This window comes from Thamnophis sirtalis, unplaced genomic scaffold, assembly GCF_051295495.1.
Source record: "Thamnophis sirtalis isolate CommonGarterSnake01/CBP01778 unplaced genomic scaffold, rThaSir2_p1.2 scaffold_2, whole genome shotgun sequence".
NCBI lineage: Eukaryota > Metazoa > Chordata > Lepidosauria > Squamata > Natricidae > Thamnophis > Thamnophis sirtalis.
This window is the reverse complement of record NW_028261382.1, coordinates 22,083,476-22,350,399: the sequence shown is the minus strand read 5'-3', so window position 1 is coordinate 22,350,399 and position 266,924 is coordinate 22,083,476. Positions and strand designations below refer to the sequence as shown.

The 266,924-nt window shown below is 45.3% G+C and overlaps 2 protein-coding genes across 5 annotated transcripts; both read right to left on the bottom strand.

Annotated features, from left to right (window-relative positions):
- Nucleotides 1-40,455: 40,455 nt before the first annotated feature.
- On the bottom strand, nt 40,456-53,553 carry SKOR1 (SKI family transcriptional corepressor 1). Of its 2 annotated transcripts, XM_087704391.1 has the most exons (9): nt 53,418-53,553; nt 49,725-51,733; nt 47,796-47,886; nt 47,199-47,306; nt 44,979-45,050; nt 43,484-43,558; nt 42,322-42,396; nt 42,156-42,221; nt 40,456-41,203 (listed from the first exon to the last, which is right to left on the bottom strand). In XM_087704391.1, exons 2-9 carry the CDS (start codon nt 51,708-51,710, stop codon nt 41,106-41,108), a joined length of 2,571 nt encoding a protein of 856 aa, XP_087560517.1. In that variant the 5' UTR covers nt 51,711-51,733; nt 53,418-53,553; the 3' UTR covers nt 40,456-41,105. The 2 variants fall into 2 exon arrangements, with proteins under 2 accessions (XP_087560517.1, XP_087560518.1); XM_087704392.1 differs by lacking the exon at nt 53,418-53,553 and having other exon boundaries at nt 49,725-51,864.
- A 25,874-nt stretch (nt 53,554-79,427) lies between these two features.
- On the bottom strand, nt 79,428-260,510 carry MAP2K5 (mitogen-activated protein kinase kinase 5). 3 transcript variants are annotated; one of them, XM_087704388.1, is made up of 22 exons: nt 260,308-260,504; nt 251,191-251,239; nt 246,825-246,892; nt 238,039-238,108; nt 233,718-233,758; nt 232,812-232,879; nt 228,744-228,792; nt 216,611-216,675; nt 198,481-198,520; nt 190,560-190,628; nt 190,377-190,458; nt 189,605-189,666; nt 186,108-186,156; nt 180,799-180,872; nt 179,785-179,835; nt 169,403-169,474; nt 150,505-150,534; nt 132,481-132,507; nt 132,127-132,159; nt 110,401-110,462; nt 107,677-107,722; nt 79,428-79,940 (listed from the first exon to the last, which is right to left on the bottom strand). In XM_087704388.1, exons 1-22 carry the CDS (start codon nt 260,446-260,448, stop codon nt 79,833-79,835), a joined length of 1,356 nt encoding a protein of 451 aa, XP_087560514.1. In that variant the 5' UTR covers nt 260,449-260,504; the 3' UTR covers nt 79,428-79,832. The 3 variants fall into 3 exon arrangements, with proteins under 3 accessions (XP_087560514.1, XP_087560513.1, XP_087560515.1); XM_087704387.1 differs by having other exon boundaries at nt 216,611-216,682; nt 228,745-228,792; XM_087704389.1 differs by lacking the exons at nt 79,428-79,940; nt 107,677-107,722; nt 110,401-110,462; ... (1 more) ...; nt 132,481-132,507; nt 150,505-150,534 and adding an exon at nt 163,143-164,732 and having other exon boundaries at nt 216,611-216,682; nt 228,745-228,792; nt 260,308-260,510.
- Nucleotides 260,511-266,924: the final 6,414 nt, after the last annotated feature.

Here is a 266,924-nt window from a genome sequence, read left to right as displayed (position 1 = left end):
CATAGTCGTTGAATTTCGATTTTTAAGTCCTGGTATCTTGCGATTTTTTCATGTTGCTTCTCGGCGACCCTGCTATCACCTGGTATTGCAATGTCTATGATTGTGACCTTATTTTTCTCAACCAGTGTGATGTCTGGTGTATTATGCGCCAGTATTTTGTCGGTTTGTATACGGAAATCCCACAAGATCTTGACCATCTGATTTTCTGTGACTTTTTCAGGCTGATGTTCCCACCAGTTTGTTGCTGTTTTAATATTATAATTTTTGCACAAATTCCAATGGATCATTTGTGCTACTGAATTGTGCCGCAATTTATAATCAGTCTGCGTGATTTTTTTACAGCAGCTGAGTATGTGATCAACAGTTTCATCAGCTTCTTTGCAAAGTCTGCATTTGGCATCATCAGAGGATTTTTCGATTTTGGCCTTAATGGCATTTGTGCGGATAGCTTGTTCTTGCGCAGCCAGGATTAGTGACTCTGTTTCTTTCTTTAATGTACCTGTTTTTAACCATAACCAAGTTTGTTCACTGTCTACTTTATCTTTTATTTTTCCCAGAAATTGACCATGCAGTGCTTTGTTCTGCCAACTCTCCATTCTTGATTTTATCACATCTTTTCTGTATTCTTGTTTTGTCTGTTGGGCCTTCAGTAGATTTTTGTTCTTTACTTCGATTAATAGATGTTCTTGACTTTCTTTTAAATAATCAGCCAGTGCATGTTTTTCCTCTTCAACTGTTTGCTTCACTTGTAATAATCCTCTGCCACCTGATTTTCGGGGCAGATATAGTCTATCAGTATCACCACGTGGATGTAAACTGTAGTGCATTGTCATTAGTTTCCTGGTTTTTCGGTCCAAAAGGTCCAAATCAGCTTGTGTCCAGTTAACTATGCCAGCTGTGTATCTTATAACTGGTATTGCCCAGGTATTTATGGCCTTGATTGTATTTCCACCATTCAATTTAGATTTCAAAATTTTCCTAACTCTGTTGGTGTACTCTCACCTGACAATAGTTTTTACTTCTCCATGCTTGATGTTATCCAACTGCAGAATGCCTAAGTATTTGTAGGCTTCATTTTCTTTGCATTTAATTAGTTGGCCATTGGGCATTTCAATTCCCTCAGATGCAGTGATTTTGCCCCTTTTTATGGATACAGTGGCGCATTTTTCCATGCCAAACTGCATTGAAATATCGGTGCTGAATACTCGGACTGTGTTTGTCAATGATTGGATTTCTATTTCTGACTTTCCATAGAGTTTCAAATCATCCATATATAGTAAATGCGAAATTTTTTCAGCTTTTTTGGCTGTTTGGTAGCCTAATTTCATTTTTTTTAAGATTACTGATAGTGGGATCATTGCGATGATGAAGAGAAGAGGTGAAAGTGAATCACCCTGGAAAATTCCTCGCTTGATATTAACCATTCCGTAGCTCTCATTCCCTACTGCCAACTCAGTTCTCCATTGTTTCATTGCCTTTTCAGTAAAGGATGTAATATTTTTGCTAATGCCAGTTGTTTCTAAGCATTTTATGATCCAACTATGTGGCAGTGAGTCAAATGCCTTTTTGTAATCAATCCAGACCATATTCAAGTTCGTTTTTCTGTTCTTACAATTTTCTAATATCATTTTATCAATTAGAAGCTGATCTTTTGTGCCCCTGCTCCTTCTTTTGTTGCCTTTTTGCTCTACTGGCAAGATGTTGTTTGTTTCCAAATAATCCATCATGTTATCTGCAATAATGCCTGTGAGTAATTTGAAGGTTGTTGGCAAGCATGTTATTGGTCTATAGTTTTCAGGTGTTGTTCCTTTAGTTGGATCTTTCTGAATCAAGTATGTTTTTCCAGTTGTCAACCATTCATCAATTTGGCCCTTTTGTAAAATTTCATTCAGTTGCCTGGCTAATATTGCATGTAAACTGGTCAGATATTTGAGCCAGAAACCATGTAATTGGTCCTTTCCAGGTGATGTCCAATTCTTTACCTTTTTAACTCGATTTTTGATCATCTCAGTTGTTATTTCTAATACTTGCATTTGTTTGTTGCCAATGATTTTCTCAAAGTCATGTATCCACTTTGCTTCCTTGTTGTAGTCCTTTGCATTTTCCCACAATTCTTTCCAGAATTCAACTGTGGCCTGCTTTTCTGGTTTTTCACTTTTGGTGTCACGATTTATTATTATTATTGTTATTGTTATTATTATTATAATACAATTGTATCACAGCGACCAGTTGTTTCGTCGGATTTGGCATTGGTTACTAGTCGGGCCCCACCCAGGGGCCTAGGACGTCGTAACGTATTTTCGTAATATGCGTGCAGATCCAAGCAGTGCAGCTTTTTGCATTTGGCTGATAGTGATTTTGTCAATTTTTAACTGTTTTAAATGTAATTCCAGTGCTTTTGGAATAGCACCCAGTGTGCCAATTACCACTGGAATTATCACTGCTGGTTTGTGCCATAGTCGTTGAATTTCAATTTTTAAGTCCTGGTATTTTGCGATTTTTTAATGTTCCTTCTCGGCGACCCTGCTATCCCCTGGTATTGCGATGTCTATGATTGTGACCTTATTTTTCTCAACCAGTGTGATGTCTGGTGTATTATGCGCCATTTTGCCTGTTTGTATACGGAAATCCCACAAGATCTTGACCATCTGATTTTCGGTGACTTTTTCAGGCTGATGTTCCCACCAGTTTGTTGCTGTTTTAATATTATAATTTTTGCACAAATTCCAGTGGATCATTTGTGCTACTGAATTGTTCCGCAATTTATAATCAGTCTGCGCAATTTTTTTACAGCAGCTGAGGATGTGATCAACAGTTTCATCAGCTTCTTTGCAAAGTCTGCATTTGGCATCATCAGAGGATTTTTCGATTTTGGCCTTAATGGCATTTGTGTGGATAGCTTGTTCTTGCGCAGCCAGGATTAGTGACTCTGTTTCTTTCTTTAATGTACCTGTTGTTAACCATAACCAAGTTTGTTCACTGTCCACTTTATCTTTTATTTTTTCCAGAAATTGGCCATGCAGTGCTTTGTTCTGCCAACTCTCCATTCTTGATTTTATCACATCTTTTCAGTATTCTTGTTTCGTCTGTTGGGCCTTCAGTAGATTTTTGTTCTTTACTTCGATTAATAGATGTTCTTGACTTTCTTTTAAATAATCAGCCAGTGCATGTTTTTCTTCTTCAACTGTTTGCTTCACTTGTAATAATTCTCTGCCACCTGGTTTTCGGGGCAGGTATAATCTATCAGTATCACCACGTGGATGTAAACTGTAGTGCATTGTCATTAGTTTCCTGGTTTTTCAGTCCAAAATGTCCAAATCAGCTTATGTCCAGTTAACTATACCAGCTGTGTATTTTATAACTGGTATTGCCTAGATATTTATGGCCTTGATTGTATTTCCACCATTCAATTTAGATTTCAAAATTTTCCTAACTCTGTTGGTGTACTCTCCACCTTCTCTGGACTATAACTGGATGTTGATTACCGTAATTATTCTAACCATCTTGATTACTGAGAGCCACTCGGCTTTGCCCGGACTCGCTCCCTAACAGCTGCGCAATCTATCTTTTTCTTCCTTTTCTTCCCTCTCTTCTTCTTACTTTGTATGGGATATGTTAGGGGTATGTATGTAATTGAATGAATGATCCCACTTTTATTACCATTATTGTTGTATTTTCTGTGTTTTTTAACTATTACGTGGGGACTGTTTGGGAGAGTGCTTGGGTATGTATGATTCGGAGGACCTGCCGGGAGTGGCGGGGGCTATGGGGGTGGTTGAGGGGACCAGAGATACAGGAGAGGGTCGGGGTATTGCGGTCGTAACAGGGAGGGGCAGATACGGCGGGGACTTTAGGGCAGGCCATTACCGGGGAAGGAGGGTTCGCTACATTGCAGAGATCCCTCCTTCCGGCCCTAGGAGTCCCACTCCAAGACCAGATGGCGTAAGTAGTCAGGACCCTGGTCTCAGGCTGTTGTCGCTAAATGCCAGGTCTGTTGTTCATAAAGCTCCTCTCGTCCGGGACTTAATTTTAGACGAGAGGGCAGACCTGGCATGTATTACTGAAACCTGGCTGGGCCCAGAGGGAGGAGTCCCCCTTGTAGAGCTGTGCCCAGAAGGATTTCAGGTGCTGCATCAGCCGAGAGCCCAGGGAAGGGGTGGGGGTGTGGCCGCTGTTATCCGGGAGTCGTTAGTTCCTCGTAGGGTCCCTGCTCCGGAGATTGTCGGGTGTGAGTCATTGCTGTTAAAGTTGGACCTCAAGGGTCAAGTGGGTCTGCTGCTAACGTACCTGCCTCCCAACAGCGTTGCAGCAGCCCTCCCCTCGCTCCTCGAGTCGGTAGCCGAGCTGGCAATTGAGTTCCCTAGGTTGATGGTCCTGGGGGACTTCAATTTGCCGTCGCTCGGTGAAAGCTCTGATGGGGCGCAGGAGTTCATGGCTTCCATGACAGCCATGGGCTTGACCCAAGTAATTCGAGGCCCAACCCATTCAGCGGGACACATGCTTGACCTTGTATTTCTCTCGGAGCAGTGGATTTGTGATCTTGGTCTGAGGGGGAGTGACATCATACCCCTGTCGTGGTCAGACCACTGCCTACTGAGGCTCGACTTCCGGAGGCCAAACCCCCACTGTAGGGAGGAGGAACCGACCAGGTGGTTCCGCCCCAGGCGCCTTATGGAGCCGTTAAGGTTCCAGACAGAGCTTGGGGTTATTCCTGACACTCTCGCCCACAGTCCGGTCGAGACTCTGGCTGCTGCGTGGCACTCGGCAGCGTCGGAGGCCCTCGACCGGATTGCGCCACTGCGGCTCCTCCGAGGCAGCGGATCCCGGAGACCTCCTTGGTTTACCGAGGAACTCCGGGAGATGAAGCGCCGGAGGAGATGCCTAGAGCACCGTTGGAGGTCCGATAAGTCCGAATCGAACCGAGCAATGGTAACCACCTGCACCAGGGAATACACCAGGGCACTTAGGGCAGCAAAAAGATCACATATAGCCACCCTGGTTGCATCCGCTGAGTCCCGTCCAGCCGCCCTGTTTAGGATAACCCGCTCCCTATTGAACAAAAGGGAGACGGGGGAACCCTTGCAGGGCAGAGCTGAAGAGTATGCCCAATTCCTCGCGGACAAAATTGCTCGGTTTCGGTCGGACTTGGACTCCATCCCCGCAGCTCCAGCCGAGACACAGGGGGATCAAGTAGAACAACTCTGGGTTGAGTTTCAGGATGTTACCCCCGGGGATGTGGACAAGGCCATGAGAGCTGTAAGTGCCTCCACCTGTGTTCTGGATCCGTGTCCCTCATGGCTAGTCACGAACTGCAGTGAGGTGACACGAGGCTGGATCCAGGCGGTTGTGACCGCCTCCCTTCGGGAGGGGAACTTCCCCGCCGCACTGAAAGCGGCGGTGGTGAGACCCCTCCTAAAGAAACCATCTTGGATCCAGCTGTCCTTAATAGTTATCGCCCTGTCTCCAACCTTCCCTTCCTGGGGAAGGTTGTTGAGAAGGTGGTGGCCTTCCAGCTCCAACGGTCCTTGGAGGAAGCAGACTACCTAGACCCCTTCCAGTCAGGCTTCAGACCCGGCTACAGCACAGAAACCGCTTTGGTCGCATTGATGGATGATCTCTGGAGAGCCAGAGATGAAGGACATTCCTCCATCCTGGTCCTCCTTGACCTCTCAGCGGCTTTCGATACCGTCGACCATGGTATCCTTCTGCGACGACTGCGGGAGGTGGGAGTGGGAGGCACCGTGCTACGGTGGTTCTCCTCCTACCTCTCGGACAGGTCGCAGCCGGTGTTAGTGGGGGGGCAGAGATCGTCCCCTAGGCCCCTAAATTATGGGGTGCCTCAGGGTTCGGTCTTATCCCCCCTACTATTCAACATCTACATGAAACCGCTGGGAGAGATCATCCGCAGGCACGGGATTAGATACCATCAATATGCGGACGATACTCAATTGTATCTGTCCGCCCCGTGCCAACTCAATGAAGCGGTTGATGTGATGAGCCGGGGTCTTGAGGCCGTTATGGGCTGGATGAGGGCTAACAAGCTTGTGCTCAACCCAGAAAAGACCGAGTGGCTGTTGTGTTTTCCTCCCAAAGATCTGACTAGTATACCATCACTCAGGCTGGGGGGTCAAATTGTATACCTCTCAGAGAGGGTTCGCAACTTGGGAGTCCTCCTGGATCCGCAGCTGTCATTTGACCACCACCTAACGGCTGTGACCAGGGGGGCATTCGCCCAGGTTCGCCTGGTGCGCCAGTTGCGACCCTACCTGAATCGGGAGGCGCTCACAACAGTCACTCGGGCCCTAGTGATCTCCAGGCTGGAATACTGCAATGTGCTCTACATGGGGCTGCCCTTGAAGAGCATCCGGTGACTTCAGCTAGTGCAGAACGCAGCCGCGCGAGTGATTGCGGGTGTACCTCGATTCACCCGCATAACACCTATCCTCCGCGAGCTGCGCTGGCTACCTGTCGATCTCCGGATGCGCTTCAAGGTGCTATTAATCACCCATAAAGCCCTACATGGCAGTGGATCTGGATACTTGAGAGACCGCCTTCTGCCAATTACATCCCTGCGACCAATAAGATCACATAGATTAGGCCTCCTCCGTATCCCATCGGCCAGCCAGTGTCGGCTGGCAACCACAAGGAGGAGGGCCTTCTCAGCAGTAGCCCCGGCCCTTTGGAACGAGCTCCCTGTGGAGATTCGTACCCTCTCCACCGTCCAAGCCTTCCGCACAGCCCTGAAGAACTGGCTCGCCCGTCAGGCCTGGGGATAAGGATAGTTGCCCCTCCCGAATGTTGTATGGATGTTGCCTACTATTTTTAGTATATGTCTCTATTTTGTTGTCTGTATCCCCCCCTTTCCTAGTTTTATGTGAGCCACCCTGAGTCCCCTCAGGGAAAAGGGCGGCCTACAAATTCTAATAAAACTACTAAAAAAAAAACCTACTAAACAATAGTTTTTACTTCTCCATGCTTGATGTTATCCAACTGCAGAATGCCTAAGTATTTGTAGGCTTCATTTTCGTTGCATTTAATTAGTTGGCCATTGGGCATTTCAATTCCCTCACATGCAGTGATTTTGCTCCTTTTTATGGATACAGTGGCACATTTTTCCATGCCAAACTGCATTGAAATATCGGTGCTGAATACTCGGACTGTGTTTGTCAATGATTGGATTTCTATTTCTGACTTTCCATAGAGTTTCAAATCATCCATATATAGTAAATGCGAAATTTTTTCAGCTTCTTTGGCTGTTTGGTAGCCTAATTTCATTTTTTTTTTAAGATTACTGATAGTGGGATCATTGCGATGATGAAGAGAAGAGGTGAAAGTGAATCACCCTGGAAAATTCCTCGCTTGATATTAACCATTCCGTAGATCTCATTCCCTACTGCCAACTCAGTTCTCCATTGTTTCATCGCCTTTTTAGTAAAGGATGTAATATTTTTGCTAATGCCAGTTGTTTCTAAGCATTTTATGATCCAACTATGTGGCAGTGAGTCAAATGCCTTTTTGTAATCAATCCAGACCATATTCAAGTTCGTTTTTCTGTTCTTACAATTTTCTAATATTTTATCAATTAGGAGCTGATCTTTTGTGCCCCTGCTCCTTCTTGTGTTGCCTTTTTGCTCTACTGACAAGATGTTGTTTGTTTCCAAATAATCCATCATGTTATCTGCAATAATGCCTGTGAGTAATTTGAAGGTTGTTGGCAAGCATGTTATTGGTCTGTAGTTTTCAGGTGTTGTTCCTTTAGTTGCATCTTTCTGAATCAAGTATGTTTTTCCAGTTGTCAACCATTCATCAATTTGGCCTTTTTGTAAAATTTCATTCAGTTGCCTGGCCAATATTGCATGTAAACTGGTCAGATATTTGAGCCAGAAACCATGTAATTTAAATAGCCTCTTTTTTCTGGCTCTGAGTTGTAGTAACAAGCCATTATGGCACGGTTTTCATCTGCACTATATTTTTGTCATTTTGTTGGCTGGTCCATTTGTAGCCCACTTGTCGACGGATGTCCAGGGACCCCAACATCCGCCGCAGCCCTTGTTAACCCGCGCGACGACTGATGCGGTATGGAATTCTTATTCGTTTTTTTCACCATATTGTATGGGTTGGCAGGTTTTTTTTATGGGACCAGATTAGGGTAACCAGACATACCGATTTCAGCGTGACAAGCACGCTTTATAACAATTTTTCCCGCGTCCCTCCGCCTTTTAAAAAAGTCCCGATTTTCTGGCTTCATGTTGAAAGCCCAGTGGATTTGCTTAAGAAATCCTAACCGGGGCAAGACAAAAGACATCCTGTCTAATCCCTCTCTCACTCTGTCACAGTACTTTCATTGAAGATATTAAAACATTAAAGCAACAAAACGGACCTCCCCCCTCCGCGCGCTGCAGGAAATGGCTAGAGAGATCGCCAGTGTTACTTCCTGGATTTTCCGGAGGGGAGGGGCACGGAGGTTGGAGGACTGCCTGCTGGTAAGTGTGCTGGGTTTTTTTCTTTTATTTTTAATGCATTTTAAAATAATGTAGGTTTTTAAAAATGTGCAGCTGCTGTTTTTTTATTCAAAACAATATGTGATGTGCCATGGAAAAATCATTTAAAAAAAAACCTGAAAGAACAAAAGAGTTTTTTTAGGGTATTTTCCTGATCAAAACTATAATTGTTTCTGCATGACACCCTTAATCACAAATAGCCAACTACACTTCATTCTAAATAGTTTTATTTCCTTTATTGTATGTGATTACTCAAGTCCAAAAACTGAGTTAATTGGATAAACTCAGCTCCACAATTTACTAAATATACAGTTACAGGAATTTCATGTATAGTATGCTGTCTCTTAGGGTTTATTGAACATAGGAGAATAATATGAGAGGGATTTGATGTAAAATAAGCTCTTTTAATGAATTCAAAATCAACGCAGCAGACAAGACATGGGAGTGAACATAATACACACTTTAACAATATTTTTTTTCTTTTAGCCATCAAATACTGCAGCAAGTGTGTCAGTAATAATAGCAAGACAGGCATAGGATTTTCCAGCCAGGTTAATTTTACTTTATTATGGTTTTGATGTTGTATTTAATTTTATCTGTATTAGAAACTTATGAAGGCTGTGCAACATTTTGAGGTGATATAGAGTATGTAAAGGCATGAATACAGTAGAACCTCTGGTCACAACCATAATTCGTTCCATAACATTGGTCGCAAACTGATTTGGGCATGAATCAAACCTAATTTTGGAAATTTGGCGCTTACAAAAAAAATGGTGCAGAAGGGGAAATCAGCAGGGGGGGGGGGGGAGAATGTGAATATTTTGGTCAGAAGCGTTCGTGACCAGAGGTTCTACTGTATAACATCTTCACTTAAGACTTAAGATTCACTTAAGATATAACATCTTCACTTAAGATTCACTTAAGAACTGTGGCAAGAAAGGTGGTATAGTGACCAAAGTTACAATGGCATTGAAAAAAGTGACTGATGACCATTTTTCACACTTAGTGACCATTTTCACACTTAGCGACCGTTGCAGCATCCTCATGGTCACGCGATCAAAATTTTGATGTTTGGCAACAGATTCGTATTTATGATGGTTTCAGTGTCCTGGGGTCATATAATCACCTTTTGACAAAATCAAATGGGGAAACCAGATTCACTTATGCTACTAACTTATCAGCTGCATTTATTCACTTAAGAACTGTGGCAAGAAAGGTGATATAATGGGCTTAGTGACCAAAGTTACAATGGCATTGAAAAAAGTGACTAATGACCATTTTTCACACTTAGCGACCATTTTCACACTTAGCGACCATTGCAGCATCCTCATGGTCACGTGATCAAAATTCGGATGTTTGGCAACAGTTACAATTTATATTTGTAAATTGTAGTTATGTTTAAATAAAAAAAACATTACAATACTATTTTTGCGTTGTATGAAAATTTTTGTTGCTCCGTATAAAATTTTTAATCACCCCCACCCCCCCGTCAAAGGTGTCCCTCTTTACCAATTGGAAAATCTGGTCACTTAGACCAGATGCCAACCTGACCCCAACCCTCCTCCTTTCTCATCCAGGCTTGGGACCGGCAACGGCAGAGTTATTATTGTTGTTGTTGTTGTTGTTGTTGTTGTTGTTGTTGTTATGCTGAGTAAAATCCATGGAAAAAGAGCATCCATAATGCTAAAATATTAATAAATGCCCTCACTACAAATTTAGATTGGCCCCCTAACTTGAGATCATCCCAGAATGTCACCAACCTGCTAGGCCAGAGATCTTCAAACTTGACAACTTTAAGACTTGTGGGCTTCCATTTGAAGTCCACAAGTCTTAAAGTTGCCAAGTTTGGGGACCCCTGTGCTAGGCCCTGAAAGCAACCATAAATTAGTTCAGTTCTGATGCAAATGCCCACATCATTGTCCCCTTTTACAGAGTCATGATCCCCCACCACAAGGGAAGCCTGGTGTGAGGGAGATGTTCCGCAGTCATTGCATCTATGTTTTATATAACCCCATTAGTGTTCAAATAGGCACCCTTAAGAAATCAATAAAATGCCCAACTTGAAAAGAATTGAGAGGTTTTCCAGGGCGCTGCTCTGGAGAGTCCAAGCAAGGGCTAAATACAGCCAATCTGCCCAGAACTGAATCGAAACTTTAAGCCAAGCCTCTGGTGCTGACTATCTTCAGTTTTTCTCAATTCAGCTAGCCCAGTGGATGTGCTTTCGAGTTTCTCTCCAATTCTACAGATTGCTTGGACTCTCCTAGAGTTAAAAGTAGGAAAAAAATTCTTAAGGTGTTCATTATGAGCAGGCTTGGTGAGGCAAAATTCCTTTCTTTTCAATTTGGCTATTTGCTCACCTTTTGGTCCTCCTGATGTCCTGGGTTGGCTCAGGCGCCATAGGGCCACAGGCAGCTGTCGTGGGAGGCACGTGGGTTGGAGTGACGACGCCAGCACTGTTGCAGCACCCCTGATGTGGTAGGGACCCCCGCTGAAGGCTCCGTTGCCGCCATCTGCACTTTGCAGAAGGCATTTGGCGTGGTTCTTCAGGGCTCCTATCTAGTGCGGTGGCCATTTTGGGAAACAGGAAGGTCCGTCCGCCATTTTGTTTTCACCATTTTCGCTTCTGAGCACTTTGCCGCAGCTGCCTGGTCGCCTGACTCATTGCAGGTAGCCGCGTGGAGGCTCTTTGTCCGGTTTGACCGGCGATTTGGCTCCTAATTGAGTGAAACCATCAGATTGGTGCAGCAAAGGATCGTGGCTTATTTAGGTTGCCTCCTTACCTGACCTGCAAGGTGCTGGGAGCTGCTAACGCTCGCACCGCTTTCCTGCTTGGCTGGATCTGATCTTAGTGACCTTCTGTGTCTCTCTTCTGAGTGTTTGGGTCTGCGGTCTGCAACTGTGAAGGTAGTGAGTGGAGGTAGCCCTGCCTGGTCAGTTATACCCCAACCTTTCAGCCATGGGATCAGATCTCTGAGAATTCAGAGCAGCTTGGGCCCTCTTCCCAGGCACCTGAAGGACAAGCGTTGGCACATGCTCAATGTCCGCAGGACGCTCCGCAAATACATTAAGCGCACAGCTGTGTTTCGTTGTTCCGAATCACTCTTCGTTTCTTTCCAACTGGCTTCCCAGGGCCGGAAAGTTTCCTCCTCTACTATTGGACGGTGGTTGAAGGCCTGCATTACCTTTGCTCATGTTCTGCAGTCTAAACCTGTACCTAGCCACATCACAGCACATTCTACTAGGAGTACCGCCACCATGGTAGCCTGGGAGACGCAGGCACCGATCAAGGAGATTTGCAGAGCGGCCACTTGGACTTCGTTATCTCCGTTTGTTCGGAATTAAAAGATGGACAAGTTTGCCTCAGTGGAAGGGGCCTTTGGCAGGTGAGTTCTTCAGGGCATTCATACCAGCGGAGAGACCCTGAACATGACTGCTTCCCGCCCTAGTGACATTTAGCTTGGGTATGTCCCTTGCTTGGACTCCCCAGAGCAGCGCCATGGAAAAATGACCATTGTCTTACCTGAAGGGTCATTTTCAGGGCACTGCGAAGGAGAGTCCAACCCCACCCTGGGGTCTGGTTTCGCTGTTTTCAGTGCAGACGTCTGCAGTTTCAGTTGGTTTTTTTGGACTTATTGTTGAACTTCTCAGCGCGCAACAGTTCCACGCCTTCATTGAAAAAATCTGAAGATAGTCAGCACCAGAGGCGTGGCTTAAAGTTTCAATTCAGTTCTGGGCAAATTGGCTGTATTTAACCCTTGCTTGGACTCTCCTTTGCAACGCCCTGAAAACGACCCTTCAGGTAAGAAAATGGTCATTTACACTGGAAATCAGCACAGCAGGATGATGAAGCACCCATTGGAGGTCTAAAGCTAAAATGAAATGGTCTGTAATAGTTTCTCGGAATGAGATGAAGATACATCCTAGATCTCGATTGATACTGGAAATTTCACAATGGCTTAATAAATGGCAGCTAGAAAGTTGAAGGCCTGATCTCCATCTGATTGGATGGGAGACCATGTCTTCAACTTCAAACTGTCCAATTCTAATAGCCAGTCTGAGACCTTTGAGTGATAAGCTCTTAAAAGACTGGGTTTGAATCTCTTCGTTCTCAATCATTTAGCACCAGCCATATATTTATATTATGCATAGGCCTAAGCCATAGTATCACTCATGTTTGTAGTTCTGGATTATAGTTACCATGCTGCCTTTTTCCCCTCTTTGCCAGGCTCCTGGTCTTTACAACTGTGGCAGGCGGTTCTGCATGGAGTAACTGTAACTTTTGAATCGCAGAACTACTTCGCATTGCTCTGCATTAAGATCAAGTAAAGAAATGCTATGTGCACTTCCTTGAACGTCTTCACCAAGGCTATATTTAAATAAGTTAAATAAAAGGAGGCAGAGAGATGCTTTGCCTACAGGCTGGGTTTTACTTTTTTTTAACAGCACACTTGCTAAGATAATAGGTCTTAAGAAATCCCAGCAAAAGATTGTGTTCTCAGCTCAGCCAAAATTCCATATGACTTATGGAATTTTGGAGCATGGAGTGAAGTTTAACCATTGCTTTTATTTTTTTTAACATTTTTTATCCTCAAGTTCTCTAAAAATATGAATCCAGAGCTTTTTTCCAAGCTCAAGTTCCTCCTGTAGTCTTCACTTTCCTTCAGATATACTGCTTTGCCTCTTTGCCTCTAGATACAGAACAAGTCATATTTCATTCCACTTTCTCATCTACACCTCCATGCCCCCCCCTTTTTTTAGAAGGAAAGTTTTAGAAAATATTGAGACAAGTTTACACTGGCAACAAAGCAGTAGAGATTAGAACAATGAGGAAAACAATATGCAGTATCATAGCAATAGACCAGTTTGCTTTTAACAGCAACCAGCACAAAACCTCTCCAAAACTTTACCTTCATGGCGTGGGCATATATAAATAGTAAATTGTTGTGCCACAGCTTAGATTCTGCCTCCAATCTTAATTTATTTTCCTATACTTCAGTGGAATTTAGTTTCCTCCTTGAAAGGAAGAATAATGACTAACTACACCCCTATTATCATTACCAGCAATTTCTAGATTAAAAAAAAAAAGCTGAACTCTTTATGCTTGGTTTCTCTGTATTTGATTTCACGGTTCTTGTAGTAGACCTGACATTTATTCTCAACAGTGATTGGACGCATGGTTAGTATAAATGTCTGTTTGTGCAAAAGCAAAAAGTACACTCATTCTTACCTCTCACATGAAAATATAATTCTTTCAAATCATTATTGATTTTCACATTCGGTTACAATGCTTACTTGAAAAATATGCCCATCTTTCTCATGGGACAGATGAGAAATATTAATACTGTACTTGAAGATTATTCCTGTTGACCATAATTTTCTCTAAATGTGTTTATTTTAAGAGATGTAGGTGCATGGATCAGAAAATCCAAATTGTGAATGCAACATATTAGTTCTACACAGTTAGTTGTACATCCTGTCACTAAATTCACAGCAAACTTCATTGTATGGTTTACCACTTCTGAGTTTAGAGCTGAAGACAGTGGTTACTTTACAAAACTGAAATTGTTATAATGGGACATCACTGTAGGGTGCCCACTCTTTCCTACCATCTCTAAATATAAATTTTGGTTTGTAGTTGCTTTAAATATTTGCTAAATGAGATCAAAAACAACAAAAAGATAAATGAAACAAGTTTAGGCATTCGAGCAAGATACTGCCAAAAACTATTAGTCCTTCAAACTTGGAATATACCCAATATCTAATAACAGTGAAGATGGAAAATAAATCTCTTAAGATCAGACTTCTTAGTTACTGCACTGCAGTGTGTGTAAGAAGTCTTTACTATCCCCAAATTTATCTGTTCTTGCAGAGCTTAAGTATTGTTTGTTCCAACAGACTGCTAAACTAAAAAGCATTTTGTCCTTGGATAGGAGGATAATCCTGGAACCAATATGAACCTGAAATTTGTAAGGAACTAATAACTCCTGTGCTGAGAAGCACTAGCTAGGGTTACCAATTCACTGTGAGAGGGGAGGATAAATGGAGACCAACTTGATGAGAAGTATTGACCTTTCACACACACAGCTGAAATGTAAGATTTTCCATGATTTGGGGTCTGATTTAAGAGTACCAGTGTGTTCAGGACAATCTGTCCCTCAAACAAATACAAATAAATAGTTTTTAGTTAATTATACACTGTCAGTTAATAACAGCATGCTTATCGTACTCTACTGTTACAGGACATAATGTTATATTCTTTTATATTCTATAAAACAAATTACTAAGATAATGAAGAAAAATATTTTTCCTCTGACAAAGTTTTACTCATTGGCTTAAAGAAGCCATAATACCTGAAATGCTATGGTGAGGTTATATATTAAAAAAGAGGGATACATTATTTATCTGAATTCCATGTGAAAATTACAAAGAGTTTTGTGGTACATTAAAGATTAACAGATGTATTACATCATAAGTGTTTTTTGAACTTATATGGAACATTGTATAAGCAGTGGTATCAAAGGGAAAATATATGCACTATTTCAGTGGTCATTTGTAAAGCAGGATTAATAGCAATAGCACGTAAACTTATATACGGCTTCATAGTACTTCACAGCCCTCTCTAAGTGGTTTACAGACTCAGCATATTTCCCTCAACAATCTGTGTCCTCATTTTACCAACCTTGGAAGGATGGAAGGCTGTCAGCCTTGAGCCAGTCAAGATCAAACTGCTGGCAGTTGGCAGAATTAGCTTGCAATACTGAATTCTAACCACTATGCCATCATGGCTCTTTATATGATATAATGATATCATATAAACATTGTACTGTAAATCCATAGTGTGATAAAAAGCCATTATTCTGATTCAAGACAAAGGCTGAATCAGAGGTAACCATAGCTTGACAAATTGTAACTCGGTGTCTTATAATGTGATCTTCTTTTAAAGGTTTTTGAAAGGTAGAGGTTCTTTAATGATTGCTTTTCTTGATGTAGCATTGACATCTGTCTATTCTTTTGCATAGAAGCCAGCCTGAAATGAAATTTATCATCTGAGGTCACTTCTTTCATTTCTGAATGATTGGAAAAAGAAGAGTTTTCTCAGTCAGTCAGTCAAATTATTAATTTTATCAACAGGATTTATTTATCACTTCAATTAGCTAGGTCCTTAGGCAATGAACAACATCCAACATTAATAAGTTATTTTAATATCAATAAATAATAATAATAATAATAATAATGATAATAATAATAATAAATCATGCTTTGCACCCTAAAAGTGATGTTGACCGATTATATCTACCAAGAGCAGAGGGTGGTTGAGGACTCCTACAAGTAAAACAGACTGTGGAAGAAGAAAAACACAGCTTGATTACATCTAGAAAAGTGAAGAACAAATGATTAAGGAAGTAAATAAAGGAGGCCTTTTAAAGACAACTAAGTCAAAAACTAAATATAAGAAAGAAGTAATTAAGAAGCAAGCTGAAAATTGGAAAAATCAAAGCTATGCATAGCCAATACTTGAAAAGTATTAAAGGCAAAGCTGACCAAAAGCTAACTTGGAACTGGTTAAATCAGGAGCACTGAAAAAAGAAACAGAAGGCTTTATTTCGGCAGCTCAAGAACAAGCCTTAGCCACAAACTGCATGAATGCAAAAATTCAACATATTATGTTGAATTATGTTGAAGCAAATGTCGCCTCTGTAATGAGAAAGACGAGACAATCGATCACTTGATCAGTGGGTGCAGCAAAATTTCACAAACTGACTACCTACAATGCCATGACCGCGTTGCTAAGATCATTCACTGGAAATTGTGCCAAAAGTTTGGATTTGAGTACAGCAAAAACCACTGGGAACATCAGGTTCAGAAGGTTTTAGAGAATGAGAAAGTCAAGATCTTGTGGGACTTCAGAATCCAGACTCACAGGCACTTGGCCCACAACACACCTGACATAACAATAGTTGAAAAGAAAAAAAGTATGGTTCATTGACATTGCAATACCTGGAGATGCACAAATTGAAGATAAACAGCAAGAAAAAATCACAAAGTACCGGGACTTGCAAATTGAAGTTGAGCGACTGTGGAAAAAGAAATTGTGTGTTGTCCCGATTGTAATTGGAGCCCCTGAAGCATTACCTAAAGGGCTACCTCGCTATTTGGAAATTTTAAATATATCAGACTTGAACATTCTGATTCTACAAAAAACCACCCTACTTGGAACAGCTTATATCCTCCGACGTTACCTTAACAGTTCCTAGTTTCTTGGTTAGGACTGGAGCTGTTGAGCTACCAACCAGCCCCAAAGGCTGTGAATCCCACCAAAGATGATGATGATGATGATGATGATGATGATGATGATGATGATGATGATGGTGATGATGTCACTGGAAATCAGATGGTCAAGATCTTGTGGGATTTCCGTTTACAAATGGACAAAATACTGGCGCATAATACACCAGACATCACACTGGTTGAGAAAAATAAGGTCACAATCATAGACATCGCAATACCAAGTGACAGCAGGGTCGACGAGAAGGAACATGAAAAAATTGCAAAATACCAGGACTTAAAAATCGAAATTCAACGACTATGGCACAAACCAGCAGTGGTAATTCCAGTGGTAATCGGCACACTGGGTGCTATTCCAAAAGCACTGGAATTACATTTAAAACAGTTAAAAATTGACAAAATCACCATCAGTCAAATGCAAAAAGCCGCACTGCTTGGATCTGCACGGATATTACGAAAATACGTTACGACGTCCTAGGCCCCTGGGTGGGGCCCGACTAGTAACCAATGCCAAATCCGGCGAAACAACTGGCCGCTGTGATACAATTGTATAATAATAAACAACAATAACAATAATACAGCATAATATAATTTTAGAAAGCCATGCCAATGTAACCATGCTGTTACAAAGTTCCAGAAGGCTATAAGGGCCTTTAGAGTCATTGTCACCTGAGATGACAGGTGTTTCTAAAGAAGCGGCGCTAAGAGAGTTTGTATTATGGCTGAAACACCTTTAAGAAGGCCCACGTTGTGACTATCCCTGTGTTATTTACTGCCTCCAATGTACATGTATACAGAAGCAGGCAGAAAACCTGCAACTGGCTTTTTATCTCTGCAGGGAAAGAGCACAGCAGAGGCGTCTGGCAGAAGGTCAGAAATATAAACAATGGATATAAAAAGGGGCAAGGCTTTAATTGCAAGGTTGAAGCCTCCATCCTGAATTTTTATTGCCCCTCCTCTCATGGATGTTCCCATTGCAAAGTACAGTTCTAGTAGCTCGTGGCTTTAGAACGGAAGGGAGAAAAACCACTTTTAGGGCTTTGTTGTTGAAAAGCCTGGGACTGAGCTCAGGTGGGCAAAGTGGCCAATCTTGCTCAGCTTTTATCTTTGCATTGTGAAAGCTCACTTGCTGAAATATTCCGGATTATTTGATCTCTTGAGGCAGCTTTGTTTCTTGGACACTTGCTCAGCAAAAAGGGTCCCCCCCCCCGCCTTCACTCAATGAAGGTCAGAAAGAAGCTTCCCAGAGTTTGGAAAAATAGGCATTGATTTTTCATTTATTTCCTAATGTAAGACTTTAACACATTTGTTTTCGGCTGGGATTTCCAACAGTTTGGGTGCACAAGTAGTCAATGGCCACCTTCCTGCAGGCTGATTCCTATGAGCTCCATCATTCCATTGGCAGTTTGGAGTACCTTCTAATTGCGCAACTCTTGGCCATTCTGGCTTGTTTCATTTCAACATTTCAACAGTTTGCATTTCCATTTGCATTATTGTGTTCAGTAAGCCATCCATGAGTCAAACTCAAATGATGGATAAAGCCATGCTAGGTTTTTGGCAATGATCAAGTAAACGTTTGCCGTTGCTTTCTTTGAGGATTGTTTTTTTTTTCTTTTAGTTTCTCAGATTATGCACAGCCCTCAAATTTCCCAAGGATCTCTTGTCCAAGGTTGCCTACCTGCTTGATCAGGTCCTGCAATCTGCTCAAATATTATAATAGCCGTTCCAATAAAAGCTGAGCCCAAGAACTGCATGTCCTAAGTTGAGCTTCTTCAGATATTATTGCTGTTCTGATAACTATGTGTCCCAGGTTGCCCATGCATTTTGTGAGGTGTGTGAGCTGGAGTGGGCCAGATAATTCTAGCCTTTGGAAGCATTATAAACAGTTCTGGTCTCTTATATTTCAACTGCATTAGATATCCAGGAATATCCCAGCATTTTCCCAACCAATGTAGCACCCCCTGATTTTCCAAAAGCAAACATTCCAGTACACCTCTGAGAGTACAATTGATCTGGTACCAGAAAAACCTTTGAGTCGTACTTTGCGGTGTGTGTGATCAAAGGGAGGGAGGAGGTCATTCCGCAGAGCAGCCTCTGACCTCAGAAGGTTATCGAGCGTGACAAAGAACATCAGCCTTGGTCTGCAGGACAAAGCAGGGAAATAAGCCGCTCTGAAAGAAAAGCTGTTGGGGGTAGGATGAAAGAGGGTAGAAATGTGAAATCGGAGTTGAGAGGAGAGCAGGGAATGTTGATGTCGTGGTTAATCAGCCCAATAGTGGGATGAGGGTGACTGATCTGGCAATAAAGCCAAAATGGTAAATCATTTTATTGCCAGGTTTTTAGAATTTAAAATAGTCATCATCACATTGCTTTAGAATGTTTGCAACACTTTCTAAACGCCAGGAAAGGACGAATATCACCACTCCCGTTCCTTTCAGGCACTCAGACAATATAAAGTATGTACTGTAATGTTATGAATACAAAAGATAACAATCCACTACCTTTTTTTATATTTAGGATATGTTTAAGGAGGGGCAAAAATAGCAAGTTCTGAGCAAAAATAAAAGTGAAGAGTTCATTGGCAAGTAAAGAAAGTAACATGGTGTAATAGAAGAGCTAAGGTGCATAATTATGTGTTATTACTTTCTGTCTCCAGAGGACTGCAAAAACCTTGGCCAGAGAACTCCTGCTGGGCTGCTAGAGAGCAAAGGCAGAATTCCGCACCTATGAGCACAAGCTTAGAGAGCAATGCCCAAGACTTGGATACAAAGAAGAATTTCTGCTGATCATTTATGTTTTGCCAAGAAACAGTGAGTGCTGTGCAGATAAAAAGAAGGAAAGGGATGGCCAGCCCTTTCGTTGGGAAGAATTGCACAGTTGTCTCAGGCAACAGATGCTGGGAAACGGCTCCAACGCCTCTAAGCTAGCTGTCTTCCTTCAAATGCACTGGGGAAAGCGGTTCCTATTGTCAAAGAAAGAGATTCAATAGCAAACGCAGTTGCCTTTTGCCACAAAACACGAGGCCTCATTTTGTATTTCACCTCAAAAAACAAAACGTCTTCTGATCTTTGAAGAGAAAAATCAAAGGGAGATTATAGAAAATGGGGAAAAAACATGTCAAATAGAAAGGAGCATCAGCCTCTCTGGAGGCAAAGATGAGGAATAATCTGGAAGGCAGTTTGGATGGGAGCCATAGCCAGACTGGAACCCATTCTGAAGAGGAAGGGCAAAGAAGGAAAGAGAATTCTGAGGACTAGAAGGGCAAGTTGAAATCTCTTCTGTCCCGGAATCAGTCACGCCAGTCTCTCTTTGCTGGAGGTTTGCATCCAGAGGTTTCAGCTCCTCTCTTTCATTAACAGCATGGCTAAAGCATTGGGCTACATTATGTTCCCTTTCAGCTTCTGAGAGTGATACAGGAGGAACTCAAAGCCCTGGAAAGGAGCTACCAAGAACCTTGGTTTAAAAGGCCCATGGCTAGTCTGTATGGAAGGGAAGTGGAGACTTTTGTTGATATCCTACTTGCCAAATGGATACCATTTGAAACTGTTCCAGTCCATAGCTACCCTACATCTTAGATGGGGTAAGGGACCAGAGATTTTGAGCAATTTCTGATGTTTTTTTAAATCTGGGGACAGTGATTAATTATCCCAATTGTTGTACTTTTTCAGAGCATGTACAAAGTTCCCTCTTCTCCATCCACCCCCACACACATCCATGGCTGTGAAAGAAACTCTACTGAGTAGAGATTTTGTCTTCTAACAAATGCACCTTAGCCTCTCTCCCAGAAATTCACTCTGCTGGAATTAAATTTCAAATTACAAGAACTAATTAATCAAGAGGCCGTTTTATTTTTATTTTTCATTAAGGGTGAAATATTGAGGTCTTCTAAAAGAGTCCAACATATCCTCTCCTTGATTAAAAATGTTAGCCTCTACCTCCCAGGCCAGAAATTTCAAAGCAGCTGCTAATTTGGCCTCCTAAGGGAAACTTGGCAAGAATTGCTGGTCTGGAATTTTTATTAGGGAGGTTTAATTATTATGTGCTTTTTTCCCCCCTCTCCCACTCTCTGGATGAGAAATATTGCCAAGCCCCAACTGTGACACTGAATGGCCTCATAAATTCACAGTGAAGTGTACAGCTTTGGACTCTGGAGATGGCTGAGCTACATAGTTGAACTGCTACAGTAAAGGGGACTCTTCCCTCCACCAAGGGTGTGTTTGGGGTTCCCCACTTCATTTGGTGCTTAGCCTGGGCTTCACATTTCTTACACAGTGACTCTAAAACAAAACTCCAGTCAAAAGGGCAGTTGAGAGTCCAGCCTGAAAAACAGCACTTGAAGCAGCAGTCAAACATTGATCACTGTTTCCCTTTCTCTAAATAAGAAAATTCAGCTTTAGGAGTCATTCAGACCTTCTTCATTAGTTTCTGGCAGAGATCAAGAGCTCAGCCAAAGATTGTTCCACAAGGCTGGAATGTTAAACTCCAAGCCAATAGCTGGCATTTTGACATTTGGTTGCTGAACTGAAATCCCCAGCCCCTATTCCCACACGGGGGCCCTAGTGGTGTAGTATTGCAGATAAACTCTGCTCCAGAGTTCAATCCTGATGGGGCTCAAGGTTGAGTCAGCCTTCCATCCTTCCAAGGTCCATAAAATGAGGACTCAGATTGTTGCTTACATTACAAATAATGCTCACATTATAAACTGCCCAGAGAGTTCTATAAAGAGCTATGGGGCAGTATATAAGCGTAAATGCTAATGCGATTGTAAGGACATGCCTCAGCTATCCTCTCAGGAAAGCATGGCTCTTGAAACAGTTAGTTATCAAAAGGAACTTTTACTGAGAGAAAGTGATTGCAGAGAGTTCAGGCAGAATTTGAAATTCCCACACAAAGCGTTAACCTTTTCTTCCCAGTCAAACCCCACTCCCATTCACCAGTCCACCGGCAGCCAATATAGTTCCACATAAGTGTTTTGAGAACTCTGAAGTGTTAGCTTGATAGCAATTCATTCCCAGGGTGCAGGGACCTTGGTGTCAAACTGGAACCAGCTGGAAGGAAGCCCATCTGTCTTCAAGATATCCCCCCTCCCTAAATCCCACATGGTTAAAGCAAAAGCATGCAGAGAATGCAGGCCCCATAGCCTTCCCATTCCATCAGAATGGCAGTGTCCCAGCAAGGGACCTGACATGCTTCCCCCCTTAAAAGAAGGATGGCTTATACCTGTAACACATGACATAATAAATAGGAAAGAAAAAGAAAATATTTAGTTTCATTTAGGTTTGTCAGGGTATTGGCTGTGAAACGGTTTGATTAATTTAGGGGCTCTAATGTAGCGGTGATTAACCAATTCATTTTGTGCAGCAGAAAAATCTTTCCATGCCACCAGGTATTTGAGGGTTCCTCAAAAGTCCAAAATTTCCTTAACTTCAAAATATTGATCTCCTTCTACCATTGAGAGTTGTGGAACAGGGGGAAGAGCTGGCCTCAGGGGAGGAGACACCTTAGGTTTCAATAGACTACAGTGAAAAACAGGATGGACATTACAAAGGGATTTAGGTAGGTCTAACTGTACTGCAACAGGGTAAATGATGCATTTAATTGTGAAAGGTCCACTAAATTTGGGTCCTAACTTCTTCTTTTTTAATTTTATTTTTATTTTATACACATAAGCACATCAACAAAACACATAAACACATTAACAAACATAACCACATGACTTAAAAACAACATAGGAACAATAAGTTCCATCGTATATCATACAGCAGTTCCAAATCGGTTTCTTTGCAGTTAGTGTTTTCCTTTCTATACATTTCTATCTTGCGTTTGTAATCTCGTTACTCATTATCCATTTTTATATACATTTCTTTATTTATTTATACTTAGCTACTTATGATCAAGTATTATTTACCTATATTGTGCTTTATATTTTTACTGTCATCTATTCTCTTACATGCAGTTATAGGTATACATTCACATAGTAATTCTTTTTCTTTAACATTCTTATATTATTATTATTCCATTTAAAAGGGTATAAGGTATAATTTGGAATGTATTATTTACCATCCTTCACACCTGTTATGACACCACATTATTTTCTCTTTCTTTTCTTTTCTCCCTCCCTTCCTTCTCTACTTCCTTCCTCCTCTCCTTCCCCTTCTTCCTTCCTTTACTTCTCCCCTACTCCTACCCTCTGTCTTCTCCTTCCTACCCTCTCTCCTTCTCTTTTTCTCTCTTCCTCCCTCCACTCCTTCTCTTTCTCTCCCTCCCACCCACCTCTCCTTACCTCTTTCGTCTTCCCCTACCTCTCCTCCACATCTCACCTTATTTTCTCTTTCTTTTCTTTTCTCCCTCCCTTCCTTCTCTACTTCCTTCCTTCCTCCTCTCCTTCCCCTTCTTCCTTCCCTTACTTCTCCCCTACTTCTACCCTCTTTCTTCTCCTTCCTACCCTCTCTCCTTCTCTTTCTCTCCCTTCCACCCACCTCTCCATACTTCTTTCTTCTTCCCCTACCTCTCCTCCACATTTCTTCTTCCTCTCCTACTGTCTCTCCTTCTCTCTCTCCCACCCTCCACTTCTTTCCCTTCCTTCGTCCCTCCATTCTCTACTTCCTTCCTCCCCTCCTTTCCTTCCTTCTTCCATTCCTTTCTTTTTCTATTGTTATAGGTGTCTCTTTCAAATCCAGTTTATGTTTTCTTGAGGGTGTTATTTCCACAAGTCCATTTTTTTCATATTTCCTTTTTTCTCTATCATTCTACAGTCTATATGCCAGCTATCATCCTGATTTGATTTCACCAATCATGACCCCCTTGTTTTACTCATAATTATTATTATTGAGAGTTGTTCTATTCTTTCAATGCTTTTTATTTCTTTGTTCCATCCATCTATAGCAATTAACCCATATCTGGTCTACTTTCAATTTCTTAGGAATATTAAACTTCTTAGAAGGTTGCAGTGGCTGTCAGTATTGTGTGGAAAGATACACTCGATCCCCCACGTTAAACTTATTTGGCTCAACTCTTTTCTTGTCTGCTTGACATTTATAGGCCTCTCTAGCTTCAGTGAGTGCTTTATGTACAACGGGCCAGGTATTGTACAGCTGGCTGATCCAGTATTTCAGTGAGCAGATCACTGGGTTCTTGGTGGGTAACTTGGGCATAGGCTCTTGACCTGATGTAACTCAGAAAGGGGTGAAAGCAATACTGCTGTGTACAGAATTGTTGTAAGCCATTTCTGCAAATGGTAAAAAGTCTATCCAGCTGTCTTATTGATAGTTGAAGAAACATAAGGTATTGTTCCACAACTGAATTCGTACATTCACACCACCCATTTGTTTGCATATGATGACCAGAGCTATGTCCCTGGTCAGTACCTAATAGGTTCAAAAGGGCCCTCTAGAACCCCCTTATCTGATATGATGCACTGGGGTGCTCCATGTAGCTGGTAGATGTGATGTAAAAACAGCTTAGTGAGTCCCTGTGCCATGGGTGTTTTGGGGCAAGGGACAAAGTGCACTTGTTTTGAAAATAGATCTGTCCCCACCCAGATTACGATATTCTCCCTGCTTTCAGGGAGTTCTATCATAAAGTCCATAGAGATCCTGTTCAGGGTGCTGGCAGCTCGGCTACAATCTGAAGTAGCCCCGGTGTTCTCCCCTGTCTCCCCTTAGCAGATGCACACACAGGGCAACTGGACACATAGCTTTCAATGTCTTTTTGAAGGGAGGGTGACCAGAATTGTCATTTTATTAAATGCAATGTCTTTACGAATCCGAAATAACCTGCTGCTTTTGAATTGTGGCATGTGTTCATAAGCAGGAGCCTTTGGCTCTTTGGCACATACAGTTTTGTTCCCACCCAAGCCAGCCCATCCTGGACGGAGCAAACATTGCTGTGATTGCAAAATTATTCACCCTCTGTTAGCACCTTATTCAAGATGGAGACCACATCACTCCTAACGTTTCTTTCTGCTGTACTCTGGTGGTTACTTGGGCTGCCAATTGATTCGAAAGGAGCACTAGTTTGATTATCTCTGCTTGGAACAATTGTGACACCCGTGATAGTGCTGGCTGTCAGTCATAGGAAGAGATATTGGGGAAAGCAGTTCAAGGCAGCTTCTTTTGAAACATCTGCCTTGGATTGGAGCTGATCATTGTGTTCTAGATCAGCAGTTGGCCATCTGAGCTCACAGAACTAGATGTGACTCCTTGAGCACCTTCAAATCACAGTTGCCATTATCAGCATTTGAGTTTCCTGCTATCTGGAGGAGGAAAGAAACAACTGTAAAATAAGCTTAGGGAAGTTTAAAACAAAGCCAAAAAACTCTGTTTTTTGCCCCATGAGGCCCTCCTTGGGGGGGGAAATCTAATTATGCTTATATGTGGGACATTGTCCTGTCACTTCTTTCAGCTGGGGGTCATTGGTCTGTCAAATAAAATGCCAACTCTGACCACCAAAACCAAAAGATTGCCCACTTGGGCAGCTAGAGTATTGTACTTCCTCTTCCATTTATTTGAAGAAAGCAAGTCAAGAAAATAATTGGTGGATTGTGCCCTAAAATTTAGAAGTTACTATTGTAAGCAAAGATAAAAATCAAAGAGAAAGTTCACTACATACCGTATTTTTCTAGTATAAGATGCTCCAGAGTATAAGATGCACATTAGTTTTTTGGGAGAAAAATAAGGGGAAAAAATTATGTCTCTGCCTCCCAGCATCCATCGGTATTCATGTGGCTTGCATCCTTGCAGCAAACAGCAAACAGCCTGGTCAGCTTCAGCATGTTATCACAGCCTGATTCAGCACGAGCCGCTGATTGGGGGTCGGGTTGGCCTCCTGGAATACCGCCAATCAGCTGTTACAGGCTGCAGGGATTGCCATAGCCCATCACAGCCTCCACACATCAAATTTTTTGCCTCCACGCATCACGTTTTCAGGCTCTGTATGCTCCGTTTTTGGCCTCTGCCATCACATTTTCAGCTGGTTCCAGGTGGCAGGGATTGGAACTGGCCAAAAACGCGAAGCACAGAGGCAAAAAACGGGGCATTCAGAGGCCAAAAATGCAATGCATGGAGGCTGCAAACATGACGCGTGGAGACAGCAATCGGCGGTGATGTGCTGTGGCGATCCCAGCAGCCTAGAATGAGTCTAAAATGGCTGGCGGGTGGGGGCTGGTGGATGGGTCGGGCTTCAGCAACATTCGCTGTATAAAACGCACAGACATTTCCACCTACTTTTAGGGGGGAAGTGTGTCTTATACTTTGTACTCTTCTGACTCAATAAAAATAACATCGACTTGATTTAAAACAGATCTGATGAAACAGCTAGCTTTCACTCATTAATTTAAGGTTCAATGCCCTCAAGTGGGAGACTGGGAAGAGTAGAGCACTTCATCTAGACAACAAGATCAGCCGTAAGTTCATTTCTAAACTTCTCATCTTAAATTCATCTCCTTCTCGAGGAAAGGAATGATGTGTTTATATAAACAATTCCATTCTACCTTGCCTTCCAATTAAAAAGCATACCACAAGTGACTGTATTAGAACTCAAAGAATTCCTGCCCTTTTCCAGACAGCAGAGATGGGAATTGTTTCTCGAGATATCTGGAGGACACACATTTGGAGAAGTTCTGCCCCAGAACTATCAACAGAAGAGCTTTCAGATACTCAGACTTGGTAGAAAGAAAGGTCTTCCTTAACTTCAGAAATGAAACATGGGAGTGAGTTCCAAATCTCAGGAACTTCTGCCCACCTCCAGTTGCAGGGATATAAAAGCCTCTGATAGGGACCTTAATGGACATGGACATGTTCACCTGAGACTCAAGCTAAAAGTCCTGTCTCCAATTATATTGTGGTTTTGTTTTATTATTTCATAGAATCATAGAACTGGAAGGGATCTTGGAGGTCTTCTAGTCCAACCCCCTGCCCAAGGCAGGAATCCTTATACCATCTCAGACAACTGGTTGTCCAATTTTTTCTTTAAAATCTCCAGTGATGGAGTGCCTACAACTTTGGGAGACAAGTGGCTCTTCCATTGATTAATGTTTCTCCCTGCCAGGAAATTTCTCCTTAGTTCCATACCCTTCCTGCCTTTCCTTTGCATGCTTTGGAGGATAAATCAATGCCCCTTTTCCCTACAATGGCCCTGCAAGTACAGGTAGTCCCCAACTTACGACCACAATTGAGCCCAAAATTTATGTTGTTAAGTGAGAAATTGTTAAGTGAGGTTTGCCTCATTTTACGACATTCCTTGCCACAGTTGTTAAGTGAATCACTGGAGTTGTTAAGTTAGTAACCCGGTTGTTAAGTGAATCTGGCTTCCCTATTGACTTTGCTTGTCAGAAGGTTGCAAAAGGAGATCACATGACTCTGGGACGCTGCAACGGTCATAAGCATCTGGATTTTGGTCACGTGATCATGGGGATGCTGCGAAGGTTGTAACAGTGAAAAATGGTCATAAGTTACTTTTGTTGATGCCTCTGTATCTTTGAACTAAGTCAAGGACTACCTATATTGGAAGACTGCTATCATGTCTCTCCTGGCCCTTCTCTTCATTAGGCTAAACCTTCCTTAGTGGTTCCTCACATGATTTAGCCCCCAGACCCCTTATCATCTTTATTTATATCATTTATGTGTCCCCTTTTGCTATCTAAAGCACGCTCAAGGCAATACATGAAACATAAAATAAATGATAATAAGCTCTCATTTGAAATACAATCACAAAAGGAACTAAAAATGAAAAAGTCAGGATGACGAGCATTCAAAGTTTGAAAGGTGCAGAGCGTTCTTTGATCGCACGTGTTTCAAATTTTCCTTTCAGTTCATCTCTTGGTGTTTCACTTGCCCATCTTGTTACCAGACAAGGCAAAAGAGCCCACTAACCAGGAGGGGACATGACATTCTACATTGACACATACCCCACCCACATATACACAAAAGCCTAGAAGGGAAGCCTGGAATGCCCTCTCCGCTCCTTTCTTGTCTCATCCTGACCTTGACAAACGGGGAAATGTCTTTTGTGTGAGACAGTTTTAATTTTCCCAGCTTTGGTGAGGAATGGGATGGCACTGCTTAGCTTCAACACAATTTTGAGTTCACTTTCATGAGTAGATTTTACATCTATTATTATATAGAGTATAAATTGAACTGCTCCGACATCAGAGCTCATGAGCAATCTTAGATTATTAGAAGAAGTCAAGAATTCTCCTAATTATTTATCACAACGATGTGCCCGTTTTCACAGTTTTACCTCATATAATATGCAGACATGCATTCTAGCTAGTTTTGACACACAGTAGGTCAACTGAAGCCTAGAAGCTGCATTCTTCCATAAGATAGTACGCTTGACTTATTTTAACTTTGATTTGTTTATTTTTCTTAAGGTGTTGCACATAGCCAAGATTTTTGTTTTATTGAATTGGGTGAATCCCAAAAAAGAATGAATTCAGTAATCTCTCCAAGAGAGATGAACGGTTAAGAAATATGAATAAATGAATAAAAATAAACTTTAAAATATAGTGTGAATAGTGCCAGAGAAAGATACATATGCCTGACCTTAAGGGCTTTAATCAACAAACATGGAGAATTTTGGCTGGTCTCTGTTCAGAGTGTTTGACGAGGGGTGTCATGCCTGCAAGCCATCTTTCCTTTTTGGACTTCAGGCCTGCTACACTTTCTACTGGGGGGAAATGGGAGGGGGGATTATGTGGAGTTGGGTGATGTGTAGCCATAACAACATTCTTCTTAGAAAGTCAAGGTCATCCTTTGTCTTTGCACCAGACCGGAATTGGATGGGTGGAAATGCCAGCATGACAGTGGAAGATTGGACCATGGGATAGACTTGTGGGTGTGGGGGAAAGATCTTGAACTTTCAACTGGGTGGGAAAACTGAGAAGTCTTCAGATTCAGGTTTTCCCAGATGTGCCAACATGGCATCTCTAATTAAGTGGAACTTTGAAGAAACTCAAGCCTTGGAGTTTTATTTTGTTGGGGGTGTTTTTTGGAACCCTGACAAGGGGAGGACGATGGGTACAACCATGTCATCAAAGCCCCTCCTCAGAGTTTCACCCACATAGTGGTGGCCAGCCACCATCTTGGCTTCTTTGACTTGTGTGGTCCTTTTTTCCTTCCATTTGATTCCAACACCAAAAAAAAAAAAACCCACCCCTCCCTGCCTTCAATTGAGTTCAGTTTTGGAAGCGGTCCAGTATTCATACTTCTGGATCTCCTTTATTTAAAATCCTAATGGGAAATATCTTTTATTTTGTGTTATTGTGTCTCCAGCCTTTTATCTCCCTCCAGCTATTTAAAAGTCTTCAACAGCCCTGCATTCCCTTCCGTCAGCCCTTGACGTCTCTTTCCCTCTAATTATTTCATCTTGTACTGGGTAAATCAGTTTCATAATTTCTAGTATATTAAGCACTTAATATGTTGTGTCATTTGAAACTACATCTTACAGTCAGCAAAGTACATTTTAATGAGCGTTAAGTGGTGTGAAAATACTGATCCCATATCACAGTTGGTTTTTTCTTTCTTTTTTTCTCTTTTTGATTTGGTATGTTTAAATCTTGAATGTTACAAGCTTGGCATCCTGCACAGAATATTCTTCGAGCAGGTAGTTACGTTGAAATTATATTTATATGAATGGATCATTAAGGAGTTTTATCATAGTGGCTGCCAATTCCCCTCCTGGCCCTTTTATGCGGCCTGGCCTGCCCAGGTCAGCCACTGGCCCCGCGTGGGAAATTCTGCAGACTGGTCAGTGCAGGTCAGGCTGCAACTAAACACACCAGAGCTGAGCGAAGGAAGGAAGGAAGGAAGGAAGGAAATCTATAACCAAGACTTAAAATATTTGATTGTAAACGTTCTAACAGCAGCCGGAATCGTATTTGCAAAAAACTGGAAAAATGAAACAATACCAAAACAGGAAGAAGTTATTCGAAAAATAATGGAGTGTGCTGAAATGAGTAAATTGACATTTGAAATTAGAGAACAAGAAGACGAGCAATTTTATAAGATATGGGATTTGTTTTATCAGTGGCTGGGGGAAAAACATGGAAATGAAAAATGTCTTACTTATGTTTTAACTGAAGGAGCTAAGTGATAATACAATTATGCTGTGAAATAGATTAACAATGATACAATGAAAGACTGATACATATATGAATTGAATACTTTAGAACTTTTTGTTTTAAAATGGATAAGGATAACAATGAATTTATGTATACTTGATAGAGGATTGGTGATATAATGTATAACCCTAAGAATATATTACAAAGATATCTTGTTGTTGATAAATAATTTTAATAAGGAAGTAATTAAAATTGGTATATATATGAAGTGACTATTTAGAATACCTTGTTGAAAAATGAAGGAATAACATCTTTGTTTGAATGTATGATGTACAAGGACAATAATGAACATAAGCATACTCGATAGTTGATTGGTGGAATTATACATAATTGAAAACAGTGATATACAAATATAAATGGTTGGTAAATCTCTTTCATATTGGGATCTGTGATTATATAAAGGTATACTGTTATTAAATAGACAATCAAGAATGTAAGAGAATTAGGTTTATTGAAAAAAAATATTAATTGTAATTGAATGTACATTGTACAATGAAAGTGAGGTATTTAGTTATACTAGATGAAAAATCTGTGATTGTAAATGTATTTGAGAATATGGATGCAAAAACACTTGTAACCAAACGACATGCTGTATGTAATGGATGAGATCGTTTTTTTAATATTGGTTTTTTTATGTTTAAAAATAAAAAAATAGATTGGAAAAAAAGCCAACTGTCTCTGCATACCTGCTGGATGAGGCCACCTGAAGATGCGCTCCACATGACACCTTTGGGAGCTGGAGATTGGACATTGGGTTGGGGTAACCAGGGGGAGGGATTGGGTAAATGTTTGATATGTACAAGTTCACGCTTTTTTGCCTCAGATCTTGCTTTACCTTCGCTGTTTTTATTTCATATCCAGTAAAAGTACCTTTCCTCTAACTAATTGGAGTTGGGGGTTTCCTTTCTTGGATGCTGAATGAGGCACGCCTGACAGCTGCCTTCTGGTGGTTCTGGGGATTTTTCATGTAGTCAGCCAAGACTATAAACTCTCTGACCCTTACATTAAGGGAGAGAGGATTGGACGGTGGGTGTGATTTTCAAAATGAGAAAGGTCATCTGCATTCAAGAGAGATTGGACTTAGTTGGCTTGTAGCCATGTAATGACTAAACCAGGGTGTCAAACTCACGTTGTCATGGTGTCATGTGACGTATCAGGACTTCCCCCCCCTTCACTAAACTGGGTGTGGCCAGCACTTGACGCATCTGGCCCATGGGCCAGGAGTTTGACAGCCCTGCTCTAAACTGATCCCGCTTGTCTGCCTCTGCCTCCTACACTCACAGACTTTAGAAATAACCATTAAAAGAACCATTAAAAGATATATTCCGCAGAGGAGCACTTGGTGGAGTCGTCATGAAAGCTTTGGAAGATACACTCAGATGCTATGATGTGTCTCTACCAGGGGTGAAATTCAGCAGGTTCTGACAGGTTCTGAGGAAATTGTGAGTAGTATGGAGAACCGGCAAATACCACCTCTGGCTGCCCCCCCCCCCCCCCGATTGAGGAGGGAATGGAAATTTTGCAGTATCCTCCCCCCGGAGTAGGGAGGGAATGGGGATTTTGCACTATCCTCCCCCCAGGAGTGGGGAGGGAATGGAAATTTTGCACTATCCTCCCCCCAGGAGTGGGGAGGGAATGGGGATTTTGCACTATCCTCCCCCCAGGAGTGGGGAGGGAATGGAAATTTTGCAGTATCCTTCCCCCAGGAGTGGGGAGGGAATGGGGATTTTGCACTATCCTTCCCCTGGAGTGGGGAGGGAATGGAGATTGTGCAATATCCTTTCCCTGCCACGCCCACCAAGCCACGCCCACAGAACCGGTAGTAAAAAAAAATAATTTCACCACTGGTCTAAACCTACAAAGATTAAAATCACTGAATTGGTGTCCCTATGGAAGCAGAAGCTGGACCTTGTACAAGCAAGGTAGAAAAAAATATTGATACTTTTGAATTTTGGTGTTGGGAAGGACTCCCACATATGCCATGGGTGACCAAAAGAACAGATAGATCAAATCAATTCAAGAGTTCTAAATGCCAGTTTCTGAGCAAAGACACTGTCAACCACACTCATGAGAACATGTAACTCTGGAAATGGCCATAAATGTGGTCCAGTTGTCAAGTGCCAAAATTGTGATCACATGACCTCAGAACTTGGAATCTCTGGGTTGTACGTGTTTGGAGGGTCTGTTGGAACTTTGAATGGTTATAAGTTGAGGGTCAGATGTATACCCCATTATGGGGGTTGAGGAATATCATTCCTGGCACTAGATAACTAAGAAATGCAATTCCATTCTGGAATTACAGTAATGAATGATGCAAAGACAGTTTGGTGTAGTGATTAAGGTGATGCCTAAAAACCTGTTCTAATCCCATTTTAGGAGGCAAGAAAGCCAGATGAATGGACTAATCCAGTGATGGTTAACCTTTTTCTAAAAGTGTGCCAAAATTGTGTGGGTGGGTGCTATCATACCATCCACCTGTGAAAATCCTTCCGCCTTAGGCTTCAGGAAAGCCTGCGGAGCCTGGGGTTGGCATAAAAGGGCCCAACAGCCCAACTGGAGGTTCAGAAATGAACTTCCGGTTGGGCTGTTTTCACCCTCTAGGCTCCAGAGGCTTTTCTGAAGCCTGGGAGGGAGAAAACGGCCTCCCCCAACCCTCCGGAAGGCCGAAAATCAGCTGGCCGGCACATGCATGTGGACCAGAGCTGAAGGCTGCCGTGCCAGTAAATATGGCTCCACATGCCACCTGTGGCACGCGTGTCATAGGTTCACCATCACGGGACTATTCACTGTCTTTCTCGACCCAGCCTATCTCAGCTGTTGCAAGGAAAATAGGAGAAGGATTAAGAGCCATAGTGGCACAGTGGTCAGAGTGCAGTATTGCAGGCTACTTCTTCTGGCTGCCTGTAATTTGGCAGTTCAAATCTCACCAGGTTCAAAGTTGACTCAGCCTTCCATCCTTCCTTCCGACGTTGATAAAATGAGGACCCAAATTGTTGAGGGCAATATGCTGACACTGTAAACTGCTTAGAGTGGGCTGTGAAGCACTGCAAAGTGATATATAAGTCTAAGTGCTACTGCTATTATTGGGTATGTTCATTGCTTTGCGTTATTTATAAGAATAATAAAGGGATAAAAACCTAATTTTAAACTAACCCAGATCTAGATTTTATCCAGGCCACTTTGGGAGTGAGGATAGTGACAGAGGAGCAGTTTCTCTGCTGAGTTCCTTAAGATACTTTATTTGGAACCCAGCTGACCATGTGGAATTCAACCTGTCCACATTATGTCTTCTAGGCCTATGTCACTCATTTCACTTGCATGCTCAGCCATCCGCAGTCTTGTTTATCTGGGCTGAAAAATTCTGAAGTTTGGCTAAAGAGAAGCATGGTACACTTGATCAACTTCCATTCAGTTCTGTTGGTTTCATTTCTGAGCAAATAAAAATGTTGTGGAATATGAAACTTGCTCAAAGTCTCCCAAACAAGTTCAGTGCCTGCAATGCTACACTGTGATCACAAGATGGCAGTATTGTGATATGCAATAAAATTCATGCACCCTATGATATGCACAGTTTGGTTTTCCTTTAAATGACACCATATTTTCCTATTAATGTTTCATTTTACATAATTAGAACTTTGGAAGCTAATTAAAATAGATACCAGAAAGCTCAATCAGCAACAAATTGCATACTTATCAGAAGCCAATAGTTTGGGCTCTTAATGCTTCAGAGACATGACATTTGAGGAGTGTTGGAACCAAAATGCTACTGCCTGAGAGATGGGCTTTGGTGCTCCAATCACAAAAGAGGGGCTATCATATTTTAAGACTCACCAGTGACTGTAAAATGTAAGGATCCGAAAGAACGACTCTCCCCTGCATAGTGTATATTCCAGCTATTCCAGCATAAGAATGGGGATCCTATAGCATGTCCCAGCTGCATAGGAATACCAAGTCAACATTATCCAGACCATTTTTTTTCTATCTGTAGTTCAGATTAGTGGAAGCTGATAAGATTCAGGTGGTTATTTTGTCTATTTTAAAAGAGCAAAAACAACTCACAGATATTTGGGCACTCAATTAATATGAACGAGTGGAACTGTATTCTCCACTGACACCTCCAAATGTGTTACTTCCAGGAGAGGCAAACCGTTAGGGGTGTCCCAAAAAGTCAGATGGCACCCAAACCAATCAATCAGAGCCATGCCCTTTTTAAAAATTTAGACCCAGAAACCATGGCACCGATCCTATTTGGCTTCAGCTTCCTCTTCTTATTTAATGGGAATAATTGCATTATTATCCCAAAGGTGCCTTTGCAGGAGGCAACTGGACTTTCTTGTTTTTTTTTCTTTTGAAGACGTTTTGTTTCTCCTCCAAGAAGCTTCTTCAGCTCTGACAGGATGGCGAGGAATGGAAGGATTTATATTCTACACGGCTTCAGGAACCATTTGCACCACTCAGGTGACCCTGAGGACACAGAAAAACCTCCAAGGGCTTCAACGACCTTCTAAAAGGAAGCAAATGACCAGCTGTCTGCAAGGAATAAAAATCCTTCCATTCCCCACCATCCAGTCAGAGCTGAAGAAGCTTCTTGGATGAGGAGCGCAACGTCTTCAAAAGAAAAAACAAGAAAGTCCAGTTGCCTCTTGAAAAAGCACCGTAGGGACGGCCATGACTGGGTGACTTGGAATTTCTACAGACCATTGCATTGTTATTTCCCCAAATGCTGTGTGACGTCAGCTGCATCCCATAAGCATCCAAGAGGGGAACGATGCTAGAGGCCCCTGCACCCCAGGGCCTGGCTGGACGGGAAAGTTGCCTACTTGCCCAAAAAGACAAAGAAAGACCCAGAAAAATGAAGTTAGGACTCCCATCTACCTGCTTTGTGATTAGCCACTGTGTCGGGCCTCATCAAAAAATTTTAGACTGGCAAACCCCAGTTAATTATTTCATCACTGTCAGAGTCATACATCATAATTTGGAATGATGGATCCTTCTACTTCTCTATTCACCTACATCAGTTCTACAGCATAATTCTAAAGACCTGGGCTCTAGCCATCATGGTACTCATTTATAAAATGGATAGCTGTGAACTGTGAGTGATGTGGTGCCATGGCCTAGAGGTGGAGCTGTGAGTTTGATGCTAGGTAGAGGCAAATATTTCTCTCTCTGGACACAATGAGAATATATCTGCTGAACAAAACTCTGCATTGGCAACAGGAAGGGCATCCGGCCATTAAAACACTCTGCTTGCTCCATTCAGTTGCCCAGACTCCACTTGTCGTTAAAAGAAGGTGATGAGGATAACTGTGAACTGTCTGCTAACTAGCTGTACATCAGCCTTCTAAGTCTAATAAGTGAGCTAAAGATCTCTACAGCCAATTGGCTGATTAGATTAACTTTGAGCCTGCACTTGGCAGATGGTGTTAGAGCTGGACCTCCTCTCCTTCGCCCGGTCTAATGCTGAAGCTTTGGGGCCGAGAAATACTAATTTAAAGGAGGTTCTATATTATTCATCACATTCATTGATTTTAGGCCCACATGTAATTTAATTTCCAGAAAGTTGTGGGAGAAACTCATAAATTTGCCAACCAATAGAGACCTATTATGTTAATGTATAACTTTTTTATGGGCATTCCTGAGCAAAGGTTGACTGTAGTGCACAAGGCCATTATACTAAAGATGGGCGTATTTTGGGCCCCTCCTTGTCCTTTAACTTCCCATTAGAAACGTCCCCTGAAATTAGTCAACAGTCATATGGCAGCCTTTCTTTGACAGTGTGCGATGCTTCTGTCACGCACTGCGTTCAAAAGAGCCCTAAGTGCCCGAGCTGATTTTTTAAGCCCCAAACAAAGATCTTAATTTTTGTTATGAAACCTAGAATGAGCATTTGGTGGATTAAAATGGCCAGATTATAAAACAATAACAATCTTTAAATATTTAGGCATGATTTCTCATAGTTCCACTAAATTCTTTGCACGTAATACAAACTGGTTGGAGGTCCAAGTTCTTATTTCCTTGCACGCCTTTATGAATTAAGATGGAAGGGGCAATTCTGCAAAAATGCAGCACTGTGGTCTTTGTACAGAGGACTTCCTACTGATTGTCTGCAGGTGAGCACTTAATTGTATTCAAGGAGAGATCTGAAAACCCAACTGTATCTCTCAGCTCTACCCAGGAATCTTCTTCAGCAGTCAGGCCCTTTTCTTTTGGCCAGCAAAATCTCTATACGGGTAGTCCTAGACTTATAATTGAACCCCAAATTTTTGTTGCTAAGTGAGACAGTTGTTAAGTGAATTTTGCCCCATTTTACGACTTTTCTTGCCACCGTTAAGTGAATCTGTGCAGTTGTCCAGTTGGTAACATGGTTGTTAAGTGAATATGGCTTCCCTGTTGACTTTGCTTGTCAGAAGGTCACAAAAGGGGATCATGTCACCCCGGGACACTGCGACCGTCATAAATACGAGACAGTTGCCAAGCATCAAACTTTGGATCACATGATCATCGAGATGCTGCAATGGTCATAAATGTGAAAAATGGTCATAAGTCACTTTTTTCAGTGCCGTTGTAAGTTTGAATGGTCACTAACTGAATTGTTGTAAGTTAAGGACTACCTATACTATATAACTGCCCCTAAGCTCTGGAGGACGCAAGCTTTAGCAAACCTTTAATGCCTCCCCATAGTAGTTCTTGAATGCATATTCAAGGTGGCGCAGTGGTTAAATGCAGCACTGCAGGCTACTGCTAGATCAGCAGTTCAGCGGTTCAAATCTCACCGGCTCAGGGTTGACTCAGCCTTCCATCCTTCCGAGGTGGGTAAAATGAGGACCCAGATTGTTGGGGGCAATATGCTGACTCTCTATAAACCGCCTAGAGAGGCCTGAAAGGCCTATGAAGCGGTATATAAGTCTACTGCTATTGCTATTGCTATTGATCCCTTCTCATTTAGTAAAATACCAGGGCAATTCTGATTTATTCTATGTACCGTTGTTATCAAACCAGTATGATGCCATTTCTATGAACATGGCCAAATTTTGTGACACTGTCTGTTTACCCTCTTTCCCCACAAATAAGACCTCCCCGGAGAATAAGCCCAATCGGGCTTTTGAGCTCATGTGCTAAAATAATCCCTCCCCAAAAAATAAGCCCTCCCTGAAAATATTGCAACACAGCAACAGCCATGAGGTGACCCCGCTTGTCACCTCCTGCACCTCAAAAATATCAAGACCTCCCCAAAAATAAGGCCAAGTGCTTATTTCAGGGGTCAAAAGAAAATAAGACCCTGACTTATTTTCAGAGAAACACAGTAATTGCCTCAGAGACCTAATAATGACCTATTTCATTCCATATGCTGCTGAGTGTTGCATTTGGGTCAGTGACCACAATACACACCTACAATATGTATATGTCACAGCCGTTTTGTAAACAAGCCCACAGCATGCTCTCCAAATACCAAATGTGCCCAAAGCCAAAGGAAGAATGAAAAAGAAAGAGAGAGAAGAGAGAGAGAGAAATGTTTTGGCAGGGAGAAGTGAAAAGATTTCAGCCCTATAGCAGTGCAATCATTACAAATGCCAATTAAATTCCTAAATTATCAAGTACACAAGCATAATCTCTGCTAACTCCCACTTGAGAAAGGGGAGGGAAGCCAGTGCCATTCTTGGAGTATACGCCTATTTGGAGTCTTAAGGGAATCAAACACGGTTATCTATATCCATCCAGTAATTATTTCCAATTGTCAAATTGACCCAGATTCTTTGCTGATTAATTCTGACTTTGACAATTGTAACCCAAAGATATCCCCAACTTGGCCTTTAGAGGCCTCTGTGGCTAGCTTTTTCTCCAATGTGTGTCAGAAAAGGATGCCAAAGATACACCAAAGATGCAGGTAGTCCTCAGGTTACACCAGCCATCGGGGCTGCAAATTCTGTCCCTTGGTGATGCAGTCATAAATCATGATACCACATGACTGCTTTGCTTAGTGAAGGCAATTCTGGCGGTCCTGGTTGCCATCATAACCCGAGGATTACGCAGATCATTAAGGAGGAAGTGGTGGGAGTCCCAGGCAAGCAGCCCGTGGGCAAGCAGGCAGAGGCTACAAGTGGGCACTCTGGAGTTCAGGCAGGTGCTATATAGGGGGTGGAGTTTGCCACAGATCAGTGCTCCAGAGTATGGACCATGCTGCATGGATGCCACAGGTAGGAATGTGCTATGGGGCACAGGAAGGCACAGGAGCAGCGAGAACAACCTCCTGGCAGCTTCCCCATTGGCTTTGCTTGTAGAAAGTCAGCAGGGAGCATTGGAAATCACAATCACATCACTGGGACTTGCTGCAATGTCCTAATCACAAGCCATGCACCCAGATCACATGACCACAGGGAGGCTGGAACTCCAAGGGCTTGTTACAAATTTCCTTTGTAACTTTGGACGGTCACTGAACAAGTAGTTGTAACTTGGGGACTACCTCAAAGAAGAAAGGGGGGGTCAACTTATTCTCCAAAGCACCAGAGGACAAGAAACAATGGTTTTTAAACTGACCAAAGAGAGAACCTGGAACTAAGGAGAAGCTTCCTAAAGTGAGGATAATTAACCAGTGGAACAGCTTACCTCCAGAAATCGTGGGCGCTCCATCCGTGGAGGTTTTTAAGAAGAATCTAGACAGTCACTTATCTGAAATAGTGTAGGTTCTCCTGCTTGAACATGGGGCTGGACTAGAAGACCTTTCAAGGTCCCTTCCAACTCATTCATTCATTCACTCACACTATTGATCTCTCGGGGTGACTTTCTCTTTTCTAAGGCTATTCCTCTTGGTCCTCTCTGTTTTGCTCATCTGTCCTAGGCCCATCTACCTCTGCTTCTCTCCTGTTGAAGAGAGAGCAGCTCTTAGGTGACCCACTTTAAACTGCTGGACTTCACCTGGATTGGGTGGGATGAAGAACCACACCGGTCATCTTATCAGCAGCCTTTCCCTTCCAGCTCCATTCTATTCTGATGCCTGCAGGAGAATGGCCTCCCATGGTCTATGGCAGTGGTCTCCAACCTTGGCAACTTTAAGACTTGTGGACTTCAACTCCCAGAGTTCCTCAGCCAGCTTTGCTGGCTGAGGAACTCTGGGAGTTGAAGTCCACAGGTCTTAAAGTTGCCAAGGTTGGAGACCACTGGTCTATGGGTTTAACTCTAGGAGTCACGTCCAACAGCAACCACAGCCCCACTTTGAACCCCACATTAGTTCAAGTTAATTATTAAATTAAGGTCCACTCGGGACAGCCGAACCGGGAAGGTTGTTTTCAGAGCATTCGTTCCTCAGCCCTGATAGGAAGATATTTCCCAAGTTGTGAGCAAAGAAGCCGTTTCTGCCTGCTTGCTGATCTCAGGGAAATACAACTCAAAATGATCAAGGGCTCACCTGATAAACTTGGAGAACCGACTGGTGTTTGTCTGTGCAGCCATGTTCTTTGCGCCCTCCTCCTTTCTCCTTCAGATCCCACTGTTGCTTCTTACCCAAAGTCTCAAGGTGAACAGCTGAACCTTAAAACACACATCTGCCTTGGCTCCAAAATCAGGGTCCCACTTGATGCGGTCTGCTCTCCCACCCACCTTCTCTGGAGGGCTGGTTTTCCTGCCCTTTCCCTTGCCCCCCCCCCCCAAAAGGGGCAGAACCTGAATACAGTCCACAAAGATTTGGGGCTCTGGGGCATCCCGCCCTTCCACCCCTCAGCAGCCCCACTCCTTCTCTGTCTAGGGAAGAGGAGCTTTTTCCTGTTTTACAGCCCCCTTTTGAGGAAAGCACCAGGTTATGGTAGCAGCCAGCTCTTTCTCGGGGTGACCCTCCGCCTGGAGCTCTCCATTGCCCCATCATCACCTTACCCAACCACCCATCACTTAGAGGAGGGAACTCCCATAGGCAACCCCATCAGTGTAGCCCACCCGAAGCCCCTTCCTCGGCCCTCGGAAATGCAGAGATCCAACAGTTGTCCAGGAAGAGACGCGCCCCTTTCAGTCCCGGACCTCGAAGGAGACCCCGGCAACTGCCTAAAGGGCGGAGGAAGAGAAGGAGAGCCCCAGAAGGTCTCGGGGCAATACCCCCTCCCTTTTGGGGAGACCTCAAGCCTGACGGGCGTCCCAGCCTGTAAGCCGGACCCTCTGAACCGGCCCGGCAGCCTCCAAAGGAAAGCGTGGCCCAGGATAGCTCTACTCCGGGACTGGGCCAGGCAAAGCCCCGCGCCCCACACGGGACCCACCCCCCTTTGACCCGGCCTCTGGGGCGCCGCTCCTTTGGATCCGGTGTCGGGAGAGAAGCGGGCAAGGTCTCCGGCGGAGGTGCCGGCCTGGAGAGGCGGGAGGGTCTGACTAGGCTCGGAGCGCCAGTGCCTGACCCTGACCCTCACCGGGGGCTGCGTCCTCCCCAGCCGGCGTCCTCTTCATCCGGGCGTTTTCTCCCCCGAGGGACCGGAGGTCTCGGGCTGCGGCGAATGACCCGGTGGGTCGGCTGAAGCGGGGGCTCCCGAGGCGACTGACGGGACGCCGGGCTTTCTTTCAAAGTCGGTTTTTATTAAAACGGCAGGAAAGCGGGGAGGGTCCAGGGACCACCTGACAGCAGGCGGGCGTTTTCTCGGGGTGAGACCCCCCTCCGCTCCGAGGGGCGGGCTGACCCTCCGGGTCCCTTCGGGAGCCGCCCGAGGCCGGCTGGGGCCAGCGGCCGCCCCGCCTATAAAGTGCTGTGCTGCATCGACCGTTTGCGGGAGGGAAGGAAACAGAGGCCGCCAACGGAGCCCCAAACAGATCGATGAAAAAAACTCGACGCAGGTGGGAGCCGGGAAGGAGGGGACGCAACTACTGCGAGCCATTGCACGTCGCCCCTCGGAGGGACCCCGGAGCGAGACCCCCGGCCCCCAGCTGGGGGGAAGCGACGACGGCGCAGTGGGGTGGGGTAGGGGGGGTGGAGAAAGACCCTAGCCCCGGGCCCCGCGAGCCGGCTGGGTCTGCCCTTCCGCCCTCTCCGTCCGGCCCTTCGGCAGTGTTCGAGGTCCCGATCCAATCCGGCGCAACTTCTATTTACACGACCGGGAGGAAATCCCTCGGACTGCGCTTCTCCTGGGTCTATTTACACGAGTCTCTGCTGGATCCGGACAGACCTCGAATCTCGGCGACGCCCCTCCCCGTCCAAGGACTCTCCGGAGGGAGGGAGGGGCTGGAGGGCCTCACTGGGGCAACAAGGGAGGCTTGAAGGAGCAGTTGCCGGCGCAGTGGCGAGGAGTCAGCATCTTGCAGGAAAAGTGGTGCAGCGCATCGTGGGCCTCTGCGGGGGAAGCGACAGAAAAGGAAGAGGGGCCGTCACTCCAAGCGGCACGAGCCCCCGCGCTCCTCTCGGCCCAGGAGGAGGCCCGCCCAGCAAGACACTCGCCCTGCCCGCCCCCCCCCGCCGCCGCCGTTCCCCGGAAAAGCCGCTCCTCAGGAGGCCAATTTCTAGCAGTCCGGCGAAAGGAATGGAGGATCCGGCCAATGGCCGGGGCCTCCTAGAGGCGGCCCATTCAGGCTCTAACGAGATCAGCCACATGCAGGGTTGTCTCCAAGTTTAGGGAGGCTGTAGCCAAAAAAGCCAAGGTGACCATTTTGGTCGTATCCTGCGGCCACCGCGCAACTTCTGAGCCGGGCATAAATGCTCCTCTAATGGGATTCGCCTCCTGTCTAAAGTTGGGCCAAACGGTCTCCTAGAGCGCAATTCCTGAGCGGAGCCTCTCCCAACCAACGGGGCGGAGGAGGAAGGGCTGCAAAAGGCGGCAAGTCCCAGGAGGGGCAAATCTAGTGTGGCCCCCAAAACAAGTTGTAAAGAGGGGGGTCCCTAAAATAACCCTGTCCTGAACGATTTGACAACGTTTCTGCGGGGAGTGAGAGAGATTTGTTAACGGGCCTCCCCCCTCCAGCCAAAAAAAAATCTTACAGCTGTTTCTGCGCCAGAGGCTTAAGCTGGTTAATAAACAGAACGAAATGGGGGCCCTTGGGGGCTCTGTCAGTTTGGCTCTTTTCTTGCAGTTGGGGTTTCCTTGCCCAACCGCATCGCCAGCAGGGAAGTCAAGGGCCCGGCAGGTGCCCCAAGGTACAGGTAGAAGCCTCACCGCTGCTCAGGGCCGATTCGTTCTGCCGGAGGGCGCGGGTAGCTTAGCTACCACATTAGGCCCCTTGGCATGGCGGGGGAGCCATTTGTGCCAGCTTCTTCGTGCCCTGCAAGGCGCCCGTGGAGAGACACCCACCTTTGAGCTTCTGCTGAATGGCGTAGCGGGCCTTCCGTTCCTGGTCCAGCTCGTTGCACAGGGTATCTGAGGGGGACAAGAACAGCTCGGGCGGGGCCAGCAAGGGAGCGGCCTCTTTATGTGCCCCCCGCCCCAACGCCCCCCCCGGCCCGCCGCCCTTCCTCACCCCGCACGATCTGCAGCTGCTGCACCATCTCCTCCCGGTAGGCCAGCTCGCGCTTCATCTGGTCCTGGAAGTTATCTGCAGGCAGCGAGGAGGAGGAGGGGGCGTCGGAAAGAGGCGGCAGGCAGCCCGCAGGCCGGGCAGAGGGAAGCCTCCCGCGGAGCTTCTCCGGCTGCGAGTCCGAGTCATCGGAACCCGCGGAGCCCACGACCTGCTTCCGTTTGGGAGGGTCAAGCAGGCCGCCTCTCCCCGGGGCCCACCCGCCCTACAGCTAAAGCCGGGCTGCCTGGAACGACGGCCGGCAGCGGGGCAGGACGGTCTTCGGAAGCCATTCCGAGGAGCGCCAGAGCCCCGACCTGCAAAGTGGGAAGCCTGGAGGGTTTCTCAGGCCCCGCCGCTGCCGGCCGTTGTTCCTCCCCGGACTTCAACGGTCGGGAAAGCCGCAGTCCGGAAACTGGAACTCCCTTTTTCCTTGACAGCAAACCCCTCGGTTACCAGTCCTGGTGGGAAGTCTGAATCTTCCCGGCCCTTCCCCATCGGAGCCTCCTTTGGGGGTCCTGTCCAGGAGGGAGGGGCGATCCCTCAGGAGACCGCCTCCCCTAGTTGTCTTGGGGGGCAAGAGGGGGTCTCGTGGTTCCGCTCCAAAGAAGTCCAACGGGGAGCCAGGATGCTTGAACTGGGTAGGAGCCCATTTTCTGGACGGCCCAGCTCAGGACATTAGCATGTATAATCTTTATTGTCATTGTACTTAAATACAGCGAAATTGGTTATTGGAAATTCGGACCAAATTAAGGAGCGGGGCTTTGCCCGGTGCTGAACCAAGGCTTAGCAGGTGGGAAGGCGGCGCTCGATTGCGCCGGCCCTCAGTCGCGGGTCGTCCAGGGTGAGTGGGAGGCCCCACCGCCTCCATCGGGGGCGGGACGGGCTCGTGTTCCCTTCTGCTCCCCGCTCTTCCTTGGCTTTCGTTGGTCTTCGCCCAGGGAACAAGCAGAAGGCCAAGAAGCGGAGGCCTTTCCGCCCCCGGGGCTTCCCTCCCTCTCCCCTTTTCGCAACCTGGCAGCCAGGCTCGGTGCCGCCCGGCGCAGGCCTCAGGAGCCGTTTGGAACAAGCCTGAAGCGGGGCGGCGTCTTCTGGACAGAGCGCGAGAGGAAGCGGCGGAAGGTACCTTTGAGACTCTGGAATTCCCGCTCCAATTTCTTCCTGAGATCCATCTGCTCCAGGAGGAGCCTTTGCAGCTCGTCTGTTGGCGAAGGGGAAAAGGAAGAGTAATGGCAGTTTGGGGGGCGGGGGTTCAGGGTGAGGGAAATCTGCTAAGGGGTCCCTGAAATAGATGCCTCTTTCCATGGAGGAGGCTGGAAATGCCTCGCCTCCAATGAATGGGGAAATATAATTGTCACTTTCCTGAAGAGATGCATATTGACATCTGTTTATTTGCACACACACAGGCGCAAACACACAAACACACACAGTCAGCTGACCTCAGCTGATCTCGAGCAAGGATGGGAGACCACCTGTAGATGCTGGAGCTGTAGGCTAGGTTCTTAAAGAGAGGATTCCCCCCCCCCAAAAAAAAGCAGTGCCAGTTCCCTTCCAAATGATTGAAACTCCCAGGAGCCCAACTCTCTTGGGGAGGGACTTTTGCCTAGGATTCTCTCTAGACAGGATAGCTAGAAGATCTTCGTGAAAGAAGATTTCCTCTTTTCTTCTCCTGGGCTTTTGGGGAGTCCTTTTAAAGGCAAACTGTATTCCAGGAAGAAGTAACTGAAGAGGTCTGCCCTTCATCTGCACCTGGTAGGACAATCCGAATCCAAAGGCTGCCCCCTCCGGACATTCCTGATTAGAACAATAGATAACCCCCCCCCCCCAAAGACAACATTTCCAGGAGGCCTCAGCTGCCAACTTCCTTTCCACCCTGGAGCTGCAAGAACCGTTGGGACCAGCCACCCCAAGTGCCTCCTGAGAACCCCTGCAAATCCGTCTTACCATCCACGTCCTGCAGAAACCCCCATTGTGCCCTACTCTGAGACGTGCAAAACAGGCACACAGCCCTTTGGCAACCTACTTTTCTCACGCTTTGCCTCCACCCTTAAACCGGGGCAGCCAAAGAGCTGTAGAAATGCCAAATTCCTTTAAAAAAAAAAAACCAACCCTTCACTTCAGTCCGATTTCGGATGACTTCAGGGGCATATCCCAGCTACGGCAGTTTTCTTGTGGGGTGTTTTGTCGAGATCCTAAATTTCACAGATCTCCTGGTGGTCTTCTATCCAAAGCCTGAGCCTGACTTAGCTTTATGAGGTCAGAAGCCAAGAGCCTTTGCAACAGAAAGCTTCCGAACTCAAATGCGGAGGAGGGACCTGGATTGAGCCCGTCATTTAGGCGGACAAATGGATGCCTCCGGGACAGGGAATGTCCTGCTGCTTCCTTGGTGCAAACGCTTAAGGCGGAGCGCAAAAGCGGAATTGCGCCGAATCCTTTAGAAAAGATTCCTTCTCCGCCCTCTGGTTTGGAAGGTGTAGCCTCCCGCGATGGCCTGCCTTGCAGAGAGGCAAGGAAGCTGCCCAGAGGAGAAGCGGCTTCCCTCCGGTGTCTTCAGAGGAACCGCCGCGCACATGGCTGGCGCTCCCGGGGGCTGCCTCCGTCCCAAGGCCCAACGCCCTTACCTCTCGCCAGAGCGCCCAGGTCCTTCTCTCCCAACGGAGTCCCGGTGACGTCGAGGATGGTCATTTCCTCACCTAGAAGAAAGGAGAGAAATCCCGAAATTCGGTCCTGGCCTGGGCCCCTTTCCCGCTCCTCCCCCCACCCAGGGACAAAACCGCTTTGGCAGGGCCAGGAAACGCCCCCCCCCCGGCAGGGTCAGGAGGTCCCGGAGAGGCACATTCGACCAGCGCCCTTTGCCTTCCCAGGGCTCAGAATGGGAAATCTTTGTAGGAAGGCTGTAGCTTCAGGTGAAATTAGTATGGATCCATTCACATGAGCCTAGGCCTCTCCCCCGCTCGTCCCGTGTCCCCAGCAGGCCTAATGTCTCCTGGAGAACCGAATTCGGCCTTTATTTTGCTTACTCTCCCTGGCTTTGCTTGCAGTTGTTTATGCTAATAGGTGCTACATTCGAACCTTTGATTTTGCTAAATCCTATTAAAGGAATTTTACCCTTTCTCTTGCTGATTTGTTTTTTTGTTTTCGTTTGTAAGGCTTTAAATAACTTTGCCATTTGGCTCGAGGAAACGCCGATGATGTGGCAGTCTATAAAAGCAGGATAAAACGAAGAAACTATTCTGGATTCTAGAACGAGTCTCAGGAGCCGCAGATTCAGTGACACCTGTCAGAACAAATCACCCTTCATCCTATTTCAGCTCCCGGGCGCCTCGCTCCCCCGCTTTCGAAATGTGCTGCGGGACTCGGTTTCCCTTCCTGCCGCGAACTGATGAGAGGAGGTGGCGGAGGAGGGCAATCCGGCAAGAGCACGTTTGATCCGCGGCGCCCCTCAGTTCAGGGGTTTCTGCTCTCAGAGGCCGCTTCTCCCAAGGACTCCCAACCCCCGTGGGCCAATGTCACAGCCATAAAGGAGACGCCTTTGGACCTCACCGCAGACCAGGAAAGTTGCAGGCGGGAAGACTCCGAATGCAAGGAGCAGGTAAGGAGCGCTGTCTGGGCTACCAAGGAGACCACTTCGGGGAAACTGCAGGCAGGAATAGCTCGGCGCGCATCCAGGATTCCTCTACTGTCAAAGGGCGCAAAGCTCCCGGCAAAGAACGGAACTTCCTCGACTAGGGAAGGTCCTGAAGGGCCCCGCGGCAGCAGAGGCGGCCAACCAAGACCACTAGGATGGCCAGTGGCCTCCCGCCCACCCGCTGCCGCCCTTGGTCTCTTTGGCGCACCCAGAACAGAGAACTGGCTTCCCTCGAGGAAGGGAGTCCCTTCTGGGGAAAGGGCGGCATAGAAATATAATAAAATATAATAAATTCAAAGGCGCTGCTGCGAAAACCGGACTGGCACCGTCGGAAGGTAGAAGGCGCCAAGGTCGCAACCACCCTCAACATCTGGCGAATGCGGGCTCGAAACTGGGCCGCCGGAATGATAGAGCAGCGAGGTGGGTGTCAGGCGGCCTGGCCCGGAGAGCCCCTTCCAGTCACCTGATTTGACTCAGCAGAGCCTCGCCTTCGCCTCCCCCCCCCCATCGAAATAGAGGGCGGGAGATCGCCTGTTTCGAAGATGGGCGGCCGTTTTGCTCGACCGAACTGATACCAAAGGGCTGAATCTCTACAGGATGGATCCCTGCAGTTCTCTCCCCCCACCCCACCCCCGCTTGTCCTTCGGCCATCGCAGGGTACTTGCTGCGGTTAAAGCCCCGCGGAATACGCAGGCGAGCAAGTGCTTCGATCCAGGGAATTTAGATGGTCAGTAGGACGATTCCGATACCCTAAGACTACATCTCCCATCATTCCCCGACAGCGTAGTCAATGGAACTGGAAGTCCTTTAATAACCTTGGGACCTGCCTCCCCCACTACTCTCCCTTTCCCCCACGCACACTGTCGAGAGCCCTTAAGCAGAGTTTCCTTCCCAGGAAGCGAATGTCTGCCCTCCCCCTTCTAGCCGGAACACGGGTGTCAGGCTGCAGAAAAGTCTCCGCAGCCGCTTGGGGGCCGGTCTCGGGGTCTTGGCCTTCGATGGCTGAATTCGGTCTGCGCTTAACTGAACCTAGTTTTCTATTTTCAATTAACTCGGTTTGTTGGCTGCGCCTTTGCCATAATACCTGTTAAAACTTTATTAGTCTCGCCCTCTAGTCCCGCCTTGGCTGCTGTCTTCGGCGTTTCTGCCCCCCAAGTACCCCCGGGGTCAATCTGGCATTCTGCAAAGGGCCCATCAGGAGCCGCCCCTTTACCTCGCTCGGCGTGAGTCGGGCTGGGCTGCGAGACGCTTCTTTGCTTCGGGGAGGTTTTCTTGCTCTCCAGATCCTCTGCGGCCGAGTGATTGTCTTCGTGCTCTGGGTCTTGGAACCAAGGAAGCACTTTTCAGGACATCGAGCTCGCCCGGAGCCCGCCTCAGCCACCGCATTGAGGCCGAGGAAGAACTCATCGCTGCCCTGGGAAGGAACTCCACGCCGTTCCAGGAACCCTGAACTCCCCCCCGGCCCGCCTCGCCCTTCTCCCCATAAGCTACTGCCCCATAAGCTACGAGGGAATTCGTGGTAAGGTCCGGGCTCCGCAAGACTAGTAAGGGGGGGCGCTCCCCCCTTAAAATAAAGGCAAAATCGTCCACGACAGACCAGAATCAAGAAAACCTCATCGACCATGGAGGGGCGGGGGTTAGTCCTGAAAGACCCCCGCTTCCCCAAGGATGCCAACTCTAGCGGGAAGCCCGTTGAGGACGAAAGGGCCCCTGGAAGAGGTCTGGTGTCCGGACCCAGGGCTTCCCTGAGCAACCCCGTTTCCCCCCTCCCGCCCAGCCCCGAGCTGTCCTTCTTGCGGCTTATTCGTACCGTTTTTGTCTGGGGCGCAGTGGTAGGGAGTGATGGGTGGGCCTCCGGCTTTGAGCGCCGGCGGACACTCGTCCCTCCCTGGAGGATAGGCCTGCAAAGGAAGAAACAGGGAGAATTGGGCTCGACACGCCGTTGACTGAGCGGCCGATCAGAATTTAGCTTTGCTTCCCAGGACTCGTAGCGCTTGGGCGCAGGAAATCCCACCCCCCCCCGTAAATCCCACCGTGGCCGAGAATCCAAGAACATAATAAAACGAATTCAGACTCCGCTGCTTAAAGAGAGGCGAAATTGGAGGCCACGTGCTCTTCCGCTTTGCCTGGGAGCCATTTCTCGTAATTCAGTGGAAAGAAAAACCCACCGACCTTCAATTTCTTGCCCTTTTAGGAAGGGTGGATTAGCCCAGCAAATGCCCGACTTAATTATACTGCTGGTGCTCCAGAAAAAAGGACCTTTCTCCAAAAGAAGTTTCAAACCGAAGAGCTCCTTCGGTATTAAAATCCCCCCCACCCTTGTGACCACCACTACCAACCCCAGTAATCGTATTTCAATCCGCTCCAAGGTAAAATCCGGGTTTAGACTCTCTAGTTCTACGGAGCTGACTCCCAATTTCCCCTGTTCAAATGCGAACAACGGGAAATTCGATGGAAACAGACATTCGAAGCTGATCGTCTTGTGGACAGAGGCTGGGATAGCTACGCTTTGGGTGCCAATCACCCGGAGCTAAGGGAAAGGAAAGAGCTCCTGTTCAGATGCGGGGAGAACTTTCTTTCTCACACACAGAAAGACAGACAGACATCGCCATCCTGTAGTCAGGCCCCAAAGTGGGAGAGCCCCTAAGGGCCTTTTAAGCCCCCGATTTGTTTGTCTGGACTGCAAAATGCCCAATAGATCGGGCGCTCCTCTCGCCCTTCCCTCTTGAGCCTGCTTGGGTGTTCTCTGCACTATTCTGCTCCCTCGGCTACTCTTCGCCTAACTCTCTGGTAGGCTTTGGAACCGGTCCCCAGCAGACCCCCAGCAGACCCCCAGCCTTCCCCCTCAGATTAGCTAGGCCTCCATTGCTTTGCCTCGCTTTTTCCGTGCAAAACAATTAAAAGCAGCTGCATTTTAAAGAGAGGCTGGGGGAGGGGAAGAGTCGGTGTGCTGCGAGGTCTCCCCCGGGCGAGCTCTGGGTGGCCCTCTTTCTCTGTCCCCATTCCAGATTCTCGAGGCCGGCTGGGGCTGGAGCTGTTCGTGGTGCTGAAACGCCGCTCGCTATGGAAAGGTGAAATAAATTCACCAATTCGGCAAGGTCTGGGGGAAGTAGCACGCGGCGGGGTGGTTTCTCATTAGACTGCTGGAGAATTTGCCTCAGAAAACCAATGTGGTGTGGTCGTTCAGGCTGCAGGAGACCGTGAGTTCTAGCCCTGCCTTGGGCTGGGTGACCTTGGACCAGTTACTCTCTCTCTCTCAGCCCCAAGAAGGAGATAATGGCAAATAACTCTCTAAAAATGGCCAAGAAAACTGCAGGGACTTCTCCATGAAGTCACAGAAGTCCACACTGACTCTACACATACACACACAAGCACACATACAACCGATTATGGGCCCAGCAGATATAGTTGGGCTTGGAGGGAGGGATGCCCCATGTGATCTTGGCCTGGTGCTGCAACCCAACCAAAGGAGATGCCCCACATCTCTCTCTCCCCGAATAGAAGGAAGGCCAGGTAAGCATCTTTCTACGGACACTGAAAAGTGCCTGGCCTGACCGGGCCTCCACCTGCCCCAGCAGCAGGAATCCCCGGCTGCCCTCCTTTCCCCTGTTTTGAGGCTTCCTCCCGTCCTCCAACCGCCCTTCACAGAGCCTTCACGAGGCTCCTTTCAAAGCGCCCTGTTTCGCCTCGTCTGACCCGACCTGCCTTTCCCCCATTCCCTTCCCACTGCCCCACGCACCTCGTAGCCAGCCCGGCTGCTGGTCCTCTCCGAGGGACTCTCCTCCGCTTCCGCCGCCTTCTCGGCCGTCGCCAGGCCTCCCCCCGGGGCTGCTGCGAGAGACTCGTCCGCCTCGGGCAGGAGCAGCTGCGGCGGCGGCGGGGAGTGCTGGACGTCTCCCCCCGGCGCCTCGTCTTCCTCGTCTTCGTCCTCCGCGAAGCGGTTCGACTCCACGTCCACGTCCGGCTCTCCCGCCGTCTCGTTCCCGGGCGAGAGGGAGCGGTAGCTGGAGCTGCCCTCGCTGAGGAAGTCCGGGGAGAGGTAGCCCGGGCAGCCCCGGGGGCCGCCATAAACCTCCCTGGTTCCGTAGAGTTTGGCGATGCTCTCTGCGTCCTTCACCACCGGGCGGAAGGCCGAGAGGTAGCTGCCCTTCCTGGGGAGCGGCAGGGGCGGCAGCAGGGCCTCGTCGCCGGAGCGCTCCTCCTCCCCAAGGGCCGCGGCGGCTCTGGAAAGGGCGCTGGGGCAGCGCTCGGCCTCGGCGGCGCCGGAGCCCTCCTGCGGGGTGGCGCTGCTCCGCTCGCTGCCAGACGGCTCCGAGCCCTCCAGCTCCACGTGGCCTCGGAGCCCCAGCGGTTCGGCTGCTGCTGCTGCTGCGGCAGCGGCGGCGGCGGCGACCACCACGGCGGTGGCGGCCGCTTTGGCTTGGCTCTGGGCGGGGTAGGGCGGCACTGGGAGGCTCCCGGAGGCCGGCCAGAACATGGGGAAAGAGGGGTAGACACCGCCCTCCTTGACCCCAGCGCCGGGTTGCTGGGGCGGCGGGGGCGGCGGCTGGGGCGGCTGCGGATGCGGCGGGGCCCAGAACATGCCTTGCGTCAGGGCTCCCGCCTTGCTGGGGTCGCCGCCGGGCCCGCCCAGGGAGTCCTCCTGCTTCTTGGGGCACAAGCCGAAGGCTGCGGCGGGGAAGCCGTAGGGCGGCGGGAAGAGCGGCGGGGGCAGCTTCTGCAGCATCCCGAAACCTTTGCTGGGCACCGGGATGACCGGGTAGCTTCGTACGGCGGCGGCGGCCGGGCCGTGCGCCACCGCAGGCAAGCCCAGCCCTCCCCGCTCCGTCCCGGGAGGCTCGTCGGCCCCTCCGCTGCAGCGCAGGCTCTTGTGCACGGGGGCCAGGTCGGCCGGGGAGGACGGAGGCGGGTGCAGGGCGCTCTTCGCCGCCGAGGAGCCCCCGCCGCCGCCGTGCAAGGAGAAGGTCCGCTTGCGGGTGCCGCCGTTGAACATGGCCTTGACGTCCTCCCAGGCGTGGCTCAGGTCGTCGGTGGCGCCCTTGTCGCTGAGCTTGAGGTGGCGGCGCCAGGAGTTGAAGTTGGCGGCGTCGGGCTGCGTGTACTTGGCGTCGGGTGTGCGGTGCGAGTGGAAGATGAACTTGTTGGGCGAGAAGTACATGCTGCAGTAGCTGCACTTGATGCACTTGGCGCGGGAGCTGTTGTAGCGCGCGGGGATGAAGCTGCCCCGGGAGCCCCAGGCGCACTCGTGCACCACGTCGAAGGCGAAGTTCTCGGGCAGTTTGGGCGGCTTGTGCTCGCCCAGGAAGGACTTGCAGAGCCGCTCGGCCTCGCGCTTGGTGATCATGCCGCAGCGGCGCGAGGAGATGGGCATGGCGCCGGCTCGGCGCAGGATCTCCAGCTGCACCGGCGTGCACTGCACGCAGGTGATGCCCAGCGCCACCCGACGGTTGTGGATCTCATTGTAGCTGTAGTTCTTGAGCAGCGTGTTGGAGATCTGCGCCAGGCAGAGGCGCTCCTGCCCGTCGATGACCAGCGACACGATGGGGACGCCGTAGAGGGAGGTCTCCCCGACCTGGTTGGGCTTCAGAGGGCTGGAGCCGGCGTAGGGCTGCAGCTCCTGCTTGGAGTGAGGGGAGGACGAGGAAGAGGACGAAGCTGAGGACGAGGAGGAGGAGCCAGACTCGCGCCCCGCTCCCAGCTGACTGGCGGCGGCCAGCGGCTCCATCTCTGCCGCAGGCGGCCGGACCCCTGCAAAGAAGGGGGAAGCGGGAGAGGCGCTAAGCGAGGCACCAGCCGACTGGACAACTGGGCCCCGGGGAGGCAGGGCTGGAGCCGAGGCCGGCTGACCTCTCCGTCCTAGGCCGGGCCGGGGGTCAGGCCTGCCGCCTCGCTTTCGGCGGAAGGGCCTCTGCCGCAGCCCAGGCCGCCCCCTCCCTCGGGGAGTCTTCCTCGGAAGCTCTCCGGGAGGAGAAGAACGGGCGGAGGGGCGGGGGAAGGAGTGCGCCCGCCTGAACCGAGGCTCCCGGCCGGGTTCCTTGGAGAAGCCGCTGGAGAGCACACCCACCCCCGGGCCAGCTCTTCTAACTGGGGGAGTGGACGCTTGCGCGTGTTCCCAGAGGGCCTTTCCTTGGCTGCGGTGCCTCCTTTCCGCTTTCTTGCCCCCTTTTCAAAAGATGCCTTAAAAATCAAAATATCCTAAACCGCGAATTGAATTTAACCACCACCGGTATCCTGATCATTGTTCGTGCGGCGGGTGGGGGGAGGGGGAGGGAGAAAACGGAGGCTTCCCGGAGGGAGTCTCGGGGTGGATTTACACGCGCGGGGAGCCGTCCGGCGGCTTGTCAACCAGCGGTGCTGGCGCCCTCCTTGACGGCCCCGCTGGGGCTTAAGAGCAGAAGCAGGCTGTTCTGCCGGCCTTACCGCTAATCCTGCCTTAACGTGGCGTTAAGAGGCATTTAACCCGGGTCCCTCCTGCCCCAGGATCGCCCCGTCCGCGGCCGAGCCCAGCCGGACCAAAAGGAGCAACAACCGCGGCGGTTCTCAACTCAGCTGGCAGCCGGGGAGCCGATCCTGCGCTTTCCTCTCATTTCCTCCCTGCTTCCTCTTTTCCAACTTTCTCGGCTCTAAATCGGATGAAGGGCCAGGTCGAAAAGTGGGTGAGCCGCCGTGGCTAATCCGTCCCCGCCGCTCCTCTTATACCTTTCGGGAGACGCCAAAGCCTCCTTAAGCGCCACTGAAAGTCTCCTCCGGCAGCCCAGAAGACCCGGAGGCCGGGATTAAAGTGCAGCTCTGGGGGAATTACGGACAATCGGCCCAGCCTTTCTGCCGCTCTCAAACGGGGACCCAAACTTCGTTTTCTGTCCTTCGGCAGGAGCAGCCCAGCGCCGTCCAAGCCTCGCCCGCCTCCTCCTCCTGACCCCTCGCCCCAAACCTCACAGCAAAGGCGCCCAAGCCTAATCAACACCGGGCAGGTTCCCCCAAGGAGACCTCTATTAAAAGGGGGCGCATCCCTGCGGGGCGAGGGCCCTGGCGCTCCTAATCAGATCTCTACGCAAAGAGAATGTCATGCAGGGAATTTATGTTCGAATCCTCGTTTTGCCCCTTGGAAAAAGTCACCCGGCGCAGCTTTGAAAGCCTGGCGCAAAAGCAGAAAAGGAGCAGCTCTTCTGAGACGGGAGCAACGAAATCAAAGGAAACTAAAGCTTGTCCAGCTATGCGAGGCATCCTTAGAAAGGGGTAAAGGAGCGGAAAGGGGGAGGCAGACAGGAAAACCTCCCTTAGTCCCGGGAACCGCCGCCGCCAAAGGGAGGCTGTCTTCACCGTCCGGGAGTGATTCCCGGATCTCCCGAAAGCCTCCCAGCGCCGAGCGGGGATCGCGGCAGGGGCGAGGAAGAAGGGGACCCCCCCCCCCCAGTTGTGCCTGCTGGCTTACCGGCGGCGGCGGGGGCTTCTCACTCGCCCAGATCCACAGGCGAGCCTGGCAGTGGCGCGGCGACGAAGGCTCCGGCCGCGGCGGCGGCGCCTTTCATGGAGCTTCTTCCTGGCGGTCTCCCGCCCGTCGCCTCAGTCCACGGCTTTGGCGAGGCGGGCGGGCGGTTGACCGCATGGCTCGGCTTTAAAAAAAGGAAAAAAAGAAGGAGGGGGGAGAAAGGCAGGAGGCGGGGGGAAGAGGAGGAGGAGGCGGAGGCGGGCGGGTCCCAGCCTTCCTTGGAGCCGCTGCTCCCTCTGATCCGCCGGCAGCGCAACTCTCAGCCAGGCGGGCGGGCAACACCCACTTAGCACCGTTGCGCGAAACGCCGCCGGGACGCCTGTCAATCATCCGGTGGGCAGTCAATCCAAAGGCAGATGGGCTTCCTTAAGAAAAGACAGATTGCTGGCGGGAGGAGGGGTAGCATGGGGGGGAGGAGGAGGAAGAGGAGGAGAAGAGGAAGCGCGCAGCAAGGAGCCGCCGGCAGCGAGAAGGTAGGAGTCCCCGCTGGCTGCACACCTTTCCTTTTCCTTAGCCTGACCCACTGAAGGAGCCTCGATCCAGCCCGCCTCACACACACCACTGCCCGGGATCGAACGCGCGAAGCTTCCTGTGCTCCCCCCGCCGCCTGAGACTGGGTCGAGCCTTTCTTAAAGGGCAAGAGACGGGAAGCGAGGCCTCGGGGAAGTCCGTCGACGGAGGGGCGCTTAAGCACCCCCCCAGTCCATTTCTACAACCAAACCTATTTTCATTTGTGTTGCAAATGAAAATATGGGGAGGGGCAATGAAAGTGGGGAGCCCAACAAGACGGGGGCCAAGACTGGCTTCTCTGGGACTCCAGCGGGATTCGGCCTCTCCAGCAGGTGGGTCTCTGCCCCGCTGGCCCCGCATTTTTTTTTACAAGTCACAGGCGCTGTAGACCAACCGCCGTTCACGGTCTTATTCGTTTATTTTTCCGTTTTCCTTTTTTCTCCCCTCCTTTTTATAAATGAGGGTAATTCCCATCACCGCCCCCACCCCGCACCTTGAACGGCTCCCAGACCCGCAGGCGATTTCTCGGGGGTCTGGAGCGAGGGATGGAGGGGGCAGCCTGGTCGGGAGTTCAGTTGAGGACTAGGTGCAGGGCGACTCAAACGAAGGGTGAGGGGAGTGAACTCCTTGAATCCGGGCTGCTGGCAAGACGCGCTTCTCCTACCCCCCTCCCCGCCCCCGCCGGCCAGTCCTAAGCGATGGTTGAAGGATTAATATTTGGGGGCAGCTCTAAAATTGGCCTATTTACTATTTGCCCTATAAGCAAATCCCCGGGAGGGGAGCAGCTTCGTAGATGCCCGGAATCTTGGTGAAAGAAATCTTTCCCTCCCCGAGAAGAACGGGATCCATTTCCCCTTCCTTCCCCGCTTGGCTCACTGGCGAAGCTGGCAGGGAAATCAAAGCAGCGTCAACTACAACATTGAAGGCGGCAGGTCAAAAGAGCTGGCCGGTCCCTCCGTCGGGGAGAGCCGCCTCTTTCATCGGAAAATTTCTCACGGGGGGGGGAGGGGGAAGTAAACAATGAATAATCATCAAATTATCCCAAAATGCCTCCGCGGAAGAAGACGCAAAAGTAGCGAGGCGCCGGTTCGGCTCTCTTGGAGCAGCCTATCGCCTTTCCCCAGCCGGAGAATACCTGGCCGTGAGATCCGCTCAAAGACCCCGTAAGAGACCAACCTTCGGGTCCCTTAAGAGGCCTCTGCTTTCAAGCCAGGTCAGGGGTACCGGGGGAAAGGTGCCTCTTTGGGAAGATTGTCCCACGAAGGGCTCCCTCGTGGCTTCCTCGGACCGCCCCCCAAACGAAAGCGCCCCAGCCCTTCCTTTGACCAACGGAGCCCTCGGTGGGGTCTGCGGAGGCCGAGCGCTCGAATCCCGTCGCCCTCCGACCTAGCTCGGGGCTTGCAAGAAAACTTGATGCAGAGGAAGCTCCGTTTTACACACCCGATCCTGACTCTCGAGCTGGAAAGGCGGCCTTAAAACCACAATTAAGTAGAGATGTTGGCATGATTGTTGTTATTATTCTATTTAGGATATTATAATTATTATTCTTATCCGACTGCCTACCGCCCCTCCTCCTCCTCCTCTCCCCGGATGCTTCGTCCCCGCCCTCTTCTTTATGTTGAATTCGTTCCAGGGATATTCTTTTTGCTCCCCCCCCCCCCACTACAATAAATACATTGAAACATCATAATGAAAAACTCGCCCCCACCTCGTCCCTTCCCGGCACTCCATTCCTCAGGCTGTTTCTAAAAGCATCTTGGCATTAAGTGCTCTTAATGGACGCGTTAATTAAACTGTAATTAATCATACTGTCCGGCCCCAAATTTGAGCAATTACACTAATCAAACAGAAGTTAATAACGGCCCAGGCTGGCGCCCTCGGGCGAGCACTTTTGCGGCGCGGGCGCTCCGGCTCGGCAGCCAACAGCGTTCGCCTTTCGCCCCGGCATCTGGGCTCCATATTCCGGCGCTTTGTTCTGAAAGGGAAAGTGGCTGCTTGGGAGTTGATTAGCAGGACGCGCAATTTGTCCTTGAGAAGCAGAGACGGGGATAAGATGCGGTTGTGGGCAGGGAGGGATTTAAAAAGCACGATGATTATTGTTTATGTCGTTACTATCATTTTATTTTTGCTGAAGATGGCAGGATTCGTTAAATGCTAAGAGGAGGACGGCAGTTCGGAGGGCAACGGTGTGCTGTGTGTCTGTGTGTGTATTATGGGAGATTGGGGGAGGTGACAATTAAAGGAGTTTTCCTTGTTTTGGTGCAAGTTGAACCGATTCTTCCAGGCGGTTCTGGGCGGAGAACAACCGCGACGCTCGGGACCCTCGACCCACCCTGCTTATGGGTGCGAGGAACTTCCCCTGCCCGCCCCTTAATCCAAACCCCCCTCCGGCACATCAAAGGTGAGCTGGAATAATCCTGCGAGGCAGCTCTGTGTAACCTGGCCTGGCCTCTCGAACCGCGCTCCTCTTTCCAGGAGAGGATAGCTCGCCATAATTACAATGCGATTTGGTAATTATTCCTCGGCTTTTAATTATTTAAAGCAGACACATTGAATCCTGCCTTGTGACCAATAAATGTTGCAAGTCCGGACGGTCAGAGGACGGCCCCTCCCCATCCTTGGCCTTTAATTAGACTTTGCCCTGGTAATCGGAGCCGCGGCCGAGCCTTTCCTTCCTTCGGCGGGCGCAGCGGCTCCCGCAACTCCCCACAAACCTGGCCCTCCCCCCGATCCTCCCTCAAACAAATGCGTGGTTAAATATTTAATAGCCACTATTACAGCATTAAACGTTTGTGGCGGACTGCAACCCAGGCCGGCATGTTTAAAGGTGAATCCTCTGCATAGGATCCGAGCGCAGAAGCGGGTAGAGGACAGAAGCTTTAGACCTGGTTCAATACACGGGCAATCTAAGAGGGGGGGGGCAGCGTTTTCTTTTTGATGTGAATTTGATGGAATGTATTTCTGATTTGAAAAAAGAATGTCATTTCGCTTCCCGCTTTATTCTACCTTATTTACCGGCTTGAGTGGCCTGTGGGTTGCTGAAATATGAACGGCTGTACTAAAGAACAACAAACAAACAAACAAACAACGTGTGAAACAGAGATTAAATGTAATTGTAAATACTTGCAAAGCGCCGTATTTAATCCGACTTCTCCACCCGTCAGATCCTCCCCGTCCTCCCCCTCTCCGCGCCTTTCGCCCCAGGCCTCTTAACCTCTGCAGAGCTGCGGATATTAGACCCGTCTGTTAGCCCAGAGTGTCAATTGCAAAAGCAACCCCAGGAAGAGGGGGAGGGAGAGACGGAGGGGGAGGAAAAGTTTCTAACATGAAAGGAAGTTGACCATAAGCCGCCAGGAAAGAGCTTAAAATAGCAAGGGATCTTTGAGTCTAACGCTTTCTAGGGAAGCCTCTCCCAAAGAATGGATAAGCAGAAACGAAGTCTGGAATCGGACCAGCCGAAGGAAGCAGGTTAAGGCGTAGCATTTTTAAAACCTGCGCTGGCTCTAATCCCAAGCATACAGTAATCAAAACCTTGTCCTCTCAGTAGTATCAAAGAACGATTGTTGAAGTTGCTTACAGATTTCTCTTGATTGCTTCAGGTGAACTCTTAAAGGAGGACAATCGCTGAAGGGATCGTGTCCCTTCGGAGTCTAGGAGTGGAGGAGAAGCCTACTAGCTATTTTAGCAGACTTCAGAAAAATGGGTGGGTGAGAAGCGCTCCTTGTTTCGTTGCTTATATATATGTATCCCATCATATATACTTATATATCCCATCATATATACTTATATATATGTATCCCATCAAAACACAGATCTGAGAAGGCAACACAACGTTATTATAAAGAAACTGCAACTTGAGCCGAACTAACGTGCTCAATTTGGGCTTTGGTGAATCTGCAAGAGGAGCGAGTCTCATCTGGAAAGCTGAAGGGGCTTAGTGTGCCCCTTCAGCTTTCGGGGGCTTAGTGTGGCACCCGGGGGGCCCTGCTGCCTTGCCCACTCCGGCCTGGAAGAGGTAGGAGAGGCCCGTGATTTGACGCAGTCCGGGAAGTTGAGCGCGGACGATTCTTCGAAGGCAAGCCGACCTACGAACCACGGATGTCGCTGTCCCAGGTGCTGAAGCTCCCCACGGCTGACGTCCGGTCTCGGTGGGTTCCCGGGTGCTGAGGTCCTAGTTGTGTTACCTCCACACCTGAGGCAGCTCCCAAAAGCCCTTCTCTTCCTTGCTGTGGTCTAGACTCACCTGGAAGGTCATTAAAAGGAAGATGCGATGTTGGTAACCTGGCTGCTCCCTCTAAGGTAGCATGGCTCTTCCCCTCTCTGGACCCTCCCGGTTTCTCATAGCTGGAAATCTCTCTCTCTCATTCTCTCTCTCATTCTCTCATTCTGTCTCTCTCTCTCTCTCTCTCCATCCCCCCCCCGCCCCTCTATCTCACACACACCTAATATAGTAATCTCATGTCCTGCACACACTTTATGTTAGGAATGCAGAGGAAAGAAAGTTTGGCGGACAGTATAATATGTAGGTTTTATGGATCTTTAGCAACCCTGGCCAAATGCTCCAAAGCAGGAAGAAATGTGGATGAAGTGGTGCAAGGGGTTTCATGGTTTTGTTTCTTCCTCTTCTAAGTGTTCCGTTACAGGCTGAGATAATCCTATTGAGGGAGAAGCCTGGGAGCCAACTAAAATGTACGTGCATGTGGGGAGGAAGAAGATGGAACAAAGAAGCCCATTTTAAAGGAAGAAGAATTCAAAATCTTTGCAGTTCCTCCACCCCCTTTTTCTCAGCTTCCCGTTTTTGTCTGGAAAAAGCCACCCAGCATCCAAAGGAGAAGCCAAGGGTGGGACCCCACCTGTTGGCTAACAGCACAGGGATGGAGCCCACATAGACCAAAGTGACGGTGGTCCTTTCTTTACCTCCCCCGGAGCAAACAGGAAGGTGCCTCCCCTTCCTTATCCTTTCATTACTTCACTAAAGCTCCTTGCGATCCCATATCTTTTAACAGTTGAATTAACTGCAGTTTTTTTGTCAGTTAATTAGGTTTAATTTACATAATTAGTACAGTATAAAGAGTATTGGGGCTAATCAGGAGGTACATCTCGCTTACTGTGTAAACACGGATTCGGAATTAAAAATCAGATGTAATTAAGGCGTGTGCGCACACGTGCGTGTGTGTTGGGTTTAATTGTAACAATTTCTAATTAAAACTCAATGCTTATCCAGTGCAAGAGGGTTGGGGTGGTTATACGTGGTGAGAGAGGGTTGAGGAGATGGCTAAATGTTTTCTTTCTATTCTTTATTTTGGAGCAGCTGTGTTTGGTGCTTGGAAGATTGACACATTAAGCCTAAAAGATTTTGAATGACTGGAAGGGGAGAGACAGGCTCCCAAATTCTTAATCTGGAAAGAATGTGGCAGGAGATGGCACATGTCAACACCACACCGGTTATACTCAAGGAATATACCTTGTTTTGTCTCTATCCTAAGAAACTCACTGTCACAAGATACTCTAACAGGTACCTGCCTACATTAAATTTATTCCCAGATTTGACAACTTTGGGTGCCTTGCAAATAAATTAAATTCTATTTAAATAATAAGCAAGAAAAAACAACAGGCAGGGATACAAATAAAAAAAAAACCCTGGTGGATTTTCAAGATGAATTCGAGACATCATGAAGCCCACTGGCATCATTTGTTACTGATGTTCTCATCAACCAAGGCAGTCCAATACCCTTAAGGCTTCTGGTCAACCAGCTTTGTCTTGGTCCTTCTGAAGGGCTTTCTTTGGCCTCAGACACAACGAGCGAGTGACCCCTTCATCTCTCCCACAAACATTTTGTGGGGAAGGTTTGTGTGTAGGTGCACCATCTCACCAAGTCCTTCTTCGTTTCTCCGGCTCCAGTGAACCTTCTGCTTCTTGGGGTTGAGGCTGGGATACTGGACTGGTTTGGGATTTGCTTCCCAGTTTGCATCTGCTGGCTGCCTTTTAGAACTGTATCTGGTGGTCTCACAAAGATGAACACCCCAGCACCCAATCCTCTGGTTCATGGGAGAATAAATAAACTAGGAACCTTCTCACGGCTGGGGGAAGAATATTGCCTATTGGAAATGTTTGTGGGGAGGCTGCTGCAGAAACCTTGGATGCTGGAATCCCACAGAACAAAGGGCCTTCTAGATTATTTAGCTGGGGATTGGGGGGGACATTACCCATGAAGGAAAGAGGACTCCTCTGGGATGCAGAAGAAGGAACGGGAGTTTTTAACCAGAGTGGTTTTTCTCAACCTTGGCGACTTGAAGATGGGTTGATTTGGCACTTCCAGAATTTCCCAGCCAGTTTCTCCCAGGACTTGAAGTTCACACATCTTAAAGTTTCCAAGGTTAAGAAACATTGCCACAGAGGCTGAGGCTGGGTTGGAGAGTCATAGAATAACAGGATTGGAGGGGACCTTGGAGATCTTCTAGTCCAACCACCTGCTAAAGCAGAAGACCCTATACCATTCCAGAGGAATGGCTGTCCAGTCTCTTTTTGAAAACCTCCAGTAATGGAGCACCCACAATTTCCAGAGGTAAACTGTTCCAATGATTAATTCTTCTCACTGTCAGGGATTTTCTCCCTTACTTCTAGGTTGGATTTTTCTTTAATAATCTTCCACCCGTTCCTTCTTCTCCTGCCCTCTGGGGCTTTGTAGATCACCTCTTTTATGTAAGAGCCCTTCAAGTATTGGAAGACTGCTATCATGTCCCCCAAATTCTTCTATTCATTAGAGTAGCCATACCTAGTTCCCACAACCGTTTATCATATGGTTGATCCTCCAGACCCCTTATCATCTTTGTTGTACCATCTCCCTTATTATTTAAGATTTAATCTTCAGTTTGATTCACTGTCTGGGACTGATAAAAACGTAACAGTTCAAGTCCTAACCAAAGACCTAAGAGCTGTTAAGGTAACGTCTTTAATATATAGGCAGTTCCGAGTAAGGTGGTCCCCCCACAAAAAAAATCAGAATATTTAGGTCTGATAAGTTCAGAAATTCCATGTATCTAGGCAGCCCTTTGGGTATTGCTCCCCTATTACTATTGGTACAACAATTGATTTCGTCCTCCACAATTGCTCAACTTCAATTTACAAATCACGATATTTCATTATTTTTTTCTAGTTGTTTCTCTTCAATTTGTGCATCTCCTGGTATTGCAATATCAATGAACGGGACTATTTTCTTTTCCACAATAGTGATGTGAGGCATGTTGTGGGCCAGATGTCTATCCGTTTGGATCCGAAAGTCTCACAAGACCCTGACCTGTTCATTTTCAAGAACGTTGTCAATTTGGTGCTCCTAGTAGTTTTTGCTGCATTAGAGCCTAACCTTCTGGCAAAGCTTCCAATGTATGATTTTGGCAACTCAATCATGATGTTGTAGATTATGATTATGGTTGTTTGTTATTATTTGTTGTTGTTTGTTGTTGCTGCAGCTGTTATTTCTCTGAGTTATCACTCTGCTAAGATTAACAACAATATACTAACATTTGAAGAAATTCTATACTGAATCTAGGCAGTTCCAAGACCAAATATGGCAAAGATTTTATTGGGATGGACAAAAGACTCCGTCTCTCTGGTCGTGTGAATCAAATACTCTTCACCCTGCAAGACGAATCCAATCGCTCCGGTGGTCTGGGAGGGGGCTGCCAAGAAGAAGCCGCTGGGGCGGTAATCTCAGGCGGAAAGAGCAAATTGTGGCTTCAGCTTCCTCACGAGAAGGCACGCCGGGCTCCATCGGGAGGGCAGAGGCACCGGCAGGCTGACCAGGTCTTTCCCGGCTAACAGGCCCTGCCCGTGGCCGCCCCCTCCCCCTCCCGCCAAGGCTTTTTCCCTCTCTGCTCCGGAGGGGCTCTCCGACAGAGATTGGCCCATAAATCAGCGCCGTCGGAGACCCTGGAAGTTTAATAAGCGCCTCCGATTGGAAACGAATGTCCCCCATTTAACTGCGGGATCAGCACCGTATCAAAGCATGACCCCAATAAATTTCGCTTTAGCGGCCGATCAATCCCGGTCTCTCGCCATCGATCCGGGCCCCGTTCCCTCCTTCTCTCCCTCCCTCCTTCCCTCCGGCGGCCTCTCCAGCCGGCACTTCCTCACGGGAGAAGCTCCGGAAAGGGCGGCCGCGTGGCGTAGTGAGGCGGGCTTCTGCTGGACGGGGCAGGCAGAGCTCTTCGGCCGGGGGCGACGGCTGGGCTGCTCTCGCTCAGCCCCGGAGGTCTCCGCGGCCAGAGACCGCTGTCCCCAAACGGCCGAGGCTTTTCAGCACCGTGGACAGCGACCGGCAGCAGCTTTCCGGGGAGCGGATCCAATCAACCCCCCCCCCCCCAGTCAGCGGTTTCTCGGGGCATCTCCAGAAGCAGCCCAGGATGGGCCCTGCCCCACCTGGAACCAAACACCTGGGGGGAGTGACGACAGAATTCTCCTTTCCCATGTATGGCTTTGGACCTTCCCCCACCCCTGAAGAAGGGAGCAGGAAAACTAGGTTGGCGAATGAAAAGTGCCCGGTCGATGGACGAGGCTCTATTGATTAGGCTCAAAGAGAGCCTTTTTCAATGAAAATGAGCTAAAGGGGAGCAATTAAAGCCATCCCGCGTTTGCACAGGCATCCCCCCCAGCTCCCCCCCCCCAGATAGAGCTGCTCGAACAAAGCCTCCCCTGGGAAGAGGGTTGAGCTGGATGCCCGGAGACCATTCCCAAGAGAGAGTCACCCTTCTATTCCCCTGGAACCTTCACTGTGTCTGGCTGAAGGTGCAGCACCTCGGTTGTTTCAGAATCTCCCCCCCCCTCCACAGGCCCCTTACAAAACCCAGACATCCATTTCCCATTAAGAATCTCTTGGGCTGACCAGCCACTTATAAACCTTGAACCCTTCGCCCAGGATTCCACCGGCTGCCCTGAAAATCAAGAGGCTCAGGCTGTTCTCCAATAGGCAGGAAGGCCCAACCCATAAATCCTGTCCTAAGTCACACTTGTAGTTTATGAGCCTACCTTTTCATGAAGGTAAACTCCCTAGTCAGTACAAATTGTTGGCAATGCTACCACTGGAATATATAGCACACAAACAGACACACAGAGAAAAGTCCCCATCTCTAAGCATGGAATGATTCCTTCTTTCCTGCATTTCTCATTCATTTGTCATCCAGGATGGACTGAAGCTCTATATTTTTTACCCCAAATTCAGTTCTTGAATCTATTTTCAGTATCTTGTATCAAGTAACACAGGAATGTTAGAAGACTGTATTTATCTAGTATGTTAACCCTCAAAGAGAACTTTTAGTATTTTATTTTGTTCTATTTTTTATTTTATTTATTTTTTATTTGATGCTTTGTTTTATATTTTATTATTTTATTATATTTATCTCCTTAGTCTTCTTCTATACTGTGCATTCTGTAACTAAAATCACCATGGGGGGGGGGTTAGGAGAAGGGAAGTTTGGCTCATGGTGATGGCATGCTCGCTCTCTTTCATCCAAAGATGGGCTAATTCTTGTGTTTGGTCACTTCCCTCCCCTCCCCCATGAGTTAAAATCACTGGAATTTGGAAGCTGAGTGAAGAGTATTTCTGTCCTTTAGCACTTACCACTCTTGTAGGACATTCTCATCCCAATTTGGTCAGTCCTCAGAACATATTGTACTGGCTCAGCCATTGTTGGGAAGCAACATTTGCCTGTTTATTGGATACCCCCTCCCTAGAAAACTCTAGGAAGGAGTGAACGTTTTGTAGAGATGGACACCAGTGGGAACCACTGGAAACAGTTCAGACTGGAAAGGACCTAAGGATCATCTAGTATAATCTTGTGTCAAGTAGCTTCCAACCCTGCCTTCCATTTGTGAGTTTATGTCACGCTAGAAGACTAGGCTGAGATACATAGCCCTGTAGTGCTGATATTAATCAAGATTGAAAATAAATAGCTTTATTAGGCTTTTTAGAAAAAAAATGTAAATAAATAGACCCAATGAAAATCTATCAATTGCAATACTAGAGGGTGTACTAACCAGATCAGTGCGTTGAATGGACTTCTGAGCCAAGCAAGGAACAAATTAAACCCAAAACCGCACCTCCAGTGGTGAATCAAATTGCCCTCCTTTGATCAGACATGTTGTGTGAAGCTGAAAACCTGGTCAGCTCTGGGTCAGTATCTGTCAGCAGTATCCTCATTCAGTCAGTCCTCCAAAGCAGCAAGCTGGAATTGCAAAGTAGCCAGAAATGCAAGATGCAAGGCCTAGTAGCTATGGAACACATTTCCAAGCTCTGATTGGCTACCTGGCAGTACGGAAGGGAACACCCCTGCACTAAAGCATTGCCATGCTGTATTGGGACAAGAGTTCATGGGATATTAGGGAGCAGGTAGGGGATTTGTATGCCCTGCTGGGGCAATTTGTGACTTGCAGGGTAGCTCAAATCTCAGGAGCCAGGAATGGGTAAGCAGGCTGTGCGAATTCATCCAGGGGGAAACCCCTGATTGAGTTTCTGGCAAGAAGTTTGACTTGATCCATCAGATTTTTTTTCCTCTGACAGAATAGAAAAGTACAAAATCAACTTTGGCTGTGGCACTTTTAATCTGCTAAACAAAAAAACAAACAAAAAATATTTTTCCAGCCTTTTGGCTTTCGAATGTCAGGTGTCATTTCTCCTCTTCAAACAAAGAGGCTGCCTGAGATTTGCTACTTGGAACCATTTGTACAGAGCAGCCTAGGAAGCAGGGAGGAGCACCAGATGTGGTCAAAAGAGTCAAAATGGCAGCTAGGATGAAACAGAAGCACCGCCCATTTTATGTAAAACAAACAAAAACATGGCCAGGAGGGTTTATTTTTAAAATCACCCCTAATAGGAAAGAAACAAGGAAAGACAGGGCTTTGTGGAGGGTAGACTGTGTGTTCCTGAAAAGAAAAACCCTTTTGGTAGAGAGGTTTCTCTCCCACTTGAAACACAATTTTTCTGTGAGGAAGCTCCTGCCAGAGAACCCCTTCCCTCCATGGGGCTTTTTCCTTGATATTTATTACCCAACTGGGGCTGGGAGGGAAGAAAAACAATTGAGAATGTTCCTTTTAAGCTGTTATATGCCTATTAGATTTAAATCTCATCTTTATTTTGAACAGATCAAGGAGGTGCCAATAATAATAATAATAACAATAACAACAACAACAACAACAACAACAACAACAACAACAACGCCGTTGCCGGTCCCAAGCCCGGATGAGAAAGGAGGAGGGTTGGGGTCAGGTTGGCATCTGGTCCCGTAAAAACAAACCCGCCAACCCATACAATATGGTGAAAAAAACAAATAAGAATTCCATACCGCATCGGTCGTCGCGCGGGTTAACAAGGGCCACGGCGGATGTTGGGGTCCCTGGACATCCGTCGACAAGTGGGCTACAAGTGGACCAGCCAACAAAACAACAAAAATATAGTGCAGATGAAAACCGTGCCATAATGGCCTGTTACTACAACTCAGAGCCAAAAAAAAGAGGTTATTTAAAGCGAATGTATGAATTATGGAAAGAACAATATCCAGAGTCAAATGTTAGTGAACAACGACTAGCAGATCAAAGGCGATTTATTATACGGAATAAAGTGTTTAGTGAAGTTGAACATAAGGAAATTCAGGCAAATTGCAAAACCCAAAAAACAACATCACAAGCGGAAATAACTGATATTCAAGACACAACTAAAGACATTATAGTAGAACTCCCAGAAGAAGCTCTCGGGGAGGAAATAACATCACCACCACTAGAACCAGTTATCACTGAACCAACTGATGAACTAACTCAAAAACAAAAAGAATTGAAGGATAAGATCATGGAGCATTTTCTGCTTAATGAGGAAAGGCAACGTTTACCATCACTAAAAACTGTGCCTAAGAAAATTTTGGCCCCTATCATGAAAATGATTAATGCAGTGTTTTCAACAATTGAACCGGGATCCATCTTGGAAACAAACCATTTAATGTACAGTGCAGCTGTAATAGTCACTAATGAACTAGGCATTAAAATTAAAGTACCTAGTCACACAACAGAAAAAGCATCAAAGCCAAAGTGGAAAATCCGTTTAGAACAAAAAATCAAAAAATTAAGGGCAGATGCTAGTAACTTAAAGAACATGCATGAGCAATGGCTTAAAAACAACAAAATCATAGATCGGCTAATGAGAAGATATAGATTGGATACAAGAAACATCAATGAAGCTGTAGAGATTGTAAAACAGCAGATAACAGCAACAGCTAGAAAAATTGAAAGATATGAGGCACGAATCATCCAATATAAACAAAATCAGCAATTTCGATCAGACCAACGGCGTTTTTATCAAAGTCTTAATGTGAATGGTGACACCAAAAGTGAAAAACCAGAAAAACAGGCCACAGTTGAATTCTGGAAAGAATGGTGGGAAAATGCAAAGGACTACAACAAGGAAGCAAAGTGGATACATGACTTTGAGAAAAGCATTGGCAACAAACAAATGCAAGTATTAGAAATAACAACTGAGATGGTCAAAAACTGAGTTAAAAAGGTAAAGAATTGGACATCACCTGGAAAGGACCAATTACATGGTTTCTGGCTCAAATATCTGACCAGTTTACATGCAATATTGGCCAGGCAACTGAATGAAATTTTACAAAAGGGCCAAATTGATGAATGGTTGACAACTGGAAAAACATACTTGATTCAGAAAGATGCAACTAAAGGAAAAACACCTGAAAACTACAGACCAATAACATGCTTGCCAACAACCTTCAAATTACTCACAGGCATTATTGCAGATAACATGATGGATTATTTGGAAACAAACAACATCTTGCCAGTAGAGCAAAAAGGCAACAAAAGAAGGAGCAGGGGCACAAAAGGTCAGCTTCTAATTGATAAAATGATATTAGAAAATTGTAAGAACAGAAAAACGAACTTGAATATGGTCTGGATTGATTACAAAAAGGCATTTGACTCACTGCCACATAGTTGGATCATAAAATGCTTAGAAACAACTGGCATTAGCAAAAATATTACATCCTTTACTGAAAAGGCGATGAAACAATGGAGAACTGAGTTGGCAGTAGGGAATGAGATCTACGGAATGGTTAATATCAAGTGAGGAATTTTCCAGGGTGATTCACTTTCACCTCTTCTCTTCATCATCGCAATGATCCCACTATCAGTAATCTTAAAAAAAAAAATGAAATTAGGCTACCAAACAGCCAAAGAAGCTGAAAAAAATTCGCATTTACTATATATGGATGATTTGAAACTCTATGGAAAGTCAGAAATAGAAATCCAATCATTGACAAACACAGTCCAAGTATTCAGCACCGATATTTCAATGCAGTTTGGCATGGAAAAATGCGCCACTGTATCCATAAAAAGGGGCAAAATCACTGCATGTGAGGGAATTGAAATACCCAATGGCCAATTAATTAAATGCAAAGAAAATGAAGCCTACAAATACTTAGGCATTCTGCAGTTGGATAACATCAAGCATGGAGAAGTAAAAACTATTGTCAGGCGAGAGTACACCAACAGAGTTAGGAAAATTTTGAAATCTAAATTGAATGGTGGAAACACAATCAAGGCCATAAATACCTGGGCAATACCAGTTATAAGATACACAGCTGGTATAGTTAACTGGACACAAGCTGATTTGGACCTTTTGGACCGAAAAACCATGAAACAAATGACAATGCACTACAGTTTACATCGACGTGGTGATACTGATAGACTATATCTGCCCCGAAAATCAGGTGGCAGAGGATTATTACAAGTGAAGCAAACAGTTGAAGAAGAAAAACATGCATTGGCTGATTATTTAAAAGAAAGTCAAGAACATCTATTAATCGAAGTAAAGAACAAAAATCTACTGAAGGCCCAACAGACGAAACAAGAATACAGAAAAGATGTGATAAAATCAAGAATGGAGAGTTGGCAGAACAAAGCACTGCATGGCCAATTTCTGGAAAAAATAAAAGATAAAGTGGACAGTGAACAAACTTGGTTATGGTTAACAACAGGTACATTAAAGAAAGAAACAGAGTCACTAATCCTGGCTGCGCAAGAACAAGCTATCCGCACAAATGCCATTAAGGCCAAAATCGAAAAATCCTCTGATGATGCCAAATGCAGACTTTGCAAAGAAGCTGATGAAACTGTTGATCACATACTCAGCTGCTGTAAAAAAATCGCACAGACTGATTATAAATTGCGGCACAATTCAGTAGCACAAATGATCCATTGGAATTTGTGCAAAAATTATAATATCAAAACAGCAAAAAACTGGTGGGAACATCAGCCTGAAAAAGTCACCGAAAATCAGATGGTCAAGATCTTGTGGGCTTTCCGTATACAAACCGACAAAATACTGGCGCATAATACACCAGACATCACACTGGTTGAGAAAAATAAGGTCACAATCATAGACATCGCAATACCAGGTGATAGCAGGGTCGCCGAGAAGGAACATGAAATAATCGCAAGATACCAGGACTTAAAAATCGAAATTCAACGACTAAGGCACAAACCAGCAGTGATAATTCCAGTGGTAATTGGCACACTGGGTGCTATACCAAAAGCACTGGAATTACATTTAAAACAGTTAAAAATTGACAAAATCACCATCAGTCAAATGCAAAAAGCCGCACTGCTTGGATCTGCACGCATATTACGAAAATACGTTACGACGTCCTAGGCCCCTGGGTGGGGCCCGACTAGTAACCAATGCCAAATCCGGCGAAACAACTGGCCGCTGTGATACAATTGTATAATAATAATAATAATAATAATAATAATAATAATAATAATAATGATGATGATGATGATGATGATGATGATGATGATGATGATGATGATGATGATCATGATAACAACAAGAACATTTTAATTTTTAGCACTTTATGATACACTTGGAATATACTGTGTCCAGTTCTGATCGCCATGATTGAAAAAAAGATGCTGAGACCACAGAGAATACAGAGAATTGCCAGAAAGACGATAAAGGGTCTGGAGGCAGAAGTATAGGATGAAAGATTGTAGGAACTGGATATAATAAAGTGTAATAAAGAGAAGGATTAGTGGTGACAGGATAGAGGTCTTTCAGTACTTGAGGAGGAGTAGCAGAGAAGAGGGGTTGACTTATTCTTCAAAGCACCTGAGGGCAGGACAAGAACCAATAGGTAGATGTTTGCCCAAGAGAGATTCAATCTGGAACTAAAGAGAAACTTCCTCTCAGTGAGATCAATTAATCAATGGAACAGCTTGTCTCCTGGAGTGGTGGGTGCTCCATCGCTGGAGTCCCAAAGGTGCTTTTTTCAAGAGGCAACTGGACTTTCTGATTTTTCTTTGAAGGCGTTTCGCTTCTCATCCAAGAAGCTTCTTCAGCAGAGTTCCAGGAAAGCAGAGCTGAAGAAGCTTCTTGGATGAGAAGCGAAACGCCTTCAAAGAAAAACCAGAAAGTCCAGTTGCCTCTTGAAAAAGCAACTTTGGGACAACTGTGACCTGGATGATTGAGAACCTCCATAGCCATCCATCACTAGAGGTTTTCAAGAAAATATTAGACAATCATTTGTCTGGGATGAAATAAGGACTTCTGCCTTCGGCAGCGGGTTGGACTAGAAGACCTCCAAGGTCTCCTCTAGCTCTATGATTCAAGTCTTAGCAGGAGCTCTTTTTCTGAAGAATCACAAGTGGGTCACCAGAAAAGTTGACACTTAGTACAGCCTTTGCACATCAGGTAAGGACAGGTGGGATTCTGCTCCCTGGAAGAGTTGATTAAGAGACAAATCTTGGGACACTGCAAGTTTTTAGGTTTTGCTAGTTCACAATGAGGAAGAGGGCTTTTTGCGGCCCAGGCGGTGGGTGAGTGGGAGAACTAATGTAAACATGCAGGATTGTGATTTGGAAACAAAACTGACCCAAAGATTTCCAATTAAATATTTCAGGACATCTAGCGATGAAGCACAGCAGAACATAGTAGATGTTGTCGTGTGTGAACTCATCCAAAGGAGAATTTGTGCCTCAGCTGGAAGAGTTTGAGAGTTGCTGTTTTGGTGGTTGTTTTGAAGTCACAGTTTGATCCTTTCTGTGAATTGTTCTCTGTGCCAATAAATTCGCACACCAAGAGAGCTTTTTCAAACTGCTGTTGAGAAAACAAAGAATGACGCTTTGCCCTTGGCAAACTGGCAGCAGGGGGCTGTGAAGAAAAGGAGGCAAGAAACGTTTTCCCCCTCAGCACCCAGCTCTGGAAAATAACTTGGCCAAATTGAAGCATTTGGGGACTCCAGGAAAGATAAAGTTACTTTTTAAACACGCAGAATATCTTTCTCCGGAGCGGAGTTTTAACAAATGCAAAACTTCAGGAAAATCCCCAGTGACTCCTTAGAAAACAAAAATCATTTTGAATAACTACACATCTGAAATGAACACCCACCCACTTGCAGATGTATTGACATTCAATTTTTACAAAATCAATTGCAGAAAGAAGTTTTTTTAAAAATAAAAATACTACTGAGCAAGACATGGATATTCTAGTCCACATTTATCATACTAAATATAGAACCAGGCCCTGCAATCTAACTGTTTTGACTTTAACAATTTATTTACATTTAAATTTGAAGCTAAATTCATATTAAATTTAGATTTAACAATTTGCTGACAGGGAGAACAATTAATCAGTGCTTGATTCCAGAAGATGTGGGTGCTCCATTACTGGAGGTTTTAAAGAAGAAACTGGATAGCCATTTGTCCTGAACTGTCTGGGGTCTCCTGCTTCGAGTAGGGGGTTGGATTAGAAGACCTCCAACGTCCCTCCCACCACTGTTATTCTGTGATTCTAGGGACTGAACTGACATTTTCCTCCCCTGCCCATCAGATCTCTGAATGTTAAGAGCTAAGGGAAAGTGTGTGTTATAGGCAGCAGACTAAGATGTTAAAGATGTCAGCAACTCCTGGCACACAGGGATACCCACCCGAAGGGCCAGTCATTGAAATGTGCTGATAGTGAACCTAGGGTGCTATTTTAGGATCCAGGGCAGAGTGGAAAAAGCAGGACCACTCTGGATTGCTCTCGATTCACAGCATCATTCAATATTCATGTTCATCAGTATATTCAAGAGTAAATTCTACTGTCATTATTTTTAGGCCCCATACTGATAAAAGTTGTAACTACCCCTAAGGGACAATCTCATTTGATCTGAAGATCATTTTGGGACTGAAGAATATCTTCCCTTCCCACTAGAACAGATAGGAGGGGTGAGCATTCTCAGGGTCTCCTCCCTGAAATCGTGCCATCCGAGCCACGGTGGCGCAGTGGTTAGAGTGCAGGCTATTCTGCAGGCTATTCCGACTGCCGGCTGCCAACAGTTTAGCAGTTCAATTCTCACCAGGCTCCAGGTTGACTCAGCCTTCTGTCCTTATGAGGTGGATAAAATGAGGACCCAGATTGTTGGGGGCAAGAGGCTGACTGCTGTAAAGCAGTGTGAAGTGGGATAGAAGTCTCAGTGCCATTGCTATCTAATGGGACCCATCTTTTCCGTGGCTGCCCCTACCGTGTGGAACACCCCACTGCTGATGATTCCTCAGCCCTCCCCACCCTCACTTCTGGCCTTTTAGGGAGACGCTGGGATTGTATGGGTAGAAAGCTTGGAAGGAGATGAGCTGAATCTGATCATGGGATGCCCCAAGGGAGATGGTTACGGTGCAGGGTTTTGGTTCATGTTTTATGATTGTTTTAGTTCTTGGTTTTATGGTTGGCATCAGCTGCCCAGAGTTGTTTAAGATTGATGGCCATATGTATCTTTTAAGTATGTATGTATGTATGTATGTATGTAAGTAAGTAAAATGAATGAATGAATGAATGAATGAATGAATGAATGAATAAAATGCAACATGGATATTGTGGAGCTTCTCATGAGAAGGGATCGTAGTGGCAATAAATCAACCAACATGGGATGGAGACAAAGCTACTAATTTCTAAGTGTATAATAATAGCCTGGGATAATGGAGGATTTTGAACTCTGTGAGTATTGTTTTTGGCCATTATGAAGACAGAAGAGATTTGTTGTGAGATCTGGGGATCCTCAATCTTGGAAGCTTCAAGATATGTGGACTTCACCTCTCAGGTTTCTCTGCTCAACCCGGTAGAACAAGGGAACGAGGGGACTGAAGTTCTAGAGGTGCATCATTTAATACTCAATTCCCAATTAGGTAGGTCTGTAAGCCTCTTGGCTTCCCTCTTTATGCAGCTCACTCACCGTTTTGCAGAGAAAATGCCAAATTCACAGCAGTTTGCTCTCAAACACAGCCAGCATATTGCAGCAGATTTAAAGTAATGGGTGTATGTGAATGTCTGAACCTGGCAGAATAAATTACAATGACACATGAGAGAAATGTAAAGATTCCCTTGAACTGAGCTTAGTTTCCAACAGCTTCATGGGGTGGGAATTCTGCTGGTCCCTTATCATCAAAGCTCTTACTTGTCGAATGTAATATAATAATATACTCTACCGTACTGTATTTATAGTAAAAGCATGTGATACATTTATTTCATGTATGCCATCCATACCATCATTTCTCAATCTCAGCTACTTTAAGCTGAGTTAGATGACTTTCCAGCTGGTTAGAGTCCACTCCTCTTAAAGTAATTCAGGTTTCTGCTCTTGCAGAGTACTGTATAGAAACACAATAGCATATAAACATACAATATTTCATACAAATACCCACCTTACAGCAGCCATAGACAAATACTTAGATTGTTCTGGAAGAAGAAAAAAGCCATTATAACCATTATTAACCAGTGGAACAGTTTGCCTCCAGAAATCGTGGGTGCTGCAACACTGGAGTTTTTAAGAAAAGACTGGACAGTCACTTGTCTGAGGTGGTATCGGATCTCCTGCTTGAGCAGGGGGCTGGACTAGAAGACCTCAAAGTGTCTTTCAGCTTCTATTCCTGTGATGGTGAACCTATGGCACCTGTGCCACAGGTGGCATGTGGAGCCATTTGTTAGGGCATGTGAGGTTTTAGGGGTGTCCATGGAAGGCCCCAGGGAGGGAATAAAAAAGTAAAACAACAGGAGGGCACATCCAAAATGTGGGCAGGGTTCTGACTGCATGGCTGAAGATGCCACCTTGACTTTTTTTGATCCTTCCCCCCCCCCCCCAATAGCACTTCTCTTCCAGCCCCACTGCCAAAGCCAATTTCAAGAAATGGTGCAAATCACACATTTTCCCACGGCTGAGCGACTGGAAACTGGTGCCCATCCCTTCCCTTGGAGGATGCCTTGGTTCCTGCAAAGTCCTTCAGATCTCTTCTTCCAGGCTTCCAAACATGACAGGGGCTGTGTTTAAGGAATGGCTGAATTCACTTTAATGCCACTAGAATGAAAAGCAGAGAGAAGCCCTCTGAATCCCGATCAAAGCAGCCCTGTAGAGTGTTTATTAGATATATGCCCCACTTTTTCTGATGATCCAATTTTCCGCAATGCTTTGGGAGGTAGGCTGGCCTACGAGAGAAGCAGTGGACCACATCATGTTACAGTTGGAGATGCAGTTCAGTTGGGTCTTCTCCAGTCTAGACCAACTGCCATCCCATGCGGCCTATCCAATATAGGGTGTCTCTGTTCCTGGATGATAAAAGTGCTATCAAGTTGTTGACTCTTAGTAATCACATTGATTTTCTGCATTCCATTCCATACCTATGTCAGTCCTGCAGCCATCTTTTCCTTTGGGTCTTTGGCCTGCCACACTTTCTATTATTCTGCTATGCGTTTTCTATTGTGGGAAAATGGGAGGGAGGATTGCAAAGAGAGATGCAATGTAGCCATAACAAAAATTTTTTTAGAAAGTCGAGGTCATCCTTTGTTTTTGCACCTCTGCACCTGACTGCAATTGGATGGGTGGAAGCTGCCAGCATGGCAGTGGGAGATTGGACCATGTGATGGACTTGTGGGTGTGGGGGAAAGATCTTGAACTTTCAACTGGGTGGGGAAAACCGGGAAGCTTTCAGATTTGGGTTTTCCCAGATGTGCCAACATGGCTCTCTTCATAAATTGGAACTTTGAGCAATACTTTGCTTTGGACTCTGATTTACTTTTGGACACTATTTGGAAGGCTGACAACCCAACGTGCTCCTTCAGGTCTTCCAACAGCTCTTTATTACTATTGAATTATCCATCCTGCTGCTTGTCATCCTTTCTTTTCCTTCTATCTTTCCCAGCATTAAAGCCTTTTCCAGAAAGATACTGTATGTCTTTGTGTAATATACCCAAAGTAAGATGACAATTTGAGCCTTGAGAACTCTGCATTGATTTATTTAGTGATTCATTTGTTTATTTTCTTGGCTGTCCAAAGTACTCTCAAGAGTCTTCTCCAATATCCGAGTTCAAAAGCATCAATGTTTTTCTTGACCTGCTTCTTCAAAGACCAACTTTCAGTTCCACAAAATGCCACAGTGAATATCATTGCTTGCACCATTTTGTTCTTCGTAGATATAGACATTTCCCAGCATCTGAAGCTGTCTGCCAAGGCCTTCCTGGCATCTCTAGTAAGTGCTGGAGGACTTGTTCCTTATTGTTCATGATTGATCCTGAAAGGCAGAAGCTCTGCACCACACCTTAATTCTCAATACTAAACCTTATTGCTTATTGACTTTACATTTAAATGTTGTCCCATTTTTTCACTGTTCTCCTTGACTTACTAGGGTTTGTTGATCCTTTGCAGTATGGAGAGGAAGAGGGAAATGTTGCATTTAATTACCAAACCAAGCAGGTATGCAAGACGAGATTTACATGATAATCAACAAAAATAACAATGGAAAGAGGAGCGAGGAAAAGGAGAGAGGAAGGGGAAGTAAAGAAGAGAGACGGTAGAGGGAAGACAGGAGGTAGGGAAGAGGAGAGAGGGAGAGGAGGCAGGATGGAGGTGGATAAGGTAAACTATGGTGTATGGAAAGCAGAAAAGTAAGTGATAGTTGTTGTGGGTTGATGGTAAGAGGCCCTAACATAATATGGAATAATACAAAATAATTCTGGTCAAAGTGTAATGGTATACCTGTGGTTACTTGTATGAAAATAAAAAAAAACCTTTTCTATTAAAAAAACAACAACGACAGACTGTTCATATTTCATATATTACCTTGTACATCCAATTGAGATCATTTTGTATAATTTATAACAGGTTAATTCAAGCTGAAAGCATCATCAGATTCAAAACATCTTTATTAGAGGGGCTATCACTGAACGTTGACATTTTCAGAAGACATTATTCCCTTAAAACATGCTTAAATGATCAGTCTGGATTATCAATAGTTGAGGCATGGCTGATAAATGAAAATAAGAGGTTCAAAAGCATGCAAGTCTCTTCAGCAGCAAACTGCAGGCTGCAACTGGCTTCTTTGTTCAAAACCCCCCAAATCTTAATCCAGTGTTTCTCAACTTTGGCAACTTGAAGATGTCCGGACTTCAACTCCTAGGATTCCCCAGCCAGCATTCGCTGGCTGGGGAATTCTGGGAGTTGAAGTCCGGACATCTTCAAGTTGCCAAGGTTGAGAAACACTGTCTTAATCTAAGTAAATGGGGAACTTAATGTGATTTTTAAATTAAACAGAAATATGCTTTAGACCAGAGCGCTCTACGCAAAGGGTTAGAAAAGAAGCAAAGGGCTGTTTCAGCCCAACTGCCTGAAGGGAAGGAAATTTGTCTCACTTTCAGAAAAAGCACCTACAGCCACCAGCCCATCGGGTCATTCATTGTAGTGTTATCTGCCAGAGAGGCTGTGACATTGCAGCAATTAAGACAAACTTTTGTCTATCAGTTCACGCCTGCAATCTCTATCCTTCACCTGGAGATTGATGACCCCTTCAAGGAAGCAAGCAGAGCCTTTTCCAGGCTGCCTTCGAAGCAGCAGCGGTTAGGAGTTGCAATTGTTCAGCTGAAGTTGTTTCTCGCTACAAAAGGCCTCCAACCCATTTGGATCCTCTTTAGATCTCAGCGCCTTCTCGGCAAGCAATTCTGCTTGCTATCAAGCACTCAAGACGGTGGGCTTCAAGAATAAATAGCAGAGGGGCTGGAATGCGTTAAAAAGAACAATGGCGCTCCTGTAAAAGACTCCAGAATGTCTTACTGTTTACAGGGAAGGAAGCTGCGTTATCCCTAGTAAGTCTGCACTCTCGATTCCAAAGGCTCTTTTGAAGAAAACAGCATTTTAAAATAAGATTTGAGTTAATTATCGGGATGACAATTTACTGTGAACATGCCCAATTGTGTTTTTTTGTATCTATTTGTATATTTGCATTAGGTTTTTTTAAAAAAAGATATGGTCAAACGACTAAATAAAGTTTCTATTTTATTGTAAAGCAAATGTAAAACAACAATGAAATATTAGTGATTTAAAAAAAAAAACCTGAGGGGCACAATGGCTCAGTGGTTAAAAACATTGAGCTTCTCCGATGGACAACTGACAGTCTGGGTTTGAGACGCAGGTGCCGTGCAACGGGCGAGCTCTCGTCCTGGCCTCAGCTCCTACCCACCTACCAGTTCGAAAGCATGCAAATGTGAGTAGATAAATAGGTTCCAGTTCATTGGGAAGGTAACAGTGTCCTATGCACCTCAGCCACAGGGCCATGGAAACATCTTTGGATAATGCTGGCTCCCTCTGCGAAGAAATGGAGATGACCACTATGCTGTACAGTCAAAACACAAATAGCGAATCCTTTACCTTTACTAACAAGACCCAGATTCTTAAATTTTCAACCTAGTCCTTGGGGGCAAATGGGGGGCAAAAGTTGAATAGGGCAATCCATAAATGCAATAGGTCCATGTTTTAGGGTGCAGAGAAAGCTTGCCTGCTATCGAAGGCTGGACTCCTTTTAGACTACGTCCAGAGGTTGTTGGTTGACAGGACAATTTCTTTCTTCCTGTTTTTGGTCTGTTCTTTTTTGCAGAGCAGCTACTGAAGTTTAGAACATCAGAGGACTGCACCGCCTCCCTTCTTTGAGTTGGTCCCCATTTAAACGTTGACTCCGTTTGGTGAGGTTAATGGATAGGCTTCATCACCTGGATCAGTTACAGTAGATTGGCCTAAAATGCTAAACTCTGAACTAGGTAAGAAGATTGAGTTGAGTTTGAGTTTGAGTTTATTGGGATTTATAGGCCGCCCTTTTCCCTGAGGGGACTCAGGGCGGCTTACAACCACAAGGGAGGGGGGTGCAGTGTCAAAAAAACAAAACAAAATGTGAACAAAGAAAATAGTAAAAACACAACTTTCGTTCAGCAATCAAACACTCGGGCGGGTGAATTGGAAACCTATCCCCAGGCCTGCTGGGAGAGCCAGATCTTGAGGGCTGCGCGGAAGGTCTGGATGGTGGTGAGGGTACGGATCTCAACGGGGAGATCGTTCCACAGGGTCGGAGCTGCAACAGAAAAGGCTCTCCTCCGTGTGGTCGCCAGTCGGCATTGACTGGCAGATGGGATTCGGAGGAGGCCCAGTCTGTGCGATCTAATTGGTCGTAGGGAGGTGATCGGCAGAAGGCGGTCTCTCAAGTACCCAGATCCACTACCATGGAGTGCTTTAAAGGTGGTCATCAGTACCCTGAAGCGCACCCGGAGACCAACAGGTAGCCAGTGCAGCTCGCGGAGGACGGGTGTAATGTGGGCGAACCGCGGTGCGCCCACTATCACTCGCGCGGCTGCATTCTGGACTAGCTGTAGTCGCCGGATGTACTTCAAGGGCAACCCCATGTAGAGCCCATTGCAGTATTCCAGCCTAGAGATCACAAGGGCTCGAGTGACTGTTGTGAGAGCCTCCCGATCTAGGTAGGGCCGCAACTGGCGGACCAGGCGAACCTGGGCAAATGCCCCCCTGGTCACAGCTGACAGCTGGTGGTCAAAAGTCAGCTGTGGGTCCAGGAGGACTCCTAAGTTGCGGACCCTATCTGAGGGGTATAAAATTTGACCCCCCAGCCTAAGCGTTGGTACATTAGCCAAATTATTGGGAGGGAAGCACAACAGCCACTCGGTCTTGTCCGGGTTGAGTACCAGTTTGTTAGCGCTCATCCAGTTCTTAACGGCCTCTAGACCCTGGTTCATCACGTCCACCGCTTCATTGAGTTGGCACGGGGCGGACAGATACAGCTGCGTATCGTCCGCATATTGGTGGTATTTTATCCCGTGCCTCCGAATGATCTCGCCCAGCGGTTTCATGTATATGTTAAATAGTAGGGGGGATAAGACCGAACCCTGGGGCACCCCACATGTTAGGGGCCTCAGGGACGATCTCTGCCCCCCGACCAACACCGACTGCGACCTGTCCGAGAGGTAGGAGGAGAACCACTGCAGAACAGTGCCTCCCACTCCCACCTCCCGCAGTCGTCGCAGAAGGATACCATGGTCGATGGTATCGAAAGCCGCTGAGAGGTCAAGGAGAACCAGGATGGACGCATAGCCTCCATCTCTGGCCCTCCAGAGATCATCGGTCAATGCGACCAAAGCGGTTTCTGTGCTGTAACCAGGTCTGAAGCCAGACTGGAAGGGGTCAAGATAACTAGCTTCCTCCAAGGCCCGTTGAAGCTGGAAGGCCACCACCTTCTCAACAACCTTCCCGATAAAGGGGAGGTTGGAGACAGGACGAAAGTTGTTTAAAATGGCTGGATCCAAGGATGGTTTCTTCAGGAGGGGTCTCACCACCGCCGTTTTAAGTACGGCGGGGAAGTGCCCCTCCCGAAGGTGCAATCACTATCCCCCATAATGCTATGCACAAACAGATAAATTGCATTATCCATGTACACCACCCAGAGCCTGATACATTGGCAGAATATATATTGGTGTGACAAATAAACAAACAAATAAAAACATTACAGCTTAATAGGATTACACGGTTCACACAACTTACTAAGCCAGTAGGCCACTTTTGACAGTATGGCTTCCCAGACCATCTTCAGTCACCAACTGCCCAGGCACAATTTAGCCTGGTGTTCTAAAAACCTAGTTATTGCAGATTTCACTGGCGTTGGTTGCACAAATACAGGGGTTCAATTGAAGAAATGAATGATAGGTCATATCAGCCTGAGGCAACATTTGTGGAGAGAGAGAGAGATCAGTGACTTAAGTATATCTTAGGCTTGCTGAATAGGAACAAAGGAAGCCTCCAATCAAAGGGTTCAACTTTGCTATCAACCATGGGCAGCAGCACCTCTTCCGCAGTCCCGGCAAGAATTCCCCTAAGAATGAACTTTAGACCAACCCCAAGGAATTGTTCTATCGCTCAAGGTAATAACATCATCGTCAACAAATGAAAGCCCAACCCAACTTTCCTGTTTCATCTTCTGCTAGAATCTCCGGATGTCCTTAGTGTCCACCTCGTCCTACGTAAGGAGTGAGTGTAGGGGATATAGTGCAAACACACCCTTGTCTGTTCCAAAAATAAATCTAGCACACACCCTTTGGCAGAAACTGCTTACACTTTTTATTCTTTCATCTTGATCCATTTTCTTTCACTGGTCCATCATCTAACATTCAGTTTCAAATCCCAATCCAAGGCAGGCACCTGACTGAGTCCACAGGGCCTCCATTTTCTGTTCCCGTCCTTATGTTTAGCTAGCAAAGACCCCAAAGCGTATAAAATACTTGGAGGCCAACATATATACATTCGGTTTATAAAATATATGTTCCTATTGTCTTAAGGATGCAGGCGGCCGTGAGAGCCGGAGGGGGGCAAAGGACGTCCGCTGAATTTCTTGGAGAAAAAGACGCCGGCTCTGCCTGGCAGGCTCAACTCTGAACTGCCTTGGCCATGAAGCTCTTGGGAGGCTGCTGTCCCGTGGGAGGGAGCGCATCTCTCCTCCTCTCACTGCGATCCCTGTTGCTGCAGACGCCTCTCCTCCAGGGTCCGGCACACCCACATGGAGACCACTTCGGCATTCCCATCATTGTACTGCACAACAAAGAGGTGGCCCTAAAAGAAGAAAAAGGGGGTTCAGTTTAAGAGGGTCAAAGATCTGAGGAGTGAAGGACGTGCAAGATTCTTCTCATCCTACTAAAGACTATTGCAAGAAATCCCAACTGCGTAAACAGTAAACACTAAAAAGAGGGAGGGGTTTTATCACTGAAATATGTAGCTCATGTATAACTACCAATCTCTCTCGGTGTTTTTTAAGTTGAAAAATAAACGGTGTATTTTTCTTTTGAGGGCTCAATTTGAGCAGGCCGCTACACGCTGGGAAGTGAAAAGGGATTTTCAAGCAGCTGAAGAGAAAAGAGTTTTCCCACGTGCTGGAAACATTCTCCTATTTGTGTTAACTCTGATATGTTTCAAAGACCGGACAAAATGTGGGCTCTGTGGTTACACAAAGACAGAAGGTGGGAGCCATGGGGAAGTCGCCTTTTTCTCTCTTGAGTCCAGGATCACCTAAGAAGGCAACAGGAGAGAAGCTGCCAGAACCCCGCAGTCATGCTGGCTGAGGAATTCTAGGAGTTGAATTACACACATTTTCAAGTTGTTCAGGATGAGAAACATTGTTCTGGGAGTGCCTTTAAGATTGTGCGGAAATGTCACCTGTGCTTGCGCTCGTCGGGGCTGTACTCTGGAAAAGCCAAACTTTCAGGTTCTAGCGACTATCAGCTGGCCAGTGCACATGCGCAGGCCGGTTTTTGGCACTGCCGCATGCGCGAAGGACAGCTGATTGTCACATGTGCATGTGGAAGACAAAGGCCGCAGGCGACATGGCTTTGTGTGCCAATTTGGGCACGCTTGCCACAGGTTCGCCATCACAGTTCTAGGATTCTGAACTACCAAGATTGAAAAGCAAAGAAGAGGAAGAGAGATCCGAAAGTCCTTGCAGAGGCTTCTGTATTTGTGTTGGGCCACGTGAGACTGGCATATAAGGCATGATGCCCTATGCTCAGAAGGCTCTGCCACAGGACTGCTCTGTGAGAGGCCTTTATACTCTTAGATGTGGAGTGAGTGGGAGGACAGAAGGGGAAGCTGTGAAATCATTTTGAAAATGAGCAACTTTCTTTTAGAGATCTGAGTGACTTGTTTCTCTTACCTCCAAAATATGTCACTTCCTTCAAAACTAAGGACTTAATAACATGGCCCCAAAGTCTTGGGGGACCAAAGGTGGCAGTGTGAGGAGCAAAGGACTGGTCGGGCTGAAGGGTGTGGCATGGAAGCAGCAGAGAGGCACAGATGGCGTGGGGACAGGGAGAGAGGAAAATGCTGGTAAGAAGAAGCTTTGAGATGTAATCACATTAGGAAGATGGGGATTTACTTAATCTCCTTTGGACTCCAGGGGAGTAACGTGCCTCCTCCACTAGGGATAGAGAGAGCTTTGGACATGCAAGTGATGCCACAATGGGGGTGTTGCTCTTTAGGCAAGGTAAGGCCTTCTTCCTCTGTCACTTTGCATTTATGAATGCAATGTCTCCAACCCCCTGGATGGTGTAAAGCTTAGAATTTAGAATAAGCTTTCAGATTATTCTAAATTCCCTTCCATTTCTGCCCCAAGGGAAGTGTGTCCTCAGATGCACCCCTGCTTGACTTCAAATCCTTCCTCCTTCTGATGAATAGTGTTGGTTGGGATCTCTTTCCTGTCTTGTCTTTTCCTCTAAATAAATTTTTTCCCCTCAACCTTTAAGATGTGAGGACTTCAAGTCCCAGAGTTCCCCAGAGAGCGTGGCTGGCTAAGGAATTCTGGGAGTTGACATCCACACACCTTAAAAGTTGCCAAGGTTGAGGAACTCGGACCCAAGGTGGTTTTATGCAAAAAGAAACCAAAGAATCCAACAACGATTCTACCTTCAGGAAAAGATAAAATGTTGGCTGGGGAAATTCTGAGAGTTGAACTATACACATCTTAAAGTTGCCAAGGTTGAAAAACTCTGCCCTAGATTCTTACCAAAGAAGGAAATGAAAGAATGTGTCTACTTTTAGTTTTCAGTGTGATTTGATTTAATTGCCTAACGTGGTCTTTGTCAGGACCCAAGCCAGACCCCTGTGCCCTCCCCTCCCCCGGCCATGTCCTTCTGCTCAAATCCCATGCTTAGTTCTCCAGGACCCAGATTCCTTGCAGTAATCACTCTTCAGCAAATGCCACAAGGTTAAATTCGCTTAACTGTTTGTAAAACTCATGGAGATCCCTGGAGGAACAGAAAAGATGCCCTCATTCACAATTAAGGCTGGAATTACCTGTCTTGCCTTTTAAATAAGCCGCTACAAACCCAACAAGAGCCACTGAACAAATCAAGAGGTTGCAGACAAGGGAGCAGGTTCACAGAGCTAGTAAGATCAGCTACTAGGCAGATCCTGCTGGTTTCCAGCATGAATCTCTTTTTTCCCCGAGAAAAGTGGGCCAAGTCATTTCTTGCCCGCACCAGCAATCCAGACAGTTCTGCCAAAACTCCAGTCCTCTGAAGACAGTCGAGGGCAAACCTGGAAGTGGCCTTCCTGAGTGTCCAATGGCTGGCAAGAGTATTGGAAAAACATGTTGAAACAAAAATAAATATTCTCCACTACATAAGGCAGAATAATAGGGCTGGAAGGGATCTGTGTCTTCTCCTGCAACCCTCTGCTGAAGGCAGGAGACCACACTTCATTCCGATCAAATGGTTATACAGCCTTTTCTTGAAAACCTCCAACAACAGTGTTACATTTATATTTACTGACAAAGAAATAAAGGGAGACTAGTATAGATCTATTTCAAGCTATTTGGGTCTCATCAGCTAGCCATACCCTCCTGGGATTCAAACTTGGGCTGCTTGCATATTAGGTATATGTATTAACCTCTAAGCCACAGGCTCTCCTCACTTTGTCAGCCATACCAGGGGAGAGATTACTGTATTTTTTGCTCCATAAGACACATTTCTTTTCCTAAAAAGTGGGTGGAAATGTCTGTGCGTCTTACGGAGCAAATATGGGCAACAGGCAGCAGTGGCGGCAGTGATTCCTGGTGCCTGGAACAACTGAGTGGTGGTATTCTGGGTGGCTGATCAGTTGCTTAGTGGCGAAGGCTCCAGTGTTCCCCGGCAGAGGCAGCAGATACGGAGGAGGCAGCTGACCATGCTGTTTGCTGCAAGGATGCTAGCCAGATGAATGCTGGGAGGCAGAGGCAGATTTTTTTTCTTGTTTTCCTCCTCTAAATCTAGGTGCTTCTTACGGCCAGGAGAGTCTTATGGAGTGAAAAATACGGTACGTGTTTTTTTTTCTATCAGGGCAACCTGGTCTACCCAAATGTGGAAAGGAGGATACTGCTCCCCTTTCATGAAGGTTCCTGGATTGGGTCTGAAAGGCGAAAGGGAAGCAGTATGTGCCTCCCCATATTTGAGTAGACCAGGTTGTCCTGATAGAAAAAAACACTCCCATGATAGTGCATCCACAACTTGTACCCACAATTCCAGGAGGCAAGTGGTTCCACTCGTTTGGAAATTCTTCCTTATTTCCAAGTTGGATCTGCCTCCGAGGAGCTTCCGCCCACTGCTTCTTGCCTGCCTTTAGATGCTTTGGAGAAAAGGCCCATCTTTTTCTTCTCTGGGACAGCCCCTGTCTCTAAAGTGGGTCTGATCCTACGAGTGGCTGCTACTGAGATCATTGGACCTTGATGCAGAACATTTCCTTGGAATGGAGACTTCTGAAAACTCACCAGACCTTTCATTCTGGAGAACTTTGGCATGAACTCAACACCTTGGTTGCATTATGTGATTTTGATGGATTTTGATTTCAACTTCAATGTTTGATTGTCATCCTTTGTAACCAGTGTGACATGCCAAGAGTCATGAGATGTGGTGGGGTGGCAACCTAAGAAACATGTATGAAAAGCCTAGCAGCCGCTGCCAAAGAATGGCTGGGAGGGAAAAATCCCCTGCAGGATGATTCCACTTGCTAAGCTGTCCAGCCCTGGGAGATGCAAGGGCAAGGTCTCTTCTGCCCCCCCCCCCAAAAAAAAAACACAGAGGGCAGCTTGAGGAAAGGAAAAAAGGAAGCAGCAGCAGCAACAGAAGAGAAAACTGCCCTTGATCACCCTGGTCTCAATGCTTCTCCTCCTTAGGGGGGAGGGATTTTCCTGGGGCAGGAAGAAGTGGAGAGCTGGAGGGGCTGAGGCTGGAGGGCACCAGAACAAGCCAGCCACACTGGAAATGGAGCTGGCAGTTCATGCAGGTATAATGAAGTTCCAGGCAGTTAGAAAGAGACAGACCCCATTTGTTAACCCGACATTCTCATTTCTAAAGAACGAAGAAACAAATAGAACACAATAAGCATGGAAGGAAGTAATGGAAAACGAGAGAGAAAGAGAGGGAGAGAGGGAGAGAGGAAGAGGGAGGGGAAGGAAAGAGAATGAGAGTCCTTCTGCGCTTCACCAGCTTCCATTGGGAGGGGCGATGGAGGCCCTTTATTCCTGAGTAATATTGCTTCAGATCTAAAAAGTCCACAATTCTTAAATATCCCAGTAGAGACTCCCTTCATTTTATCAAGTAATGGTGCAGAAATGTAAATGCGCAGAAGCCTGAAATGCGTTTTCTCTAGTGGTGAACGCTCCTCCAGATAAGAGACGGTGAGGGATCTGGTCCCTCTGCTTCTGGAACCAGGGCAGAAGGATCTGATGTTGCAGAAGGATCCGCCAAGGATCCTACCTGAAAGAAGGGAGGGGCCAACAGTTAATCCAATGCCTCCCAACTGTGGCAATGTCCGGATGTTCAACTCCCAGAATTCCTAAATCCAGCAAGGCTGTTCCTAAGAATTCTGTGAACTGAAGCCCATCAAGGTCAGAGGAATATCTTGGCTCAAGATCCATTCGGCCCCTCTTGGCTTATAACCTGATTCTCTGAGCTTGCCCCTAACTTGACATCCCTGTATCTGTGTCTGACCAAGGCCGGTACTCCTAGTCCTTCTCCTGGGTTTCAGCCATCAGTGGACAAGCCACCGTGGCCTTCAGTCCTGGGCTCTTCCTTGCCTCTTTAATTCACGGTTCTTTTGGGCAGTATTGGCCGATGGCCAACGCTCTTTATTGAGAGGATGCTGCTACTCCTCCTCAATTACACGACTGCAAGAGTTGCGAAGGAAGAAAATATGGTCCTGTCAAGGCAACCTTCCTACAAGGATGAAGAACTCTGTTTTTGGTACCAATGCAGCTCAAAACAATTGTCAGAGATCTGCCAAGGGAATGAACATGCCTGGCACAAAGCCCCAGGACAGAGAGCAGGAGCCCAGCATCCATCAGAATTAGGCTAATACAGGCTGTCCTCGACTTACAACCAGAATTGACCCCCAACATTTCTCTTGCTAAAGCAAGACAGTAAGTTTTGCCCCATTTTACAACTTATCATGTCACAGTTATTGAGTGAACTAATGCAGTTGTTGAGTTCGTAATAGGGTTGTTGAGTGCATCCGGCTTCGCCCATTGACTTTGCTTGTCAGGAGGTCGCAAAAGGGGATTGCGTGACCCCAGGAACACTGCAACCGTCATAGATATGAATCAGTTGCCGAGCATCTGAATTTTGATCATGTGACCATGGGGAGATGGCAATGATTGTAATTGCGAAAAATGGTCTTAAGTCACTTTTTTCAGTGTTGTTATAACTTCGAATGGTCCCTAAATGAACTGTTGTAAGTCGAGGACTACCTGTCAGGTCTGCAGCTATATTTCTCTTGGATCTTTGGCCTGCCGCACTTTCTATTATTCTACTATGCCTTTTTCTATTGTGGGAAAGTGGGAGGGGGGATTGTATGGAGTTAGATACGAAGTAGCCATAACAAAAGTCTTTCTAGAAAGCCAAGATCATCCTTTGTCTTGGCACCTCTGCACCTGACCGGAACTGGATGGGTGGGAACTGCCAGCATGGCAGTGGGAGATTGGACCGTGTGATGGACTTATGGGGGTGGGGGGAAAGATCTTGAACTTTCAACTGCGTGGGGAAAACCGGGAAGCTTTCAGATTCGGGTTTCCCCAGATGTGCCAACGTGGCTCTCTTCATCAATTGGGACTTTGAGCAATACTTTGCCTTGGACTCTGATTTAATTTTGGATGCTATTTGGAACCCTGACACTACGTCTATTAGGTACAAGACAATGAATGTTAAAAATGGAGAAACACGTTTACTTCTCTGTATTTTAAAAGAAACACATCTTAACTTTCCTCACCTTCTACTAGTTCCTTGCTTAATCAACCTACTACATACCATTTCCCCCATTAAGGAGTCTCTGTTGGTCGAGTAGGATCTTAATCCTACATGGCCCACCCTTATCAAGAAGAAATAAAAACCATTATTCTCTGCTTCCTCTTAAAGACGAAGATATGCTAATTTCCCCAGTATTTTGCTGTGAGATTCTCTTGGGCTCAAGGGCTGCAGAAAGGAATGGCTCAAGCATCTCCTTTAAGCTCTGGGGAAAGTCCACTCTTTCGGGGCAAAAGATTCGGCCCCGGCCAGGTCAGGTCACAGGCCTGGAGATGCTCGTGGGTGAGTGTCAGCCAGCCTAATTTTCTTTGCCAACTCTGAAAATGAGATAAACAATGACAAAACAGGCATTTTAAATGAACTTGTCACATCTCATTTTCTTGAGAAAGGCTGCCTCTTTAGAGCCACCAATTTTGTGTAAGGCGATTAACTCTTTCCAAGACCTTTAGAGAGGAGGAGGTGGCCAAAGAGCATTTAGTTTTGTTCAGCAATTGTGCCTGGCACTTTCCCAATTCCCTTCCCCCTTGGATAATCCAGATGTTAAAGACTTTCTTCAACCGTCCTGTTGGTAAATGCAGCAAAAGAAACTCCTGGGACATTGTTTTACCAAGAGTATAACTACTGTACTGATAATCCCACATAGGCACAGAAGTAGCAAAGCCAGTTCTAAAGTTTTTAGCAAAAACCAGCATAAGTATAACCCCCCCCTTTTTTTCCACTGGACCTCCCTAGGGTTTGTTGTCCAACCAATCAATTGCATTCATTTTGTTTTGGGAACAATCTGAGCCATGAAACCCCCCCCCCCCCAAAAGCAATATGTACTTTCTTGGTCTGCTTCTGAAGGAATTGAATGAAGAATGGTTGCAGGAACTGGGCATGGCTAGAGGGGCCATGGGTGACACGAGAGCAGTATTGCAATATTTGAGAGGCTGCCACAAAGAAAAGGAGGTCAACCTATTCTCCAAAGCATCTGAAGGTAAGAAACAACGGATGGAAATTAATCAAGGAGAGAAGGAACCTGGAATTAAGGAGAAACTTCATAACAGTGAAGATAATTAACCTGTGGAACAGCTTGTTACCAGAAGTTGTGGGTGCTCCATCATTGGAGGTTTTTAAGAAGAAACTGGACAGCCCCTTGTCTCACATTGTATAGTGTCTCCTGCTTGAGCAGGGGGGGGGGTTAGACTAGAAGTCCTCCAAGGACCTTTCCAGCTGAGTTCTGATTGAACTTTCCTGAACTGTTTTACCTGCTGAGTCCTCAAATAATCAAAAGAGCTTCCTGAAGAAGCAGAAAGATTGGCATTGTCAGTCATATTGGTTAGTTAGTCAAACACTTCTATTCCAAAACTTTCTTTTGTTGCAGCAGGGGGAAGGAGAGTGACTTCATCTAAGAAGGTTGCAACTGCTCATTTTATTCAAATTTATTATCTATCGTACTTTTCGGAGTATAAGACACATTCCCCCTCCAAAGAGGGTGGAAATGTCGGTGCGTCTTATACACCGAATACAGCCATTTTTGGCCTCCCAAACTCCACCCACGTGCGCCCCATTTTTGCGACAAACAGGCCCATTTTTTGCAAAAGCAGGTCCTGCAGAGGGTTTGGGAGGGGTGCAAAGTGCTCCTGGGTCCAGGGAGGGCAAAACTATTGTTTTTCTTGTTTTCTTCTTCAAAACCTTGCTGCGTCTAATACTCCGGTGCTTCTTAATAGTCCAAAAAATACAGTATATCAGAATTTCAAATCTGCAGGATTGGGGTATTTGGGAAGAGATTTGATGGGCTATTTTTCCATCCTCATGTTTCCAATTTTTTTTTTCAGAAGACTGTGCCTGGGTCGGGTACAGAATGAAACATCCTCGCACAGAGATATTGGGAGTGAGTGAGCAGAACAAGAACCAAAGGATCAAGAAGAAAAGTGAACTGAGGCCCTGGCGAACTTTCGTCAAGATTTTCATGAGGCTCTTTGGCTGGTTAGACAGCTGCTTCCCCCCCCCCCGCCCCCTCCCCCCCCAAAATGTAGGCAAGCAAAGTGGTTCATTGCACAGTCCAGCATGTTCAGGCATACTTTATTGTAATCTTGTGTGTGTTAAATGCATTAAGTCATGGAACTTAAGGAATCTAAAATTTGGCTTCCTCTTTAAAAGGGTTGGGAGCTCGGGTGAGGAAAAATATTCTCAAAGCTCTTTCAGGCTTCTATATCACAGCAAGCCTTTTTTGAGGCTTGGCAGCAGCTTTTAAGACTCTAGCAAAGCATTCTGGATCCCACCAATGTCCACCCATCAAAGGCCCAATCCTGAGTCCCTCCACGCTCAGGGGTACCTGCTGTTGACAAGGATTTTGCAGGAAGGATTTCCTATGCCACACAATGGTAAGCAAAAGTGAAAAGCTGATCTTAATCTCTGCACCAAAACCACAGAGGTAATTTGCCTTTCCTTTAGATACAAGTCTGAGGAAACATCTGGATCAGAAACAATAAAATAAGATGGAAATTCCCAACTGTTGCAACCGGAAGCTAAGTTGCTGGAAGGGCTGTGGTGCCCTCCGATGGCACTTCAAGTACAGTTTATTAGGGTGTGATATTAAAAGGGTTTTTTACTGCATGATATAATGCAACGAGACCATGGGCCTCTGCAAGAAAGATCTTATATACTCAGAAGCGTAATGAACCCAGAGCCTGTCAAACATTATCCTGTACATTAACCTATCGTTAATGGCACATTAGGGCTGGGGGCATCGCACGCTTGCTGGTCAGGACTTGAGTCAGGACAGCATAAAGAGAAAGGGGGGAACCCACCGTGCCTTAGCCAGCAGAGAAATTAGTATTTCTTCAGGCTACACCGTTCGATTTGTAAAACAAGAGCCTTGCAGCTGAGCACGACTCTTGAATCCTTCTGTACAAAACAGAAAACAGCAATTCTGTAGGAATTCTTTCCTTAAAAATACTCTGCTTTGGTGTGGAAGTTCTTTATTGAATAGAAGGCAATACTTACTGGCTGGATCCACACAAAAAGTGGCTTGTTTTACCAAGATCTGTTGACTAAACCACTAAATCATGCTTAATCGTAAGCAAAAAAAACCAAAAAAAAAACAAAACCGGTCTGGGTTCACAATACATTCAACTAAACCAACCACATTTACTTGGGTATTTTGGCTGCAAATAATAATAATTCGCAAGAAGCTGTATCAATAATTATAATTAAGTAATCACAATAGTAATATCATTCGCAATGAGGTGTAATGTTTGTTAAATAGCAATAATAAGATAACAAGCCACATTACAGCTTATTGCCAAAATGAACTCTTAGGCTTCTTGATGCTGGCCTTAGTCTGGCCAGGAGCTTTGGGGGTTCAGGCCTGACACGCCGTCCTGTCCTTGTCTCCTCAAAATCTCCAAAGATTTGCCCAATTGTTGGTTTTCTTTTTCATTTTAGGGTTAGCAGAGATCACCACTGGCTGAGTTTCATGTTCCGGAAGAGAATTTGGGCTCCATATTTGATGTGTGAAAAGGTTAAGTGGACTGGTCCTCTCCGAGTGTCCTCTTCCGCACCCCCAAATGACTGCTCAAAGCTTCCCCACAGGCCCTCCTGTTTCTTTCTTTTCATTCCAGATTGTTTGTTTCTTTACTTATTTTACAATAAATAAAATATTTATTTTCTTTTATAACCATATTGTGTGTCTTGTATTATGTATGCGTGTGTGTGCGTGCGTGTGTGTATTTGTGTATGTCTGCTTATACATTGCAGATGACACTAAGCTGGCAGGAATAGCTAACAACCTAAATGATAGGCTTACAATCCAGATGGATCTTGACAGAATTGAACCCTGGGCCCTATCTAACAAAATGAAATTCAATGTAGAGAAAAGTTAAGATTTTACACTTATGAAAGAAAAAGCAAAATGACACATATAGACTGGGTGAAGCCAGGCTTAATAGCACTAACGATGATCTTAGATCTTGGCATCTTAGGGGACAATCAATTACAGTAAGTATGAGCCAACAGTGTGCCGCAGCAGCCAAAAAAGCCAATGCAATCCTAAATTGCATCAACAGAGGGATACAATCAAGATCAAGTAAGGCACTAATTCCACTCTATAAAGCCTTAGCAAGACCCCACCTAGAGTTCTGCATCCAGTTTTGGTCACCACGCCATAAAAAAGATGTTGTGACTCTAGAAAGAATGCAGAGAAGAGCAACCACGATGATGAGGGGACTGGAGGTTAAAACATATGAAGAACGGTTGCAGGAACTGGGCCTGGCTAGTCTAGGGAAGAGAAGGACCAGGGGAGACAGGAGAGCAGTCTTCCAATATTTGAGGGGCTTCCACAGAGAGGAGGGAGGTCAAGCTTTTTTCTAAGGCACCCGAAGGCCAGACAAGGAATAATGGGTGGAGACTGAACAAGGAGAGATTCTTTGAAAACATATACATAGATCTGTATATAGACAATAGATTCTCTCTCTCACTGAGAGTTGGATACCCATCAGCTACTCTCACCTGGTCAGCCCATCTGTCCAGCTGGTTATATCAATGAAGCCTGGAGGTGCTGCATTATTTTGCCCCCCAAGAGCTGGTTGTTACTAGCCAGCGATTGTTGCTCCTATTCCTCAAATTGGGCTATAAAGGAAGTAGGAAAGGCTCTGTCTCATCCAGGTGTCACATTCAGAACGTGCTGAAATTAAATTCTTAAATGGATCCAGTATTGCTGTCTGGCCTGTTGGAAAGATTTTATTGTGCTTCACAAGAAACGAGAAGCTATTACTGCATAAAGAACTAGAAGTGGGAACAAGGAACCGGACCCAATGAAGGGGCCTTTTATTTGGCCCCCTGAGATGGAACACCAAGCCTGCAGCACCCTGCCCAATCCCCTCTACCAGCCATGTGCTTCCAGCAGTAAAAACACACCCCCAGCAAGGAGCCAAATTGAAGCTGACTTTTTTCCATTGCTATTTTCCAATGGAGAAATTGGCCTCTTGCATGGTTCGGTGCCCTATTCCACGCTGTAATTAAAATGCTCATTAGCGGGCGTGAAAGACAATAGATCGGAATCATACCGTAAGCTCCGGAGTTGCCATTTAAAAAATCTCTCCTCCAAAATTGTCGGAAACATTAATCATCCCTGCACTTCAAATGTTCCGATATTCACCTGGCTACACTATTAAAATAAAACTTGCTGCCCCAGGGAAATCCTACTTATTCTTAATTGTTTTGAGACTTTGATGGGCTTTTAATCTAAGATTAATTTATGCAATTTTAAATAACTCTTCTTATGATTAATAAGCTTGAAAATTAAAAGGAGTCTAAAGCAATTATAATGAGCATTTGGTCATAACCTCATTAGAAGAAGGAGAGAGGGATGCAGCCCAGGAACCATTACAAGATTACAATTTAAGGTTACTTCCAGATAAGTCAAATACAGCCGTTACAATTTGCCAAGGCAGATTAGACGGAATCAGGTGAAGGATAACAGGGTCTACCTGGACCACCACAACAGCATTGGTACAGGGCCAGGGCAAGAGTAAGTATTTTACTCATCATCTGGGTTGCTAGCAATGGAGGTAGAGATCAACACTGTTCAGAGTTGCAAAAATGTTTGTATGAATCAGTTCATAACCGACCCCCATATTCCAATCTCTGGAGAGTCAAGTGCCTCATTCATTGGCAGGCGGAGAAGGAAATAAAACACGAAACGCCAGAAGATTCCGGAAGATCTACTAGTCCTTTCCAGAGGTGGTATTCAGCCGGTTCAGACCTGTTGTCAGGCTTGCAAGTCATCTTTTATTTTGGACCTCAGGCCTGCCGCACTTTCTATTATTCTACTATGCATTTTCTATTGTAGGAAAATGGGAGGGGGGATTGTACTGAGTTAGAGCTATGTAGCCAAAACAAAATTCTTTCTAGAAAGCCAAGGTCATCCTTTGTCTCTGCACCTCTGCACCTGACGGGAACTGGATGGGTGGAACTGCCAGCATGGGAGTGGGAGATTGGACCATGTGATGGACTTATGGGGGTGGGGGGCAAGATCTTGAACTTTCAACTGGGTGGAGAAAACCAGGAAGCTTTCAGATTTGGGTTTTCCCAGATAGGCCAACATGGCTCTCTTCATAAATTGGAACTTTGAGCAATACTTTGCCTTGGAGTCTAATTTACCTTTGGATGCTATTTGGAACCCTGACACCCGTTCACCTGAACCAGTAGTGGAAATTGCGGGTGCCCCAGCTCTATGCCGTCCTATTTAGGCACATTTTCAAGGCGGGGCGCATGCACAGGTGCACATGCAAGCAAAGTGTGTGCACGTAAGGCTGGGCGCATATGTGGAAAGGGTGTGTGCGCCTATGAAGCAGGCACGCGCAGGGCGAACCGGTGGTAACAAAATGTGAAACCCACCACTGGTCCTTTCATCAACTGAAGGGTCAAGGCATAAAAATATGGATTTCTTGAGCTGGAAGGAGGAAAGATTTAAGTCTTGGATACTATTATGCTTAATGCAAAAACCAAATTAAAGCATCTCTACTCTCTGTTTCAAATACATTCAAGCCAAAGGCAGCCCACCTGTATATTCTAACATTCAATTAGACCTGCCTTTCTGAAATTTAGGGAGGGCATGGTGGCTCTGTGGTTAAGACACTGAACCTGTCAGCTGGAAAGCTGGCAGCCCGGGTTCAACCTCTGAGTTCCATGTGATGGGATGAGCTCCTGTCCTCGCCCCAGCTTCTGCCAGCCCAGCAGTTCGATACCTTTTCATTTAAGTAATTAAATCATTAATAAAAGCTAGCTAGAAAGTCAGATAATCCGTGACTCAGCTTTGCTTTAGGCAGAAATTACAGCTTTGTCCTGCAATGCAAGGAGAATACAGGATAGCCCCAGGATGCGTCTTCTGAAATCTTTTCTCCACCACTGGGGAGAAGGATCTATTGGAGGAGAAAATACAGGTAGTGCTCGACTTATGACTACAATTGAGCCCCAAATTTATATTGCTAAGCAAGTCATTTGTTAAGTGAATTTTACCACATTTTACAACCTTCCTTGCCACAGTTGTTAAGTGAAAAATGGCAGTCATTAAGTTAGTTACATGGTTATTAGTAGATCTTGTATGGACATCCCTTGGCAACTTATATTTCGCTTGCATATCTTGTGAAGGCTCGAAACCCCTCATCTGTTCCTTCCATCCTCTTCCCTTTAGTTATCACCAATGCTTCTGCCAGAATTTCTATCATTACTTCTGCCAAATTTTCTCTCTTTTCTTCTTCTATCTTCTAGAATCTGAAGTAAAATTCTAGTCTATCGGTCTCCCATTCCAATATTCTACTCCTATCTTTTTCAACAGCACTCATTCTACTGTCAATATCTCCAATTTTCTTATCTATTTGTTCATCTTTTTATTCTGGTTTTTGAGATCTGTCCTCATATTTCATCATCGTTTGGTGAGTATTCTCAATTTTTTCATCTATTTTTCTGTTCTTTGTTCAATAGCAATAGCAATAGCAGTAGACTTATATACCGCTTCATAGGCCTTTCAGGCCTCTCTAAGCGGTTTACAGAGAGTCAGCATATTGCCCCCAACAATCTGGGTCCTCATTTTACCCACCTCGGAAGGATGGAAGGCTGAGTCAACCCTGAGCCGGTGAGATTTGAACCGCTGACCTGCTGATCTAGCAGTAGCCTGCAGTGCTGTATTTAACCACTGCGCCACCTTGGCTCTTGATAATCTCCAATCTCTTTTCAATGCTCTCTGTTCTTACTTGTATTTTTTGAATTTCTTGCCTTATCATCTGTAATGTCACTTCTTTTTCTTTTCCCTGTTGCAACATTGTCTGTATTGATCTTTTCCTTCCAATAGTGCACACTGCCACTGTAAAATCCAAGGCTCTTTTCCAAACAAAGTTAACTGTTCTCTTTCCCAGTTCAGTGCAATCTTTTTCTTTTTTTTCACTTCAAGTTTTTCACTCTGACATAACAGTACCCAGAGAAGCACCTGTATAAACATCCGTGCTCTTCCCACTATCATTTTCAATAAACAAACTTAAAGTCCTTGAAATGTAATTCCATCTCTTACTTTGCACAAAGTTATCAAATGCTCAAACGTAGAGAAAAAAAACAATATTTCCAAGCCTCCAAGGGGCAGGGTTACATTCTTTTCATCTATTTTCACTTCCTCTTTATATTATTTATATTCCAGGAAAGAAAGAAAAAAAAATTAACAAGAAAATATTATAGGGTGTTGAAAAGAGAAAAACAATGAAAATCTTAAAAAAAGAGAAAAATAAAATCAGTCCAATTCAAAAACTAGGCATTTATAGAAATTCCAGCAGTAACAGGATTAAAGAAAAATAACACACTAGGTTTGACTCAGGCTTAATCTCGTCGCTTGACCTCTTCTGTCTTCAATTTTAACTTTACTTTTAATCTTTGGGGGTGTTCTCTCATCTAATAGTAAAAAATTATCTCATCAATTCGGCACACTTTCTCTTCTGCATTGTCTTCCGTTTTTGGAGCTGTCCAACTTTCAGCAGTTTCAATGGCTGCTTCTTTGTCGCCTGAAAAAAGAGCTTCTCCTGGATCTACCAGGGACTTTGCGGTGTCCCCAGGATCAGCAGGATGTGCCCTTCTCTATCACCGTCTCTATGGGACAGTTTAGGTCCAAAAGGACCATCCAGCGGCAGAGATATCGATGGCGACCCTGGAGCTCCAAGATCGCGCATCGTATCGTCGCGACATCAACTCTGCCTCCGCCAAATGTCTTAATTTTGGAGACGTGACCATGGGGATGCTACAACAGTCGTAAGCATGACAAATGGTCGTAAGTCACTTTTTTCAGTGAAGTTTAAAGTTTAATAAGTTTAAAGTTTAATAACATTTATATGCCGCCCAATCCCGTAGGACTCCGGGCGGCTTACAGTACAAAATAAATAAAAAAAGAATAGAAGGAAAGAAAAGACACAACATGCACTCCATTCTAAGTGGGGCTGGACCGTATTTTTCTGGCTGTTCTGGCAGGCCACAGGCCTGCCAGAACAGCCAGGTTTTAGTGGCTTTACGGAAGGCCGAGAGAGTGGGAAGGGTCCGGATCTCTGCGGGAAGATCATTCCACAGGGCCGGGGCAGCTACAGAGAAAGACCTCCCCCGAGTAGTCGCCAACCGGCATTGCCCGGTCGATGGTACCCGAAGGAGGCCCAGCCTGTGAGATCTTATAGGTCGTTGGGAGGTATGTGGCAGGAGGCGGTCCCGCAGATATCCAGGACCCAAGCCATGTAGGGCTTTAAAGGTAACAACCAGCACCTTGAAGCACGTTTGGAGACTGATGGGAAGCCAGTGCAGCTCGCGGAGGATAGGTGTAACATAGGTGTAACATGGGTGTACCTAGGTACACCCGATATTGCTCGCGCGGCCGCATTCTGGACCAATTGTAGTCTCCGAACACTCTTCAGGGGCAGCCCCAAGTAAAGCGCATTACAGTAATCAAGCCTAGAGGTGACGAGAGCATGAGTGACCATTTGAAGTGCCTCCCGGTCCAGGTAGGGCCGCAACTGATGCACCAGGCGAATCTGGGCAAAAGCCCCCCTGGTCACAGCTGACAGGTGGTGTTCTAATGTCAGCTGAGAATCCAGGAGGACACCCAAGTTGCGGACCCTCTCTGAGGGGTGAAGAATTTCGCCCCCCAGGCTAAGAGATGGAATATCTGGTCCGTTCTTGGGGGGCAACATCAATAGCCACTTGGTCTTGTCTGGATTGAGTGCCAGCTTGTTTACTCCCATCCAGACCCTGACAGCCTCCAGGCACTGGCACATCACTTCTACCGCTTTGCTGAGTTGGCACAGGGCGGACAGATACAACTGGGTATAGTCTGCATATTGATGATATTTGATCCCCTGCCGACGAATGATCTCACCCAGCGGCTTCATGTAGATGTTAAAAAGGAGGGGGGACAGGACCGAGCCCTGAGGCACCCCATATTTTAGGGGTCTAGGGGTCAACCTCTGTCCTCCAATCAACACCGACTGCGACCTATCCGAGAGGTAAGAGGAGAACCACCGTAACACGGTGCCTCCTACTCCCACCTCTCCCAATCGTCGCAGAAGGATACCATGGTCGATGTATCAAAGGCCGCTGAGAGGTCAAGAAGCACCAGGATAGAGGAATGTCCTCTATCCCTGGCCCACCAGAGATCATCGGTCAGCGCAACCAAAGCAGTTTCGGTGGAGTAACCAGGCCTGAAACCAGACTGAAAGGGATCTAGATAATCTGCTTCATCCAAGGTCCGTCGGAGCTGAAAGGCCACCACCTTCTCAACAACCTTCCCTACAAAAGGGAGGTTGGAGACTGGACGGTAATTTTTAAGGATAGCTGGATCCAGAGAATGCTTCTTAAGGAGGGGTCTTACCACCGCGTCCTTTAAGGGCAGCGGGAAAGATCCCTCCTGTAGAGAGGTATTAACAATCCTCTGGAGCCAGCCTCGTGTAACCTCCCTGCTGGTCGAAACCAGCCAGGAGGGACACGGGTCCAGTAAACAGATGGAGGTACTCACAGCTCCCATGGCCTTGTCCACTTCCTCAGGAGTGACAAGCTGGAACTCGCTCCAAGAAATCCGATCAAGGCCCACTCTCGGCATCTCTGCAGGTACTGTCCAAGTGGAGTCCAGGTCCGTCCGAATCTGAGCGACTTTGTCCGACAGAAACTGGACGAATTCCTCGGCTCTTCCCTGCAAGGGTTCACCCGCATCCCTCCCTTTCAGGAGGGAGTGGGTTATCCTAAACAGGGTGGCGAGGCGGGATTCTGAGGACGCAATGAGAGCGGAGAAATGCATACATTTTGCTGCCCGAATCGCCACTAGATAAGTCCTAATAAAGGCTCTCAATTGTGTTCGGTCAGATTCAGACTTACTGGCCCTCCTGCGTCGCTCTAGGCGTCTCGTTTGGCGCTTCATCTCCTGGAGTTTCTCGGTAAACCAAGGGGCCCTCCTGGATCCACTGCTGCGGAGAGGCCGCAAAGGCGCAATCCAATCAAGAGCCCCAGCCGCTGCTCTATTCCAAGCAGCGACCAAAGACTCCGTCGGACTGTGGGCAAGGGAGTCAGGTATTTCCCCAAGCTCCATCTGAAATCTCAAAGGATCCATCAGGCGCCTGGGGTGGAACCATTTAATCGGTTCCACCTCCCTGCAGTGGGGGAATAGTTTCAGAAAATCAAGCCTCAGTAGGAAGTGATCTGACCATGACAAGGGCAAGGTCTTTATGCCCTTCAGTTCCAGATCACATCTCCACTGCCCCTAGAGAAACACAAGGTCAAGAGTGTGTCCCGCTGTATGAGTCGGACCTTGAATTACCTGGGTCAAGTCCATGGCTGTCATGGAAGCCATGAACTCCTGCGCCCCATCGGAGCGTTCGCCGAGAGATGGCAGGTTAAAGTCCCCCAATACTATAAGTCTGGGGAACTCAACCGCCAGTCCGGCTACTGACTCCAGGAGCGAAGGCAGGGCTGTTGTAACGCAGCTGGGAGGTAGGTACGTTAACAACAAGGCCACTTGACCCCCAAGGTCCAGCTTCACCAGAAGGGACTCACACCCGACAGTCTCCGGAGCAGGGATCCCACGCGGTGCTAATGATTTCCGGGTGACAACTGCCACTCCCCCACCCCTTTCTCTGGTGTCGTGGTTGGTGTAGCACCTGAAACCCTTCTGGGCACATTTCTGAGAGGGGGACTCCTCCCTCATGGCCCAGCCAGGTTTCAGTAATACATGCCAGCCCCCAGGTCTAATATTAAGTCCCGGACGAGGGGAGCTTTCTGAATCACAGACCTGCATTTAGCAGCAGCAACCTGAGGCCAGGGCCCTGACATCTCTTGCCACCTGGTCCTTGGGTTGAGTTTTCAGGGCCGGAACGAGGGATCGTTGTAACATAGTGAGCCCTCCTTCCCCGGTAATGGCCGGCCCTGAAACTCCTGTCGTACCTGCCTCTCCCAAACATGACCGGGATGCTCCGGCCCATCCCCATCCCCATAGACCCCCCCTCCCCTCCCACGGCCCCCGTTCTCCCCAGCAGGCCATTCGTATCATACACTCTGGGATGAGAGGCGCGTCCGGGCCCCCATCCACTTCTGCTTCTGCACTCAGTGGAGGGGACTCCGGGCCGCACTCTCAATCCCCTCATACATATCAGCCAGACATTCTCCACATGCATACCCCACTAATAATAAAATATTAAAATATACAATAATACAGGATAAAAATTTAAAAAAATTAAGTTTAAAAACACATGGGAACATTCTCTCAACCATCCATACCCACATTCACTCCTTCACTCAGTGAACAAGATGGACGCTGTTCTTGAACCGCCAAGCGGTTGGCGCAGTTTTGAAATAAGTAAAGTTAGTAATAATGTAAGAGAGGAAAGTCTTTGCGCTCAGAAACTTCTCCTCTGCGGAGTCCAGTACAAAGAATGTGATATTGAAACTTTGATTGGTTACTAATTGAACTATTGTAAGTCAAGGATTATCTGTACCCTAACCTTCTACTGCATGGACCCATTTCCCACAGGCTCTCCTTGTTTGCTTGCTTGCTTCCTACCCACCCACCCACCCACCCACCCACCAAGATCTTCACTACTCAGCCTCTGGTCAATTCCACCAGATCAGGGGTAGCACTTTCCTTTCCTTTCTTTACTCCCGGCCATGGCAACTGACTGGTTTACAAAAGGATTTGGCGTTGCACAGCCGGATTTCAACCCCACAGAAGCCGATGGGCTTCTACCAAAGGACCCTTTTCTATTGACTAGTTGCAGGCAAGGCCTCCATGAAGGCCAAACATGGCTGTGGATTTGCAGTGGACATCAAAACTAGGAACTGGAAGCCAGTCTATAAAGGAGGAGGAATAACATAAAATGATGTTTAATTTAAAAATTAGAAAGTGGAGCAGGCTGCAAAGGCAGAGGTTGATTGAAGCAAAATTTAAATTCCTGTCAAGCCCATTTAAACACAGGGACTCTTCATAGCCAATTAGCTGCTCCGTATGAATACCGAAGAAACTCAGGCCTGGTCACTGTGAGGAGAGAGCAGGCCCACTGTGAGGATCTGGGAGGGGGGAAATTAACTAAAATCAGGAGTGTATGAAATATTTATCTCCCTGGTTGATGGAGATGGGGCTGCCAAAGTGTAAACAAGACAGAAATCAATTCCTTTATCACCCTCAATGCTGCTCCCCCTCCCCCAATGGTTTGGGGGGCACATGTTAGCTTGGATTTTGCTATGGCGGATTTGGCCTTAATTGTGGCTGTTTATCTCCCAGCATCCCCGGGGCCCTCATCTCCCCATTACAAATACTTAACACTCCCTCCACATCTCAAGCTACTTCAAATCCTCAACAGGTTTGGAGGTGTGTGTGTGTGTGTGTGTTTTCAAATGATTGAAACTGTGTGGCCCAGAGAGTGAGAGCACGTGTGTAAAGGGCTTTGTCAGTAGGACATTCTCTTGTTCACAACCAGCTGGGTCCAGCTGCCACCAGGGAAGGAGACAACGAAGGTGCTAAAAGGCTCGTTCGCCATTGTGATTGCACCACCGGGAATTCGGAGGAATAAAGCGGAGCTCGGAGGGGGAAGGGGGACATCCCGACCACGGGGCGGCCGAACCAAAGGAAGTTCCTGTGATAATGAAACCCTGTCAGTCATCAGGAAATCCAATTAAGGAGCCTTCTGCCTAGATGCTCTTCACAGGGATCCTGTATTGTTTCCACTCCAAACACAGTGAGGGTGAGGAGGACGACAATTCTCACAACTGGATACCACAACTGCTGCCCAGGATGGAAATGGCTTCTTGGCCATGCACAGGCCCATCCTTGGACTGGATCCTGGAATGGGGGTCTTCCCGGCACCAGAAAGCTCTCAGTTGTGAAGATCCAATTAAGGCAGGGGTGTCCAAACGTGGGAACTTTAAGACTTGTGGACTTCAACTCCCAGAATTCCCCAGCCAACCTGGCTGGGGAATTCTGGGAGTTGAAGTCCACAAGTCTTAATGTTCCCACGTGTGGACACCTCTGAATTAAGGTGATCACAATTTCCATTCCCTAATGGGAGCCCGAGACCCTTCACACATTATGCCCAGAGAAAACGTCAAGTCCTACCTTTCCCCCTCCGTCGCTGAGCTCCTGCCAATTCAACCTATTTTAAAGTCTATTTTTACCTGCTGAGACCAATTGTGAAGGGACTGGCACACAAACACAACTCGGGGCTGGTGTAGGAAGGGTCCCTGGTGGATGGTGTCCTAGATTAACAAGCAAGCATCATCTTGTCAGCCTGCTGTAACTCTCAAATCTGTTCACACAACCATGCACGGAGTCTAGTGTCCCACAGGGCCTGACAGTGCATTTGCACAGTTTTCAGCCTTTGGAGAGAGGCAGGATAATTATGGGGCACAAGAGGGGTGGGCTTCAGGATAAAGCGCCTCCCTAGTGGTGGTGACCTTCAGTATCAACATTTTGAAATGCCTTCTGCTGGGAGTTTTGACTCCTTCCTGTCCTGTTAATTCTGACTGTGTCAAGTGAGTATTTTCCTGCTTTTATTTGCTTTTAGTTTTAATTCTGGATTTTTAAAATATTTGATATCTTGTTAAGTAACATGACAATCTTCTTTTAAGGAGAATCAAGGGAAAAAATCTTTCAAAGAATCAAGAGGAAAAAAGGTAATTTTATCACTTGCTGGAAATCTGTCCAGCCTCCTGAGGACATAATCAGCCAACAGTAATGAGCACTGAACTAAGACAAGCTCAAGATCCAAAAAGATGTTGACAAATTTGAACAATGGGCACTATCCAACACAAAATGAATCTCAATGTGGAGAAAATGACACATTTACATTTAGGTAGGAAAAACAAAAGGTTTAAGTACAGATTAGGCAAGACCTGGCTCAATACAGTACAATACAATACAATACAACAGCAGAATTAGAAGGGACCTTGGAGGTCTTCTAGTCCAACCCCCTGCCTGAATACCATTTCAGACAAATGGCTATCCAACATCTTCTTAAAGACTTACAGTGTTGGGGCATTCACAACTTCTGGAGGCAACTTCTGTTCCACTGATTAATTGTTCTAACTGTCAGGAAATTTCTCCTCAGTTCTAAGCTGCTTCTCTCCTTGATTAGTTTCCACTCATTGCTTCTTGTTCTACCCCCAGGTGCCTTGGAGAACAGGTTGACTCCCTCTTCTTTGTGGCAGCTCCTGAGATAATGGAACACTGTAATCATGTCTCCCCTAGTCCTTCTTTTCATTAAACTAGACATACCCAGTTCCTCCAACCATTCTTCCTATGTTTTAGCCTCCAGTCCCCTAATTATCTTTGTTGCTCTTCTCTGCACTCTTTCTAGAGTCTCCACATCTTTTTTACATTGTGGCGCCCAAAACTGAATGCAGTATTCATGTGATCTTGATTCTATCCCTCTGTTTATATAGCCTAGAAGTGTGTTGGCTTTTTTGGCAGCTGCTGCACATGGCTGGCTCATATTTAAATGGTTGTCCACTAGGATTTCAAGATCCTCAAAAACAGTCACTATGAGGGACCTTGGAGTCCTAGGGGATGATTGCTTAAATATGAGCCAGCAGTGTGCAGCAGCAACCAATACAATCCTGGGTTGTGTAAACAGAGGCATAGAATCAAGATCACGTGAAGTATTAGTGCCGCTTTATCAAACCCTAGTAAGGCCACACCTGGAATACTGCAAACAATTTTGGTCACCATGTTACAAAAAATATGTTGAGATCTTGGAAAAAGTTCAGAGAAGAGCAACTAAGATTATCAAAGGCCTGGAGACTTAAATATGAAGAACATATGAAGAAGGGCTACAGGATTTGGGTTTGGCCAGTCTAGAGAAAAGAGGGACTAGGGATGACATGATAGAAGTATTCCAGTATTTGAGAGGTTGCCACAAAGGGAGTCAAGCTATTCTCCAAAGCAACAGAAGGCAGGACAAGAAGCAACGGATACGGATGGAAACTAATCAAGGAGAGAAGCAACCGAGACCTAGGAAGAAACTTCCTTACAGGGAGAACAATTAACCAGTGGAACAGCTCGCCTTCAATTTAAGAAGAGATTGGACAGCCATTTGTCTGGAATGGAATAAGATTGCCTGCTTGAGCAGGGGGCTGGACTAGATTACTGTACCTCCAAGATCTCTTCCAACTCTGTTATTCTTATTCTGATGCCACAATCCAGAAAGTCAATTCCTCTGGATTTACATTTCCTCTGTCCTATAACTATGCAGTTGTGCCTAAGAGTTTGAAACCCTTGAGTTGTCAGCACTGCTTATCTATAGATTTAGTCAACAGCTTTTTCAGTCTCACAGTTTATGCAAGGACAAACTTTTAATGGAAGGCAGGAGATCCATTACTTCCTCTCTCTAGTGGGCCACAAAACGACATGGACCTCCCAGTGGCTTTAAGGGAGATAATAGCATTTGCCTAACATGGGATCCCCTGACATAAAAACCATTAAAGAGAATAGCATTTTTTTAAAAAAAAATGATCGTCACCTAACTAAAAATACTTGAACTTTACAGTAAACACATTGAATCAAATGCTGCATCCCTGATTCTGTGTATTTTCCTGTCTTTTATTCTCATCTAAGGGTAGCAATGGTTTGTAATAATTTTCCAAGATTTTGTTAACATTAGATGTCTTGAAAAGGACTCAGTTAGACACGGATACATCAAATTCAGTTTGTTAGAAGTCAGCTTGTTGTGGATTATTATGCATTTGTTATTATGGCAGGTTTTTGTTGGACAAAGTCAGACTGGTTTAAGTGGACCTCAAGACAACAAAGCCCAGTTAGATCCCAAAGATGGTTTTTCGAGAGGCAACGGGACTTTCTTTATTTTTCCTTGAAGGCATTTCACATTTCATCCAAGCAGCTTCTTCAGGTCAGGTCAGGTTAGAACTGAAGAAGCTTCTTGGATAAGAAGCAAAACGTCTTGCAAGAAAAAACAAAGGAAGTCCAGTTGCCTCTCGAAAAAGCACCTTTGGTATAACCATGACTGAGAATCTCCATAGGAATTTAGACAAGCCTAACTATGATTGAATGAACCTCAAGACAATGCACTTCACGTAAAACAACTACACTGATTATATTGTAAGCTACTGTATTAGTGAAATGGGTGGCTGAGAAATTCAATAGATATGATAGACAAAGACAGACAGACGGGTGGATACAAACAGACAGACAGGATAACTAGAGAGACAGACAGACAGGTAAAATATAGACAGACGGATAGACAGATAAAATAGATACATAGATGAGATAGACAGACAGACAGAGGGATGATTGTTAATATATATTAATTAGAGATGGATGATAGATAATAGATGGATAGGCAGAAGATAGATGATATAGATACATGACAGAAGATCGATTAGAAATACAGACAGACAGATAGACAGACTCTTTATCCCTTTCCCCAAAGAGCCAGCTAGAAGCAGAGGGGTGATGTTAAGAAAACCCAGCATCCACATAGTGTGACCCAGGGCCACTATTTCTTTTGGAGAGGGGGGCTCCAATAAGCAAAGTCGAGGTGCCCCCAGCTTCCCTGACATGAGGATACAGTTTTCTGCAAGGTGCCTTCTGTTCTATGGCAGAGGGCGGTCCAGAGGAGGGGTGGATTTCAGGAACCCCCAGGACGTTCTCTGCTTTTGGGGAAGAGGACATGCTTCACAAGGAGGACTCCGTGAGGGGCTGTCGGTGCCCCTTCAGGAACGCGGTCATGCCAAAGCCCCAGAAGCCGGGCCGCCTTTCTAAACAATTCTCAAAAGCAGGCTAGCACTACTGGGAGACAATTTCCATGTTCGGATGCTTGCTGGAACTCTCCCTGCCACTGAACAGCGAGAACAGATAATAACCATTAGTAAATCAAACTCCTTGGCAATATCCAGCTGTGCCTTGTGCATTTACATACAGATAGAATGGGTATATGTTTTTAATATGTATGCGCTAACACACTTTCCCCACAGCTGAAGTGTGTCTTACGAAAGGAGGCGGTGGATGGGAACGGCATCACCACGAGATAATAAAGTGACCTAGATAAAGTATTAGCCAGCGATTGATCTCAAACGGGGAAGGCTGTCTCTATCTGACCTGGTTACTTACTATGCATAGATTCCATTAAATAGAGCTTAGGAACTGAAAGCTTCAGGAAAATGGTGCCACTGAGGCCAAAATCAACGGTGGCCAAAGCCAAGCGCATCGCCACATGACCTGGCGCCCCACGTGCGTCCCTCTCGTACAGGGCTGCGTCCCTGTGACTAACCAACAGATAAACAGACATCTTTTTCCCACCTCTTCAAATCAACCACCCTTTGTAAGCAGGCAGGAATGGGCTCGCTCTTGGATCGATCATTACTTTATGGAGGATGTAAGCATTGCATGAACGTGGAATGGCACCGTAAGGTATTGCAAAGGAGGGATATAAGGGAGGACGCGACGCACCCCGATTCAAAGCTTGCTTCAGCTATTGCTGTGATGATGTCATCACGGAAACAACATTGGTAGGTACATGTCAGATGCAGCTCTCCAGTCAAAAGGGGGACAGAGCACCACTTGGAGTAGACCAATTAATGTTGAGTACCAAGGTTGCACTGTACTCACTTTGCTGCCATTATTAGATTGAATGATCTATAGCAGGAGTGTCAAACTCACGTTGTCATGGTGGCATCATGTGACATATCGGGACTCCCCCCCCCTTGCTATACTAGGCATGGGCATGGCTAGCCTGTGACACATCCAGCCTGCCGGTGGGGCATTTGACAGACCTGATCTATAGTATTCTTAAGTAACCATGCAGCCAGAAGAGCCTGTAGCTTTTTTCTCATTCTATGGCTAAGGAATGAGTTAGAGAGCTGGTTTGTCCAGGAATTTCCTCGATTTGCAACCATTTAATGGAGGTTCAAAGTTATGACGGCCTCAGAAAAAAGAGACTTTTGACCCATCCTCACATGCCTGTTACAGCAGCTCCATGCCCTTAGTGATCGAAATTCTGGTCCCAATTGTGATTGTAAGTCAAGGGCTACCTGTAGTAGCTTAATTTTTGTCCCTTGCTCCAACTGGTCTATGCCCAACCATTTCTCTTTTGCTGTTCCCTTCTCTGTCCAAAAGATGGCCAATGCCTTATGTTGTCTTGCTAAAAGATTTTCAGAAATCCACTACCAGTAAAGAGAAATTGGTGCAGCTCAACTGTCTGGTTAACATGAAAATGCTCCTTGAGTCTCAGCAGACTGCTGGCTTCCTCACCGGAGGAGAACAAGAAGGACTAGAAGAACAACTGCTGCTGTGTAAGTGGCCATCTTTTCAGCTCCTTACTCCTTCCCTGATTAAAAAGAAAATCTGTCTGAAATCTTTCAAGATGAAGAATTGTGAAACTCTAGGTAAGAATTGCCACTGTCTGAGGAGATTTTGGCCATTAAAAAATATCCTTCCAATATAACTGGTGGGGCCTAAAATGACTGTTGTCAAGTGTCATGGCCATTCACCAGAATAGTGTAGCCAGCCGCTCCCCCCCCCCCCACAATCTGCAATTCTGCAGCGTAAACAAAAACCAGAATCAAATCAGGATGAATCTGGAAAATCAATCTACCACCCTCAGTCTCCTAGACACCCTAGAAGGAAGCCAACGGCAGGTGTGGCCAAGCAAGATCGTAAGCGAAGAAGACCTCAAACGGGCAGACCTCCATGGGCAGGAATTCTCATCAGTACCGAAGGGCCAACCTTGCTGGCTAAGCAGCTGTTTTAAAAGGCTGCTTTGAAAGGAGAAAAAAGCAACCTGAGAGAAAGTACTAAATCTTAAAAGAAACCCAACTCTCTTTTTTGAAGCTGTCATGCTTTTTTTTAATTATTAAAGGGGGAAAGATACTGCCTTATGAGTTGAACCGAGCACTTCAGGGCAGGTAGTTGGAAAGATATATAACTCTGCGTCTCTGTTCCTATCGGCACTCACCCCTTGGCCTCCGTCTTTATGGCTTTACACCCTGGAGTGGCGTTATAGCTTCTGAACACACACACAGATATATACTGAGCGTTGTGAAGTGCGATCTGCAGATGTTTTATTTATAAGTGCCGGGCCTATTGCATCACAGAAAGCATGCATTTACAAAGAGCTACGGATTTTATGAAACCCCATTCTGTTGGTTTAATAGTCAAGCCACCCAGGCATAGAATAATAACATTGTGTAAGGTAAATGCATCTCCATCTCTAGAACCTGTTCCAAGTTCTCTCAGATGTGACTAAATGTAGGAACCTTCCAACCATCCAAAGTTAATAAAAAGGAGAAGAAGAAGAAGAAAGAGGCAAATTAAGGCAGCTTCAACCAACAGTACTCAGAAATAGAATGGGTCGTGTAGGGGAAAAAAACACCGTCCCATATCGTTTAGGTATATCGAGAGTTGTTTAAAGGCCCTTTCAACATCAAAAGAAATTACGGGCTTTCAAAAATAGATTCAAGGTCAAATATCTCACTAAGGTGAAGAAAGCAGCACCTACGATGCTGGGATCAGTTTAGTGTTCAACCAGTTTCCTTCCCCAATTACTACTGTGCCCAGCACTAGATTCCACAGCGGTTCCACAAACACCCTTAGCAGTGTGTGCGGCACACAAGCACTGGTCCTGTTGTTTGAAGAAGACAAGCCCAAAGGGTGCAACACGAGTTGCGTGATTTTACGGATGGTGGCCATCATCCTTTAACTTTGATGGGAACTTGGCGCCTGCCTTCCTCTGTTTTCCCCGGATATATAAAAAGTACCCCAAATCTCTCACCCAAAAAATGATGAAATGGTAAGTGGATGTTGAGGTTTTTAGGAACTTAGTGCCTTTATTCCTTGTTTTTGCTTTTAATTGTATCCTTTTAAAAAAAGTTCTTTTTTCGTGAGCTGCCCAGAGTCCTTGGAAGTTGGGTCTTACAGAAATTTAATAACCATAAAAAAGCAATAGATAAATATTCATTCTGAAGAAAGCAGGAAAAAAGAAACCTGTTCATCTTTCATGTTGTTACTAATAAAGAGAAACAAAGAAAACTTGAGGAAATTACGGTCTTTCTTTAGAAACCTTAGCAAGGTGAAATCTGGTTCTCCCACACACCCATTTCACAATAAAAATACTGCATAGAGTATTGGATATCACAAATGCTAATGTTCATACACACACACACACACACACACACAATCCAGAATCTGGATTTTTTTTAAAAAAAAACATAATTCAACAAATTAAGGAAGGACTCTGAATAATCTCCTTGACAGAAAGTCTATTTTGACCCAAAGGCCAGAAAGTTTCAAGAAGGTTTTGTTAATGCATGTCTGATCCCACCCTCAAATTTTACTAAAGACGATTAACAATGCTAATTAAATCATGAGAGCTCAATAGTGTCTGCTGGATGCCAGTGCTGGAAGCTGAGTTTAGATTTGATATTAGTTAACTTACGGGGAAAAGACAATAAACAAACTTGCATGTATCATAAATCAATATAACTTTTGAGGTTTATGTCTCAGAGGCTGTGGAGCCAGACCGACTCACCATTAATTCTTCAGGGGCTGGTCGTTCTTTCGGTTGCTTCCTCATACTGACAACACGGAGGGGGAAAAAAAGAAGTTAGCAAATGTCCCAAGAACAGTGAAGATTTTAAAATATCTCATGATGCTTGAGCAACAGCCATAAACCAAACTGTATTAACCAAGGGAAAATGTTGAAAGATTGCTTTTAAAAGTGCCCCAAATGGTGTTTTTAAAGAAAATATAAATATATTTTATGCTTCAATGAGCTAAGAAGGAACAAGCCATCTTCTTTCTCAATTTGTTGTAACACATTTTAGATGCTGATTTAGAACATGTCAGGGACTTAAGAAAAAGCAGGCCTGGGCCAAACCCTGACCATCCAAGATGACTTAACAGAAGCTCATAAAAACAATCCCTCCCAAGAGTAGCCAAAAGGGAATTCTGTTCACTTCTGCAACTGAATTTACTCTTTCTTCTTTGATCCAGCTTGTCAGAGGCCTGCAATCATTCAGCTTTTTCAACTGCAACTTTGCTCTTCTTGTGGGGTTTTCTTTCTTTCTTTTGCGAAATCCCCTTCAGCCTCCTTGGGAATCTCATCGCTTTCTAAAACAGGCCCTTATTCGTTTGAGCTTTCAAAAGATTTGTAGTGGTTAATTCAGCAATCCTACGACTGGCCTATTTCTCCCCATGCAGAGGACAAGAGAGAAAGAAGCTGGAAGGAACCTGTTTTTTTGGGGGGTTCCTACCTCTCAATTCCCAAAGTATGGCACTGTTTTTGAAAGGCAAATAAGGGTGAGGCTACTAGATGAGAATTATGTGGGGTCCCAAAGGTGCTTTTTCAAAAGGCAACTGGACTTTGTTTTTCCTTGAAGACGTTTTGCCTCTCATCCAAGAAGCTTCTTCAGTTCTTCAGCCAGAGGATCAAGGAAAAATAAAGACAGTCCAGTGGCCTCCTGAAAAAGCACCTTTAGGACAAACATGGACTGAGAATCTCCACAGAATTTCTCCCGCACAACCAGCCCGGCCGCACTCTGCCGTCGTCCCCATTCACTTCCTAATCCCGTTTGCAGCACCAGCTCCCTCGGTGCTCCCCTCGTCAGCAAAGCCAACTGCAGTCCGCATTCTTTGCAAGCTGTTCTAAGCCACCTTGGCAACATGCTTAATCTGACATTCCGAAGTAGCTGGGTCCTGTGGGAGAAGGAGGCTATTATGTGCTATCATTTATGCCTCCACCTGACATCTGTGGACGTATCTGCAGAGGTTAGCCCTCCTCCTGCCTCAATTAAAAAATATAAAAACAATATGCTTTCTGATTAATCTCTGGGTAGAAGTGGAAAGGTACAGCAAGATAGATCACCCACGGTTCCAGCTTTACAACAGAAATCTAATCTACCCCAAAGTGGATCGGCCTTATAATAAACATAAGCTTTGTATTTATTATTTCAATTAACAATAGTCACACTGTTAATTCCTTTTCTCTCTCTTTAAAAAAAATTCCTCCCTTTGGAGTATTCCAGAAGAGGCTTCCGTCATCAGCAGTTATTCCAATGTTGCTCCCACTTGGTTACCTCATTCAAAGTTAATTCTATTGACATCAGTCAAAAACTTTACTTGCAAAGGAAAGGAAAATTAGAACAAAGGAAAGTGTGTGTGTGATGTCATCCGTTTTGATTGTCAGCATCCATATTTTTCAACAGGGAAATTCCTACTAGTATTGCAAGTGGATGGCCCAATTCTGTGTAGTGCTGAGAGTAATTTTCTTTTATTGGTTTCAGGCATAGCTTTGAATGCTTCTCTCTCTCATCCCTCCCAGAAAATAGAATAGATCTTCAGTTTTTTAAAGTGGTGCAACTTTACGGGTCTGACCGCTGTCTTTCTCCGTATAACGCAGGGCTGCTGTTATTACATTTTAGTAAGTGTAAGCCTTGGCGTGTGGAACATTTTGTTTTCCATTTCTCTACTAAATTATGCTATTTTGTTTGAGAAGATAGGTAATTCTAGCTCTCATCCACCATGTTTAGGCTGTAAGTTGCTTGTTCTTTTCACCTTCAACTATTTGTTTATAAGCTTTACACATAAAAGAGGCACTGAACGTATCTTTGCTATGGTAAGTTAACCTTTTGGTGCTCAGAAGATTCTGATTTTAAATTACACCCGCTTCCTTTTAATGGTGCTTTTTAACTTAAGGAGCCTTCCTGGCTGACCGTTAGGCAGGCTGTCTGGAAGAAAGGAAACATACCCTACAGTGTGGTTTAAAAGATGCACCCCCATCAGAACACTTCCCAAAGACAGACCCCATAAAATTACTTCCAAATGAAAAGCTCGCAAATTAATCGAGGCTGCAGTTTAGACCCCCTTCGAAAGCGGAGCTTATTCTTCTAAGCAAGAAGAGAAATGCTTGAATAATAGAGGGGTAAATACGGTTATCTATCATCTTCATCCAAGGGATTTTGAACACTGAAGAAACGCATGGCACCAGTTCTCCGAGAATGCAACCAGATTCCCAGTTGTTTATGGGTGGGGGCCAAAAAGTCCCTCTCCGAAGTACTTTTATGACCCTTTGTGTAAATAACGTTTACATAATTTAAACAGTTTGCTCAGCTTTGCTGGCCCAGCTGGCCCAGCCCTGCCAGGTCCCTGGAGCCCTGGAAGGATTCAGAGGAAGCCATAAGGTCCTGTGATACAGTGAGTTAATGGCATGTATCATTTACATCGAGGGCACGGCACATTTGCAAACGAAGCTTACCATTGAGTGATGAAGTGTACAAACGGCTCCGAGAACTCCCCAACCGGAAGGACAGGAGATTCCTACAAGCCCGTTTTGGCCACGGGTAGGGGGAGAGGGCGGGGGGCGGGGAAGGGAGGGAGGGAAGGAAAAGAAGGAGAGAAAGCGTGAGTCCAAATTGTCAAATTGCGCCGTCGTTCTCTGATGGCAAACAAATGAAGACGTTTAAAAAAACCCGAAATCAAATAAAAGGAAACCCTGCATTTAAAAGTAATGAGCGTTACGCAGTAGGGAAAACACACGTAGAAATCCAACCAAGAGGAAGTCGGAAACGGACAATGATAGCCACGGGGCAGGCAAGAAGGTAGCGAAAGTGTAAATGAGAAATTAATGATTATTTAAGTAACACCCAAATGGTCTTGTAATTAACAAAGAGCTAGGAAATTATTCTTGTGTTGACCTTCGCTTCCTCCATCATAGTTGCTATTTATTTACACTTAGCAATCCCAAATCTTGTTAGATTTAAGCAGAAGAAGCCAGGAGTGTATAAAGAACTAAGAGAGAGAGAGAGGGAGAGAGGGAGGGAGGGAGAGAGAGAGAGAGAGAGAGAGAGAGAGAGAGGGAGGAAGAGAGAGAGAGAGAGAGAGAGAGAGAGAGAGAGAGAGCAGAGCTAATTAACCAACCACCCAACAAAAAGAGAAGCCAGAGATATATTCCGCAAACGAGGGGGGGGTCCCCCACATTATTTCAAGGGTCTCGGTCTCTGGGAAAGGGAGAGGCACACATGGGGAGGCTCGGCGGTGCCCCCCTCCCGCCCCAGAATGACACAGGGGCTTGCCAGTGTTTATAGTCTAACAGCTCAGGATGTAATGAAATGGCACTGTGGAGGACTCTAACAGTCATCTCATTAGTCCGACGGTTGGAACAAGAGAGCCACATCCAACAGGAATCAGCTGCAAATGACTTTGCTTCTCATCTATTCTCATTTGCTATTAAAAATATCTTTCGGCAGCTTTTGCTACCGTTTCCCCCGCCACCTTAACCGGCTCTGTCCCCGAGTGCTCTGCAAAGTATGATGCATGCACCTATTTAAATTAACAAAGGAATGACTTATTTTAATCTCGCCGTGCTTTGCCTCTGTTGGCCGTTTGCGAGAGCCATCTATCATCACATACAACCTTCTAATGCTGCAGGCAAGAAACTCAGAGCGTGTAACATTTGGCGGGAGCCAAACAATTTCTCTCGCACACAACTGTGTCAAATGCATGTGAGGGGTTCATTAGGGAGGGTTGTGAGGGAAATGGCTTGGATGCGATGGGGAGAATGGGGAGGGGGGAGTTTAAAAAGAAGAGAGGAGAGGAGGAGGAGGAGGAGGAGGCTCAAAGCTCCTCTGCCAACACACATGTGTGCATGTCATTCTCAATGGCGGCGGCAAGAAGCAACCACCGAGCTGCTGAAGTGATTAGTAAATATACATATAATTGCGACGGCCCAATTATCAGAAAAATGAGAGTGGTAATTACAAGATAGAAAATTAACTAGAACTCTTATTAAGGCTTTGTCTCCAATTCAAACAAACAGAAATTGCAGCAAAACACAATTAAATCAAAAGTAACTGAAGAGTACAAGGCGACAAGATTCGGAGCGTTGCCTTTGACACACATTTTGTGGGTTGCAAAGGCTGGGCAAACAGAGAAAAAGCTCAGAAAGACCTCGTCTTGACTGAAGGCCCTGCAAAGAAGCTGTGAGAGAGATTCGCCCTCGGAGGCTGCTTGGTTTGGGGCTTCCATTATGTCAGGGATGGGGAACTATGGCCCTTTTGTGACTTGTGGACTTCAACTCCCAGAATTCCTCAGCCAGCTATGGTGGAAGGCAAACGCTCAGGAGCTATGCTGGCTGAGGAATTCTGGGAGCTGAAGTATGCAAGTCATAAACGGGTCATAGTTCCCCACCTCTGTATTACATGAAGGGAACTTTCAGGGCCGCTTGCGGATGTTTGTCATTTATCCAAGGTCTCCAACCTTGGCAACATCTGTGATGGGGAACTTGAAATCTTAAAGTTTCCAAAGTTGCCTTCCACAATGTTCTTTACATCTAACAGGGAGGCCTGCTCATATGGCACATTTGAGGGGTTTTCAGATGTGAGCCCCCTGTGGAATTTGGATGAAGATCCTGGGACAATCACTGGTCCCACATTTAGGAAACCTCTTTTCCCCCTGGGCCTTCCCCCGTCCCATGGAATCCTTGGTGCTGCTTCAATCGGTTGTTTGCCTGCAGACATTTTGTGACCCAACTAGATAAAGTCATCAGCACCTTCCTCCTCCGGTCACTAATGTTACAGGCAGACCTTGACTTATGACCATTCAGGCAGCAAATGTTCAAATTTACAATGGTGCCAAAAAAAGTGACTTGCGACAAGTCCTCATACTTATGACCATCATGATCAGCATCCCTGTGGTCATGTGATTTGGGGGTTTGGCTACCAGAGTTGCAGCCTCTTGGGGGGGGGGTTTCATGTGATCACCATTTGCAACCTTCCCAGTTGGCTTCTGACCAGCAAATGCGGGGAGTTGCCGTAACACAGGGTTTCTCAACCTTGGAGACTTTAAGTCCTGTGGAATTCTGGGAGGAATTCTGGGAGTTGAAGTCCACAGGACTTAAAGTCGCCAAGGTTGAGAAAACTGCCTTAAAAACTGTGATTAAAAGTGTGGCGAAATCAGTCCTGGGTCACATGATTCCTTTGGCCACATTGCTTAGTGATGGGATTCTGGTCCCAATTATGATTGTAAATTGAGGACTATTTGCACCTAGTCGGGTGATGAAACATCTGCAAGCAAACAACCAAGCTCAGAAAGCACCAAGGGCCCCAAAATTCAACTCTGAGCTCCAGAAATTTTCTTCTGTTAGGATCTCCTTCTCCATAGGAAGCCTGCAGACTCGTTTTTCCAGCGGGGCCTCTGAACTGAACAGGTGCATCGCCTGAGCTACGCAAAAGATTGAGGCACTTTGAGAAGTCCATTTTCCATACATACATATGGGCTTGTTTTCGTGGAGAGGTGCTACCAACAGCAGCCACTTTGCAAATGGCCACATCTCTCCCCCCATGGTAGCCATTTTGTGAGAGACTCCTCACGAGCTCTCAAGAATCCTGACTGCTCTCGTTGAAGAATCCCGGGCAGGCCTGGTCTTCCTGTCTCCCCCCTTCTTCATCTCCTCAGAAACCCTCCTGAGGGGAGACAAGAGGTCTGGCTGAAGGCCAAGCAGGAGCTTTGGGCTCCAGCAAGGTCTGAACCAGGAATTTCCAACACCTTTTGGTAGACGTACAAGTTAGGAGTGAGGGATTGAAATCAGCCCCATGGCAGGTTCTCCTAACACAATTCTCCATTCAAGGTCCACCCAAGCATCCCGAGAAGCCGACGACGGAGGCAACCTTGGTTCTCACACAGCGCAACCCTCTGACTCTTCTGAACGCTGGCAGGACAAACGCAGAGATGCGCCATCCGGGGTGGCATTGATGGTGGTGGGAGTGTTTTGAGTGATTGCCTCTACCTTGTGAATAATGAAGAGTTCAGGGAGGTCAACCCATTACAACAGAAGCTGTTTAATTATTAATTATGCACAATCTGAGTTCAGAATGTTTAATATGTGGGAAACTCCAACCAGACCCCGGTGTGGCATTTGGCTATTAGACCTCGTCAGCAAGGCGCTCAAGCAGAACAAGCAAGGCATGGAGCAGAAAATCTGAGGGAAGGGTGGGGGTGGAAGAGAGAAAGAGGAGGTTGAACTTTAAACTCTCTCCCTAATATTTAATTTGTGGATGTGACAGCCCTCGGCGATAGGTTGAGCCACGTGACCCAAGTGGACGGAAGTGGCTGGTTTTGGGCTCACCGGGCTTCGACACACGCAGGAAGTTTGGCCAGTGCCATTCCTCAGGCACCTTTGATCCTTTTCCTTCATGCTTTTGATCACATAGACATGCAGCCGATTAAAACAAGGCTCCAGATTTTAATTATTTACTTGATTATGTATGATTTACTGGATCTATACATCTGTAGAATTATCGTGTTTGGTTCAGGCTCGAAATGAACATTCTAGGCAAGTTGCAATTTAAATCAACACAGCCCTGCACACACACACATACACACACACTCACACACGCTACGCACCCAACGATAAAACAAGTAAATTAAAACATGAATAATAAAATAATCAACTATTAAAAGCCTGAGAAAAGAGAGGTGTCTTTACTGAGCCTCTAAAGGAAGCGATAGGGTGGTGATGCAGATTAACAGAGCGGGGGCCCTTCTGACTTGGGGACAAGAAAGAAGATGAGTCCCTGGGGGGTCAAAGGTTTCATTTCAAATTCATACCCTCAACTCTCCATTTCAAAGAGGAGATATCTGTGTAAGCTCAGGAATACAAAGGTTCATTTTTTTTAAAAAAAAAGTTTAAAAATAGCCAAATGTTCTCACATGTGCATGTGCATAGGTAATCCCCTACTTACAACAATTGAAGCCAGAATTTTCATTGTTCTGCAGGGCAGCGGTTAAATGAGCCACCACTTTTGTAACCCTTTTTGCCATGGTTGAATCACTACAGGTATTAAGCGAATCACATGGTCGTTATGTGAGCCCATCTTCCCCATGGACTCCGCTTGTCAGAAGCCAACTGGGGAAGATTGCAAATAGCAATCATACAACCCTGGGATGCTGCAACCAGCATAAATACATGCTGCCCGTAATGCGCCTGAATTTTGATGATGGGCATGGGAATGCTGGGATGGTTGTAAGTGTGAGAAGTGGTCGTAACTTTGACCTGTCACCAAACAAATGATCGTAAGTCAGGGACTACCTTTATACCTGTACTAGAAAACTGCAACCATCCTGTCTTTGTGCTGATGAGTTCCCCCTCCCATAATCAGGGGAAGAGAGGGCAAGGAGGACCAGGTGGGCGGAAGCTGCTGTGAGCTGCACTTTCTAAGGGCTGTTCAGCATCCCCAAGAGGGCAGGTTGCCCAGAAGTGATTGGATTCACTGCTTCAAAGCTGCCCATTGTCCTCCTCTGTCTGAAGGACACCCGTGAGCTGGCCCAGGTTCAGATTTTCAAAGGTGGCAGGCAGCCGGCAGCCTTTATGGGGGTATTCCCAGTGATCAAAAGAGCTGTTGCCTAGGTTCCTTTGATCCCTTCCCTTATACCTTTGATCAGCAAGTTCTCCGTTATTTCCCCAGTCTAACCTGCTCCAGAAGAGGCAGGGTTAAAAACACGCTAGGAATTTATATTCTGTATAACCTATTCAATATGTTTCCCACACAATGTTTTCCTTCCTGCATGGTTTTTATTTCTAGAGTATACTGAGAAACAAGATGTTAATTAAACACTCCCCATAAACTACCTGGAAGATTCAGGACCAACCCAGCATCTTAACAGATCTACCCCAGAATAAGAAGGGGAGTTGGAAAGGGATAGATAGTAGCACTGAGGAGCCCCAACCCACCCACATTCCTCAATGTTAAAATAATTGTTAAAAAAAGACCTTCAAATTCTATTTCCAGAGAGGAGGAGCCAATTTCATGATGAGACGACATGCAATCTCAATGCTCTGAGATCGCCATCGATACTTTTGCTACTGGGTGGTCCAATCAGACCTAAACCGTCCCGCAGAGACAGTGAACAGGAAGAATACATTTGCTGATCTCAGGGACATTGCAAAGTCCCTGATTGATCCAAGAGAAGTTCTTCAAGCCGGCAACAAAAAATCCAGCCATTAGGCTGATGAAGTCGGGGCGGCTCCAAAATGGAAGGATACGGAAAGAGAAAGTGTTTCCAGCTGGTGAGGAATTTCTACCGTTTTAAAAAGAGACTGCCTACAAAAAACTTAAAATTAATTTAAATTGGAGAACAGAAGAAATAAGCGGCGGAATTAAGTTTGGAATGGTTTTGGACAGTGGGTTATCTCACTCCTCCCAACGGCCGGTAAGATCCCACAGGGTGGGCTTCCTCCAGATGCCATCAGCCAGACAATGTTGGCTGGCGGCTCCCCGGAGGAGGACCTTCTCTGTGGCTGCCTCGACCCTTTGGAACGAACTGCCCCCCAGAAATCCGGACCTCGCCTGCTCTCATGACCTTCAGAAAAGCTGTCAAGACTTGACTATTCCGGCAGGCCTGGGGCTGTTGACCTCACTGTTGAGATCCAGCCCTGACTGAAATGAATGTATCGGTGTTGTTTTTTAACTTGTCTATTTTTTTATTTTATTTTATTTTCTTTCTTTCCCTTACTGTAAGCCGCCCGGAGTCCTCCGGGACTGGGCGGCCTATAAATAAAATTAAACTTCAAACTTCAAACTACTTTTTAAATGCTATCTTCATGGATGGAATTTATGCAAGCCTTTTAAAATGAATGGATTAAGTTTTCTTCTTCGTTTTCATTATTCTTTGTAACCTATGGACTAAAATTCTCCTCTTTCATTACTGTGGGTGTTCTTCTAACTCATTTAAGAATCAGACCTTTTTTAAAACTTGAAATATAAAAAAGATACAAAAAAACAAAGAAAATTGCAACAATAACACTGCTACTCGGAGGCTGGAAGGTTTGTGTATTGGAAACAAAACACTCTTACTTTTCTCACTGATTATCCTGGCTTGGCACTTCAAGGTCTCACTGCTTGTTTATAGAGAGTGATAAGAAGAAAAGCATACAGATGTCCCTTTGAAGTATATCTTTAACCAGAGAAAAGTGAAAATAAAACATTATTGTGAATCTATGCTTAATCTTATTAACCTTCCAAGCTAGAGCAGCAGTGTTTGTTAGCTGGAGATAATGGCACAATTTTAACAGCAGAAAGAAACTTTAAGTCTGCAAAAGATATTCTCAGAAATACAGAAATTATCAAATACATATGAGAGGATAGAGAAGAAGTTGGAAGACTTAGAGCATCTAACAGCAAAATATGATGAAGAAGTTGGGGAAGTTTATCAAGTGGAAAAAGTGGTGGTTAAAATCCTAAAAATCGAAGAGGAAAATGAATATAAAGAAATTAAATTTGCTGATATTTATGGTGATTGGTTTGTCTCTGAAAATGGAAACAGTGGAATACTGAAAGAGGAACTAAGGTGCCGGAATCAGAAGAAGAAAAAACAAAAGAATTTATGGATTTAAAGAGATAAATTTTATTAGCAATGTCATACCAACAATTAAAGATAAGCTGATTAAGGAAACAGAAGAAGGGCATCAAAATCACATGAGAGATTTTATAAGCAAGGAGTTGCTAAGAGGAGTCCATACAAAGTTGATTAAGGAGATGATTAGAGTACTGTCACCACAAATGGCAGAAGATATGAGACTGTTTTGTTACTGGAAAGATACAGGTTGATAGATGGAAGAGTATAATTTAAAACTAGTTAAACTTAGTGAAATTAGGACAATAGATATAGTTAAATAAATAATTGATAATGATAAATAATGTATACAATGTGTAGTGTTATGATAAGTAATAATTGGATATGAATATCGAATGGTACCCATGAAAGGAAGATTAGAAATCCTTTTGGATTATATATAAAGGTTAATAAAAAAGAACTAAGTTAGATACAGTTAAAGTCTTGATTATTAGGGGAAAAATGTTATGATACAGGATATAGTTAAATAAAGGAGGGATAATGATAATGTATGTATGTATGTATGTATGTATGTATGTATGTATGTATACAACATAAGGAAACTGGATGTAAATTGTAAACAATGATTTGGAAAGGAGGATTAGAAAATTTTGTTATTAAATATTATGGATGTTTAGCTAGAATAGGACATAAGGATTCAGTGTTAATGGAGGATTTTAGAAATAGTAAATGAAATGCCAGCATGTGGTTATCTATTAAATCTTGGTATATTTTTTGATGAAGGACGTTTAAACAATTATAGTCAAATGAAAATGGAGGTATGATGAGGGTAACATGTATAAATATCTGAGTTAAAATACTTGAGTTAATATGAAGTGTTTGTTGATTGTGGAAGAGATGCACGAAAGTCTTTTTGTAACCAACTGATACACTTTCTACAGTATGTAAAGAAGGATGTGTTTGTTTTGAAAATTAAAAATAAATAAAAATTTATTTTAAAAAAATCTATTTCCAGTTTCTAACAGTACATAAATATTGAGGTTTGCAAGGGATTAAGGCGTCTACAGAAGACAAGCAGGTCAAGACACAAGAGTTTTCACACAATGCTGCTCAGAATCGTATATCTATTTAGCCCCAAGAAGGATCTCACTGAAGAGAAGGGAGGCTGCACTATCCCGCTTCAGAACCCAGATTGTTGGGGGCAATATGCTGACTGTCGGACGAGAGCCGTGGTGGTGCGGTGGTTAAAATGCAGTACTGCAGGCTACTTCTGCTGACTGTCGGATGTTAGCAGTTCGATTCTGACCGGCTCAAGGTTGACTCAGAGCTTCCATCCTCCAAAGACTGGGGAAATGAAGACCCAGACTGTTGGGGGCAAGAGATTGACCCTGTAAACCACTTAAGAGAGGGCTGTAAAAACCCCGTGAAGGGGCGAATAAGTGCTATTGCGAGTGATGAGATTATGAGCACCTTAGAGCACACTCCATACTTCCTTGGCCACTGCTCTTATTGCAATATGAGCAGCGATGTCTCCTCCAGAAGCTTTGTTCACCATTCCTGGATTTCTTATTTAAAAACTTTTAAGAAATGCATCCCGGCATTGATGGCTGCCAACTGCTTTCGACTCAACCAAGGAGATGTCATTGCATCACCTTTGCTACAGAAAGCTTGGCCACCTGGAGCCTTTCCTTCATTCATCTGTTTAAACAAGGAAGGCTGGACCTAGAAGCGCCTCCCAGAAGCTGGCTCTACCACAAGAGCCAGGTTAAAATGCTCTGTTAAAATGCTCAGCCTGTTTATTGCTCTCCTTCACCCCATCAACGTCTTTCTTGCGCTTTCATAAAGCTCTGCTGCATATAATCAGGTATGTCCATTGACACTTGGAAGATTGAGTTTTTAGGAACCTTTAAATGAGTTTGGCCTCTTGGGAAGGTTTGCTTCTCAGGCTGGCCTAAAGGTAATTATTCAGCTATTCCTACCCGTGGTTTCACCTACTTTCCATCTAGCCTTTGAATCTTGCACCTAAGTAAGGTCACAGTTTCAGGCTCCATGAAAGAGAACAGCAGAAAACATTTGGAAGAAGGTACAAGTAAAGACAGACAGATTCATTCTGACACTAGACTCTCTTCAGTATAAATGTATTTAATATCAGAGAAAAGAAAATGTTTGGTGGGGGACACATTCCACATTCTTCTCTATTTCTGGAAGTTTTTGAAAGCATTTCTGCCAAACAGCTGAATACCTTAGAAACAAGGCAGGGCTGAGAGCTGCTCCAGTCTACCAGACTTGAAGCAGTGGACAATGTCTCAAAGAGCGACCCACTTCTGGTGTTGGTAGTTAAGGGGCGACATTTCAGATCTGTTTATACTGAATTTCATGGCAATATAAACCCACCAGGGAGCGTATTTGTTCCCAGGAGGAATTTGACCCTGAAACAGCAGAGAACAGATAACAGATAATATCTAAAAAACTATTATTATCTAAAAATAGATAATAATAAAAAACTGATAAGATGACCGGTGTGGTTCTTCGTCCCACCCAATCCAGGTGGAGTCCAGCAGTTTAAGTGGGTCACCTAAGAGCTGCTCTCTCTTCAACAGGAGAGAAGCAGAGGTAGATGGGCCTAGGACAGATGAGCAAAACAGAGAGAGGAACAAGAGGAATAGCCTTAGAAGAGGAAAAGTCACCCCGAGAGATCAATAGTGTGAGTGAATGAATGAATGAGTTGGAAGGGACCTTGAAAGGTCTTCTAGTCCAGCCCCATGTTCAAGCAAGAGAACCTACACTATTTCAGATAAGTGACTGTCTAGATTCTTCTTAAAAACCTCCACGGATGGAGCGCCCACGATTTCTGGAGGTAAGCTGTTCCACTGGTTAATTATCCTCACTTTAGGAAGCTTCTCCTTAGTTCCAGGTTGATTCTCTCTTTGATTAGTTTCCAGCCATTGTTTCTTGTCCTGCCCTCCGGTGCTTTAGATAATAATTTGACTCCCTCTTCTTTGTGGCAGCCCCTCAAGTATCATAATCCTAAATGCTTGGAGGTGCAAAAAGATTACAGGTAGACTTTATTTAGAGTCTGCCTCCTACAAGTGTCCATTTGCAGTTGTGAGTGACAGTTGTCTATAGAGATCCTCAATCACCCAGGTCATGGTTATCCTACAGGTGCTTTTACACCTGCTTTTACAAAAGGTAGCTGGACTTTCTTGGGTTTTTTTCTTGAAAACATTTTGCTTCTCCTCCAAGAAGCATCTTCAGTTCACGAACAAGCTTCTTGATTGACAAGTGAAATTTTCAAAGGAAAAAAGCCAAGGAAGCCTAGTTGCCTTTTGTAAAAGGACCTTTGGACCAGTCCCTCAATTTATGACCTTCACAGGTCTGTAAAGCAAAGGAAAGCTGAAGTCAGATCATAAGCATAGTCACCATTTTGCTTAATGACCACTTCACAGTGACAGATTTGTAGTTCCCATTGTGGTTGCTAAACCAGGACTGCTGGTACTATTTTTGCTGTGTTCTTGTCTACAGTTGGCTTCCTTGTCAAACAAGAACTTTCATCCCTCTGAGAGGAGCCGTAGCCTTTTGCGAAGCATTCAGTTCTAATTCCAGTTACTTTAGCAATTTGTTGAGAGTTTCTTCCAAATGCTAATGCCAGCCACAACTCCTACCACTGGTAATTTAGAGGCCTGCAGATAACAATGATTGTTCAAAATTAACAGCGCTAGATAGACCAGACTTCCAGGAATCCACCCAATTCCTTTCTTAAAGCCATCCAAATTATCGGTAGTCAATATCTCTCGTGGTGATGAATCTGCAGGTTAATCATGCTGCATGAAGAGCCATTTCCTTTCAGCTGGTCTGTATCGCCTAGATCGTGCAAAAACCTCCCGGTTGGGGAGACGTAGGAAACGGAATTTTAGCTTGCAAGGTTCTCTTTAAATTAGATATTCTGGTTTGCAGAGAACAGCACAGATATGCTTGGAAGAAAATACAATTCTGAAAGAATGCAATCCAGGTGGGAGACATTATTTTGCTACATGACACGTGAACGGATGGATGGATGGAAGACAACAGAAGGGAGGAAAAAGTTATCGAACCAACCTGAGACCCAAGAATAAATGATAATGGGGCGATCGGGTGATTATCTCTTAGAGAAATATGTGTTAAATGTGTGATTTAAGCATAAGTCAATTCATATACCCTCTTGGCAAAGGAAAATATCGGAAATCCAAATGTATAGTATGCACAATTTAGCTGTTTATGGTGAAAGACTGAGAGTATTAGTGAAAGATGTAAGGATAATTAGAGTTCTGAATGGGATACAAACTACTCTTAGTGCCAAGAATGGATCTTGGGGGGAAAGGAAAGAAATGAAAGAAATAAGAAGGGAAGTCGAACGACTGCAGGAAGGGAGAAGTATGAATGTGATATGAAACATATTCAAACAAAAAAGACTAGATGAATCTCTCAACTGAACAAATGGAAAATGATGCGGGCATGAGGATTACAAGTAGTCCTCGACTTTACGACCACAATTGAGCCCAAAAATTGTTATTAAGTGAGACATTTGTTAAATTACTTTTGCTCCATTTTACAACCTTTCTTCCCATAGTTGCTAAATGAATCACTGCAGTTGTTAAATTAGTAACAAGATTGTTAAGTCAAGCTGGCTTCTGCAATGATTTTGCTTGTCGCAAAAGGTGATCACATGACCCTGGGACCGTCATTAATATGACTCAGTTGCCAATTATCTGAATTTTGATCACGTGACGGGGGGAATGCTGCAATGGTTGTATGTGTGAAAAATGATCATGTCACTTTTTTCCAGGGCCGTTGCAAGTTCGAATGGTCACTAAATGAACAGTTGTAAGTCAAGGACTGCCTGTACAAAGTAAAGTGTAAACTGTATGGATTTACACTAGCAGCAACTATGAAAAAGAATGTTTGGGGGAAATGAAAGAAGCCATAAGACAGTCCCATCAGGTAGACCAGACTATACAATACAACAGCAGAGTTGGAAGGGACCTTTGAGGTCTTCTAGTCCAACCCTCTGCCTAGGCAGGAAACTCTATACCGTTTCAGACAAATGGCTATCCAATATCTTCTTAAAGGCTTCCAGTGTTGGGGCATTCATAACTTCTGGACTAAGAAGACTAAGCAACAGACATCATGCAGATCTAAAACTACCTTTGTTAGAATAGCTATAGTTGTAGAATCTGGCAAGTTTGCATGTGTTATTTTTCTTCCCTCTTTTAACTTCCTGAGATAGGTTGGGGGCAGGTGGGAATGCCTATCTGAAGCATTTTCACTACCATATTTTTTGGACTATAAGAGGCACCGGAGTATAAGACACACTGTGATTTTGAAGAAATAATTTTTTTAAAAAAATGTTTTTGCACTCTGCAGGCTTCCCTAACCCTCTGCACCCTTTTTTTGCAATAAAAAAGGGGAGGGGCATGCAGAACTTTGGGAGGCTTGTAGAGTGCTCCTGGGGGCTGCCCCCCCCAAACCGAGCAAAAAACGATCTGTTTTTTGCTTGATTTTGCCCTCCCCAGCCCCCAGGAGCAGTTTGCAAGCCTCCCAACCCCTCTGCACGTCCATTTTTGCGAAGGGGATGGGGTTTCGGGGGGCCAAAAATGCTGTATTCAGTGTATAAGATGCAGCCAGATTTTCACCCTCTTTTTTCGGGGAAAAGGGGGTGTCTTATACTCAAAAAATATGGTAATTACTTTCTTGGTCCAAGTTTTCCTTATCTGGGTGTTTCTCAACCTTGGGCCCTTGAAGATAGGTGGACTTCAACTTCCAGAATTCCCTGGCTGGGGAATTCTGGTTATTGAAGTCCATCCATCTTTAAGAGGCCAAGTTTGAGAAACAGTTTTCTCTGATTGTTGCCTTGCCAGTAGGTCTCCTCCTTAGGGACACATATTGGGCCATATGAGAAGGAGAAAAAGGTCCTCCCATCCTACACAAATCTACATGCAGGCAGTCCTTGACCTATAACAGTTTGTTTAGTGACCATTTGAAGTTAAAAATATTGGAAAAAGTGACTTACGACCGTTTCCCACACTTATGAACACTGCAGCATCTCCATGGTCACCTGATGAAAATTCAGATGCCTAGAAACTGGTTCATAAGGTCATCTTTTGTGAGTTTCAGTCAAGCAAAGCCAATGGGGAAGCCAGATTCCCTTCACAGCTGTTACCAACGTAACAACTGCAGTGATTTACTTAACAACGGTGGCAAGAAAGGCAGTAAAATGGGACAAAATTCACTTAGCATCGGCTTTGCTTATTAGGAACAGAAATGTTGGGCTCCAAGAAACAGGAAGGGAACTGGGGAAAAGAGATAGGAGATGGAATGGATAGTTCTGGAATTAGAGCGTGGGGAAGGGTAGAGTTGGGAGGAAAAGTTAGATTGCATAGTCAAATAGAGGGAATAAAAGGGACAAATATGGGAGGAAAACCAAAAAGAAAATAAGATTAAAGGTTTGGATGTGGGTAAGAGATGAAGAAGAAGAGAAAATAGAGTAAATTAATATTTTAATGAATATATTTCAATAATGTGTATTAATATCAGAACTATACAGATTGGATTATTATTTTAGCAATGCGATAGATATCAGGATAATATTGTACTATAAAGGATATGAAGAATGGGAAAAATAGATTTTGAATGATTGTGCTACTAAATATGTATAAAAATATGAATAACAGTGGAAGGTCAGATCTTAACAAGGGGCGATTAGGGAAATATATATAAATATATATTAATCTAAACATGTGTATTAATAGTAGAATTATATGGGTTGAAGAACTGAAAATAATATGAATAGAAAAACCCTAAATGTATAAATGATCGTGATTGATACTAAAACTGTATAAGGAGATATTGAAAAATGGAAGAATGAAGGATGGAACTTTGATTTAACTAAGGAAATATGAACAACAAAATAGGTGGAAAACATGTCTTTGAATATTATAGCGACATGAAAGGGGAAAAAAGTTAAAATAGGGATAGAAAATAGTGGGGGGAAATAATTATTATATATTAATATGTGAAGATATACAAAAGGATGGAAAGATGGTTCAGAAAGGAAGGGTGATAATAAAAGACATGTATAAATAATATGAAACAATGGAAATGTAATATTTAGTACTAATAAGACTATGTTTATGTGTACTGAAATATATGTTACCCAGTTACCACACCATTCACGCGGTGATATGTATAACGAATATAAGTTTTTGGATTTGATTGAAAAAAAAAGAAACGCTGGGCTCCATCGTAGTCGTATGTTGAGGGCCACCTGCGTTTTCATCCTCCCCCACCTTTTCGGTGACCTTTTTTCCTGCACCAAAGATATTCTAGGCCCGTGATGGCTAACCTTTTCTGGACCGAGTGCCCAAAGTGGGCACACCTGAACCCCCAAAATGCAATGCATGTATGGCCCTCTGCATGCACCATCCTCCTGCGTATGCACGGCAGAGACCCAAAGACCAGCTGGCTGGTGGGAGGCGCGGGCGCATGTGTGGCAGAATTCAGCTGGGGTGATGGCTTGTGTGCCCACAGCTGCATGCCACCTCTGGCACACGGTTCTAGGCTCTTCTCGTGAGGCGCCTGAGGCAGCTGCTCCTGCCATCTTTGCCACGTCTTTCTCCAGCTCTGTTGTACCCTTTCCCAAATATCCTGACCAGAATGGCAATTCCCAAAAGCCAAGTTCTCACTGCAAAGCATTTGGGCTTCCTTTCTTTTGGAGGCCTCCCCACTGGGATCTCAGACATCAGAGAAGTCTCCGAACACGCACACCCGTTTATGAACTTCCACAGAGAAAGATTGAGTCCTAGACCACAGCCTGGACTCACAGGTGTGAGTGGGGGACCCTCTGTCAGACAAGGGCAGCTGTGGGTAGGTAGCAACGTGGCTCCCCCTTTGCCCTTTGAGTTTCCGGATCTTTCCAGTCCTCATTTGCTCTTACAAAGTTGGTGCACAAGGGAGCATTTGGCCCAAGATCATCAGTCTTAGAACACTAAACACTTTTAATAGCTAAGACTTGCGTTATCATGAATGTGCCGAAAACAACAGCAGCTGCAACATATCGGAAAGCAAACAGACTTTTTCTCATGAGGTCCTTATTTAGAAAGAGACACAGACATGAGCCCATTAAGTGGGGACAATTATTCTCCCCCAACAGGGCTGCATCTTAAAAAGAGCTGAGGGAGGAAAGCAGGAAGAGAATGAGGCAGGCATTGAGGGAAGCAAAATCTGTAGGGCACCCACCGGGGCCTGAGGAGAAATGGAATTCATCGCCTGCTGAAGGCAGGGAGCCCAGAAGCCAGCGGGGCTTTCATTGCCCCATTCCGCAGTGCGTGGCACTCGGAAGCAGGTGGTGCTCCTTGGAGCTCCTCGCTCTCGAGCGGCTCACGCGCCCAAGAAGAGGAGCTCATAGTCCTCATGACTGGAGGCAGGGAGCTTTGAGGGTGAGCGGGGCATCTGTTAGGGAAAAAACACTGGAGGCTGGAAGAGCAAATGGAACAGAAGAGAGGACACGAGAAGTCTCTGGACTTGTTTACTTGGGCAGATTTTGGAAAATAACCGCTTTGGGGTTGGGAGGTTTTAGATGGGGCTAAGCGTGGGGCTTGTGCAGGAGGCTAAGCATAAAGCTCTCTTTGGGATTATCTTTGCAATCACACCCATGCGACGTGGTCTCAGTTCTATCTTTCACACAAGCACACACGAATGCACATACACCAGAGGTGAGTTGCTAAGTTTTTTTACTGCCGATTCGAGTGCGCTCCTGCGCATGCATAGAAGCGTCTGGGCAGGTGGGCGGACTCAGGGGTGGGTTGCTGCCAATGTTACTGCTGGTTCACAATGTGTGCGTGGGCACAGTTCAATGTAAATGCGCAGTCGCTAAAATCCAAAATGGTGGCGCCCAAGCGGCAGCGAGGGAACCGGTTCGGGGGGGGGGGGGGGTTGGCAGGCCTGCATCGCTGCTGGTTCTACAACCCAGGCCTGAATTCCACTACCAGTTCAGCCGAACCGGCAGTCACCCACCACTGACACACTCCAGCTTGATGTCTACAGCATCAACTTGGGGCACATTCTTCATTCCAGGCTTACAACCACCACAGAGGGCCCTGATATCTGATCTTGGGATGCTGAGCTTGGGAAGGGCAGCTGCCCATTCAGAAGCCAACAAGTGTTGAAGAGCAATTTGCACTTATAAAGATGCTGACTCTATTTTGAAGGCTGAAGTTGTCCTGTCAGAAAAGAGTATTTGTTCTGTCTAGGGAGATTCTCACTCATTGAAATCCCAGTGGTCCCAAAGGTGCTTTTTTCAAAAGGCCCCTGGACTTTGTTTTGTCTTGAAGACCTATCTGAACTGAAGAAGCTTCTTGGATGAGAAGGGAAACGTCTTCAAGGAAAAACAAAGTCCAGGGGGCTTTTGAAAAAGCACCTTTGGGACAGTATTTGCTCTTACTGGTTGCATTTGAAAAATATCTCCTCTGCCAAAAGTCTGTATAGATTCTCTACAGACTTTTAGCTGCGCAATTTGGGATGAAGACCCTTTGAATGGTGTGGGAGGAGGAATGGATTTCCAGAGGGGAAAAAATTGCAGACTAGAAGAACCAGGAGCACCACTCAGGTGACCCCGAGGACACAGATAAACCACCACGTGGCCTCAACGACTCTCTAAAAGGATGCAAATGACCAAGTTGTCTGCAAGGAATGTAAATCCTTCCATTCTCTGCTATCCTGTCAGAGCTGAAGAAGCTTCTTGGATGAGAAGTGAAATAGCTTCAAAGTCCAGTTGTCTCCTGAAAAAGCCCCTTTGGGTTCTCCTCCACACTTTCTCCACCGTTCTGCTCTCTATCCCAGTCGGGACTCTGTTATATTACCTGGGCCTATTTCATGGAGGCCCTGTTACCAGGACAAGCTCTGGTTTAACAGAAAAGTTCTGGAATTCAAGGGCAGTGGCTAACCACAGGTAGGCCCTCTACTCTCCATTCTCTTACATGGCGTCTCTTCTGGATAGAGCACTGGGTTTTAGCAGCTTTGGGAGGCTCTTTGGTTTGAGCCACTGTTGTAAAGCAAATCAGCAGCAAACCACCTTTTTTAATTTATTGAAATATGTATAACCTCCCTTTCAACTGAAAATGAGATTTTTTGCAGGTAAACAAAAAGCAAAATCCTATGGTTAATAAATGATAGGTGTGTCTCACGGGTGTCAAACTTGCAGTCTGAGGACTAGATGCATCATGTGTTGGCTCCACCCACACCCAGTTTAGCAAAAATGGGGGGGGGGAGTCCTGATACGTCACAGGACACCGCCATGACGATGTGAGTTTTACACCCCTAGTGTGTCTAATACTTTAGAATGAACATGAAAGAAGAATTAAAAAGACTTGTTACGTTTGAGCAGGAGGATGACACACAAAGGATAAATTTCAATGGTGAGAAATATTTTAAATCTTCTGCTTCTGCAAGAAAAATGAATGATACACGCACAGAAAATCTAATTTAGCAATAGGACACTTGAAAAGAATTTAGATGTTTTAGTAGCTTGCAAATGGAACTTAATTCAATAGCGTGATGAAACTCTTAAAAAGTAAATGTTAACTGGGGAAGCACTGAGTCCAGATCACAGGAAGTAATTGCCCCAATAAATTAATAAACTAATCAAAGAGAGAAGCAACCTGGAATTAAACTTCCTAAGAGTGAGGACAATTAATCAATGGAACAGCTTGCCACTAGAAGATGTAGATGCTTCACCACTGGAGGTTTTTAAGCTTGAGCAGGGGGCTGGACAAGAAGACCTCCAAGGTCCCTTCCAGCTCTATTCTATTCCAATAAATTCTCTGCCTTGGTCAGCCCCATACTTGGAGCTCAGTGTCAAGTTATGGGCTCTGCAGTATCAAAAAACTGGAGGCTATGCGTCCATCCTGGTTCTCCTTGACCTCTCAGCGGCTTTCGATACCATCGACCATGGTATCCTTCTGCGACGACTGCGGGAGGTGGGAGTGGGAGGCACTGTTCTGCAGTGGTTCTCCTCCTACCTCTCGGACAGGTCGCAGTCGGTGTTGGTCGGGGGGCAGAGATCGTCCCTGAGACCCCTAACATGTGGGGTGCCCCAGGGTTCGGTCTTATCCCCCCTACTATTTAACATATACATGAAACCGCTGGGCGAGATCATTCGGAGGCACGGGATAAAATACCACCAATATGCGGACGATACGCAGCTGTATCTGTCCGCCCCGTGCCAACTCAATGAAGCGGTGGACGTGATGAACCAGGGTCTAGAAGCCGTTAAGAACTGGATGAGCGCTAACAAACTGGTACTCAACCCGGACAAGACCGAGTGGCTGTTGTGCTTCCCTCCCAATAATTTGGCTAATGTACCAACGCTTAGGCTGGGGGGTCAAATTTTATACCCCTCAGATAGGGTCCGCAACTTAGGAGTCCTCCTGGACCCACAGCTGACTTTTGACCACCAGCTGTCAGCTGTGACCAGGGGGGCATTTGCCCAGGTTCGCCTGGTCCGCCAGTTGCGGCCCTACCTAGATCGGGAGGCTCTCACAACAGTCACTCGAGCCCTTGTGATCTCTAGGCTGGAATACTGCAATGGGCTCTACATGGGGTTGCCCTTGAAGTACATCCGGCGACTACAGCTAGTCCAGAATGCAGCCGCGCGAGTGATAGTGGGCGCACCGCGGTTCGCCCACGTTACACCCGTCCTCCGCGAGCTGCACTGGCTACCTGTTGGTCTCCGGGTGCGCTTCAGGGTACTGATGACCACCTTTAAAGCACTCCATGGTAGTGGATCTGGGTACTTGAGAGACCGCCTTCTGCCGATCACCTCCCTACGACCAATTAGATCGCACAGACTGGGCCTCCTCCGAATCCCATCTGCCAGTCAATGCCGACTGGCGACCACACGGAGGAGAGCCTTTTCTGTTGCAGCTCCGACCCTGTGGAACGATCTCCCCGTTGAGATCCGTACCCTCACCACCATCCAGACCTTCCGCGCAGCCCTCAAGATCTGGCTCTCCCAGCAGGCCTGGGGATAGGTTTCCAATTCACCCGCCCGAGTGTTTGATTGTTGAACGAAAGTTGTGTTTTTACTATTTTTCTTTGTTCACATTTTGTTTTGTTTTTTTTCGACACTGCACCCCCCTCCCTTGTGGTTGTAAGCCGCCCTGAGTCCCCTCAGGGAAAAGGGCGGCCTATAAATCCCAATAAACTCAAACTCAAACTCAAAACATTGAAAAGGTGGTGAAATTCTGGGAAGGCTTTCAAGATAGCCACAGTACAGCAACCAAGTCCTATGAGAAATAGTTAAGAAACTGGGTATGTTTAGAGTGTAGAAGAGAAAACTGGGTGGAAGAGACTGTATGATAGCAATCTTGAAATATCTAAAGGACTATTAGACAGAGGGGCGGGTCTGTTTTCTACTACTGTGAAGGACAGAAGTGAATGAATTAGTTGAAACTACAGGCAAGTCCAATTTGGTATTAGTAGACATTTCCTAATAGTTATAGGCTGCTCTTAGGTCATGGTGCATTCCCTGTACAATTGCCAACCATCAATGGCATGGCTGGCCCATTATTCTGAGGTGGGACGTACATAGAAACTGTAGGGAACATTAGTAGGGTGAGAAATATTTCTTGGACTCACCCAATCCTTTCTTTCCTGCTAAAAGACTGCTATCTGTGATGAGCAAGGGTCAAAGGGACGAGAATTGGCCAAATCTTTAAAGGTGTCTTGTCTATGTCTTCAAATCATAACAAGTGAACCTATCCTCACAGTTTGCATGAACTCCAGGATGTATTGGATTCAGAATCAGATCAGAATGTTTTAAACAGCGAAGTTTATCCACTGAAACTTTTTCACGGCATTCAGGAGTCTTCAGAATTTGTTTTATAAAGGTTCCCACATTCCTGAAGGAAAAGAGAGACCTGTATATATATCAATAGAATTAATCTTGCCTCAGGTGCTATGGACAAGAATGTGCCAGTTTGACAAGCAATCCAAGACAGAACGAAAGGGATGGGAAGGCAGTAGAACTTCTGCAATGGCCATGAAGAAATCTGAGTAAGCAGAAATACAGATAAAAAAGATGTTTCAGCAGAACAAGGGATCCTGTTAGAAGACTGCAAGTGGTTCAAGTGGTTCAAGGATTTGGATAGTCATCAGAGACCCTGTCTTTGTCTCAAAATACAACCCAATTCCTCTGAGCAGGGATCTCAGCCTTATTCAGGAGTAGCTGCTCAAGATATGCCACGCCCCTCCTTTGTTCACATTGCACTCACAACAAACAAAAGCCTCTCACCTGAGTCTCTATTTTTTCCTCTGGATCCCTTCTCTTGCCTCCAGGGGCTTCAATAACCTGCTCCTGCAGCTCGCCACCCTTCCCACTGTTTCTTCCATCCACTGGTTTTCCCGGGTTCCTGAGCTGCTTCCTCCCACCTACCCACCTGGTGGGGGCTGAAGGGAGCTCCAGCCTGTCCTGTTTCATTCCCTTGCTTTCCCCATCACAGAAGGCTTGGAGCAACATGGTCTATCTGGAGAAGAAAGGAGACCACTGCGGGATTTCTGTCAGCAGTAACCTCCCCCCAAGCTAAAGCAGCAATCAAGGGGTTCACTGAGTTCAAGGAAAGAAGGCCCTTCCGCCATCCCATGTACCCTGAAAGGGCCACATCAGCCCCTTGGCTGCACAGCGTCCTCTCTGAAATGCAGGGGCCGACACTGTCCCTTGTCACCCAGGAGTCCGAGGCAACTCACTGTGGCCCATTCACCATGCCCAATTTCCCACAGGACAACTTGCCACGGGACAATTCAATGCTGTATTAATCATTTCATTCAGGTACTTTTATTATTGGTGACCATGTTTTCATCTAAATTATTGTAACTCTAGTATTTCCGGATTGACTTTATTATTGGCCATGGTAATTTAACTTTTCTACTTGTTGAATTCTCTCGTGCCGAGTTATCTCTTGGCCAGCTGACCATGGGGAGTTGGCAGCAATGGGTTGTCCCATTCCGGTCACCCAAGGCAGCTGGTGGGCATTTGTCCATGTGCCAAAGGAGGCACCAGCATCTTGAAGCTCCTGCAGGAAACCTCCAGATTGGGACGAAATGGTTACAGAAGGTCCAGATTTGCAGAAGAGACACGTCAATCACCATTTTCTCCCACAAGACTCCTCCTTCCAATCTGTTCTTGTTTACCACTCAACTCTGACCCCCGTTAATGGGGCTCCCTTTTTTTAGCACACCTTAAGCCAGCCTCCTCCAGAAGCCAAATTGCAGCTTCTGGCACCTCATCTGGCAATGCGGGGAGGGGATCAATTAACACAGGGCTTCTACAGCCCTTCTTTTCCTTTCCGGGAGGGGGAAGAAAAAGAGAGGGAGAGGTTTTCCTGAAAACAGCCTCCTTTCCCCCAGAATTCAAGAGGAAGACTCAGAAAACGGCACAAAGCAGAACAAGGCCAAGTATAGTCGACGGCTCAGAGCTGCACAAGGCAACTTGTCTCGCTGTTGAGGACGTTGGGCCATTGTGCTTCATTAGGAAACAAAATATAAGCTTTCCAGTCCATTAGGGATGACTTTAGGAGTGAAAGCACATAAGACAGCGACTCACCTCATCAACAATGCACTGAAGTAACTGGAGAGGCTGTGATGGAAAGGGGTGGGGGGACAGGGGAGAGAAGTATTAGGCTATATGCAATATCTTTACATGGAGTGGAAAGGGAAAAAATCATTAATGCAATAAAATATAGCAAGATTAATCAACAGCAGCAAACTCTTATAAAAACATCGTGGCTCAGGATGTCCTATTATTTCTAATGGTACCTAATCTAATACAGGCAGTTAAAGGTTTGCTTTTTCCGCAAAATGCAATTTGCTAAGTTTAAAACAAGGCATTCAAGCATGCGAAGAAGCAGCCATCAGGAAAAAGAAAAGTGAATTTTTTTCCCAAACTCATAAAGCTTACCATTAAAGATCCCTGGTTTTTCTGAATCTGAAAAGGGGGGAAAAAAAGGGGAGGCAATATGTAATTAGCATGTCATAATCAAAATGACTCACTTGGACACATTATGATCACTGAGAGAAAATTATTGTATCGCTGGTGGCAATTTGTGGGCATGTGTTAACACAATTTACATAATGAAAATACACAAATGTTAATAGCTCGCTTCTCATTTATAGGCGAAAGTCAGCAGAATGTTAATTTCACACAACACTTTTTAGTACCCTCCAGGTTGTATTAGAATAGGGAGAAAAAGCATAATCCATTTCAAAAGGCTGTTTACGATTCAGATATAAATAATGTTTTATATTGCTAGATTGTGAGCACTGCGCTTAATGTTGCAATCATTGCTAATGTTATGAAGCTCACTCTTTTTAAATTAAAAACCGATTTATTTAAAATTGAAATTAAATCATAGTCAGAAATTAGAATTTTGGATTACTGCCAGGGTCTGCTCATAATCCCCTCTTTTTTTTTTTAAGAAAACTTTAATTATGTAGCTGAACTATCTGCCTGTACTTGGTGAATACTAGTTGATGCTCCACTTTTGAGAGTTTACTACATGCTCTCAAACCCCATAGCTACTTTCCATATACCTACGTTAGGTTCAAGAAATGACTGTCTTTTGGGCAATCCCCCTATTCCCAATGACCTTGACGGGCGTCTGCAAGACTCAAGCTGAAATCGTACAGGGGTCTCCTGCTTGAGGAAGGGGTTGGACTAGAAGACCTCCAAGTCCCTTCCAAATCTATTATTCTACCTATGGACAAATCAAATCCCTTCAGCAATCTAGCCTTGGTAACCTGCTCAGAAAGTCAGTTTTGCAGACAGGAGACCCACGGATGGACCAAGAGACCTGTAGGTGTCCTTCCATGGGGGAAGTCTCTGCTAGTTGCCAGTAATCTATCCATCCAACGTTTTGCACAGATCAACATGTCCCCTCTCGGTTTTATCGTATACGATTGGACATCCCTTTATTTATTCACTATTATTTATAATCTACCCCTACTTTAAAAAGAAAAGTCTAAAAAGTCCAAACGAAGTAACAAAAACACTGTGAGATCACAAAGCCTACTTAAAAAGATTTCTGGGATACAAGGAAAGGCACGAACCTAAAACATCTTTATTTTTCTTGCAATGGTTGACCCTTCCCATTCAATATTCCCAGCTCAGCAATGTCAGAAATGATGAATGGCTGGTATGCTGACCATCGGCTTCATGGGCTCTTTCTTCCCAATTTGCTGGAGGCTTTCTCTCTTAAGTAAGAGTTTGCCCAGGTAACGATGCACAATGGAACCAAGCCCAAATCCATAGCTGAAAATACCCTCCCCCATAAGGGAGTGGGAAGGACAGACTTAGGAAAAAAAGGTTTCACTTGTACGTGTAGGCTTCAACCTCACGACCATCCACTTAGCAACTAAAGTTAAGACAGCGCAGAAACAAGTGACATACGACGGGTTCCCATAGTCATGTAATCACGATTTAGGCACTTGGCCACTGGTATGTATTTACTTTTCCCCGCTACTAATTTTATTAAGAAATATATTGAACAGGTCAAACTTAATACAAAAATACATAAAAAAGAAAAAGGAAAAAGTAGGGAAAAATGCTCCAAGGAAGTAGTAAGAAAAAGAAACTTCCTCCTTCACCCCCAGCAAGTATATTCAACATTAAGAACTTATCACTGTCTCTTGAAATACAACCAAATGCATCTTCATTCCATACTTCACCCCGTTTCCTTTCAACTTAAATCTTCAGCTCTCCTTAGACATCAGCAAAGGCCCAGTAAAAATTAAGAGACACCTAGCAACATAAATACATAATCTCCATTTCCATTTAATCTAGATCCTGCTCATCCCTCGCTTTAATAATCCAAAAATGTTAGAATTGTTTTTGTTCCTTTTGACCAATATGGTCATGTTTGTTTTTAATGAACTCAAACCTTCTATTTAAAAGAAAAACATTAGAAAACACTTGTGTCCCTTTATCACTATAAGTAGGTTGTATAGTCAGCCAAATGTTTACACTGGATTTGGCACTTCTATCCAAGTTCTTCCCAAGGACCTGGGACAGGCAGTCGTCGTTTGATGGTGTTAAATAAAAATTATGATCGTATATAATTATTATGTTAGATGATGAGCATTGTAAATATATATATAAAGTTAAAACATTACCAGAATTAGTAACCCTTATTTACATATAAAAACAACAGATATTGCAAGATAAGCCATTACACCCAGTGAAACATTTTTTAAAAAGCTATCCAGTCAGGATAACCATTAAGCATCACCAGAGATAGCAAATTGTTATTTATCCATAATCCAATAAATCAACTTTGTTCTTTTTTTCCTTCTTCCTCCTGGCCATCCTTCAGTCCCACAGATAAACTTCTGTTTTCCTGTTTTCTTCTTTGTCTCTTTTCTCAAAATTCTTGTCAGCTTTATCCATTTGTAGCTTCTGCGTAGAAACTCCAGTGCATTTAGTTTCAAAGAGTAATCGAAAGTATTCCTTCGATACATTATTTATATAGGGTATTTTGTCTGCCATGTATTTATGATCGTTGCAGCTCCCAGAGTCACATGATCACCATTTAGAATCGAATAAATGAGCTGGAAGGGACCTTGGAGGTGTTCTAGTCCAGCCTCCTGCTCAAGCGGGAGAATCTATACTATTTCAGATAAGTTACTGTCTAGACTCTTCCTAAAAACTTCCAGGGATGGAGCACCCACAACTTTTGAAGGCAAGCTGCTCCACTGGTTGTTCTCCCCGTTAGGAAGTTTCTCTTTAATTAGCCTTCTCTCTTTGACTAGTTTCCATCAATTGTTTATTGCCTTGCCCTCTGGTGCTTTGGGATATAATTTGAACCCCTCTTCTTTGTAGTGGCCCCTCAAATACTGGAATACTGCTATCATGTCGCCCCTAATTCTTCTTTTCTCTAGATGAGCCAAACCCAAACTCTGCAGCCGTTCTTCCTATATTTTAGTTTCCAGGCCTTTGATCATCTTAGTTGCTCTTCTCCGAACTTTTTCCAAAGTCTCAACATCTTTTTTCCAATGTGGTGACCAAAACTGGTTGCAGGATTCCAGGTGTGGCCTTACTAGGGTTTGATAAAATGGCACTAATACTTCACGTGATCTTGATTCTATGCCTCTGTTTATACAACCCACTTGTGACCTTCCCAGCCGGAGTCTGACAAGCAGAGTCAATGGGGAAAGCTGGATTCACTTAACAACTGTAGCCCAAAAAAGTCATAAAATCAGGCAATCACGGGAGGACTCACAGCTGCATTACTTAATGATGGAAATACAGGTCCCAATTCCTGCCCTAAGTCAAAGGACTTCCTGTATGATGATTCCCAGCAAAGAAACCTATGAGCCTTCCCCAGTCTAGGTATCTTGCACAGCAACTGGGAATGCTGGGAGCTGCAGTCCCAACATATCTAGGCAGGCCAAGTTAGGGAAGCCTGTACAGGTAGTCCTCAACTTATGACTACAATTGAACCAAAATTTTCTGTTGTTAAGCAAGACATTTGTTAAGTGACTTTTTCTTGATTTTGCAACCTTTCTTGCCACAGTTGTTAAGTGAATCACTGCAGTTGATTAGTTAGTAACATGGTTGTTAAGTGAATCTGGCTTCCCCGTTGACTTTGCTTGTCAGAAGGTTGCAAAAGGGGATCCTGTGACCCCGGGATCCTGTGATCGTCACAAATATGAACCAGTTGCCAAGCATCTGAATTTTCATCCCGTGATCAGGGGGACACTGCAAAGGTCATAACTGTGAAAAATGGTCATGTCACTTTTCTCAGTGCCATTGTAACTTTGAAACGTTCACTAAACAAATGGTTGTAAGTTGAGGACTACCTGAATTACACTGCTCTGGTTTCGATGATAGTAGGAGCAAGGTCCACCTGGAGGCTGTGGGGATATGCCACACACTTTTCTTACCCCACCACCTATCTCCTGCATTGGGAACAGGAGGGGCAGAACACAACACAAGAGCGCAACTCGAACCAACACCCTATCTTGAATCCATTTGGAGCTGCCAGGCCCAAATGTAGCAGAAAATGCCACCTGGGGTTTTTAAAGTGAAGCATTTACACGTTTCCTCTTTATTTTACGTGATGCAACGTCCATTCCAGGTATCTGAATGCAGTCGGCTCTTCATCTGCTTCCAGTCTAGGTGGGTGGAGAAAGCAGGACATTTTGGGCAGTTTCAACACTAAGAAGGAAGGGACCCAGCTAGGATGCTCAGGTCATGGAAGAAGATGAGCTAAAGCCCAGCAAAAGTATTTCCTCAGGATAACTGAAGCAGTCAGTATAAAATATATGGGCTGGGAGGGTGGTGAAGATGTGTGTGCGTGTGTGTGTGTGCGCGCATGCGTGTGCACACAGATGGCAAGGCAGGAGGACCCAGAATATCTGGTGGCAGGGAGCATTCGGTGAGTAAATTGGCTTTCAACAAAAACACATCACCTGCTCCATTCCTTGTTGTGCGTTACACCTTGGCATTCCTGTAAATTCGGACATCTACAGAAAGCAAGCTGTGGCAAAGTCAGGTTTCAGTAATAATTTACTGAAAAATTTCAACGTTTTGCATTGCCACAGGAGTCCCCAGACTTGTTACGTTTCAACTTGTGGACTTTACTTGTGGACTTCACAGCACCGGCTGAGAAGTCTGGGAATCCACAAGTCTTAAAACTTGACAAGTTTGGAGACACCTGCATTTCAGCATCTGGAACTGGTTTGTTTTGGAATCCTCCAGTATTGTAATACTCCAATGCTGCAGAAAATGATGGGCTGATTTCTCAATTACTGTAAGTCGCCAATGTTCTTCCTGCAGGAAGACTCAAAAGTTGGCTGTCTGTACAAGGTAGGTCAAGGGCTCCAAGTAGAGGTTGGGAGGGCTGACTCTTCATCTGCTAACTCTGCTAAAAGACCTGATTGGAAGGACCAAGCTATTTTCCAGGGAACCCAAAGGGCATAAAAGGGTCTAATGAATGGAAACTGACCAAGGAGAGATTCAACCTGGAAATAAGGAGAAAATTTCTGACACTGAGAACAATCAACCCATGGAACAGAAGTTGCCTTCGGAGGTTGTGGGAGCTTCATCACTGGAGGCTTTCAAGAAGAGACTGGACTGCCATCTTTCGAAAATGGTGTAGGGTCTCCTGCTTGGGGGGGGGGGTTGGACTAGATGGCCTACAAGGTCCCTTCCAATTCTGTTAATCTGTTACCTGTTACCGTATTTTTCCCTAAGCCTTTGCTGGCAAGGTGTTCAAACTTGGCTTCTCTAAGGTACATTTTTCGGTGCAACACAGTGTGGATTACTTTCTCCAATCCTGCAAACCTGGAACATTTCAGCAAACGAAACAGCCAACTCAACCAACGAAGCCTCTGCTTTTAGCTTACACTGAGGATATTGTTTGGTTAGATGTTTTAACATAAGGGGCTAGATTGGGAGGGTTCTCCTCTTTCTGCCACCATGAGAAGCTCCTCTTGGGCTAGGAGGAATATTCTCCAGCTCTGGAGGCCTCAATTTGGCCATTCTTTGCAGCCCATTTCTGGAACTCTTTGTGGGCTGTTCTGACTGCTCTGGTCTTAGGCTCAGCTAGCCTTCTCTGGGTCCCATTTGGTGGGACTGAGCCAAGCAGAAACTCCATCCAGAAGCCTTCAAATAATTCCTGCAGCAATTACTAGTATAACATATATGAAATACTCAGAAAACTTTTAAACGTTTCTATGAATGATTGTAATCTACTACTATTACTATAGGTAGCCCTTGCTGGAGTCTGCAATTATAGCTATAAGTTATGATGTTATAAAGTGGCTCACCACATGACTGGATCAAATTTTACAACCGTTTTGGGGGTGGACATTAAGTGAACCCATTGTTTGTTATGGGGCAAGAAACCAAATGGAAAAAGCAGTTTCCAGCAAAACTGCTGTCATGTGTCGGCAGGGCTCCGCAAATGGCTGTAAACGCAAGCCAGCTGCAGAGCAACCAAAACGTAGTCATGTGACCGGGGTGGGGTGGGGTGGGGTGGGGAAGAGATGTTAAAATTGTAGAGCCTGGTCATAAGTAGCATGCGGGTGTCCTTGTAACTTTGGTCACTAAGCAACTGGTCATAAGTCAAGGACTATCTGTACTTTTGTTTTTAACTCTGGGCAAAGTCTGCACAGACTCAGAGTATGAATAATATACTGAGTGAAACGGTACAGTCTATAGCAGTGTTTTTCAACCTTTTTTGTGCAAAGGCACACTTTTTTCATGAAAAAAATCACGAGGCACACCACCATTAGAAAATGTTAAAAAAATTTAACTCTGTGCCTATATTGACTATATATAAAGTGTTTTTCCCACGGCACACCTTACACTATGTCACGGCACACTAGTGTGCCGCGGCACAGTGGTTGAAAAACACTGGTCTATAGACTCCCTGGAATGCTCAATAAAACACATTCACATTTATATCCAGAAGGAAGGGTCTACGCAGATCCTCAGCCATCCAGGCCACGGTTGTCCCAAAGGTGCTTTTTCAAAAGCCAACCGGGTCTTGATTTTTCTTGAAGAAGTTTTGCCTTCTCATCCAAGAAGCTTCTTGGATGAGAAGTGAAACATCTTCAAGGGGGAAAAAAAGCACCTATGGGACATCCGAAAGGAAGGTTGGGTGGGAAAACTGGTTAAAAATGCAAGCGGTTTCGGATGTTTCATGTAATAGTTAAATTCATGGACGTTTTGCTTTTGCAAAATATACGCTTGACCTGCACCCAATTCTAGTTCTTTATATCCCCCTCTGTTATTCTTCCTTGAACAACGACAACGACGACGACAACAACAACAAAAGCCACTTTCTTCCGTCAAGGGACTCTAAAAGAATTCCTTCTTTTGCAGCTTAGGGAACAATCCACCACTGTTATATCCTGCTTTCCTTAATATTTGGCTCCTCTCCTGGAAGGTTCCTTAAATACAGTTGTAACAGCTCCTCAGTAACAAATCTGGTGGTATGCCAGATTAGCAGCTCATAAAACAAAAAGGGAAAATGAAGTGCAGTAGAATAGCATAAAGTGCAAAGTTACACTGAAAACATACTTGCAACACGTTCTTAGCTCTAAATACTAAAAATAAACCTGCCTTCCTTTGATTATATTAACATGACAATTCACTTCTATAAATAACCTGTTTTGGGATCAAAGCAACACTTGTTCTTTTTTTCTTCATGGCGACATATAAATCTCATACTAGTTGTGATGATGTACTTCTGCCTCCCTCCCTCGCTCGCTCTCTTCAGCTACCCAGTTATGGAAATACATGTAAAGCTATGGAAACACTTGGGAAATAAAAAGATAATCCTTCAAATGCCTTGTTCTGAACACGGCATTCAGAATTATGCCACAAAGCAATCCATTTTTTTCCACAGATCTTGAGCTCTGAAGGTGTACTATGCCAGAAAAGGCTGCATTGGGTTTCACTCTATTTGGGTAGCCCATGCTATCCAAACAAAGAGAGTGATATTATGCATCCTCCACTATGATATTACTGAAAAGGCATAATCTACCGTTAATTATATCAGTACCCATTCTACTGACTCATAGAAAATGTATCTAAGACAGTCTTATGTGCTGTAATGCAACAGTGTCATAATTTACTCTTAAATAGGAAAACTATACTGAATTTTAAACTATATTTTGGTAAGAACAGAAGATATCAGTTCATGAAAGTCTACATATTTTTAGGTGTTTTGCACATATTCAGTGAGAAAACTCTTATAAAATGAACTTTAGGTTTTAAAAAAAATTGAAACAGTAAATAATAGATTAATTTCTTTATTTTCTGTAAAAACTAATAAAATATAGCTTTTCTTTTCTTACAATTCACCATGGAAAACAGCATTACTTTGACATCAACATGTGAACAATGTTTAATGTCTTTTAAATGGTTCCGAACAGTTATACATTAAATGGCAACAGATTTCGCAGTTATTTTGAAACTGGCTGTTTGCTGCTCTTCAATTATTCCACAAAATAAATGTTTAAATGATACTTCAATCATTTGAAAAAGGAAAATATCAGCAAAGCAGCTTTTCTAGTTAAACAAAATTATATGTTCTTTCTCTCTTCCTTTGAAAAGTAGCTCCTACATCAAAATGAAAACAGGCCAAACATGGTCAATATTATGGATTACACACAAGAAAAAGAGCCTTGGAGCTTCCTAGTACTAAGGAGCTGGAGCAACAGCTTCAATTAAAACCAGCCAATTACTCAGCCCTTTTAAGATGCTGCAAATAAATGAATTGCTTTTAAATGGAAGTCCTTGGATGGAGGGCTCTTTGACCCACAATTCAATTGCACTAACAGGAATCATAATGAGGGAGGAATTGCTGAAACAAAATATTTCTCTCCCCCCCCCCCCACAAAAGGAGAAAATAAAGGCTTTTGAATCAAGAGCTTTTTGCAAAATGTTTGGTATTACAAAAGGAAGGAGGTCCATGGAGATTCTCAGTCATCCAGGTCATAGTTGTCCCAAAGGTGCTTTTTCATTTCAAAAGACAACTGGACTTTCTTTTGTTTTTGCTTGAAGACGTTTTGCTTCTCACCCAAGAAGCTTCTTCAGTTCTGACTGAACGTGGAGGATGGAAGGATTTATATTCTTACAGTCATCTGGTCATTAGCACTCTTTCTGAGAGTCGTTGAGGCCACTTGGAGGTTTATCTGTGCCCTCAGAGTCACCTGGATAGTGCAAAGGGGTGTGCAGCCTTCTTGGAACTGCAGAAAGGACAACACAGTCCTTTCCTTCCATTCTCCACCATTCTGTCAGAACCGAAGAAGCTTCTTGGATGAGAAGCAAAATCAAAGAAAGCCCAGTTGCCTTTTGAAAAACTACCTTTGGGAAAAGGAAAAACGGCAAAAATAGAATTTGGTGGACCAGTGTAGATTACTTCTCCACCCACTGGATTCCTGCCTGCTTCCTTTCCTTCCTATTGCTGGGCAAACCCTCAGCCCAACCTGGTGCTTCCATGTACCTCTGCCATCCCCTGAAAATACCACGGATTGGAGAAATTAGGCCGCACGGGAGCATGCAGCACAGCGCTCCTGGGAAGTCTCATCAGGAATCATATTGGAGATGCCAGATCCCCAACTCCTTGGACCCATTTCAAATGGGAATCTAGGGTTTCACATCCCCCCACCTCCCCAAAGAGCAGTGTGCAGCTTGTCTTTTTCAGGTCGGTTTTGTCAGCAGCGCCCCTCCTGGGATACTTTGGATCCAGCCCCTCCAGACAGAATTAAGGGAAAACATCATCCAATCGCTGGGTCTACCCTTGGGAGACGGCTTGGGACCTTTGATTCATGCAGGAAGCCGTGGTGAAACCTCTAGTTGGTCGGTCTTAAGCAGGGGTGTCAAACTCAATTTCATTGAGGGACGCATCAGGGTTGTGTTTGACCTTGGGGGGCATGGCCAGCTTGACATCACTCAATGAGGCTCTGTTTTCAGCCGGGACGGCCTCCTGTAGCCCTCTGCTAGTGAAAACAGAGCTTGGGAGGGCCACTTGGAAGAGCTCCATTTTCATTGGCAGAGGGCTGCAGGAGGCTGTCGTGGCCAAAAACGGAGCCCAGGAGGGCTGCACTTGGTCCTCCCTAGCTCCGTTTTTGCTGGCAGAGGCCCTGTGGGCTGGTCTTTCACTGTTTTCAGGAGGGGCCCACGGGCCAGATTTAAGTACCTCACAGGCCGGATCTGGCCTGCGGGCCTTGAATATGGTACCCCTGGTCTTAAGAAAGCTTTTTCGCATTGTTTACATGTCTTACATTGGCTGTCTTCTCACTGTTGGTACTGAGGATAGAGGGTGATTTTTAAAGGCCTTATAGACTTATAGACTTATAGCAGTAGACTTATATACCGCTTCATAGGGCTTTCAGCCCTCTCTAAGCGGTTTACAGAGAGTCAGCATATTGCCCCCAACAATCTGGGTCCTCATTTTACCCACCTCGGAAGGATGGAAGGCTGAGTCAACCCTGAGCCGGTGAGATTTGAACCGCTGAACTGCTGATCTAGCAGTAGCCTGCAGTGCTGCATTTAACCACTGCGCCACAGGCCTGTTCAGGTGGACGTCTTTCCTTTGAGAAGATCAGACAGCAGACCCATTCCTCCCATGGAAGAAGATGCTTTATTCAGAAGCCAAGAGAGGGATTTCAGAGGAGGAGACGAGATGCCACCATTGTGCAATGCTGACTCGGGATGGGTTGGGCTTTAAATACTGGGTTTTTAAAAACCTTTATAACATACATATATTTGGGGGTGATCTCCTTCCTGGTGCCCGTCCAGTTTTCTGCATCACACTCTCCATTTTGCATTGTTGCAATGCAGGGGTGGGTTCCGGTAGGCACTACTGCCGGTTTGCTCGTGGGCCCGGTGCGCGCACTTGATGCGCACTATGCATGCATGCACAGTTTGGCGGCATGCCAACCACTGTTGCAATGTTTCTTTGGCTGGCTTTGCAAGGTAGTTGTAGTGTATATAATTTTTATTCTTCGTGATCATTTGAGATAAAACGGTGCTCTATCTCAATGAATGAATTCAAATATTATGGGACAGATGATAATTTCATCATTGCAGACCTTCAAATATGCACATTTGACCTCTCTGTGTGATTTAAGAGTCTGTTAGGGTCCATTTATAATCTTTTTTTAAGTGAAGAGAAAGTCCTGGAGACTCAACTGAAATCACATAGACCAGAAGCTGCTTGGAAGCTGCTTGGAACAGGAAAAAGTTTCACTGTACATTTTTCTAAGATGAATTTCCAGGATAAAATAAAGAGTTTTGCAATCATCTCTTGCTCTTTGGATTGTGGATTTGTAAAGTGTTAATATGACTAAAATGGAGAAATTCTAACGTAGGGAGAACAGCTGAGCAACGTCTCCATTTGGAGGCCAGAGCGTAAACTCAGAAGACGAAGAGAGAGGCAGCTATTCCGACCCTTGTGATTATCCATCTTTGTGAAGGTACAACCTGGACCTCCATTTGTGCAAAAGATTCGCTCCTCCACCTTGGACCATCACCTCGTCCACCTCCATGGTGGGCTCTGGATCAGAGGCCCAGCCTTTCCACCCACAGCTCCTCTCAATTAGCTGCACTTGGGAAGGCGACCTCCCTTTACAAAACCAACCTAAACAAGGCCCTGCGTCCTCAAGCCCTCTCGATTACTCACACTTTTGTTTGCGTGGCACTGGACCTGGCTGCCTCTGTCCACGGCAAAGCAATATGTCATCATTTCGCTGAGCTAACCGGCCTCCCAGTCTTGTCCCTTTGAGTTAGGCGCAAGACAGCAACACTCCATCAAACCGTTTGGCCACAGCCAGGCAGGGAAAGGCTGGCAGGAGAGATGGGAAACGGCCGTTTGCAAAGCCTGGCTTGCAATTGGCCGTCATTAAAAAGGAGAACAAAAGTTGCCCTTTGGAAGGCAAAGTGCAGACAAGGCTCCTTGCGCTGGTCTCTCACCTTGGCAGATTTGCAATCAGGCATTTCAAGGCTGGCTTGATGGTTGTGTGAAAGGGCCCCTCTGCATTTGCCACTTCTTCCTTTTTTTTGTGGGGGGGGGGAAGGGGAGGAGGGGGAGAGCTTCTTCTCTCCCTCCCGTCTTCTACTTACCATGCTCCTTATTTGAAACAGATTTTTAACAGATAATCTTGCTCATTATAACAATATCTCGCTTGCATTTTATTCAAATAATTCTTAAAAACAGCTTTAAAAGCCGTTTGGAATAAACACCAAGCTTCCCATCAATCAAAAGCAAAAAAATTTCCGCTGGCGGTTGTATAAACATCAGATCAACTCACTGATGTCTTCAAGGATTTCAAACTGAACCATAAAAAACTCCATTAACTTCTGACAAAGAATGCAAATTAATCGCAACATGGGGTGAGATGAAATTAAAGGCTCTGTTCTAATCAATGACAAGGCAGGATGAAATATTTACTTCTCTCTCTCCCTCTCTCTCTCTCTCTCTCTCTCTCTCTCTCCCCTCTTCTCTAGGCTTTCTGTATTCAGGTTGGACTCCACAAAGTGAAGCTACATGGTAGGTGTGATTGTCTCAAACTTGGGACAAAATCAGCTTGCAGAGATCCACCAGCCACCCACACCCTCACCCAAATCTCAGGTGCACACAATTTGTTATTCACACTCTCTGGTGCCAGTGGAAGAAAGCCTGGCACAGACAGATGCACAAGGAACCCGAAATGACAGCTCTGCCCTCCGGAAGTGCGATCACTACAGGAAAATCTAGTACAGCCTCCAGGTGAAATGTCTGGTGCTCCATATGGAGCAGAGAAAATTAACAACAAGATGGAAATCTCACAAGCAGCAGGGAGCTGGAATTTTTTTTATGGAAAAAAAATGAAATTTAAAGATGAAGGAGAAGTAATAAATTAATGGGGTGTGAAAACATTCAAAGCTTTACAATACCAGGGGCACTATTTACTCAGATTTTTTTTAAAGAAGGAGGGGGCCAAGCATCCTCCCTTCCAAACTTCAAATCGTTTGATGTAATTTATTAACAAAGATCTGCAAGTGTATCCGAAAACAGGGGGAAGGGTCTTTAGCCAGATTCAGACGAAATCACTGGAATATATTCCTCACAATCTCTGGCAGCCAAAAAGCGGCATCTCCGCTCAGGGCAGCCAACGGATTCGCCCAGCCACTAACCGGGAGCAGTTTAAGCACCAGCAGGCACAATTTCTAACTCTCGAAATTTCCTGATGATAAGACGTGGCCCTGCCTTGTGCCACCTTTTGATCTAATCGAGACAGCTGGTATTGCTGTAAAGGGAAGAGGCAACCTTTATGTCCTGCAGGTTTCTCCAAGACTTGACCCTTGCAAGAATCCTGCACAACTCCATATAGCTCTGCAGAATTCTCTCCCGACTGGACCAGCAAGATTAGGTCAAAACCACACTGATACCACAAATGCACAACCAGAGATTTGGGAGACAAAGTAGAAAATTGAAACTAATTTCAAAAGGAAGATTCACTTAACACGTGGAACATGACTATATCTCTGTCAGGATAGAAGGATTTGTCTAAATGTCTTTTGGAGGGAACAAAACACTTCAAGTCTGGAATTTAAAGTGGCTAAAACTGCCATTCTTTCAGAACATTTTTTAATCCTTGCCAACAAATGTGCGACAAGATCACAATTATAGATAAGCATCAAACATCTCCGCAATTTGCTGGATTTAGCAAACTGTGGCATTTGCTTGTAAAAAACACCTGGCGGTAGCAGTGTTTCATCTAATTATCACCATATTTAAATGTTTTCTATGCAAACTGACAATTGCAAATAAACTGCAAACGAAAAAAGGACAATAAAATTCACCCTATATCAGAAACAGCATCCTAATATAAACGTTTTGACATCTTGTTTTCATGCCTAGGAAGAGGGAACGCATCATACATAAAGTATAGACAGAATTTTTAAGGGAGGCTCTTGTGCCCTGGGGGTTCTGCACAGACACTGGAGGCTCTTTATCCCTCTCTCTGATCGAGTCCTCACACGGTGAAAAGCAAACAGCCTGGTAGCTGTTCTGTCTGTTACCAAAACAAAGAACAGATGGAAACGGGGCTTCCTGCCTCAAAGAGATTCACTTTTAGACTCTTACACAAAGCAAGAGAAAGAGGAGGCGGAATCTGAACAGTGGGGCTGGTTCAAAGAGAAGTCGCACTTCACAGAGCTGCCACTCACATTCTTTCCAAGCGCTTTTGGGGTTATGTGGTTTTTTTTTGGGGGGGGGGGGAGGTACCTACCCCTATGTTGCAGTTCAGCTTGCTGAGAAACCCGAGGTTGTTGCAGTGCGATCCTGAAATGTTTTTGAGCTCAACTGTAGCTTTCGCTCCCAGACTGATGTACAGGTAGCCCTTGAGTTGTAACTGGCTACTTAGCGACTCTTTGAAATTATAACCAATTCTGAAAAAGGTACTTATGGCCTGGATTTGGAACTCTGAAGCTTTCTCTCCCCCCCCCCCCCTGGGTGGTGGTGGTCCTGTGACTGAATTTGGGGCACTTGGTAATTGGGCTTGCATTTTCAGCCATTTACAGAGCCCTGTGGTCACATGACTGTGATTGCACTTTTCTTGCCGGAAACCGGCATTTACTGGTTTCTGGGCAAAAAATGCCCATTGCAGACAAAGGGTTTGCTAATTGACCACGGTGTTCACTTTACAAATGCCATGTCCACTTAATGACCACGGCAAAAAGGATTACAAAATTGGGTGCTATCACGTGACGACTCGCTTAACGACCAACATGATTTATGACTTCAACCACAGACAGGCTGATGGCCCCTGATGGTTATCTTGCTGAGGTTAGCCAATCCCCATTGTTCTAAGAAGTGCCAAGACGTCCTTCTTCTCCGGGGCTATCCAGAACAACAGGGAGAGTCCCATTTTCTTTTGCACATTCTGAATTTTGCCCATGTTGAAAGCCATCACTCACCTGTTGAACAGACACCTGGCTACTATTCAGTGTCCTTTGAAAGATCCCATTCGCTCTTGAGCCTTTCCCTACTTTGCTGGTCATTATAGTAAATATTCTTCCTCTGCCACCAGGCACTTTTGAATCCAGTATGTAGTATTTATGAATGAGAGCTATACAAGGCCTCTACACCAGGCAGCTGCTGGTTTAAGGACAACCACCCAAGAGCAGCAAATTGAGAGAAAGCATGGATTGAGCTACTAAATCTTCAAGTATCAGAGAATTAGTTCCATTTTTTTTAAAAAAAAAGTATTTCTAAACACAAGGAAGAGATCAAATTGCTTCCTATTATTCAATAACCATAGCGGTGAGGCATCTGCATAATCTAACCGTGCATAAATTAGTATGGTTCATTTGCATAATAATAACAAGTTAATAGATGCTTAAAGAGCACAGACCAACACTGGTTTTAAATCAGAGATGCCTCCCGGCCCTTTGGCCTTTATCAACGGGGAGGTTAGGAAAAGAGACTGCCATTCACCCGGGGAATAGGCTGCTGCTTCCTCTGCTGGTGCAAGAGAATTGTAACTTTGCAGTGTTGCAACCGCCTGAAATGATAAATGCATTTATGCCCCCAACGAATACAACAAAAGCTTTCACTAGGGTTAGGCATGGGCAAGGAATAAACATACCACTTCCAGTAATTAAATTTTGAGCTGTATATCGCAGGATTTCTCATACTCTTAAGAACCACAATTGTCATTGGAGGGTTTGCGCAGTCAAAGCCAGGAGCAAAAATGGGCACCCCACCTCTAGGGAGGGGGTCTAGGCCAAGTTGCCACGACTGGCCAAGGGAAAAGAGTTGCATTAATATCAAAGAAACGATGGGATAGAATCTTAAAGAGAGGATGCAAAAGGAGGGGTGGGGGCAAATGAAATGTTGAATGACAAAAATTACAGTACAATGCTCTTGACATACGACCACAACTGAGCCCAATATCCTTGTTGTTAAGTAAGAAGTTCGTTAAGTGAGTTTTGCCCCATTTTATGACCTTTCTTGCCATGATTGTTAAGTGGATGGCAGCAGTTGGCGAGTTAGTAACTCCGTTGTTATGTGAGTCTGACTTCCACATGGACTTCGCTTGCGAGAAGGTCGCACAACCCGTTTTAGTTGTGATGGATATTATTGTAGAGAATGAAATCCATAAAGATTCAGCTAAATAATAAAATCCAGCCTGGGGCCAGGACTCTTTTGGGCTCCCCTCAGTGAGGAAAAGGCTCTGAATATTTGAAGAAATATGTGGAATGTTTCCATATGGAGTTCAAGTGAATTGTTCTTGGTTTTTCATTTAAATGAGATGGGGGTCAAGGAAAAAGTGGTTTGGAAGGATAAGAAAACTGCTCGATATGGAGTGGTAACTATCATTTAGGGTTAATGGAGCTGCAAAACCTAAGCTTGGCCTATCTAGAGTTATTCAACCTTGGCAACTTTATGAAGTGGAGACTTCAACTCCCAGAATTCCCCAGCCAGTTGCTGGCTGGGGAATTCTGGGAGTTGAAGTCCGCACCGCATAAAGTTGCCAAGGTTGAAAAACACTGGCCTATATGGCAGCTCCCACCTATCGCTCCACAGGTAGTCTCAACTTATGATCATAATGAAGCCTGCTCATTACAGTCGTAAGTCGTGACTGCCGTAAAGGGGGCAATCCACCTGACCTACCTGAGTTTACAACCTCTTTTTGCGGCAGCCATTAAGCGAATGGCTGTGGACGTTCAGTGAACCCATTACTCCCTATTGGGTGCTTTTGCCAAAGGCCATAAGTAAATGCTAGTCATTGTCGGCTGCCTTGTGACTCATTATATTATTCCTTATGGGAAACATTTGCTTGGTTCTCATCCTTTTCGGTACTCATTATGCCTCCCGGAATCAATTAACAATGAATACCGAGATCCCACTGTAGTAGTACAGGTAGTTCTTGACTTACAGCAGTTCATTTAGTGACCATTTGAAATTATAACAGTGTTAATCATGTGATTTATATTCAGACACTCGACAACCGATTCATATTTATGACAGTTGCAGTGTCCACGGATCATGTGGTCTCCTTTTACAACCTTATGACAAGCAAAACCAATGGGAAATCTAGATTCACTTAACAACAGTGTTACTAATTTAGCAACTGAGGTGATTCCCATAACAACTGTGGCAAGAAAGCTTGTAAAAACAGGGCAAAACTCATTTAACAAATTTCTCACTTAGCAACAGAAATTCTGGGCTCAATTGCGGTCATAGGTCAAGGAGGCCTACCTATCTTCCACCATCACCCCCTCCTTTTATAAAACATGGCATTCTTGCAGAGTCAGTGGTGGCTGAACTTGTGTGCAAAAAAGACTTTCTGCAACATCCAACCACTCCTCTCTGTCAATCCTGCTGGTGATTTGATAGAGGGGTGCCTATAAGCAGAGACAAACTTCTTTTTTCAAGTAATTTTCAAGGCCAATCCAATAACAAGAAATATGCACAACAAGTTCTTCTTTCTGAAAACCAACCCAGACGTGGAAAAGAACGACAGGAAAGGTGTGGAGGCTCCGGGCATAAGCCACAACCACCAGTAACGGTGGCTGGGATTAGTGGCCTCCGTCCTCTTCCAACCACATCTTCCAACCATAACAAACTCATATAAAGAGCTTCATATATAGAAGCATTTGTGATCGCAGTTGCTTTCTTCTTTTTCTAAAAAAAATGAAATTCTCCTTAATAGCTGTGGACTTCAAGTCCCAGAATCTTCCTGGTCCAGATCTCGCTGCTTTAGCAGAGTAAGGAAGATACTCGAGATGATTCACACCCTGATCAGTGTCTCTTTGCACTTCTACCATCGGGAAGTAAACATCGAAGTATAGCCAGCCGAACAAAGAGGTTTAAAGATAGTTTTTATCCTTGGGCTGTGAGACTTTTAAATACAATTAAAATCACTCCATGTACATGCTAGTTTTTTTTTTCCTTTTCCTTTTCTCCCCGTTTCTGTTATAATTTTGTACCAGTGAGGTTAAAACCAATTTCATTGTATTTAAGTACAATGACAATAAAGATTATACTTTAGAGCAGCGTTTTTCAACCTCGGGAACATTAAGATAGGTGGACTTCAACTCCCAGCATGCTGGCTGGGGAATTCTGGGAGTTGAAGTCCACGTATCTTAAAAGTTCCCGAAGGTTGAAAAACGCTACTCTAAAGACACCGGATTTTGACACATATCACTTCCAGCCAGCGTGTTGACGGGAATGCAGAAAAGCAAATTTGCTCGGCTTCAAACTCACTATAAGCTCCACTCCAGGAAGCAGTCTAAGAGGGATAAAAAATAAATCCTGGACCTTAAAAGGAGAACAGAATCCAGGGCGGTTTTGGACAACTCTGAAGTGATTGCTTTTTGATTTAATACGGCAGATTTATATGAAGCAGGTGGAAAGACTGACACAATTGCTTGTTGCAACTTCATCCACAGGAATCAATGAGGCAGCAAGGAACGTCTTACCTGAGGATAGGGGAACCTCCCGAGAGCAAGCTGGAAGAGAAAACAATGGTCTCGTTAGAGAGATTTGCATTAGGGGTTGAGCAAAAGGAAGGGGGTTGAGAGGGGCTCACGATTCAGAATTGCTCTGAGGGCAAAAAGAGAGTGAACGAGAGAGACAGAATGAAAAACAAACAAACCTTAACAGATAAAGCGAAATGCCAATATTTGGAAAGGCTGTCCATAAATGAGCAGCAGATCTGTTAAAAACCTCTATTTGTCTGCCTGCCTGCCCAGCCAAATTCTCTGCTCGTAAACAAAATATGGGCCTTTTTCAATTCTGTGGCCTCTCTGTGCATTTCAGTTGCTAAGAGATTCGAGCCATTTGGACGAGAGCGGACGGTCGCAATGAGCATGCAGGAAGCGCCAAGGCGCTTGGACAGCCTCCATCCACCATGGAAGCCGAATCCTGCCTTTTGCTCTTGAAAGTCAGCATCTCGGAGATCTTGGCGTTGTGCTCCCTCCAATTTCCACTGGCTCGCAATTCAGCCCCACGGTGACGGATTCAAATCCTCCCTTCGAGCTCAGGCGCTTGCTGGTACTGCTTTTCGTTACGACGTTGATTTTGAGACAGAGGGACTCAAAGGTTCACCGGCCCAAGAAGGGCACCTCCTCATTGCCTTGCGCCCCACGGACCCAGGAAAATGGCACATTCAATGGCAGTCCTTGAGTTGCCACCGCAATTGGGACCAGAATTTCCATGCCTAAGGAAAGTGAGTTGCATCCAATTTTACGACTTTTTCTTTGCTCTCTTGTGAGTGAGTCCGTGCACTTGCTTTTAGTGCAGGGGTATCCAAACTTGGGAACTTTAAGACTTGTGGACTTCAACTCCCAGAATTCCCCAGCCGGCTGGCTGGGGAATTCTGGGAATTGAAATCCACAAGTCTTAAAGTTCCCAAGTTTGGACATCCCTGGCTTAGTGAATTATGCGGTCATTAAGCAAATCTGGCTTCTTCCCACATTAACCTTGCTGGGCAGAAGCCAACTAAAAAGGCGGTAAGTGACGATCACATGACCCGGGGGGGGGCTGCAACTTGACTGACAAGCATCATGTGATCCTGGGGATGCCATGACATAAATCACTGTCTTCTGTGACATTTTGACATCGATCGCTAAAGAAATGCTTCTCAGCCGAGGGCTACTTGTCTACATTCCTTGGCTTACAACAGTCCATTTAGTGACCGTTTGAAGTTACAACAGCACTGAAAAAAAAAGGGATTTATGACCGTTTTTCAGCCTCCTGTGGTCACATGATCAAAATCCTTGGCAGCTGGTTCATATTTATGACGGTTGCAGAGTCCCAGGGTCGTGGGATCCCGTTTTACGACCTTCTGACAAGCAAAATCAACGGGAAGCCAGGTTCACTAAAGAACTATGTGGCTAATATAACAATTACGGGGTTAACAACTGTGGCAAGAAAGGTTGTAAAATGAGGCAAAGCTCACTTAACGAATATTTCGCCTAGCGACATAAAATTTGGGCTGAATTGTGATTGAAAGTTGAGGAGTCTCAGCAGTGGTGGGCTCCTCATCCCGGTGGAGCCGATACGGTGCAACAGGTCCCGGTGTCCACCACATGAACACGCGCAGCACACGTGCACACATGTGTCCTTACTTCCTGCGATGCTCTGCAACGCCTCCATGATGCTTCAGCTGCTTGGCGGAGCGTTGCGCAGGCGCCGTACGCTCCGTGCACGTGCACAGATGCACCAAAGACCTCGAATACAGATAAGGAGGGTGGGCGGGCATTCCAGAGGACCGTACTGGAACGGTACCCAGTGCTCCCAGCAGGCACTGGTACGCCTGTACCAGGGCATACTGCCTGCAACCCACCACTGGGTCTCGGGTGCAAAGTATGTTGTGAACACAGCAGGGGTCTGGGCTGCTTGCTCTTCTTCTGCATAAAAGCCGCAACGGCAGATCAACATTTCGGATGAAAATGGCCTTTTCAAATAATACTCAAATGAATGCAGATGAAAATTTACGCAAATCACCCCACTTTATGCAAATATATTCTGAGTGCAGAATTGGGTTTTCTCGATATAGAAATGATTGCCGTGGACTTCTGATGACAATGTATTTTCAAAGTCCAGGGCTCTGGCTTGAACAAGGCAACCCTAAAGATGCCAGCCAGGGCGAGAACCTTTGTCTGACTGGGCTGTGCCAAGGGCTCCCCCCCCCCCACTGCCCCAGTCCAAGATTGTCAAGGTAATCTGTAATCTCCCCGAAATAGCCTGCAGATATGTCACTGTACTAAATGTGTTTCAGATTTAATGAAGCTTTAATGTCCTTTTTAATTTTGCCTGTTTCTGTATCACCAGGGGTCGAGCAAGGCAATCAACACTCAAGAGGATGGTTTGGTTTAAAACTAGGAAAAACTCATTTGCTTATGAGTTGCACTGTATTTTCTTAATTAAATTTACTGAGTAAAATGGTTTTAAGTTCAGCCAACCAATGACCTCTGTATGTAGATTTAGATTTATAAATAGGCTAACAGCTAAAGCATGGAAGCCAAAAGATGGGGCGGGGAGGGGGGGTTGGGGAGCTCTTACATAAAACAAATTAGGGCTTTGCATTGTTCCTGCATAACACGAGCAGTGTGGACCTCCACTGATTTATAATCCTCAAAAGGGAGTTGAAAACAGGAAAGCGCAGAAGAGAAGGCCATCAGGAAAGCACTTCGTAAGTTTTCCGCTTTGCCTCTGGAATCCTCCTGGCTGAGCACATCTGTTCCCCAACCCAGAAATATCTTTATTTTAAATCCTACTCATATTAATTTGTCGCCCTCTGTTCCAGAACCTTCTTTTAAAACAGAGTTGCCTGTCACAGGCTGGGGTTGCAAGAAGAGGCTGCTCTCTTGACAATTTGCAAGACAATGCAGAAAACAGGCAGTGGCTGGACAATAGCTTCATTTGACCAAATGACACGCATCTTCTCACCCTCACCTCTGAAAGTCCTCAGGGAACTACCCAAGTAGACGATGTTGGTGAAGTCTAGAAAGTGTGACCTCTGCTAGCAAGACAGGACCAAGGACACCAGGCCGAACCACAGGCAATAGGAAGAAATTGGTAATTCTAGCTCCAAGCCAAAACAAGGTAAGATCTGAGACAAAGGAGCCACTGAAGACATTTCTGCGTCTCTGTGAGGTGTCAAGGTATGTACCGTATTTTTCGGAGTATAAGATGAACCTTTCCCCGCCCCCTCCCCAAAAATAAGGTGAAAATCTGGGTGCATCTTATACATTGAGTACAACATTTTTGGCCTCCAGAAACTCTGTCCCCTTCACAAAAATAGATGTGCATAGGCTTTGGAGGGCCTGCAAAGTGTTCCTGGGGGCTAGGGAGGGAAAAATCAAGCAAAAGAAAAAGGCGTTTTTTTGCTTGTTTTTGCCCTCCCCAGCCCCCAGGAGCACTCTACAATCCTCCCAAAGCATTTGCATGCCTTGTTTTTTTATGAAAAACGGGGCCATTTTTTGCTGGTTTTTGCCTTCGCCCCAGCCCCCAGGAGCACTTTGCAGGCCTCTCAAACTCTCTGCATGCCCCATTTTTCACAAAAAAATGTAGCATGCAGAGGGTTTGGAAGGCCTGCAGAGTGCAAAAACCTTTTTAAAAAAATTTAGCTCTTCAAAATCTTGGTGCGTCTTTTACTCCGGTGTGTCTTATACTCCGAAAAATATGCTAAGTGTGTGTTTGACAACGAGGATACTGAACTGATAGATAGTATCTGCTTTTTAGGATTAACTAACAGAATAAAGGAAGCAGCAGTCAAGAAATAAGCCACAGACTAGTACTGCTACTGAGTCCTTGGGAAAGATATTCAAATACCATTCAATGCTACAAAGTTCAGTTACATCTGAACTTTGTAGTTTGGATGTAACTACAAAGACCAGGATTGTGCAAGCAATGGCATTCCCTGTGTCACTCCATGGAAGCGAGAGTTGAAATTTGTAGAAGTAAGATAGGAAAAGTACTGTATTGTTGGAACTTTGGTGTTGAAAAAGACTCCTGAGAATACTGTGGAAAGCCAAGTAAACAAACCAATGAACAAACCAATCCGGAGTCCTCAGTTCTAGGTTGGATCTCTCTTTAATGATCTTCTACCCGTTACTTCGTGTCCTGCCCTCAGGTGCTTTGGAGAATAAATCATATTATTATAGAACCTCAAGTACTGGAGGGCTACTAACATGTCACCCCTGGTCCCTTCTCTTCATTAGATGAGACATATCGTATGGTTTAGCCCCCAGGCCTCTCATCGTCTTCGTTGCTCTTCTCCATACTCTTTCTAGGGTCCTTAACATCTCAAGAAGCGACTGGACAGCCATTTGTCCCCAACGACACAGGATCTCCTACTTAAGCAAGGGGTTGGACAAGAGGACTCCAAGGTTCCTTCCAACCCTATTGTTTTATGTTCTCAGACAAGGCTAAATGACTAGGCTCAAATGATCCTACATCAGAAACCTTGGGCAACGGATCTAGTTGCCTAGAGATGCTCCATTGAAATCAAACTGCACGCAGAATCCCTTTCAAGTGCTCTACAAGTTGTCCTTGCTTAGCAACTGCCTCATATAGCAACCTACTGCTTGGGACTTTTTCTTTCCCATCAGGTGGTGAGGCTCTTTCGTGCCCTACCCATATTTTCCACCATTATATTTAGGAGCAACTTTGCTGCTCTCACCATCAGTGGCTCATGCAGGAAAAAAGGAGCAAAGAAGTCACTGGCCCCTGGCTAGCTGAAGTACATCTGGCTGGCTTAGGCCAAAGAAGGGGATTTAGCTGCAGCCTCTGTGCTTTTTGCGGTTCCTTCAAATCTTGTGTTGACTGATGGCTGCATGGACTAATTCCTCCGTTTTGGGGCAATATTTCAGAAATAGCCTCCTTCCTAGGGCTGAGAGTGAGGCCACCAAGCTGCCTTTGTGCCTGAAACAAAACTAGAACTCCTGGTGTCCTGGTTTCTAGCCTGCCACCTTAATGTAAATGTTGCATGTAGTTGGATAGGGGAGAGTGTGTGTTTGAAGCCAGCAGCTGTGTGGAAAAAAAACTGGTCTAGGAACAATTGTCTTGTCTTCCAGCTGCATTGGTTGCACACCTGAAAGCCATCTGAAGGGACTTTAGCTGGAAAACGCTAGACAAATGTGATCCACAGCAAAGTTGCTAGAACTTTTAAGGAAACTTGATCTGGAGTTTTATAGGGAGCGTTGCTTGTCCACTTCTGGTCTCTCAGGCAGGTCTCTTTAATTCACTATCTGGGCTGGACTAGATGGCCCAACCGGTAGAATCCCCGTTTTATTTCCCTAAAGTTATCCGTCTGAGATCAAATGCATTTATTCATAAAATTAATAATTATTAGGATTTGAGCCTGATGCACTTTGCAATGCTGTTTTTAAGGACAATGGTGCCATAAAGCCTCCCCCACCCTCTACGCCCCCAGATTACTCTGTGCGACTTGCAAATTTGGGTTTTTTTTAATTTACAGTTATTCTGAAAAGCAGAGGATGGCTTTATTTAGTCACATTCCATGTTTCTCAGCATAACTGCAAATTGAAAATAAGCACTTAGAATACTGCTTGTGATCGAGCTAAAGAAGTACTTTATAGTCTGAAATGTTCTAAAATTTGTTCTTAATTACTTTGTGCACATTTTACACAATTAAATTTCCATCTCTAGATTTTGCATTTAGATTGTGCACTGCCGTTAAACTCTCAATTTAGAGGAAAAAAGCGGCACGTTAAGAGCATCCAGACGCTGGAAAGTGATGTTTTTTTCCCTGTCTCTCTTTAAAACCCAAACATAACAACTGGATTACCTGAAACCACAGCAGAGAGATTTCATTCCCAAGATCAATTTGTAGATTTCCAGATACAAGATTTAAAATCACCTTAACAGTCCCCCGACAAAAGCCCTGATAAATATTAAATACTGCAAAGAGAAGCCATGTCATTTCCCCTTTTTATCTCTACCAATTCCACCGTCCCCTTATGGCACAATTTTAAAAAGAATCCGTGAGGATATAACTGCAATTTACCCACGTTTAAGCGCTCTGGAGGTTAAATTGGGAAGAGAGCAGCAGCAGCAGCAGTAGCACAAGCCACCTTGAAATAGGGTTTCAATTAAAGGGGAAGGATTTACTAAACCCCCTCCAAATGGGGGGAAAGGGTTACAAATTAATTTAATCTTCTGCCCCAACTGCGCAGCTGCATTCCAAAGTGCCTGGCTTAACAACAGAGCCCACCAGGCAGCTGTGGGAGGAAAGCTTCCATTTTTTAACATTACAAGATCTTCGGTGGGTGACTTGTGGGCTGTACCACACTTCCTGAGGGCTGGGGGACTGGCTGATGGAGACAGGGGAATGGGCAGGGCTGTACCAAGACAGGGAGACCACCACACAGCAGGGAAAACAGGCTCACTTACCTTCAATTAAAAAGTCCTAATGTTTAGCCATTGATTCTCAATTCTGTAATGGTATGTGGGGATCACCTGGGGAAGGGGATGGGGAGGGGGGGAGAGATCCTGCATAGGGGATGATCAGATAAGAGGGAGCACAGCCTTTATTAACCCACTCAAGATTGCAGGGGGCTCCAAGGCCACATGCTTTGTTTGCTATATGGCTATTCAACAGTTTGAAAGAGGCTGTGTTCTTTTTGTAACCTCTCAAAAGAATCAAACATGCCGTTAACAATGACCTGATCTAGGATAAAAATTCCCCTTTACAGCCCAAACATAAAAAAGTTACTGTCTACCTAATAAGGTAGAAATCATTAGCAAACGCCACAGCAGTTTTGCTAGAAACTGGAAAGTAAATGTTGGAAACTGGCAAAACAAAAAAACAGCAACAAATCAACCATTGAAAATCGTGGTCACGTGATTCTGGCACACTGCCAACAGCTGTAAAAAGGTGAGTTGGTATCCAAGTGCTCAAAATAGGATTACATGACCTTGGCTGGTTTTGTGTGAGTGGCTAATCATAATTTCAAAACCGAGTATAAGTAAGTAAGGGGGTTTGGGGATGGGGGGGAGGGGGCTTGTCAGTTGTAATTTTGAATGGTTGCTAAGCGAAGGCTCTTAAGCCAAGGCTTTGGAGATCTGGAATAGAAAGAGAACTTCTGGGAAAGGATTGGAGTAGGAGTTCACTGGGAACCGAGTGTGTGTCAGGCTAAGCCCAAGAACAATTCAGCCATCTCTTTATTTGCTTACCCTGATCAAACAGATTCCTGCCAGTCTATTTCTTTGTATGACCCTATAATCAGGGGTGAAATTCCGCAGGTTCTGACCAGTTCTGGAGAATTTCACCACTGCCTATAATCCCTTGTTTCAGGGTGGAGTTGGAGCTGAGCATTTACTGGCCAGATGCCCTTCCTGACGCCTATGCAGAGTTCACAGTAGATTATTTTCTCTTTGCACCCAGATAAACATCTGTTGTTGCCTAGGATTGAACTGTCATTCTCTTGAGTGTGAGACGCGCGTCATAACCTCTAGGCTACTGCACTGCTCAAAATTTTCAAGAGTAAACTATTGCTATTCTTGCCTAATGAACTCCTATTGAAGAGTTGTGGAAGGGGCGCTCCTTACTCTCTTCCTCTGTCTTCAGATGTGTTGCTTCTCCCCCCCCCCCCCCGCCCCCCACATTATCTGGCACGTGGTCCTTCCTTCCTGGGAAACTGACACTTCACTGTAGCCAATCACACCACCTTCCCCTCTGTGAGCACCATGTCTCATAGTAGGAGTCAGGCATGCATCATACAGTAGCTAAAAAAGGAAAATCCAATTTTAGGTTTTAACACATTTCAAAATCACTGGAACTGCAGATAGTCTTGACTTATATCCACAATTGGTACTGGAACTTCCATTGCTAAGTGAGGCAGTTCTTAAGTGAGTTGTGCCCTATTTTATGATCTTTTTTCCTGCAGTTGTTATGCAAACTACTGCAGGCATTTAGCGACATGTGCAGTCTTTGAACAGATCCAGCTTCCTTCATTGGCTGCGCCTGTTGGAAGCTGCCGGGAAGGTTGCAAGTGGAGATCACCATTGCAAATGCATGACGGTTGCCAGGCGCCCAAAGTTTGATCATGTCACTATGGGGGGGATATTATGTCACCCACTTTTTCAGCACCAAATTTGAACTGCCAAATTAATGATGATAAGTCACAGATAGCCTGTTATTGTTCCTGCTCTGCTCTACATTGATCAGAGGGCCCTTGCATTTTAAGAAGGATTCAGAGAAATCAATACACGTTTAGGGAGTGATAGTACAGCTCATCAAGGGGCCAGAAGCCAGAGGAAACTGGAGGCTAAATTGTATGATGGAAAGTTGAGGGAGCTAGATGTGTCTAGTCTAATGAAGAGAAGGATTAGGCGTCAGGCCTGCAGTCATATTCCTTTTAGGATCTTTGGCCTGCCACACTTTCTATTATTTTTCTATGCTGTTTCATTAGTGTAGTAATTGGGAGGGGGAATAGGAAGGAGTAGAATGTTGTTGTCATAATAGAACATTCCTTTCTAGAAGCCCACAGTCATCCTTTGTCTCTGCACCTCTGCACCTGACCGGAACTAAATGGGTGGAAATGCCAGCACGGCAGAGGAAGATTGGCCCATGTGATGGACTTGTGGGTTTGGGAGCAAGATCATGAACTGGGTGGAAAACCCAGGAAGCTTTCAGATTCGGGTTTTCCACAGATGTACCAACATGTCTCTCTTAATAAATTGGAACTTTGATGAAAGTTATGTCTTGAGCTCTGATTTAATTCTGGATGATATTTGGAATGCTGACACGAAGGCTGACATGATAGCTGCCTTCCAATATTTGAGAGGTTGACACAGAGAGGAAGCGGTCTGCCTCTTCTCCAAGGCACCTGAGGCAGGGCAAGAAGTCATGGACAGAAGAATAGTGAATACCTTTACAGGAAGGAAAACTCTAGAGTGATGAGCTAATGGCATAGATCCTGCGGTGCTCTCTCAGTTGGGTGTGCTGGCACTCGATGTGCTATCTGCCAGAGGGTTTGAACCAAATTTGTGCACCAACAAAATTGGACTTCACACCTCAAAGAGCTCCTTCCAACTCTACAATTCTAAAACGCCCCGGGCAGGGATGTCCTCAAGATGTGGTCAAAAAAGTCAAGATGGTGTCTGCAACCAAAACTCTGCCTGGTGTTGTTGCGCCATTCCACCCGCGATGCACATCAATGCTTTGATCTCACCATTGCGACTCCCATCTTCACTTCCGTTCTGCGGACATCCCAGCCCAGAGGATTTCCCACTTTTGTCCCATTTCACCTGAGTCAAATTTTAGAATGTTTCCCTTGCACTCTGGACCTCCCTCTGGGTAAGTGTTTGGGTCCTTCGTGTCCCTCAGCCCCCTTTGAGGGCTGCCAGAGCCCACCACAATCATGCTGCTGATCTTGCCAAACAACCACCCATTTTTGGTGCCAGGGTTTCCCACGTGCTATTTCCAAAGAGGTAGCAGGCTGGGTCTCTGAGTTAACCTTTTTTTGAGTAAAATAGCATAATCAATACTTTCCCCCTCAAAAACCAAGGATTTCATTATTTCTCCAACATGCCACCTGAGGCTCATGAAGGCCTAATTTACAATAAATAAATAAATAAATAAAAATGTAGCCCCCAAAATATTTGATGGCCCCTCTGGCAAAACATCCCCAGAAATATAACAATGGCATTATTACTACTCTTATGGGATGAATTTTAAGCCAACAAATATGAATGTCCTAGTAGGACCTTTGATTTACAAGACTGGATGAGAACACTCTCTAATTAGGGACCTGATGTGCAATTAATGGATGAGTCAGTTCTCTACCCCCCGCAAGTTACTAGTGAGGTTTTCTTATTTATTCTAGCTTTTGGGGGGGGGGTGGTGGTTCTGAAAAGAAAGGGCCCAGGACACTCCCCCAGGGAGACCAGAGAATGGGCTGATCCATCTTGTTATCCCCTTTCTGCAAATCAAAATGCAGCAAGACATTTGCCTGAGTGTTAAGCGTTATGGATTTGTAACATTTAAGAGTTTATGGATTTGTACCATCTCTGTGTCTTTTCCTTCCTTTGCTCTTTTGAAGTAATTACCTTATTTGTCTCCCTGGAACCCAACCTTTGTATTGTTCCCTCGCAAGGAAGACAAGAGAAAGATGGATAGTTTGAGGCCTCAACCTGGACCAACTTTACCTAAACTTTCCACTTTATTGGAGTTTAGTTCACAACGTTCCCCTAATACATGTGGGGTTACTTCCCAGTGCACCAAGTGGATAAATCACGCTGGAATATTACTCCGGCTAAGTTCTGCTGTTGCTGGAGCATATGTGCTTCCGAGCCAATGAAGCAGAGCCACATAAAATACACTAATTACTAGAAGTTCTGGTCACTGGGTGATTGATAACATTCTGCGAGGCAACCTCTTCCTGCCCAGCTTTTCTGATGGGTCTCACCCGCCACGGAGGCAATTACTTATTCATGACTCAGGCCTTGGGCACTGGACTCCGCTACCGCTGAACCACCACAAAAGCTGGACCACATCATCCATTGTCACGTAGATGACCTTCATTTGGCAAAGTCAACCCAGAATAGATAGCCTCTTCCTATCTCTCACACGCTCCATCGTTTACCAATCTAAAAAGCAGCAGTTGCCCCCAATGCAGACCACAGGACCTGGAAGGGAATACCCCAATTCTCCCTATCTACTTCTTAGAACTTTGCTCTAAAGGGGTGTTTTTGTCCAGTTGTAGCTAACATAATTTTCTATTCAGAGGCCTTCTTCTATGTCATACCATTTCTCCAAGGCTGACCAAAAATGCCCTCTTCAGCTTTCCATCTGCATGAGGACCATAAACAAAGGCTTCCAAAGGAACCATATTTTTATGGTTTTTCTCTAGCTCTTCTACTTAAAATTAACCAAAAGCTGAGCACTTCCCCAAAGAGTCAAAAGAGATAAGACCAGAGTTGAAAGTTTGGGCTTTTAAAACTAAGCTCATTCGATTATAATAAAAGCTCTTCTTTTATTCAAGAAGGCCTGATGTGGCCCAACTTCTCAGAAGCATCTTTTCTCAGTGGGAAGTGGGGGTGGAGCCCAAGAGTCTTGGTCTCCATTACATTCTTTAAAGCTAGAGAATGGCATTTTTGTTCTTTTAAGTTAATTTTAAAGTTGTGCTTTGTCCCAGAAAATTAACTTTTAACTTGTCATTGAAGATCCCTATCAGGTTGAGACCTGATCAATTTTCTTCCTTCAAATTGCCTCATGCAGAACTCAAACGCTGGAATGCTTGCTGGCTGTGGAATTCTGGAGTTGAAGTTGAATTCTGTCTTAAAGTTCCCAAGATTGACAAGAACTTCATTGAATTGATGAGTCCTAGCCATCAATTGCTATCCAGACAATCCTTCTTCCTACAAGTTCTAAGAAGAATCTTAACCAACTTTTTCTTCTATCTGCATTGCCATCCCCTCAAAACTCAACTTCTGGTTTGTCCTCAACCAGCCAGAATGCGGTTCCAGAGCAAGCAGAAGCTTTCCCCCCTGGAGAGGGAGGGGCTGCAAGTAAGATATGCATCCCTTGTTCCAGGAAGCAAGCGGTCATCCTTCTCAGTGTCAAATGGCAACCCGAACAATATTATGTGGGACAGGGATATTTCCTGAATTTCCTCTGTGATAGCTAGCAGAATAATTTATATTTTCACAAGTTACACTAGCATCTGATGTTTCTTTTGTACGTACAAAATAGTCCTCGACTTACAATTATTCATATAGCAATTGCAATAGCATTTAGACTTATATACCGCTTCATAGTGCTTTTATAGCCCTCTCTAAGTGGTTTACAGAGCCAGCCTCTTGCCCCCCCCCCCCAACAATCCAGCTCCTCATTTTACCCACCTCAGAAGGATGGGAGGCTGTCAACCTTGAGTCTAGGAAGATTCAAACTGCCAAATAGCAGCCAGCAGTCAGTAGAAGTAGCCTGCAGTACTGCCCTCTAATCACTGTGCCACCACAGCTCTTATAGTGACCATTCAAGGTCACAATGGCACCAAATAAAGTGACATGACCATTTTTCACACTTATGACCATTGCAGCATCTCCATGGTCATGTGATCAAAATTCAGACACTTGGCAAGTGACTCATATTTATGATGGTTGCAGTATTCTAGGGGTTATATGATCCACTTTTTATGACCTTCTGACAAAGTCAATGGGGAATCCTGATTCATTTCACAGCTGTGTTACTAATATAACAACTGCAGTGATTCACTTAACAACAGTGGCAAGAAAGGTCATAAAACGGGACATAATTCATTTAACAAATGTCTCGCCTTGCAACAGAAATTTTGGGCTCACCTGAGGTTATTAAGTCGAGGGCTATCTGACCTGTCAGTGTCAACTTCCTGACACATCTCACTCCAAATTTTCTCTGTTTTCTGAGTCAACATCCTTAATCTTTCTACCATTTAGTGGAACACAAATAATCCACTTATCCATCATAGCTCCAACCGAGGCCTTCCTCAGTTTTAAATGCTAGTTTCTTATCAAGATATTCTCCAATTCTGACTGTTGAATTCTTCATAGTTCAAGATGGCTCCATTAACTAGTTTTCATAAAGACGTGAGTTGGGGGGAAGCCGCTTTCCATGCTTTTATTTATCAAGATAGTTTAATTCATACCCTCTTCCTGTTTGCCTCATCATTTTTAATTGCTATTCTTCATCACAATTGCTTCATGCTACTGTTCTGCCATATTTTAATCGTTTTTTAAAAATATGTTTGCTGTACTGTTACACAGTCTTGGAATTCTGATCCAAAGAAGAGTTTTATTAATGTTATAAATAAAAAGCATATTGGGGCATATGTATAAAGCTGTTATCTGTCCTAAATTAGGTGAAATATAATTCCTGAATAAGAATAAATGACATTATCCAATTTGGAATAGAAATATAGTCTGTTAACAACAATACAAAGATTGCTATTTATATGCCACCTTTGTGCCAAATAAATGGCTACCAGTGTTAATTTTATGGAGAAATATTGTCCGGTCAATGATGTGAGACAGAGATCTGCAGTCTTTCCAGCTATACGGACTAGGGGGCGGGGGAGGAGATGGTTCAAGCTTTGGGCAGCCACGTCTGTGTGCAGATCCATTAGTGCAGCCTGGTTCCGAATGGCTCTATCAACCATCCCATTCGGCACATCCAAAAAAGGAAACTCCTGGCAGGTAGGAAGTACCAGAGTAAAATTTAGAATCATGCAGGCCCAGCAGAAACCAAGTCAGCACTGAGGTTTCCCCATGAAATGTTGGTCAAACCCCATTTTCAGCCCTGTGCTGCTCACAGTTCAGTGTCCACCAATTACACTCAGTACTTTTGTTTTGGGAAGAGACTGTGCTGGCTGGTAGTTTCATGAATGTGGCCTTGCTGGGTATCTCCTCTCTGGTGGCAGAAAGCTCTCATGTATTCCTTAGGCTCCCTCTGCCCTAGGAATTTACCAAAACCCTCACCTGTTTCTGTTTGGCAAACTGTGACCTGGAAGTTGATGCAGACAACGAAGAAAGGCAGTCACCCTTACCAGGCTCAAAACGCCTGGTAGTGGGTTGTGGCTTGGGGTGCCCCTGATGTAAGGGCTTTGATCCAATTTGATCCCCTTTTGGGGGGATATCTTAATTCTGTTTAAGGGATGCAGTAGCTCAGTGGCTAAGACATTGAGTTTGTTGATCAGAAAGGTCAGCAGTTTGGCGGTTCGAATCCTAAGCGCCATGTAACGCAGTGAGTTCCCATTACTCGTCCCAGCTTCTGCCAACCTAGCAGTTCAAAAGCACGTAAAAAACGCAAGTAGAAAAAATAGGGACCACCTTTGATGGGAAGGGAACAGCGTTCCGTGTGCCTTCAGGGTTGTCATGCTGGCCACATGACCACAGAGACGTCTTCGACAGCGCTGGCTCTTCGGCTTTGAAACGGAGATGAGCACCACCCCCTAGAGTTAGGAACGACCAGCAACATATGTGCGAGGGGAACCTTCATCTTTATTCTGTTTCAACCAGTTTTTTCACCGTTTTACATGATATGGCCGACGCCTTCAAGGAATGGATATAAGATCAGCTAAAGTTGCAGGATTGCTGTTGGGCAACCATACTTCCTGCCCTCCTCTCCCCTTTAGAGATTCTGGGGGACTCATGCAGATGCCGATCAGGTGGAACTGAGTTGAGAAGTGGGGACAAAATCCTGGTGAAGAGATGGACAATTACCTCTAAAGTAGTGCTTCTCAACCGTGGCAACTTGAACATGGGTGGACTTCAATTCCCGGAATTTCCCAGCCAGCAGTTCTGGGAATTGAAGCCCACTCGTTTCATAGTTGGCAAAGTTGACAAATGCTGTTATCAGCCTCCTGAAGTCATTCCGAGCTATAAGGCATTTCATTTAAAAAGTATTTTAAAGGCTGCCACATTTTTTTTTAGTCTGTCTCTTATAATAGAGTGATTTAAAGCCACCAAATCACTGATGGTTCCTTGGATAGTTGGTTATAAAAGGATGATTTTTATTAGTCTGGGGAAAGTTGAAAATGTGGTAGAGAAAACAGTTAAAGCAATTTAAAACAAATCATACCGTAACTACTGAAATGTGCCTAAATCCATCTAATGCGTTCAATTAACAACTACTTGAAATCTTTAGACTAAGAATGAGGAAATAATGCTACTTTAAATGGGATTAGTTAATACTGACCTCCCTATCTTTCAGAAACAGATGCAGAGTGAGAGTTGCGCAGCGCATGATTAAGGTTTACAGGAGTGGAACGAAAAGGGTTACAAGTCAAGTCACCTGGTCTAGTAATGCATCAATTCTGGGCCACTCTAGAGTCATGGGCATCAACTTTACCCCGTCTCCGAGATGCAAAACCTGGCCTGCTTCTGTTGGGATGCCAGTCAATCACCAAATTTGACTGTTGAAAATGTAAGAGATGACCAGGCTGAATCTGAGGGAAGGGTCAAACGTGTCATCACTCATGAGTCCCTGCGCACCCAGAAGAGATCTAAGTCCAGCCTAGCTTCAATGCCTTTCTTATCTCCCGCTAATTTCCCTTGACCGTTAGTAGTTCAGATTCTTATAGAGTTGTGAGATAAATCTTTATACTCATTTCAACTGCCTGAATTTCCTGATTTTCCTGGCATTTGACAGAAAATGGTGAAGAAAACCACATTGTCTACAACTCTTCAGAACCGTAGCATATCTTTGAAGATGAGTGAGGTCACAAATGATGACTTCTGGTTTATCAACCGGAGCCTGAACGCAGGGGCAAAGAAATGAATAGAACAATGCCACAGTTGGATGACAGAGGAATGGCAGAAGTTCAAATGCAACCCAAAGAGTTGTGACAAGGAGCTGCCGGGGCTATTATGGCGCAGAGATGAAAATGCCAGTCCCAGCACAATATTACAGGATTCATAACCAGGTCCCCCAAGAGGGTACATCTTGTTCTCATCTTTTTTCTCCTTTCATAATCTCTTTTAATAGAACCAGAAAAAAGGAAAGACATCGCCCCTTATATTTGTTGTATTTTTCTTTCAAGAGGTACATTTCAAGACAGAATGCCGACCATAAGTAGACTTGATATCCAAAATGAAAGAGGGTAAGGTTCAAATGCTCTTCAACATCTTCAGAGATGTTTAAGATGAAGGCATGGAAGGGATGCCATACAATCTATGACTGGCACACAGAGCTAGGGAGGGAGGGAGGGGAGCCAACATCTCAAAAGAAAGGCTCCAGGTCCAAAAGGTACTGATAGACTTGACAATTCGGCCCTATCCAACGGACTACTCTTTAGTGGTGAGGTTCTCCCAGCTTCTGGTTTTGGCCGCGACGGCCTCCTGCAGCCCTCTGCTAGTGAAAACAGAGCTCTGGAGGGCTGCATGCGGCCCTCCTGTGCTCCGTTTTCACTGGCAGAGAGCTGCAGGAGGTGTCATAGTCAAAAACAGATCCTTGATGAATGACATCAAGCTGGCCACATGCCCCAGTCCTCTCAGGTCAAACCCAACCCTGATGTGGCCCTCAATGAAATTGAGTTTGACACCCCTGACCTAGTGAACCAAAACCAGAACTGTTCAGAAGAGGCATCTGGAAATTCCAGCATCAACTCCGGGTCCTCTGACTTGTCTGAGCATTAGCAGGCAGCGAGTCTTCAATAGCCACGACCTTGGGCAATTTGAGAGAGAGAGGCACCTCGCCTTCTGCAACACATTTTTTCCTCACTTTGCTCGTTTAACCCGTCACTCAAACCACTCCAATAAAACAACGATCGTGCTGAAGGGACGTCTCGGAGGAGGAGGAGATGACACACCAATTAACAAAGCAGAGAGACAAACTGTTCCATGCCTGTGACTCATGAGACAGATAAGGCAGACAAGGAAAGAGGAGAGCTGGGCAACAGTGTAAGGAGAGAGAATAAGTGAGACCTCCCTTGTCAACGGGAATGGGGCTTTACCCCCTCCATCGCAACCCTGGAAGATCAACCTGTGGTTGTTGGGCTAATTCTGTGGGGATCCAACAACCCAAGGTTGATCTTCCACAGTGGGACACAGGAAGAGGAAGCTCCCTGTCAGCCTCTACCTTGCATGCTTGCTATCAGCTGCCATAGTAACGGGGAGGGTGGGGGCTCATCGTATTTGGGAGGGGAAAAGTGCTGGTGGAGATATCACGAAAAAGGGAGTTTTGTTCTCACCATCTTCTGCGCATGCTGAAGGCTCGTGTTTGGGTTTGGTCAAGGCCAACTGTCTCTGCATACCAACTGAATGAGGCCACTTGAAGATGCGCCCCACGTGACACCTTTGGGAGCTGGAGATTGGACATTGGGTTGGGGTAACTGGGGGAAAGGTTTTGGGTAAACGTTTGATATGTACAAGTTTGCCTTTTTTGCTTCAGATCTTGCTTCACTTTCGCTGTTTTCATTTTGTGTCCAGTAAAAGTATCTCTTCTCTAATTAAATGGAGTTGGGGGTTTTCCTTCTTGGATACTGAGTGAGGCACGCCTGACAGTCCCTCCCATTTTTCCATCACAGATATATCTATGGATATTCTCAGTCAACCAGGTCACAGTTGTCCCAAAGGTGCTTTTTCAAAAGACAAATGGAGTTTATTGAATTGGTAGTAGTGATTAAGCAGAAGTCCAACATGGCTCTGGGCTGAGGTTGGTTCTGTCGCCTAATGTGCTGAGTTGTATCAGTCATTTCTTCACTACCGTGAGAGCTTCAGGTATGGGAATGCAGGTGAAGAGTGAAGTCACATCATAACAAACCACAGACTCATCTGGATCCAATTTTGTTTCTAAAACTTGCTGACAAAGTCCTGTGAAGTGTTGATGTGATGGGGTTGCCAATCGGAAGAGTTAATAAGGGGGTTAAATGTTTTGCAAGGTTGCAGGAGATGGAATTGATGCAGTTGACAACTGGTCTGAGTGGAGATCTCTCTCTGTGGATTTTGGGGAGTCCATATACACATGGAGTGGAGAAAGTCCAGGGGAAAGCACCTTTGAGACATGATATGAGGCAGAACAAGGATTGCTAGAGTCAGGCTAGGAAACCAAGGCAGCCAGAAACTAGAAAACAATTGCTTGGCCATCTGAGCCCCCCTTTCCCAAAGAGTTCCCATATGATAGATGGTCAATGCATCTGATAGGGGAAGGAAGACCTTCCGAAATGCTTTATGGGGAGGAAGGCCTGGGGATAGAAGCTCTATCCAGTAAGCTAGCAAATCTTCATGAAACAAATACTCTTAATATGAACTTTCACACAAAGCTGGATCCAGCGATTAGACCTGATCAAATCCCGTCAAAGACCCTCCTCTGTCACCAGAAGCCCCCACCATATACAGTACATGTTAGGGAAACACAGTGTAATACTTAGCATTGGGAGGAATTTTCTCCATTCCTATTTATTGGTGAATTAAATACCAGGTTTTCATTTTAAAAAAATGCTTAACATGGCCAGAAATAAAAATGAAGGCAAAATGTAAACGTTTATGAAATCCCTTTAAGACCCCAAAGGAAAACATATATTAAGGAAAAGAAAAAAATGCCTGGAGAAAAGTCTGTCTGGACCGATTGGGCTGACGCTGCATTGCAACCAGGCACAATTGCCGAACTCAGATGACAATCACAACTGCTCACTGCAATTCTGCCTCTTGGCCCCCAGGTCTGCTTGTACTTGTGGGGAAAACCCAAGTGGATAGAGCTGCGGGGCCTCACTTGTCCCCAGTCAGATTTCAGATAGGAGCCAGACTGGCCCATTTCCCCACACTGACGGTATTCTGATTCACCAACTTGGCGTTCAAAGAGGAAGACTGGCAACCAGGAAGGAAACCTGAGAGCAACCAGATTTCGGCCCTCTCTCTTCCGCATAGGCTGCAAGGGCCTCTCCCTGCCCTCTGGCTGAAGAACTGAAAGAGACCAGGAGTCTTTCAGGTATGCATTTGAAAGCCATCACTACAGGAATTGCACAGGAACCCTGTTGATGGAGATACTCGGTCATCCAGGTTCAGTTCAGAGCTGAAGAAGCTCCTTGGATGAGAAGCGAAACGTCTTCAAGCAAAAACAAAGAAAGTCCAGTTGCGTCCTGAAAAAGCCCCTTTGGGACAACTGTGACCTGGGTGATGGAGAATCTCCACAGACATCTCAGCAGTGCAACCCAAGACTTGGCAAACCCTCTACGGACCCCCATCCAGACACTTTCCCCTCTTAGAAGAGACTAGGGAGCAGCTAAGAATGAAGACCTGGGCATCATCACAGGGACTCGGCTGATGAAAGATTCTTTTTTGCTATTTGTTTCATTCGCATTTCAGAATTAAAGGTGTTATTTGCGGGGGGGGGGGGGGACAACAAAAAAAAAAAACATGTAAGGCACCCACCTCCATGAAGGAAATTCCTAGACTCCAAACATCAGAATGAATGCCGTACTGTTCTCCGGAAATTCGTTCTGGCTGTTAAAAAACAAACAGAGGAAGGGGACAGTTGAAATGCCAAGAAACAGTAACACGATAGCCTGTAAATTATGCAAGAAATAAAAACTCACGTTTCAAACATTCATGAAGTGCCTACAGGCATTCATTGCCTCCATTTATGGTACTAATTAATATGGCAAATTTTAATTTTGATTCCCCCTGCTGCTTCAGCAGAATGTGGAGGCTAAGCTGTAGCCATAATGCACCTGAGAACAGGCCCTTCTCCCCTGTGCCTCGGTACCCCTGAGGAAGTACTTGAACAGGTTCACCTGCATCCTAAAACCCTGAAGCCTGGCGAATGTAAAACCTAAATCCGTGAGGTTGTGGCAGGTGCTCTCAGATACAAATACAGATTAACAGAGTTGGAAGGGACCTTGTAGATCTAACCCCTCGCCCAAGCAAACCCTACACCATTTCTGACAGATGGCAGTCCAGTCTCTTCTTGAAGGCCTCCAGTGATTATTCCTTTTCTGGCCTTCAGCTGCCTTGGAAAATAGCTTGAACCCCTCCTCTCTGTGGCAGCCCCTCAAATATTGGAAGACGGCTATCCTGTCTCTTCTGGTCCTTCTCTTCACTAGACTAGCCAGGCCCAGTTCCTGCAGCCATTCTTCATATCTTTTAGCCTCCAGTCCTCTCATCATATTTGTTCCTCTTCTCTGCACTCTTTCTAGAGTCTCAACACCTTTATTACGGTGTGGTGACCAAAACTGGATGCAGGATTCTAGGTGTGGTCTTACACACCTTAGGAGAGGTGCTCTCATTTCACTCTCTCCTTATCGTTAGCATAATGCAGCTTAACATGCTGGGCAAAGATACCTCTGAAATTACCACTGGAGGAGCACCTGGGTCAGACAAAGCATCTCTTCTGCAGCCCTTTCAATCCCAACAACTCAAGAACACCTGTCCCTCCATACAGGTAGTCCTCAACTGATCACTATTCATTTAGCAATTGATCCAAGTTACAATAACAGCCCTGAAACAAAGTGACTCACAACTAACCTTTGACCCCTTTAAGCATCCCCATGGTCACATGGTCAAAATTAATACTGGGCACGTATAGATAATGGTTGTGGAATTATGGAGTCACTTGATTGCCATTTTGGGACCTTCCCAGCCAGCTTCCAACAAGGAAGTCAATGTGGGAAGCTGGATTCACTTAACAACTGTGAGATTTGCTTAACTGGCTGTGACAAAAATCAAGCACAACTCACTAAAAAGCCACCTTGCTTAACAATGGGAAATCCGGTCCCAATGATGCTTGTAAGTTGGGGACTGCCTATAAAATCTACAACACTCCTGTTGACAAGGGCTTCCGGGCTCCAATCGACCGTTGACTTACCTGAACGGTCCTTCTATATGTGCTGCGAGGGGAATCCAAGCATGGGTTAACTTTGTCCATTAGCCTAGAGACTGAGTTATGTAAATTGGTGACCACGCCTCCTCTGACTGGATGGGTCAGTTTTGTACGGAGTCAGCCGGTTAAAGAAGTATATCAATGTCAATGATGGCCATAGCCCAAACAAGTTGAGGTAGCCACGTCCAGAGCAAAGTCAAGTCAGTAAATCAGGTCATTAAACAGATAAGAAGCAGTCATAAGTCAGAGTCACGAATAGCCCTGGCCAGCCGGGGCTGCGGGCGGGTTTGGATTCCCCTCGCAGCACACATAGAAGGACCATTCAGGTAAGTCAACGGTCGTTCTCCTGTGTGCTGCTTGGGGAATCCAAGCATGGGACATGCCAAAGCAATTAAGTGTCAGGGCGGGAGCTAGGCTGGCCAGGGTCCCCAGTAGAAGGGAGCACCCGTTGCAATACTCGCCACCCAAAGGAAGCCTCGGCCAAGGCATACACGTCAGCCTTGTAATGTCGGATGAATGGTGATGGTAATGACCAGGTAGCCGCTCTGCAGATCTCTTCCACTGAGGCTTATGTAGCCCAGGCCGCCGTGGTGGCCGGACTCCTGGTAGAGTGAGGGGTGATGCGCCTGGGAACTTGTTGGGATTGGCTGTCATAAGCAAGAGTGATGCACGCCTTCAACCATCGGCTGATGGTATGGGAGGACACCTTCTGCCCCATGGAGGACACAAAAGGCTGAAAGGACACAAAAAGTGCTTCTGATAGCCTGAAGGACGCAGTGAGCTTCACGTAGCATCGAAGAGTCCTGCACACATCCAGGTGATGCCACTGGCGTTCCTGCGGATGAGAAGCGCTGGGGCAAAAGTCCGGAAGGATGAGCTCCTGAGCCATGTGGAACAACGTGTTGATTTTTGGTAGGAAGGACGACTCTGTTGGAATGAGATATGCAGAGATCCGCTTGAACTGACAGCGCTGCCAATTCGGACACCCGTCTGGCCGATGTAATCGCTACCAAAAATACAGTCTTAAGAGTCAGCAATCGAAGGCTGATAGAAGTAATAGGCTCGAATAGAGAGGCCATAAGAGCCCTGAGCACTAACGTCAAGTCCCAGGTAGGGTAACAATGCACGGTCTGAGGTCTGAGGTAGCAGCCCCTTTTAAGAAGGATTTGACCTGTGAATGATGAGACAATGAACGACCCTGGCCGCCCCCAATCACCGTGGCCAAGGTTGCGATTTGTCTGCGAAGCGTGTTGGGCGCTAGACCTTTGTCAAGTCCCGTTTGCAAAAAGTCCAAAACCCGGGGCACCGAGGCTTGGGTGGGATCAGCCCCGGTGCAGCGGCACCACCTGCAGAAGGCTTGCCAGGTGGCCTCGTAAATACGAGTAGTGGATGGGCAACGAGCTGCTTGGATAGCGTCAATGACCTCACTAGAGTAGTGAAGTCCGGTTAGAATAGCCCGCTCACGTGCCACACGGCTAACTGGAGCAGCTGGGGGTTCGGGTGGATGAGAGCCCCCTGATTGAGTTGGATCTGGTCGTCCGGAATCGCAACGCCGGTCCTTGGCTGCCTCAGGCACACACGCGGAAAAACGGCCCCAAAATGGTGACCGCAACTCAGGCGCCAAATTTCAAACGTCCTGCGATCAACAAGCCACTCCCAGGCTCTCCACAACGTGGATGCCATCTGCGGCGCCAGCGCTCTTCAGAAACGAGCGGCGGGCGGCAACCAATAAACCGCTCTCAGGCTCTCCACCTCGTGGATGCCTTCGGCGGCGCCAGCGGCAATCAAGCTGAACAGAACTGCGGCGCGAACGGCAGGTGGCTCACAAGCAATTAGTGCGGCGGGAAGTAGCCCAGAAGCGATCGGCGAAAAACGGCGGCGAATTAAGCCCATGCCGGTAGCCGCAGCCACTTAGCCTCGAACACAACGGCCCCAGGAGCCTGCAATTACCTGGCCCAAACTCCACGAGGCACAGAAGGTCTGGGCAGGCAGCGAACTGCCGCCTCTCCCCTCAACCTGCAATAACGCTTCCAAAGGCTTTCACCAACGTGTTGAATCCAAGAATGGGTAAAAATTTTGTCAATTAGTCTGGAGAAAATTGGTATACGTCTCTTCTGGCTGGACTGAGTTAAAAAACTGACCCATCCAGTCAGAGGAGGCGTGGTCACCAATTTACATAACTCAGTCTCTAGGCTAATGGACAAAGTTAACCCATGCTTGGATTCCCCAAGCAGCACACAGGAGAACCCCCCATTCTCTGCTCTTTGACCAGGTGTGTTCTGGATCCAGGCTCTCCAACCTTGGGAAGACTCAGCTTTGCTGGCTGAGGAACTCTGGGAGTTGAAGTCCACAAGTCTTAAAGTTGCCACGGTTGGAGACCCCTATTCTAGGCAATGCCATAACTGATGCAATAGTCAAAGCTCAATAAAAGCTCTTCTAGATCTACTTTGTCTAGGAGGACACCAGGAACACAACTGTATTCGGAGCCAATGTTGGCACCATCCTCTTAAGCTAGTGAGGGTGGAAAACTATGGCACCTTAATGACCTGTGGACTTCAATTCCCAGAATTCCTCAGCCCCCAAAGCTGTCTTCACTGGCTGAGACACTGTATTTAAAGAACTTCTAGAGAGGTTCCTAGAAGCAGAGTAGGAATCCTCCAACTGTATGAGCAACTTCTGCTCAGGTTACAACCTCATTGTCCCAAAGCTGCTTTTTCAAGAAGCAACCTGACTTTGCTTTTCCTTTCTTTCTTTTTTAATTTTCAATTTTTTTAATGTAGTAATTCCACATTCAATTAAACAGTGTGTCATCTGGGTACAAATATCTTTGTAATGTAATAATCAAATAATCCAGTGTTTACAGCAATATTACTTACATTAACATTAATTCTATAATATTAAATAATATTAAACAGAATATTTGGAATATTTCCTTCCTCTCTTAAGGTATCTTCTTTATTTTATTCTTTTGAAGACATTTCACTTCTCATCCAAGAAGCTTCTTCAGCTCTGACTGGCTGGTGGGGAATGGAAAGATTTATATTCCCTGCAGACAACTGGGCAGTTGCATTATTTTATACAGTTGTTGAGGCCCCGTGGAGGTTTATCTGTGTCCTCAGAGTCACCTGAGTGGTGCAAACGGGTGTGGAGCCTTCTTGGAACAGTTGAAAGGACTGTCTTGTAGAGTGGAGATAGATGATGTCTATCCCTCTCCCTCTGCTGAGAAAAGGCTGTCCAATTTTGACACAGATGGCCTCTTTGACCCCCTCTCTGCCCAAAATGTGGAACTTTGCCAGGAAGTCCAGTTGCCTCTTGGAAAAGCATCTTTGAGACAATCATGACCTGGATGACTGGGGATCTCCATAGATTTACAGCCCACTTAATTATATGCAGTCTTCAATGACAGTAAAATATGGGGAAGCCACTCAGAACCTCATTTCCTGGCTTCTGTTCATTCCCTGCCTCCTCCTCCTCCTCCTCCTCCTCCTCCTCCTCCTCCTCCTCCTCCTCCTCCTCCTCCTCCTCGTAAGGGCTGCAGCCAGGTTCATTTTGGGATCTTTGGCTGCCACCCTTCTATCTACTATGCTGTTTCTATAGTGGGGAAATGGGAGGGGGATAGTAAGGAGTAGGATGTGGCGTAACCAAAATAATCTCCTCCCCGACTCCAAGTAGGAATAGAATAGAATATATCTTTATTATGGTCATAGACCAGCAATAGACGTCACTTTTTACAATATATTAAAAAAAATAGTACCGACATTAATAGTGGATAACAACATCCCTGTTAGAAAAATACATATTCTCAAACTGTTCTGGTCACTCCCTAGTTTACATGGGTGAAAAGCCAATAACTATGTGAGTAAATATAATGTCCAAAAATTGTTAGAGATATCTCCAAAAAAATAGCACAAGTTGACAGCTATAATTCTGTAACCAATTTTTTTCTTGTGGACATTGCAGCAACACAGAATTTTACCACTGCAGGCGTGGTAGCCGGTTTTGAGTCCTGCAGGAGAAAGACTACATAAAAATGGTCTGCCCTCCCTGGCAATCTCTCTAGTAAGGGGAGAAAATACGCTGACCTATAAACTCTGTGTAACTCACAGTACTGACTCCAAGTAGGACTTGTAACTGCCTGCCTGCATTAAGCAAGCAAGAACCCAGCTTCCCTTGAAAGGCTCCGGAGCTGATGTGGACAGCAACCTCACACCAATTACGGGACAGTTTAATACCACTTGAGCCAGCTGGGGATGCCAAATAGTCAATCACTCCTAAACTTAGAAGCCGGACTGGGTGCCCTGCGGAGGTCAGGTGTGGTGTGAAATGCAACAATAAGAGAAGGAGGCGAGAACTTCCTCCCCACTGTGCTGTTAATGCACCTGTCTAGTTGAGGCACCTTGTACAATTCCTCCCAGGCTCCTACAAAGCCTGGAAACCTTTAGAGGAAAACAAATGGGCCCAAATTAGTGACAGTTCAACGTGCTCAACAAGTAAGTCCTTGGAGCTGTTAATCCCAGGTCAAGAGCTTTTAGCGCCAAGTAAATGTTAAGTAAAAAACACTGAACAGAAAAGCCTTTAAGTCGTTGCCTTCGAGACGGGAGAGAGGCTTAAACCTCCTGCAAGGATCCGCCTGCAGAGATACCTGAGCAGGGCAGGGGGCTTGGGAACTGAATGCCAATCACTTTAGGATCTGGATTCGGGTCTCTTCAGGTTCTGCTGAGATCCAGCTGGCAGCCTGGGGGGGTCCGTCATGAGTTCCCTGCTTTCTGTGCTGCGATCGCAGCTGCCGTCCACTCACAACCTCCCTAGCCTGCAGCGTCCTCCTCCTCCTCTTCCTCTGCCTACTCCGTTGCCCATGATGCTCGCCAGAGAAGATAAGGAGACATCCTAATAAGGGCTGCACCAGCCCAGAGCTGGGAAATAACCAACCCATCTTGGCTGGTGCAAAATCCAGCCAGGCTTTGGTGTCCGTGTTGAACATTTCATCAGCTTTCAGATATTTCTAACCCAAAGAGTCTCCTTGGATCCATGCTCTGTCCTTGCGCATTTCATGCAAGGCTCAGCATTTTTGGGCACCTTTTGAATTGCTTGCTGTGGAAGTACAGGTAGTCCTCAACTTACAACAGTTCATTTAGTGACTGTTCAAAGGAACAACATCACTGAAAAAGTGACTTATGACCATTTTTCTCAGACTTACAACTGTTGCAGTATTCCCCATGGTCATGTGATCAAAATTCAGGTGCTTGGCAATTGATTCATATTTATGACGACCGCAGTGTCCCGGGGTTACGCAATGCCCTTTTGTGACCTTCTAACAAGCAAAGTCAATGGGGAAGCCAAGTTCACTTAACAGCCATGTTGCTAACTGAACAACTGCAATGATTCTCTTAACAACTGCGGCAAGAAAGGTTGTAAAATGGAACAAAACTCAGCTAACAAATGTCTCGCTTAGCAGCAGAAATTTGGGGCTCAACTGTGGTTGTACATCAAGGACTACCTATACAACGATAAGCAAAGGATTATGCTGAGGAGCAATTTCACAGCACTGCATGTGTTGCTTAGACCTCGTTTTCCCCAAAGCCAAAAGGCTAAAAAGGCAGAAGGTTGGCCAAAGCATTTTTGACCTCCTAAGCAACCTCCAACCGCGGCAACTTTAAGACTTGTGGACTTCAACTCCCAGCTTCGCTGGCTGAGGAACATTTTAAGCAACATTTTCGAGTTGCTCACATCCAGGGCAACAGCAGGCCGACTGCTCAACATTTGGGAGGTAGCTCTGTGAATGCCTGACAGCAGCTGCTGTGAGACAGTTGGCACATAGGCTCACTCACGTCTGTAAAATAATTGCAGAAAGAATCATATCTTTGAGATGCGCAGATCCTTGGACATGTTTCATGAAGGGGCTTCTGGCCACAGGTGGAGTCTGAGGGCACACTGGAAAGGGTCAGAATAGAGAGTTGGAAGAGACCTTGGAGGTCTTCCAGTCCAGCCCCCAGCTCAAGGAGGAGACCCTATACAATTCCAGACAAGCGGCTGTCCAGTCTCTTCTTAAAAGCCTCCAGTGATGGAGGACCCACAACTTCTGGTGGCGAGATGTTCCACTGGTGAATTGTTCTCACTGTTAGGAAGTTTCTCCTTAATTCCAGGTTTGCTTCTCTCCTTGATTAGTTTCCATCCATTGTTTCTTGTCCTGCCTTTTGGTGCTTTGGAAAATAAGTTGGCCCGCACTTCTCTGTGGCAGCCCCTCAAATACTGGAAGGCTGCTATCAGGTCAGCCCCTGGGTTTGGTTAGGAGCCTCTAAAGGAAGAGAACTCTCTACCAGTCTTGAAGTCTGTATTTTATTCAGTCCCATGTCGGCAATCTGAACTTCTGGTTGGCATGAAGCCTCCAGAAAAGTTACATTTTTCAATCTCATCCTGATGGCACCAGATGGGATGGGATACATTCTCTGGCTTCACTGAGTGATATACATGTTTTTCTTTTAAGATTCAACCCACCTCCCCAAAGTAAGAACTTGGATGAAACAAATTATGTTAAACACAAAGGATGTTGAAGAACTGAAGAAACATCTCACAGCTTTAATCCTCTGCTTTTTCAATTAACAGACGGATGCGTCCTCGTCATCGACAAGCAGTATGGAAAAAAAGGTAATTTCTTTAAGACACACCTGGGAAATGGATGTGCAATCGAGGTTTGTACATTAAAAGAAATAATACAATTTAATTACTACTGCTATTTAAGGCCAACAAGAAGAGGGACTGAAGAAAATGAATTATTTGAAATCTCTCCTCTTTTGAAGAGGAGGCTTATTGTTTTGGAGACCAAAGTTAGGCCAAGCACTTCAGCAAGTAGCCCAGGACAAATACATCCGAGCTTCTTTAGGCATTCTTCTGCCCTCACTTGAAGGTTAGCAAAGAGAGAGAGAGAGAGAAATCAGAGTAAGATAAATACAGGTTGTCCTCGACTTACAACAGTTCATTTAATAACTTCAAAGTTACAACATCAATGAAAAAATGACTTATGCTCCCTTTTCACACAACCCCTGCAGCATCCCCACGATCACGAGATCAAAATCCAGACAGTTGGCAACGGACTCATATTTATGATGGTTGCAGTGTCCTGGGGTCATGTGATCACCCTTTAGGCCTACGGAGAATCTCAGCCATCCAAGGTCACGGTTGTCCCAAAGGTGCTTTTTCCAACAGGCAACTGGACTTTCTGGTTTTTCTTTGAAGACCTTTCACTTCTCATCCAAGAAGCTTCTTCAGTTCTTTAGGACCTTCTGACAAGCAAAGTCAACGGGTAAACCAAATTCACTTAATAACTGTGTAGCTAACATTACAACTGCCATGATTCATTTAACAACTATGGCAAGATAGGTCGTAAAATGGGGCAAAACACAGCTGTCTCACTTAGCAGCATAAATGTTGGGCTCAGTTGTGGTCATAAGTCGAGGACAAACCTGTATAGAAGAGGAAAAGTAAGAATCCTGTGCCTGGGACGACCATAAATTCTGATTCTCTGTATTCTTGCTTGCACAAGAAGAGCATGGGAAGATTCCCTCTTTGGGGAGAAAGTAAATGGTAGGAAATATCCTGCGTGGATTTCATCACTCCTGTGAAGGTGGTGACTGCACCTGATGCCCTCACCTGTTTTTGTCCATAGCGGCTATCAAGACCGACTACCTTTTCCCAAAGGGCATTTATGACAAAACTTTATTCTGATTGGGACCAAGCATCATGTGGCTTTAAGTGCTTTAATAAATAAATCAGAGTTATCTGTGTCCGCACAACACCCGAAGCCATGAACGATGGTGTGGGAACCACACTGCTGTCCAAATTCAGATAATATTCAAGCCAAACCAAGAAACCACATAATGGCTTGTTGTTATGTGGAGCCCATAACTTTCTTTCCCTGAAGCATCTTAAACACTGGCCTGTGTCCAGAGTAGGAAGAGAATGGGTCTGTCCAGCAGAGAAGGAGAATCAAGCAAGATCTCCCACACAATTGAAAAACATATTGCCCATCAATTAATCACCAAGGTAGACCTGTCCTCTTGAGCTCCAGAACCTGAAGGCTTCACTAGATTATCCATGGAGCTCAGGCTCAGATGGTTCCCAATTTAGGTCCCATAACCTCTGCTAGAGGGGCATCGAAGATTACTGTCCCAGTAGCCCCTTTTCAATCAGCCACCTACATGGAAGAGAGACTACATGGGATACCTTTTCAACCTGTCAGTTTTTGAAGGCACGCGAGAACAATCTGTCATCCTAGAGCACATTGTTTCATAGCACTTTCCAGCATGATGATGCGTTTCAGAGATGGAAGCAGTTTCCTTAGAGCATTTAGTTAGGGGGTTAAGGAAAAGGTCAGGTTAGCATAGAACCTTCCCAGGACCTTTATGGATAAAGGACTTTGAACTACCTTGACTTCATTTTGAGGGCCCCATGTTTTTATACACACACACATCCGGTGGCAGAAGAGCTGGGCATTTTATTATTCCTTTTTATTTATTTATTTTAGAGGCTGCTGTCATTGTCATATTGCATGTACAGAAATTCTGTTTGTGTGCCTTATTTATTACATCCCTTTTCAGCTGTCCGTCCATCCATCCCCTCCCTTTTCTCTCAACATTCACCTATGGGCGGGTGGGGGTCTTCTCTCATTTTATCCTCCAAAAATAGAATGCCATCAAGGTCTACCAGGATGTGTTAGCTGCTCTTGATTTTGGGGGTGTTGATGTTGGGGAATCCGAGTCCAAGATCTTAATCGTAAATTTCTATGCCAGTCTGTTATTTTCATGTATGTGTTATGTATCAAACAGGTCTTCCTTACTTGGCAATTGGAGAAATAGTAGAGAAACTAATCAAGAAGACAAAACTGAAGGGCCCACACCAAGTTTAACTTAAACCAAAGCATCTTCATAAATTTACTTACTGCCATATATGCATTCGTCCCGACGTATGTCTTTGCTATGGAATTCACTAGCTGTCAGACAAAACAACTTGTTAGAGCCATATAAAGCACAAGGAAATCAGGTAATTATTCCTCATTTAACACTAATCATCCTATGTATAAATCAAGAAAAAAATATGTAAAGTGGGGAGGGCACAAATTTATCAGCAAAGGCATTAAAATCCACTCCCCTGGCTTCCTTCAAATGAGAGTTCTCTTTTAAAATATCTGTTATATTTCAATTTATGGGAGAGAACAAAGGCAACTCTGAAATCTGAAGGAGGGGGCTTGGAGCATTTAGTCTCCTACCAAGCAGCTGGATCCGTCGATTGGAAAGGGGGTTTATGAAATCCAGCACATTCAAACAGTTCTCCTCCTCCTCCTCCTCCTTCTACTGTCAGCTGGGCCCAAGATGTGAATAAAGCCACCTTGATTATCAGGCTGGAATGAACACTAAATATGCTGAGGGACAACAGATTCTGACAACCTATAATGCCGCCTGACCTCTTCTTTGGTCCTTGTGTTTGGCTGGGAGGAAAGGTGGCTGCAATTCAATTCAACATCGCAGCGAGTGTGAGGGTCAGTTTCACGCAAGATTCTCAGGGGAAGCCCCAAATGGAAATTAATTAAAATTTGTGCTGCACATTGTTAAAGCCCACCACCATTGTTGATCCCAATATTAATTTTTACTATGGGCCAGTCTGTCTCCCCAGACGCCCCTCTCGTTCTGCCCTTCCTTTTGTTTGGTCCAAGCGCTTTCGGAGCCAAGCTGCATATCAATGAAGTTGGCTATTTGTAAGTAGTAATTACAATATCAGCAGTTTTTACTGTCACGAAACAATGAACAATCATATTCTGATGAAGAAAAGTCACCAGGTGATTAAAAAGGAGGGATTGTTCTGCTCCCAGCAGAGGAAGCTCTGGGCGGGGAGTCCATTTGCCTCCTCACCCGTTTGGAAAGCAGAATTAAGAGGACGGGGCAACCAAGGGACGTACCTGGGTGCTCACTCCAAAGTCACATAACTTGACCTGGCCTCTTGTGTTCACCAACATATTCGAGGGCTTCACGTCTGGGTTGGAGAGAGCAACAACAAAGGCAGGATAAATCCAGAGAGCATTGATTTAATAGCAAATACAGCTGATGGCCGGCTAAAAGAAATATGAGCCTGTGCAAAAATGTAATTTGAGAAAGCATCTTAGAGTTGACCCTCCATAGCTCTCAGAAAGATAAAGAGAGAGGAGCACATTCAGTCTTGCAAGGTTCTCTTACTCTAAAGTTATCATAAAAATAATATTAGCTTGTGTGGCTTTCTTGCTTTGCCTACTATGGAGGACTGGTATAAGGTCAAAAGGAGGGGCGGAGGCCTTTAAGAAGCTGAGGGTAGGTAGGCCTCTGCAGGCCAGAAGGACATCAAATCACCTAGAATAAGAATCTCCTAAAGAAACCCAGAATGGGACAATGATGAAGTATGTCTAGAAGATTTAAGCAATAGGAAGCAGGGAATGTTGCTGGTTTCATCCCCTAGGGAGATACATCTGGTAGGACCCAGAAGAAGGGCCTTCTTCATAGTGGCCCCCTCTGTCTGGAACATCAAACCGTCAGAAATTAAAATCTCTTCCCCCCCCCCCCCCCTAATACGTGTCATGCCTGCAAGCCAGCTCTTCTTTTGGACTTCAGGCATACCACACTTTCTACTGTGGGAAAATGGGAGGGGGTGATTATACGGAGTTGGGTGATAAGTAGCCATAACAACATTCTTCTTAGAAAGTCAAGGTCATCTTTGCCTCTGCACCTGGCCGGAACTGGATGGGAGGAATCTGTCTTCGTGGTAGTGAAAGATTGGACCATGTGATGAACTTGCGTGTGTTGAGGCAGGATCTTGAACTTTCAACTGGGTGGAAAAACCTGGAAGCTTTCAGATTTGGGTTTTTCCAGATGTGCCAACATGACATCTCTAATAAATTCGAACTTTGAGGAAACACAACCCTTGGAGTTTTAGTTCGTTGGGGGTGTTTTTTGGAACCCTGACAAATACTCTTCCGGAAGACCTGGTTCGGCAGAGGGCCTGGGGAACCCAGAGCAGGATGGTGCCCATTAAATGGCTTGTGTGTGGTGCTGTTGCCATGGCGAGGGGTGAATTTAGTATATTAATTCATTATATGACTCTTCTTTTATTAGCTTTATTGTTTTTATATGGGGTTTTATATTCTGTAAGCCGCCTTGAATCGCCATGTGCAAATAGGTGGCAATATAAATTCCCTAAATAAATACATAAACGATTATGGAGGCACCTCGAAAGGCAGTCTTCTAATTACCAGAGAAAAATGCAGAACTTTTGTGAATAGATCTGGAGATGATGATGTGGTCCAGCCAAAGCTGCAAAGACGCCCAGCCAATGATGGTGTCTGAAGGAAGGAAGAGTCCTTGCTTTACAAGGAGACTCCCAGTTGGAACAAGGAACCTGAGATACAAGAACCTTTGGGGAGCTTGAAATGGCCAAAGTGGAAATGAAATGTTCCAAGTTGGGTATCTTGGGAATAAATGGAATGGAATGGGCCATTTAAAGTCAGGTGACTACAAGATATACTCTTCAGGGCACACGTCCATAGAAAGGAACGAAGTGGCAATGAAAATGAAAAAGGGCTTCAGCAAACTTGTGTTCAACTATAAACCAATAAACAACGAAAACATATTTCCCAGAATTAGCGGTTATCAAGTGAACATCAATGTTATACAAATCTATGCAACTACAAAATGAAGGAAGGCCCTGAGCAATTCCAAAGGAGGTGTTAGATTCAACATCAGAAAGGTAGGTAATTCTACTAATGGGTAATCGGAATGCATCAACTGGAGAACTGAAGAAAGCTATAATTACAGGGAGAGATCAATTTAGTAAATACAATTACATGGAAAGTGGGTTAATAATTTTGAAAAAAAGAATTCTTTATTGCTGTGAACACCTGCTTCAAATACTATAAACAGAGATGCCGTAGCTGGATAGGACCAGATGGATGACGTCAGAATGGAATAGATGACAGAACAGGAAACGGAAGGGCAATCCAGCCAGATGAAATTTCATCAAGTGAGATTGTGGAACAGAACTTGAATTTTTGGTGTTAAATACAGGTAGTTCTCGACTTACGACCACAATGGAGCCCACATTTTCTGTTGCTAAGTGAGACATTTGTTAAGTGAGTTTTGCCCCATTTTAGGACCTTTCTTGCCACAGTTGTTAATCACTGTAGTTAAGTTAGTAACAACAGTTGTTAAGTGAATCTGGCTTCCCCATTGACTTTGCCAATCAGAAGGTCACAAAAGTTGATCACATGAACTTGGGATACTGCAATCGTCATAAACGTGAGTCAGTTGCCAATCGGCTGTACTTTGCTCACATGACCATGGGCATGCTGCAAAACGGTTGTAAGTGTCATAAGTCACTGTTTCCATTGCCACTGTAACTTTGAACGGTCACTAAATGAACTGTTGTAAGTCGAGGACTACCTATATAGCAATTAACCTGAAAAATTTAACAGACTAAATATGTCAGTGAAATATGATTGGAATGGGATCGATGAAAGGGATGCTTCAATCTGTCTTTCTGCTTACAAAGAGGAACCAGGAGATCAGTCATGGAAAATTTGAGGCTGAAGGGAAAAATTTCCCAACTTTTGAAAGAGGAGGAGACTCAACAAACTTTCAGAATAATCCAGAAAAAGGCAAAGGATGAAAAGTGGGGTAACAAGAAATATATATGATCACTTAACTCAGCTTTGTAACAGGAAAGAGAAGAGCAGGAAAGATGTCACAATCCAAGTTTCTTAAAGGCCAAACAAAAATTAACCGACACAGTGTGAATATTAAGGATCCCACTTTGAGTTCCTGGGGGAAATGTGGAATACAAATCTAACAAATGAGTAAAATAAGCTTTATGAAGGAAGAAAACTTGTCTTGCCTTCTCCTTCTGAGCTATTTTTACCAGACAATGAAATAAATGTAACATTGGCGCTTTTTCCTTGCCATTATGTGAACTGTCAACAAGATTCAAGCCATCTAGTACAAAAACATACAGCCTGCTTTATTTAGAAAACACAATGTAGTCTCTTCAAAATCATCTTTTGAAAAACAGACTCTCTTCATCATCTTGTATGTATAAGGAGGGGCATGCAAAATATTTCATCCTGAATTGTTTCAAGGGTGAAACTCTGCAACCATCCCGCCTTGAGCAGCCTGGAAGTCTTTTGAGCTAAAAAGCCGTGGCATTTCCTGGATCTTTTGCATTTGAAACAATTCAGAATGAAATGTATTGCACATCCCACCAGCACAGCACCAAATTCCAGAGTTGGAGAAACCTGTACAATACAATCCCCAGTAAGAAATGCAAATGACTAGGAACTCATTAGAACTAGCAACACAAGGTTTCTTTTCCTTTCCTCAGGGCCCTGATGGCGAACCTATGCCATATTTGCCGGCACGGCAGCCCTCAGCTGATTTTTGGCTTTCCGGAGGGACGGAGAAAGGCGTTTTCACTGTTCCTGAACTTTCAGTTGGGCCGTTTTTCACCCTCTCCAGCTCCGGAGGCTTTCTTGAAGCCTGGGGAGGGTGAAAAACGGCCCAATGGGCAAACCGGAAGTTTGGGAATGAACTTCTGGGAAAATATCTGAGAATGTTTTGCAGGGGGGTGCGTGCATGTGCAGGGGGGTTGTGCGCACATGCGCAGATGGGTGGGCACATGTGCACGCATAATAGCGTGCGGGCACACAATTTTGGCAGACCTTTAGAAAAAGGTTAGCCATCACTGCCCCAGGGTGTCAAGACTGCTGCCCTGGACTTTGCTTTTTCTAGAGATGGCTAAAATGCAAGGCACATATAATCTCTTGCACAGGTTAGGTGGTTCTCTCTCTTCTTGGCAAAATATTCTACCCTGAATGTTTTTCATTTCCATGGTGCAAAAAATCTACGTTTTAGCAGCAGCTGACGGAAGAAGTATGAAAAGGCAACCCTTAGCAAAGAAAAAAAGATCTGTTCCCTCATACACTAGATCAAGGCTCCCCAACCTCCAGTCCAAGTACCAGCACCAGGCCTCGGCATGCCAGTAACTGGGCTCTGCAAACAAGCGGAGTCCCATCCATGGGATGCTGGCAGTACACAAAACTACGCCCACTCCGGTCCACAGTAAAATCTCTCTCCATGGAACCAGTGCCCAAAAGCCTTCACTAGACCCTTTGAGAGTTGCTTTCTATGCCTGGTCAAATGGTCTAGTGCAGTGGGCCCCAACCTTTTGGGCAGCAGGGACCGGTATGGCACTGTATGGCACTGAATGCTGGGCAGCAACAACAGGGACTGAAAGCTCTCTCCATGCCATGGAAATGCGAAGGCTCTGTTGCATATCGGGCATCTCCCTTCTTGACCATGTCAGCACCAACAGCATTTTGGTGTGGCACCAATTATAGAGAAGATGAGAGAAGGCCGACTCCACCGGTATGGACATGTACAGCGAGTGGCACTTTCCACTGTGGCCAAGACTACCTACCAACTAGAAGTCAATGGCCAGCGACCTCGCAGGCATCCAAAACAGAGATGGCAAGATAGCACCGACAAAGATATGCAAGCCTTGCAGACACAACTGACCATGCCAAGTGGCATTCAATGATCTGAAAATCTGAAAAGTGGACCCTACACTTGCAAGAAATACTCTAGGAAGAAGGAGGAGGAGGAAGAGGAGGAGGAGAAGAAGAAAGCAACTGGGGACTGACAAAAGATCAATCCCTCCCCCCCTCAAGAAGTCTAGCAAGATAAGGAAACAGAGAAGAAGATCACTACCAGAAAAGCTCCAGGAAGATGCCGGGTGACAAAAGCAAACTCATCTATTATTATTTAATTGGCTGATATTGGATATTCCAAGTACATGAACAAGTGAAACCTCACAAAGGTTCTATCTTGAAACCTTACTTTGTTCTGACTCTCAACCCAGTCTATCTGAAAACAGATCTTCATAGACCTTCACTGAGGCAAAGAAAAAAGATAAAGGAGATAAAGATGGATTTTACTCCACTAATTATTGCTGACTTTAAAGGGATGGAGCTCATCTCCATTTCAAGACTGCTGAGCCAGTGCTGTCCAAAGAGCTTTCTGTGGTCAAGGGGCCAGCATGACATCACAGAGTGCTGTTAAAAGAGTCAGAGAATGTATTGCCTTAAATTCCACCACAAGCCAGTTGATTTTAAGATCTCAAAATTCCTTTCCTGAAATTAAATCTGAATTGTGACATTCAGCTGAAACATAAAAGAACAAACATGCAACTCACCTCTATGTAAAATTTTTAAGCTCCATAAATATGTAAGGCCTTTAACAACCTACAAATCAGGGGGGAGGAAGAAGAAATGGGTTAATATATTTAATACATAGATAACATGGAGATGCACATTTTCATTTTCAAGAGCTAGGACTGAAATCTATTTAGTGATGCAAAAGTTGCACAAGAAAGCAAATAAAACAGCGACCGTCACATTTCCACTGAATTGATTGGGTCAGGACTCAGCAGAGAGTAAATCTGCTTTTCCCTTTGAGGATCCTCTCCATTCTTACCTCGTTGATGTAGCTAAGTCTTTCTAGGGCTGTTGGCCACACTGGAAAGTCAAAAGGTTGGAAGAAGGCAAGAGAAAACGTCTTCCCTGGAATTCCCCCTCCCCCCCTAGTATTTTCTCTTGCCTTCTTCCAAACCTTTTGACTTGTCCATGTTCAACAGGAGTTGAGCTTTAGTCAAAGAAGCATTTCTCTTTTTTCTTCTTGGAGTCTAGAAACCACCAGTTCTCTCTTGCAATAAACTAAGGTACGAGAATAAATCTTCACTTATGTTTTTAAAAATGGCCACCATCTATAGACTTTATTATGGAAAGCAAACAGTCTTATGTTTTCAGACCAACTATGCAAATATTGTATTATGAGAGAGAGAGAGAGACAGACAGACAGACAGACAGACAGACAGATAGACAGAGGGGGAAACAGTGATATACATAATGAAGAGGTAACTAAGTGCCTTTGTTTTTTACTGCATAATAATGTAGCAACATGTCAGCTCACCAACCGCCTGGAAGTAGCATTTTCTTTTTATTACAAAGAAAATCACACAATTTGCATGGATTTGCAATGATGGATTTTTTACATGAAATGTAAGAATGCGGTCAAGGTAGAGAACAGAACTCCCACATGTAGAAGTGCAGAGACTCCTTTAGTGGTTGGGTGTATCTGTTGAATGAATGGCTATAAAAGTGTCCTGTTACCTAAATAATAGAGTGATTTTCATGTCTGTGTTTAAGACTGCTTGATAAGAACAGGTCCAAAGATCTCCCACAGCCTCTCAGGCATCGATCAGACATCTCACTATTCATTTACACGAAACAAAAGGACATTTTCCAATCTGGGGCACATACACACAAAGTATTAAGCATTCAGGTGTTAAAAGAGATGCCAGCAAAGAACAGCTTTCATCAGGTACTCCAGAAGCTATTGGAGGAACTTGGTATATGGTAGATTAGATAACAATGACTTGACAGAGCCTTGACACAGCAGTTGTTGTACCTGCCATCAATCACTCATTTTCTTGACAGTTTAAGGACACATCTGAGGGGGGAGGGAGAGAAAGAACCTATAATCAACATTAGCACTTCAAATACAGTGCAAGATGTCTCTACATCAGGAACGGAAAGGAAAAAAGATGGGTAAAATGGCAAGCAAAACCCAAACCCACATTAGCTTAGGCAAGATACTGATGGGAGATGCTTGGAGCTGGCCTTTCTCTGCTGTAGCAAATACACAAAGAAAGAAATCTAAGAAAAGGCATTTCAAGGCACATATTTTTGTGGTAGGGTGATTGCAATAGGGTAGGACAGGACAGGACAGGTTTATTGGCTAAGTATGATTAGACAAGGATTCCCCCCCCCCCCCAGCATAGGCTGTCAGTGTACATGTAACACAACAAAGTAATAATAACCACAATAACGATACAATAAGAGAAGGTAGTAGATCAGATGGGAAGGGTAATAGTATTACAGCCCTACTATGTGGTTAAATAACCTTAGACATAATACAGCATTGTGGGAATTAGCTGTTCAGCAGAGTGATGGCACGAGGAGAGAGAAAAAAACCTGTCCTTGTGTCTGGTTGTTTTGGCATGCAATGCCCTATAGCGACGTCCAGAAGGAAGGAGTTGGAACAGTTTATGTCCAGGCTGTGAGGGGGTCTATAGATATTTTCTCAGCCCTCTTTCTGACCCGCACAGTATACAGGCCCTGTGGAAACCAGGCTGGTTGCAATTGTTTTTTCTGCAGTCCTAACTATCAGTTGGAGTCTGTACCTGTTCTGTTTGATAGCTGTACCAAAGCAGACACTTATAGAAGTAGTAGAGATGGCAGACTCTAAAGCAAGTACAGATGAAAGAGTCAAAAGCAACCGGAAAGGTTCTGATGCTAAAATAAATCTCAAGTAAATATAGTTTAGAATTCCTGGATTCTCTTAGCATTCCATTCTCGGGTCTGTTTGCCAAAATCTCTCTCCCTGATATGCTGTTCACAGATGCGGGTGGGAGGGAGGAGAGGATTAAATTGTCCCACTCAGCGTCTGTTACCACAGCAACTGGTTGGGGCTTCTCTCTTAGAATCAGAGAGTCCTGGCCATTTCAAAATATATGTCTTGATAGGCCCTTATTCTGAGTTCACGCTTTAAGATTTGGATGTGTGAGAGCCTTTCCTTTAAAGTCCATTTGTCAAACAGTGAGCCAATTCATTGCACAGCTTTCGGCACACTAGGAATTCTTTTCCTGTAAAACATTTAAAAGACGCCACCTGAAATTCTATCTTGTCAGGCTGCACATGATCCCAAGAAGTAGAAAGTCTTTTTAGTCAAATGAAAGTTACAGGCGTAATTATTTAGTAAGTTGCAAATTATCCCAACAGGAAAATGAAACACTTTTCAGCTCGCTGAAACAGGCCACGTGAAAATCCCCAGGCTCTCCCACACCACGAGAAACCACATTGGGCTCAAAAGTAAAGCCATTTGGAACTGTTCCAGAGGGAGCACATCTGATGAAAAGATGCTCTTTGCGCATGCATCTGAAGTGCAGAGGATGAAGCCGAGCTGTGAATTACAATGAAAGTAGACTAAATAGCTGTCTGCCTTAGATTAAAGGGTTTCAGTTGTCAGCTTGATGTATAATGAGTGTGGAAAACAGGAATTTAATTAAGTAGTGCATTACAGAATAACTCTGATATGCTTTAAACCACTTAAATTATCAAAGCCTGCCTCTGATTTGGCCATTGTGCAGCAATCCCCTTCTGTCAGCGGTCAACCGGGTGTCCGTTCCTTTGGCCTTTGTTCAGCTCCCAAAGACAATGGTGCGCTCGCTCCAATTTGGTCAATTCTGCTTAAGAACACCCGGCACCGTGTGCAAAGGCACATGAGGCAGAATCGGAGCACTTTGCCCTCTTTACCCCAGAAATACAAAGAGTTTTGTGGCATCTTGAAGGTGGTTATATAGTGTATGCTTCTCTGAATTCAAATACTTTCGTTATATGCTTGTATTCAACTGAACCTTAATCCATGCTGTAATCGATCGATTTGCTTTCCAAGCATTATAACAGTCTCTCATTCTCCCCATTTTTCTTCATTGTTTCCCCCCACCTCCCCACCCATCAATTGCTTCTACTGCACCTGCACACTTCATTTGGCAACTTCATGATTGTGATTAAGCAATTCCACATTTATTAAATGTTTCAAAAACGGATCTGCCCCACCCAAGGTACTCACAGCTACAGCTATTCTTCCCAAGACGTGTTCTGGAATTTTTCTGTAGACATCTAAGGAGCCCCCTGCAGGGAGAACAAAATATGATCAGCTAAAGCTAAACTGCTCTTCTCTAAAAATATCACATCGATCAGGGGTCGCCAAACTTGGCAACTTTAAGACTCGTGAACCTCAACTCCCAGAATTCCCCAGTCAGCATGACCTCCCAGATGATTGGGTGCGCACTTTGCTGTCCAACCAAGTGGTGAGGAATCTGTGGCTGGTTTGCTCAAGAAATTCATCCTGAGGTGAAAGTGCCAAGAAAAGCAATCTTTAAGACTGTCATTACAAAAACTCAATAACCCTTAAACTGCCATTCCAACCCACAAGAAACATGTAGGACCAAGAAGGAAAATCTGTATTGGTGACTAAATTAAATAAAGCTATTAAGATGACGGAACAGATGTTTTGTCAGTTAATACAGATTGCATGGAATTGGGAAATATTAAACCACATATAAACCACCTTTTATTATCTACCATATCTACATTTTCAAAAAAAGTTTGTGCAACTCTATTCAAGAAAACAGAATCAAGAAATAACTCTTGCTTGCCTGATGCATTGAGCCTTGTGAATGTTATTCCCAAAATACCCCCTTAAAAAAAAACCCACTATCTGTAGGATTCGCTTCATGACTCTAAGGCATAGTAAACCAATATTCTTCAACCAATTCCTTTTTTACAATTCCTTTTTTTAAAACTATGGTCCTTCACCAATGTTATAGTATTTCACTTACCATCCATAAATTCAGTACAAAGGGAAATCCGGTTTTCTACAAAAAAAGCACCATAAAATCCTATGATATAGGATGAATCGCACTGAAAAAAAAAAGAAAAAGCAGGTGAAATTATTATTATTATTTTTTAGGAAAAACAGCATGATAAACAGAATTGAAAAAGAAGTGCTGGAAAAGCATTACCTTATAAAGGATTTCTAATTCAGACATAATCTGTTTCTGAAGTTCTAGTGTAATATCTAAAGGAATCACCTGGAAATAAACATAAATATTAAATTATTTATTTCACTACAGAAAATTGGGCAGCACTCAGCTAGAAACATTATTGTATCATTTCTTTTTTTTAATGTATAAGCTCCAGTCTGCATTGAGAAAAAACAATATCGCATGTTTTTGGTGGTGCAGCTTTTGTCCTCACTGTTACTGAAATCAAATGCCATAGCCCAGTGTTTCTCAACCTCGGCCACTTGAAGATGGGTGGATTTCAACTCCCAGAAGTCCATGCATGTTGGCTGGGGAATTCTGGGAGTTGAAGTTCAAGTGGCTGAGGTTGAAAAACACTGCAATAGTCCACGAGCAAGTGGTTTAGAGGATATCAATTTAGTTCAGTTACGCAATGTAACTTGACTTTTGATACTTAAAATTGCATCTCTTCTGAGCAGAAGCTATGATTTTTGGTGACTTCATGGAGATGACCTTGTAGGGGTCTGGGATTTTCTTTGATTTCCTAGCTTAGTATTCCTTCCAGGCACCCATCCATGTATGAACCAGACCCACACCTGCTTAGCTTCCAATCCCACACAAGATGTTGCCTTGTGCAAAACCCACCCTAATTATCCTACCACAGGGGGGTCCTTAGTGGACAGCCCACCCAAAGAAATGGGCAGCCCATTTTTAATATGGAAAAACATCTCTACAGCTTAATCACTTCAGAAAAGAATACTTTAATCAGGGTGTCTGCAAGGTAGGTTAAAAAATATCAAGATGGTGGTCATGACCACTCAGTTTAAGCTGTCCATCTTTTTAGAAGTATTGCAATAGTTTGAAAAAAGGTACAACCAATTGTGAATTTCCGGCCACCCACCTGACTATTTGAGCCTGTCTATGGCTGCCTGCAGACCTCTAACAACAGATATATTCCACTTCACTTATTATTATACAATTGTATCACAGCGGCCAGTTGTTTCGCCGGATTTGGCATTGGTTACTAGTCGGGCCCCACCCAGGGGCCTAGGACGTCATAACGTATTTTCATAATATGCGTGCAGATCCAAGCAGTGTGGCTTTTTGCATTTGACTGATGGTGATTTTGTCAATTTTTAACTGTTTTAAATGTAATTCCAGTGCTTTTGGAATAGCACCCAGTGTGCCAATTACCACTGGAATTACCACTGCTGGTTTGTGCCATAGTCGTTGAATTTCGATTTTTAAGTCCTGGTATTTTGCGATTTTTTTTACATTCCTTATCATCGACCCTGCTATCACCTGGTATTGCAATGTCTATGATTGTAACCTTGTGTTTCTCAACCAGTGTGATGTCTGGTGTATTATGCGCCAGTATTTTGTCCGTTTGTATGCGAAAATCCCACAAGCTCTTGACCATCTGATTTTCGGTGACTTTTTCAGGCTGATGTTCCCACCAGTTTGTTGCTGTTTTAATATTATAATTTTTGCACAAATTCCAATGGATCATTTGTGCTACTGAATTGTGCCGCAATTTATAATCAGTCTGCATGATTTTTTTACAGCAGCTGAGTATGTGATCAACAGTTTCATCAGCTTCTTTGCAAAGTCTGCATTTGGCATCATCAGAGGATTTTTCAATTTTGGCCTTAATGGCATTTGTGCGGATAGCTTGTTCTTGCGCAGCCAGGATTAGTGACTCTGTTTCGTTCTTTAATGGATCTGTTTCGGGGGGGGGGGGGGGGGGGGAGAATTGGATGGTTTTCTTCTAGAAAATTTTAGGGCCACCCTGGATTCACATAGAAAGTTCCTATCTTCTCCAGAACATTCTGTGTTCAGAGTGAAATGTTTTGCCCCTCCCTAACTACAGGTAATCCTTGACCTACAACCACAATAGAGCCCAAAACTTCTGTTGTTAAGTGAGACAGTTTTTCAGGCCTCCAGTCATATTCCTTTTAGGATCTTTGGCCTGCCACACTCTCTCTATTATTTTACTATGCTGTTTCATTAGTGGGGAATTGGGAGGGGGAATAGTAAGGAGCAGAATATGTTATTGTCAAAATAAAGCATTCCTTTCTAGAAGCCCAAGGTCATCCTTTGTCTCCGCACCTCTGCACCTGACCGAACTGGATGGGTGGAACTGCCAGCGTGGCAGAGGAAGATTGGACCATGGGGTGGACTTGTGGGTGTGGGGGCAAGATCATGAACTTTCAACTGGGTGGAAAACCCAGGAAGCTTTCAGATTCGGGTTTTCCACAGATGTACCAACATGTCTCTCTTAATAAATTGGAAGTTTGAGGAAAGTTCTGCCTTGGACTTTGATTTAATTTTGGATGATATTTGGAATGCTGACACAGTTCTTAAGTAAATTTTGCCCCATTTTATGACATTTCTTGCTCTAGTTGTTATCACTGCAGTTGTTAAGTTAGTATCATGGTTGTTAAATGAATCTGTCTTCCCCGTTGACTTTGCTTGTTAGAAGGCTGCAAAAGGGGATCATGTGACCTTGGGACACATCTACCGTCATAAGTGTGGGTCAGCTGCCAAGCTTCTGAATTTTGATCACATGGTCATGGGGACACTGCAAGGGTCGTAAGTGTGAAAAATGGCCATAAGTCACTTTTTTCATTGCTGTTGTAACTTTGAATGGTCACTAAATGAACTGCTGTAAGTCGAAGACTACTTGTATTACTTAAATGTCTGTATTTGTAGGACAAATAATAACTGGAAGCACCTGGAAACTCTGATGATTAGACTAGAAAATGTGAGGATAGATCCCACCTGCTCCGAAGGTTCTCTGTATATGCTCAAGGACCCGTCTCCAATCCTGAGGTAAATGCTTCTCTCCCCCAAATGCCATCCCTGCCTGGGAAAAACAGGATCCAGGCCTACATTTCTCAGAATATGGGTGGGGATTTCAGGATCAAATACGCTTTGTGGATTCAGCACAGCCAGTGCTCCCCTGCAGCTTGACTTCTAGTGGAAATGTCTTTCAATCCCTTGCTCACATCCAGCTGATTTCCAAACCTACATTTTTAAAGTATTGATGTCTGTCTAAACAGGGGGAAAAAGTGCACAACCCATTCCTATCAAGAATTTGCTTTAGGGTTATTTATAAAAGCTGTAACTGTAATAGAAACGCTGCCAAGAAAACATTTAACACATTTCTCCAAATCAATAGTCATTTGCCAACAATATTCACTTACATTTTTTTCCCTGGATGGAAAGCTTAAAACAAAGTAAACTGCTGGAACCGCTGTATCAATTTTATTCCTTAGAGTAAAAGGAAAATCTAACCCTCTCCGGACTCTAAAGAGGCCATTTCAAAACTTTAATGTTCCTTTTCACTTTGGTAAGTTCAGCTTTCCTCCAGACAAGCTTGCCCACTGCAAAACCTTCGGCTGGATATTGATCACAGAAGGCAAATTCAGTATCAGCCAAGATAGGAAATGAAGCAAGAAAGCCTGAAAGCTGCTGTAACTTACAGGTATATTGATTTTTAAGAACACAGCCCCATTTTGAATAAAATAGTGGGCCACGGCTGCTTCCCCAAATTACATATTCACATTGTATACATCACATCGTGCTACCCAGGCGGTGAGTAAAAAGTCTCTGTATTAAAAGGTGCAGATTAGATGAATAGGTAGAGATTATTAATACTAGGTATTACAGGTACAGATTAGGTGAATAGCAGGATCTGCGAGAGGGATCTTAAGTCTTAGTGGATAATCATCTAAATATCAGCCAACAGAGCGTGGCAGCTGGCAAAAAAAGCCAGCAAAATCTAGGCTGCATAAACAGAGGGGTAGAATCACATGGAGTATTAGCACTGCTTTATAAGGCCTCGGTAAGACCACATTTGGAATACTGCATCCAGTTTTGGTCACCATATTATTAAAAAAAGGATGTTGGGATTCTGGAAAGAGTTCAGAGAAGAGCAAGAAAGATGATTAGGGGGATGGAGCTAAAACATGAAGAACAGTTGCAGGAATTGAGTATGTCTAGTCAAGTGAGAAGAAGGACTAGGGGTGAAAGGATAGCCATGTTCCAGTATTTGGGGGTCTGCCACAAAGAAGAGGGGAGCAATTTATTTTCCAAAGGTCCAGAAGGCAGGACAACAAACAATGGATGGAAACTAATCAAGGAGAGAAGCAACCTAGAACTAATGAGAAATTTCCTAACAATGAGAACAATTAACCAGTGGAACAGTTTGTCTTCAGAAGTTGTGGGTGCTCCATCACTGGAGGCTTTTAAGGAGAGAGACCACAGCCACTTGTCTGAAATGGTCTAGAGTGACTCTAGGTCCTCCTGCTTGAGCAAGCGGTTGGACTAGAACAGTGGTCTCCAACCTTGGCAACTTTAAGACTTGTGGACTTCAACTCCCAGAGTTCCTTTGCTGGCTGAGGAACTCTGGGAGTTGAAGTCCACAGGTCTTAAATTTGCCAAGGTTGGAGACCACTGGACTAGAAGACCTCCAAAGTCCCTTCCGATTCTGTTCCGTTAAAACCAGTGAGGATGCAACTGATGGCACGGATCGCACACGGTGCAGGATTAAGGAGCTACTACAGAAGGATTTTTCAACCTTGCATGGCTGCACTCTCCGGATGTGGCAACCAGCTCACCTTCACACCGGTTGCAGATTCCATGGTCACATGACCACAATGTATGACTTTTTGGCAGGTTTCCAGGAAAAAAAATGAACACAGGAATACATTGATTCACTTAACGACTATGGCCTTCCCTGAACGATGCTGCATAAACTTAAGACTGGTGGGAAAATAAAGTTTTATAAAATCAGGTCCGATCGCATGAACGTTATGACTGTCATGACTATGATGGAAATTCCAGGCCCCACTGCACTCATAACTCGAGGACTGTCTGGAAGAGGCGGATGAAAAGAGCAGAGAATTCAAACTGTGGTCTCAGATGATGTGGGTGACGTTTGCCTTTAAAAGTGAAGCAAATTCCTCAACGTCTTCTCAAAGTTTGCTAAAAAGACGTCTGTTTGGGATTATGCTGTTGGAGTATTTGGACTGGCAGGTTCAGGATGCCTGGGCACCCAGCAATGAATCTGAAGGTGGTTCAGAAATAGGAAATATAAATAAATAAATTTGATTTTAATTATTCTCACTGGAGAAAGAGATAATGGCTCCCATGAATTTGCATTAGGGTTCAAATCCTTATTTCAATTTATTAATTTCATGATGTAAAAGTGAATCAGAGACAACAGAAGCAGGGTTAGGAAAAACAGCCCTGCCTAAACAGGCCTTGTGTCTCCTGATTTGAAAAGGCCCGGCCTGACACCATGCGCTCTGTTAAATAACCACCAGGCCACAGAAAAGGGGTTTCTCAAGCCGGATTTCACGGAGAAAGGGTTAAACCCCACCAGAAATACCTGAGCCATTCTCTCTGCTACACCTCCAGGACAAACAAGGATGAGTTGTCAAGTTAAATACAAGCACTCAAGTGACGGAATTATAATTTACTTGGTGCTCAATTTAAATTAGTGAGAGGCTATTAAAATATACAGTATAGCGATGGCAATTCATCACGGGCTGTCATGGATGACTTCATCTATTTGCCGGAGTTGCGTGTGTGCCTCTAAAGGGAATGAGAGCAAAATCACAGGTCAAATTAAGCTGCAATTCCATTTTAATTCACTTATTTAATCTGCGGCAATATAATTGTCTTTTACAGTATGTACAACTCAGAGGAAATTTGGGAGTTCGATAGGCAGTATACAAATGATTAATCAAATGGACCATTTAAATGCTAGTTAAGAGCGGAAGAAACTCCCAGGAACTGCAGCCTGGCACACAGAAGCACCTGCTCGCCATGCACAGGTTGGTCAGTTGGTGCTTCATTGCTGCAGGGAAGCCTCTGGCATCTAATAAGTCTTGACCACGACGGTGGGGTGGAGGCCTTGGAGAAGATGGGCAGAGCCATGTTTGGGGTTCCCTCCACCCTGACTTCTTACACTTCTAACACAATTTACATGGGATTTTTTTTATTGGCATCTATAAATGGAAACAATTTATTCATCTGTCAAAGAGCCCCACCTAAGTATATGCAAGAGGGACTATTTGAAAGGATTTAGAGCCACTGGCCATCAAATGCAAGTAGCCCCCGACTTACGTCCTTTTGTTTAACTCCTTTTGTCCTTCTACGTCCTTTTGTTCAGAGTTACGTTGGCACTGAAAAGCGATGTATGACTTGTCCTCAAAGTTACAACCATCGCACTATCCCCATGGTAACATGATTGTAATTTGGGCGCTTGGCAAACGGCTTGCATTTGGTGATGGCTGGAATGTCCTGAGGTCACGTGATCATAATCCCAGCTGGCTTCCAATAAGCAAAGCCCAATATTTACATTTTGGTTCTCACCATCCACTGGGGCACAAAAATGGGAGTGATCAGAACCTTACACTGCCGGGCTGAAGGTCTGCCTACCATCAAAGATGGGAAACACATTGATTCCCTTCTTTGTCTGTTATGGAGGAGCCCCTGCTGGGTTTTTTTTGGATTTGATGAAGGCCCACTTGAGATAAGCACAAGTTCTGAGGGCTCCCTTAACATGCTTTTTAGCTCTTTCTCTTTTGCTGGTAGATAGACCTTCAGCCAGGTGATATAGGGTTCTGATTACTCCCATTTTGTGCTCCAATGGGTGATGAGAATCAAAATGTAAATATTGATCTCTGGGTGGGGTTTTATGTAAACTTCAGTGTTAAGGCTTCTGTCTTCCTTAATGTGGACATCACAGTCCAGGAAGGCCAGACTATTTTCCTTGACACCTTCTCGTGGGAAATTGATCTATCTGTCCACAGAGTTGATGTGCTTGGTGAGGGCTTCCAATTCCTGTGTTTTAATCTCGACCCCAATATCGTCCACATACCTAGATCAGTGAATGGATGGGATTCCTGTGAAGTAATTTAGGGCTTTAGTTTCTACCTCTTCCATGTAGAGATTGGCCACAATGGGGGCACAGGTTAACCCTCAGCACAGTTGTGTTTTTGTCTGTAGAAACCAAAGCAACTGGCTCAAATTTATGACGGATGGCGTATTCTGGGACCACGTAATCAACTTTGGTGACCTTCTGAGAATGGGGAAGCTAGATTCACGTCACAATCTGGCTTCCCCAACTGTGTTACCAACTTAACTGCAGTGATTCATTAAAAATGTGTCAAGAAAGGTCATAAAACGGGACAAAATTCACTTAACAACTGTCTCGCTTGACAAAGAAATTTTGGGCTCAATTGTGGTTGTGTATGCAGTAAAGATATTTGGGGATGGTAAAAAATAAATCTTAAGAGGAAGCAATTTTAAGAAGAATTTGTTCTTCTACCAGAGCACCACGATGGAGGAGAAGAATTTGGTAGCAAATTATTTGTAATTCTGCATCAGAAAGAAGTTGGAGAGACAGGCATCAGCCCTGGAGCAGGCCTAAAAGCCTGAGCTTCCATTCTTAAGTCTTTTAAGAATCTTAATTTTTGAATTCAATCAAGAGGAAAGGGAAGAAACCACAATTTAACAATCTAAGATGAGAAAACTTATGGGATATACTGAGATGCTGACTTCAGGTAGTTAAATAATCACACCATCAAATTAAAAACTGCACTGGAGAAAGCCCCCCTCAACACTTGTAGAGAATCTGTAGCGGTTTTTTTTTTTTTAATGCTAATATAAAGGCACCATTGTCAATTCTGCAATAGATTAAAAGTCTTCCCTGCCGGTATTCCTCTCAGGACCAAGTTGTACAATCAAGAAAAAAGAGACGAGATTGCCTTGTACTTCCTCACTTATAAATTGTGCCCTTCAGTCTGGATGTGTGTTCATTGCAAAAATTGGCTTCCTATAATAAAGTCCTGGAAAAAGAAGACTGAGGCAGGGGAATCTTTTAAAGCAGATTTGTGAACAAACTTACCTTTACTGCTAGTATTTTCCCACTGGGGACGTGGTTTGCTCTGCATCCAAAGGAGAAGACAGTCAGTTTAAAGCAAAGAAAAACCATGGTCATATTTTAAGTTTTACGTGATGCTTGTTAAAGTTTCTAGCTAATGGCATCCCTGAGCAATTGAAGTTGTATGCTCGAGTGATATATGCAATAAGCCCAGTTCCAGTGAAGCCAGCAGTTCCTGAACAACAAACAATCCTGTGTAATGTGTGACTTATCAAGCTGAATAAAGCCTCTCAGCCATGTAACATGCTCAGCTAACAACTCCTTGAGTCTCCCATTCCTGCTGCCTTTGCAGAACAAATGGCCCAGGGTAGACCTGACATACTTCAGCACCAGCGGTGAGATTGACTTAGGTTTAACATCAGTTCACAACTGTGAGCATCCGTGTATGCTCACAGCGTGGGTGGAAGTAAACTGCCCATCCGCAGTTGGCCGCCACCAGTTCGGGTGAACCGGTCCGAACCACCTGAATATAAACCTCTGCTCAGCACAGAAAGTGAAGACTGACTATGCCCACAGAGCCAACGGGCTGTTTCTGTGCTCTCAGCAGAATCATGGAATCCAAGTTGGAAGTGGCCATTACGGCACTCAAGTCAAACTCCCTGCTTTGCGCAGGGATCCAAATTAAAGCGTCCCAGACAGACACTGGTCCTGCATCCGCTTGCGCACATTGAATGATCAGGAGGCCATCACCCTGTGGGTGCATCATCAAGCCATTCTTGTGGCTGGGAAGTGTTTTTGGCTACAGTTCAGCTGAAATTTGTTCCCCTGTAACTTAAAATAACTTTCACGTCCTTCACTCTAGAACAAGAGAGCACCAGTCTTGAGCTCTCTTTGTGAAGGATCCTTTCAGGCATTGGAAGAGGGCTCCCCACGCCTGTTCCTCCTGAAGGCTAAGCATACCAGACTCAACTTCTGGTCCTCTCATGGTCCCTGTTCCTCTTCTCTGAACCTCTCCCAAGGTCTCAGACTAGATCTTAAAAGTGTGTACCGTATTCAACATGAGACCCGGAAAAAAGTAGAATAAAATGGAATGATGACTTCACACAGTGTAGAAACCACACATCTTGGAAGGGCATTTGATCATTTTTGCAGTTCGTTTGTCCTACTGACTCCATTCAGTTTTGTAGTCAGCTACCATCCAAAGCTTCTATTGGAAAGCTATCTATTCTCCATTCCAGCTATGGGGAAGCCATGCATCTGACTCTTGCCCTTTAATGAATTTTAAAAAGTATCCTCCTCTAAAAAACATTGCAGAGAAAAAAAATTACTGGTCTTCACAAATGGAATTTTAGCGTCAAAAATTAGCAATCTGTTAAGTAAATCCTAAAAAACACGGTAAGAAAAATAATTTCAGAGCAAGAATGAATTTTCCTCCTCCAGGGATTACCGAAAGGCTGACAGTGGAGTCATTGCATCAGAGGAGGTAAAATGAAGCCTAAATTATGATCAGTGGCAAAACATTTTGACTTTCAGATCAGCAGAACGATAACAAAACAGGCTGCTAAGAGAGCTCCGTGCTTAACATCTGTTAGCTTAATCTGTCCTGCACCGGGCAGTTTGGCAACTTAATTAGCTTGTCAAGAAAGCCGATCTTTTCGTCCCCCTCCTTCCTCTCTGAAGGGGAGGGGTGGCCTCTTGTTTTCAAGTGAATTAAAAGGAAAGACTTGATGATTTAATTATGATGCACGCCAAGTCATCCGTGGAAGTTTGGGTTAAATTTCCAGCCAAGAGCAGTACCTGGTTTGGTTTACAGAGCATTGACACTAGCAATTTAACATTTAATTATCATTGTGGAAGGGATCACAAAGCGGATACTATGCCCGAGGGGCGCAGAGCACCCCTGGATTCTGCAAGCAACACAACTCGCTGGAAGAAGAAAGTAAATGGGCTTATTCCAAGCCGCCACGACATTCACCGCTGTCTTGACCTTCTCCAGCGCATTATCCGTAAAGTGATTAATGGAGTCTGAATGGGAACTTTGGTTACTCAGAAAGAAAACTGGACACCTTAGCAAGGGTTTAATTAACAGCAAATTCTTCCAGGTCGGTTGCAGCTCCTGCAGTAATTACCTGTCCCAGTAAACCTGCTGGAAAACACATTCAGCCCTAACTGAAGGACCAGAGGTTGACGTTGGCCGTTTAAATTATGAACATGCTCTCGTGGTCCAACTACCCGAGAGTTACCCAGAAGATTGCTCTGGTGCAGCAATTCCACACCACTGGCTTCCTGCATCGGCTTCCAGGTCAGAATACTGAATAATAGACTTGGAAGGGACCTTGGAGATCTACTAGTCCAACCTGTCAGACCTGGAAGCCATCTTTTAGTTTTGGGCCTTCAGGCCTGCCACATTTTCCACTGTGGGAAATTGGGAGGGGGGGTTGTATGGAGTATGGGTGATGTGTAGTCAACGTAACATTCCTTTCTCAGAGAGAAAAAAAGCCACCTTGTCCTGCAGCTGCGATGAAGTGACTGGGAGGCATCTCCAGTTATGGAGGATGCATTGATTGGGCCATGGGATAGACATGTGGGTGCTGGGCAGGGACTTGAGCTTTCTTTTGGGTGGGGAAAACCTGGAAGCTTTCAGATTCGAGTTTTCCCAGATGGGCCAATATAACATCTCTAATAAAATGGAACTTTGAGGAACTTCAAGCCTCGGAGTCTTCTTTCATTGGGGGTGTCACTTGGGACCCTGACACAACTCTTTGCTTCAGCAGGAGACCCTCTACCACAGGTGTCAAACTCCCGGCGTCCCATTGTCATCACGTGACATTTCGTGACATTTTCCCCCCATCATGGAGCTAGGGTGGGCGTGGCCTGCGCATGACACATTTGGCCCGTGGGCCACCCGCTTGCTACCACTGCTCTATGCCACTCTGGACAAATGACTGTCCTCTCTCTTCCTAAAGCCCTCCAGTGAAGGAGATGGCCAATGATGCAGTTATGGAGACCTACAGATGCAAGGGAGTGGATGGGCTGCTTCCCCTAGCAAAGAAAGTAGGGAGAAGAGTTTCAGAGCCTTGTGGACTGTTGCAACCAATGGAGCTGCATGGCGGATACACTTTTGGATGATTTCTATGCTGGCAGTATTAATACAGCCCCCCCCCCCTTTGAGGGACATGGGCCATCAAAAACATTATAATTAATAGTATAGTATAGTATAGTATAGTATAGTATAGTATAGTATAGTATAGTATAGTATAGTATAGTATAGTATAGTATAGTATAATAAATATAATATAATATAATATAATATAATATATAATATAATATAATATAATATAATATAATTAATATAATATAATATAATATAATATAATATAATATAATATAATATAATATAATATAATATAATATAATATAATATAATATAATATAATATAATATAATATAATATAATATAATATAATATAATATAATATATCCTTGGTGAACCTGCTGCAAGCCAACCACCAAGCTCACACAGCACCAAGGACTCCACAATCTGAGCTACACATATTTTCTGTATACCCTGAGTTACAGGTATTTTCTTCTACTAGAATATTAATAAGATGAAAATATAATTTGTGACAATTACGGACTGATTACTCCAAGTATATAAAAGCCAGGAAAGGTGAACAGATCCTTCGAGGGAATGTGGGGTATGAAAGAAATCACTGCCACAAAGAAATCAGAGCTCCTGTGAAATTAGAAAGGCATCTTCCAGCCCCTATTCCTGTGAATCTCATTCATTCATTCATTCATTCATTCATTCATTCATTCATTCATTCATTGTCAATGGCCATCCATCGTACCTCAAGGTAACTCTTGGTTCTGGAATGAAGGAAGATGGGGAGTGTTCCTGTTTCCACAAAGCATTTGGTGGATGGGGCACCCAGCCGTAACAGTACAGCTCGGATAGATTTTTTAAATTCCTTTCTTAGTATGAACCAAGCATAAGAAAGGCAATTTCTCCCATCAAGAAAACCACAGCCCAGAATCCTCTTGCCAAATGCTGCCTATCGGCGTCTGTTACGCTGAGCCTTTCCTGCAAAAAAAAGAACCAGAGGCCAAGAACCACTTTAAGCAGCACCGGCACAATTGAGTCCAATATTTTATTAAAGGTGACAATTGCCCACGTCTCCAGACGCTACTTGGCATCCCGGACGGTCCCTTGTCTGTTTGGCTTCCCTTGGAAAACTCGCAGGCTTCTCTGCAGGGGCTTCTGACGAAGCAGTGTGCCCAGAGGTGGCAAGAGAGCTATTCTGGGCATTGAAAGACAGGCGGCGGGATCCAATGCATGCACACTTTGTGTGAGCAAAACCTGCCACATTTCCCTTCCCCTCAACCCTAAGAGGAAAGTTACAGCAGGATAGATCCACAAGAACAACTAGTGCAATAGACAAACTGATGAAAGCTTTTTACTTCTATGGTTTTGACTGCAAACTCTGCACTTAAAGGCCAAGAATGTTGGTGGCTCAGGACAGTGACGGCTAACCTTTTTGTCCTTGCATGCCAAAAGAGTGTGCATGCGCGGGGCAGCCCACATGTGCATGCCCACATCCAGAGTGCAATGCGTGCCCGACACACACCCCTGCCATGCACCTCACCACCCTGCGTATATGTGTATGTGACCCCCTGTGCCACCGCCCCCACCCCAATGCACACACCCCTGTGCTACTGCGCATGTGCGCACGTCTACATGGCAGACCTGAAAATCAGCTGGCTGGCAGGACACGCGCATGCATGGTGGAGCTGAGCTGGGCGATGGCATGCGTGCACCCTGTGTCACACATGTCATAGGTTCGCCATCAGGGGCTTAGGATAACCTGAGTCCCACAAGGATGGGTGGACTTCAGTGCTGGCTGGGGAACTCTGGGAGTTGTAGGAGCTGAGCTTGGGAAACGCTGGTTTAGAAAAACCATCAGCCTGGAATTGCAGGTAGTCCTCGACTTACAACAGTTCTTTTAGTGACTAGCAATGGCACTAAAAAAGTGACTTATGATCATTTTTACACTTATGACCACATCCCTAAGGCCACGTGGCCAAAATTCAGGCGCTTGGTAACCGACTCACATTTATAACTGTTGCGGTGTCCTGGGGGGGATGTCACATGATCCCCTTTTGCGACCTTCTGAGAAGCAAAGTCAATAGGGAAACCGGATTCATTTAACGACCGTGTTACTGATTTAACAACTGTGTGATTCACTTAACTGTAGGAAGAGAGGTCGTAAAACGGGGCAAACGCACTTAACAAATGTCTTGCTTAGCAAAGGAGGTTTGGGGCTCAACTGTGGTCGTAAGTCGAGGCCTAGCCGCACTTCCAGCACTGAGGTAAAGATTGGGTGCTTCTTTAACCAGCTTGTTGAAAGCAGGTCTGAGGGAGGGGTGATCCAAAGTAGGCCCCTCTCCCGATTAAAGCTCTTCTTCTTCTTCAATGAAGGGTCAGGGAGCATCGAGGGATCTCAAGCCCCAACATTCAGAAGACAAAGAAGGAATGGGAAATGGGGAGCTGTGGAGGCCTCTAGCAAGCAAAGACCTTTCCAATTATCTCTGGCGTTTGTTCTGGATGCCATACACTATAGCGGGCAGCTGTTGCTTTGGCTCCATGAAACATTCCTCCCTGAAAGCCCTCAGTGCTCAGACACCCCTCAATCTGACCCACATGGAGCCCAGAGCTTTTGGTGAACGGAAAGCCCATCCATCTCATTCAGGAGACGTTCAGTGTCTCTAAACATTACACATTGTACAAAGACAGGAGGGTCACCAGCTGTAGATGACCTGCAGCAAACCATACCCAGACTCCGTTCCAGGCCTTCTCTGGGCAGATTGGATTTAGCTCCCTGCTAATGGCCAGAGTTTGAGAGTTTTAAACGGCAATATTTCCATGTTACCGAAACGGCGGTGTGAAAAGGAGGAGAGGTTTCCAGAAAATTAGCACTTTGACAGTTGTTGCCTTCTGTAATAGGCGAGCCCATTAGCTGACTTGCTGGCTGTTAAAAAAGGACATTCAGAAGTGAGCAGCCTCATTGGACCTCTGCTCATTCAAAGCCACAAGCGATGCCAACCTGCCTTCTCTCCAAAAATCCCACCACAGATGCTTGAATGATGACCACAAAATGATTCATTATTAACTTGAAGGCGCCCTCTGGCCACAGGCTGTTTGCCTCTAAAATGGACTTTTCCAAGAATGCAAGAGCAGTACCCCCCCCCCACCCCCACAAAGGGCGGAAAAATAAAGAGAGTCCTGATATGACAGACAGCCCCATACTGGGGAGGGGGGGAGCAGTGGGGAGGAGAGGACCCCAAAAAGAGGAACAGAGGTTCTAGCCTAGAATCTCAATCTGCTTCGTGTGTTCTCGCCATGGAGTTTTTAAAGCATAGAGTGGTGACGCAGGATGATTATTTCTTATCAAAGGAACAGGGTGTTATGCCCATAAACTACACACAGTCCTGATTCTCTGCCAAACTTGACAAGAAGAGGTTGCTTGCAGAATGTTTCTTGAGATGCCAAGAGGCTAAATTAGCCACATCACAAGGGTTTTGCAATCTCAATTCAGCGCACATCAAGGGGACTTGCAATTGTCCTTGCTTAATCCACAGAGCTAATCCCCGTGCAGGACAGGAGGAAAAAGCCTCAGATCAAATTTCTTGAGGTTGTCTTATTGACATCTCCTTCTGTTCCTTAGCAAAACCCCTCGTTTATTTTTAAATCGAGAACAACTTAACTTTTTGCTGAATCTTCAGGAGGAGGAGTACAGAGTGCAACAAAACAAGTTTAATTTAAGAATCAACCAGTTTCTAATTAAACTGCCATAGGCAGCTGGTTGGATAAGTTTTAATCAGTTTCAGTCACCTATTGATTGGGATGCTGAAGCTTAAAAATTAAAAGTAAAAGTAAAAGATGATTTGGGAATTGCTGCATCTCAGAACAACAGTGCAGCCCTCGGTAAATAACTCCTCTTTTAACCATCAGCTAAATGAACACTTCAATACCGCAGCACAAAGTCTTCTGCAAAATTACTTTAACTAACAAGCAGAAATTTATCAGCTTCAGCCAAAATCAATGCCGAAATCAATTTGAACACTGGTTGTGTCTAAAGGGGCTCATTGGCAATTTACGGAAATTACACCATGTAAATGTCTGTGCTTTAATTGAACAGTTTCATCAACTAGGCCGTGATTGCTGTCCATTTATTTATTTTCTTTCACCACGGCACTTCTTCAAGAGAAGCGATGGGTTTTGTCAAGGCGAGGGGAGACACTTTGTCTTCATTTTAGGCACTTTTGTGCGTAACCAGTTTTACGAGCTGGGCCACCAACGTACAGCTGGGGTCAGTGGAAACAAGGGAATTGCAACCCCTGGTCAGACATGCTTAACCTGTAACAACTGCTCCCTGCAAATTCTGGGGGAGGGCGACTCGTTAGACCAGGGGTCTCCAACCTTAAAGGCACCTTTAAGCCTTGCTGGCTGGGGAATTCTGGGAGTGAAGTTCCCCAGGTTTAAAGTTGCCAAGGTTGGAGACCCCTGCATTGGACAAACACAAGAGAGCAGGAAGAGAGTAAGGACAGAGAGGCTCAAGATGTCCTGGAAGACAAAAAGAAGAAGGTTGGTGGTCTGGAATACAGAAAAAAAACAAAGATTGTTTGCTAGGTCAAATTAAGAAGGCTATAATGGAAGAGCTGCCTTGCTGAGCCAAAAGGCTCTTGAGCAATTATTATGTATTTACCGTATGATGAGAACATGGCCATGAGAAGCAAACATGTACACACACTCCACATAGTTATATACAAAATGTCGATGTGGGGTACAACGGTGGCTTCAAAACTGGATACATAGCGAGCACCTTCTAGCAGCTGTTGGCACCTGGACCCACAAGAGACGAAGCCAAAGACTGTGTTCCTCTTCTTAAACAGAAGGCACCCTGCTGCTTAAAGACGCCCCATCAATTAATTCTATCCAAGTTAGATGTCTAAGTCGCTTTCATCACATTCACACAAACACATACACACTTTCCACTTGCAGACTTCATGGGAAGGTGATATTTTGGGCCATCTTCCCTATTTGGTTAGAACTTACAATAACAGAGTTGGAAGGGGCCTTGAGGGTCCTCTAGCCCAACCCCCAGCTCAAGCAGGAGAGCCTATACCAGCGATGGCGAACCTTTTTTGGCTCGCATGCCATAAGGTGGGGAGTGCAGGGGGGTCGTGAGTGAGCGTGCCGCACCCATGATGCAACGTGCAACACCCCCCAGTGTGCATGAGAAGCGCAACCCCCCGTTTCTGCATGCTTTTTTTGCCCTCCTCTCCTCAGGCTTTATAGGAGCCTGAGGAGAGTGACAAAAGCCTCCCGACCCCCGGAGGCCCTCCAGAGGCTTCAGGGACCTTCAGGAGGCTTCCCTGAAGCCTCCGGAGGACTAAAAAGGACCCTACGAGCAAACCGGTTTCCTCGTAGGGCCAGTTTAAGCATGCACCCTGGCCAGCTGACAGGGCAACGCTTCGCGTGGCCTGACAAATGGCTCTGCGTGCCACCTGTGGCATGCGTGCCATAGGTTCGCCATTCTGGGCCTATATCATTTTTGACAAACCTCCAGTGATGAAGAACCACAATTTCTGAAGATTAAGTAGTTCCATTGGTTGATTGTTTTCAGTCAGAAAAATTCCTCCTTATTTCCAGGTTGAATCTCTCCTTGGTCATTTCCCATCCATTATTCCTTGTCTGGCCTTCAGGTGCTTTGAAGAATAGCTTCACTCCCTCCTCTCTGTGGCAGCCCCTCAAATATTGGAAGATGCTATCCTGTGTCCCCAGGTCCTTCACTTCCCTACACTAGTCATGCCCAGTTCCTGAAATTGTTCATCGTATGTTTTAATCTCCAGGCCTTTTGATCATCTTAGATAGTTTCACATTAACAGACTTGGAAGCGACCTTGTAGGTCATCTAGTCCAACTCCCAAGCAGGAGACCCTACACCATTTTTGACAGATGGCAGTCCAATCTCTTCTTGAAAGCATCCAGTGATGAAGCTTCCACAACTTCTGAAGGCAACTTCTGTTCCATGGGTTGATTGTTCTCACTGTCAGTAAATTCCTCCTCATTTCCAGGTTGAATCTCTCCTTGGTCAGTTTCCATCCATTTATTCTTTCTCTGGCCTTCAGGCGCTTTGAAAAATAGTTTGACCCTCTCCTCTCTTTGGCAGCCCCTCAAATATTTGAACACTGCTATCCTGTCTCCCCTGGTCCTTCTCTTCCCTAGACTAGCCAGGCCCAGTTCCTGCAACTGTTCATTGTATGTTTTAGCCTCCAATCCCCTAATCATCCTGGTTTCTCTTCTCTGCACTCTTAATATGTCTTAACATCTTTTTTATAGTGTGGTGACCAAAACTGGATGCACTATTCTAGGTGTGGTCTTACGAAGGCTTTATAGAGTGGTATTAGTACATCACAGGATCTTGAGTCTATCCCTCAATGCAATTTAGGATTGCATTGACTTTTTTGACTGCTACGGCACTCTGCTGGCTCATATATAATTGATTGTCCACTAGGACTCCAAGATCTCTCTTGCAATTCCTTCTATTAAGTCAGATTTCACCTACCGGTAATGTGTGCATGTACTTTTGGTTTTTCTTGCCTAAGTGTAAGACTTTATTTGTATTTGTATTTGTATTTATTAGGATTTATAGGCCGCCCTTTTCCCTAAGGGGACTCAGGGCGGCTTACAATCATTAGGGAGGGGGTGCAATTCAAAAATAAACAATATGTGAACAAAGTAAAATAATAAAAACACAACTTGCATTCAACACTCAACACTCGGGTGGGGCAAATTAGAAGCTTATCCCCAGGCCTGTTGGGATAGCCAGGTCTTGAGGGCTGTGCGGAAGGCCTGGACGGTGGTGAGGGTGCGTATCTCGACGGGGAGGTCGTTCCACAGGGTCGGAGCTGCAACAGAAAAGACTCTCCTCCGTGTAGTCACCAGTCGACATTGGCTGGCGGATGGGATTTGGAGGAGGCCCAGTCTGTGCGATCTTATCGGTCGGAGGGAGGTAATCGGCAGAAGGCGGTCTCTTAAGTACTCAGATCCACTACCATGGAGGGCTTTAAAGGTGGTCAACAACACCCTGAAGCGCACCCGGAGATCAACAGGTAGCCAGTGCAGCTCGCGGAGGATGGGTGTTATGTGGGCGAACCGCGGTGCGCCCACTATCACTCGTGCGGCCGCATTCTGAACTAACTGCAGTCGCCGGATGCACTTCAAGGGCAGCCCCATGTAGATCACATTGCAGTATTCCAGCCTAGAGATCACAAGGGCTCAAGTGACTGTTGCGAGAGCCTCCCGGTTCAGGTAGGGTCGTAACTGGCGGACCAGGCGAACCTGGGCAAATGCCCCCCTGGTCACAGCCGACAAATGATGGTCGAAAGTCAGCTGTGGGTCCAGGAGGACTCCTAAGTTACGAACCCTATCTGAGGGGTATAAAATTTGACCCCCCAGCCTGATAGATGGAACATTGGCCAAATTGTTGGGAGGGAAACACAACAGCCACTCGGTCTTGTCCGGGTTGAGTACCAGTTTGTTAGCACTCATCCAGTTCTTAACGGCCTCAAGACCCCGGTTCATCACGTCCACCGCTTCATTGAGTTGGCACGGGGCGGACAGATACAATTGCGTATCGTCCGCATATTGATGGTATTTTATCCCGTGCCTCCGAATGATCTCGCCCAGCGGTTTCATGTATATGTTAAATAGTAGGGGGGATAAGACTGAACCCTGCGGCACCCCATATTTTAGGGGCCTCAGGGACGATCTCTGCCCCCCGACCAACACCGACTGTGACCTGTCCGAGAGGTAGGAGGAGAACCACTGCAAAACAGTGCCTCCCACCCCCACCTCCCGCAGTCGTCGCAGAAGGATACCATGGTCGATGGTATCGAAAGCCGCCGAGAGGTCAAGGAGAACCAGGATGGACGCATGGCCTCCATCTCTGGCCCTCCAGAGATCATCGGTCAATGCGACCAAAGCGGTTTTTGTGCTGTAACCGGGTCTGAAGCCGGACTGGAAGGAGTCAAGATAACTAGCTTCCTCCAAGGCCCGTTGAAGCTGGAAGGCCACCACCTTCTCAACAACCTTCCCAACAAAGGGAAGGTTGGAGACAGGACGGTAGTTATTTAAAATGGCTGGATCCAAGGATGGTTTCTTCAGGAGGGGTCTCACCACCGCCGTTTTAAGTGCGGCGGGGAAGTGCCCCTCCCGAAGGGAGGCGGTTACGACTGCCTGGATCCAGCCACGTGTCACCTCACTGCTGTTGGCAACCAGCCAGGAGGGACACGGGTCCAGAATACAGGTGGAGGCACTCACAGCTCGAATGGCCTTGTCCACATCCCCAGAGGCAACATCCTGAAACTCAACCCAGAGATGGTTTGCCAAGTAATCCTCTTGTGTCCCGGCTGGATCTGCAGCGGTGGAGTCCAAGTCTGACCGAAACCGAGCAACTTTGTCCGCTAAGAATTGGGCATAGTCCTCAGCTCTACCCTGCAAGGGTTCCCCCGTATCCCTCCTATTTAGGAGGGAACGGGTTATCCTAAACAGGGCGGCTGGGCGGGACTCAGCGGACGCAACCAAGGTGGCAATGTGAGATCTTTTTGCTGCCCTAAGTGCCCTGATGTACTCCTTGGTGCAAGTTGTTAGGAGTGCTCGGTTCGACTCGGACTTATCGGACCTCCACAAGTGCTCTAGGCGTCTCCTCCGGCGCTTCTTCTCCTGGAGCTCCTCGGTGAACCAAGGAGGTCTCCGGGATCCGCTGACCCGGAGGGGCCGTAGTGGCGCAATCCGGTCAAGAGACTCCGATGCCGCCGAGTACCAGGCAGCAGCCAGAGTCTCCGCCGAACTGTGGGCGAGAGTATCAGGAATAGCCCCAAGCTCCGTCTGGAACCTCGAGGGGACCATAAGTCGCCTGGGGCGGAACCACCTGGTCGGTTCCTCTTCCCTACGGTGGGGGTTTGGCTTTACTTTTCTCTACGTTGAATTTCATTTTGTTAGATAGGGCCCAGAGTTCAAGTCTGTCAAGATCCACCAGGATCTTGAGCCTATCATCTAGGGTGTTAGCTATTCCTGCCAGCTTAGTGTCATCTACAGGTTTGCCCAGGTTAAGTTTAGAATTATGAATTTTGAGAATTGAAACCCAACCACCCTTGCAGAAAGCCTTAGAAAATACCTCTGGTCCTGAGAGCTCCATTGGATTACAAGGACTAGGAGGTCATTTGTAGTTGTGCCCTGCTTGTGAAGGTCCCAGAGACAGCTGGTGAGCTGCTGATAGAAAATGGAAAGGACCTGCTGGGTTGGATTTAGCAGGGTAATTCTGAAATCTGGGCCAAATTATTAAAATGCTACATGATTTTGCAGAGAAAAATATGCAGAAGAGTTTGCAAAATGTGAGAAAATGCTGGGTGTTATTTACCACTGACAAGTTTCAAATGATACCAATAAAGTTTCTTTGTTATAAACAATTTAATGCCATTTTCCTCAGTACAAATTTTAAAGAGGGGACACTGCCCTATAAAGCACATTATTAGCATATTTCAAGGAACCCGGGAGCCAATTTTGGGGATGGGGGGAGTCTTAGAGCTGTGTAAATCACCCTTAGTTTAAAAAATGTGGAAGAAAGCAAACTTATTGCTGTGTTTGGCCTTTCCCGTGAATTATTTTTCAAAAAGGCAATTTAAGTAAATACCCTGGATGTGGCAGTATACAAATACTTTCCAATATATATATACAAGAGTCTGCACTTTCCTTCATACCTGATTTTCAAAAATATCTGAAGGGTAGGAAAAATATTACAATACCTAGTTTAAATTAAGTGGAGTAATAAATTTATAGCCTAACTACACTGGCTTCACCCCTTAGAAACAACTCAGCTGCAATCAACTGCAATTTACCACCAGAAGACCATTCCTGGCAACTGTAAGCCGCGGTGGACATTCAGCCTCTCCTGTGCCGGATTCCAGAGGGAACTTCTGGGAAATAAACAGAGGAGGAAGAGGATGGGCAGCCGGTCCAAAGGTGCTGAAGGCCTGGAGGCTGGAAGCCCAGATATGGAAATGCCTCCATGTGCCAACCCTTCGCCCACAGGCTCATCTGTCACACCTGCAGAGATAAACTCTTTATGTTCTTTATTGAACTCTTCAGGTTTAGGGAGAGGGAAAATGTGATTTTGAGATGATCGTGTGCTTGAGCATAAGAGAAAAGAGGTTCCTAGTCTTCTCCAGCAAGAACCATTTCGCAACAGAAACGGAGCAGAAAATCCATGAAATGTGTACTAACTGCAAGGAGCAAACTACGTTAATTAAGAAGTACATCCATTATTAAAATATATAATTTAAAGAGACCTTCAGTTTGGTCTCTTTTCTTTTATGGTCAAGCACATGTTCATCTCAAAATTATAATTTTTCTGTCTCCTTAAACCTGAGGAATTTAATAAAGGACATTTATCTCTGCCGGTGCAGTAGCTCAGCCTCTCCAAACCGGCCGTGATTTCTTCTCTACCTACGATGTGGCATTGCAGTGCCCAGGGCCAAACCCTGGAAGCTGCCAAAAGACTGGCTTCTGGCAAGAGGAGTCTCTTTCCTGGGGAAAGAGGAAACCTTCTCAGCTGCTGGCCAGGTGCCGTCCCTCCTTGGTCCTTCTCTGGCTGCTAGCTTCAAAAAGCCCATCATCCCTTAGTTAAGAAAATGCAAGAAAGAAGCTAAAAACAAAGCTAAGAGCTATAAACTACCTTTTCTTTAAACAAACAGAAGGACCAAAAAAATGGATTCAGCAAGTTCTCCTTAGAAATATTGCTATAGAAATATTGATTTTTTTTTACTCAACTCAATTGACTGAAAAGTTGTTTGTATAGCAATATTGGCCCAGGCAATCCACTGGAACAATTTTGCTGCACAGAGTAATCAAGTGCATTTCTGAAGTATAATTATATTGTCATAAAAACGAAGCCAAGATAACCTTCTCTTCGAGCAATAAACCTACAGCTGCCGTAAAACCATAAGAGAGACACCGATAGCTAGAGCTGCGTGATAGGGTGCCCTCCGAAGATCCCATCCCCCTCCCCACACTCGCTGCTCTTCCCTTAAGCTACGGTTAGCAGGAAAGTGATCAATATCTCAATCTCCATAAACTATTTCAATAATAGTTAGTTCACCTGGAAACAGAAACTAAATGTTTCTGCTCAGCGACCTGAGACTGCCTCCTTGTTGGTTGAACGCGGGTAATATTTCATTGCCATAATGGATACGACTCAGCACAGGGTTTTAGCAGGAGACAGACAAACACACATTCTTCGGTTACAAATCAATATACACTACACACCTTTCCAAAAAGAAAAAAAAAGCCCAGGATGTGGGATGCTGGGGGTCAAAAAATACAAAACGTGTCACCAGGAGCAGTTATAATTAATTTATTTGACAAAACAATCATTGATTCTCTCCAGTGAAGGACTCACAGCTGCAGCAGCTGCTAACCCAAACCAGCCCAAGCTGCCTCTAAGCAGAGCTTCAGTTCCGCTTTTGCCTGCAACAGAGATGGGTTCTCCTCAATGGCCCAGGGACGTAGCCAGAGGGCAAGTATTTCCAACTATTTGCATCCTACGTGCGGTGAGGGGGACAAGGAAAAGCGCCTGTCGATTCATTCTGAAAGCTGGCCACGACTTCTGACCAGTTAGCCAAGGCTACCCCTAAAAGCCAGAGCCCGTTTTGCTTTCTCGGGCCAGGAAGGCCCACCAAATCTATTGGCATTTTGGCAAGGCTCCTGGCACCCCAAACAGCCACACTAACCCACATGCCTGATCCAAGGGGTGCAAATTTGTACGCGCTTGAGGTTGCCACGCTGGTGGAAGCTACAAAAACTAGATAATTCCATGAAAAATCAGATGGCCAACATATGTCAATAAAAGTGTTTTTTCCTCAAATTATAAAAGAAAAGAAAATGAGCCAAGGGTGCTTTTTCAAAAGGCAACTGGACTTCCTTTGTTTTTCCCTGAAGACACTTTGCTTCTCATCCAAGAAGTTTCTTCGGTTCAGTTTTTCTTCAAGGAAAAACCAAGACTGTCCAGTTGCCTTTTGAAAAAGTACCTTTGGGACAACCATGGACTCGATGACTGAGGATCTCCACAAACAAAAAGAAAATGACACAACCACAAAAAATGACTTGTGTGCTGAAACCATGTGTCTCTGGATGAAATCTTGATCACCATCCTCTCCCCGAGGTCCTTGTTTTAGGGAATTTTACTTTATTTGAGGAATATGTCCCATATCCTACTGTAGCCTTCTAAGTGGGAATTTTGTCGACTTACCGTATTTTTTGGAGTATAAGGTGCACCTTTTTCCCTCAAAAAAGAGGCTGAAAATCTGGGTGTGTCTTATACACTGAATACAGCATTTTTGGCCTCCCAAAACCCCGCCCTCTTCACCAAAATGACCGTACATTGAATTTTGGAGGCTTCCAGAGTGCTCCTGGGGGCTGGGGAGGGCAAAAATGAGCAAGAAAGGGGCCATTTTTTGCTCAATTTTGCCCCACCCCCACCCCCCAGGAGCACTCCTAAAGGCTATGCATGCCCTTTTTTTTTACAAAAAGCAGGCCATATTTTGCTTGTTTTTGCCCCCCCCCCCCCCCCGAGGAGCACTCCACAAGCCTCCTAAAGGCTATTCATGCCCTTTTTGGGGAGGTCTGCAGAGTGCAAAAACCTTTTTTTTAATTTGCCTCTTCAAAATCTTGGTGCATCTTCTACTCCGGTGCGTCTTCTACTTAGAAAAATATGGTAAACTATTGCAAGAATAAAGGCTTTCCCATCAAGACAACCATCTCTTTGTTACTGTAAATCTTAATTTGAGGGATCCTTGGTGGTCTCTGAGCTTGGTGGTTTTCTTGCAGATGTTTCATACCCAAACTAGGTAATATCATCACTGCTAATAATAAAATCTTAATATGTTAAAATTAATAGAGGTTGGCACAGTGGTTAGAATGCAGTTCTGCAAGCTAATTCTGCTGACTACCGACTGCCAGCAGTTCGGCAGTTTGATCCTGACTGGCTCAAGGTTGACTCAGCCTTCCATCCTTCCGAGGTGGGTAAAGAGAGAATCCAGATTGCTGGGGGCCATGTGCTGACTGTAAACCGTTTACAGGGGGCTGTAAAACACTGTGAAGCGGTATGTAAGTCTAAGTGCTATTGCTGTTTATGTAGAGCATTGATTTTGGAAATTGTCTAAGAGGGTTTGTTCCACAACAGGAAGGCCTGTATCCTTGAGTGGGAACAAATATATGTAACAAAGTTGGGAGAGGCAGTAGCAGAATAAGACCATCAATGCAGCTGTAAACATAAAAAATACATTAACTCTTAAGGCCAGTGGGGCTCAGTGAATGCATCTCTTACTTTCAAAATCTATCAATAGCCCCAGAATAATATCCCTGTCCTGAAAGGATCTGTGGCATACCCCAAATTCCTCTCTTTCCTCTCTGGAAAGTTTCCCCCACCTGCCAACGAGGACTTCCATTGCAATGGGTCCAGCCAAGAGGGCAAATGCATTTGGAGGGAGTAGACCTGGCTGTTTCAATCAAAAAGTTGGAAATCCAGATCCTTACTGACTAACCGGAGAAATGTCATGTTGGAACGAGAGAGCTCGCGGAAAGAACAATAGTGTGTCGGTACATGAAGTTTATCAACTAAATGTATCTAATTGGAAGAAAGGCAGCATCTTACATGCCGTTGCCACAGCTGAATCAGATAATCCATAACAACTTCATTAGGAACAAACTTCCCGGGATATTAATTTACTTGCATAAATAGCAGGATTCTCAAAAGGCTCCCGCAATTCCCATAATGGTAAAGGAAGCTCATGCAGATCCACCACAATTAGTCTTTGTCATCCAATTCCAAGGAAGCTGTCGATACAGCGGAAGGTTGCCTGGCTTTGCTAATGGGCCGGGCGAAGGTGAACAAGCTGAAATTGAATCTGGACAAGACAAAGGGGCTGTTTCTTGGTCAATGGGAAATCAGGATCAGCTGTCGAAATGAAGCGGCTCCCAAGGTTTGCAGCTTATGAACATCCTGGGATACTGCTCTGTTCACAGGGCCTTTGTGGCGGCAACATATTTGCACATTATGGTTCATATATCACCTACTGACCCTTCATGAGTCAATCAGACTAAGCTTTCGTCGTATCTTATTAGACTACTCCAATGTGTTTCATTTGGGGCTGCTCTTGAAGAATCTCTAGAAACTTAAAGGAGGATGTTTGCCAAGCTCGTGTAATGTCCACAAAATGAGTTAATAAGTGTCAATTCTCTGTGGCTGAAATGAGTCCCGGCTATCCACCGCATGAGAAGACAGGGTGGGGTGCTAACAACGTAATGTTGGACTAAACCAATTATTCATCTGCCTCAACAGTTCCTCTACCAATAAAAACAAAGAGAATAGCTATAATTATGCTATCATGTTGGCATGCACTTTTAAGCACAAATTGTGGCGCATCAAAACAGTGTTGTCTTTTTCTGGTATCAGACAAAAAACTTTTCTTCACATTTGCACATAATCTTTGCTAATAGCCATTACAATTATTTCTGGGAAAGTTGCCACAGATGGATTGGGCCTTACATGCCTATTATCATATTTTCCATACAGTATTGTCATTTAGAAAGTATTTTTACTTTCTGAAAATATTGATCACCACAATCTTTGCTGGTTGCGAGAGAGCCTGTAACCCTGTTATAAATTTTAGTCTAAATGTATTCAAAACATCCTAGAAAATGGGTATTCCATCTTCTTCGTTTAAAATAAAAAGTTTATCAATTTGGAAACAGCATTTTTAGTCCACAATGACAATTTCTTTTTTGATCCCGCACTAAGATTTATCTAAGATTCCAATACGGTCAACCAAAAGGGTGTTTGAAAAGCTACTTTTCCAGACATAATTTGGTTATGAAGGCAGCTCCAGCAAACATTAAAGATCATCAACATTTCATGGCAGGAGAAAAAAGGCCAGCCACCTTGTAACATATTTTGGGGGAAAGGAAAATGTCTCTGCCTTTTCTTTTCCCCAAAGTTGGAGTGAAGGGGAAAGAGGGGAAGAGGGACACTCACTTGTAAACGGTTCCTCCGTTGCCGTGCCCAAGGATGTCTCGATACCGTATGTCTTGTTCATTCATCTCCACCAGGAAGAAAGAAAAACAAAAGAGATGTCAGGCTGGGGGTGCAAGTGTCAAGGAGAAGCCACTCTCGGCCATAAACAACCCGCCGTCTGGGTCATTTCAAGTTCAGCTGCAAGAACGAGGAGATCAATACAACATTTGCTGTCCAATTTATAAAAGACAATACCAGGGGACAAAGTGATGGAAAGTTTAATGACAATTTGTTTGCCTGGGTCATTTCATTAAAGTTTGATAAAAGGTGTCAAAATGGAATGATAACATAGCTCAAGAGGAGCAGGGCACCGACCTGCAGGGGAGCGGAAGGCTCCAGAGCTCAGAGCGTCACCACAAGGCCTGGGTCAGGAGGGGACTGGATAGTCCCTCAGCCAAGGCTCTGACCTGGAAGCAACCACAGACCACTTCCTGAAATGGGGCCGGTTTTGCTCTAAAGCAGGGGTGTCAAACTCAGGGTCCGGGGGCCAGATCAGCTCATGGGGGGCTTAGATCTGGCCCGTGGTGCCTCTGCCAGCGAAAATGGAGCTCAGGAGTCTGTTTTCTCTGGCAGAGCACTTGGGCCACCACAGGCATCTCTAGCATGAGTGATGTTGAGCTGGCCATGCCAACCCTGGTCATGCCCCCCCCCCCGAGATCAAACAGAACCCTGATGCAGCCCTCAATGAAATCGAGTTTGACACCCCTGCTCTAAAGCTAGAGAAGAGCCACAAGAACAGGCTGATCAAATGGCCAGGAAGGATGGATGGATGGCTCACCTGGCTCAACGCACCTCACTGACGTGGCACACACCACTCACTTTGCAGGTAAGCCCTCAATTCTCACATCACATGCACCCTTGTTGTGCTGCCGTCTTTCCTTCCCACACGCAAAGTCCAACAGAAAAGCCACCAGCCAATTACACCAGTACAACAACCCGGAGGTCAAAATTAGTCTTTTCCTTGAATGGTGTTCAGAAGATAACAAGGGGTCTATTTGGCAATCAACTCTCGGTGAATATAAGGGAGTAAAGCCACCGCATGGAAAACCAAACTCTCCGCCATGAATTTTCCTGAGTTAAAAAAAGTTTTTGTAGAAATATGTTGTGAGAAACAAATCGTGTGCCAGAACAATAATATTGAAAATAATCTATTGGAAGGCTATAAATATATATCTTAAAATGCCTTTTTTTGCTGTACTTCAATGCAATTATTATATAGCTGGGGAAATATTTTTTTTCAGGTCTAAAACTTGGACACTCTGTGACTGAAGTGCAATGCCACAAAAATGGCCATTTATTTTATGTATTTAGTTTGTTGCAGTAAAGTTACTGTTTAGAAATTAATTGACAGACAATAGGTGCTCATGAATCAAAGCAAATGTTCGTACAATGGGAGTTGTTTTCTAAACAATTTTTCCCATTTCAGGAAACAAGAAGTAAAGACCAACCAGTCCACTATTGCCACAAAGACTTTTTACAAAATAGTGTGTTTTTAGAAGACAGGCTAAGAAAGCTTTCCGAGTTGAGGAGCCAAGTGCACCTATCCTAACAGATGCCTTCCAGAAGTCTCAGGATTGCCACTCGCTGAAATGCCAACCAGCAGTTTGAAGTTAGAAAGCCCCTTTTCTGGAGATTTCCCAAGGATCTTCCTGCTCCCCAGGTCAGAAGAATGGCACACAATGATCCAGATTAAAAGAAGTGAGGGACACCATCCATGTATTTCTCCTCAAGAAGCAAGGAACTACATATATCCGTGATGGAGAACCTATGGCATGCAAGCCACAGGTGGCACAGAGCCCTCTCTTCAGGAGCGCCAGTCATCGCCCCGACCCAGCTCCACTGTGCATGCGCGCACACCTCCCGCTGGCCAGCTGGTCTTCAGGTCTCTGCCACGTAGGGCACACGCGGGGATTACATTTTGGGGCTTTGCGCAGTGTCCCCGCACCTTGTTTTGGCTTCCAGGATGGTGCAGGAGGCCTTCTAGGCTCAAAATGGGATGCGGGGGGAGGAGCATGGGGGGATTGCATTATGGGTGTGGGCATCCACAGATGCTGTCGCATGTGCACACATACGCTTCTAGCATGCGACGACAAAAAGGTTAGCCATCACTGCCATATATGAAAACAAAATACTAATTTTCACTGTCAGGAGTGGCTCTTGGGGAAAAAGAGGGTCCCAAAAGAAAAGGTAGAAGTAAATGAAATGTAAAGTAGATGAAGAATGAAAGCAGAACGAATGCAGGAAAAGAAATCCTAAATGATCACATCTTAGAAGACTGATGAATCTCTCCCAACAGAATAAATGGACATCAAGGAAGGACGTGAAAACAGCGCGGAAAGAATTGTGTTATAAGGGGTTGCAAAAGTGTATGAGTGTGCCAAAAGGAAAAATTGACTGATTTTAATCTCTTAGTTTAGTTTCGAGTTTAATAAAATTTGTATGCCGCCCACTCCCATTGGGACTCTGGCGGCTCACAACAAGTCAAAAGAAACATTTAAAATTTAAGAATAAAAAATACAATTAAAAGTCCACATCATCCATTCCATCTAAGCGGGGCTGGATATCAATCAACAGCCCCAGGCCTGCTGGAACAGCCAGGTCCTGATGGCTTTACGGAAGGCCGGGAGAGTGGTAAGGGTCCGGATCTCTACGGGTAGATCGTTCCACAGGGCCGGCGCAGCAACAGAGAAGGCCCTCCCCCGGGGGGCCGCCAGCTGGCATTGTCCGGTTGACGGCACCCGGAGGAGGCCCAATCTGTGCGATCTTGTTGGTCGTTGGGAGGTAAGTGGCAGGAGGCGGTCTCTCAGGTAGCCAGGTCCTAAACCATGTAGGGCTTTAAAAGAAACGACTAGCACCTTGAAGCGCGTCCGGAGACCAATGGGGAGCCAGTGCAGCTCGCGGAGAATGGGTGTAACATGGGTGTATCTAGATACACCCCATATCGCTCGCGCGGCTGCATTCTGGACCAATTGTAGTCTTCAAACACTCTTCAGGGGCAGCCCCATGTAGAGCGCGTTACAGTAATCCAGTCTTGAGGTGACGAGGGCATGAGTGACTATTCAAAGTGCCTCCCGGTCCAGGTAGGGCCGCAACTGGTGCACCAGGCGAACCTGGGCGAAAGCCCCTCTGGTCACAGCCAACAGATGGTGCTCTAATGTCAGCTGTGGGTCCAGGAGGACACCCAAATTGCGGGCCCTCTCTGAGGGGTGTATAATTTCACCCCCCCAGGTTAAGAGGTGGAATGTCTGGATTAACCTTGGGAGGCAACCTCAATAGCCACTCAGTCTTGTCTGGATTGAGTGCAAGCTTGTTTGCTCCCATCCAGACCCTGATAGCCTCCAGGCACTGGGACATCACTTCCACTGCTTCGCTGAGTTGGCACGGGGCGGACAGATACAATTGAGTATCATCCGTATATTGATGATATTTGATCCCGTGCCGCCGTATGATCTCACCAAGCGGCTTCATGTAGATGTTAAATAGGAGGGGGGACAGGACCGAACCCTGCGGCACCCCATATTTGAGGGGCCGACCTCTGTCCTCCAACCAACACCGACCTGTCCGAGAGGTAGGAGGAGAACCACCTTAAGACGGTGCCTCCCACTCCCACCTCCTGTAACCGTCGCAGAAGGATACCATGGTCGATGGCATCGAAGGCCGCTGAGAGGTCAAGGAGCACTAGGATAGAGGAATGTCCTCTATCCCTGGCCCGCCAGAGATCATCGATCAGCACGACCAAAGCAGTTTCTGTGCCCTAACCAGGCCTGAAACCCAACTGAAAGGGATCCAGATAATCTGCTTCATCCAAGGTCCGCCGGAGTTGAAAGGCCACCACGTTCTCAACAACCTTCTCTACGAACGGGAAGTTGGAGACTGGGCGATAGTTGTTTAAAATGGCTGGATCCAGGGATGGTTTCTTAAGGAGGGGTCTCACCACCCCATCCTTTAGAGGATGCGGGAAGGATCCCTCCAGAAGAGAGGTGTTAACAATCCTCTGGAGCCAGCCACGTGTCACCTGCCTGCTGGTCGAGACCAGCCAGGAGGGACACGGGTCCAGTAAACAGGTGGAGGCACTCACCGCTCCCATGGCCTTGTCCACTTCCTCAGGAGCGACAAGTTGAAACTCACTCCATAAAATCCGATCAGGACCTTCCCCCGGTACTTCGGCTGGTACCGTCCAAGTGGAGTCCAGGTCCGTCCGGATCCAAGCGATTTTATCCGACAGAAACTGAACAAATTCCTCAGCTCTACCATGTAAGGGTTCGTCCGCATCCCTCCCTTTCAAGAGGGAGCGGGCTATCCTAAACAGGGCGGGTGGGTGAGATTCTGCAGATGCAATAAGAGCGGAAAAATGTGCACATTTTGCCGCCCGTATCGCCACTAGATAAGTCCTAATAAAGGCTCTTAATTGTGTTCGGTCGGATTCGGAGTTACTAGCCCTCCAGCGTCGCTCTAGGCGTCTCTTTTGGCGCTTCATCTCCCGGAGTTCCTCGGTGAACCAAGGAGCCCTCCTGGATCCACTGCCACGGAGAGGCCGTAAAGGCGCAATCCGGTTTAGAGCCTCCGCCGCTATATTCCAAGCAGCAACCAAGGATTCCACCGGACTGTGGGCCAGAGAGTCAGGTATCTCACCAGGTGCTGTCTGAAATCCCATAGGGTCCATCAGGCGCCTGGGGCGGAACCACCTAATCGGTTCCCCCTCCCTACAGTGGGGGATTGGTTTCCGAAAGTCGAGCCTCAGTAGGAAGTGATCTGACCATGAAAAGGGCAAGATCTTAATGCCCTTCAAATCTAGATCACGTCTCCACTGCTCCGAGAGAAACACGAGGTTGAGCGTGTGCCCCGCTGTATGAGTCAGACCCTGAATTACCTGGGTCAAGTCCATGGCTGTCATGGAAGCCATGAACACCTGTGCTCCATCAGAGCGTTCACCAAGCGACGGCAGATTGAAATCCCCCAGCACTATAAGCCTGGGGAACTCAATCGCCAGCTTAGCTACTGACTATAGGAGCACAGGCAGGGCTGTTGTAACGCTGTTGGGAGGTAGGTACATTAGCAACAAACCCATTTGACCCCCAAGGTCCAACTTCACCAGAAGGGACTCACACCCGACAATCTCCAGAGCAGGGATGATGATGACTGCCACTCCCCCACCCCTTCTCTGGTGTCTTCTTAACGCTGAAGTTTTTCATTGTTTAGTGCTGTAACTTTTATATTTTTTTATATTGTTGTAAGCTGTACAATCACTTGACAGTGAGATGGAATGAATGAATGAATGAATGAATGAATGAATGAATGAATGAATGAATGAATGAATGGCAATAGCACTTAGACTTATATCTCTCTCTCCATAGTGCTTTACAAAACTCTCTGAGCAGTTTGGAGTCAGCAAATTCTCCCCAACAATCTGGGTCCTCATTTTACCAACCTCGGAAGGCTGAGTCAACCATGAGCTAGTCAGGATTGAACTCCTGGCAGTGGGTCAACCTGCAACGCTGCATTCTAACTACTGGGCCACCATGCATCTTCATAATACAATAATGAATATGAAAAAGGATTGGAGAAAGATTGTGGAGAAAAGGGAGAGGGGCTATCAGCACCCAGGTAAATGGGTGATATGGGGCAGAACTCATATTGCAACATGGATTTCCAGATCTCGTCTGCAAAACAAAAACAGCCAGGCATCACACAGACACAACACACACCTTGATTTATGTATTTATAGATATATTTCTAAAGTATGTTAGTGAGGACAGTAGATGTGTTTGACTGGGGCAGGGGTCCCCAAACTTGGCAACTTTAAGACTTGTGGACTTCAACTCTCATAATTCTCCAGCCAGCATAGCTGGGAGTTGAAGTCCACAAGTCTTAAAGTTGCCAGGTTTGAAGACCTCTGGTGCTTGGGGACACAGAGGTTTGTGCATTTTTTATGTTGATGATACTGGGTTGTTAGCTAAGAACCGAAAGATTATTGGCAGCAAACATTAGATTGTATCATGGAACAAGAAGTAGGGATTTGAAAATCAACAATATCAAAGACTAAGCTAGTGATTTCTGAGGTGGAAAGAACAGAACAAATGCAAGTGGCAAACCATGGAAAACTCTAAAAATAGTACATGGATTGGTTTAGCAGTATAGAGCACATTAATAAGGGGGAAATGGATGGAGGAAGCTTTGGTTTAAGCAAATGTTAATGGAAAAGTAGTAGATTATATAGTTAGTGGTGAGGAAGGGAACATCAAAAGAAGCAAAAATGAGACTATATTTCTGCTGACTTTGTGATGTGTAAAACGAGATGCAGTAGAGAATGAAAAAGGATGAATCTGTATGGACTGTGTAAGAGAGCGAACAGCCACTGAGAGAAGCTGAAGATCTAATCGTGTAGCGCAGTCTTCGTCAACCATTGCAACTTTAAGACGTGAGCTTCAACTCCCAAAATTCCCCAGCCAACACAGTTGGTTGGGGAATTCTGGGAATTGAAGCCACATGTCCTAAAGATGCCAAGGTTGACAAGCCCTGGGACAGAAAAATCAAACTACAAAACAAAGGAATAAAGAAAGAATGGAATAAGGGGATGGATGAGAAAGTTGCGATTGAATGGAGTTAATGTGTTCCTCAAAAAGAAGTGTGAAAAGTTTAAAGAACAAAAAGCAGAATGTGCACAGGATAGAAGGAAGCAAGGAAATAATAATATGGAAAGGTAGAGTGAGTAGTGCTGACATAAACTAGTAACTTCCTTCTTTCCTTCCTACCTCTTTAATCTCTTAGGCTTCCCATTTCTGATTCCTTTTCTGCAGTCTGCATAATGTTGCCCACCCTCACTGGGACAGCTGTGGTGGATGATGTGAATGAAAGCATTTAGTTAAACAGAAGTATGTGAAGAGAAACTTCAAAAGGGCACTGAGGATGGAGCCCATTTGCAGCATCAAAGCAAACTCATTGAGTACATTTCTAAAGCATAATTATCTGGCGGTTATTCCAGAAAGGACAAATAAAGATTTCAAAAGTGCAGCCCTCTTGGCTATTTTGCAAAATTATTTCCACATCAACCAATTTCTTACCTTAATCTCTCTTGGGTCAAGTGGTGGGTAGTAAATGGCCCACTTATTTACCACTTCTTTAACCACTCTGGGAGTTACAGCAAATATCCTGCAAAGCTCGGCTTAGTGGGTGGAATCTAAAGACCCAAGAACCAACACACCCAAAAGATGTTTGACTACATTTTCAAAAGAATGACTGGAACCAAGTGGGCCTTAGAACTTTTCCAAACTTCCAAATTACATCTCGCCCCAAAACATATAGAACATAGAATAATAGGGTTGAAAGGGACCTTGGAGGTCATCTATTCCAACCCCTTCTCAAGCAGGAGACCCTATACCATATCAGACAAATGGCCGTTGAAACTCTTCTTTGAAACCACCAGTGATGGAGCATCCACAACATCTAGAGGCAAGCAATTCCACTGATTGTTGTTCTCACTGTCAGGAAATCTGTTCATAATTCTAGGTTGGATGGCTCTTTAATATTTCACCAGGTTCTTCTTGTCCTGCTCTCATGTGCTTCTGAGAACAGATCGACCCCCTCTTTCCCGTGACAGCCCTTCAAATATTGAAAGACTATCATATCACCCCTAGTCCTCCTTTTTGTTAAACTAGACAGATCCAGTTCCCACAACTATTCATCGGAGGTTTTATCCTCTGGTGCCCTAATCATCTTTGTTGCTCTTCTCCACACTCTTTCTGGAGTCTCAGCATTTTTTTGTATGTCAGGTGTGTCCAATACCTATGGGAGAAAGTTCTGGAGCTTTTTTGGAAGATCTAGCAGCGGAGCAGAGTTATTATATAATCTTGAGCAAAATCAATACGCTCCTATCGGGGATGGCCTCCTCTTAAACCAAGCTTTGGGAAGGACACAAATGGATCGGTGAAGGACACTTGTGTAGTCAACCAGATTGGCTGAATCAAACTTGGTGATCCAAAAGAAAGTTCTCAGTGGGCTTGATGGGAACAATAAATATGTATTCTGCCTCTTGTAAAAATGCCTAAAGTCTGCTGTTTCTCTGGATTTCTATTATCCTCTCCACTGCAGGAGGGAAAGCAGAGGCAGCGGAATGAGAATTCCTTGATTATCCTACTCCAGATATTCCCTCGCTCCATTCTGGGATGGGCCAGTTCAGCTCAAAAGTAACGCATGTTCAAGTTGACCATGGCTTGGTTTGATTGTCATCATAAACAGAAAGCTCCCATATGCCACCAAAGCATTGGAGTTCTGCATTTTTAAAATCTGGGATTGTGAACTTGAGAATAAAGCTTTTTTTCTCTTTTCTTAATTTTTTAGAGCCATTTTGAGGGAACATAATTGCCCGAAATGCAGGATAAAGCCACACTAAATAAATAAATAAAAACTTCATAAACCCAGCGAGAAATGTCAAGGATCCCTAGCAATTTATTTATTGTGCTTGAGAATCTGAAGGCATCAATCAAATCCTCACAACTACCAACTTTGCAGCAAACACTGGTGCATTATTTTTTTCCTCATACAATCTTTGATCGGTTACTGAGAGTAAAGGAAGGAACCGAAAGTGAAATAGTATCCAATTATGGATCAGCAAATAAAATACTCTTTGTTTATATCTGCTGTCTTGGAAAGAATCAGCATGCATCTCTTATAAATCATTAGGAAAAAATGCTCAATTAATCCTTATTTGATATATACAGCTACGGCAGGCGCCTCACCCTGTATGGGCTCCCCCCCCCCGAACCAATCAAAGTCCTAATGGCTTCAGAAAGCAGGCACAGTCTATGAACAGACAATTGGAGAGATTTAGTAAATCCCATTTCATAGAGCAGGGACTAATCGGAAAACATGAGCCAGTCAAATGTTTCTTATGAACTGTTGACACTACGTCAATGCTCAATCAATCGGCGGCATTTTCTCTGAGTGACAGAAAATAAATAAATATTTATATCATATAACCTATATCAATGAACCTCGGCAGAAAGCTATTTCTAACCTGTCAATATTTGATTATCTTGAAGAATCATGCCACCTTTCTGTTAATGATTAATATGAATTTCTTATTAAACCTAAGTAGAGGCTTTCGGGCAACTAAAGTCTTTATTAATGCTTTAAAAAAGAAGGCAGGAAACTGCTCTCTCCTAGGCAGGGCTTCTCCACTGGTTTCCAGATGGGTGGACTTCAGCTCCCAACTATGCTGGCTGGGGAATTCTGGGAGTTGAAGTCCACCCCCCTGAAAAATCACCAAGGTGGAGAAACACTCCTTTTAGGGGACTTCACAATTTAAGCCTCTCCTCCACTGGTCCTCCTATGTTAGCCAGGTTCTCACCAACATCAATGGGGCAGGATAGGACCAGTCTGGATCAGGCCCAGATGGGCCCATCCCACATAATTCAAAGCTGACCTTGTTCCTAGTACAGGTTAGAGCACTGATGGTGAACCTTTTTCACCTCGGGTGCCAAAAGCACACGCCCGCACTCTCACATGACCACCCCCATAATTTAATGCCCCCACTGCATGCGTGACCCCCCCCCTGCCCCACGCATGTGCGCACGGCTTTCTTGGAGCCTGGTGTGTGTGTGTGAAAACAACCCCTCCCCCGTGCCCCCGGAGGGCCCCTGGGGGCCGGAAACCGCGCGTTTTCTGACTTCCGGTGGGCCCAGTAGGTCCGTTTTTTGCCCTCCCCAGGCTCCAGAGGCTTTCTAGAAACCTGGGGAGGGCAAAAACTGCCTCCTCTGCCCCTCCTGGAACCCTCCAGAGGCCAGAAACAGCCCATTTTCCGACTTCTGGTGGGCCCGTTAGGCCTGTTTTTTGCCCTCCCCAGGCTCCAGAGGCTTTCTAGGAACCTGGGAAGAACGAAAAACGCCCCCACATGCAAACCGGGAGTTTGGGAATGCCATAGGCTCTCTATCACGGGGTTAGAGGCTCCAGTCCTCTCCATGGGAAAGGCTCAGGTGTTGATACTAGCGTCATTCTTTCCACCTGAGCTCTGCTCCTGGCGGTGTCTTGGACAAGAGAGGCACGCGGTTCTCTTCCAGCGCTTCTTCTGCCAGGCCTCTTGCCTTCCCAATCTGGGCTCCATCCAGAGATATTGGGGCTCACCATTCGTCCAAATGCCCGGGAGCCTCCAAAATGCACTCTGGGAGGCCTTCAGAGCTGTTACAGGTAGTCCTTGAATTACACAACAGTCCATTTAGTGACTGTACAAAGTTGTAACGGCACTGAAGAAAGTGAATAATGACCATGTTTCACACTGAAGGCCATTGCAGCATCATCATGGTCACGTGATCAAAATTCAGACGCTTGGCAACTGTTTCGCATTTATAACGTTTGCAGTGTCCCAGGGTCATGTGATCCCCGTTTGCAACCTTCTGACAAGGATAGTCAAAGGGGAAGCCAGATTCGCTTAACAACCGTGTTACTCACTTATCAGCTGCAGCGATTCACAACAACTGTGGCAAGAAAGGTCGTAAAATGGGGCAAAACTCACTTAACAAATGTCTCATTTAGGAGCAGAAATGTTGGGCTCAATTATGGCCGTAAGTCGAGGACTGCGTGTACTTAATGCATTTTTTGAATTAAAAAGCCAGCTCTTTGTTCATTTTTTTAATACCAAGCATTCAGCAACATTAAAGGAATGTGACTTGAAGCCCATTTGAAAACTAAATCAATCTTCCAACTTAAGTAAACCTATTTACTTCAGTGCAATTCAGTCATCATAGGCATCTCAAACCTTCCTTAAGAAATTGTTTTTGTTCCCAATTAAAAACCTCCTTACCTCACTCAAGGATACTGAAAGCCCGTTGCTTTGCGAGGCTTTCAAAAAATGTCCAATAATATTTCATTCCCTCCTCTACCCTTGAAATATCACCTTTATTACAGACAAGCAGCTGAAGATTAAATAAAAGACAGGGAACAAAAAAAGCAACAGCACAAAGGATTTAAAAATATTCTCTATCTATCCTTCAGGTAAGACGACGCTTAAAAAAGAAGAGCCAAAATCCATATTCTGAAGTTTTATTTAAAGGCTTCTGGCTGCAAATAAAACAGCCTGCAGTGGAGCAAGTCTGGCAGGACCATCCTCTCCCATTAAGAGAGCAGCCTTACAGGTGAACCGCTGAAGGACACGCGGGAAGATCTGCTTTTGTCTTCTTGACACGCTCAACTACCACTACTTGATTCATGAAATGCCACAGAGGCTCGGGGAGGTCACTGTGTGAAGGCATTGAATACGCATCTGAGATAATTAAGATTTCAGCCTTCGAAACACGGAAGGGAAGTGAACAGCAGTTAAGAAAATCAATAAGAGTCTTTTATTTGCGGTGACACAGATGTCTCAGTCAATAGTGTCTAATAGGCAGGCTTGAACGGCGTGGACAAGGGATGCCTCCAAGGCTATCAAAGGGTTTCACCATGACAAACATTAAAACTTATTTATGTGGCTGGCAAAGAATCCCGCAGCCTTGAGGTATTTTCATTTCGGGGTGTATATTTAAAGCCATTAGGCGATGCTGGGACTTCCTGTTTGAATCCGAGTGGCCAGGAGGGGCTGGCCCGGCCTCTCCTCTCGCCCATCGCATTCCCCCACAGGAGTCGGAGCAGGTTGGGGCACTTTTTATGGTTTTCCCTCCTCTTCTATAGAGCTTCAAGGGACGGACACCCCTCTGGTGACCCCTTTGCTACTGGCTCTTGGGTGGCAGGGCTGTCCGAGCCCATCTGCAAACAGCCAGCAAAGCAGAAACCCTCTTTTGCTATTCAAAATTGATTACGCTTTCTCCCCTAAATTGAGGCAACCGAGTGGCGGGTGTGAAAGGCACTTCAATCTATTTGGAGCTAAATCTGATTAGTGCATTTTGAAAAAGGGGAAGTAAATTGGCGTGCCAATCCAAATCAATCGGGACAGGGGCTCCTCCACCGCGCAGCCTCTCTGCCTGCCTTCGCTTCTACTTTATTAAAAGAACACATTACCAGTAAGTGAGCAGTAAACATCTCTGGGGTGATTTGAGCACACAGGGCACATCTGAATTTAGGCAGACATCCGTCGTGCCTGCCGCCAGCCCCACGCCAATGTACCTACCTGGCCATTTGCTAGGATTTTCTTCAGCTCAGCGGAGGACTTCTTCAGACTGCAGCATTGGGCAGAACAAAGGTAAAAAGGGGAAGAAGAAAGAAAAAGAGAAGTCAACATCCATCTGCACTTTATGGAGGGGAGCTACAACCTGTCCTTTGCCTAAGAGAACCTTGTGGCTAATTGGAACATCTGCCTAGGATTACAAGTGTGTAAACTATGCAGTGATGTAATTGGAATTAAGTGTGTAAAGCACATACACACACATTTTGCTTCGTTTATAGTCTCCTTAAAGTACTGACAGTAGCAAATGAATTTCCTTGGGGAAGTTAATGGTTTCCCAAGAAACCCAAAAAGAATCTGGGAAGGTTGCGCAGTTCAAAGGTCCTCATGCAGAATAACAGAATTGGAAAGGATCTTGGAGGTCTTCTAGGCTGCTTAAGCAGGAGACCTGTCCAGTCTCTTCTTCAAAGCCTCCAGTGACTGGAGCACCCACAACTTCTGAAGGCAACTTCTGCTCCACTGGTTAATTATTCTCACCATTAGAAAATGTCTCCTTAGTTATAAGTTGCTTCTCTCCTTGATTAATTTCCATCCTTTGTTTCTTGTCCTACCCTCTGATGCTTTGGAGAATAACTTGACTCCCTCTTCTTTGTGGCAGCCCCTCAAATATTGGAACACTGCTACCATTTCATCCCAGTCCTTCTTTTCACTAGACTAGACGTACCCAGTTCCTGCAACCGTTCTTCATATACTGTATATACTCGAGTATAAGCCTAGTTTTTCAGCCCACTTTTTGGGCTGAAAAAAGCCGCCTCGGCTTATACTCGAGTCAGTGAAAAATTTGCCCGAAATGGAGGAGAAAAAGGGGCGGGGCCATGCCGCTGGGTGACACTCGTGAATGGCCCAGTGCCCCTGTGAGTTTCCCCTCCCTCTGTGTCAGTTTGCCGCGCAGCGCGCACCGCACCATCCCCCCTCCTCACGTTCTAATGTAATGCAGGGCTGTCTTACGATTCCCCTACCTCCCCCTCCTGCCGCTCTGCAACGATGTCCCACCTCCTCCTTGTTATGGCAAGCAGCCACATAGCGATGTCCCACCTCCTCTGGTACAGTGATCCAATGATAGGAATCACTGTGCCGTGTGTCATAGGAGGCGGGACATCGCTCCCGCGGCTGCACGGGACATCATCATCACAGCGGGACATCAGCATCATGAGGTGAGTGAAGTATTTCATTGAATACACCGCTAGTTTACTGTTTTTCTTTGAAATAAATATTCAAAAACATTATTGGTATCTATTTTTATTTTTGAAATTTACCGGTAGCTGCTGCATTTCCCACCCTAGGCTTATACTCGAGTCAATAACTTTTCCAGTTTTTTGTGGTAAAATTAGGTGCCTCGGCTTATATTCGGGTCGGCCTATACTCGAGTATATACGGTATTTCAATCTCCTAGTCAATTTGGTTGCTCTTCTCTGCACCTCTTTCTAGAATCTCAACATCTTTTTTATAACATGGCGACCAAAACTGGATGCAATATTCCAAGTGCAGTCTTACCAAGGCATTACTAAACAGTACTAAAACGTCTCTTGACCCTTGCCTTTGTAGCAAAAACCTGTGAATAGCTGCAATTTGCTATTTATTGAGAGGATGAGCCTGACTTAAGATCTTTTGCTTCAGCCCAGTTTAGCTGAACTGGTTTCTCCGGGAGGACCTGGGAGAAAAGCTGGCTCACAGCACAATCCAGCAGGAGTTCCCTCTGCATGGACCGTACCTTAGGGAAGTGTTGTTGTGCATGAACACAAGGGGGTGCTTTTGTGTACTCTCTACTAATTTTATCCCAAATACGTAGAAGAAAATTTTCTGTGGTGTCCATAAAAGTTAAATACCAACAACCATTTCTTACTGCTGCCACAGAAAACTACATCTGAAAAGGAGCCCTTAAAAAGAACCATTATGTTCTTGACAGTCTGAGGTGTCTTGATCATCGATCCTGACGGAAATAAAAGAAACTTCTTTGTTCTTTAATAAGCCTCCTCTCTGCTAGAATACTTTAAAGAAAAAAGTACTTTGCCAAATGAAATGTAGGCTGATCTTGTCATCTCTTGCAACTAGCCGTTTTGTGAACATGAAACACAGGCAGGCTGTCAATGACTTCAAAACAGTCATTCCTTATGCAGATGGCTTTTGGGAATGAAAGCCAATTAATTGCCCCATTAGATGACAGCATCAACTCAAGCCATTGTTGCAGGGCATTTGCAGAATCAGCTCCAAGTGAGTGTAGCTGAGGAAATAAATGACCACAAAGCAAGCAAGCGGGAAATTTGCCCTACAAACTGAGCTTAAACATCAGACTGTGTTTAATAATGGCAGATAATATAATCTTTGCATTGAAAGCACAATATGGAAATTATTCTGACCCTTCATCATAAACTGTAGAGGGTTTTTTTAAAATGCAAAATCCCACATTTGTCCATTTCACTGCAGGCCACAATGGCACTTACCGACAACACAGGAGGTCCTCCTAGGTCACAGAGAACTCTATAGAAACCCTTCTTAATGCCAGAGGCCATTTTGGCTCTGCTTAGGGGCAAAGGTTTCCTCCTTCTTGGCAAGACAGACCAAAGAGCCAGTGGCCCTCTCATTGTCAGGATTTCTGCTCCATTTGTTCCTTCCTGACTGCCGCTCCTTTCCCTTGGCTCAAGGCCTAGCTTTTATCTTTGCCAGATTCAGCACACCTCTTATCCTTCCCTTCCGTTATGAGAGCCATCAGGCCCCGTTTTCTAGCAAGGGGCTGAGCACAAAAACCACATTAAGAGTAATTAGCTCAGATTTGAAGCAAAGTCTGCATTAACAAATATTATTTCAAGGAATGCTCTTAGGATCATTTAGAAAGGTCTGCACAGCCCTTACTTGCAAATGCTTACCTGAGGTATCCCTAGCACTCCCTAAACTGAGACCCTAAACTGAGAGAAAGAGTTGGTGCCTTATTTACATTAATATATCTCCCACCTTTATTGTTTTTATAAATAACTAGATGATAACCCGGCATGGTCCGGGTATTTATTTATAGGGGGAAAATGTCCGGACAAAACATAATTTCTAATGTTGGATTTTCCCCCTTACAAGAGGGAACCCCCTTGTGGAGTACTGTGAAGCCATTACCATGGCAACTCCACTGCGCTGTACAGTAGAAGCCATTTGAAGGCACAACAGGCTGTATCGTAATAGAACACATACCTATGTTCTGTTGGGGGTGTCTTACCCCCACAGTACTTATTTCCAGAGAGAAGTCATCTGTGTACCAAGTTTGGTTGAAATTACTCTGAAGGGTTCCAGAGTTATGCTGGAAAACACATCCACACCCTTCATCTTCCTCCTCCTACTTCCTCTTTATATATAAAGGCAGCAGACATACCACTCTTCCTTTCTCCTCCTATTTTCTCCACAAGAACAACCCCATCATGTGAGCTATGAGAGAGAAGTCACCCAGAGACCTTCCATACCCAAGGCAAGACTAGAACTCATGGTCTTCTGCTGATTGGCCAAAGTCACCTTTCCTGCCAAAGGCGGAACCAGAACTCAAAGCCTCCCGACTTCTAGCCTGGCATCTTCACCACTAAACCAAATTGGCTTAGATCTCCCTGCTGAACTTATAACTGGGCCAACGTTTGAGACCCTTCCGTGCTGCGCCTGTCCAAATGGAAGCCTGATAGCTCAGGTTGCAACCCAGACACGAGCGGTTTGGCTCAATCACACCTGGAGAAATTCTTCTTCTCCTAAAATGCAAGGCCCAACGCAGAAGAAGTGACAGAGAGGTGCACATGCAGTGCATGCAACATTTTGCTTAGGCGGATGTCAAAGAATCCACACCGAAGTAGGTCGACTAGCAGGCAAGGTTGGTGCTGGATTCACCAAGCTGTAAAAACCTTGCTGAAAACTACTCAACTAAATCCCCCCCAAGTATTCCCACCTTCCCTCTGTTTGCTTCCGTTAATTACTATGCAAAAATCACTTCTGGGGCTGTGCCTTAATAAAGCGCAAGCGTGCCTCCCCCACCACCACCCGGACTCTTACCTATGGCTTGGAAGGGAGTCTGAGATGGCCGCACTGCTATTGTTAGCAGACCCTGCTCGCGTATTTACCTGCGGGGGGAAAAAGAATCTTTATCCGTAGTTTTTATTCAGAGGAGGTGGTTCTAATTAACCTGTAATTTGCCATGAATTTCCTATTTCACTAGGAAGGTTAATTAGCTAGTTGCCCATGGTAAAAACCCAGCCTGTATGTAGGTTACCACATTGTATTATTGAGGAACTGTGTTCTTTTATTCTCTCTGCATTTGAAATGCTTGGTTAGGTAATGCAATCAGGAGCTGCCACACAATACAGCTTTCATTGCGTCTCTATTAAATACATCTCTTCCTTCCCTCCCCGGCCCATCACCTTTTTGCACGAATATATCAATTACCTCTCTCTAATGTCACTGAAAAGATGGAGGCATTTCCTGCACATCGTATGGGATTCCTAATTCAACCCAGGAACCACAATAACGTTGCCCATTGGGGGGGGGGAGCGATCGAAGGGAAGGTAACCCTAGTCATACAGCTGCTCTTACGCAGGTAGGCATCTCAACCCGTGCCCTCTTTTGTCTTTGCTTGGGGGTCGTTTAGGTGGTCCAAGAGGAGTGTTTCTGCAGATCTGTCGTATCAAAAGGGGGACAGCAGGACAAGCTACTGCCTCAGCGTCCTCAAGGCTGATCTAAGACATGGATTCACAAACCCAGGAAGGAAACAATGCCTCTCCATGCGCAAGTCAGACCAGCTGAGCTCACACCCAGGAAGGATCTGTTCTCTGCTGCGGTTTGTGTATATATATATATGCTTGTCAAGGCTGAGAAAGTACAGTTTTATCTGACATTTCAATAAATGGAACACAGCATTGCAAATCCATCTACGTTTACGGAAACAATTATTGAAATTCCTACCTTCAGGCCATGTATGTTCCTTTTCCCAGGAGGCTTGCAAGCTGAAACAGTAATTGACTAAATTGTAGAATACATCAGCACCATTTACAAATTTGTTCAAAATGAAATCTTTTCTTTTTGTAACGAGGGCGATACAGAAATTAGTGGAGTGAAATGATCGAAAGGCATCTCCCAGCAAACTCTTTGCTGAAAGACTCTCAGCAAAGAGGATCAAGTGGGATCTCTGGGCCTGTAGGAGCATGTTTTTTTTAAACCAACAAATCGAAGCCTCGGCTTATTTAAATCTTAAAAGATATTAAAATGAAAGCCATCAAGAGAATCTCCTGCTCCAACTTCCAGTGCGTGTGTGTAATTCTTTCTCCCCCTTCTTTTTTACAATATTTCATCTTCACATGTTTTCTGGTGACACTGTATGGGGGGTGGGCAGGCTAACACATCCGCTGGAGGTTTAAAACAGGAGAGCTGACGTGCTCAGCACCCCAAAGAACAAGGACCTGCATTCTGTGTTACCACAACGAAGTCTTCTCTTGTTTTTATGTGGGAAAAGAGAAGCTGGGCATTAAAAGCAGCATTGGGGAGCTCAGGAGTCAAAATACAGTCTATATTAAGATGCTCTTTCATCCCAGCTACGTGCACAGATCTATTGTCAGGCTGTTCTCACAGGCTTCAAGATGAACTGGAGCAAAAGGAAGAATTACATTTCCTTAACGCCCCTGGAATTCCGCTGCCCCTTTCCAACCCAATGGAGTGTTCGGGCAAATGTTAAAACCAAAAAGGCTCGGAGCTATATGTTACAGACAGTTCCCATTTTAAAACTACAGCGCCCTACAAATAATATGTTAAAGGGCCTGTCAATTTTGATTGATTGTCTGGGAAAGGATGGATTTGATTTCCCCCCCTTTCTCTCCCCCTTCTTCTGAAATATATGCATTTCACTCATGGTTATGACAGCAGGAAACAGAGCCATTTATTAGTCAAGAGGACACAGATGATAGTTATTAAACACAGCAGTTGGGACAGGCCCCGTGCAATTTAAACTACATTAAACATTGCTAGCATATCCTTAAATAAGAGATGGTGGGTTGCTAGTGTGTGGACAGAAGGAATGAAAAGAGTGGGAATGAAAAATAGGAATATCGTCCAATGGGGGGGGAGGGGGACAAAAACAATAAGCTATTCCTAATTTGGGGCAAGGAAGCAGTGTGATGGTTCAGTGACTAAGACTCTGGGCTTGTCAGCTGGAAAGTCGGCAGCCCAGGTTCAAGATCTGAGCTCCATACGACACAAGGAGCTCCCATCCTCATCCAGCTCCTGCCAACCTAGCAGTTTGAAAGCAGGCAAATGCGAGTAGATAAATAGATAACACTGGGCAGGTAACAGGGCTGCATGACATCATGCTGGGCCCATGACCGTGGAAATGTCTTCGGGCAGCACTGGCTCAAGAGCCCTGGAAACAGAGATGAGCACCATCCTCTACAGTCAGCAGCGACTAGCAGAGTAAAATTTGTGGGATCTCCCCTAATTTGGGCAGAAATGCTGTGGCTAAGTTTATTTCTTTGGGCATATGAATAAAAGGAGACCTACAGTGGCTACAACCATGATCGCTTACGGAATTAAGCCACCAATTGAAGATACAAAGATCCAATCAATGCAAAATGATTGATTGAAATGTAGAGTGCTGAATTAAATTAAATAAAAATTAGAGCAATTGGTTGTTTAAATTGGGATCAAATTATGTGAATGGTCAGATTTATCTCTGGCAGTGTTTCTCAACCTTGGCCTCTTTCAATGTGAGGACTTCAACTCCCAGAATTTCCTCGCTGGGCGGCTTACAGACATAAAAATATGCCTACATTAAAACAACAAATTAAAATCAAGATCTAGGACATGTCAGAAGGGCGGGGGTGAAAGGGGAGAGGGGGGATTTGTTGTTACTTGATCACCCACCTCCATTGGGGTCCCTGCAGTGTCGCCGTGAAGATCTGCTGATTGGCACACACTTGTGATCAACATCTGCTTAGTGGTGACCCCCCCAAACCTCTGGAATCCTTTTCTGTTCAGATCTTCCTTTCTGTGCCACATGTACTCTAACACAGGGCTCTCCAACCTTGGCAACTTTAAGACTTGTGGACTTTGCTAGCTGAGGAACTCTGGGAGTTGAAGTCCACAAGTCTTAAAGTTGCCCAGGTTGGAGAGCCCTGCTCTAACACATGTGTGAATGTCCTTCTCCCATCTGACCCATGCACTGGATAATATGCCAATCAGAGCTTCCCTTCCCTTCTTCCTTGCTTAATGAAGGTGTAGCCTTAAAAAGAGATTATTATTACTAACTCTAAAACAGGAAATCCTCAATCACAATTGAGCCCAAAAGTTCTGTTGCTAAGCCACAGAGTTGTTAAGTTAGCGTTGCCCCATTTTGTGACCTTTCTTGCCACGGTTGCTAAGTGAATCCCTGCAGCTAACTTAACTAACTGGTTGTTAAATGAATCTGGCTCCCCCATTGACTTTGCTTGTCAGAAGGTTGCAAAAGAGGATCAGGTGTCCCTGGAGCACTGCAACCGTCATAAGTCCATGCCAGTTGCCAAGCGGCCCTATTCTGATCACATGACCAGGAGGACCAAATCTGCAATGGTTGTGTGATTAGGGCAAACTGGCCACTTTCTGAGCAGACTGTGGGAATGCAATGGACATAATAAGGTATCTTGTCTTCAGCAAAGCATCTGACAGTGCCACATAGTATGCCGATTAGCAAACTGATTAAGTATGGCAGGACAATTGGGGAGATACGTAGCAGGCTTAAAAAAATCACACTTATTCACGGTTCCCCCTGCAATTGGAGATGGCATTGAGTTGAGCACTGCAACAGTCTCTGTACTTCAACAATTTCAATAATATTTGGATGAAGAATGGGAAGGATGCTTCCCCACCCGAATGATGAATGAATGTTGCTTCTATTTTTAATTGTGTATTGTCTGTATATGTCATTACGTGTATCCCCTCCCTATAGGTTGTAAGCCGCCCTGAGTCCCCTCAGGGAAAAGGGCGGCCTATAAATAAAAGCAATCTAAATCTAAATCTAAATCTCCTCTGTTTACAGGTATCACAAAACTGGGGTGGGGCAGCCTTGGTAACTTTAAATGTTTGAATGTTTTATATTTCAGCTTTTATGATGTTGTAAGCCACCCAGTTACTCGACACTGAGGTGGGCTGAATATAAAGTCAAACAGCTAAAATGCTAGAAGGCAGAAATGAAGCTTAAAACAATCTTACTAGATATCTGGATTAACAATAACAAAGGTGCAAAGGATTTTGAAACTGCCATTGACTTCAAGGTGAGGCAGAGTCAGCAGTGGGATACGGACGGTAAAAAGATAAGTTGTAATTTGACGCTGCATCAACAGAAGAAGAATCCCAGTGCATGGAAAGTTATACATCTACAGATTCTCCGTCACCTAGGTCATGGTTGTCCCAAAGGTGCTTTTTTCAGGAGGCAACTGGACTTTCTGGTTTTTTCTTTTGAAGACGTTTCACTTCTCATCCAAGTAGCTTCTTCAGCTCTGACAGGATGGGGGGGGGGGAGTGGGGGGAAATGGAAGGATTTATATTCCTTGCAGACAGCTGCTATGGATGTTGACCTATTTCTGTTCTACATGCATCCTTTTTCAAGAGGAGAATTCCATCCTCAAACTGCTGCCCTCTTTATAACCCTGATCAGCTTGCTAGGAAACCTGTCAGTAAATTGCCCAATTCAAAATGGGGAGAGTTATAAGTAATGAGAAGTCTATAATGTTTTAATTGGAAAGCTTGCAGCATGATCATTTAGGCAGGGGAATAGTTTAGTTTTGAGGTATTTCAATTGATTTATTGCATGGAAATATACTTGCATTTAATTGCAATCATCAAAAATTATGCTTCTGAAGAAAATATATAAGCGCATGGAGAAAATTACATAACATGCACACATAAGTGTGGAAAATGATATTATCTTCAGGTTTTACAATACTCCCATTTTTGCAATACCGGATCACAAAAACACAGGCCCCGACTACAATGTGGAGACTATCTGTGGCTTGGGCCTATCCCCTTGGGGGAGGCCTGTGCATACAGCCACACTGAACTTTTAAACTTCCACATATTGTGCGGCGCAAACTATAACTTCTGTTATCCTGGTTTGCTTTAGAAAATAGCTGCAGCTACACTCAAAAAATAGATTTCTCAACCCCAACTTAAGACCAAACTGTAGAATTCTCTGTCTTTGAACCTCTAGAAAATAGAAGACCTGATGGAACATTGGTAGGGGTTAAACGCGGTGCAAAATTACCTCTTGGGTAGATCTGCAGGGGGACGATCAGCTGTCCATTTCCCTGCTGCTCCATTACAGTTGTGTAATACTGAAAAAAATAGATAAGAATGGCAAGCAGGTTTGTACATTTTCTTCAATTCACCAATTCCAGAATAGTCATATTAGAGGCAAACCAATCAACACAGACTTGAAAAATTGAATTTTAAACATTTATCTGCTGTTCAACACTCTCACCAGATCTTACCTGCAGGCCTCCCTCATATGTTGGCATGCACGCAACATATCACAACTTTCCCTTCCCTTCCTCTGTATTTGTCTGCCTTCAAACGAGTTACCAATATGGCAACTTGGCCCCAAAATAGCAAACTCTGGACTGCAGGTAGCTCTCCACTGGGGTTGTTGACAGCCGTCAAAGATCTCTGCTCAGCCAGGCTTTAATAGCCTGCAGTTCCTCCAATCCAAACAGGTACTTTGAATCTGGCTTCCCTCTGCTCAGTCCAAGGCAGAGAGAGATTTGTTCCGGATTATGCTGGACAACCAACCACCTGATTGACTTTGATTACAGAAACAAATGTTTTCCACTCCATAAAGACAGAGCAGAAACATTTGATTCAGACCATCCGTTGTAGGATGATGTGCCCTTTGGGGGAACCCTTCCAAATCCCAAGAGATATGTAGAAATGCACATCCAACCATCTCTGACCTTTGGCCACGCTTAAAAGAGTCAACAACAGCTCCTTCTGAAAGTCTGAGCCAGGAGATACTGTCCAGTACACTGCTAAGTCAAGATCAATTTGAGATAAAGCTATGGGGGCAATTAGATCAGGAAGACCTAAACAGGATGATTGACAAGGAGGAGGAGGAGGAGGAGGAGAAAGAATGAAACCCAGAGTTAAATGTAGACATTGATAGGGAATATCTAGCTCTTGAGTTGCCTCTAAGTGGACCTAACTCATAGGAATAGGATACCTCTTGGTATCAACCACCCAAGTCTTCCTGAGCTCCTAGATGTCACCTTGTGGCTGGTATTGAGAGTCTTGGGGAAGGATTCCATTCCTTGGGAGAGAATTTGGCTGCATCCCATTCGTTCATAGTCTTTGGGGCAACCGTGATCCTCTTCCAAGTAAACATGACTCTAACACATAATGTGGATACATAGTTGACCCAATCTTCATTTTGGAGATTGAGGACACTGACCTCCGTACATGTATGTGGGCCAGGGTGCCTTAGTGACAGTGATTCATGGTTTAATCACCACTGTCACAGCTTGGGTGATAACCCATTATAGCCGATGCAATATGCAGTGCCTAAGTGGTGGATGGGATAATCCCACCAGGGCAGCATAACATAATACTAAGGTTACAGCACTGGTTGCCAACAGGGCTCCGGGCTCAATTCGAAGTGCTATGAATGCCAACAAACCCTGACACAGCATTGGATTGCATCAGGGAACCCCTTGCCTGGGTTGGTCTACCCACCTGAGTAGAGATAATAGGGAACCACCTGCCTCCAGGTAAACCTGTTAAAACTACACATTGTGCTCTTAAGCAGGACCAAATGTTATTCTCCACTATTAATTTTATTTAAAACAATCGTCTCGTTTAATGATTTAAACAATACAGCCAAAAGACGAAGAGAGGTAGATGTAAGCATTTTGTATCTTATATCTGAGGCTGATTTTAACCGTGTTATTGTAATGGAGGTACTGAGGAGTCAATAGGAAATGCTTTCATCTACCTCTGTTTGTCTTTTGGCTGTATTATTAATTTTATGGGTTTTTTTTCCTTTCTATTCATTCTTTACTTTTACTCTGTTCTGTGCCACCCTGAATCCTAGGACAGGGGTATGTTGCAAGCATTGAAGACAAATGAATGAAAATAACTGATAAGACTCGCTTTCTCACCAGTTTACTGGAAGGCTTTAAAAGAAGAATCAGAAAATCGCTATACTAACATATACAGGTAGTCCTTGATTTACAACCACAATTGTATATTTTTAATAAGCAGAAAAAAATGAGCCCAACACTTTTGTTGTTAAGTGAGACTTTTGTTAAGTGAGTTTTGTCCCATTTTATGACCTTTCCTGCCACAGCTGTTAAGTGAATTACTGCGGTTGTTAAATTACTTATACGGTTGTTAAGTGAATCTCACTTCCCCATGGACTTTGCTTGTCAGAAAGTCACAAAAGATGATCACATGACCCCCGAGACACGGTTATAAATACGAGTCGGTTGCCAAGCATCTGAATTTTGATCACTTGACTATGGGGATGCTTCAATGGTTGCAAGTGTGAAAAACAGTTGTAAGTCATTTTTTTCCAGTACCGTTGTAACTTTGAACGATCATTAAATGAACTGTTGTAAGCCGAGGACTACTGGCACATTGATTTTCCAATGGAAAATGGTTCAGTTGCTGGAATCTTTGTAACTTTGTAACCTTTCAACACACTAAATCTTGGTAAAGAGGAGGACTCTGAGAATCATGTATGGAAAATAATCAGTTTGGTTTGGCAGCTCCAAGGACACTGACAAGCACTTTCCAAGATACACATAGCATTTTGGTTAACTGCTATATCTTGTTACAATAAGCACATACACATTCTCTCTCTCTCTCTCTCTCTCTCTCACACACACACACACACACACACAGTTCCTACCAATAATCAACCAGGCCCTTAATCAGAATTCCAGGAGGAGAAATAGACTGCATATTTCTAGAACCTGCACATCACACGTGCTTCTTTCATAATATATTAATATGGGTGAAGGTGCCAATCCCAAATCACTATGATGATGAGATATTAACTTTTATACAAGTACAAATATGATACCACAAAATAGGCCAAGGCAAAAGCAAGATTCCCACCAATCAGATACAGAAACAAAGTGAGCCACAGAGTCACGTAGAAAGCAGTTTGGGGCTAATTCTAGGTCATCCATGGAGAACCCCGTTGATTCCTGATGGTGGAAGACCTCCATGAGACAGATGGGAACATCCTGCTGGAAAATACTGTGGAATTCTAGGAGTTTCCTGGAAGGCTGTGCTGCAGTCCATTTGCACGGACCCTAGGGATGAAGCCCAGTTGCTTGCAAAACTTCTCAACGGAATATCTAGGCAAAACATGTGACTGTCCTTATTAATTATTGTTAAAGGTTCTTCATCTGCATCTAAAGCAAGTCTGTCCAACTTTGGCAACTTTTAAGATTGTGGACTTCAACTCCCAGAACTCCCCAGCCAGCATGGCTACCTGGGGAATTCTGGGAGCTGAAGTGTACAAGTCTTAAAAAGTTGACAAGGTTGGACGTCCCCTGGTCTAAAGACAAGAGACTGCGGAACTAAATGAATGTTCCAAATAGCATCCAAAAAGCAAATGAGAATCCGAGGCAAAATATTGCTCAAAGTTCCCATTTATGAAGAGAGCCATGTTGGCACATCTGGGAAAACCTGGATCTGAAAACTTCCTGGTTTTTCCCACCCAGTTGAAAGTTCAAGATCTTTCCCCCACACCCACAAGTCCATCACATGGTCCAATCTCCCACTGCCATGCTGGCAGCTTCCACCTATCCAGTTCCGGTCAGGTGCAAAGGTGCAGAGACAAAGGATGACCTTGGCTTTCTAGAAGGAATTTTGTTTTGGCTACATAGTATCTCTCTCCTTGCAATCCTCCCTCCCATTTTCCCACAATAGAAAACGCATAGCAGAATAATAGAAAGTGTGGCAGGCCAAAGACCCAAAAGAAAAGATGGCTGCAGGCCTAACACGTTCAGCTTTATCTTACAAGACAATCCTTCCTTCTAAATAAGGCGAGAAACTGTGGTTTGACCCTGCTGAGTCCCCTGTATCTCGATCTGCAGGACTTTGCTTGTCTTCTCCTCTAGCATCAGCCTGGAGGCACAAAAAGAGCTGAAAACATGACATCAAAGCCAGAGTTTCAGCTTCCGAAGCAGATTCTTAGGCGGCTCTGACTCATTTTCCTGGGACTGACTCCAGAGAGGCTCTGAGTAGATTTCGCTCTTTGTTTCTTTAAAAATAATAATAATAATAAAAAAGAATGGCCTTCTCCATTACTCAAACAGAGATGACAAGTAAATGAAATATCAATCATGTCAGCTGTCAACCTTCTGGGACAGCAATAACTGTTAACAAGTAGTCTGGAAAAATGGTCCAAAAATGATTTGTCCTCCACATCTCAGCACTTGGGGTTGCCATGGAAAGTTAAGATGCCAGGGGCTATTTGGAACACTCTTCAGGTATTCTTTTTAATGGAAAATTTGCTAGTTATTGATCCAAAACGTGTACCCTTTGCTTCCAGATGGCTGCAAGCAACTTTCCAATCAGTGGTTGTCAAAAAAATTACTGCCTTTTTATACCCATAGAAGACAACAACTGTAGACAGGCACTGGGTCACTTAAATGGCTCCTTTTTAATTAACCAAGAGTTAGGCAGGGAAGCCATTTGGATTGTTTGTCTATGAATAAAAGGTGCAGTTAATACATCTCAGTGTCCATCTCACCAAGTTAAGTATTTAGTACCACAGTGCTGGTTGGAAAGTTTAGAAGTAACTCAAAGGAGAAAGGGCTTCAGTGAAAATAACGATTTCTGTCGACAGAGGGATTTCAGAATGACAACCTACTGGTATCATTCATTTTTCAATTAAAAACTGATCTTAAATTTCATCTTTATAGTAATTTGCATCAATGGTAACACAGCAACCTTCTAGGAATTATTTCATTAAGATCTTAAGAAAACATACATTTGTTCCTATTTCAGATTACAACTTCTGAAAACGCATATTCTGGTTTCATGCCACTTATAACTGATCCCATATGAAAAATGAGAGCCAGTTTTGTCTAAGTGATTAAGGCTAGAAAGCAGGAGATTGTGAGTTACATCTTCTGCAACAGTCGTTAAGTGAATGCAGTGGTTGTTAAGCAAACCTATTGACTGCAATGCGTGTTTTTTTGCCAGAAACCAGAAGAATAGAATAGAATGGAAGGGAAGGGAAGGGAACAGAAGAGAACAGAATTATTGGCCAAGTGTGACTCAACACACAAGGAATTTGTCTTCGATGCATAAGCTCTCATTGTACATAAAAGCTGTAAGTGATAAATCATTATCATAGTCAGCTGCTGGTCCTCGACTTACAACAATTCATTTAGTGATCATTCAAAAGTACGATGACTGAAAAAAAGTGACATGACCATTTTTCACAGTTAATGACTGTTGTAGCATCCCCATGATCAAAATTTAGATGCTTGGCAATTGACTCAGAGTTTTGACAGTCCAGGAGTCACACAATCCCCTTTTGTGACTTTCTGACAAGCAAAATTAATGGGGAAACCAGATTCACTTAACAGCGATATTACTACGTTAAGAACTGTGGCCGTTCATGTAACAACTGTGGCATGGAAGGTCGTAAAATGGAGCAAAACTCACTTAACAAATAGCAAGAGAAATTTTGGGCTCAACTGTGGCCGTAGGTCAAGACTATCTGTATACATTTTTAGGCTGGAGTAAGGAATGCCCAGGGGAAGAGGAGATCAATGACAATCCTAGATCAGAAAGGAACAGGATTGGAAAGGGTTTTTTCTCTCTGGGTTTCATAGCCGGTTGGGAAGTGCCAGGGACGGCACAAGCTGGCACTGTTTCGGAGGCTCTATGGGGGACACTTCTTCAGGCTACCCAACCCTCTCCAAGCCCATCAAGGCGAATGGAGCTTTGTGTGCCAGCTGTGATGAACTCTTGACATCAAAGTTACATTGGGGGGGCGTTCTAACATGGCCCTTCTGCTGGTGCACCCTCAAAATGACTCCCTTTGCCTCAATAGCAGTGTTTCCCAACCTGGACAGCATTAGGATTTGTGGACTTCAACTCCCAAGATTCCCCAGCCAGCTGGCTGGGGAATCTTGGGAGTTGAAGTCCACAAATCTTAACACTGCCCAGGTTGGAAAACACTACTCAGTAGTATCTTGGCAAAGAGATACACAATCAAGGCGTGCACAGAAAGAGATCTGGGTGCAGCTGGGATTGAACTTGGGGCACCAAGAGTTTCGGTTTGCCAACATTTCCCTACTTTATTTGTACCTGTGGAAAGTTTCCTTAGGACGGGGATGGCGAACCTATGGCACGCCTACCAGAGGTGGCACGCAGAGGCCCTCTTTGTGAGCACATGCACCGTCACCAGCTGCTCTTCTGGTTTCTGGTGCGTGCATGCACGACAGCAGCTGGTCTTTGCATGCTGGAGCAGCAGAAACACAGCTGGCTAGTGCAAATTTGTGCGGCAACCAGCTGGTCTTCAGCTTTCCGGCGCTCCGGTGGACCTATGCCCGTGTGCACGTTCTGGTTTGGGCGCTCAGTGCTGAAAAGGTTCATCATCACTGCCTTAGAGGGTGTCCTTTTAATGCAGGGGTCCCCGACTCTTGGGCCCCAGACCAGTAGTGGTCCGTGGTCTATCAGAAGCTGAGCTACACAGCTGGAGGTTAATGGCAGGTGAGCAAATGAAACCGAAACCCTCTCCCCCCCCCCACGTCCATGGAAAAATGATCTTCCATGAAACTGGTTACTAGCACCAAAAGGGTTGGGGGCCTTTACACTGGGTACTAGGTACAGTGAAATGGGTCTCTTTGAAGGATCAAATCATGAAACAGACTCCTTGTCCCGAAAAAACAACAACCCCTTTTTATTTAGGCTAATGTGAATTCCTAGCATTCACCTCCAGTAAAGTCTTTCAAGGGTGAATTGCAAACACAGACCTTTTCATCCTTGGATAGTTGCCAGGTTGCTATATAAGGAAATACTTGGCAAGGAGTCTCTCAGAGAAGCAAATCTTCACACTAACAAACTAATAGTCTGCTGCAAACACCACTCCCCTTTTGCTCCTCTTTATTCCCTATGGGAGGGGCCCTTCAGTGACCACCTGGGCCTTTACTCCGAGTCAACTTCTATTCCTGAATAGTTCCTTTCTCCTGACAGCTCTGCGCATGCGCATATCTGGAACAGGCTCCAGCTGTTTTTTAGCCCCATTTATCTCCATCTCCAAAGGTAGCTGATAACTGTCGAACAGCCCTGGCCCCCTCTCTGCCTCCAACGCAGAGCCCTCCTCCGAGCCTTCCCCAGACTCCAGGACTGGCCCAGGTTCCTCCCCAAACTCCTCACTATCCGAGTCTGCTGCCAGCTCTGCTGGCCGCTGGTGGGCTACAACAGGTCCATCCATACCACAGTTCAGAAGGAAGAGAATCCTATCACTTTGCTTTACAGGGAGTCCTCACTTAATGACCGGTTGCTTAGTGAAAGTTCAGAGTTACAACGGACCCCCGTCCCCAAAAATGTACATATGAGAGCCGAGGTGGTGCAGTGGTTAGGGTGCAGTACTGCAGGCGACTTCAGCTGACTGTTATCTGCAGTTCAGCGGTTCTAATCTCACCGGCTCAAGGTTGACTCAGCCTTCCATCCTTCTGAGGTGGGTGAAATGAGGACCCGGATTGTTGGGGGCAATATGCTGACTCTGTAAACCGCTTAGAGAGGGCTGAAAGCCCTATGAAGCGGTATATAAGTCTAACTGCTATTGCTATTGCTATTTGAATCTCCGAGATCCAGCCCCACGGTCACACAATCACATTTTAGGTGCTTGGCAAGCGGTCCACATTTAAGGCTATTCACAGTGTCCCAAGATCACACAACCACAATTGACAATGTTTTTTCCATTTTCTAGCAAAAATAGTGCCCGTTGCAAACAATAGCTTTGCTTACTGACTGTGTTGTCCGCTTAACAATCACCACAAAACTGTCATAAAATCAAGCCAATCACATGGTGACTCACTTTGTGACTGGCTTGACTTATGATAGCAATTCCAGACTCAATTAGGTTTTAAGTCAAGTCTACCTATAATAGAAAAAAACCGGGAATGTCTAAACTCGTACATATTTATAAAGCGTAAAGGGCAAGCCATTTATAAAGATATACATAAGTACTGCAGTCTTCCTATCTTTGCTGTCACTATTAAAAGACAACGCACTTTAAAATCTTCTCAGCATGCCAAGCCTGCAGCTAACATATAACTCTTCTGAGAGAAGGGGTGAAGAAGTATCCAGATGAAAGCTGATTTTGTTTTTAACTTTTTTTTAAAGAGCCGAAGGGTTCATTTTTAATGAGCCGTTACTTTAAGTAATGCATAAAAAATAGAAGAAATTGATAGTCCATTTAGCTTGCACTATATCTAATGCAAAAGTCTTTGGGATATGTTATTCTTAATGCTCACAACAAGATCTGTAAGTATATTATTCACTGGTTTTCCAACAAAAGGAAATTTCACACAAAATCCCAGCCCCAACTCCTTCAACCAAGATGATAAAAATATCAAAACAAAAAAAACCACAACAAAAAAACTAATTATGTTTGTGTCTTAATTTGGTGCTATCACTAAAAAAAGGTTATATAGGAGCGACTGGGGTTGGGAAGCAACCGTAACTTGGAATACGCCAAGATTCTGCACAATCCCCCTTGCTGCACAGTCCTGCAACTGTCTCATTCTGGAATAGGACAACTCATCACAACCAACTCCGATGTGGGGAAATTCAATAAAAATATTGAAATTTTTGCCCTTCATATTTCATTCTGCCCCTCCTCTTGCATCCTTTCTTTAATTATTCTTTCCCCGCATTTCTTGATATCAGTGTAACTCTTGTCCTGCAGTGAGAGGGCTGTGGCGAGTTGTCCTAGACGCTTCTCATTCAACTCAGCCTTTTGAGTAATGCTTGCTAGCAGTCGGTAACTTAGTTAATCCAGTTTATTGAAAGTATACCTACATAGGACAACATCGCTTTCATTTCTTCATCGCTGCGAACAGTAATCCGATCGCCATCCTCATCTTCATCTGCGTAAAATGAAAGTCTGTGTATTAATATTTACCAGGTTCAAAAGAAGATCACGTATTCGATAGACATGGAGGAACTTTGAAATGTGACCAAATGAGGGCCAAAGAATAGGAACATACACTGGTTTTGTCTTAATTTCAAGTGAGGGTGAATAGCTGGGCAGGTATGAAAGGGAGAGAGCAACGCATGGAACGGAAAAGTCATGTAAACGGTCTAGGGTGACTTCAGATCCTCTCCAGGGACCTCAGCTTGGGGGCCAAGTCATACTACAGAAATTATTTGATGATATAGCGGGAGGGGGACTTCACAACTGCTGCACAAGCTGCATTGGGTGCCAGGGTGCTTCTGAATCCAATTCAAAGCATTGGTCATCACCTTTAAAGTCCTACAGGAACCTTCTCTGTCGGCCCATCCTAGTGAGTCAGTCAGGGAAAGTATGTTGCAGACATACCCATCAATTTTGACTGGCAGGTCCAAGAAGAGAACTTTCTCTGCCATTGCCCTGCCTCCCTGAAATAATGTCCCCCCAGGGGCGAGGTGGGACCCTAATCTCCTGGTCCAGTTTCCTGGTCCAGATCTGGCTCTGCCATCTCACTGGGGACCCACAGAGGAGCATGCAGCTCTGGGACCGGCTAGCCCTCTGAAGCCCTTCCTTTGCTTTTTAAATTTACTTAGATCTGGCCCTGGAAACAGAGAAGGATTGGCCCACAGTGCCTCTGCCAGTGAAAACGGGCTCCCAATGTCTATTTTCGGCTGTGATGGCCTCCTGCAACCCTCTGCTAGTGACAAAGGTTGCAAAAACGGAGATCGGGAGCCTGTTTTCACTGGCAGAGTGCTCAGCCTATCACAGGTGCCAACAGGAATGCCATTAAAATGGCCATGCCCCCTGGCCACGCTCCCCCACCCCAGTTCAAACTGAACCCTGATGCGGCCCTCAATAAAATCGAGTTTGACACCCCTATCCTAGGGGCATACTAAGTGATTCACTGGTCTCAGTTCCATCCGCGCGAGTGATTGTGGGTGCACCTCGGTTCACCCGCATAACACCTATCCTCCGCGAGCTGCGCTGGCTACCTGTCGATCTCCGGATGCGCTTCAAGGCGCTATTAGTCACCCATAAAGCCCTACATGGCAGTGGATCTGGATACTTGAGAGACCGCCTTCTGCCAATTACATCCCTGCGACCAATAAGATCACATAGATTAGGCCTCCTCCGTATTCCATCGGCCAGCCAGTGCCGGCTGGCAACTACAAGGAGGAGGGCCTTCTCAGTAGTAGCCCCGACCCTTTGGAACGAGCTCCCCGTAGAGATTCGCACCCTCTCCACCGTCCAGGCCTTCCGCACAGCCCTCAAGAACTGGCTCGCCCGTCAGGCCTGGGGACAAGGATAGTTCCCCTCCCGAATGATGAATGTATGTTGTTTACTATTTTATTATATGTCTTATCTTAATGTTTGTATTCCCCCTCCCCGATTTTATGTGAGCCGCCCTGAGTCCCCTCAGGGAAAAGGGCGGCCTACAAATATTAATAAAATCCTAAAATCCTAAATCCATCACCATCTTTGTCTCCCCGAGAGGAGCATAAGGTCTCTCACTTCATAAACAAATATAATTCCTGTATCTCCAGTAGAAGTTATTAGAATAGTAACTGCTAAGAAAATTCTAAACACAATCTGATTCTAAATGAAAAAAAAACAGCTAATAAAAAACCCCCAGAATAATCAAGAGAATGGGAGGAATTTAAAACAAGATACCTGGAAGGAGTTTTCCTTGTAGTAAAAGGACGCAATTTGCAAAGCTCACTGATAAATGCCACTGAAAAAGCACCTCATTACAGAAGATGAGCTTTAAAAGCTGCACAACTTTGGAAATTCTCAGGTAAGCTGAAGTGTCTTTCCTGTTCTTACAGTAGGCACATTTGGGGATAAAGAAAGCCACTGAAAAGCCGCAGCAGCTCCCTAAAAGAGATGAGCATCATTTGTTCTTTGACGGGAGGGAAACGGGCTCTTTCAGGTACTGTATTTCTCCGACTAAGGAGGAAGCTTGCTCACCCATCCCGCCGGAAGGAAACAGCAGAGCCCCGTTCAAGCGATTCTGCAGAATGCCAAGGTTCAAAGGGGGCTTGCCGAGCCCCTCTCCTTGCCTAGAGCGCAAACAACACGATCTTCCAGTCCATTAGGGAAGCAAAAGTAGAACTAAATAAAGCCTAGATTTTGCTAATGTCACCTCCTCGCAAGACACCAAATAAAAAGCAGCAGATGGCAACCAAATATTCCACAGCAATTTTTGCAAAAGACGCAGTGTGCCGGGCACGCGCAAAACGGTTTGGGATAAAAGGACCATAACGAGCCATATGTCGTTAGTTGTTTTATTTGTAGCAACATGGCGTACAACAAGGTCCAATGGCAATGGAGAATACAGCCCCAGGTAGAGGCAGCCACAGAAGACACACCGGAGATAGCAATAACTAAGCAAACAGGAGAGGAAGCCGCTGCGGATAGCAATTAACTGCCTCCAAGAAAGCCATCAAGTAGCTGAGAAGATACTTAAGCCGGGGAAATTTCAGGCTTTCATTAGGGAGAAGATAACCTAGAAACCAAACGGCATCAATACACATTAACATATTTTTGATGCACTTAAGTGGCAGGAGAAACAATGTCATGCTGATGCAAAATGACAGGCTAATTCAAGGACTAGAAAGCACAGCAGCAGATGTTGAGAGAGAAGCCACGAAACCCGTATTTCCTAAGCGCAGGTTCTGCCCAGGGAGGCCCAGGGCTGCCCTTCATGCTCCTTACTGGTCCGGAGACGTCTGCTGAGATGCAAAGGGCAGCAGTGAAGGTGGGGCTGTCCTGCCACGCGATTTTCAGCCTCGCCCCCTTCAACTCTATAACCCCGTATTTGGGGAGTGGGGCCAAAATGTTCACATTATAGACAGTGTTTTTGTATCATGATCTCATACGACAGTCTATCTAAAATCCAAGGTGTATAAAACAATGGTACGCCCAGTAGCTTTATATGGCGCTGTGTGTTGGCCAACCACCCAATGCATTGAGTGCTTTTTACATGCCATGGAGGTGCTCCCGCCTCTTTGGTTGTTAGGTGTTTCTCTTACCATGTCAACAATGCCACAATAGAGCAGTAATTTGGCACTGCACCAATATCAGAGAAAATGCGGGAGAAATGCCTAGAGTGGTAAGGCAATGCCCTACCAGCAGCACCCCATATCGGTGCCTGCACTGCCTTCCACTTTAACAGAGTCGTCAAGCGCCTGAGTGGAAGGACCAAGCAAAGTTGGCAAGACACAATAAATGTAGACACGAACATTGTCCAGTTGGCATTGGAGGCTGCGTTTGATCACGCAAGATGGCGTTTGTCGATCCAAAAAGCGCACCTTGTAGCTGTGGGCTACAAGGAAGAAGAAGATGATGATGAACTTGTAAGATGGAGGAGAGAAGGGGGGAGGGGAGAGAACAAAATTACAAAATAATAGAACAGAATAGAATTCTTTATTGGTCAAGTGGGATTGGGACAACCAAGGGATTTGTCTCTAGTGCATAAACTCGCAGTGTATATACAAACAACAAAGTGATAGGCCATAGGTCATAAATCATAGTTACAATCATTAATCATAAGATACATATAACGAGTAATCAAATCATAAGATACCTCACAGGCCAGCATTGTTGCCTCATAATAAAAATGGAGAGGGGCCTCCTCCAGTGTAAGAGGAGCCTGTTTTTAACACTCCCAGTTGTTGAACTGCAGACATCCAGGATCTGACACCAGGGAAGTCCAGGCTTAAGCCTTCTGCGCCCTGAGCTGCCCTCCCACCGTCTCCCATGAAGACACTGGACAGCTGATGGGTTCCCCACCTCCAGAGAAGGCAACGCATCCATAACCAATTTAGTGCCATATACACAAAAATGTCTGATTCCCACAAAAAGATTTCTGCTTCTAATCCTACAAATCTGAAAATTAAAATCACAGCCCACAAAGCCTCCAGGTACTTTATATTTTTCATTTAATTTGAGCAATATAATTGCAGTGCGTCCAAAGAGCACAGTAAGGTCAGGATGGTAATTAAAGCTATACAGTAGAAATATGTGCTCTCAAGATGTGATTAAATAATAAAATATTACTTAGCTAAGGTTTATCATTAAACTTGCATCTGTGCATAAATATTTAACGGTGAGATATCTGAACATAAACCAAGATGTAGTTGTCACTGTTTTAAATAAATGATACAAATATAAACTGCCACCCACCCGCCCGGCTCTCTGGCAAGCCATACTCACACTCAAAAGCTGTTGTCGTTGCATCAGGAAGAACCTGACTGATTACGTCCTGTAACATTAAAAATGAAGGCCGTTAGTTATATTCGTAAGGGAAGACTTTTTACAAAATAATTAATATTCAGCTTTTCCTAGCCTGTTAACTGCGGCTGCTGAAAGCAGAAGTGAAGCCACACATATTTCACATTTGGAAGAGACCCTCGTGTAGGGTTGAAAAATGCCTCTCTTTACCACCCAGAGTTGTTACTCGGCTGATGTAGAGCAGCAGCTTCCGGGGGGTGTTTGCAAACCCCGCTTATTTGCCTATCATGCAGTTTCCACCTGACATAGGCGACGGCTGGCTAGGAAAACGCCAGTCTTTTTCATCAACTCTCTTGTTTCTCTAAAGCAGGGCTGGGGAACTATGGCCCTTTTATGACTTATGGACTTCAACTCCCAGAGTTCCTGAGCCGACCATGCTGGCTCAGGAATTCTGGGAGTTGAAGTCCACAAGTCAGGGCCATAGTTCCCCACCTCTGCTCTAAAGTAAGTGGGAAAGAAGAAAAACTGGATGGTCTTTTCCATTCACTGGCCTTTGTCTCTCCATACAGCGCTTTCAACATTCAGGAAGGTGGACCTCGGAATTCTGGGATCAGAGGGCCACACATCTTGAAATTGCTGAGGTTGAGTGCTCTACTCCAGCGTCCCTTCCTCTTCTGCATTTAGTCAAGTTTGGAGATGCCAACAGGGGTGTCAAACTCAATTTCATTGAGGGCCACATCAGGGTTGTGTTTGACCTCGGGGGGGGGGGATGTGGGCTCAGCTAGCTTGACGTCACTTGTTTCTGTGGTGGCCCAAGTGCTCTGTCAGAGAAAACGGGCTCCCGAATTCCGTTTTTGGCTGCAATGGCCTCTGCAACCCTCTGCCAGCTAAAACATTTTTGCTGGCAGAGGCACAGTGGCCAGTCCTTCACAGTTTCCAGGGCAGCCCCACAGGCCAGATCTAAGCACCTGGCAGGCCAAATCCAGCCCCCGGGCCTTGAGTTTGACATCCCTGTGCCAAATGCTTTCCAGAAATGGGGAAAACCTTTTGAAAAACCATCCCACCAATTACTTTAAACACTCACTTTATCAGAGAGATGGGCGGCATACAAATTTAATACATACATACATACAGTATCTAATAACACTCCAATCAATATTAAAGGTCCAGTGCAGGTAGTCCTTGACTTATAACCATTCATTTAGAGACTGTTCAAAGATGCAACCATGTTGAAAAAATTCCTTGCACTTATGACCACTGCAGCATCCCCATGGTTACAACAATCAAAATTTGGGTGCATGTATTCATGATGGTTGCATCTTCCTGGATCATATGATTGGCATTTGTGACCTTCCCAACTGGCTTCCAACAACCAAAGTCAATGGGGGAGGGAGCTGGATTCACTTAACAACCCTGTGATTCACTTAACAACTGCAGTGATCCGCTTAACCTACCCTGACAAAAAAGTTATAAAATTGGGTGCGACTCACTTAACAACCCCCTTGCTTAGCAATGGAAATTCTAGTGCAGTGGTAAGTCGAGGACTTCCCGTATGGTCAATCTGAAGTTAATTTCAACAAGGAAATGAGTTACTGCACTTAAAGTAATGGTTTTAACGAATCACCCAAGATGGCATTGTTCCGATGACAATATGAACCTGAAATGGCTGTGGAGGAAATCACCTCACAACCTATGTTCATTTTATCATGTTAAACCAGTAACAGATGAAAATGAGTAGATACATGTAATAGAAGTGACAACATAATATAACTTCAGAACTAACACATACATGTATATGCTTCTTTCAAATTTCTTTCAGTGTTACCCTAATTGTGGAAAAAGAATGAGAATAGTCGACGAAAAAGAAAAAGAATACAACTAACTCAATTTCAATACTTAGGACAGTCCCAGGGTCACGTGATCCCCTTTTGACCTTCTGATAAGCAAAGTCAATGGAGAAGCCAGATTCACTTAATAACTATGTTTCTAACTTAACAACTGCAGTGATTAACAACTATGGCAAGAAAGTTTGTAAAATGGGGCAAAACTCACTTAACAAATGTCTCATTAGCAACAGAGATTTCAGGCTCAATGTTGGTCATAAGTCAAGGACTACCTCTATTTTCACACATGCTTTCTCATTCCATCTTATCACATTCAACCAATTCCACATCGGTACAAAACAGTCCTTAATTCAATCTGATTTCTATTATAAAATGCATTTCCCACATCAACAAATGTGTCATGTGCTTCCTTATATTCATTTCTCAAAGATGGCTGAAAATCTGGTTTTAACAACTATGGATGTAATAAAAGAGGAAAATTATCTTAGAATAACTCCAAAACATTTGACCATACTGCTAGAAAGTCCATTTTGTTCCATTGCAAAGAATTTAACTGTTGACAAAAAACACTTATCAACAACAACCCAACAGGTCTTGATTTCTCCCCCTGAATAGTTTTTAACCAATCTCCATCTCAGGAAAAATCCAGTCCTTAATTATTAAGGACAGAGACAAGTAAGCATTTTAAAGCAGTGTATCTCAACCTCAACAACTTTAAGATGGGTAGACGTCAACTCCCAGAATTCCCCAGCCAACCCTGCCAGCTGGGGAATTCTAGAACTCCATCCATCTTAATGTTGCTGAGGTTGAGAAACATAGTTTTAAAGAATCAGCAGGGAATAATCTAGTCCTATAGCTTTCTTGAAAAATTTATTATTGTTAAATATAAACCTCTTTTTTAATTTATAGTTTTATCATAGAGAATAAAATACAGAACAGTAAAACAAACAAACAAAATGAAACAAAGCAAAAACCTACATTCAACCCTAACAACAACAAAAAAACAGTGTAAGGAGGAGAAAATAGTCAATTGGATTTAACATTTAACATATAGTATCCACCCTAGCTGAGTGCAGAAAGAAAATAAATTCTCCTCCCCTTTTATGAGATGGATGGATGGATGGATAGATAGATATGATAGACAGACAGACGAAAAAGCAGTCAACAGGTTGAGCTAAACCAAGAGATTGAACAGGGAGGGAGGGAGGGAGGGAAGGGAAGGGGAGGGGAGGGGAGGGGAGGGGAGGGGAGGGGAGGGGAGGGAGGGAGGGAGGGAGGGAGGGAGGGAGGGAGAGAGAGAGAGAGAGAGAGAGAGAGAGAGAGAGAGAGAGAGAGAGAGAGAGAGAGAGAGAGAGAGAGAGAGAGAGAGAGAGAGAGAGAGAGAGAGAGAGAGAGAGAGAGAGAGAGAAGTATACATAGGTCCATGGAGGACATTATCCCCTATCCAGTTGACTGCTACTGCAGAAGAGCAAATACGATGCCCGCCATGTTTTGGACATCACTGCCCATAAACCCCAATCTGCCTGACCAATGGACAATGAATTGAAATGATTCCTTCCGAGACTTCTGTAGGGCTCTGACATCAATTGCTGAGAATCCATGTTTGGGAGTGAATGACCCAGTCAATTTGGTCTACATGTCAAGGCTGCCCTCAAACAGTGGCAAAAGAGAAAGGACCATAGATGGGACAAAAACCAGAAACCCGATGAATGAAAGCAGGTTGAAGTTCAACCCATGAAAGAGTCAAAAATCTTCTGCTCTCTCCTCCTGAACCCACTGCTAAAGGCAGCCTCAAATGCATTAAAAGTCCTGGAGATGTGGCTTAATGCTAATATCCCTGTGGGGGATCTCCCCATCCCACCAGACCGGATAGGGCAGGCATTCTTCAGGTCCCTTCCCTGGAATTTGGACATCAGTGAGATCTCAGAAGGGGCCCTTTTCCATGGCTGCTCTTACCCTGTAGAACAGAGTTCCCCAACTTTTCCAGCTTTGCGGACCGGCGGGGGGGAGTGGGGATGGTTCTGCCCGAGCCGTGGGCAACTGCACACCTTTGCAGCTCCATTTATCAGAGGGGGGGAAACACCACCCTCCCCCCCCCTGTATACCCCCAGTGGACTGGAGCTGGGCTCTTAACTATCTTATCAACTAACTGCCATAGGAAGGGAGAGGAGCGGAGTACCTCTCCCCCTCCCCCTTCTCACTTTGTCCCATCCTAGATTTGCGCAACTCTAGTCTCCGCATTTTATGAGTGAGGTGTGAATGATGTGACTGTTGCTGTACGTGCCCACTTTTAACTCCTATATTGTTGTATTTCTCTTTGTGTTTTAAATTGTTAGTGGGGAGTGAATGGCGCTGTGATTGTGTATGTATGAGTAGGCTGGGGCCTTATCCAGGTACCCTCTGTGCTGAGTGCTCTGCAGAAGTATCAGGGGGGCCTGGGTTAATCCCAGCCGCAGGATGCTTGATTCGAAGGGCCTGCCGGAGCATGCAGGGGTTATGGGGGTGGGTAGGGGGACCACGGACACGGGAGTGGGCCGGAGCATTACGGTCTTAACAGGGAGGGGCAGATATGGTGGGGACTTTAGGGCAGGCCATTACCGGGGAAGGAGGGCTCGCTACGTCACAGAGATCCCTCCTTCCAGCCCTACGAGTCCCACTCCAAGGCCAGATGGTGTGAGTAATCAGGACCCTGGTCTCAGGCTGCTGTCGCTAAATGCCAGGTCTGTAGTTCATAAAGCTCCTCTCGTTCGGGACTTAATTTTAGACGAGAGGGCAGACCTGGCATGTATTATTGAAACCTGGCTGGGCCCGGAGGGAGGAGTCCCCCTCGTAGAGATGTGCCCAGAAGGCTTTCAGGTACTTCATCAGCCGAGGGCCCAGGGAAGGGTGGCCATAGTTATCCGAGAGTCTCTAGCACCTCGTAGGATCCCTGCTCCGGAGCTTGTTGGGTGTGAGTCCCTGCTGGTGAAGTTGGACCTCAAGGGTCAAGTGGGTTTGCTGCTAACGTACCTGCCTCCCAACAGCGTTGCAGCAGCCCTCCCCTCGCTCCTCGAGTCGGTAGCCGAGTTGGCAGTTGAGTTCCCCAGGCTTATGGTTCTGGGGGATTTCAATTTGCCTTCGCTCGGTGAACACTCTGATGGAGCGCAGGAGTTCATGGTTTCCATGACAACCATGGGCTTGACCCAAGTAATTCGGGGCCCAACCCACTTGGCGGGTCACATGCTCGACCTCGTATTTCTCTCGGAGCAGTGGAGTTGTGATCTTGGTCTGAGGGGTAGTGAGATCTTACCCCTGTCATGGTCGGACCACTACCTACTAAGGCTTGACTTTCGGAGACCAAACCCCCACTGTAGGGAGGAGGAACCGACCAGGTGGTTCCGCCCCAGGTGACTAATGGACCCCTCGGGGTTCCAGACAGAGCTTGGGGTTATTCCTGATACTCTCGCCCGCAGTCCGGCGGAGACTCTGGTTGCTGCTTGGAATTCGGCAGCGACGGAGTCTCTTAACCGGATTGCGCCTCTACGGCCGCTCCGAGGCAGTGGATCCAGGAGGGCCCCTTGGTTTACTGAGGAACTCCGGGAGATGAAGCGCCGAAAGAGATGCCTAGAGCACAAGTGGAGATCTAGTAAATCTGAATCGAACCGAGCACTTCTAACATCTAGCATCAGAGAATACATCCGGGCAATCAGGACGTCAAAAAGAACTTATATTGCCTCTCTGATTGCTTCCGCTGAGTCGCGCCCAGCCGCCCTGTTCAGGATAACCCGCTCCCTGCTAAATAGGAGGGATACGGGTCATCCTTTGCAGGGCAGGGCTGAGGATTACGTCCAATTCCTCGCGGATAAAGTTGCTCGGTTTCGGGCGGACCTGGACTCCAACTCTGCAGAACCAGCCGAGGCACTAAGGGATAATTTGGTAGGTCATCGCTGGGTTGATTTTCAGGCTGTTACCCCTGAGGACGTGGACAAGGCCATGAGAGCTGTAGGTGCCTCCACATGCGTGCTGGACCCGTGCCCCTCCTGGCTGGTTGTCAACAGCAGGGAGGTGACACGGGGCTGGATCCAGGCGGTTGTTGCCGCCTCCTTACGGGAGGGGGTCTTTCCCCCCGCTTTAAAGGCGGCGGTGGTGAGACCCCTCCTGAAGAAACCATCTTTGGATCCAGCCGTTCTAAACAACTATCGTCCAGTCTCCAACCTCCCCTTTGTGGGGAAGGTTGTTGAGAAGGTGGTGGCCTTTCAGCTCCAGCAGTCCTTGGAGGAAGCCAGTTATCTTGATCCATTCCAGTCAGGCTTCAGGCCTGGCTACAGCACAGAAACCGCTTTGATCGCATTGACCGATGATCTCTGGAGAGCCAGGGATGGAGGCCAGGCCTCCATCCTGGTACTCCTTGACCTCTCTGCGGCTTTCGATACCATCGACCATGGTATCCTTCTGCGACAACTGCGGGAGGTGGGGGTGGGAGGCACTGTTTTACGGTGGTTCTCCTCTTACCTCTCGGACAGGTCACAGTCGGTGTTAGTCGGAGGGCAGAGATCGACCCCCAGGCCCCTAACATATGGGGTGCCGCAGGGTTCGGTCCTGTCCCCCCTTCTTTTTAACATCTACATGAAACCGCTGGGCGAGATCATTCGACGGCACGGGATAAAATACCATCAATACGCGGACGATACACAGTTGTATCTGTCCGCCCCGTGCCAACTCAATGAAGCGATGGACATGATGAGCCAGGGCCTTGAAGCCGTTAGAGACTGGATGGGGGTTAACAAGCTTGTACTCAATCCAGATAAAACCGAGTGGCTGCTGTGCTTCCCTCCCACTAATTGGTCAAGTGTTCCATCTCTCAGGCTGGGGGGTCAAATATTACGCCCCTCAGATAGGGTCCGCAACTTGGGAGTCCTCCTGGACCCACAGCTGACTTTTGAACACCATTTGTTGGCTGTGACCAGGGGGGCATTTGCCCAGGTTCGCCTGGTGCACCAGTTGCGGCCCTACCTGAACCGGGGAGGCTCTCACAACAGTCACTCGTGCCCTTGTGACCTCTAGGCTGGAATACTGCAATGTGCTCTACATGGGGCTGCCCTTGAAGAGTATTCGGCGACTTCAGCTGGTCCAGAATGCAGCCGCGCGAGCGATCGTGGGTGCACCTCATTTCACCCACGTAACACCTATCCTCTGCGAGCTGCACTGGCTGCCTGTTGATCTCCGAGTGCGCTTCAAGGTGCTACTTGTCACCTACAAAGCCCTGCATGGTATTGGATCTGGGTACTTGAGAGACCGCCTACTGCCAATTACCTCCACTAGGCCGATACGATCCCATAGATTAGGCCTCCTCCGAATTCCATCAGCCGGCCAATGTCGGCTGGCAACTACCCGGAGGAGAGCCTTCTCGGTGGCTGCTCCGACCCTCTGGAACGAACTCCCCGTGGAGATTCGTACCCTCACCACCCTCCAGGCCTTCCGCGTAGCCCTTAAGTCCTGGCTATCCCGACAGGCCTGGGGCTAAAGATTTTAACTCCACTCGAATTGTATGACTGTTGTGTTTTTAATGATGTATTGTTTTCTCATGTTTGTGACTTGTTTGTCCTCCCTCCCCTTGAGTTGTGAGCCGCCCTGAGTCCCCCCAGGGAAAAGGGCGGCATACAAATAAAGCATCTCAATCTCTCTCTCAATCTCAATCTCATTTGCACATGGACCGTGTGCGCCCATACTTGCCCATTGCTTCTGCAAGTGGGAATGCATGCGCATATGCCCCCACCAGCCACTTCTGTGGCCCGGTTCCAAAGAGATCAAGGCCCGGTAATGAGCCTGCTGTAGAACACTTCCCCCCAAAGATGGCTGTTGGAGCACCCTAGGAGATGACTGAGGCTCCTGGGGACTTTGGGGAATCATGATTTTATTTTTCTGTTTCACTTTCATGGTTTCATTATTGTTGAGAGCTGCCCAGAGTTAACCTGATCCATTATGATGGGTGGCTATATAAACCTTTTAAATAAGTAACTATAAATATATAAAATTTAAGGCAGAGACAGCCATGCACAGGGTTGCAAGAGCCAGGACATCATCATCATCATCATCATCATCATCATTATTACGTGGTTAATCTTTGGTGAGATTCACAGCCTTTGGGGCTGGTTGGTAGCTCAACAGCTCGAGTCCTAACCAAGGACCTAGGAACTGTTAAGGTAACGTTGGAGGATATAAACTATTCCAAGTAGGGTGGTTTTTTGTAGAATCAGAATGTTCAAGTCTGATAAATTTAAAATTTCCAAATAGTGAGGTAGCCCATTGGGTATTGCTCCAAGGGCTCCAATTACAATCGGGACAACACTCAATTTCCCCCCCCCACAGTTGCTCAACTTCAATTTGCAAGTCCCGGTACTTTGTGATTTTTTCTTGCTGTTTATCTTCAATTCTTGCATCTCCAGGTACTGCAATGTCAATGAACCATACTTTTTTTCTTTTCAACTATTGTTATGTCAGGTGTGCTGTGGGCCAAGTGCCTGTCAGTCTGAATTCTGAAGTCCATTATTATTATTGTTGTTGTTGTTGTCGTCATCATCATCATCATCTATTCACAACAATGCCAAGTCACAGCCCATAAATAGCTGCTTTATCCACATGAACTAGGATGTTCTTGACATCCTACATGTGGGAATCCAAGCAATGTGGCTCTTTGCCAATTGACAGATGTCAAGGGGCCGTTTCCCTAAGTGCCATCAAACATTTTTTGGGTATGGCACCCAGTGCGCCTATTACCACTGAAGTGAGGACAGCAGGGGGTTGGACTAGATGACCTCCAAAGTCCCTTCCAACTCTATTACTCTATGTTCCATTAAATTAATGCCATCATCGTTCAATTTATCAGGTCTGGCTAATCTACAGTTCAGATTCAGAATGGTGGGAATTTAATGACTGAAGGCCTAACCTAGAATTATGAAGGCAAAGTTTAAGAAGTGGGGAGGAGGAGGGGTGTCTCCCTTGCAGCCACAAAGCCTGGATCCTCATCAGGGCTGAGACCCATAATCCCCCCCCCCCGGAGGCCGTGGGGGAGGGGAGGCGGCGCCAGGTTCTTCGGCCTCCGAAGCCCCCAGCAGAGCCCCCTCCCCAGCCCCCAACGAGCAGCCCCACGGAGGACGCTCTCCCAGGCTCCGGAAGGGGAGAAGGGGCCGCTCCCGTCCTCCGGCTCCGTCCGCCTCCCGCGACTCTCCGCCTCTCGTTCTCCCCCCCAGCCCCGCTTCCCCCCGGCGCCCCTCACCAGCACGTCCCGGAAGAGCAGCTGCGGCGCGGGGTGCACGGTCCAGTCCACGGCGCCGCCGCCGTCCGGGATGCGGATGCGGATGACCAGCGCGGGCCGGGCCGGTTCCATCCCGGGGTCGCCCAGGGCCAGCAGGAGCATCCCCGGGCGGCGGCGCGGCGCTCTCCGCGGGACTAGGCCGCGCCAGGCCGGAAGGGCTCGGGCCGGAGGCACCGCCCCCAAGCGCGCTCCCGTCGCGGTCCCCCTCGCTCCCCTGCCCCCACCCCTTCTGTCTCGCGGGGGCGCGCCTGCCCTGCCCGCGGAACGCCTTGCCACCAGACGCCCCCCTCCCCCAGCAGCTTCTCCTCCTCTCCCCCAGTTTGCATTACACCCAGCCCTCCATTTACAGCAGTTCATTCAGTGACCGAAAATCCGAAATTACAAAGGTGCTGAAAAAAGTGACAGGACCGTTTTTTTCACATTTACGACCGTTGCACCATCCGCGTGGTCACATAATCAATGGCTTGGCAATGGACTCCTATTTATGACGGTGGCAGTATGACGGGAACGCTCCCTAATGCATTTATCCATAAATAGGTTAAGTAAACAAGGGGGTGGGGGATCACATATCTTTATCTTACCTCCTATTATTAAATTCCCACCACTTTGAATCTAAACTGTAGATCAGTCGCACCTAATAGATGGAAAGATGGGGGCATGAAGCAACAGAACATAGAATAATAGAGTCAGAAGGGACCACGGGTCTTAAAGTTGCCAAGGTTGGGTACCCCTGATTTAAATAAACCTGGTTCTCCTCCTCAGAACTGTTCTAGATCGAAACCACAATCAGAATCTCTTCTTTGCCCCTTGGCAGAAAAGGAATCTGGCTGGAGAAGTGACAAAGGACCAGCAATTCCTTTCTGGGGGGGGGGAGAAAATTCCTCCTGGGGGCCCTTCTCGGAATATTCACAATGTTTGTTTCCCCTTCCTCACCTTGCACCAATACTTCTTATCCTATGTCGTATGCAGGTAGAGCCCAAACTTTCTGTGGCTAAGCGAGACATTTGTTAAGTGAATTTTGCTCCATTTTATGACCTATTTTGCCATAGTAGCTAAGTGAACCATTGCAGTTGTTAAGTTAGTAACAAGGTTGTTAAGTAAATATGGCTTCTTCCTTGATCAAGGCGTGAGGCGTGAGGTAAATGGAACGGCTTTAATTTGAACAGTTCACAACAGTAGGATTTCAGAACGCGGACAGCGCCAGCCCAACTGACAGCTCTTTATATACCCGAGCTGTCAGTTGGCTGGCCAATGGGTGGCCAGTGATTTTCCTGCCAGCCGGCAGGCGCGCCCCAGCCAATCAGGTATCGGCTGCTCCGGCCCCGCCTGTCGGCTGCGTCGGAAGGACACAACACCCCTTCCCCCCAGATAGCGCATGCGTAGTCCTGTAAGTACGCAGGCTTTCTGCACACGCGCTGCGATCTTCTCAGTCTGGGAGTGTCCTCCGAAGAAGGAGGAGGTCCTGCTTTCATGACGTGGCCGCTGGGCAGGCCCGGGCCCGGAGTCAGATGGGTGTAACAAAGGTAGGCCTCCAGTTGGAGATGGATTGTATGGTGGGCGGAGACAATCTGCGGGGACGGCGGCTTGAGGTGGCGGAGCCGCGATTGGACGCGGCTGGGCAGGATAGGCGGCTGATGGGCATGCAGGCCCCGGCTGCATCATTCGCGGTATTGCGGTTGCAGCTGGAGACGATTGGCCCCCGGCACGCAGTGGCTGGATAGGACTAGCAGCCCTTGGGTATGCAGACCCCGGCTGCTGACGTTGATCGGGCATGGCTGTTGAAGATTGCGGACCTGCCGGTGCCCAGCGCCGAAGCTGGTTCACATGGCGCCTCCATATTCTTCCGTCGGCCAGCAGGACCCTGTAAGAGCAGGGTCCTGTTAACTCGGTTATCACCCCGGGCAGCCATTTCGGGTCCCCCGCGAAGTTCTGTGCAAACACCCCCTCCCCCATCAGAAAGCCCCTAGGGTGATCGGCCATGGTTGGAGACGTGGGAGAAAAGGAGGGGTGCATTCTGTCCAGTGTGGTCCGTAAACGGTGGCCCATGAGGACCTCCGCTGGGCTTTTCCCAGTAGATTTACAGGGGGTGGAGTGCTGGGCTAGCAGGTAGGTGCGGAGGCGGTGTGGCCAGGGAAGGTGGTTTAATCTGGAGAGGCCTTCCTTTGCAGAGCGCACCGCTCGTTCAGCCAAGCCATTGGCAGCGGGGTGATAGGGGGCCGTGGGGGCATGCCTGATTCCCAGGGAGGCTAGGAAAGAGAGGAAGGAGTAGGATTGGAATTGGGGCCCATTGTCGGAAACGATGACGTCCAGAATTCCGTGTGTCGTGAATAGGGAATGGAGAATTTGAACGGTGGTGCCCGCCGTGGTGGAGGTCATAGGAAAGATCTCGACCCATTTGGAAAGGGCATTTACGACTAAGAAGAAGGAGCCACCCTCCAGGGGCCCAAAGAAGTCAATATGGAGGCGGCTCCACAGGGAGGGGGGAATCTCCCAGGAGCGGGCAGGCACAGAAGGGGGATCCGGCCTGACAGCCTGGCAGGGAGGGCACCGCTGAACCCGGGCCGCAATGTCGGCGTCCATGGAGGGCCACCAAGCATAGCTGCGGCCGAGGGCCTTCATCCTCACTATGCCTGGGTGCCCTTCATGGAGGTTGGTGAGCACCTGCGTGCGGAGGGCAGCCGGTATTACAACCCTGGAGCCCCACAGCAGGCAGTCCTGTGATGCAGAAAGTTCATAGCGGCGGCGGTAGAACGGAAGGAACTCGCCAGAGCGAGTTTCCTCTGTCCAGCCCCGCCTGACAGCATCCAGGACTCTCTGGAGGAGGGGGTCAGAACACGAGGCCTGAGAGACATCAGTGGCAGACAGGGGGCAGGTGATGTCATCGGTCAAGGTGTAGACCGAGACTGAGGGTGCTGGGTCCGTGACAGGCAAGGGTAGACGGTAGCGGCTGAGGGCATTGGCATGCCCCAGCTGTTTGCCCGACTGGTAGATGAGGGAGTATGAATAGGCAGAGAGGAACTCCGACCAATGGCCCATTCGCGGTGACAAGATGGTAGGTGTGGGGCGGTCCCCGGTGATGATGCCTAGGAGGGGTTTGTGGTCGGTCACTAAGGTGAAGTGCCGGCCGTAAAGATAATGATGGAACCGTTTTACTCCCGCAACAGCGGCGAGGGCCTCCTTGTCCAACTGGCTGTAATTCCGCTCAGGTTTGGACAAGGTGCGGGAGTAGAACGCGATGGGCGCCTCAGAACCATCGGGGTAGGCGTGGCTGAGGACAGCCCCCACCCCGTAGGGGGAGACATCGCACGCCAGTATGAGTGGTAGGTGCTTGTTGTACTGGACGAGCACAGAGGCGGCAGTTAATAGAGTTTTGACAGCCGCGAGCGCATGCGCTTCGCGGTCTGTCCAAACCCAGGGGGTAGACTGCCTGGCCATTCCGTAAGCCTGGGCAGCATCGACTGCTATCTTCATGGACAGTACGGACCTTTCCAGGATTTTTCTGTGAAGATTTATGTTGAGGAGCCCATATATGAACTGTTCGAGGAGGGCGTCCTCTAAATCGGGGAATTCACAGTTAATTGCGGCTGATCGCAATTCGGCGATGTATTGGGCAATTGACTGGCCCTGCCATTGGATACACCGCCAGAAATATTGCCGGCGTGTGTACTTGGAGGGAGAAGGCTCGTAGTGTAGCTTGAGCCGCTCCATCAATACATGGAGAGGCAAGGAATGTACCGGTGCTGGTGCAGCTAGAGCCTGGGCTGTGGTGAAGATTTCGGGCCCGCAATAGTGGAGGAATGTGCCCCGTCGCCTCCCCTCAGGGAGCTCTGAGAGGTTGTGCGCCATGAGGAAAACCTCAAACCTCTCCAGGAATGCGTCCCATGATTCGGCCTCTGGTCGAAAAGCAGCAAAAATGGAGGAAGGAGCCAGGGCAGGGACGACGACGAGGTCCGTATCCGACATCCTCGTCGCGAGTGTTAAAGATCAAGGCATGAGGCGTGAGGTAAACGGAACGGCTTTAATTTGAACAGTTCACAACAATAGGATTTCAGAACGCGGACAGCGCCAGCCCAACTGACAGCTCTTTATATATCCGAGCTGTCAGTTGGCTGGCCAATGGGCGGTTGGTGATTGTCCTGCCAGCCGGCAGGCGCACCCCAGCCAATCAGGTATCGGCTGCTCCGGCCCCACCTGTCGGCTGCGTCGGGAAGACGCAACAGTTAAGTTAGTAACAAGGTTGTTAAGTAAATCTGGCTTCTTCCTTGACTTTCTCTGACCTTGTCAGAAGGTCCCAAAAGGAGATCACATGACCCTGGGGCCCTGCAACCATCATAAATAGGAGTCAGTTGCCAAGGGTCTGAAATTTGATCACGTGACCACAGGGAGGCTTCAGTGGTTGTAAGTGTGAAAACTGCTACTAACTCCCTTTTTTCAATGCTATTGTAACTTTGAATGGTCACCACATGAACTGTTGTCGGACTCCTTGTAATTGGAATGACTGATTGTAAATTCGATCTAGAACAGTCGGAGGAGGAGAACCAGATTTATTTAAATCAGAAGTATCCAACCTTGGCAACTTTTTACACTGGTGGACTTCAACTCCCAGAATTCCCCAGCCAGCATGGCTAGCTGGGGAATTGTGAGAATTGAAGCCCACAGGTGATAAAGGGGCCAAGGTTGGACACCTCTGCTTGACCATGTTCTTCTCCCAAACCTTCAGGAAAAACCCATTGACTGTTGGGTTAGTTTAAGGCTGGAGCTTTTCTTGGCCACAGTTCCAGGTGGAGACAACAGGTGTAAAGCATCACCTTCTCTCCATTCCTGTGCACACAGACCAACCCAATTTGGGCATAGTCAGAAATGGCCTTTGGGGTTCTGGGGAGGACTCGGAGACCCACTGACTCGGAAGGATTCCTCCCACATCCATGGGCACCGTGCTCCTTTAGATTGGGTGCTCATGACCACTCAGTGATGCTTATTGATTAAGTTATTCGGAGCAGAGGACCAAAGCAGGTTAAACTGATGAGAAGCCTGAATGAATTCTATTGGAAACCCGGGGGCTCAGATGGGGGTCCTGATGCAAGGAATAATTGCAGGGGTTGCTGGTTGCCGTCCTGGCGTGGCTCATCCTCTGCAGATGCCATGGCGTGAGGATGGTGTTTCCTAAACAAACGTAAACAACACAATGGTTTCTTTTGAGAGATGGGCAGCATATACATTTAATAAAGAAATAAGTAATGAGCAGCATATTAATTTAATTAATCAATAAAATAAAGATTTGGCCAAGAATGATTCAACACTGGTAAAATAGAAGCACATTGGAGGAGGAGGAGGAGGAGGAGGAGGAGGAGGAGGAGGAGGAGGAGGAGGAGGAGGAGGAAGAAGAAGAAGAAGAAGAAGAAGAAGAAGAAGAAGAAGAAGAAGAAGAAGAAGAAAAAGAAAAAGAAGAAATGTTATTAAAAGCTGCTGCTCACTTCATCAGCTGCATAGAGTGGCTGAATTGATCTAGGATTTAAACTGGGACAAGGTAGGGAAAATGGATCAGCTTATATGATCCCCTCCCTTCCAATTCAAATCCTACATCAGTTTGTATGTCCAATGAAGTGAGCTGCTAATATCGCAAAATCGTTATGTATGTCTTTTGATCAAAATTTGTTAATGGGAAAAGATGCTAGCAGACTCCTGATTCTTTGTCAGCCGAGAAAGGACCCGTGCAGTTTCTTCAAAATTTCAGCTTGAAGCCAATTTGGTGACTCTAGTTGGGTGTTTTCTTAACCTGAGCATGGCTTAAGCTTCTTGGCTGAGAAATTCTGGGAGTTGGAGTCCACCCAGCTTAAATTGACGGAGGCTGAGAAACACCTAATTGGCTGCAACTTTTCAGTCTTGATGAGCTTCCACAGAAAAATATGCTAGTTGTGCAACATCTTATTGGGAGGGGCTGCAATTATATTTTTCCCCTCGAAAATCCAACATGTGCAAGCCTGAGGTGTCTTTCCCGATCCCCCCCAAAATATTCCCTGCATGGGTATGGACTGCACAAGCTTAAAACATTTCACAACTTTCCTCAGCCAGCTTGAGGGGCTTTGTAATTGTTTTTGCCGACCTATAAATTTTTGAGTAACAACAAAATTATTGTGATTTTTCTTCCTAAATTATTCATATATTACAAAGCATGTATGTAACAAGGGCCATGAATCAAAAGGCATATAATGACTCTATCTTGGAGTCATTTCTTCAAAGAAAAACTCAAATAGATTTATGTATACAAGTTAACTAAGAGACCATGATTTTAATAGTGTTCATAATTCTACCTGCTTCTTCCCGAGCGTCATACATTCTTTTTAAAGTGCTACAGTTTTTAAATGAATTTTAAAATTCAGAGCTTTCCTTTGGGGAGACAATTGCTTTCCAGCACATTTAGCTGTTGGGTCTAACTGGTACTATAGCAATCACTGAAAGAACAGTTTTGTCATGAGGTAACCCAGAGCTCATAAACTCTGCTTAAAAGGACGCAAATATCTCTAGGAGAGGTCCTGGCTAAGTGTTTTGTATCTTTGAAATAAAAGCAAGATGTTGCC

Bases quoted from the DNA above. Each gene is read 5' to 3' on its own strand.
- SKOR1 (XM_087704391.1), bottom strand. From the start codon at position 51,710: ATGGAGCCGCTGGCCGCCGCCAGTCAGCTGGGAGCGGGGCGCGAGTCT. The intron at 45,051-47,198 runs GTAAAGGGGCGG...CCTTTCTTCTAG, and splicing joins CCCGACTCACGCCGAGCGAG to GTGAGGAAATGACCATCCTC. The intron at 41,204-42,155 runs GTGGGTGTCTCT...CTTCCCCCGCAG, and splicing joins CATTCAGCAGAAGCTCAAAG to AGGCCCACGATGCGCTGCAC.
- MAP2K5 (XM_087704387.1), bottom strand. From the start codon at position 260,448: ATGCTCCTGCTGGCCCTGGGCGACCCCGGGATGGAACCGGCCCGGCCC. The intron at 238,109-246,824 runs GTAGGTATACTT...TATTTTTTTCAG, and splicing joins TGAAAGCGATGTTGTCCTAT to TATTACACAACTGTAATGGA. The intron at 232,880-233,717 runs GTAGGAATTTCA...TTCCCCCCGCAG, and splicing joins GGAACATACATGGCCTGAAG to GTAAATACGCGAGCAGGGTC.